Consider the following 284,868-nt stretch of genomic DNA (forward strand, 5'->3'; position numbering starts at 1 on the left):
CTTCAATTTCTGCCTTGATCTTATTCAGAGCCACCAGTGGTGTGGAAGTGAAAGTGTGTAACTACTAGGACATTTTCTCAAAAGACAGCTGGCGTGCCCCTTTTGGCCCTTCTACCATTTCTTCCATCCTGCTGCCTAAAATGCTGAAATGATGCATTTGTGAGCATAGCGGATGGGAGAGCTCCGTGGATCTCTGGGGTCCCTGTGAGAGCCCCTATACCAGGCTTGGGCTGCACTCTCTGATCTTCCTCACACACCAGAGCATGAACACATGCTTTTCAGTTTCATTAGTAGGGTCTCTGTTATATGCAACTGAATCCAATCCTAACTGATGTAATTTCCTTCTATTGGTTATATACCAAGCAATCTTAAGAATCAGAAGCCACGGGAAGCCAGCAGCAGAATGCTAAAGAGAATCCACATTCTGAAGCAGGATCTTGAAGATAGTGATGGAAAAGAGTCTTTTTCCTGTGCATTTGAAAAGACATCCTCTAAGACACACATACATTATATTTTACTGGTATATTCTTACAAAGAGAAAGATTACCCCTTCCAAAGCAGTCTCTTCCATCCTGCAAAAGCCTAAGAGCTCCTTATATTAGCAATATGGAGACAAGATTTTGTATTTAAAAATAAACAATGGAATGTTAGTAAACAAAAATTCTCTGGGATTAACTAATATTAATTAATCAAAATTAAACTTGCAGGCCAGAAAGCATGTTTGATGAAGCATAAATTGTCTATATAATGTCCAGGCACAGAGAAGTATGCCATTCCTATATGTTTGCACCTCTGCGATATTTTTGAATTTTTGTTCATTGACACAAGAAATAATCTTATCCAATTCTTTTAGATTGGCTACTAACCTGAAAGGTAGAAACCCTATTGACTTCCCATCTTGCTTTATCTTTTTGTATATGCTTGTGACTAACCTGATATGATATTTATTCCCTGACTTTACACCAGTAGCCCATGCAAGCCAACTGCTGCCAACGCCGAGGCTTGCTGTCAAAGGAAGCTTTGTAAATATTGAAGGGAAAGCTAAGAATTAGCTATTTGCTTCTGTAATTTAAAGAGGCATCAAGAGTGTTTTAAACCTTATGTAAACATTCAGAGAATGACCAGAATAGAAATTACCAGAGATATTTTGTTCCCTCAGGGTTTTAAGAGACTAAAATGCTTTTTTTTAATTATTTTTCCTTCTCCAACCATAATAAACACATTTATGAAATGGGTTAAAACCCTTTAATACATGTATGTTCTTAACCTCCCTTTTACTTTTGCCCACTTAAGTGGTACTAACTCTGTCTGCCCCGTGTCCTCTCCTCCTCCAGCCTCGGAGGACAGTTCTACCTTTCCCAGCTGGGTTCTCCTAAGAAATCAGGACGAAAGTGATAGGAGCAGGAAAAATACTATGAAAGATTGTAGAATTAAGCAAAAATGGAAAAAAGAGAGGGGCCATGTATAATCTCCATGATGTTTGTGGGAAAAAAAAAAGCAAAAACATTGAGTTATTTTGAGATTACTATTTTTGTATATGGATTGTGTAATTTTGAGCTATTGCTCTGAGACTTTAATAAGTTCATGGACTTAAACCCTCATAACTCTTGAGAGAGGGCTACCCTAAACTAGACCCACATTTCTCAGCTATTGAAAACCACGTTTTTTTAGATACACATAAAACTGTCATGACTACCCTACTTCCAGGGTTGCTGACATAGCCCTCTAGGGCATAGTTGAAAGTCACTGGGTCATCGACCAAGGCAATCTTGTCAAGCTTTACTTTCTGTATATTGAATTATGAAAGCAATAGAATGCTTTTTCAAGAATATAGATATCTTATAATATATTGAGTGGTATATGACCTTTCATGCCAAAAATTGGATATGTCCCTTACTATCACTGTTACTTCAATGGAAAGTCCTTGCTCCAGATCTGAAGTGAAAGTTGCATAGATCCAGGCCAACAACCCAAAAGTCAAAAAGCAAAGTATGGTCAACTGGAGGATGGAGCTACATAGATGTAGGGGAGCTGGGAAGGAGAAGTGAAAAGTAAAAAAAAAAAAGACTTGGAAGCAAATGGCAGACTGTTGAGTACAGAGTGCAGGAGAGCTCTCACAGGGCAGGTCTCATTGGGTTAAGTAAGCTTTGCCAGAAGCTACCACCAACCCTAAAGGATCATGGGATTCCTGGCTATTCCATGACTCTAGGCTATGACAGGCAAACGGATACCTCAAAAGTCTGTGGGCACAATATCCAATGGTCAGGGTCACTTCTAAGTTAGAAACTGCTGCATTGCTTCTTTGCAAGTGTATTTGAGTCATGTTTCTCATCCTTTGAAAAATGTAAAACAATTTTGGAAGAATTAATTATTCTTTTTTTCATAGCTAGTTAGATAATGCCATTTTATGGCAAGATGTTTCTAAAAATGTGAGTGCCACCATAAAAGACACATCTTACATTAAAAAATTAAAGATCGAAAAAAATAAAAATAAACATTTAAGATAGAGACAGTCTTCATGTTTTTTCCATTCCGTGAATATATTCTCTTGGCAGTTTTGTTCAAAGGATATTTGTTAGGAGTCCATGTTACACTCATTGCTGGAGATACGGTGAAGAATAGGACCTTATCCCTGCCTTGCAGAAATGCTTTCAATGTGTCAATGCTATCATTCTTTCTGCAGTTACCTTTTCTACAGTAAATTAGCAACATGCTGACCTTGTTTTACGAATATTCAGTCCCTTAACTCAGCACTAGGGGGCGCAACACTGCAGAAGAAAAGCTGTGAACCTTTGAGCTTCCCAGTTACTATAGGACTATTGAAAATTACCAAATTTCAGAAACGAATGGCTGAGAAATAATAGAATGTCTAACAATCTGTATGGTGAGCAACTTCTATAACCAGACAGGAAAGCACCTTCTAAGTGAGGTTAGAAAGTGGAAGTTGAGGAAGTTGCTTTGGATAGCTAAAATCTTTTCCAGGGAATTTTTTTCCAAACTGGGACTTTTAAAGTCCATACATTAAACAGTATCCAGGAAACGAGGACATATCACTCTTAAGGACTTTGCTGCCAAGTTTTTCTAATTCACTGGGATAAGGTAAGAATAATTAGGTAGAGAAGAGTTTTTGGCTGAGAGCAATACAGTTATGACCTTATCATAATAAGGAGACCCCTGAAAACAAAGGACTTTGAATGATAATTATATTATGCAGAGAACATACTATGTTGTCCTTGGTTAAAAACATTAAAAAAAATTCAAGAAAATTTGAATCAAGGACAAAGAATTAGGGGGAAAATGTTGCAATACTAAGGATAAAAAAATAACTAACATGTCCTAAGTGTCTGTCCTTGTGCTTTACATAAGTTATTCTTTAAGTTTCTCTATGACCCTAATGAGGTAGGCAGTGCCAACCACATTTTTCAAATTAGAAAATAGGCTTCATCTGAACCAAGCATTATACTAATACTTAATTACTTGATCATCACACTGTAATATATTTACATAATAAATATGATCAGAATCGATACAAAACATGGTTAACTTTATTTCGAAATTTCATGCAAACACTGAAAATGTATATTGTCTTAGAAAAGCTAATTTTTGGCGTTTGACATTTAGTGGAAAAATTAATCCTTCAAAAGTAAATTATACATCTTATTACCAAAAGAGAAAGCTCAGCTCACATTGTTCTTGACTTTTAAAAGTGGTGGTTTTAATTTTAACTCGTTTGAGCTGAGCGTGTAATAGGGCGTGTTTAGTATCAGAAGGCACTAATACCCTGTAAAGTCCCTGTAATTCCTTATGCAGATTCAGGTGGTGTTGATGCCACTTTCTTTTGGTGGTTTCGTACTATGAATGTGTCAACATGGTATGATGTACCGACTCAGATCCTTTCCAGTAATCCCGTGGCGTTACTGACGGGTATGTCAGATTTGCTAACTCATAGTGGAGATCGAAAGACACTATGAGCTCATATTTTGAGCACAAAGAATGTCCCCTGCTTCCTTATCCTAAATTATGGGACGCCCTACCATTGGGTTTACAAAGTGGTGGGTTCCCATAGAACCCTGGGAGGAAAGAGAAAAGTGATCACCCCCTGGAGAGTATAGTTCCTGAAGCATTTAACCAGTCCCCAACCCCCAAATTGGAAGAGGCACTAGACTTGCATATTCTGAAATTTGGGGGGGTTCTAAAAATCGGGGAATGTTGCTGACTTTTCATCTGGAGATTTCTGAAGGAAGGAAACACACTGATGAGGGGGTTCACTGAAGCAGGAGGCCAGCAGAGCAGGAGAGTGTCATAGGATACCCTGAAGGGGAGGCGTGAGGGTCACCATATCCCTGTTCCTGGATGGAATGGAAGCCAGTGCTCAAGGAGAGAGCCCACAGTTGAGCAGAGGGACAGGAGCCACTTATATCATTGTTCAGCAGAAGGGCTTGTGCATCACTGGTGTGAGTCTTGGAGAGATGCACATTGGCTGAGAAAACGCCCATCTGCCATTTACATGGAGACACCCACATCAGTGGAGACAACTGACATCTGGCTGAATCTGATTGAGCACAGGGACCCTCTCTCCTCCCTCTGAAAGCATCTGGCTGTGACTTTGTCTTTGGCCAGAAGCTCCAATTCCTGGGGCCAAACCAGAGCATGGCATCAACAGCAGAAGCCCGCGAGGAGAAACAGGATTGGAGAGAAAATCAGGCAGGTGGAGGAGGACATCAAGAGAAGATGACGTACAGGACACGTTTTCAGATCAGAGGACAAAACTCAATGGGCAGGATTGAATTCATCAGGAAGGACTGAGTCAGGTTGGAGCAGTGGTTCGTGGGCTCCGATCCAAACTACCATGTTTGAAGTCTGTCTACTCCATTTACTAGCTACGTGACCTAGAACAATTAATTGTCCCTGCACCAAGGTTTTTTGAGAAACTTAAATGAGTTAGAACAGTGTCTTGAACATAAGAAACACTCAATACATGTCAGATGTAACGACAATGGTGATGACAAGTTCACCACCCAGACACAAGTGGGCTCAGAAACTTGACCCCAGTCAGGAGAAAATACATTCTAAGTTTTTATATAACTGAGTTCCAATGCTTGAAGTACACCTCTTTCAATGTGTATGTTTAAATAAAGCATGATTTAAAGTTGTTGTAAATAAAATGTTCTTTTAGCAATTCTAAAACTTGTTGTTAATGAAAAGTTCTTATAGCTTATGCAGTCATAAAATATTACATGTTAATTAAAGTTGAGTTCATAAAAATAAATTATAACCAAAGAGGTTGTTTTATTTAAACAAAATAGAAACATTCTTTACTTTTTAAAATCAAATCTCGAAGCATGGATTTAAAATTACCATCTGGTTTTGAAAACAAATGGCTATCACACACACTACTTTTTGTAAGATGAGATGTTAATTCCTTTGGGTGGCACACAGACTAGTTCTGGTCCCTGCCTGCCCATCTAAACACTTACTCTTCTGTCATAATATCCATTCTCTTGCCTTTACACGAGTTTTTTTTTTTTTTCCTGATCATAGACACACACACACACAGATACTCACACAGACACACACACAGACATACACACACATACACCCCTTTGCTGTAGACAACGTCTTCTATTTTCTTCAAATATAATTGTAACTATCCATGAATTCATTCTTTCATCATTCATTTTTCATTTATATCAACATTCATTTTAACATTCATTCTTTCAACAACTATTTCCTGATCAAATAATTTGTTCAAGTATCATTCCATGCCTTTGGAGTAGAGCGATGAACAAAACAGACAAGGTCCCTCATCTCAAAGAAATGGCACACTAGTGGGAAGAGATAGAATAGGAAGACAAAAAAATGAATAACATTGGAATTTAGATCGGTGATCAGAAAAGACTTCTTGAGTGATAAAAGATGCCAGCTGCTAGGACATAAACTCAATAGTAGCAGAGACGTTTTGCCTCTTCTGTCCACTGCTGTATCCCTGGGTGCCTAGGACAGTGCCAGGAACGTAATCGATCCTCCATAAACATCTGTTTTTGATGCAAACATGAATGTAATGGATTCTTTGGAATGCAAGGGCAAAGTGTTCCAGGAGGAATGAGCTTAGCATGTTTGTGGAAGACATACTTTCATCATAATGCTTTATAATTTCGTGATCCACCCTACTGGGTTTTTTTTCCCTTTGTCATTGTCTTCTGCTCCTATCTTTATTATTTCTTTTATTCTACTTTCTTTGGGTTTACTCTTTTTTTTTTCACTTCTTGATTCTGATGCTTAGTTTACTCATTTTACTAATGTATGAACATAACACTATAAAATTTATCTAAGTATTGCTTTAACTCTATCCCAGTAGTTTTGATATGCAGTGTTTTCATAACACATAAACGGTTTTATCTCAATTTGGATGTTTTCTTTGACAAGTTAATTACCAAAATGAGTATTTTTAAATCCCTAAATATGTGGGCTCTTGGTTACCTTGTTTTTAATTTTGTTATGGTAAGAAAATATGAGTCTGTATGATGTCAGTTCTGTGGTATTTGTTGAGACTTGCTTTGTAGCCTAATATGAAGTCAAATTTTGTAAATGTCCCACGTGTGCTACAAAATGATTTTTTTTCTAATTATTAGATGCAAGTCTCTGTCTATATATATTATATCAAGTATGTTAGCTGTGTTGTTCAAATCACCCATGTCTTTAGGAATTTTTCTTCTGTTTGTTCTAAAGTTTAGGATCACTATTGTAGTCTTGTCGCCTTCTCCTTGTCATCATGTTGGTTTTTGTTTTTCATATTATCATAATTCACATATATTGTTAGGTGCATGACCAAGTTCAGAATTGATGTGTCTTCCTGCCGAATTGCTCCTTTTATTATAATGCTTTTAAAATATAACAGTGCTCCCTTCCATCCAAATGTCTATTTTGTCTGATACTGATATGGCCATATTCGCTGGAACCACCATATCATTCTGGTTTTCTACTTTCTATATTTCACTTGTGTCCTTTCTTTTCTTTTCCTATTGGATAAATCACGTTTTTTCAAAATTTTCTTTTATTCTCTTTTTATTATTATGTGGCAAGAATGTATTCACTTTCTATGCTTTAAGTAGATTAATTAGCAATGCTCATATTTAACGTAGAAAGTATAAAGATAACCAGTATCTTTCCTCTTAGACAATATCAAATTGGCAGAATGCATTAACTCTGATCTCCTCTGCTGTCTGTTCACACATCATTGTTAAAATTCATCTTGCTTTTAAGCCAGCGTCTCCCCAAATAAGCATTTTTGTTGTATGGATGGTAGTTTTTAGAGTCAATGCTAGTTTAGCTGGGTCCATAATGTTTAGCTATTTTCTTTCTTTTTTTGTTCCACTGTTTCTTGCACCTCAGAACTTCCTCCTGAGGTTAATTTTTTTCTCTAGTGAAAATTTACCACTTATAAAACCTCACAGTCACTGTCTGAAATGTCTTTATTTTCTCCTCCTTCTTTAATGATATTTCAGTTTGGTTTATGTTGACAGTTATTTTCCACTTCGAAGACATCCTGTTGCTGTCTTCTGGCCTCTCTTGCTGCTGTGGATTACACGCTCCTGGTAGTCTAATTATTGTTTATTTATTGATAATCTGTCTTCCCCCTCTGGTTACTTTTAAGATGTTCTCTCTGCTTTTGCATTGTATAATGTCTCTTTAAGGTGCATTTACTTTTTAATTCATCCTACATAGGAACTGCGCTGTTTCCTCTCTTCCATGACTTCTGTAAGCCGCTCAGCCCATATTGTTTTATATCTTGCCTTTCCACCACTCTCTCTCCTCCGAGGAACTGCTGCTGCTCTATGGCAAACATTCTCATCCTTCCCCTGTATCTCTTAGACTCTGTCATCTTTTCCACTTTTAGTTCTCGCCATCTGTATCCTGGATAATTTATATATTCTGTCAAGTTGTTTTTTCTGTTATTAATCCTTAGTAGCACTAATACTTCTGCTATTGCTTTTGCAGACTGTCTCAGATGGATTTTTCCCCATATGTTTTGTCGTTTTTTTCTGGAGAGCTTGTCTTTAGAGGTGCTTGTTTAGTTTCTCGACAGAATTCCATGGGAGTGGGTTGGGTCATGTTCCTTCAAACCAGACACTTGAGATGAGGATTCAGTGGCCGTGCTTCTTAAGGAAGTGTTCCAGGAAACAGGCAAGGGAGTGGCGGACAAACAGGACAGTGAAGAGGAGGAATCCGAACAAGGCATGATCGCAGGCAAAGTCCCACAGAAAGTGATCTCAGCCTGATCCTGCAAGGGACTCTGGAGTTGGTCGCACCACGGAGTTGTTCCAACTGAGGCGAGGAGCTGAGAAAAGCATGGGGTGGTGGTTGTGTCTTGGAGGGCATTCTCTGAAAAAGGAGACCCAGTAGGTGTTGGATGGAAAAGCACACCAAAGAGAGAGTCCCCCACCCAAGAAACAGTAAAAAATGGGTCCAGGGGATCTGGGTGAAGCATTGTCATTACCCACTACAGTGTCTCTGTGGGTGTTTTTGCATTGGATTCTGCCAGGCACTTAACAGCACAGCTAGCTGAGGACCAATATTTACGTTTGCTTCTAGCTTGGGGATTCTCTGATAACATGTGGGCTTCCATTCTAAAAAGTGAAGGCTCAGGGAGCTGACTTCTCATTTAAGACTTGTTTTCACCCAAAGTACAAGCCAAGCTGAGCTTGCATGTCAGCTCCCTGGGCAGCTGAGCCACTTTTTTCCTTCTTAGATCCTCTTTACATTAAGGGTACATCTCCATGAAGGCTTTTAAGCAAGGTTTCAGTTCCAAACGCTAATCTCCTGCCCTATGCAAGGATTACAATTCAATCCAGGTACTAGCTTGTCTAACCATTCCCTCCCATACCACTCCTTAGGGCTGGCTGCTCAGTATAAACTGTAAAGTCCTGCACTTACAGCTCTTTGACTCTGACATTTACATATTTCCTTTTCTTTTGGGAGAGCTTAGCTATGCATCAATCTTTTCTTATTTTAAATCTAGATTTTCTAGGAGACTATGGTGTAGAAGATTTTTCACATAAGTTTGTCTACCATCTTACAGAAATGGGAGGTCCCACTGTAACTTTTGCCTGTTATCATTATAAAAATATAAATAATATAGGAAACTATACTTGATATTTTGTAAAAACCTGTAAGGGAAAAGAATCTGAAAAATTATATATACATTATATATATATATAAAATTGAATCACTTTGCTGTACACAAGAAACTAACACAACATCTCACATCAACTATTCTTCAATTTAAATAAACAAACAAATAAATAAAAGAATATAATATACCCTCCCTGAGGGTAGATACTGTATTTTTTGATCTCTATAACCTGGGCCAAGTAAATTGTAAGCCTTTGATAAATGTTTTTCCAAAAAATGACTAAGAGGCCCAGAAAATATCTACCTTGAGGAAACAAACTCTATTTTGTTAATAGTCCATATTTGAGACCACCAAAAATGTTTAAATATATACCTGAGACAGGATAGCCCCAGGTATATATTAGTAGCAATGGCATAGATCCTTTTCCAGAAAAAGAACTCAGTACTTTTATTTTTCAGTCACTAGTTTAAAAATGACTTGAAGATAAAAGTGCCTTGGTACTTCCTCTCTACATGTTACTAAATAGCTTCACTTTCTCTTTAACTCCTCCGTCAGCAGCATGTCTTCTAAATAGCCACGTGGAGTAATTGGATTCTTCAAGACATACATTGTTCTGTTAATAGCCCCCATCTTAGAAATTTAGGTCTAAAACCCGAGACAGCGTTTGCTTCTTTCTCCTGGTCTTTCATGTCACTTAGCTCCCAAGTATGTCAATTCTACCTTCCTGAGTCCTCCCCCCTCAGCCTCACATCTCTATTCTTCGTTCTGGTCCAGGAAAATCAGGCCAGTCTGACAGCTGGTAGATGTCTCTGCCTCTAGCAGGTCTCTTTCCCATTGTCCAACCTACAGATACTATCAGTTTAATTTACCTAAAACACAGTTTTAATCATATGTTTTTCTCGTTTAAGAATCTCTGTTTCCTATTTCCTAATGAAATAATAAATTTTCTAATCCGCCATTGAAAGTTCTCCTGGATTTGGATCTAACTTATTTCCTTTTCATCTTTTCTACTTCTCCTTTATATCCTCCCCTCCCCCTCCCCTCCCCCACTGGCACTCTGGTCAAACTGAATCTGTTACTGTTTTGATTCTATTATGAACCTTTCCCTTTGCTGATCTTAGTTCTTTTACCTCGACTGTGCTTGGCTTAACTAAAAGTCTCAGTTACACTCAGCTTTTTTTTTTTTATTTTTTTTATTTTTTTTATTTATTTTTTTTTACACTCAGCTTTTTAATGGTGGGAATTGAATAAATACTTGTGGCATTAACTGTTTTTTGAATTAAGTGCAAGTCCTGAACTGCGTATGATCCTTTGGTCAACTGGCCCTGCATTTAAATGATAGTGGATGTCACTGGAGCTTCAAGGCTTTTTCTACATTCTGCAGGAGTCACTGTAACCAAAGAATGTTAAATGCCATTAGCACCAAAATAATGAACTCCTCTCCTTCACCCTGTCGAGTGCAGGGAATTAGGTGTCGATGGCCTTAGACGTTTGCACTCTAGTCTGGATAGAGATTTTGGCTGTGTCTGTGAAAGGGCTCTTTTTACTTTTCTTTTGGTTTTCAGCTTATTTAATTCTTCAATTTTGGATCGTCTATCTCTTCTCTTTCAAGATGAGTTTTACGTGGAAAGAACTTCAAATTCAAACAGGCAGTAAGATTCTTGCCCTGCTAGTCTCAGTTTGGACCCTAGGCGTCTTGTGTGGACCCTAAATGGGTCCTTACTGTTAAGTTCAGTGATGGAGAAAAGCTAGAGGGAGGATATAGAGATCAAAGAGTTCCAGGAACTGAAATGTTGAGAAGTTGATATCCTCGAGAAGGATAAACAGGAAGAACACGTCACTATTATAACCAGAAGAGGAGATGAACGTAGTTGTGTGCTCTATGCTTACAGATGTATTTTTTTTTTCTGTAGCATGAAAATAATTGGTTTAAAAAAGTCTCCCTTTTATACTCTTTTTCTTAAAAAAATAATATGTTTCCGAGCTAGCTGGAGAAACAACTGAAATGCAACTTTTCTTAGTTTTCATTTTATCCCAAAGAAAATGAAAAATCCCCATTTGCTGACTGTATGACAGGAAATGGGACTGAAGTCTTGAATTTTGATTTTTTTTTCTTTAGTACTTTCCTAAAAGTACTGATGCGATATTGCCCCTTCTAGTCTTTCCCTTCCTAACATTGTCTTATAAAGTAACAGCCCAAATAAAGATATGTGAGAAGCATTTAGGTTTCCAGCAAGAAAATATTTTCACAAATGATTCAAATGCACCTGAACTTTCAGCTATGGTTCCAAAGTATTAAGCATTATTCTGATTTTCTCAAATGCAAGTAGCTGGGCTGAAAGCATTCCAGGATGGTATTAGTGTAACACACAGAAAAGTCAAATAGAAGTTCAAGACTGTTTATGAGGAGTGTTACACACGATTCTGCCCAGTATGGTTAACAGACTTGTAACAGTCATGACTTTGTGGAGCCTGCCATTCTGTCTGGAACAGTTTTTTGACTTTTTATAAAGACGGAAGAAGGATTCATTGAGAATAACTCTGTTTACACTGTAGGTAATAGTTGTATTCAGTTTCTTACTGAGATTATGCTATAACCATTATCAGCTATTCAGTTCCTTTCTGATAACAATTTTCATTCTTTAGGAACTGGAGGAAACTCTTAAGCAAATGTACCGGGTATCTCAGCTTGCATCCTGGCATGTAAGAATATCTTTGTAAGTCTGGAACATTAGGCATGGACAACATAACTGTTTTCCTACCAAGAAAATATTCTTCCTAAGGTAAGAGTGAATATGAGTACAGAGTTTGGTCAAATCCAACGTTATTGTCAGAAGAGAGTGTGTTTGCATTTGTCACTTAATTATCAATCAGCTCAGTCGTCCTCAGCCTGAGAGCAGGGAGCTGCAATGAAAAAGGAAGCAAAACCTCAAAAAGCTGTCATTCTACAGCCTTCATGAGACATTGAGTCCTGGTGGCACTGGTGACACAGGGACAGAATGTAAGCAGTGTTGACAACAGCTGCAATGGTGATATGGATGATGGTAAAGGGCTGGTTTCAGTGCATTCTATTCCTGCATATAAGGCATCAGAACCCCTGCCTAGAGATCAGAATCCTTGGTCCTGGGCAACGTGGCATCATCATTAGTACTTCCTGTGGGACAGTGTCTGGACAGTGATACTGTCAATGGGTAACAATGGCATAGCTGCCCCTCTTAGGTGTAATTCGACACATTTTCTCTGGGATCCGGACCGAGAGTTAAAAAAAAAAACCAAACAAACAGTAGGTTCCCCCATGGCAGTCAACAGAATGTTATTAGGGTCCATGTAAGACACCCACTGGATATTCTTAAATTTATTTGGGAAGATCTTCTGAGGGATAGATTTCTTGAGGAGTAAGTAGGATTGCAGATAGCTTTAAAAAAAGAAGAAAAAAAAAACATTGTTTTTGTAATCTTTTTCTTGGATCCAAACTGCTGTGATTCAGGAAATGTAGGTGATGATCAGAAGAATGATCTCTGCTTTCTCTTCCTGAGTCTTCCAAGCTCTGCTGCTCTTCTGAGTATCTGTGTAGACTCTGAGCTGCTACTCAAATTTTGTGCTGCTCAAATCTCCCTTCCAAATGGTCTGCCACCCAGACACGAGGAGTGCAGGACCTGACAGTCTCCAGCATTTGGCTCCCTTGGGATGTGCCTCAGCTTTTGAACAGAGGTCAAGTTCTCGGCGTGCCCCCCAGCCAGTGATGGAGCAAAGTGATGCTGCAAGGTGGTACAAGGGCTTAGCTTGGGACAATCGTTGCTCCAGAGATTCCTGATGGGCTGGCACAGCTTTTGTCATGTGTGTGTCATGGTCTGATAGCCCCCCTGCCCAATCCTACCTCCTCCTGTTTCCTTTGAAGCTGTTATACTCATTAATAAACCATCTGCACACACAACTCATCTCAGTATCTGCTTTCTAGAGAGTCCAACAGGAAGGGTAGCTCACACTGTCCTTGCTCTATACAGTTATGTTATGATATTCTGTGCAACAAAATATCCTTCTGCCCTAGGACCTCCATTATTAATTTTTTCTTATGCAAAAAGTCAAGTTGATGCTGTTAAAAGAGACCAAGTTTGGATTCAGATTATTCTGGATTTGAATCTCAACTCTGACTTATTATACTTAGCAATGTGAACTTGACCAAGTTGTTAACTTCTATGACCTCTATTTTCTTATCCTTCCAGTCTAGGCCTGAGCTAGAAAGAGATCCCCCATTGAATGGAAACATGGATGCGTATAATTGCTGTGCAAAACAATTAAACATCCTCTTAACAGTTCCGAAGACAGAGGTGTCATTTTATGCTCACTGTGGGCTATATGGATGTAGTTATATTTACTCTTAAGTTTTTTCCTTTCCTTTATAAGAAGAATTTACCACTAACATGTAAAACAAATAAAACATTATTTTTTCTCCTTCTTCCTATTGAAAAGAAATTCCCTTCTCTGTAAAATTTTCTTGCACATTTTTTCCCCTTTCCCTTCAATAAAAATTCCTATTTTTATATCTCATCTCCTGCCTCTCCTTAAGTAAATCTTTTCCTTAAAGTTTTGTATATTTTCCTGTCCGTTGACTAAGTTATCATCATTGTTTTGTTTTCCAATGAGGAGAGGTATTAGCTCTCAGTCTTTATAATTAATAGGTAGGATTTCAGAGGTGAATTATGTCCATTTGGTTATTTACTGCATTTCAAAAGAGAGGTTTCACTCCATTTAGCTTCCTCTCTGTCTTTTAAAATAATTACTTGAGACATTTTCCCTGGAGTTTTTCCATAGAAACAAAAATTGGGAGAGAGATGGAAGGAGGAGAATTCTGGAAAATATTTTAAGTGAAATTAGCTTTTTTTTTTTTTTTTTTTTGCTTTTCACTTTTCCTGCCAAGTTTAAAACCATGAAATCTTGACTAGAAACTAAATACAAAAAAGCCCCAAATAAACTGAACCTGGCTTAAGTATGGTTACATATTCCTATATTATGTTTTGCGAAGGGATCTTTTCGATGTAATGAGTATCTATAATAAATAAAAACCAAATAAGAGCATCTTATGATTTTATGTGTTTTACAGTTTGCCAAGGATTTTCACTTTATCTTATTTTATTCTTGTGTAAAAAATACCCAAAAGCCTGAACTGTTCCTTCTGGACTTTCCAGATTCTTCTTTATACAACACTAACTAAGAATACTGAAAGTGTGTAATAGAAAGTTAAAATGAAAGTTTTGCTTAAGACCTTAAGACCACAGAGCCCAGAGATTCCAGGCACACACGGGACAGTCCTCCCCCGAAGAAATATGTATTTATAAAATATATTAAAATATAGTGTAAGAAATGAAGATATTTCTACCACCTAAATCAGTAAGCCTATTAGCAATGTATCCAAAAAATAATTCAACACAGGAAAGTAGGTGAGTACAGAAGATCTCTATATGGGTTTATATAAAATAGAAAAAAAGAAGAAATCACCTAAATGTTCACCTGTTAGCTGATTTCCTATTGATATTAGGATAAAATTCAAGATCTCTCTTATGACCTTCCCAGGCTTTGCCAACCTGTCTCATCCGACCCTTCTTTGTCCTTAAAACACTTCAGCCACTGGCCTTCTATTAATGCCTCAAAGGCCCTTCCACCACAGGGCCTTTGTACATATTCTCTTGACTTACACCATGATTAATTTCCCTGACCTCTCTTACCCTTCACCTGACTTACTCCTCATCTTCCAAGCTACAGCTGAAATGTAATTTCCATGGGGAAACTTCCCTGGCTAGATCTGATCTGGCGATAATATGCTCTCATCATACTTTGTTCTTTCCCTTTATAGCACTTATCACGATTTTATTTTTAACTGTGTTTCTTTTCAATTATTTAACAGCTTTCTTCATTGCTAGACTTAAAGTTCTAGAAAAACAGAAGACATGTCTCTTGTTTAATGCTGTTTTTTCCTACCACATGTGAGACACACAGTAGACCATCAATAAATATTTATTGACAGAATAAATCAATCCAAGTCTTAATTCTCTTTGTTTCAAGAAACAAATGCTCTATGAGGCTTGTGGAACCAAGAACATCAACCTGTGGATTTTCAGGACTTCATTTTCATCAAGTTCTAATGAACTGGGCTTTCTCTTGCTTAAGACAGATATCATTTCCCGCCCCCCCCCCCCCAATGAATCATGAAAAAAGGGAAATGAACTCTTGAAATGGTTCACATTTGCAAAAGAATAAAAAGTCATTATTACGTGACTGGGCCAATGTAATCTTAGTGCTTATCTGACTTTGTTAAATGCCCTCAGGATCTGTTTCCCAGATTAGCCTCTGTGATCTGCTATTCCAGGAACAACATCGGGTTCTTTTTTTTTTTTTTTTTTTTTTGACTCTAACCTTCTATCCTTTTATAGTATTTCCTAAGGAAGTTCATCTGTATTCACATCCTCAACAGGAACTTGTAAATATTCAGTATTATATTCATGTGTCTGAGTCTGTATTTCCAGATTTATAAGACACATAGTTATGGAGATATAGATCTTACTCATGCTTTTACTTTTGTATAAACATTATGAGTAGCCTTCATTCCTACAAACCATCTTTGGGGAAACTGCACTCTGGTTTCTACTGCTCAACTCATGTAACTATAGCATGATTCAGAACAAAGCTCATTGTTTTATAAACAACACACTGGGTTCAAAATCCTATTGGGCTCATACCTGCAAGTGTCCTCACTGATATTTCTCCAAGAACACAGCTCTCTGCTCTTCACCTCTGCAGTTCTTCCCTTTTGAATCTCTGCTCTCATTTTAAAAAGACTTAAGGACAGGAGAATATCAAGATCTCCATGAAGCTCGCTATGGGCTAGAGGGAGAAAAAATATATAAATAAATAAATATATATATATATATATATATATATATATATATACACACACACACACACACACACACACAAATGAACTTATTTACAAAACAGAAATAGACTCACAGACATAGAAAACAAATTTATGGTTACCAAACGGGAAAGGAAAGGGGAAGGATAAATTAGGAGGTTGGAATTAACATATACACACTATTATATATAAGATAGATAACCAACAAGGACCTACTGTATAGCGCAGGGAACTATACTCAATATTTTGTAATAACCTATAACGGAAAAGAATCTGAGAAAGTATATATATATATATACATCTATATATATATATATATATATACATCTATATATATATATAGATGTATATATATATATCTGAATCACTGTGCTGTACACCTTAAACTAACATGACATTGTAAATCAACTATACTTCAATAAAATTAAAAAGATACTTTATTGCTAAAAAGTGTTAAACATCATCTGACAATGCAGGGTTGCCACAAACCATCAGTTTGTAAAAAAACACATCTGCAAAGCGCGATAAGGCAAAGCACAATAAAACAAGGTTTGCCTGTAAAAAAAGAAAAAAGGAGATGATAGAAGACGACTTGTTTGGCCTTTTCTCATTTGTCTTCTGGGTTATCTATGCTTTGCACCTGAAGGGAGAAGAGACATAGTAGTGGACACGAAGACCGCTGCCTTCTAGGCTAGCTTGATCTGGGGAGGACTGTGTTGGCTGGAACCGGAGCCCATGCTGTGGGGGAGAAACACTGCAAAGCCACATTGAAGGGGGTGCCATGACTGCAGTTACAGAGAGAAAGGGCTGCAGCAATCAATTTCACGTCTACCATGTGGTAGACACTGTGCGAGATCCACAGTAGAACGATGCAAAAAATGAGGTGTTTGGGAAACAGTCTGGGATTCGGAGAGGGAAAAGCATAAAAGAAATCATTTGGCAGTTGGATGAGCAAAAGCAAGGGTATTGATGTGGTTAGAGCAGGGGGTGTACTGGAGCTGTGAGTAGTAGAGTTTGGTTGGAATATAAGGGGTCAGGATCAGGCAAGCTATGTGAGGACCTTAAGTGACAGAGTGAGTCATGAGAGATTTGTGAGTGTGATGATGATGCACTTTAGGAGGATTAATGTAATATGTACGTGTAAAATGCTTTAGGGTGAGAGAGACCATGATTAAGTCTTAAGTCTTAAGTGGTTGATACAATAACCAATGAGACTCTCAGAGACAAGGGAGGCAGAAAGAAAGGAAAGAGGTGGAGGGAAGTCATTGCTAAGAATAACATGGATGATTTAATAACTGTATGAGGCTGGAGGGAGGAAGAGTAAGAGAAAATGAGCATTGAGTTCAAGATCCCTCCAAGACTTTAAATCTGAGTTATCTGAACAATTAAAGAGAGAATTGGGAGCTGAGGCTAGTTCAGGAGTGCAGGAACGAGAAAGAGGGAAAGAGAAGGAATATACTATGGATAGTTTACATTTTGATTATGCCTACAGTGCACTCTGATAATATATGTTTCAGAAAAAAAGTTTAGATTTTTACTGAAGTCCTAAATATATGGAGAAACGTTTCCTGTCCAATAACGATATTCTGGGTTTTCCCTACTGCCCTCCAAAATCATGTCTAACCCTTATGTAACTGTGGAGCAAACATATTGCATTTGCTTGTTTACTTATTGCTCCTCTGCAGTGTTCTCCATGCTCGTCAAATCCTGGTTATATTCCCAGTACCAATAGGTTTCTGGTGGGCGTGGGGAGAAATACATTTATTAACTTTTCACTAGTTTCTTCACCAATGGGGGTGGGGAGGGAGGTCCAAGAGGGAGGGGATAAATGTATACATGTAACTGATTCACTTTGTTGAACAGCAGAAACTAACACAGCATTGTAAAGCAACTATACTCCAATTTAAAAAAAAAGAGAGAGATTGTGAAATACTCAGCTGATTCAACAGTGAGGTTGAATAAGATGCTTGGCCTACTGCCTGGCACAGAGCAGTTGCTCAAATTACCTGTCACAGTTGTGACTTTTCATGAAAAAAAGGAGTGAATTTTTATACCTTCCAGGCAAGCTCATAAAGAAAAGATTTTCTATTCTCCCCTTCAGACTCCTTCTCTGGCCAAATGATCTGCATTATTATTTCCCAACACTTTCTGTCCTTACCTAAGTTATGGAGATGATTGATTGCTTCTGCTTTCTGCGTCGCAGAGACTGGTCAGAGAAAGAGCTGACACAATCTGCAGAAAGAAGAGAGGCACTAACCACCTGGGCAATGGAAAGTTTGGATTTGATTGTTTGAATAGTGATTTCGTTATCTCATGGCTAACTGAATAAGGAAATGAAGATTAAAGTTAACTTGTAATTCCTGTAGCCCAAGAGTTGTATTTGGCACGATGACTCAGCAGCATTAACTGTATTTAGAAGTATTCTCTGGAAGTTATCCTGGTAAACAATCAGTTGTGAGGCCATTATATCACCATGTTTCTCAAGCTGGGATATGTGCATTGGACGCTTGACACCACAGAGTAATCATGGAGCATATTCCTAAGGCATGGATTTTACTCAAAGATATACTTTTTTCCCTATTAACATCAACTTGGATATATTGCTTAGTCATTCAACAAATATTTATTGCATTCTGGCAGAATGTCAGATTCTGGGAAATACTGATTTAGAAAATGGATATGGCTGTTTGGTGGTGGTGCTGGGGTTACAGGGTATAATGTAAAATTTGTTTGCATTTTTAAGTTGAAAATTAAGATGACAAGAAATTTTGGTCTTGAGGAGGACTTTGGATTAAACTGCCAAGTTCATGAAGGTATACATTCACTCCCCTCAAATACTGAGGGTGACTCTAAGGAAAAGCTTGGGAGGTAAGTAAGGAAAGCTGTAGAAGCATGAGACAAACAAGCCCTAATGTGTTTTACTGGAACAGACACAGTAGTATAAGGTCCCTACTCTGCCTATAAACTGCCAAAACTGTGAGAGGTTGGCAGCCTTTAGGGAATAGATATTGTCTTCATTGAAACTAGTCATCAATCCCTGGCCCGAAGAATCCACTTTGCTTGTGGCTCCTGATCACTGTAGAACAAGCATGACTTTCTTTCTCTCTTATTATTCAAGTGAAAATTTGGAAGGGGCTGGAGAAATATATTTTCACCCTCCTATACCCTGAAAAGAGTGCTTCGTTAGACATACACAGAATAATAATAGCTTTAAAACAGCATGTGTTTAATTTTGTAAACTCCAAGTAACATGTATGATGTAGATAAGCACACACATATAATACACATCTGGAGTTTTATATATACCTACATGAATACAGAAAAGTTTAATAATTAGACATATTGAAATATACTCTCTAAGATTTGGGCAGATCTGACATGCTGTATAAAATTGCTTCTAGAATTTTGCCTACTAAATTCTTAAAAATTTAAACATATTAAGAGAAAGTGAGTTTTAATAAAAATAAGTAATTGTAGAATTCAGAAAGGGAAAGCAATTACATGACCTTTAACTAATGTTAATTAGTTTAGTATAAGATCTCTGGATGTCTATTTAAAGGATTATATAGGAAATACTTGTAACTACCATGTTAAGTATTAACAGGTTTCTTTTTAAATATGTCAAGCAGTTTACTTTTTCAAGTCATATAATTAATACCTTTGAAATGTTTGCAATATTAATTTAATGAGCTATTGTCAGAAATACTCCAGATGTAAATAATTTAATCAAATTTATTACAATACCCAATTAGCAAGATGCAAATTCATTTATTTTTATTGTATATTAGAAGTAAAAATAGTTTTACTCTTTTCAGCTTGAATAAATAAAAATGTATAGTTTCCTGAAGTAGTTCATTTAACTAATGACAAAAGTATGAATCTTCTCTATTAATTGTGGAGCTATTTATGTTTGCCAAAAATCATGTCTTTACTAAATCTGAAGAATGCTGGAGCCATCCCAGTACACTTTTAATTTACAGATAAAGATTTGAGGTCCCTTTCCCATTCTCTGTCTACATTATTTTTAATTCATCCTTGATATTATTTATATAATTTTTTCTTTTAATTTTCTTCCATTTCACCAAGCCAATATTAATAAACAGCATATCTAGATTTGCCTGGCCCAACTCAAAGGAACCAATACTCATGAAATTAACATCGTTGAGATTTTCTACCAAACCAATGTAAAGGCAGTGTTGTCGCTATGCTCCAAATATGAATCCTAATGGACAAGTGGATACTATTGCTTCCTGATAGTTCATAGTCATGCACTGAACTTGGGTGGTCACTATGGCCCACCTAGAATGAGGAACTCTCCAGTTTCGACGTGCCTTAGGCTCAGAGAGGGCTACTGAGAGCCATGCAAGGTAGTTCCTTGTTGTATCACAGAAGCCTACTTCTACGTTCTATTCTTTTCTGCCTCACTTGGCCTGTAGTAACAACAGAAAAATAAAGAGTAAAAAAAGGACAATTATCTGGAAAACTCAGATTCCTTTAACACATTTTCATTGATTGTCTATTGTTTCCCAGATAATGCAATAGATATTGAAGCTACAGAGTTGAAGACACAGTCCTAGCTTTGAACTTTTTGAGTTCAAAACCTCATGGGAAGAGAGACATATAAATAAGTGGAATACAGGATAGTTCAATAAAAGATATAACCACGAGCAAAGAATGTAATTAAGAAGCCATGTTTAATAGCTGCGTGAGGGAGAGAACAGCATTTCAGACAAGTGGAGCAAAATCAAGGGCAAAGACCTAGAAGACATAAAAAAAATGATTTCTTTATGGGTAGTGGGTGTGCCATATGCCTAGAGCATAAGGTGTTTGGATGAGATTTAAAAATATGACTGGGAAAGTTAGAGTGCAAACTAAAGCATTCGGCTTTTATTGAGTCGATCACTCTTCCCCAGATTTCATAGTGTTGAGAATCACCTAGGATGCTTATAAAAGTATATTGGTTTCTTGTTGGAAGACCCCTTCCCCTGATCCAGTAGGTCTTGCCAGAATTAGGCCCAGGAATTAGCATTTTTAACAGCCATTCTGGTGCAGGTCATTGGCAGACCATACTTGGAGGGATTGGGGAGGAGTGACATGATTAGATCCGTGATTACAAAGATAAGTCTGGAAACTGTGGTAGAAAAGGGGGAGGAGGACAATTCAGCCATGGAAACACCAGTTTGCAGGTAACAAAATAGTCTCAGTGAGAGACAAGAAGAGCATGAATTAAGGCAGCAGCAGGGGGATGGGGAAGAGAGATATGATAGGTAACTTATGAAGTAAATCTGAGAGACATTCATAATCAATTGAATGTGTGTTGGAGAGCTGATTCAGTCAAAATTGTATGGTATAGGGGATGTGGCAGCATGGACAGAGATTGGGAATCAGAGGAGTGTGGGGTTGTGGAACAGTAAGTTCAATTATTGACATAGTGAGTTTGAGGTGCACTATTAGGACTTTTTTCTCCCATCACAGGTAGCGGAGTCCTTCGCTGGTTATCTTAAGCAAAATGAGGAACTCACAGGAATCCTGGGACACCTTAAGGAATCTGAGAAGAAGTAGGCTGTTGGCTTAGATTAAGGGACACAAATACCATCCAGACTCTCTCCTGTCTCTAGTCTTTGCTCTCTGCAGATCCTCATCCCTTCTTTCTCTATTTCTGTCAGAGTCAGTCACTGGGGGAGAGACTGAACTCTCTTCTTTTCAGTTCCAATTTCAAAATATTTGGGAAAGATCTTGATTGGTCTAGCTTTGACCATGTACCCATTAAATGTCAAATGAGACGTGGTTAGGAAACTGGGGTCACAAACTAACATTGCAGCTCCTATAGTAACCAGGTAGATCAAGAGAAGGGAGAATTCCTTGGACAAAGATGCTGGGCAGATAATATTGTAGGATTTACCAAAGATACCTGTGGGACATCCATTTGGAGAAGTCACACTTGAAATAATACCTAAGGGAATTTGTTGGCTGCCTTCTGCACGGCAAACATTTTGCTCGGTACATATTTCATTAAGTCATCCCAACAGTCCACTGTAGTAAATACAACATTATCATACCCATTTTCAACTGAAGAAATTGAGTTTCAGAGAAGTAAGATAACTTTGCCTGAGGTCATATAGCAGGTAGTAACAAAACTTTCAGGAAAGTCTATGCTTTTTGATTATCACAACCATATTAGCTAAAGCCATGAGGATGAATGAGACCTCTCCTAGAGGGAGTCGAAGGTGATAAAGGAAGAGAGTGTACAGTGGAACCCACTTTTAGGGAGTGAGCAGCCAAAGAGGATTCATTGAAGGGGATCGAGGAAAGGCAAGATATTAAAGGGAAGAAGAGTTTGATGTGTTAAAACTAAAGGAAGCAAGTTTTCAGAAAGGAAGACTAAGTCAAGAGTGTCAAAGTGGCAGAGAGAAGCCAAACAGAACTAAGGCTAAAAGAAGCTGCAGCATTTGGCAATTACACCTCATGAGGGTCTTCTGTTCCCTGTCCGATTGTGACTGATAGTTTAGGCCCTCACGATCTCTTAGTCCTCCCCAGGACTACTGTAAAAGCTTCCTGTTTTGCATCCCTGACTCCATTCTCATCCTCACCAATCTAACTTCCACATTGCATTCAGAGAGATCTTTTAAAATCAGGGACCACAGCATCTCATGCTTGCTTAGAAAACCTGGGAAGAAGCTCCACATTGCTTAGTTTGAAATATATCCCATCATAAGCCAGTCTCTAGCAATCCTTTCAGCTCCAGCTCACTGTATTTTTATTTATGCTACTTTAAGGTACTTACAGTTCAAGCATGCGAGGTCTTAGGAGCTTCTGAGCATCTGCACATGCTGTTCTTATTGCTTAGGAGACTTTAAGCCTTCTTTTTTACCAAATTAGGCTGGTAATGGAAAGATTCTATACCTTGGTTGTAGTGCTAGTCACATCGCAGTATATATTAGTCAAAACTCATAGAACTGTAAACCTAAAAGATTAGATTTGACCATATGTAAATTTTACCTAAATAAACATTACTTAAAGGAATCTGGAGAGTCCCTAAATATTTGGCAATTAAAACGTTTCTAAATAATCAATGAGTCAAAGAAGAAATTTCAAAAAAATTTTGAAAATATAAAGTCAATAGCACCAAAATTATTTTTAAGCTAAATAAATAAATAAATAGATATCTCTAACTAAACTGATCAATAAAAAATGAGAAAATGAAAACTACCAATATCAGGAATAAAAAGGGATATCAACAAAAATCTTACAGACATCAAAGGGATACTAAGGAAATATTATGAATGACAGTGTGTGAAGACATTTAGAAATTAGATTAAATGTACAAATTCCTTAAAAAGCAGACTATATAAACTGATACAAAAAGAAGCAGAGGATCTGAATACTACCGTTTCTAGTAAAGAAATTAAGTTCTTAAATAAAAGCTATCGTACAAGGAAAACTCCAGGCCCACATGACTTCAATTTTAAATTCTATAAAAAACTTGAGGAAAAAATAATAATCTTACAAAATTCTTTCAGAAAACAAAGGTGGAAGGAGCGTTTTCAAATTCATTTTATGAGGCCAGCAAAATTCTGATGTCAAAACTGAATAAAAACATTGCCAAAACAAACAAATAACAAAAACTCCCCCCCAAACCCAAAACCAAAAGTCAAAACACAAAGAAAGGAAAAGAAAACTATAGACTAATGTCCCTCATTAAGATAGAGGTAAAATTTCTAAATAAGGTATTAGTAAATTGAATCTAGGAATATATAAAAATAAGATAATATCATCACCAAGGGAAATTTATCCCTGGAAGGTAAGGTTGGTTTAATACTAAAAAAAAAAAAAAATCAAACAATTAATTTTGGCTTATTCATGGAATAAATGAGAAAAGCATATGATTGGCATAATAGATCCAAAAAAAATTTGACAGAATTCAACATCCATTTATGATAAACTCTTTCAGCAAACTATGAACAGCAGTAAATATCCCCAGACTGATGAAAGAGATCTATAGATAATCTGAAGGTAACATCTTAATAGTGAAAGACTGAATCCTTTTACCACTCATATTAAGAACAAGCCAATGATATCAACTTTCATTATTTCTATTCAACATCATATAGGAGGTGCTAGCTAGGGCAATAGGCAAGAAAAAGGAAACAGGATACAGATAGGGAAGAAAGAAGTAAAACTTTACTTATAGATGACATAATCATGAATGTAGAAAATCTTAAATGATCTGTAAAAATACTAGAACTCATAAATGGATTTAGCAATATTGCAGGATACAAAGTCATTTCTATATTCTAGTAATGAGCACTGGAAAATGATATTTTAAAATACTATTTATAGTAACATCAAAATCATAAATATTTTGGGATAGATTCCGTGAATTGTGTATAAAACCACAGTCAGGAAACTGTCCACACCCCATATGAGGTTTAAAATTAAAAAAAAAAACAAAAACAATAAAAAAGCACCAACAATACTAAATATTGCCAAGACTGAGGAGTAACTGGAACTCTCATGCTTTTCTGGAAGGAATGTTTTAATCACTTTGGAGAACATTTTGGCAATTTCTGTAAAGTTAAATGTACAATTACTATATGAACCAGCAAATCCAGTGCTTGGTATTTTCCTGAAAGAGATGAAAACATATTTACAGAATTTCACTGAAGCTTTATTCATCATTGTCAAAAACTGGAAATAACCCAAATGTATATCTATAGGTGAATGGATAAAAAAATTGTGGTCTGTTCATACAATGGAGTTCTCAGAAATAAAAATGAATAAATTACTGATGCATGCAACAGCATTTATGAATCTCAGAAATATTATGCTTAACCAAAGAAGCCAGACACAAAAGAATTATACTGTATGACTACGTTTATATGACATTTCTAAACAGGCAAAACTAATCTCTTGTGATAGACCTTAGATTAGTGGTTACTCTAGGTGGGTGATGGTGAGACTGACTAGCCAGAGGCACAAGAGAACTTTCCAGAGAAATGAAAATATTCTATATCTTTTTGGGATCATGGTTATGTCAAAGCATTTCAGATTTTACATGTATAATGGATGGTTTTTATTTTATGAAAATTATATTTAACAAAGTTGATTTTAAAATATATTGTATATATTTCTAATGAAAACAAAAATGCTTTGTCTTCTTTTATTGTTAACACTGTTCTGGAATTAAGAATCGATAAAATTAGAGACAAAATACCATTAAGCTCTAAGTATTTGAGAGAGGGAAACAAGTTGGCTTAGTCAGTTTGGGCTGCTGTAACAAATTACCATGGATTGGGAGGCTTAAACAACAAACACATTTCTTACCGTTGTGGAGGCTAAGAAGTCCAACATCAAGGCACCGGCAGATTTGGTTCTTGGTGAGGGCTCGCTCTCTGGTTTGCAGCTATCTGCCTTCTTGATGTGTCCTCACATGGTAGAGAGCAGAGAGAGCAAGCTCTATCTCTTTCTCTTCTTATAAGGACATGAGTACCATCATGGAGCTCCACCTTCATGACATCATCTAAATCAAATTACCTCCCAAAGGCCCCACTTCCTAATGCCATTGAGGGTTAGAGTTTCAACATGTAAGATGGGGGTGGGGGGGACACAAACATGCAGTGCATAACGCAAGTATACCACTATCTGTAGATAAAAATCATATTTTCTGGAAAGTCAAGGTGATATGGCAAAACAATACTGGGATTGTTGAGAAAGCTTAATAAAGTGGCTGGATATAAGATAAATATATAATCAGCTTGAAAACATAAAAAATAGTGTATTCTTAATAGCAGTACAAAATATGAAAACAAATATGTAGAATTTGTGTGACCAGTCATTACAAGAAATGTACAGAACTATATAAATTTAATATCAAGATAAAAAGAAGAGTTAAGTGGAAAAGACAGAACACTAAAAACATGACATTTCTTTATAAATTAATTCCTAGATTTAACGAACTCCAATAAAATCTCCAAAAGAGAGTAGCTAAGAAAATTTTGAAAAGAGTAAACAGAGGACTGGCACTACCACAGTTAAAATATACTTTAAAGCTATAATAATCATATCCACCTGATCATAGTAATAGAAAAAACTGAAAAACAGATTAATTGAACAGAACAAGTAGCTCAGAAACAGATCTTATCATAAAATAATTATATATATATGACAAAGGTGGCATAACACATCAGGGCAAAGGAAAAAGATTATTCAGTAAATGGTGTTGGTGTAACAAATAAAATATGAATTTAGGTTCTTATCCCATGGCATATGCCAAAAAAAATTCTGGAATCAAATTTTAAAAAACCTTGAAAAAATATAAATGGAGGTCAATATTTATTAACTAAATCACTGGAATACAATGCAGTGGTAAAAAGCACCAAATTTGCCAAAGTAAACTTTCCTTTAGGAAGAAGCACCAGGAAAGCAAAGACCCTGCAGGTCGGACTCATCACGGACCTCCGTGTGCACATGATCTAGTACATGGTGTGTGCTCTAATAAATCTGTATAGAATGTATAAAAACAATTATTTTTATTTTTTGTAAAGGTAGAACCACCATCAGTTTTAAATGACAAATTGGAAAAATATTTGTCCTATATATGAAACAGGATTAATATCCCTCTCTTATTAAAAGTTCATGAAAATGATAGGAACTTCATTAAAACCCATTAGATGAACAAGTATGTGAACAAGCTGATCCTTATAGAGGGAATACAAAAGTTTATGAACATTTGAAAAACGTTGGATGTTAATAACATGTTATGTGTGAAATTACAAGATTTTTAAGAACGTTAAGAGATTCATTGCTGGCTTGGGTGCAAGTGTAATAAGTCATCTCGTAGAGTTTGGAGAGAGTTTACACAAACTAAAGGTAGTTATGCATTCTGTATCTATAGCCTTAAAAATATTTACTACTTTTGATCCTGTAATTACTTTTCTGAGAATGTATCTTAAAAAAACTACCTGCTACAAAAAAAAAAAAACCCCTTTATTAATAAGTTTATCATAGGATTAACCATGGTAGTGAAAATCTGGCAACTTTCTGACCAACAATAAGAAAATGGATTTAAAATTATGGTATAGCCACAAAATGAAACATGATGCAGCCATTTAAAAGTATTTCTACAAAGATTTTAAAATGCCATCAGAAAATAATTGTTTTAAAAGATACTGTGAGGAGACAAATTATTTTGCAGCTGCCAACAACATAAAATATGCATAGAAAAAATAATCACAATAGCATATTTTAGCTTTTATTGAAGGGGCAGGCACTCTTTCAGAGCTTTAAAGGGATTACCTCATTTATCATCACATAAAGCCTATGAAGCATGCATTTTTTTATTCATCCCATTGAATATGTGAAGAAATTGACAGACAGAGGGATTAAGCAATTTGTCCCAAATCTCTGAGCTAACTAGTAGGGTAGCGGGATTTGATAGCAGGCTGGCTCCTGGATCCATGCTTTTTAACACTACACTTGTTTTGTTTTTGTTAAAATATAACTAAATGTTTTCAGTAGTTTTATAAGTTTGAGGGCTTATTGGTCACCCTTATACTTTTCCATACTTTCCAAAGTTTGACTTAAAAAACATTTTTTTAAAGCATTTTTAAATTTTTAAAAATTTTTTTTAAATTAAAAAAAAATTTTTTTTTAATTGTAACAAATGACCTTGTTATATATATATATATATCTGTTAGATATATATATATCTAACAAATATAAATATATATTTGTTAGATATATATATCTTATATATGTATATATATATAGATAGATAGGTATAGATATAGATATATAGATATATATATAGATATGAAATCTCAAAGTCAACTTGATTTTGTGTGGTCACACTCAGAGTCTGTATCTGGGGATTATCTGCACCCCTTATTTCCAGTTCTCTCTTCCTAGACGCGCTGGGAGCCTCTGGTCTCCCTTCTGGCTTGTTCACGGGGTCCCCACGGTTCAGACCACAGTCCCGGGATCCCCATCCTGGAAGCGCGCTTTCTTCCTGCGCCTGCGTCGCGGCAAACAGCTCCAGGGTGCAGTAGCCACGTTTTCAAAGTACGCGGGCCCAGAGTCTCCGGGAGCCTCCCGGTGTCGCCCCACGAGGCCCCGCAGACCCCTAGCGGCCGCGACTCCCGGCTTCAGTCGCTGGCCGAGGAGGCCGGGCCTCACCCGGGAAAGCAGCGACCTTCCGAGAGGGAGGCGCCCGCGGGGAAAGCCCGGGGCTGGCAGGGCGAGGGGCGGCTCTGACGCAGAGTCGGAGCGGCCGCCGGGGTTTGGGGTTTGGGGTTGGGGTCTGGGGACCAGCTCCGGCTGCCCGCGGGCCTGGAGTGGTGCTCCTCGGGGGTCGCGCACAGAGCCTCGGAGGCACCAGCCTTCTGGGCTGACCATCCTTTCTCAGATCAGGACAGTTGACGAAAACAATGGTCATTTCACGTTGACTGGCCCCTGCTAAAAACGAGTGTTAATTACAGAGGGTTGCCCGGGACAAAATTTACGGCTTGCGTCCGGGTTGGGGAGTTCCTGTGGGGTGAGTGTATTTTAAACACTTTATCTCCTTGAGACTTTATGATCTCTCTGGTCGGGACCAAGCGTGAGGGGAACTGATTGTAAACCCATGGGAAGCCAAAGCCCCACTTTCGGGGGGCAAGGGTTAAAGGTCGCCCTTCGGGAGCGCGGCGACTGGTCCAGAGGAGTCACCAGGTTTCCCGGGGCACTGGGGCGATTATTCGGCTCGAGCTTGCGTTGCTCAAGCGAGACATTCCCACGCAAGGATACAGCCTGGCAGCCGTTTCCTCCGTGGGGAATGAGCCCTTCCTTTCCCCGGTCCGCTCAGGGGGAAAATGGTGAAACCCCCAAATCCGCTTCTTTATGTGGTTAATACAAGGGCGCATACAGAGCCTGGGGTAAAAAAAAATTACAAGTGCAAGTGACCTTGCGTGTTTTAACGTTGGGAAACTCGACTCTGGGGATAAAGGAATCGTAGATTGTGAAGTTTCGGCGTCTAATGAATTGGGGAGACGCACATTACTTGTAAAATCCTTGTCTCGCGCGCCCCAAGTTTGCCGCTCCGCGGCGGAAAGCTGGGCCGAGCGGGGGTGGGGAGGGTCTCCAGTCCCAGGCGCGGCGTTCGCTCGGGGCTTCTTCCCAGCTTCCTGCCTCGGAGTCGCCGCGTCCGCCTCAGCCCAGAGCAGTTTGTGCAATTGAGAAACTCGATAGGAGGCAGCAGCTGATCTCCCACCACCCTAAAAATAATCCGCTCGGCGCCCGGCGTGCTTCGGCCAGGGGAGGAAAACGCTGCCTTCGGAGTAAGTGAGTCCGTGTCTTCTACATAAATAGCGTTTCAGAATTTTACAGAAAACTCTCAGCTGTCGATTTTGATCTTATCTTTCGGCACCCAGAAGGCTCCCGCGCACTCTCGCGGCGCTTCGCCGTCGCCGTCGCTATTTCTAGGATGAAGGGACCGGGCCCCAGCCGGGGAAGAGAGGGCGTGGAGATCAGGTTTCCAGCTTTACTTAGAAAACTCTGGTCGGCTCCTGCTTAAACCAACTGGATGTAGTGAAAGGAGTTATTACATTTTTTTTTTCCCCTCTCAGACATTTCCGTCTTGTTCATGAGGTAACTTTCCATCTGCTTAATTTGTGTTCCTCTTTGATTTATAGGAGTTCTGCGTCCTGCTTTGAATTTTACACTTAAGACAGTGTAGGAAGCCGGTGTTTCGAAGGAAGTGCAAGTGCACCAGTAGGGGTTTGAAGCAGCGTCAAGCGATTGCCCAAGGTATTTATTTGTTGCTTTATTTGTCCAGTGTGAGATTAAAAAAAATAAAAAAAAGAATCACTGGAGTGTCTGTGTAAGGAATCTTATCTGCTGAGTTGTTCCAACGTTGCCTTTGGTATGCAGTAGAACTTCGATGGGTGCTTCAGATCAGGCACTAAATCAGAAGTCGGGACTTTTTTGCTTGTGATTTCCTACTTGGATCTGTCATTCATACATAGATAGACAGATGTCTTTTACTTCGTATTTTATGAACCATGGACTGAATAACTTCAAATAACTTAATTACATTTGTTTTCCTAAGTGATCTGATCCTGTACATACCCTAGATGATGATAAAGGCTTGAGTAAGTTCTTTAAAATGTTGTGTTTGTATCTCACAACATAATTTGGTTAATCTCTGAATAACTGAAGAATGAGTTATATTGTGTGTGAGAATGCAAGCTTTTTATATTGCATTTAGCATGTTTTCTTCAGGTGTTTCCAGCATGTTAAATTCTCTGGGATTGCTGTTCCATCTGTCTGCTGGTGAACAGAAAAGAGCGCTAGTTTTCACTTATTTACTTTATATTCATCAACTGAATCCAAATGTTATAAGTCCTGAGGGTGTGGAACTTCACCCAATACATTTCAAGGCATAAGAATACTGAGAGGGTAGTATTCTTGCCATGAAATCATAAGTTTGGTCATCAAGGAGTATTTTTGTTTTACGTTTTCTACTCTACAGACCATCCCTAGAATCGAAGTTTCACTTTTGGTGTCTGTCTTTAAAGTTCATTGGCAAATTCTCCAACCCTATCAGCTATCATAAACAGTTGAACATCTTTCTATGGGTTTATGCTTGTGGGGAGAAAAATGTCATATCTTCCTGTCAGGCCTCCTTCCCTCTCCCTCCCCCTGGATGCTGGGGCCTCTGTCAGTGTTGGCTGAACTAGACAGCTCCAGAAGGGGTGGGGCTGTAGGTGTCATGTGACAGCATTTATCCAGCAAGAGCAGCAATTTATACCCTTCCCAAAGCATTCCCAACTTAACCTGGGTTCTGGGAGGGAAACCCTGAATGACAATTGGAGATTTAAGAATTAGTTGAAAAATCCTGATTGAATAAAATGCCTCAGGTGAACACAAACAATGTCAACAGATCTGCAATAAGTTTACTTTTTCACTCTTTTTGTCCGTGTTGGGTTGTAGTAAGGGCTGGTTATTAGAATGTGCCGCATACAGCCTGGGTGTTGGGGAGGAGAAGGCTAAGGGGTAAGGGGAAAAGGATAGAGGAAGAGGCAGAAGAAAAAGCAAAAGGAGGGATGCAGAGAGAGACAGTGAACAGGCTGGGAGCCAAGGGGAAATGTGAGGTTAAGATTATGGTAGAAAAACATCATTCTAAAGTTTTTACTTTACCAGTATGAAGTATGCACTTTAGTGCCATTATGTCATTGCATATTTCCCTGTCTTTTGGATCATAACCTTTACATTATACCAAGAATGTTTGGGATTAATCTAGTCTCATTTATATAGCCTAAGACCACAGGGACTGTTTCTGTTATGTGCAGTGCTGAACTCCTAGTGCCCAGTGCATGGTCAGTATCAAGAAGTGTTTTTACACTTAATCAATTAATGGCCTAAAGTCCCAGACATCAAGTGCATGGCTAAAAATATTCTTTGACTTTTTCAGGTTGTTGTACTTTTCTGATATTTTCTTTCTTTCCACAGTTACATATCCAAAGGTTACTTAATTGGTAGGTTTCAGGATTGATTAAATACCTGGCAGGCAGTGCTTATCGTTAATGAAGTATATATATGTTTTGCAAATTCAGATTATATTTTAGCATCTGGCTCAGTGATCATGATGAAATATCAAGGTTTATAAATGTAGTCAATTGGAATACTATAACTTTTGATAAGATTATAAAACTAGCTAAAGTAAAAATTATTTTCCGGTTTGTTCTAGGAAACAGTTTATACATGTCTTTCAATTAAGAGTGAACTTAAAGTTTCCTTGTATCACTTCTATTAAGTAAAGGATGTAGTCTTAAAAATTCCATTACAAGCTATGATTTTTCAGTTTCTGTTTTCTTCATTTTTACCAGAAATACATCTAACATACAATTATAAACTCAGAACTTCCATTTTACTGCTAGTTTAAAAATCTCAAGTCCTTTTAAAAATTCCCTTATCTAGCTTAGAACCTTAACAGTTGGTAAGGATTTGGCAAGTATATAACCTCATCTTAAGTTTTAAAAAAATGTAACATTTTTTTTTTTAAAAGATGAAAAAAGGTCTTGACTAGAGAACATAAGAAAAAAAAGTGTTACCAGAAATAATATGAGAGGAATTCCATATGACCACTTACAGACTGTTAATACACAGACTTTCTAACTAGTTGTTCTATTCATATGTTTTATAAAATTTTTGTTTAAACTTTGATTTCTCCAATAGTTTGCCTACTGTTGCCAGTCTTTTCTGTATAACACATTTTGTTTTTTTCTAGGAAAAAATATGATTCGTGACCATTGGTAAATCAATTATCAATGAAAGGGAAGAGAGAAAAGGTACTATTTTAGTTGTCTAAACCTTTGCCAAGCTTGAATAACCTAACTCAGAATCCAAGGTGACATAAGTGTGGAAAAGAAACAAAGTCCAGTGAGGTTGAAAGTGTAAACTGCTGCTTATTTTAATATGAATAGATAAGAGATTGCTTTAAAAAAACAGATTGGAAGCTATGTGATGGAGTGGGATGAAGATAGTTTATAGTCAGACATGTGTATGTGGATTCTGGCTACTCTGCTGGTTGGCAAGTTATTGAACCTCTCTGAACATCAATAGCATCTTCTGTAAAATATGAAGAGCGCCACAAACATTGCTTCATTGTTCTGAGGGCTTAAATAATGTATGCAAAGTTCCCAGAATTTAGTAGGTGCTAAATAAATAGTAGACATTATAAAAGAAGTTTTCCGAATGCTAAAACTCTTGCTGGCATTTCACATTTGATGAAATAGATCCTGGCTCTTAGACCATGTTTCAGCACAGCAGTAAGAATTCACTGAAAATGTTGTAAGTCAGAGCTTGTCACTCCTCTGACCTCCACCCTCTCAGGGGCTCCATTTCATCCAGAGTAGAAGCCAGAGTCCCAACAATGGCTAAGAAAACCGTGTGTAATCTTGACCTCTGTTTCTTCTCTAAGCTTGTCCACTTCTCCTCTAATGCAATAGAGCTTTCCAATAAAAAGGCATCCTTTGTTTCAAAACTTGAGTAGGGTGCATTTCATGTAAGAATAGGCTGTGACCCTGGGACCTCAGTAGTTTCATTAACTTGTCACTTGAATTATATTTAATTAGTCTTAAACACTTGATTTTTCTATTGTTCAGAAAAAGGCTGTATGCTGGTTGCCTCCGCGATCGTCTCTTTGTATTACTATTTCCTGAAATGAATGAAATGTTGCAGTAAATTGTGTCCAGCTGAAGTTGTTTGTGAAAGCATTTTCAATGAATGACCATGGGAAAGGATTTGATATTACACCATTTTGACTCTTCAGTCAGTTTCATTTTTCCCCCTCCTTTTTCTTGATAAACAACCATTTTTGGTTTTTGATTATTTATTTAGACAAACACTCCTTTGAGCTACCACTCTTGGTAGATATCAATTATTATGTATTTTCCAAATTAAAATGGAATATTTTAATCTGGAAAAAATACCTATTGAAAAGTGGACCTTATGGAAGGTATAAGGCCTTTAAAGATAAGTAAATCTTGAATAACTTTGGCATAGAGTTTTCTACTTCCTCAACTGCAAAGGTAAAGGGGGTTAATTTTGTGATATAACACCTCTTTAAGGCTATAATTTAATGAAGGGGAATTTCATAATAAGAGGCTTTTCCTCCTTTCTCTCCCTTTTAGAGTAAACTATATAAGAAGAAATGAGCCTTTCATTCTGTGGTAACAATATTTCTTCATATAATATCTATGATGGTGTGTTGCAAAATCCCTGTTTTGTGGATGCCCTCAACCTGGTCCCTCACGTCTTCCTGTTGTTTATCACTTTTCCAATATTGTTTATTGGTAAGTACCCTACTGTCCTACAGTTCATCACCTAGTGTTTATAAGAAGAGTCTTGTTAATGGCTGAGATTTGGTATAATGTTGATGTAATTTCTTCAGCATGAGCACTAGCATGTAAGTCTGTGGGAAAAGAACAAGCAAGTATTTCGTTTTCCAATTACTTATGTTTTTGGCATCTGATATTCTATAGATAAAGTAGAAGTCACATGCCTTCTTAGAAATGGACTTCAAGTAGCAGCAGTTTTTTAAAAAGAGGAAAAGAGAATTATATGAGATAGATCAAAAGTATTTGGTGAGTGCTTACTTTGTGCTAGGTGAAGAGAATGAAAAATGGGTAAAACACAGTACTTGCCTGGAATATTCACAGGAATTTTCCAGTGAAACAAGTGTGTCAGAAAGTGAAGAGAAATGCCAACACCACCTTGTAAGCGCATTTACAGATACAGGAACAAATTATCCTGGGCATTTGCCTGCCAGAGCAACTAACTCGCTTTGGGGCTGGTGGGGACAATGCATAGAGTGACATGTTTGGGGACTTGAAAGATACAGAGCGTGCAAGTAAAAAATAGGGTGTGTTTTAGGTAGAAAGAGTACATGTGCCAACTATTTAGGAAGAAGGTAAAAATATAGTTTTCCCTATTATTTTGCAGTTTACATATATATATCCACACAAAATACAATTATTTAGGGCGATTATGTATAATTTGTATAATTTTTCCAAAACAACCAAAATAGACCTTTTAGCATTTTAAAATTACAAAATATTTTTCATATATAAAAATGACAGAGGTTAATGTAATAAACATTTATTGACTTTACCACACTCACTTTAAGGAATCTAAAAGTATGAATGCCATTTCCTGATCCTCTTACTCTTCCTGCATCCTATGTTACTGTCCTTTCAAAAGAGGTAACCACTATTTTGAATTTGGTGCTTAATATTCCCATGCATGATTTTGCTCATAAAAATAAATGAAAAAACAAGCAGACTGTTTTCTTAAGCAAGCAAGCATAATTTAAGGATCTGCTTTAAAGAAATGTTTAAAAATAATTTGTAAGTTTTTATTTCTTCATTGACCAAGTCTTAATTGAGAGATTACTATGTACCTAGCATTCTAACAGTGACCAAAGGATTTCTGTTATATGACATATATTATGCGGATGCCAACATAACTCTTGGTACATAGTTATTCATGTCAAACAAATGCATAGACATTAAATATATTGGGACCAGGACTTCTTGTTGTATGTGTGGAGGCATTTGTAGGACATTAAGAATGCCCTTTGGCCAAAAGTAGAACATTGTTTTTTATTGCAATTGTACAGTTAATAATTCCTTTTTGACATCCAGTTAACTTATTGAGAGCAATTATTATTACAGTCCTGTTTGCATGTCTAGCAGGGAACACAGAGGCTGGCAAAAGGGTATTTGAATCAAGTGGAATTGGAATTAACATTGTCAAAGGGAAATGGTGGAGAAAAATGCAGGCTACTGATCCATAACACTGGCTACTTGAGTTAGTGAGAAATCATAAATAAATCTCAAGGAAGTGTCAGGTATAAGGAAAATGGCAATGTTGAGAAAAAAGACAGAGCTTGCCTGCAGGAGTTTACAGCATAAATTCTAGTAGAATATGCGAAATGTAACTAATTTTCAAATAATGAACAACTAAGATATGAATCAGTATTCTTTTCAAAGAATGCTTTAGGGGTCCCTTTTGTCCAGAAATACAGAAATTTCTTTCTTCAGTACTTCTAGCACACACCCCCATTCATTCTTGAAGTACGTGGGGTTTCTCTATAGTCAAAAAACTGAGAAAATAACGGTGACAAAAGAGACAAGAGTGGGGTCCTTTCTTAGCATCTCATATATGAGTTGACATTACTCTGTGTTTTTGAGGGGAAACCATCAAAATTTTACTAAAACGTAATCTGGTAACTAATTCTTTTCTTCAGTGAGGAGCTCAGGGTGAACCTATAATGTTCTTGAGCCTCCTTAAAAGCTTGTCAATCAACAACGCTTTAGCTTTCTTTGAGAAAATACCACTAGCACTGCTGAATAGTGCTGGCCGAGTCATAGGTTATCATTTTTCTTGCATGATATGCATATGATTACGAGTTGACTCAACCAATGGGTCCTATATTTCATCCCCAAGTATGGGGTTTTTTTTCGGTCAATCCTCCCACAGATCCCATCTTTTGAAAGATTTGAAACTCCAAATTGCTTTTGTTAATATCATCATTAATTTATTTTTCTTTTGAGTGAATCAGAGACCTGTCAGTAAGAGCTTAATGAGCATGAAATAACCAGAGTTTGTGTTATTCCTGAGCAAGGCAACAAATGTTAACGTGTTAACCTAGGCAGTCTTGGAAAAATTAATTGAAGTTGTTCTTTTTTTTTTTTCAACATAATGAAAATAGCCCAGGATTTCTATTGCTATCCTAGAAAGGAATAAGGTTTCAGGACCCGCCTGCCACCCAGCATATCACAATGTAAATTATTTCCATGATTCTAATCGATCCTTTGTTTATCTCTTTACCTTTTTCAGGGTGGGGGAGTCAAAGCTCAAAAGTACAAATTCATCACAATACATGGCTTCATTTTCCTGGACACAACCTGAGATGGATTCTTACATTTGCCCTCCTATTTGTGCATGTGTGTGAAATAGCAGAAGGCATCGTTTCAGATTCGTAAGTGACTCCACTTAGTTAATGGGATTACGCAATCCTAGTGGGTACGTTGCTATGGATACTAGTTGAGAGTGTAACGTACCAAGTCAGCCTTAACTGTTTGGTTATAACTTATTAGGCGCCACAGCTGTCACCCACTTTATACGATAAACGTGCATGTTGTCTGTATTTTTGTGGTGCTGCATCCTTTCTCTGATAATACAAGTTCAGATCTCTAGGGCTTCTGTTCATTGCTGTGCTTTGTTTCTTTGCGCCTTTGTCTACAAAGCCCTGGCAGAAAGTTTTCTCTTTTTAAACACTTTGACGTTTACCTTATCTTTCAAAATAGATATAAATAGCAGGAAGGATTGTCTATTTTAACATATAATGCCAATGGTTATATATTTATGTATAAATATATATACCCAGTTCTCAGATATTTCAATTTACTTTGTAAAATAGCAAAGATAGATGAGGCAGGCATTAAAGGAGTCTGAGAACCAGTGAGGATACGGCTACAAGTTGAGGCAAAGCACATGACTATTTTAAACTCAGGATTTGTCATGAAACCCCTATTTTTGAAGGAATTTTGTCATTCTTATAAAAGAAGAAGTTTGTATTAGGCAGTTAGAATGTAATGAATTCTATTGAACTTGAACATAATGTGGGAGAAATATTTTTATCACATAGTAACAGAAAATAAACTCAAGTAATAGGAAAACTTCGATTATGAAATTACACTAAATGGTATATCTTTCATTGAAGAATTGATATGAAAAGGTCCTTAAAGTCTAAAAAAGAAAGTTTCGAAAATCATTTTCCTCTTATCGAATAAGAACCTCTCCTGAGTTTTATGTTCTTCTGTCGCAGTTAACAAGGAATGAAACTTCAAGAGTTTTGTCATGGAGCCATCTATTTTGTAATGTTTTATGACAGTTCTTTGCATATATGTGCACATCTTAGTTTCTGATTAAAAGGAAAATCAGAGACCCTAAGATATGTCGCCTCTCCAAGCATTTAGAAGCTTATTGGCTGTTATCTTATCGAGAATTGCTTACAGCTCTTTGGCATTTTTGTATTATATTGTATTAGCATATCCAATTCTAGTCTTCATTTTTTAATTCCCTTAACATATAGGCTAACTCTCCATGTTTTTATGTACTTGTATATAGTGGAAGTCCCATGTGTCCTAAAAGCTTGACATCGTGTGGGCAAGGATGAGTCCTCCTTTCCAACCTCATGGTTGATGTGTAGATTCAGTCAGAGACTTAGGACAGAGGCTGAGCTAATAATGAGGACATGTGCTAATGACGGAACCTTTTTTTATAGCTGTAGTGATATAAGAGACCCATGCTAAAAACAAGCAGAAATACACCTTTGATCTTGTGCTACCCTCTCCCATTCTTTTGCTGCAGACTCTTCTCCTTCCCCTTTTCATCCGGGACTCTCCAAAAGACATCTCCCAGTTACTTCTGAACCCAAAGATTTTGTTTGCTTTCTCTCATGCCTTGTCCTATTCTGGAAACTGCTTCTGCAAGTATCCCAGAGAACATTAATGATGCCTTCATGGACATCTTTTCCTCTTTAACATACTTATTATATTTGACACTGCTGATCATGCCTTCCTTCTTTCCTTTTTTTTTAACAAAATTTTAAGAACTGTTTTTTACCTAAAATATCACAAATGCCCATTATAATTAGTGAAACAATGCACAGACTTTCCTGATTGAATATTTGATTTTCTTTTTTAGTAATACAAATATTAAAGCTATTAATTTTTCTTTTGAAACATCTTGTTTTGCACCGGTTTTCCTAAGAAGTATTCTCTTTTTTATTTCTATCTAAATAATTTGTGATTCTGGTGGAGATACTCTCCTAGGTCTAGGAATCATTTTCAGTTTGCTCTTTAATCTGATTTGATTGGTTTATTATTAGAGCATGTAATTTATTAAATGAGTACCTTCTGGGACATTAACATCTTCATTATAGTCAAATATTTCATCATTTTATAAGTAATTAATGAGTAATAAGAAATAATATATATTCTTTATAGGAGACAAAATTTTATTGAGTTTACTCATTGGATTGCTACAGTCTTGTATGTTTATTATTTTTATATTATTTAATCCATCAAATTCGAAAAGTGTAAATTAAAATCTTCACTATTACTGTGTTTTCATTTAGGTTTTCATTTCTATCATTTTCTCTTTTTTTTGAAATTGTTCTTTTGTTTTCTGTGCTATATAGTTTTTGGTTTTCTCTCTAACTTTCTGACTAAAGATTTTCTGCTATAATGGGGTATTTATGCTTCTACCAAAACACTTAACTCTGCAAATCTTTCTCTAAAAATAATAGAGGTTAAAGGAAAGAATAGGGTTTTGGGACACTCAAAAACTATACTACATTGTAAGTAGAGCAGTTACAATGTGATAGAAATCTTAATAAAAATACTAGTATGGTTAAGAAACATATTAAATTCCTAATAAAGAAATAAAGTAAATATGACCCTTACTGTAGCTTCTGCTATCTTTATTAATCCTTTATTGTTGCCTCCCTTACTGTTTGTTATTCTTTTTCTAACTTCTTGAATTGACTACTTAATTTATTTATTATAATAATTTCTTATTGAATATGTTTAAGATTATAATTTTCTTCTGGGTATGGTTTTGACCACATTTCATAGGCCTTGATGGGTAGTGTGCTCATTTTTAAATTTTCTAAGTATTAAGTGGCCTTTTGATTCTTTCTTTGCTTCAATAATTAAAGAGTATTAGAAGCATTTCTTAATTTCCGTAATGATGAACTATTTATTTCCTACTTTTTCTCTTTGATTATTTGAACTGTTTCTGGGAGGAGGTGGGTGGTTTTTAAGCCAGCTCTTACGCTATCATAGTACTATCACATTTTCATTACCCTCTTTGTATTAATAACTCCAAATGTCCCTGATTATGTTCCAGATCTCCACATACACTTGCCTTTTAGGCATCTTCTTTTACATGTTTATTAGACACCTTCACAATCCATACATTCCTCTCTCCAATGGGCTCTTCCTCTTAAAATCTTATCGCCATCTGCCCAAGCACCCTGGGAATTGTCCTCTACATCTCCATCACCGTCACACTCATACCCTAACGCTAAGTCCTGTTCATTTTGACAGTCTTTTCCAAGTGAACATATGACTTTAAACATGCAATTAAAGCTATTCATAATTTGCTGTTCTACCAACATTAAATTACAGTTACTTTGGAGCATAAGTTAAATGGTTTAAAGTAAGCCTGTAACATACCTGCAAAACACCTTCCTAACTCATACATGCAAATTACTTCTCCAAGCAAAGGTCTCATCACTCTAACCTCTAAGTTACCCTGCTCCAGAAGTGACTACTCTAAGGCTTACTGTGGTCCAAAGAGGAGGAAGAAAAAGACTGTCCAAAAACTGTATTATCTCCTTCATGTTACTGCTGCCAAAGCTCAACTCAGGCTTTCACCATCTCTCACCTGGCCTCTCCCCATAGTTTACTAACTACTTTCCTTCTTCTGTGTCTCTCCCCTCACCTCAGACACACACAGTACCTACCAACTCCATCATCCACACTACTACCAGATTGATCTGTCTCTAAAACCCTAATCTTATTCTACCACTGTCCTGTTAAAGTATTTCTGTTTTCTGCAAGATTAGATTTTAGCTCCTTACCATGGCATACAATGCCTTTCATAATAAAACTGATCTCAAACTTACTATTTAAAGAACATTAAACTACTTGGAATTTTGCACATTCTGTTCCCTGTTTTTTAAGTGCTCTTCCACCACTTTCCTGACTAGTGGCTTCCTTTTTATATTTCAGTTCTCATTGTCAACTATACCTTTTCTGAAATGACCTTCCCAAATCTTCCTCTTTCCTTCACTCTTGAACTATTTACTTCCTTCTCTATACCGTTTGTGTAGCAATATATTTCAATAATTTGAGAAAATGTAAATGTTTAACTGTATGGCATTATTAATACAAATGGACTTGAGGGCTGTCTACCATGCACATCTGTCCTGGCATATTTCCAATCCACCTGAAGCTCTTTATTGCCCTCAGAATGAAGTCTCGTGTCCTTGCAGTCACACTGAATTGCTTGTAGTGGTACCCTTGGACGTATCTAGACCCTCTACCTGGAGCAGTCTTCCTCTCCTTCCTCTGAGGAGCAATTCCTCTTCTTAAGGTTTCAGTTTAGAAGTCACTTCTTTCTCAAGGCTTTCTCTGTCTCAGGCACTAGCCTTGCATGCGTTCCCAGTCCCTTCACCTGTGTTATAATTCCCTATTTCCTATTGTTCTTCTCAATAGACTCTAGACTTTGTGACCACAGACACTATATCTTGTCTTGTTCACTGTTGCATCCCACAATCTAATAGTGTCTGGACCAGCAAACACATATGTGTTGAATGAATTAATGAAAATGGAGAAGTCACTGAAGGCCATAAAGTTTGGGAAAACTATCAAAAGAATAAATGTACTTTAACATACAGTAGAGTTCATATTCAGCTGATTGTTTTTCCTTGCTTCAGGTGTTAAATTATTTCAGCAGTTCTGCCCTTCAATATAGGAAATGTTACACATTTGCTTTTGTTGTAAGCATTGTAACATCTTGTTTAGCTGTAGTTACCCAACCCTCCATGTGAGGGTAAGTCTTTTCAGTAGAATTATGTCTCCCAATGTAATCTTCCTTGTATGTTCTTGTAGCATTCTGTATATAAAATACCTCATTTTGTATTTTAAATATTGCTAAGAGAACGTTTTAATGAAAAAGTTGGAAACAAAATGTGATGTTGTCTGGAACCATCAGCTGTAGACACTGATACTGTCCCGCTCTCTGTAGACGGCGAGAGTCTCGGCATCTCCACCTCTTCATGCCGGCCGTGATGGGATTTGTTGCCACTACAACATCAATAGTATATTATCATAATATTGAAACATCAAATTTTCCTAAATTACTTTTAGGTAAGTATGATCCAAGTGTTGTAATTGTTGTTTTTTCCCCAAAGAGCTATTTGTTTTTCTTTTTCCTCATAGTAAATGCTCTCAGCGAGGGTAGGGATTGGAAGGCATGAGAAAACCATAATAATTAATTCTCCTTTAGTCTCCCATTAAATGTGGAGATGAAGTAAGTTGAGTTATTATAGGCTGTGAAAACTCTATCCCCTCAGGACATCTGATGAGCAAGTCACCCCAGCTAGTTCTGCATGTTTCTGCCTCTGGTTTGGAGGCCTGAGGCATTTTCTGAAGATCCAAGTCTTTCATTGATGCCGTGGTCATGTCACACTCTTCCTAGAATTGCTGTTGAGGCATCGGGGCCTCTCTGCAGCGGAGTGGTTCATTGCATGCTGAAAACTATACTCTCCTGAGAAGCAGATGCCCCCAAAGCATAGCCCCTCACATCTACATCCTGCCTAACATTACTTTTTATTAGCCTCTCTTGCCTTCTTGTCCTGTGGAAATCAGAGACTGTCTAAAGTTTCCCTAATTTTATTTTTTGCTTTATGCTGAAATAAAGAACTCATCCCAAATAGTTACATGTAATACTGTGATCCATCCTTGCATTCCTTGGTGTACACTTTCATATAGAAAGCTGAGGTGAAGATACAGAACGTGGATTATGCATGGGCTGCAGGGGCCTGTGTGTCCTCTAAAGTGGTAGGCAGAGTTGTATGTTTTTGTGTGAATAAATGTTTACAGTTTTCTAAGGTTCATGGATTTCGTTTGATTGTTATTTGATGAAAATGACATTGACTACTGAATATAGCATTTAGGAAAAGGAATGATTAAACCACACAAATATTATTTTATTTGTTTATCCAGAGGACATTAAAATTTGAAATGAATAAGTGATAAGTGCTGATTATTTAATTCTGTGTTGTGTCACATTATATGATTCAGCAAAGGTAATCAAATAAAAACAAGTAGTCAGAGTTCAATATTAATTTAAAAGGCTTGTCCAAGTCAGAATTATCTTAATAGAAAGCTGTTTGGTACAAAATTGTAGGCAGATATTATTACGGATATTATTATGTAGGTGCCCAAAAAAGGCAACAGCAAAAATATATATAACATTGGGAATTCAATACTCTTGACATTAAGTTTCTGAAAAACTGATGCGGATATAAGAGTTATAAGATGTAATTAGAAAGGAAATGTGCAATTTAATAATATTTTGAAGGAAATGCAGTCAGAATCCGGCTCTAAATTTTTATGTAGATACAAGACAGAGGGCACAATTTGATCATATTTCTGGAAGGACTTATAGAGTTAAAAGCTAGTCCTTATTTTAGGAGAGAAATATTTGGACCTAGAAGAATCACACATTTTAAGAACCCAGAACTAGTAATTTTGTCCCAGCATTATGTTATGAACATCACCAAACATACAGAAAGTTGAAAGCATTAGATGAATACTTATTTTTCTACCACCTAGATTCTTCAGTGTACATTTTCTTCTATTTATTTTATCAAATATCTACATCCTTCCACTCCCCTATTCATCCATCAATTCATCTTAATTTTTTGATGCATTTTTAAGTAAGTCGCAGGCATTGCTATTCGTCACTCCCTGATTATTTCAGCATGCATATTATTAGCTAAAGTTAAATATCTGTTTGCAGTTCTTTTTGTGAGATAAAATTTACATACCAAAGTACAGAAATCTTAGTTTGTTAAATGCATACACCTGTATAACCCTATCATGATCTAGAACACCGTAATCATCCGTGAAAATTTTCTTGTGCCCCTTACTAATCAATCCTCATTTTCATCTCTGTAGAGGCACATCTAACCGATTTTTTTCTCACCATGGATTAGAGTTGCCTGTTCTAGAACTTCACATAAATTGAATCATACAGTGTAAACTCTCCTGTGTAAACTTCTTTCTCTCAGCCTGATTTTTGGAGGGTCATCCATAATGTAGTATCAATCAGTATTTTGTTCTTGTGATTGTTGGGTTGTATTCCACTGTGTAAATACACCACAGTTTTTCCATTCTCTTGTCAGTAGACCCCTGGACTGTCTCTGGATTTTGGCTATCATGAAAAAAAGCTGCTATAAACATGCATGTACAAGTTTTTTGTGAATGTATGTTTTATTTCTCTTGGGTAAATATCTAGGAATGAAATCGCTGGGTCATAGGGTAGGTACATAAATGTTTATATTTGTAAGAAACCACCAGATTTTTTTCTCAAAGTGGTTTATTTTACATGCTCGCTAACAGTGTGTGGGAATTCCAGTTGTTTCACATCCGTTTGGTGATCTTGACTTTCTAATTTAGCCATGCTGGTGGGTGTGTACTAATAACACATTGTGGTTTTAATTTGCATTTCCCTGATGACTAATGATGTTGAACACTTTTGATGAGTTTATTGGCCATTTGTTATTTTTGTGAAGTGCATATTCATATCTCCTGCCCACTTTTTATTGGACTGCATTTTTATTATTGAGTTGTAGGAGTATTTTGTATATACTAGACACTAGCATGTCATCAGACACATGTTTTGAGAATATTTCCCTCCCAGTCTGTGGCTTGCAAACTCATTGACTTAACAGGGTCTTTTGATGAACAGATTTTAATTTTAATGTAGTATAATTTATTATTTTTTCATGTATAGTTATTTCTCTCTTTGTCTTAAATCTTTGCCTTCCCTCAAAATATGTTTCCCTCATATTCTCCTGGGTTTTTTAAGAAGCTTTATACTTCCAGTTTTTATTTTTAGGACTGTGATCCATTTAAAATTAGTTGTGTGTATGGTATATGAGGTTGGTGTCAAGGTTCTTTTTTTTTCCAAATGTATAGCTGTGTTTGAGCACCATTTGTGGAATAGACTTTCCGTTTCTCATTGGATTGCTTTGGGACCTTTGAAAAAATTAAAGCAAATGACTGTTTAAGTATGATCTATTTCTTGGCTCTATATTTTCCATTCCTTTGATGCATTCATGGATTTTGATGCCATCACTATTCTGTCTTGATTACTGTAGCTTTGGAGGTCTTGAAGTCATGTATTACGATCATACAGCTTGTTTTCTTTGTTTTTCTCCCAAGACTGTTTTGGATATTTTAGTTCTTTTTTATTACCATATACGGGTTAGAATCAGGTCGTCAGTTCCTACTTTAAAAAAAAAATTCCTTGGGGGGCTTATGATAGGGATCGCACTGAATGTACAGAACAATTTGGGGGAGAACTGACATCTTAAAAATGTTGAGTCTCACAATCCATTCTTTACTTTTTTAGGTCTCCTTTCATTTCCTGTAGCAATATTTTATAGAGATGTAGAGATCTTTCATGTCTTGTTAAAATTATTATTAGCTTTTTTGTTTTACCACTGCTGTTATAAATGGAAGTGTATTTAAAATTTTATTTTCCAATTGTTTCTGCCAGTGTGTAACATACAATGGGTTTTTTATATTGACCTTATATCTTGCTACCTTGGAAATTCACTCATCACTTTTAATTGTTGCTCTGTAAGTTTTTTGGGATTTTCTATATAAACAAACATACCATCTGAAAGTAGAGACAGTTATACTTGTTTCTTTTCAAACTTTATGCTTTTTTTTTTTTTCTTTTTCTTGCTATATTGCACTACGTAGAACCTCCAGTAAGATGCAGAATAGACATGGTGAGAGTGAAATCCTTATCTAGCTACTGATTTTAGGGGAAAATAATCTTTCATACTTAATTATAAAATTGATTATAGGCTTTTTATATAAGACCTTATCAAGTAAGTTTTTTTTCTATGCAAAGCTTTGCTTTCTCAAGGGTTTCTTTTTTTTAGTCATGATAAATGTTGAATTTTATTGAAAGACTTTTTTTCTGCATCAGTTGTAGCAATTATATTTCTGTTGTTTCTGCTGATGTACACTGATTGGTTTTTCAAATGATAAAGTAACCGAGCATACTGGGCTAAGCCATACATTGTCATGATTCGTTATCCATGCTACATATTGCTAGAGTTTGTTAGGGTTTTTTACATTTATTGTGAGAGATATTGGTCTGGGTTTTGTTTGTTATTTTTTCTCACAGTAGCTTTGTCAGGCTTTTATATGCTGGGATACACAGATTAATTGGAAAATGTTCTCTATTTCTCTGTTTTCTGAAGGACATTGTGTGAGATTAATTTCATTTCTTCCTTAAATGTTCAGTAGAATTCACCAGTGAAATCAACCGGGCCTGGAGTTTTAACTAAGGAGGGATTTTAAATTATAAATTTATTTCTTTATTACAGACTCTTCAGAGTACCTGTTTCTTCTTATGGCAGTTTTGGCATTTATAGTTTTTGAGAAAATTTCCTTTGTTTTTTTGAAATTACATAAGCTTATTTTTATTTTCCTTTTTTTTTTTAGATTCAAGGGAAGTTATCTTTATTTTCTTAACTTTTTATTTTATATTGGAGTATAGTTGATTAACAGTGTTGTGATAGTTGATAGTTCAGGTGTACAGCAAAGTGATTCAGTTATACATATATATGTATCTATTCTTTTTCAAGTTCTTTTCCCATTTAGGTTGTTAGATAATATTGAGCAGAGTTCCCTGTGCTTTACAGTAGGTCCTTCTTGTTGGTTATCCATTTTAAATATAGCACTGTGTACATGTCAATCCCAAACTCCCTAACTATCCCTCCCCCTCATCCTTCCCCCCTGGTAACCATAAGTTCATTCTCTAAGTCTATGAGTCTGTTTCTGTTTTGTAAATAAGTTCATTTGTATCTTTTCCTTTTAGATTCCACATATAGAGAAAATTTCTATTTCATCTAAGTTTTTTGATTTATTGTCATAAAAGTTGTTCAAGATATTCCCTGATCATACTTTTTAAGTACATAGGCTACGTAGGGATAACTCTTCTTTTATTCCTAAAATTGGTAAATCTGTGTTGTTTTCCTGATCAGTCTAGCTGGGGACTTATCAGTTTTCTTGATCTTTTCAAAAAAATCAACCTTGTTGGATTTGTTCATTTTCTCAGTGATTCATTTTCTATTGTATTGCCTTTCACAGTTATCTCTCATCTTTTTATTTTGTTCATTGTTATTTCCTTAGCTTTTAATGTGGAAACTTAGGTCATTGATTTTGGACCTAATTTTTTTCTAAAGTAAATATCTAAAGCCACAAATTTTCCTCTAAGTATTTTAGGTTGCAATTCTTAATTTTTTAATCTGTAGTATTTTCCTTATAACTTAGTTGAAATATTTTCTAATTTCCCTAGTGATTTCTTTTTTAACGTGGTTAATTAGAAATGTATTTTTTTAACACCTTTATTGGGGTATAATTGCTTTACAATGGTGTGTTAGTTTCTGCTTTATAACAAAGTGAATCGGCTATACATATACATATATCCCCATATCTCCTCCCTCTTGCATATTGTTTAATTTCCAAATATTTGGAGATGTCTAGATCTCCCAAAAACCCAAAGGTTACCTCCATTATCTCTGCCTAGTGTTCACACTCTGTATACTTTGAGTGTGAGTGGACCTGTGACTTGAGTGTGAGTGGACCTTGAGTGACTTGAGTATGAGTGGACCTGTGACTTGCTTCCAGCCAATAAGGTTTGGCAAAGATGAAGATACCAAATCTGTTGAGACTGTAGCCCTAGTCCACACCTGGATTGCAGCCTCATGAGAACCTGAAGCAGAGAACCCAGTTGACCCACACCAGGACCTTTGATTCACAGAAACTGTGAGATAATAAATGTGTGTTGTTTTAAATTTCTGAACCTATCATAATTTGCTAAACAGCAATAGAAAAGTCAATATGCTTATTGTTCTTGATTTTTAATTTAACTTCATTGTGATCAGAGAACATTCTTTATATGATTTCCATTATTTTCAATTTATTGCTTCTTGTTTTCTGAGTATATAGTGTGTACTAGTACCATGTGAATTTAACAATAATATAGATTTTGAAGAGGTGGTGTATTTTTATAATATTAAATATCAATCTTATACATCTAAAGTAGTTCAAGGTGGTTGATAATGTTCAGACTTTGTAAATCTTCATTAGGCATATGTGTACTTTTTATTGTCTTTATGAAAAATGGCACATTTATCATTATCAAAAGTTTACAAATTTTCTGATAATACTCTGTCTTGAGGTCTATTTTATCTGATACTAATATAACCACTCCGAGTTTCTAATGCTTCTTGTTTTCATTGTATAGCTTTTTCCACCCACTTATTTTCAATCCACTCTTTCTTTATATTAAAGGTGAATCTCTTTAGATAGCACATAATTTGGTCCGCTTATTTGTTCTAAATCCATTCTGACAATCCCTGTATTTTAAGCTAAAAAAAAAGATATAAGTTTCTATGCCAATGTTCAGTTATTTTTCTCTAAGGAAGTTGTGATCACCCTTAAACTTTCTGGTTTTGATAAGTGTTGTCCAAGCGGGATTGTCTTATGTGTATTTTAGATTTCTTCTTCCTCATCTCATATTCATTTGTACTGAGCTTTATTCAAAGTTCAAAGTATACTGGATCCTTGACAACAGATTTCTAGGAAAGTTTGTGCTTTCATCTCATATTTCTGCAAAATGCTGGCTGTGGTTATGAGATGATATAGATCCCTACTTTTCTGACCTACTTGTGGTCTCATTTGCTCTGTAGGATCAGTGTTCTTCTCTGTGTACTGTAGATGCCTGTGGTGTTTTAAACCATTTGAGTGAGAAGAGTCACTTACTACCTGAATTCTGATCAGTAAAACAGAAACCCTATTACATTGCTACATAGATTTCATAATAATTCCAGGATAACACCCCTGGAAATTGCAACATACTTACTAATGGATAGGTTACACAGATAACAGTTTGTTAACTCTTCATATAATCAGGGCTTCTTAAAAAACAAGACCAAAAGATAAAATCAACTTTAAAGTCTATAGAATTAATTACACGTTAAGTTCTGTAGAGTATAGTCTGTCCTTATTTACATGTCTCCTTATATCTGCACATCTATCCCACATAATCAGAGTGGAAGCACTAATATTTTAAAGTCATTATCATACTTGCAATTCAAAACTCCAAAAGTGCACTAAAGCATATCTGTTGTTTTCTTAACAAATAAAATTATCTGGAAATAGAATATCTTAAATTGTCTTTGTCAACATTGTATTTATATTGAAATTTCAGTGAAGCTTTAAAAAATAGCAGTGAAAGATTATATCTTTTCTTTTTACTTTTTATTTTTCCAGCCTTATTCCTGTATTGGGTAATGGCCTTTATCACGAAAACCATAAAGTTGGTCAAATACTGGCAGTCTGGTTGGGGAGTATCAGACCTGCGTTTCTGCATCACAGGCATAATGGTCATTTTGAATGGACTCCTGATGGCCGTGGAGATCAATGTCATTCGCGTCAGAGTAGGTATCTAGTGATTTTTGTATAGTTACTGGAGTTCAAGACCCGAATATTAAAGATCATTGTCAGTTAAGAATCAGTATTTAAGAGGATAAACAGTGGAATATCATCTACGTGTATAAATATAAAATTGAACTAATTACTAAGTTTCAGACCATTGATGTTCCCGAAATCTCAATATGACCCCGGAATCTATTTACTGTATTCATTCATAAATGTTGATCGAGTGCCTATGATGTGCCAGACATCATGCTTAGTCTATATTATCAATGAAACTGTTTTCATCAGGTAGTTCCATCATCCATGATTGGTCCAAAGCAAACCTGGCTTAATCAAACTAGTGTATTCGCAGAAATTTTGAATGGAAAAGAAGATAACCTAATCCAGTTTGCTCATTTCATTGATGAAGAAACTTCTGTAGACATAACTCTAGCTTTATAGCCAAAGTAACATGGTCAAGTCTCATACCTGGTCTGTGATTACAAACCTATTGTACTTCCCGCCACATAACGCTGCCCGTTATATAGTGTGACATACTAGTGACTGATTTTTCAATGTTCCTTTTCCATCACAGCACTCTGAGTTTGCTGTGAAGGATATGATACATGTTGCAATGGATGGTGGAAACAGCGAACATCAGCCAGACCACAAATTAACAGAGAGTGACTCAACAGTGGTGTTGATAACACATTTAAGCAATCGGCATGATGTAAAAATATTCATTTAGTTGAATCTACCACTAAGTATCGTGAAATATCGTGAAAGGATATCACGAAAGATTGATTTTTAGCGATAACTCTCTTTTAAAGGGGTAATTGATTTTTAGCATTGGCCCCAGTGTATTAAGTGTGAAATTCTGGAATTTAATTAGAATCTAGTCACAACGAAAGGGAATTTTTTTTTCCTCAAAAGAATATTTCAGAAAGGGATGGAAAGAAGTATGAAAATATAAATTTTGGCCTCATGAAATGAAAATGTAGAAAAGGTTAAAATTTTATTATTTATTTATTTATTTATTTATGGCTGTGTTGGGTCTTCGTTTCTGTGCGAGGGCTTTCTCTAGTTGCGGCGAGCGGGGGCCACTCTTCATCACGGTGCGCGGGCCTCTCACTGTCGCGGCCTCTCTTGTTGCGGAGCACAGGCTCCAGACGCGCAGGCTCAGTAACTGTGGCTCACGGGCCCAGCTGCTCCACGGCATGTGGGATCTTCCCAGACCGGGGCTCAAACCCGTGTCCCCTGCATTGGCAGGCAGATTCTCAACCACTGCGCCACCAGGGAAGCCCAACATTTTATTTGTAATATGTGGAAAAAGAATTAGGTCGTTATCCTGTGGAATTTTTCTTGCCACAGAGATATGTGTTCTTCATGAATCCTCAGAAAGTGAAGCCTCCTGAAGACCTCCAGGATCTGGGTGTGAGATTTCTTCAGCCGTTCGTGAATTTACTGTCAAAAGCGACCTACTGGTGGATGAACACGCTCATCATATCCGCTCATAAAAAGCCTATTGATCTGAAGGCGATTGGAAAATTACCAATAGCAATGAGGGCGGTAACAAATTATGTTTGTTTGAAAGATGCGTATGAAGAACAAAAGGTAAGTGAGTATCTGTTTTTCATGTCCGTGATTGTAGAGAATGGGCCTATTAATATAAAGGCGCTAAACTTAAGTAATACCTACAGTTAAGGAAGAGCAGATTTTCTCGATCTGTCTTTCCCAGTAGTTTTGAGTCATGTTAACTGGACTGCTGAGAATATACCAGAAGAGGCTATGAAATATGGTGTGTTAGTTGCCCAGTCACTACATGAGGAGGGACAGAGAGAAGACTGTCTTTTCTCTAGGACCAAATGGAAAGTAAGAATTAAGTTCAGTAATTGTGTATGTCTAATCCTTGTCACCCTATATTAATAATTCATGGAATTTTTATTGTCTTTTTTCAAGTAGCTTGTCAATAATTTTGTTATTTAAAGGGAAAACATCCATGAATAACTTTTGAGAAACTAAAACCCTTAAATTAATTATTAATTAAAATTTGGATTCTGTATTTCAAAATTGGGGAACTAAATTAAATAAAGGGGCATCATCTACCTACTCCATGTATCATCCTATGTGTCTGGCAAAATTGGTTTCTTCTTGTACTTTCTTTGGGTATTTATAATTACTTTTAAAAATTTAAACATCAGAATCTTTGGATAGTTTCAATTTGTCTTGTTATCATTCTGAGTAGTTCTGTGCGATAGCCACCGTGGTAGGTGTATTTTATATTGCTATCACCTACAGATATTATTGTAATTAAAAATAGGAGTATTTACACCAACATTGGAAGGGAATTGGGTATGATGGATCAATTAAAGTGTTTTTGGCTGTTCTAAATCAAGATCAACAAAGCATTTATGGTAAATGATGAAAATGACCTCTGTTTTGTGTCAAAAATGTGTGTTATGAAATTAATATTGCAGGAAATGGTTACTACAAACGAACCTGAGTCATCTCTCTGGTTTCACCTCTGGGAAAAGTATTGCATAATATTTTAAAAACTTCTTTTCTAAAGTAAAGATGAACGCTATAGCCTAAGCATAGCTTAAATTTTCTGAGTGCTCTGTATAATACAGAGTCACTTGAACTCGGTGTGTTAATGTCTTTTATCAATAAACTTTAAAAACTAACTGAATTATTCATCTCACAGGGAGTTGAATATGAAACATGATTGAACTGTAATGCATTGAGTTAGCTTCTTTGCCACGATGAAGAAACTCTATCTACTTCCTCTCCAAGATGTAATTATGATTGTTCAGGTCTTAAAATCTTTTCAACACATGATTGTAGAAGTGTGAAGCCATGAGTTGGCTTAAGCAAATATGCCATTCTTCATTCTGCATTTCTTTAAGGAATAACTAGGAAACACAAGTCTAACGTAACTTTTAAAAAATTATTGACCCCCGTTTATGGAGATGGGAAATACCTGGAGAAGAAATAATTTGAAGTTGGATGATCTCTTTTGTTTAGCTTGTAACTTGATAGGTGAATCTCTTGTAATCTGGTGACTTCAGAAATCTTAACTAGACTGTCAATAACCTGGACCTTTGTATTTTACTATTTTCTTTTCCATACAGTGTTATTTGGTAATATTCATGACAGATTTATTCATTTTCTAAATCAAAGGGAATTAAAATTAGTTTGGTCTTAAGAATTTGGGGTCATCTTTTGACAACTAAAAATGATACAAAATGTTTGAAAAACTGGTCTGGTTACTCTTCATTCTCTCTATTTCATTAAAACACATTCAGCAGTTATTGTTTACAAAGGATGCAAGGATACCAGACTATATGTACTGTATTGAAAGGGATTCAGTAACATTTATTTTTAATCTTTTAAAATATCAGAAATATTGGAAGAGATTTCCATAGTTCCTAAGATTAATTGCCGCTCTATTGTTTTATTATGGTTCATCAAGTTTTCTTTTTTTCTTTCAGAAAAAAGTGGCCGATCATCCAAATCGGACTCCATCTATATGGCTAGCGATGTACACAGCTTTTGGGAGACCAATTCTACTTAGTAGCACATTTCGTTATCTTGCTGACTTACTGGGTTTTGCTGGACCTCTCTGTATTTCTGGAATAGTTCAACGTGTGAATGAAACCCAGAATGGGACAAATAACACAACAGGAGTAAGTTTGTGGTGCTTTTGAAAGGAAACATATTATTGGCAAATTTCTTTATAATTGCTACTTTTTTAAAATGCAGTTTTATGAGCAGTTCAAACAGGCTTATTTACAGAGAACTGAATGCTTTTTAAAAGAAAGAAAACAATAGTTTTCCTTGTAGAGAAAAACACGAGTGTATGCATTCAATGAATGGATGTGGCCAACAAAATTATTTCTCAGATTCAGAGGCTATAAACATTTAATAAGCGTTTACTGTGTGCTGGAAACGATGCTCAGAAATTTCATATTGATTATTTTATTAGATCTTTATAGCAATTCTGTAAAGAATTTTCATGCATGAGTACATGAGGGTGGCTGAATCACTTTTTTAGAGGCCTATGACCAATGATATTGGCAATGTGATTTTTAGTATGTACTTTTATCTTTTCCTATATAGTAAAAGCCATCACCCTGTTTCACAATGATCAGGGCAAGTCACATTATACTTTTATTAGATATTATGTTACTCTTGGGGACTCTATAGTATAAATTATTTGCTGTTATAAATTTATATCTTATATTTCCTGTTCTTAAGAAAGTCTGCATCATGAACTTCCTACCTAGTTTCTTTCTAAAATAAGAGTTGATTTCCCTAGTTTCACATATAGAAACTCTAGTCCAGATGAATCAGTTTTCCTTTTCTATTCTCTCAATCTAATTTCCTGTCCTCTTTTCTTTGCCTTTTAAAATTGTACACATTTTCAAAGCCTGCAGTAAATGCTGCGTCTTCGGTGAAACTTTTTCTGCTTGTCCTCGTTGGAATTTGACTCTCCTTGGTACCCTTCTAACACGTTGTTCACTTTGCGTTGGCACTTACCATAAATGCTATTTATAATGAAGCAGGTTATTTATGGATATACTTACCTTTCTAGGTTGTGAGCTCTTTTAAACAGAGCAACTAGGAACAGTTCCCATTTGTGCCCACAATGCTTAGCCCAGTTCCTTGCATATATTAGTGCTCAATTGTAATAGAGGTGAACCAGATATTTTACCATTGAATACACGTTTGTGATGTTTTGTCCCTAGTAGCCTGATTTACATACAGATGTCGGAATTCCACATAGAATTCCATCATCCCTCTCCCTTTCACGTATTAACCACGTATTTTTCTGAGAAGGAAGACACTTACACATTTGTATGTATCCCCAGGAAAGGAGAGGAAGGGACCAGAAGTAGAATTGAACGGATCTAAACCATAAAAACTGAAGAGTGCCCAAATTGACATGATGTGTTGATTTGAGTGTTGCTTTTCCCTTACTTCTAACAAACAAGTTACCATATGCTAGTTACAAACAAAAAGCAATCAATTTGTATATTCTTATGATGACTTCAGTCATAATCTGACTAAAACAGTTTTTCATAAGTTGTGTTTTGTCACTGAAAGTGTCATGTGGGTGAAATAAATAGCCAAATTATGTATTTTATAATTTATAATTTATTTCATTATATGAATTCAGATAGATGAAGATCAGAAAAAGTCAACTCTGTAGAATTATTTTAAATTAATAAGGCTATGGAAATTGTATTTTTGTTTCATTGGTCTTGGAAATTTTATTTTTGTCCCATTGGTCTTGCTGACCGACTATCAGCTTTGTAGCTTCTACTTCTAAATTACAGTCTAAACTAACTTCTATCTTGGTTTACTATTTTCCAATTAACTAAGGTAGACTATATCTTTGTAGAAAATGTATTCAACTTAAAAATTTTAAATGTACCTTTTTTCCTACAAATGCCTTCAGGCATTTCCAGCCATCTTAATGATCAATTTGGGATTTTTTACATTGAACTGGTTTGTATTTGTATCTGTGGATATTATGAGGAAAAACCAAAATTGCCTTGCTGTGGCTCATTCCATTGCTGTACTATAAAGACATTGAGTTTTTATATTTAACAACCATGTATTGTTTAATACATGCAAACTGTATACCAGTATATGAACAGTTTTAATTTATATCTTTTTTTCTTTTGGGATAAGACTTCAGAAACCCTCTCATCAAAGGAATTTCTTGAAAATGCCTATGTTCTAGCAGTTCTTCTGTTCTTGGCTCTTATTCTGCAAAGGACATTTTTGCAGGCTTCCTACTATGTAACCATAGAGACTGGCATTAATCTCCGTGGAGCCCTGCTGGTACGTACAAGCTTTGAATGATCTTGGCCTCTTGCAAATGCCACATACCATCCAGTGATAGGAATGGTAGAGGCTTCAGTTTAGTTTTTTCCTTCCATTTTCACTGTGATATTATGACATCAACACTTCTAGGATCTACTTAATAAAAAAGAACCACAGAGCTAATTAATAAACCCACTGAATTAAAAATAATACTTATAATAATATATTAAAATATTTTGAAATCTTGCATTTATTTATTTCTGTTACTATTTTTTCCAGAGATTATGTTTCAATTTGAATATATGTTTAGATTATATCACCAGAAAAAATAAGTTTCTATTTAGTTGAGGACTGAAAGTAACAATACTGAAATGAAAATAATGGTTGACTTAAGAAGATGGCATTATAGGGTTTTTCTCCTTTTTTTCAAAAATTTTTAAAAAGTTACTTTTTTCAATGAAAATAAATAAGCATAATGTTGATTATGAAGTTTAGAGCTTCAAGTACATTTCTTTTTTTTTTTTTTTTTTCAGGCCATGATATACAATAAAATCCTGCGGCTTTCTACATCTAATTTATCCATGGGTGAGATGACCCTGGGTCAGATCAATAACTTGGTTGCCATTGAAACCAATCAACTCATGTGGTTTTTGTTCCTGTGTCCCAATCTATGGGCTATGCCTGTTCAGGTAGATCAATATAAGTAAGATTCTTATTTGCAGAGGAAATAAGAACAAGAAGATATCAGTTTTAAAATTTATTGTTTGTTTTTTCATTTGTAATGGAAATCCAAATGCGTGTGTATGTCATTCACAGTGCTTGGCACAAAGTAAAGATTTAGAATATGCTTTGTTTTATTTTATCAAAATGTGTTTATACACAGATCAACTAGGTAGCTGCCTACATGGTGTAATTTAAAGTGCATCAAAAATTCCAGGCTGCCTCTAAATGACTGCATCAGAGGTGACCTGAAGGAAATTTTCATTTTGATTGGAATTCCCAAAGAGCCTAATTGATTTGTCACTAAACATGTGCCATTGCCTCCAGAAGGTCACTAATAAGCTGTTATCATTGGCACATAGGCATGGGTTAAAGGCTTTAACTGTATGGATACAATTCATTAGTTGACATCTTGAGCTATGATAAACTGAGCTATTGGGAAATTGAAAAAAAAAACCAGCAAGAGAAGATAACAGGGTTAAAACCTGAGTTTTAAAAAAAGAAGAAAGTGACAAACCAGAGAGGCTAGGCCTAAGTGGTTCAGTCTTCGGTTTGGGAAATAAATTTAAAAAGGGAAGTAAGGTAAGATGGGGCACCAACATTAGCTTCTCCACGGTTTTAGTTAGACCTACCCTTTTTGTCATTAAGTGACTTCTGGGGTCATTGAGGAGCTGACGAGCTCAGATCATTTAGTCCACAGACAACTCTCTTGTTCTCTTACATGATGATGCTGGTTCTTACTTTCTATCCCCCTTGCCTTGATAAGCTAATACAATTCCAAGAGAATATGGGATGTTAAATTTATGGCCGGTGACAACATTTTCAAGAAAAATTTTGTGTTCTTTTAAAAATTTGAAGCCTGTTTCAGGTTGAAAGCATCCTTGGGACCACTCTGCAACTTCATGCAGTAAATTGGTTCGGCACCAGTTGTACACATCATGACACTAAAAATAAACTCCAGCTATTTAGCCTTCGCCAAATAAATCATAGTAAAACTCAACTGTCACAGTTGAGTTGACTTCCAAATACACTTAATATAATAATTAAGAAACACTGTCATTTCACTGAAAAATCCTTCCTTTCATGCAGTGGTCCCCACACCCCTATTCTTTTTCCCCTTGCCTTGTGTTTTCCTTGCTAGATCATAATGGGCGTGATTCTGCTCTACAATTTGCTTGGGTCCAGTGCGTTGGTTGGTGCTGCTGTCATTGTGCTCCTTGCGCCAATTCAGTACTTCATTGCTACAAAGTTGGCGGAGGCTCAGAAGAGCACTCTTGTAAGTAACATCTTTTGGAAACTTTATTAGGAAAATCTAGTCGTGCGGTTTTATTTTTAAAATATAGGAAATTAATACATACCACTCAGGATTATTTGGAAATCATTATATTCCATTTCAGTTCTTAGGCAGCAAATGGGAAATTTCTGGGTTGCTCAACAATTTTTAAAAGTGGATTTGACATCTAAGATGGAATGATCTTAGACTCTAAACACAAGAATCCCAATACCTGATGTTTTCACGAGTCATGATGTGCTGAGGCTTTGGATCTTCTTGTAGATCACTTACCTATATTTACGGGAACCCACTTATGGGTACTTTTGATTACACATACATTGGATGTCAATTACTGACGTGGGAGAAATGGATCGAGGAACAAATAAAGGGTCAGATTTGGTGCTTCTGAAATTAAATGCCCCTAGGGTTGAATCAGACCATGTGATGAGCTATGGAGTTACACTGAAATGTTTCAGTGGCAGCTGCTCTGCCTGAGTATGTTCGTGGTCAACTTGGCAAGCAAGAAAAAGCTTGATTATTGACCCTTTCTGGCTTCAATTTGCCATGAAATCATTTTATTTGAGCAAGAATTGGCTTCTTTTAAAGAAATATTTGCAAATAATAAAATTGTTGACAGCATGTTTAGAAATAAAGTTTGATTAAATACGAGCAAGGCTGTCTGTAAATCAGGCGTGAAATGTAGGGATGCTGCCACTGGTGGACTGTTTCCCAAGTTGGTGTTTCCACCGTGACAAGCAAGTCCCATGTCACACAAGTGGTTTTTTTTTTTTCACACACACACACTGTATTTTATTTTTACAAGAGATAAATAGACTGACACCAAGCATTGTACATGGATGACCACAACAAAAGCAACAATGATTGCAATTACCAAACACGAAACACACTCATACTATGTCATAATATTGACATTCAGTCCAGTAATCCTCCACTGTAACAGCTCCTTTACTTTGCAGTGAAAATTGATTTGTATATTCTTTGCCTCTGAGTCCTACACAAGTGGTTTTTATCACTTGTTTTTCTGCCGCTCCTGACGAGGTTACTCATTATTTCTGTCTGAGCCATCTACCCTCTTTACTCCAGGACACGAATACAGAAAGGTGTGGAAGAGGGACACAAAGAGGGGACATGACAAACCAACATCTGACTTTCATTTAGCCATTCATACTGATTTGTTCACTCACCAAAGCAGTCACTGATAGGCACTTAAGACCCTCAAGAGACAAAAAGGTGAATAAAATCAGATCATTTGCTAATGCCATTTGCAGCAACATGGATGCAACTAGAGATTATCATACTAAGTGAAGTAAGTCAGAAAGAGAAAGACAGATACCATATGATATCACTTATATGTGGAATCTAAAAGATGACACAAATGAACCTATCTATGAAACAGAATCAGGGACATAGAGAACAGACTGATGGTTGCCAAGGGGGAGGGGTTGGGGGAGGGATGGAGTGGGAGTTTGGGGTTAGCAGATGTAGCATTTATACATAGAATGGATAAACAACAAGGTCCTACTGTATAGCGCAGGGAGCTATATTCAATATCCTATGAGAATCCATAATGGAAAAGAATATAAAAAAGAATGTGTATAATATATGTATAACTGAATCACTTTTCTGTACAGCAGTAATTAACACAACATTGTAAATCAACTATACTTCAAAAAAAATCAGATCATTTGCTGCTTTTGCTTCCTCCTATCTGCCTTTTGCCACTCTGCAGATCCTTTTGAGAATTCACAGGTGATATTGTACTTTCCTAGTAATTCTAATGTAATATTTGGAGGAAACTGAAACAGTTGACTAAAGAGAGGCTTTTGGATCTGCTACACATCTCTTTGCAGTTAATCCAAGTGGTTGGCAATCAGTACATCTAATTTAGGCCTTACACAAGAGCTTATGAAGAAGGAGGTGGAGATTTCTTGAAGTTAAAAATAATAGGCTTGGTTTCAGTAAGTGTCTTATGAAGACTCAATGTGAACACACACAATACTGTACCCTCACATTCCCAAATCAGAAGCAAACTGACTTTTCTTATATTCATTGTTTCTCTTTTCCTAAGTATGAGTGATAGTTCTGAGGGGAGAAAGAAATGATTTAGATATTAGAAGGAGCCATTGGAAACCTCTTTATCATTTCCCTACATGTCTGTGTGTGTTGTCTGCAGACATTATTCAAGGAAATCATGTGAAACTTAAGAAACTGCTTTTGTTTAAACCAAAGCAACAGAGGCATAAACAGTTTTCTAGGTGGAAAGAAATTTGAGGCCGTCTCATTCAACTCTTCATTTTCACACTGGAGGCAGCAGTACAGAGAGTTTCACTGCTTCTCCCGGGAATCTCACAGCCATCATTAGACTCAGAGCCGGGCAGAAATCATGCTCTCCTCAATCCCTATCTAGTACGTGGTCTTGCCTCTCTGATTTCACTTGGATGCAGCTTGCATTGTTTTTTTATTCCTTTCTTTTATAGGATTATTCCACTGAGAGACTGAAGAAAACAAATGAGATACTGAAAGGCATCAAACTTCTAAAGTTGTACGCCTGGGAGCACATCTTTTGCAAGAGTGTGGAAGAAACAAGAATGAAAGAACTATCCAGTCTCAAAACCTTTGCTCTTTATACATCACTCTCCAGTAAGTTGCTGTTGCTCTGAGGACCACCAAAAAACATGTGGTCTGTTCACTTTAACCTGTGATCATTGAGACATTCCAGGCATCAGAGGAAGCCCATTTATTTTCTCCATTTGTGTGGTCCAATAACCGCTAGCCACGCGAGGTTATTTAAATTTAAAGAGCAGAGTTAGACAAGCTTAGAGTCAAGTAGACCTGAATTCAGTTCTTTACAAATGTGTGTCTTTGCCATGTTACTTGACATCCGAAATCCTTGGTTTCTTCATCTGTAAAATGGGGACGGTGATGATTAGTAGTACTGATAATTGAAACCCTCTTATCAGTTACAGTTGGGATGCATCATGGGTTTTCAGTAAAAATTTGTTTATTTAAATTGATTTGACTGTAATACTATTGATCTTCTTGTCCCCAGACATCCTTAAAAATTATGTGAGGTTGTCTTCCCTGTCTCTTTGGGAGCTTATGTTATTATATTTCCTCGAAGATTGCATGTGAAATGCCAGTTTTGAAAATTGAGGAGAAAACAGTGTCAGCATTTCCAGATGAAAGAAGCCAAACTGCATTCACATAAAACCCTCTTTTCCAATACACTTTCAAGACTTTTTAAATACAAAGCATTTTCTCCACAACTCTAATTTTTAAAAAGCAATTGCTACAAAAATATTATTGTTTTTTTTCTCAAAGAGTGACACTGAGTACTCTCAAGAATGAGTTTGTGTTAGTACAATTCTTCTGAACTTAGCCAAACTACTCTCACTAATATTTGATTTAGTTTGTGTGTCAGTTTTGCTCATTTCTATTGTTCCCCAGACCTTCAACAACTTAAAGTTTTGGAGGTTTATAGATTGTTTCCTTTGAATTCTAAACTACTTGAGTCCTTAGAGATTATAAACACTACTTTTGTGAAATGGATTTAAGGAAAATATTTGGTTTATATAGCTCATTTATTCTAGCCCTAATGCTGGATACATTAGAAATGAAATGGGAAGGAGATTTATCTTCCAGCTCTGCACCACTGCTAATATGGTGTCAAAATGCTAGAAGATGGAATGATCGATATCCACTTGCTTATATGATAGTACTCTAAGCTGCTGGCTCCTACAATATATTTCTCTCTGCAGTGGACTGAAGTTCTCATGGCGAGGATGGATACAGCCAGAAATAATGATGATAATAATAATAATAACAAACATATATTGAGATACTCAGCCAATTATTGCCATAAGTAGCTTTACATATGTCATCCTATTTAATCCTCACGACAGCCCAATGATTTTGATTCTTTTTTTTTTTCTTTTTTTTTTTTGGCCATGCCACATGGCTTGCAGGATCTTAGTTCCCTGACCAGGACCAGGATCGAACTCAGGCCCCAGCATTGAAAGTGCAGAGTCCTAACCACTGGACCATCAGGGAATTCCCCAAAGATTTTGATTCTGTTATTACCTTCGTTTTGCAAATTAAAAGATTAAGGTGGAGAGAGCTTAAGTAACTTGAATTTCCCCCAAATCATCCAGCTACTAAATGGCAGAGGTGGGTTGTTAACTCACCTTAACCCAGTTATGTAAGATTTGGGTTGGTTTTTGAAAGTCAGAGACAAAAGAGAAGAGCACAGAGGAGGCCATACTGAAGAGAAAAACAAGAAATCATGATGGCAAAATGCATAATCATGTTTTTTTTTAAAACATCTTTATTGAAGTATAATTGCTTTACAATGGTGTGTTAGTTTCTGCTTTATAACCAAGTGAATCAGTTATACATATACATATGTTCCCACATCTCTACCCTCTTGCATCTCCCTCCCTCCCACCCTCCCTATCCCACCCCTCTAGGTGGTCACAAAGCACGGAGCTGATCTCCCTGTGCTATGCGGCTGCTTCCCACTAGCTATCTATTTTACATTTGGTAGTGTATATATGTCCATGACACTCTCTCACCCTGTCACATCTCACCCCTCCCCCTCCCCATATCCTCAAGTCCATTCTCTAGTAGGTCTGTGTCTTTATTCCCGTCTTGCCACTAGGTTCTTCATGACCTTTTTTTTTTTTTTTCCCTTAGATTCCATATATATGTGTTAGCATACTGTATTTGTTTTTCTCTTTCTGACTTACTTCACTCTGTATGACAGACTCTAACTCCATCCACCTCATTACAAATACCTCCATTTCATTTCTTTTTATGGCTGAGTAATATTCCATTGTATATATGGGCCACATCTTCTTTATCCATTCATCCGATGATGGACACCTAGGTTGCTTCCATGTCCTGGCTATTGTAAACAGAGCTGCAATGAATATTTGTTTTTATGATTATAGGCAGCAGGAATTCTTATATCAGTGGTGCAAAGTTCCACTTATACCACTTCCAAGTTTTCCGATTTGGTTACGTATGGTGTTGGTGGTGGTGAAGAGCTTCCATTATCTGAGTTGAATGGACCTGGCTCTAAATCTGAATTCTGCCACTTCATAGCAGTATGGCTTTGACCAAATTACTACTTCTATCCTCCAAGCCTCAATTTTTTCATGTGTAACAGTGGAAAATAACAATCTCTACCATGTAGGATTGTAGTAAAGATTAGAATAGATTAAGGAATGCTGCAAATGTTGATTGACTTGTTGATTGACTCTATTCCAGGCACTACATCAAGGGCTTCCTACTCATTGTTTTGTATAACGCACCTGGCAAGTGGGCTAGTGTTCAATAACCTCCCTCAGTTTCCTCCTCTAAAAATTGGTGTAATAAGAATAATACCTTTCTCACAGGTATATTGTGAGAGTCAAATGAGGCAGTGGACGTGACACTGTTCTGTAACTGTTAAAAATATTTTGTAAATATTATTTGCAGAGTACCGTAAGTTTAGACCAAAAAAAAGAAAAAAACAAAAGAAAGAAAGAAAAATGTCAACTGTATAACATGGTGGTTACTGTTGGGTCTTAGAGTGCAGGCTGACCTGGAATGAAATCCTGCCTCAGCAACTTGTCTGCTATACATCCTTGGTCAGCATTTGGTGGCGTCTTGATTTCCTCATCAGGAAGTTGGGCTGTATTCAGCATACCTGGGGGAATTAAAATAAGATAATGTATGTAATGTGTATAGAAAAGCACCTGAAACATAAAAGCGCTCAATCTGTGGTATCGGAAAATGTTGAAAAGCAAAGTTAAACAGGATAAATACTAATAAAACTGAAGATCCATCTCTATGAATCAGTGTTCTTGCCACTGGAGATCATATCTGGGGGGCAAAAGAGATTCTGTTAAATCATTTCCTAATCTCCACTGCCAAATGGTCATGTGCTGTTTATGGATTTCATTTTTTGGCCAAAGACAAAGGCACAATTTTATTTTTTCTCTCTTCACTTTGATAGAGTTTTATGCGGAGAAGTGGGAAGAACATGAAGCTTTTGACCAGAAAGGTCTGGGTTTTATCCAAGCTCTGTCATCTCCTAGCTTGGAATCTTGCCTGTGACTCATCTTTCCTAAGTGCTTTCCTCATTATTGCGCAGGGTAGTTGTAATCATTAAATAGGAGAAGGCACTCCCGTCATACCTCAGTAATTGTGAGTTGTTGAGTAGTGGCAGAGTGAAGTGGTGGTGAGTACGGTCTGAGGAGCCCAGCTGTGTGACCTCGTGCATCCCATCCTCATCTTTATGATGAGGTAGGAAGGGTCCCCGATAACCTGCACTGGGTGCAGAGTGCCAAATAAATAGTTTTTAGTAAAATAGCAGCTGCTCTCACTCTTCCTCATCAAGAGGAGATTACTTATTTAAAGATATTTAGAATGAGTTATAAATAATGATGTGGAGGAAAAGAATGAAATACACTTAGAAAAAAAAGGTCATAATAGCTAGAGAAAGATGAAGACAGAAACATGATTCTTCATCTGTACTGTTATGAGTCTCAGAGCCGTGTTTGGATTGCTGCTACTGTACAAGAATTCGGATTTGATAGCTAAGCCACCTCTGGACCTTCAGAAGCACAGGCTGAGTCTGTACACGGTGGTAAGGACAGTTCATGAGAGCGGATCATGAGAGTTGGTGATAGTTTTTAGATGAACTGTCTTCTGAGTGTCAAGAAAACTAGATTATAGTTCTTGCTCTGCCATTGCCTGGCCCTGTTACCAACTATGCAGTTACTTTTTGGTCCTCCGTTCCTAAAACTCTATGGTTTATGACAAAATAACTACAAATCATCAACTTGGCTTTTTATTTTTCCTATTACTTCCAAATGCTAGTATTCTAGCCTAAATATGAGTTTTTCTTATTTCAGTTCTGCATATTATGCTTATCAAATGATAGTGCAATATATTCCTGGAGAGATATTTAAACAAGCAGAGGGCCCAAGATATGGAGCTATTTTATTAAACAAAAGGTCTATAAGTGAAAATTAATATCACTGCTGGAAGGAGATTTTTCACGTGATGTCAAATTCTTTTTATCTGTATAATATCCCAATTTTTATATTTTTAAGTTAGTTTAGTGGACCAAACAAAATACAGACCGTGAATACTCTGAAGAATGCATATGTGTTAAATTCTAATAACTTTATCTAAATTTTGCTCTTTGTAACATGTCATAAAAAAAATAATTTTTCACATTTTCTGGTTAAGCCTCACCTATGGGAGTTCACAACTGTGAACCAGGAAATACCAACTGGGAAATGTTTGTGGACTCAAGACAAAAATGTTACTTAATGTACTTGGTCCTTCCTGTACTTAATTCCTTCCTTCCTTAATGTACTTGGTCCTTCAAGGAAAGTTAGAGTAATAATCGATGATTAATTAAAGTTACTGAAATGTCTCACAGTTCACTGAAACTAATGTATTTGGTTTCTTTCCACAGTCTTCATGAACGCGGCAATTCCCATAGCAGCTGTTCTTGCTGTAAGACACTTTTTCTTACCTTAAGAAATGGACTTAAGTCAGTGTTCAGAAATGACTTAGGAACAAGAATGGGTGGGTGGTAACCTATATTACCTCACCTTCAGTTTTCTCTTCGCTGTCTCCATTGTGATAGTTCTAATCCGGGGTTGCTCAACCGTGGCGCTGTGGACCGTTTTGGTCCCGATAATTAATTCTTTGTTGTGAGAACCTGTCCTCTGCATTAGGATGTCTAGCAGCATCCCTGGCTTCTACTTATTAGATGCCATTAGTACCATCAAAAATATCCCCAGACACTGCCAAATGTGTCCTGGGGAGCAAAATTAACGGAGGTGGAGAACTTACTGTCCTAATCTCCATGACCTGGTTCCTGGACATTCTTACAAGATAGTGCTAGATCAACAACTGGAAAATGTTAAATGATTACATTGTATTTCAAACAAAAAGGACAAACCCAGGAACTAGTATTATACTTAGAAATATTTGTAAATAAGTCTGCTTTGGATACCCTTGTTGGCGATTTTAGGAAAGATCCACAATAGGGACCCTAAAACAATGGAATGTTTCCTTTCTTCTCTCAGAAAATTTAGTATTGGTTGGAAAGAGCCTGAGTAGGTGTGAAGAACTCTGGATTCTCTCATGGTTATTCCCCCATCTCAGTAATTTGACAGAAGTTAATTTTCTAATCTGTCAATAGAATCTGTTTTGCCCCTTTCACAAGTTTACTGCTAGAATGAATGTAAACCATTAAGTACTCTACCAATAGCAAGTGTTATTTTTCTTAGGGAGGGATTTGGATGAAGCAATTGTATTATATTTTTCAGAGTTGCAATGGCCATATTGGCATAGTAGAATTTGTTAGGCTTGTAAAATTGAATGCAAGTATGTGTGAACCTTTCTCCAGCTTTCTCTGAAATCCTTTCTTTGCACAGACATTTGTGACCCATGCGTATGCCAGCGGGAACAATCTCAAACCTGCAGAAGCCTTTGCTTCACTGTCTCTCTTCCACATCCTGGTCACCCCTCTCTTCCTGCTCTCCACTGTGGTCAGATTTGCCGTCAAAGCCATCATCAGGTATGTGCTGGAATGTCTGGAGTTCTTTGCTTGATTATAGAAATACTATCTGCTCATGGTAGTAAGTTAGAAAAAGTATAAAAAGAACATCCAAATCACTGCCCAGAGATAACTTGTTAAAATTTTGGTATGCTACCTTTCAGTCTTTTATCTATTTCATATAAAAATAATTATTCTAAAATAAAAATTTTGAACTTTGGGGGGTTATTTCCCCCCTCATTAAAACCATAATGCATGACGTTTATTGGCTACATGATATTCCATTGTTTGGAAGTATTCTAATTTATTTAATGGTTACCTCTTTCTTAGACATTTAGAATGTTTCTATTTTCACCCATGTAACATAAATAATGTAAATTACATTTGAGAGAAGCATCTGTTTATCTTTAAACTTTTCTCTGATTATTTTCTAAAGTCAGATTTCTAGAAGTGGTCTTACTTGTTCTAATAGTATGCATCTTCTTAATGCCCTTGATGAGTATGGCCATGTTGTTTTCCACTGAAGGAGACGTAGGTTAAAATGTGTACAGATTTTTAAGTTTTTTTTAATGAATATGGCCATAATGTTTTCCAGCAAAGCTGGGCCAGTCTATGTTTTTACCAGCAGTGATGGAGAATGTTCATATCAACACATATTTTCTGTTTTAATTTTAGTTTAATTTGGCAAAAAAAAAAAAAAAAAAAAAAAAATCCAGGCTCACAGTTTGCAAAACTGAGTGCGGTGTTCTGTTAATTTTAAGTAGACTTCTATAGGTTTCTAAGCAGTGTAGACTTTATCTCAGACTCACAATTTCCCATAAAAATAGTTGTGGTCTGATAATGACCATTTCCCCACCATTTTTACTTGTATTATATAATAAGTATGTTACCAAACTATATTATACTACCCTGTAAGTGCCATAGTGCCGTAGCTATGTTTCAGTCTATATTATAAACAAGGTAGTCTTAAAGTAGTATTTTGCTTTCTGCTATAAGGTCTTATAAACCTTATAAAACCTCAGCATGTTTCATAAACAGTCATTATCATATTTATATCTGGCCTTTGAAAGAAATGCCAAGACGTTTCAATACAGAAGGAAAAATGGAAAATTGAGGCCTTAAATATACTAAGCATAGTGTTGTCATTAACAGCAATGTAGAGCATCTATTGTAAGGTCCTTTAAAATGAAATACTTTCCCAATGTCTATGTATTGTTAAGCAAACTATTTTTTAATATTCAAGATACCAGAACCTCTAGTTTTAGGCAATAGTTTATATTGTCTTAACAAAGGCTTAATACCAAATATCATTAAAATTCATATACCTTATCTTACTATAAACCAAGTTCTGATTGTTTACACTAATACCGTAACAAGATTTCAATCCTATTCTGTAAGATATGCTGTTAGTAACAGATTCTGGAGCTGTTAAGAGTTTAAAGCTCAGGCCCTCTGACCTCATCTGCCCTCATTTTCTTATTGTTCTGACTTCTGAAACACTTGTACGGATCACTGACTGATTTCTGTAGCACCACTTCCAAATTAGGCAGTGCTCTGGAAGGGAAGCGACTTCAAACAATAAAACTGATAAATGGCCAGAGTCTGCTATTTTGGTTCTTATTTTCATTTTCTCCACTTAATAGCTGTCCCTCTCACGGTTGCCTTTTTAATTGAATTTGACTTTGTGCTACAAGTCAAACAGAAAGCAGTTGATCACTAATAATAGATCAGTCCTCTGAAATCAGGAGGTTACCAAGCACCAAAAGGACTTTAAGAGTTGCTGTGAAAAAAAATTAATAAATCTAGGCGTGTGGGTTTCCCCAAGTCCATAGTATACAATCCTGCTGTAGTGAATCCTAGTAAAGCTGAGCGTGGATCATAATCCCTGTATATTTCTGCATAACACTCTCTCTTCTGTACGTTCCAGGGAAAAGGCATTTGCCAGTTTGATAAAGACCAGTCTGTTTTCAGGGCTCAGCTCCAGATTTCCCAAGCCATAGGCCAAATAGAATCAGCTTATAAAAACTTGCTTCTCTAAAATGAATTTCAGTGGTTGATTTGTGGGTCCTCGGGAGATGACCAGTCAACAGAGGAGGCCAGTCCTTTTTCCCACTGTGTGCTGGTTCTCGGAACCCAGATGAGCGTCTTTCCCAGTGTGAACTGGGCTTGGCATTTCCTTCTCTGCCTGGGAACCCGTGACCAGGCTTTAATGCCAGTTGGCCCACAGCGAGTTGAGCAGCCTGTTTATAATCGGAGACTTTGGTTAGCTGATTTTGAAACCTCCTTTTCAGGACTGTGGAAGTCATAAGTTCTTTGCTACACTCTGAGATGCATGCAGAAATTTGGTGGGTTAGAAGAGGGTGCAGCATACTCCGCAACTTGTGTTATGCATGCCTGTAAAAGATGTGTAAACTTCTCTGCTGGAGGAAGATTCCATGCCATGTAAAATTCGTTGCTTCGAGAAAATTCTATGCTTTCTTTTAAAAATGTTTAGCTTGTTAGACAAAATTGTCTTTGCGGTACTCACCGGGTGGGACCTTATGTATACATAATAAAATGGAAGAAAGAGGCCGTTAAGATTCAGGTTATCTCCCAGTAACCCCAGCACCCCACATCATTTGAGTTTTCTGGACCTTTTATGGTGATGTGTTCCAGTCTACATTTGCAAAACGGAGGGAAGAAATGAAGAGAAGTAGGAAAGTCACTAGTTTCTAAAATGTTAAAATACTTGAATTAGTGATTTTTTTCATGATGCCTGCTGTACTTGTCCTCTTTGCTTTATTTGTAAGAAAATAGTTTATGTGTTTTGCTTTTCTGGAGGAAAAGGTTAAGTTGCTATATTGTATCCTTTATAAATAATTTGAGTTTAGGTTTCTGGTACTTGACGTACAATGCAGTATCTATATCCAGAGATGTTATTTACCAAGGAAAGAAATGTGTAAAACTAGTCCCTTGCTTTGGTGGAAGATAACTCTTGTGTCCTTTCTCTCATTTCCCTCCCAAAGGAAAGTACGCTAGGCTAGTCTACTGTGATTACCTTCAACCAAATAAATTGTTACTATATTTATCATAGAACATGCTCACAGGTTGACCTGGTCCACGTTTACAAAACTTTCATGGTTTCCACAAGAAAACACATAACTGCCAGCAACAAAATCAGTTATTCCCCCAAAACATAGCACCTGTCCAAGGTACTCAAGCTGTATGTAAACACCCAAACTTGAAAAGTGAAAAAAATATCATCGGTAACAAAACCTTAAATACTTTGACAAATTACCTAAACAAATGAGAAATTAGTAAAACACTAAACTAAAAGGTGATGGAGGCAGGATAGGGAGTTGTTTGGTATCAAGTTTACCTGCTTTCAATACCTGCACAGCCATGGAATAGTCACTGTTCAACCACAAGCATATTATTTGGTGCCTCTATGGCTCAGCTTCCTCACTTATCAAATGAGCATCATAATGGTTCCTGTTTATGGTGGTTGGGAGAATTAAATGAGATAATACATGAAAGATGCCCAGCACATTGCCTACATATTTTAGATATTTAACAAATCTCCGTTTTACTAATTTAACACCATTTTACTGAACTCCGTTTTGTGCTTCAGAGAGATATCTTTCTGTGGATCCACATTCATTTATTAAGCAGTTCAGGTACCTTGCTAGGCACTGGGGATGGCAAAGATGAAAGATGGAGTGAAATCCACAGGAGTCCACAGTCTAGCTGGAGAGACTGGGAAGGGAAGGGAATTACAACACGCATGTTATGCTGTGATAGAGCACTACACAGAATAACATGGGCCATATATGAGGCTCATTGAAGCTTATCAAGGGAGAAGGGAGATAGTCCAGTCAGTAAAGGTTTAAAGGCGGTGATAGTTCCTTCATGGGATCTTAAAGAATAGGTAGGACTTGGCCAGTTGAATAAAAAGGGAAAACACATTCTGTGTGAGGGAGCGATGTATGCAAGGGGAAGGGGTGAGCAGAGAGGTGAGAGATCTTGGTACCTTCTGGGGGCTAAAGGTAATTGCATGTAGTTGGAGAAAAGTCCTGATGAGGAAAGCACTGGGAGATGAAGCTGGAGAGTAAAATCCCAATCAGCCTGTAGATGATGCCAAGGATGCTGAAAGCTGCAGGGTGGCCATTTGTTATTTTAGGGAGAGGACTGTTGTATGAGCATATTTGCATTTTAAAAATATAACCCTGGCAGCATGGTGGAAATTACTTCACCCTTGGTCAGGATTCATGCATTTTCCATAGTTGTTTTGCCTCTGTGAGTTCTGAAAGGCCCTCATATGAACAGGAAATGTTTTTTGTATTACCTATTCATTCACCAGACATTTCTTGAGGAATTGCTATGTTATATTTTTGGCACTGGGCTAGATTCTGAAGATGAAAATTTTCGCTTTTAAAGAGTTCAGAGTCTAGTGGGAGAGATAGACAGTAATAAAACAAACAAAATAGTGCAAGGGACCCTAAGCCAGAGAGCCTGGAATAATGGGGATGGAGAGGGGAAATGGAGGGGAGGATTCAGAAAAGTGCTAGTATTGGGTCCTCCGATGTTTATTGTAATTGGAGTTCCAAAGTGGGATCTTATGAAGAGGAAAGAAGTTCTCCCCATGCCCCAATCATGCTCAGGGACCATTGCTTCCTGATATTCAGCAAGAATGGGTCTCATTAATTTCATAAAAGCTTCAGTAAGATTTGTGTGTGCTAGAAAGTGAAATGGAGAATTGAATCAACTGACCTTACTTAAATGTCTGAATCATTGGTTTATTCCTTCTTTGATTGATTCAGCAAACATTCATTGAGTAATGTGTACCAGGAGCTGCTGGACTTAGAGTTACCAAGGCACATGAGCCTGGCCCCATACTTTCCTTTGTGTGCAGAGACACAGTGTGAGGTTGTCTAAAAGGTATTCCTTTGATTGACAAAGCTGTGCTCCTTAAAATCCAATCTCTTCTAAACATTGGAACAGAATGACAATTAAAGTCTGTAAAAGTAAAGAAAGGATACTGCCATTTAAGATGAATAAAATGCCATTTCTAAGGCATTTCTAACACCATCTTTCAAACCTATGTGATCAGGCTTTGCTGTCAAAGACTCAAAGAGAGTACAAAACCCAAAGCTCTTCTTTCTTTTTTTGGTTCTAAAATTCTTTTTAAAATTGCAGTAAAATATACATAACATAAAATTTATCATTTAAATCATTTTAAGTGTACAGTTGAGTGGCATTAAGTACATTCACATTGTTGTGCAAATGTCACCATAATCCATCTCCAGAACTTTTTCAGTTTCTCAAATTAAATTCTATACTCACTAAATGATAACTCCCCTTGTACCTACCTCTCCTCCCAGACCCTGGTGACCACCATTGACTTTCAGTCTGTATGCATTTGACTATTCTATCTACCTCATATAAGTGGAATTATGCAATTTTTGTTTTTTGTGTGCCTGGCTTATCTTATTTAGCATAATGTTTTCAAGGTTCGGCCATGTTGTCATAACTTGAATATATTTAAGTAAGTCAGGAATTCCAGAACCATGAAAAAAAGTATGGCAGATGCTCAAAAAATTAAACATAGAATTACCATATGATTCAGCAATTCTACTTTTGGGTGTATACCCAAAAGAATTGAAAGCAGGGACTTGAATAGATATTTGTACATTCATCTTCAGAGCAGCATTATTCATAATAGCCAAAAAGTGAAACAACCCAAATGTCCCTCAATTGATGAATAAACAAAATGCAGCATACACATAAAATGGAGTATTATTCAGCCAAAGCTTTCCTTAAACAATTATTTTTTTTAGTGGAATCTAAAAAATACAACAAACTCATGAATATAACAAAAAAGAAACAGACTCATAGATATAGAGAACTAGTGGTTCGCTTTAGTAGTTACCAGTGGGGAGAGGGAAGGGGGGAGGGGCAACATAAGGAGTAGGGCATTAAGAGGTACAAATTATTATGTATAAAATAAGCTACAAAGATGTATTGTACAACATAGGGAATATAGCCAGTGTTTTATAACTATTAATATAAATGGGGTATAACCTTTAAAAACTGTGACTCACTATATTGTACACCTGTAACTTATATAATATTGTATCAACTATACTTCAATTAAAAAATTACTTTTATGGGTTAAGATATACACACTAGTATATATAAAATAGATAACCAACAAGGACCTACTGTATAGCACAGGGAACTATACTCAATATTTTTTAATAACCTATAAGGGAAAAGAATCTGTAAAGGAATGTATATATGTAGATATATATATATCTGTAGATATATATATCTGAATCGCTGTGCTGTACACCTGAAACTAACATGATATTGTAAGTCAACTATACTTCAATTAAAAAAAAATGAAAAAATTATTTCTTTTAGTTTCCTGTAAATGAAATTTAGAAGTTAATAGACTGCCCTAGTGGATTTTATCTACCTTTATGTTTCCACAGAAAGGAAGCGGTTTCTATGACATGCAAGGCTAAAGAGCTTAAAGTTCATGGACAACAGACTGAATTGAATTTACTTTTCTTCATTTTATTAGTCTGTCACAAAAACAAACTCTGCAGACTTGTCTGGAGGCACTTAACTTGACTACAAGCTGAAATGATAAATAAAAAAATCTTTTGTTTCAAATGTGTATTTTCTAGTTTCCTAACAACGGCAATCTTTCCCCTGTAAGTGATGCTGCAGGTGCCAGGCCAGTTTGCCCACTGTTAGCATCTTAGCATGCTAGAAGGAGCATTTCTTGTCTTGTCAACTTCACAGACTTTTCTGTAGTGAATCATTTTATTTATGGGAGAATGTTTTCAAATTGTGTTCTTGCTTTCTTCGGTTCGTTTTACTCTTGATCCTATGACACTGGTTTGAGAAAATTAGAATAGGTAGGGTAAGCGGGCCAAGGGGTCTTGTGTCCAGCCTCTGGAGACCACAGTAAAGAATGTTTGTAAATTACTCTTCTAGAACAGGGCTTTTCCAACTGTCCTGTGCTTATGAAGCATCTCTGGATCTTCTTAAAATGTAGATTTTGACTCAGGAGGTCTTGGGTGGGGCCTGAGATTCTAAGTTTCGAGTAAGCTCCCAGGTGATGATGCCACTGATCTTGGCCAACGTTTTGCATAGTAATATTCTAGAGGGCCCTCTCCTTGCCAGGTTGTGATATGTCCAATATATACAGTAGTGCTTAAGCAAAATAGCATAGTGGGCAGGGACCCATGATCTGTGTGTTATATGCTGTATGCTTTTACTTAACTGCCCTGTACCTTATTTCCCTTCATTTGTAACATGAGAATAATGATACTTCCTTCGTTGGTGTTATTTTTTTTAACCACCTTGTTTCAAGTCCCTCTCCAATTCTATTGTCTTTGACAAGAAATACAATTGCAAGAAAAAAAAAAAAAGTGCAAAGGAGAGTTGGTTGAATTTAGGGTGACCAGTTGGTTCTGGTTTTTCTGAGATTTTTCCATTTTAAGCGCTGAAAGCCCCAGGTCCTGGGAGCCCGTCAGTCCCCAGCACCCTAGCTGAATTCCCAGTTGGTCCTGAGAAATGACTCTCAGAGCTGGCTTGCTTACCATGGTAACAGTGGGGGAAAAGTTTGTTTATTTAGGTAGAACTTCATTGGTGGTGGTTTTATTTTTATCCCTTATTGTGTGCTTGCTTGTTTGCCTTTTGCAGTGTTCAAAAGCTGAATGAGTTTCTCTTGAGTGATGAGATTGGTGAGGACAGCTGGCTGACTGGGGAAGGTTCTCTTCCATTTGAATCCTGTAAGAAACACACTGGAGCCGTAAGTGCTTTTCTTTGTTAGGGGAGCTGTGAATAAGGGACAGTCCTGAGGATGGATGATTGAAAATGGGTGCAATTAGAAGAAATCATATGCTTTACTTTTAACCTATATGAAGAAAAAATTGCCACCTGCTTCTGCAAAAAACCTTACAAGTCTAAAATCAATAAAGAAATGTATAAGGCTTGTCTTTATAAGTCATCAAAGGATTATCCCAAGAGGAACACCTCATGTTCAATTCAAAAGGAAATAGAGAGGTTGTCTACCCCAAGCTTTGTATAAAAATCATACAAAATAAACTTACAACTCTTGTACCATATTCTTATAATACCTTTAACTATGTTATACTTTTTAGTTTAAAAAGTACTTTTTTGATACATTATGTCTTTTGACTCATTTAATATATTACACTACATTACCTATTTTGTTTTCTAGATGCATATATTTATTTGCATGTTGTATGGTTTGAATAGAGTCACAAGATTTTAGTGGAAGAGCCAGAATTAAAACCTGAGTCTTGTACCTCCTGAACAAGTTTATTCATCCATTGCACAAATATTTACTCATATCTACATAAAGCCTGGAAACACAGTCAATGTTATTTTGTCATGTTTTACCTGGACTATAATGTGTATTATACATTTGCCTGTATTTCCAGACTTATCAGCTACCCTGTGCTTTGTGCCAAGACCTAGCAATGTAGCTCTGAACAAGGCAGGCAAGATCTTTCTTGTCACAGAGTTTGCTTTCTTGAGGCAGGAGTCAGATGATAAACAAGTAAACAAGTGAGATCAATTCCCTGTGGGAAGAAAATAAAAGAAGATATTAGAGAGTGACTGGGGTCCTCTAAGCAGGGTGGTCATTTCCCAGGAGGCCCCTCTGAAGAGCTGGCATTTGAGCTGAGACCTGACTGAAGAGTAGGTGCCTCTTCTGCAAAGACCTAGAAAAGGGGCCAGATCATTTCAGGGAGAGAACTAGCAGATGCAAAGACCCTGAGGTGGGAATTAATTTGGTGTGTTCAAGGAACAGAGGGGCACTATGGCTGAAGCCTAGTAAAGAAGGGAGGACAAGACGAGGTAAGAACAAGGATTGAGAGTCCTGTAAACCAGGGAAAGAGTTTGGATTTTATTGGCATACAATAGGAAACCACTAGAGGGTTTTAAAGAAGGGACTCATATAATTTTGTGTATATTTTTAAAGGATCACTCTGGTTGCTGGGTGAAGAGTTGTCATGGGGGACAAGAGTAGAACAGATAGATCAGTAAAGAGGTCATTATAATAACATAGACAAGAAATGATGATGGTTAGAATTTGTTTTTGTTGCAGTTGCACTGGACCTTGAGAAGAAGCTATCAAGTTCAGTGCACACTTTTTAGGCTGAGCTGATAAACACTGGCTGATAGGTTGAATGGAGGGAGTGAGGGAGAAAGAAGGCTCAAGGATGAATCCTAGGTTATTGGCTTGACTACTGGGTAGACGGTGGAGCCAATAACTGAAATAGGGAAGCTGAGAAATGAATAGGTTGCTGTTGAGGTGGAATCAAGAGGTATATTTTGCACATGATAATTTTGAGATATTTATTGACATCTAAGAAGAGAAGTCCCCCTTGGAGATGTAAATTTAAGAGCCACTGGCCATTAGATGATATTTAATGGGACTGGATTAAACCACTTTCTTGAAAGCCATGTCTGAAAAATTCTGAAGAAAGTCTTTAAAATTAATATGTCTATTTCATAACAGTAAAGTAGAAAGAAGTTCTTCTAAAATAAGTTAATAATTAGTTATTCATTTACTATTAGAGAAGAATGTTAATATATTTACCATTTATGTAACCAAACAAAAATGCATGTGCAGTCTCCTGACAGGAATTGACTGAGGCTTGGAAAACCTTCACCAGGAAGTCAGTCTATATTAAATTTTTATTCACATCATGCTAAAAATAGTTAAGACAAGCACTTGGCTGTCTTTAGACTTGCTGATTTCTTCTGCTTTTCTGGAGTTATTTTTTTACTCTCTGTTGAGTTATTTTGTTGAGCAGGTGTGATTTTGTCTGAGTAGGAACCACCACCCATGCTTGTAGATGCTGCAGTAACAAAGCCTGAAAATGCTTGTGTGCTCTTGTGTGGACACGGACACCAAGACAGGAACACATCATAGACTGTGTACACTTTGAGGCAGCAGGGAAGTCAAGCATTTGATTAGAACCTGCCTTGTCTCACTTTAGATGATAGGAGATTCCCAAAGAACTTATTAGATCGTCTTTCAGAGATGTAGGGATGAGCAGAGGGAGATGACCTCAGGAAAGGGAACAGAGGAGGTCAAGTTTGAGGGAGTGGAGTGAGGGAAATCTGAAGAGTGGTTTGTATGAGATGAGGGATAGAAGAAATATTGAACTGAGCAAAGGTTGGAAGGAAAAAAGAATCCCCTTCAGTTGCCTCCAGTATCTTCAGAGTTATTGAAACCAGACTGGACTTCTGATGTCTTTCGGGGCTATTCATCACTGCTGATGGGCCAAACCACAAATGACAGACTTTTAAAAATGAAGAGAAAAAAGCTGTGTGTTTGAAAAGAACACTAATGGAAACTCCTACTTGAGAGCGCTTAAGATGCTATGTATTCTGTAAAAGCTTAGAGTTAAGTGGTTTTGGCTGCAGAATCTCCACGGAGAATTAGTGACAGTCTAGAGCCAGAGTTTCTTCAAATTACATCTGTGAGACTCCGACTCAAATCTCTGTCAACACGTCTCCTCCTCCCACCCTCTCCTTAGTTTTGTGAAGAACATGAAGTCATTCCTTTTGGAACTCTGGGCGCAATACTACTATAGAAGTTACGACTATAGAAGACAGAGAATATATGTACAGATATAGACCTGTCTTGTGTGGGAAATATACTCAGCTTAAAGGATAGTGGCTTTCTACATCTCTCATGTAAGGTTATCTGTGAGGACTGTGGGAAGAAAAACAAAACTAAAAATGTCATGAGCACTCTTTCTCTCTCTCTCTTTTTAAAATTTAAAATGCATTCAGTAGTTTCTGTGCAACAGAACACTGGTAGTACTTCTCAGTGACTTTTTAATCTCAGTATTGAATGGCGTGTAGCTTAGCAATGTGCTATTTGGTAGTTTGATATTCTGTTGATACGCTGATGGATATAAATTGGAGGGCGATATCTCGTTCAGATTAAATTACTGATTATTTGAGGACATTCCTGATTCCCATAATAGAACTCAACGGATTTATCAAAAGCTAAACCTGCTGTTCCAAGCCCAAGGAAAAAAAAAAAGTTTCACAATTCTAGAATCCTTTGCTTTTAAAGGTAATTTAACAGTTTTAAAGTGTTTTACTATTTAGCTTTCATCATCTCTATAAGGTATTTAAGTAAGAGAGATAATCATTTATGTCGAAATACTTGCTTACTAGATCTCTGGGACAAATTTTGAGCTTATATATTTTTCTAAATTAGAGGTTTACAGAACTGAATTTTCTACCTTCTCTTTAGTCATTTGTCTCTATGTGAAATTAAACTCAAAATTAGAGAATGACAAGTTTCTAGTTATGACCTAATTTGAGCTCATTTTAAGTATGTGAAGATTGCCTAGCTTTAGCTGGCAACCTCCGTTTTATGGAGACTTTCTTTAGTCCTTTGGCTCAGAGCAATGCTATAACATTTGCGAAAAACTAGATCACTCTACAGTGCTTATGGATCTCCTTATGAAATAATATACATATTATAGGCAAAAAAGTCCTCGATGCTTTTTCTCATTCCACCAGGGATCTTCAGGTGACATATAGCCCAGACTGATTTATGTGAGTGTATCGGATTCAAAATCCTCATGATTCAGAGGGTGACCAAAAATGCACTGTTGGAACATTTACAAGCCCGACGGCCTAAGAATTAGATTCTAGTTTACCCTGAGTTAGCCTGCTTGCCTTTGGCCATGACACACAGCTTTTTACCGCCTGGGCCTGTTCATCCAGAAAGCTGGAGAAAGAATATCCAAAGCCTAGTTTGGTGCTCAGCACTTTAACTTCTGTCGTTTGCAAGTATCACATCTTCATATTTTTATTTTTCTTAAAAAGTTTGTGAATCAGGTTTAAAATTATTGTGTAACACTTTTTCATTATCATTTGCTTTATTTTGGCGGCAGGGGGACACCATAGAAATAATTAAAATATGACATTCACTTTACTCATTTCTTTTTCTTAGAATTGAAGTGGAGAAGTAGCAATGTGAGTTAATGTTCAGTAAAAACTCAAGTTTTTTCCATAGACCTTCAACTTGTGCTCTTTTCCATGTGGAATGCAGCAGCCAAAAACTATAAACAGGAAGCAGCCTGGAAGGTATCACCTGGACAGCTACGAGCAATCAACACGACGTCTGCGTCCCGTGGAGACCGAGGATATCGCAATAAAGGTTATTTTATTTCCTGAATTCTTACATGAATAGAAACATTGATGTTACTATTTTATGGTGAAGTTCTGCAAAAGTGTCCTACATCATGTCTTTAAAGTCTCTTTAGCATGGTCACTCATTCTCAAAACTATTCTGATAAGTTTATAATTCTCAGTGCTGCCTTGCCTCCCAACCACAGCTTTGCTCCAGCAGTTGTTTAAATAACTGGGGGATGAATCTTTCTTCTGAATCTGCGTTAGAAGCTAGTATCCAACGTATTTCCGCTCATACTCTTATGTTTATCTACCAAGTAGATTCATTTCTAGAGAACGCCAATATTACAGGTCCAGTTTTTGAGGAAGTAGATTAGATAACAATTATCTACAACCAGGAAAGGCTTAGACCTGGGTTGTGTGCTTCCACCCAGCTTCCCAATACTGCCTTTGACTTGTCTCAAACGGCCTTTTTTTTTTTTTCTTAACATTTTTATTGGAGTATAATTGCTTTACAATGCTGTGTTAGTTTCTGCTGTATAACAATCAGCTATATGTATACATATATCCCCATATCCCCTCCTTTTTGCATCTCCCTCCCCTGCTCCCTATCCCACCCCTCTAGGTGGTCACAAACCACTGAGCTGATCTCCCTGTGTCATGCCGCTGCTTCCCACTGGCTATCTATTTTACATTTGGTAGTGTATATATGTCAATGTTACTTTCTCACTTCGTCCCAGTTTACCCTTCCCCCTCCCCGTGTCTTCAAGTCCATTCTCTACATCTGTGTCTTTATTCCTGTCCTGCCCATAGGTTCATCAGAACCATTTTTTTTTTTTTAGATTCCATATATATGTGTTAGCATACGGTTTTTTTTTAATACAGCAGGTTCTTAATACTTATCCATTTTATACATATTAGTGTACATTCAATCGCAATCTCCCAATTTATCACACCACCACCCCCCCCCCACTTTCCCCCCTTGGTATCCATATGTTTGTTCTCTACATCTGTGTCTCTATTTCTGCCCTGCAACCCGGCTCATGTGTACCATGTTTCTAGGTTCCACATATATGCGTTAATATATGATATTTGTTTTTCTGACTTACTTCACTCCATATGACAGTCTCTAGATCCATCCACGTATCTACAAATGACCCAATTTCGTTCCTTTTTATGGCTGAGTAATATTCCATTGTATATATGTACCACATCTTCTTTATCTATTTGTCTGTCGATGGGCATTTAGGTTGCTTCCATGACCTGGCTATTGTAAATAGTGCTGCAATGAACATTGGGGTGCATGTGTCTTTTTGAATTATGGTTTTCTCTGGGTATATGCCCAATAGTGTGATTGCTGGGTCATATGGTAATTCTATTTTAGGTTTTTAAGGAACCTCCATACTGTTCTCCATAGTGGCTGTATCAATTTACATTCCCACCAACAGTGCAAGAGGGTTCCCTTCTCTCCACACCCTCTCCAGCATTTATTGTTTGTAGATTTTTTGATGACGGCCATTCTGACTGGTGTGAAGTGATACCTTATTGTAGTTTTGATTTGCATTTCTCTAATGATTAGTGATGTTGAGCATCCTTTCATGTGTCTGTTGGCATTCTGTATATCTTCTTTGGAGAAATTTGTATTTAGGTCTTCTGCCCATTTTTGGATTGCATTGTCAAACAGCCTTTTTTCAAAAAAATGTTATATTATTGAAGTATAGTTGATTTATAATGCTGTGTTAATTTCTGCTGTATAGCAAAGTGACTCAGTTATACATATATATACATTCTTTTTCATATTCTTTTTCATTATGGTTTATCAGCAGATTTTGAATATAGTTCCCTCTTCTATACAGTAGGATCTTGTTTATCCATTCTATATATAATAGTTTGCATCGGCTAATCCGAAACTCCCAATCGATCCCTCCCGCACCCCTCTCCCCCTTGGCAATTACAAGTCTGTTCTCTATGTGTGTGAGTCTGTTTCTGTCTCATAGATAAGTTCATTTGTGTCGTATTTTAGATTCCACATATAAGTGATTTCATATGATATTTGTCTTTCTCTTTCTGACTTACTTTACTTAGTATGATAATCTCTAGGTCCATCCATGTTCCTGCAAATGGTATTATTTCATTCTTTTTTATGGCTGAGTAGTATTTCATTGTATATATGTACCACATCTTCTTTATCCATTCATCTGTCGATGGACATTTAGGTTGTTTCCATGCCTTGGCTATTGTGAATTGTGCCACAGTGAACATTGGGTGAAGGTATCTTTTCGAATTATAGTTTTGTCTGGATATATGCTGAGGAATGGGATTGCAGGATCATATGGCAACTCTATTTTTAGTTTTTAGAGGAACCTCCATACTGTTTTCCACAGTTGCTGTACCAATTTACATTCCCACCAATAGTGTAGGAGGGTTCACTTTTCTCCACACCCTCTCCAACATTTGTTATTTGTAGACTTTTTAATGATGGCCATTCTGACTGGTGTGCAGTGATACCTCATAGTTTTGATTTGTATTTCTCTAATAATTAGTGATGTTGAGCATTGTTTCGTGTGCCTGTTGGCCATCTCTATGTCTTTGGAGAAATGTCTATTTAGGTCTTCCTGAGGAAATCAACAAAAACTACCTAGAAACAAATGACAATGAAAACACTATGACACCAAACCTATGGGATGCAGCAAAAGCAGTTCTAAGAGGGAAGTTTATAGCAATACAATCCTATCTCAAGAAACAAGAAAAACTCAAATAAACAACCTAATCTTACACGTAAAGCAATTAGGGAAAGAAGAACAAAAAGACCCCAAAGTTAGCAGAAGGAAAGAAATCATAAAGATCAGAGCAGAAATAAATGAAAAAGAAATGAAAGAAACAATAGCAAAGGTCAATAAAACTAAAAGCTGGTTCTTTGAGGAGATAAACAAAATTGATAAACCATTAGCCAGACTCATCAAGAAAAAAAGGGAGAGGACTCAAATCAACAGAATTAGAAATGAAAAAGGAGAAGTAACAACTGACACTGCAGAAATACAAAGGATCATGAGAGATTACTACAAGCAACTATATGCCAATAAAATGGACAACCTGGAAGAAATGGACAAATTCTTAGAAAAGCACAATCTTCTGAGACTGAACCAGGAAGAAATAGAAAATATAAACAGACCAATCACAAGCACTGAAATTGAAACTGGGATTAAAAATCTTCCAACAAACAAAAGCCCAGGACCGGAGCTAACACCTGTCCTTCTCAAACTCTTCCAAAATGTAGCAGAGGGAGGAACACTCCCAAACTCATTCTACGAGGACACCATCACCCTGATACCAAAACCAGACAAAGATGTCACAAAAAAAGAAAACTACAGAGCAATATCACTGATGAACACAGATGCAAAAATCCTCAACAAAATACTAGCAAACAGAATCCAACAGCACAATAAAAGGATCATGTGCCGTGATCAAGTGGGGTTTATTCCAGGAATGCAAAGATTCTTCAATATACGCAGATCAACCAATGTGATACACCACATTAACAAACTGAAGGATAAAAACCATATGATAATCTCAATAGATGCAGAAAAAGCTTTTGACAAAATTCAACACCGATTTATGATAAAAACTCTCCAGAAAGTAGGCATAGAGGGAACCTATGTCAACATAATAAAGGCCATATATGACAAACCCATAGCCAACATCATTCTCAGTGGTGAAAAACTGAAACCATTTCCACTAAGATCAGGAAAAAGACTATGTTGCCCACTCTCACCACTATTATTCAACATAGTTTTGGAAGCTTTAGCCAAAAAAAAGAAATAAAAGAATCCAAATAGGAAAAGAAGTAAAACTGTCACTGTTTGCCGATGACATGATACTATGTATAGAGAATCCTAAAGATACTACCAGAAAACTACTAGAGCTAATCAACGAATTTGTTAGAGTAGCAGGATACAAAATTAATGCACAGAAATCTCTTGCATTCCTATACACCAATGATGAAAAATCTGAAAGAGAAATTAAGGAAACACTCCCATTTACTATTGCAACAAAAAGAATAAAATACCTAGGAATAAACCTACCTAAGGAGAGAAAAGACCTGTATGCAGAAAACTATATGACACTGATGAAAGAAATTAAAGATGATACAAACAGATGGATAGATATACCATGTTCTTGGATTGGAAGAATCAACATTGTGAAAATGACTATACTACCCAAAGCAATCTACAGATTCAATGCAATCCCTATCAAACTACCAATGGCATTTTTCACAGAACTAGAACAAAAAATTTCACAATTTGTATGGAAACACAAAAGACCCCGAATAGCCCAAGCAATGTTGAGAAAGAAAAACAAAGCTGGAGGAATCAGGCTCCCTGACTTCAGACTATACTACAAAGCTACAGTAATCAAGACAGTATGGTACTGGCACAAAAACAGAAATAATAGATCAATGGAACAGGATAGAAAGCCCAGAGGTAAACCCACGCACATTTGGTCACCTTATCTTTGACAAAGGAAGCAAGAGAATACGATGGAGAAAAGGCAGGCTCTTCAGTAAGTGGTGCTGGGAAAACTGGACAGCTACATGCAAAAGGGTTGTTTGTTTTTTGTTATTGACACTCAGCCATTTGTACTCTTCCCAAGCATGAGTGCTTCATAGGACAGGCCACCACAGGAACACAGGCTGAGGACTGAGTGTTGGGATCAGCCCCTGGAAGGGATCAGGGTTATGCAGGAACCAGAACAGATGCCTGCAGCAGTCAAGGGCCTCTGGACATCAGAGCCAACGGAGTCTGGAAACTAGCTGTTTAGAAGACTAGCCACATTGGCTGCTGGGGCTGTCCCACTCCCTGCCCTGCCCAGTCAGAGTGAGGGATGCTCAGTGAGTGGTACAGTAAAGCCAAGAACCACATTTAATTCTCCTCTCTTTCTCCTTATTGCCTGACACCATACCTGTCCCACGACAGGCTTTTAGCAACTGGAGCAAATGCGTTACTGGATGGAATAATCTAATGCTAGCCTTCCCTTTGCCATTAATTTGATGTGTGATTTGGGCAAACTGCTTCTCTAAGCCATGGTCTGCCCCTCTTGAGGTGGAGATGCCATTTTAGTATGGTTGTTTTGAGGATAAGGTATATCACCTGTGAATTTCAAAGAGCTGTAGTGACTCATTTTTTATTTATTTATTTATTTATTTATTTATTTTTGGCTGCATTGGGCCTTCGTTGTTGCATGCGGGCTTTTCTCTAGTTGCGGCGAGCGGGGGCTACTCTTTGTTGCGGTGCACGGGCTTCTCATTGTGGTGGCTTTTCTTGTGGCGGAGCACAGGCTATAGGCATGCAGGCTTCAGTAGTTGCAGCGTGTGGGCTCAGTAATTGTGACTCTCGGGCTCCAGAGTGCAGGCTCAGAAGTTGTGGCTCGTGTGCTTATTAGTTGTTCCGTGGCATGTGGGATCTTCCCGGACCAGAGATCAAACCCATGTCCCCTGCGTTGGCAGGTGGATTCTTAACCACTGTGCCTCCAGGCAAGTCCTGTAGTGATTCTTAGTCTTAGCTGTACATTAGAATCACATATATATATATATATGTATATGCATATATATGTGTGTGTGTGTGTCTATATATATATATATATATATATATATATATATATATAAACCTGGGCATCATTTTTGAAAACATCTCTAGTAGTTCCCTAGACAATTATAATGTACAAGTACGGTGTGAACTAAGCTATGAAAAAGTAAGTAATGAGAGACTAGAAAGGGTCCTCTATGCTGCCAATTCTCAAATATGCCCAGAAAATAACAATGTATTAGTGACTAAAAAAAGAGTGTTTTTTAATCGACATTTTCTATTCAGTGTAGTGGGAACCTAAAAATACATCTTTTCCGTGTGCCTTATTCAATTTATTTTCATTTTTCATGGAAAAAAGGAAGGTTATCATGATTTTTTTCCCAGAATTGACCCTTCATGCACCAAAAAACCCACAAAAAAACAACAAACCCCTCCTCATCAATGTCCTGGAGTCTGCTATTCCACTGAATGGCCACTGCAGTTTTAAATACCCCTTCAAGCTCGAATTCACCATTTATTCATAGTGGAAATTCCCAAATTGGTTATTACTCATTTGTATTTTTGAAATCTTTTTTATTGTGAAATACAACATACCTACAGAAAAGTACATACAACATGTATGCACTGTTAAATGAAAAAGTAAATACCTGTGCAACCACTACCAAGTGAAGAACATCATCAGCTTCCTCTGAAGGTCCCCCCAGCACACACTTTAGCTGCACTCTCTCTATCTCTCCCCCGAGATATAATCACCACCCTGACTTTTGTGGTCATCATTTCCTTGATCATCCTTGCTATGTATGCCTCCCTAAAAATGTGCTTTAGTTTTTTTAAGTTTGAATATGTGCATGTACGTGTATGTGTGTTGCTTCTTCTGCTCAACATTATGTGGATATAATTCATCCATGTTGCTATGTGAAGCTGTAATTCATTCATTCTCATCACTGTGTATAGTTTCATTGTATAAATATACCAGAACTTATTGATCTGTTATACTTTTGATGGACTTTTGGTTATTTTTTTTGAGGCTGTTGTGAACAATTGCTGAGTCATAGGGCTGTACATCCTCAACTTTTCTTCACAATGGCCAACTTTTCTCTAAAGTGGTTGTGCCATTTTACACTTCCATTAACAGTGATTGAGGGACTTCCCTAGTGGCACAGTGGTTGAGAATCTGCCTGCCAATGCAGGGGACACAGGGTTTGATCCCTGGTCCTGGAAGATCCCACATGCCATGGAGCAGCTAAACCTGCAAGCCACAGCTACTGAGCCTGCATGCCACAACTACTGAAGCCTGCTCGCCTAGAACCTGTGCTCTGCAACAAGAGAAGCCACCGCAATGAGAAGCCCACGCACCACAATGAATAGTAGCCCCCGCCCACTGCAACTAGAGAAAGCCCGCGTGCAGCAACAAAGATCCAATGCAGCCAAAAATTAAAAAATAAATAAAATACATAAATTTATAAAGAAGAAAAACAGTGATCGAGAATTCCAGTTGGTCTCCCTCTTCACCAGTGCTTCCAATATTTTGCCAAAATGTGTGTTGTGTGTTGGGAGGAGGTGCAGTTGTATCTTGCTGTGGTTTTTATTTGTAATTTTCTGATTTCTAATGAGGTTGAGCACCTTTTCCTATATATATTGACCATTTGGGTTTGGAGCTCCTCTTGTGAATTGCCAGGTTATTTGTTCCCCCTGTTTAAAAAAATTCTGGGTACTACTTTGGCACTTATATATGTTACAGAATTCTTTTCCCACTCCATAGCTTGGCTTTTCACTCTCTTTATGGTATCAGAAATTCTTAATTTTAATGTAATCTAGTTTATAGAACTTTTCCTTTATGGCTAATGCTTTGCTTTTTGCCTCCTTTATGAAAACGTTTTTGGGGACTTTCCTGGTGGTCCATTGGTTAAGACCTCACTTCCAATGTTGGGGGCATGTGTTTGATCCCTGGTTGGGGAACTAAGACCCCACTTGCCACATGGCGTGGCCAAAAATTAAAAAAAAAAAAAAAAAAGAAATCTTCTTCTACCAAAAGGTATAAAGATATTCTATATTTGTTCTTAAAATCCCTGGAGCTACACCTTTTGCTTTTAGTACTTTAATTGACCTAAAATCTAATTTTGTGGTTGGTATGAAGTAAGGTTGTGATTTAGTAGGGAAATCAGTAATAAATAATTTTAGCTGTAAGTTTAGCAGTAGTAAATTTAGTGGTAGTCATTTTACTGCATTTAGTAGTAAGTCGGTAAGGTCGGATTCAATTTTTTATATGATGTCGGGTTGTCCAGGCACTGTGTATCAGTCACCGTACCCACTGACTTTTAGTGCCGTCTTGTCACACAGATTTCTTTCTTTATTTTTCTCTGATTTGTCTGTCCAGTATTCCACTGTTGTGATTATTATAGCTTTCTAATAGACACTGACATTTTTTAGGACAAGTTCTTACACCTTATTTTTTTTCTTCTAAAATATCTTAGCTATTCTTGGCCCTTTTGGAAGGAAAGAAGCTTAGGTGCTCCGGAGTGTATATATCTTTTTGTACTTTTCCTTATACTTTCACTAGACATTTCCTTACTCCTTGCTTTAATGAGGTGTTTTACAAACTATATTTTACTCAGCATTTTTATTTATTTTCGGCAGGAGAGAATGGACAATGGTGTGTGGAAGGTCCTGCCTTTAGATTTTCAAAAAATTATTTCAATTGAGGTGAAATTCACATAGCATAAAATTAACCATTTTCAAGTCAACAATTCAGTGGCATTTAGATTCCCAAAGTTGTACAACCATCCCATCTACTAGTCGCAAAATATTTTTATCACCCCAAAAGGAAACCCCGTACCCATTAAGCTGTCACTCCCCATTTTCGCCTTTCTCTTGCCCCTGCCAACACCAATCTGCTTTCTGTGTCTACGAATTTACCTATGCTGGATATTTCATATGAATAGAATCATACAGTAGGTGGCTTTTTGCATTGTCTCGTTCCTGCCTTTACATTTTAATTCATCCTTTCCCTTTATCCCTGATCCTTATGCCTATATCCCCTCATGCTCCCAACATTACGGTGCCAGCAATAATATGCTCAATATATGCACTTCAACACACTCATATCCCTGTGAAATATGTAGTATTGTCATGAGCATTTATATTTTCAATTTCCTGAAATTGTTTGCTCCTTCTAGCTGCACCACTGCATTCTGTAACATCCCTGCCTTTTACTTGCCCCCTAGTGATGGCTGCTGGGTTGGCCTCCATCCTTCCTCCATCACAAACCATGCTGTGATAACCATCTTTGTACCTATCCTTTTATGAACCTTTGCAGAGATTTATATATTAGCTGATTTTCCAAGGTCAAACAGCTAGTTTGGGAAGCCAGGATTTTAACCCTTATGGTGGAGAAGTGAGACGATTTTGTAAAAGGGAGGAGGGAATGGAAGGGCAAATCACAGTGGGAGGAATTCACTTTGACTCTCCTCCATCCCTCTCAAGTGAGCTCTGTTCCCTCTTATACTTCTGTGTAGGACCAAATCAGGAGGTGACACTGTATTCTTCTGGTTCTTCCCTGCTGCTTTCCAACCACATCTTTCCTCTCTCACACTCTTGTGAAGCTATAGCGTGTTGTACCTTTCTCACGTCTATGATCAGAGGACCTCATAATCACTCACCCACCTTCACTGAAGATTTAGGTGCCTGTTTCCGAGTCCAGCTTTCTGCCTTAGTAAGTGCCACACCTGGATGTGATTTAAACTTCCAGGTTCACAGCCCGTCTAGTATCCCAGCCCCCAAGCCCCTTAATCGACCACCCCTCCATTTCCACAAACTCACCTGCATTCACACTTGGCCACCACTTAGACGCACGGCCCCTCTGAGATCTTAGCCTCTGTTATCCCAGCCGGTCACCGACAACACAGCCCTACCCTCCAGCTCCCTTAGGGCTTCACCTTCACTGGCATTGGCTTTTTTTTTCCCCGCATTATTTTTTATTTATTTTTTTATACAGCAGGTTCTTATTAGTTATCCATTTTATACATATTAGTGTATATATGTCAATCCCAATCTCCCAATTCATCACACCACCATTGGCTTTTAACCTCATTGCAACCTGCGGTAACTTGAGCCCCTTCTTTTCTCCCAGCCCTTTCACATCCTTCTGTAGCCGTTCAACCCCATGCCTTCTGGGCTGCTGTCCGCAGGGTGCTAAGTTCTGTGGAGAAAACGACTTAATAGTACAAGTTGGCATGGCCAGAGCTTCATTACCTCCACCCTCGGCTGACTCTCCATGGTCCTTGGCAATCCTTTCCCATGCCTCCCTTCAGCATGATTCTCCATCACCTACAGTAGCTCTTCATCTGTCACCAATCTCCTCCCACCTCATTCTCTCTCTCCTTTGGCCGCCTCCTGTTTCTACAGATAACCTTCCCTCTCAATTCATTGAAAACGTAAACGTTGTTATGGAGGGCCTCTCAGTTCCATGCTGACCCTCTCCCCAGCACATCTGTATGTGCACCTCGTTTAGCCTGCTCTCCACTTTCTCCGAGAAAGAGGGATTCTCAGCCTTGAAGACTGTAGATTTTCTTTGAGCATCCTTTGTCACTTAGCCACTGTATCTTAAACCTCTGCCCCAGCCAGCTTTATTCATTATTTCTCATAACATATTTCATGGTTTTCGGATCCTGAACCTGTTCTCACTGTAGTTCTTTACTCAGAAATACCTTTGCTGAAATTCAGCATATTTTCCAAAACTAGCTAAAAGGCCCTCCTTTTTCAAAATATTTTCTTTTTTTGACTCATCTCAGATGTAAATGAGTTTCCTTATGAACTGCTGTTGCACTTTCGTCTGTCTGCCCCTCTATTTGTTACTTAGCCCATACTCTCTTGCCTTGGTTTACTACTCAATTGACTGTAAGCTCAGTTGAGCAGGGAAGCAGGGAGGATGGATTATACCTTCTTTGTAGCCCACATCAGTCCTAACGCAGGACTTCACATAGACTGGGTGCTCAGCAGGTATTTGTAAAGTGATCAGTTATTGAGCCCTTCCAGGCCACCCTCCTTCCAGGACTAATTTCATGCATATCTATGTGATGGATATTATTAAATGCCAAGCTAGAGAAAACTTACATGGAAAAACATATCTAGCCTTTTCAGGTAACTTTTGCACTCTAGTTGTTCATTTTAAGAGCTTTTTAAGGATATTTTTAGTTATAATTTAGATATTACCAATCTATTCTGCAAAATTCCTGAACAAAAATGTGCTTAGAAATTTCATCACTTGGGGTTTGGAAACAAAATATTAATTTATGAGCAAAGTGTAGCCTTACTTTAGTTTCCTCTAATTTTTCAGGCACTTTCTCTCCCCTCATCTGTCTCTGTTCACCCTTCCAACCCTTGGGTTCTGTTATACCTCTTTCGTTTCCCATTTTTGTAACTGTTAAAACTATCAAGTTTTCTTGACACATATTAAAACAATAGATTGCTTTGGATGACTCTAAGGTCTTTTTGTTTGTTTGTTTGCTGGTTGTTGAGGTTTATACCACCAAGCAATGTTGCCTCATTTCTGTGCTGTTTCTTCCTCCCCTTTACTTTTTCTTTTAAGATCAATGAAGAGTGATAAATCCACGTAGTTCAGGAAACTTATTCATTACAAAACCTTCCTTCTTAGCTAGTGGAGTCATTTTGTTGGAATAATTTGTAGTTATTTCTGTTCTTTACTTTGCATCACAGGATTCTGGGAATTGCAGCAGTGAGAAAATAATCAGTGTAGCAGTTACATTGGCAAATATTTGGGTGATTGATTTTTAAGAATGTTCACATATAAATGATCCCAAATTTTCAGGGAAAATTGTTGCAATTTTTAGCATTCTTCATAATATCATTAATTCAAAGACCCTCCTCTCACTTCCATTCTTTTTGTGTTTCATTTATACCTCTAAGCAGTTATAACTCTAAATTAGAATTTCAGCACTGTGTGTCCTACTGTGTTGAAAGTCTTACAGTGCTTTATAAAGAAATCTATTTTAATTGGAATAATTCTCTAACACCACATATTTACATAATTTTATAATTTAATTTCTGTATTCTTATTTTCTAGGTCACAAATGGGTACTTTTCATGGGGCAGTGGTTTAGCTACCTTATCTAATATAAATATTCGAATTCCAACAGGTAAGAATCATTTGTTACTCGGGTTTGTAATTGTTAACTATCATGACCATGGTTTTCCAACATAACCGAGCCTAACAAAAGAAGAGAAAGACTTTTTCAAGACAAACGTTACTAATATTTATTTGTACCATGAAGCTAATGAACCCCTGTATCACTGTGAGGATGGCTGGGAATTATAAGACCTGCCTTACACTACAGAGTGTGGACCTTTGGACAAGTTATTTACCATCCAAATGAATTGGTTTCAGTTTATTTGCTGATTTGTGGCATTTAAATAATGGAGTAGTTCATTTCTCATTTTTTTGAAGAAAGAATTTAAAGGAAGGATGCATGAGAAAGTAGTTTTCTGTCCCTGAGGAAACCTGATGAAGTTTTCAAGATATTTAAGACATAAATACCCAATATTTTTATTTAAAATGTCTAGATAATTGAATAGAATTATTTTTTTGACTTGACCTCATGGTCAGTAGTTGGGATTTTTCTATTACACATGCAAATCAAAGTATTTTAAAAACAGCCCCCAAATCATTTTAAGCTCAATTATCTATTTTAGTCAAAATTGCCTTTCTCTCCTGAATGAATTGAATAATAAAGGTAACACTAATCTAGATGATTTAGGCAAGTATTTCACTGCTTTCTTTACTAGTGTCAGTTATTCTCACAGTTTTAAAAATAATACATCAAGACCTATAGATTTTAATTTTTCTTCTATTTTCCAAAAAACTTATGTATCAGGGAAGGGAGCTGTTTAGAATACTTTATTGCTGGAGACCAAAACTAGCCCATTGATTGTGAAGCATCAACCTTTTCTAAATGTGTTTTGATTTTATTTTACCAAGTGAATTCCGTGTTATCCTGTTATTATCCTTTGTTTCTTTTCTGTAGGTCAGTTAACCATGATTGTGGGCCAGGTGGGATGTGGGAAGTCCTCTCTTCTCCTTGCCATCCTCGGTGAGATGCAGACATTGGAAGGAAAAGTTCACTGGAGCAAGTATGTGTATTTTTAATTGGTTTCTGTTGCTCTGTCATACATCTGATGATCTCTCAAGGGAAAAAATTAGAGCAATAGATTTCCATGTTAGGAGTCTGAAGACCCCTCAGAAATAAGCATAGCTTTAAAAAAAATCAAATTAGTGGAAACTTTAAATGTTGTAAATTAAAAATTATAAAACAATTTATTACAGAGGTTTATCAGAGAGAAACCTGTATGTTGCTTTTAAGTAAGATTGGGATTGTAAAGATAGATTTTGAAAGTTATATGGGTAACACTCAAAGAAACACAACTTAAAAATTCATCCCATAATCAAAGAAGTTATGGAAAACTTGCATTATTTATAAAGCATATGTGCACACAGAGCTTTAGTGGTCCAATGTTCAGAGAAGAAATATCGAATAATCTTTTCCAAACTCTTCATAAGGGGCTGAGAAATCAGCCTTTTCTCTTCACATCCAACTTAAACTAGACACTAGAAGTGTCTAGTTAGGGACATGACTGGGTCAGACTAGTGTGTTGTGCAAACCCAAAGACATGGTACTTCTCCTGTATATTTGAATGGTTGTTTTGGGTTCTTCAGAGCACATTGTAGTAATAAAGTGACTCAGAACCATAATATTATATAATTGTGTAATAAAGAATGAATCATATTTCTTTAGTTTGATCTACCTGGTAGACCCCCCTCCCCCATTAGCAGTTTATGGAGAAATTGTTTACAGTTTATCTAAGATATTGGATTGTAGACCAGTGGTTCCCAACCAGGTGTGATTTTGTCCCTAGTGGACATTGGGCAACGTCTGGAGACAATTTTGGTTGTCGTTCTAGGGGAATTGGGCTGCTACTGATCTAGTTAGTGGAGGCCAGAAATGCTACTAGACATCCTACAACGCACAGGACCGCCTCCCCACAACAAAGAATTATCTGGCTCCAAATGTCAGTTGTGCTGAGGAAACCTTGCCCTAGACCTACACATGTCCTTTAATATCATTTAGTTCTTATCATTGTAAGTTCCACTGTGGCTTAATCTACTGTTTACATACACAGGCATCTCTTACGAATGAGTAAAAGCTATTTACAGGCATTTTTAGAATAGACTCTATTTTAAACTCCAATTAAGAGATGAAGATGCTTGGATGTGAAATTTGAGCTGGAAACAGCAGAACTATAAATCCTATTTTTGGTATCCTTGGTGAAAGAAGGAGGCTGAGAAATGTTGAGGGTACAGTTTATTCCTGTTGGAGTAGTAGACATGAAACTGTTTAGTGCTTATCCAGTAGAGAGCTTGGTAATAACTGCTCCCTGCAGTTTGCTTCATGACGGGTCCCTGTTGATCCCTAAGGTCAGATGCTAGGTGGTGTGTACCCTGCCACCATCACCTGCCATCTTGGATGGACGCAGGTTTTGAGAAGCAGGTTTTACTGGATTAAATTATATTGTATGACATGTACGGCCATAATGAAGTTATTTGGCTTTTGTTTTTACCTTGTTTCACTAGCATTAAAACAGAGAGAAAGAATGAGAGACTGGGACAGAAAAAGCATGAGATTTTATTTTCATATCTCTAGAATGTTCTTAAAATCTAGTCTTCTCTAGTATTACTTAAGATTAGCTCCACTTGGGCCAAACTGACTCCCAATATTATCACTAATAATCATTATCATTTTGTTAGTGGATAAATAAATGATATGGGAATTAGGAAAGTATTTTACACAGTCTACTTATTTATTGAGTTTCTAAGCAAGATACATATATATATATATATCTTAAGCAAATTTATATCCTATCTCATTTCATAAAAGTTGTGAATTATTTTATATAACATACTATAATAAAGCTTGAAAAATAAAGATATCAAGAAGGAAAATAAGGTTTAGATAATAATCTGAGCAATTAATAGGGTAGAAATGCATGCATTGGAGTCTTGCATGTTTATAACACATGGGTCCCAAATTCCACTCTGAGCTTCATGAAAGCTAGTCAAAGAGGGAAACAAGAGATAAAAAACACACATATACTTAATAAAGTTTAAGGTTTTTTTTTAAAGAAATAAGAAAGAAATATCTCCCATGGATCCTAATTTAAAAAAAGCTAAGAAAAGGTTATATCTTAAAGTCAGAGCCAATAGAATGAAGATGTGAGAAAGGATTTAAGAAAATTCTAAGTATTTATAGAATCACTATAATTTAAAAATCATCTCTTTATGAATACTTGCCTTAATAGACAATAATCCCATCTCTTCATGGCAGAAAGGACTGAAATTTTCTTCAAAAAATATTTGGGTTTGTCTGACACACACACAAATTAAAAACTAACCCCCTAAGAGATTAGATAAGCTAACACATGTTTTATTTTTCTTTATTTATGAGAACTACTTAATTTTTTTCCATGGTATCCTTAATATCTGATAAAACGTATTTTCAAATCAGGAATGTTCAGAGAATACTGACCTTTTTAAAAGAATTATTTGCAATGACTATTCATCCTGGAAAAAACAAAAAACAAAAAACTTGTGCCTAGTCCAATAAGGATAGGCATATAAATGTTATTAGAATAAAGCTAATTTAGAAATTATCAATATTGATAGGTTGATGGTGTGTAAATGGGAAGTACTTTACCGCAGCAGACTGAATTGTTTTCCGAATTTTTAAAGCTCAAAACAAAATAAAGCAAAACAATAAACTAAATGTTATGGTAAAGCACCAAGTGCCTTGCTGTCATTCTTTCATCATTGCACATATCTCTGGTTGCGTGAATTTTATTTTTAAATGTTCCTCATAGATGGCAGGATCAAAGTCCTATAAAGTACTCTGTCCTGTTGCAGCAAGAAATATTTACTTTGGGCGGGAGAGAAGGCACTGTTGCTCATCCAGGATAGACCTACATGGGTAGAACTTGGTACACAAAGACATTTATACATAGATGCCTCCTTGGCAATTGCTACCTTTGACCTAGTCTGACATGCAGTAGCCCCAGAAGAGAAAGGAGAGAGAGATGAGGGAGGGACTGAAAAATTCTCCAAACTTGTCAGAATGCCAGGATTCTTGCCCCTGCATCTGGGTGTGCTCTGTATTTGTTGAAAAGCAAATGTTCTGCCTGACTGAAGTTGTCCTTTCCTAGTTGTCATGATAAATAATAATTCCTACTGACATCTTAGGAACTAGGACTAAATAAAACTCTTTACCTGATGGACGGTTCCAATGAGGGAGTCCAGAATGTGTAATAATTGTGGTAATCATGTGAGACATAGCCATCATTTATCTTTGGTTTCCCTTTCTTTTTCTTCCACCTTGCCCATGCCATCAGCCATCCTGTCAGACCCCATCTGTCATGATGTTCTATTTGCTAATGTCTTGGTGATAATTTGCTAATTGGCTTTATAACAGTGGCTGAGTTACTCTAGGACTGGCGAATTGAGGCGTTACTCCTTTTCATGTGATGTTGCCTGGCATGAAGGGGTGATAACATGAGTCAGCTTTCCTGGATCAGACATGATATAGCATATTTGTGCCCACATCTAGCTCCCCTTCTTCCAAATATTGTTCCTGATTTAAGTTTGCAAAAGTCACTCTTTCCCATTCCATAAGGTACCAACCATGAACTTGGAAGTTGCTAGAATACCAAGTTTAACTTTTACTCTTGAAGGAAAATACACACAAAATCCTGCATGTGGAAGTGAAATTGGATGCCATTTTCCAGAAGGGTATTTTCCATTTGACCTCCTCGCTTTCTTGCTTGCCTTCATCACTGTTCACTGCCACATCGAATAGTGGACGATGAGTCTATAGACATGGAACTGGTGATTTTCATGTAATCAGATAAGATCTGATGTTGGAATTCGGAGCTAACTCTATTTATTTATTTATTTAGGAAGAGAAGAAAATAATCTTCCTCAATTGAATTTGATTAAACATATCGTTAAGTGAAAAGTTTGCAGAGGTGGTCTCTAGAAGTTAAGGGCTACATTACTCATGGAAAATGAAAGAGAATAATTTTTTAATTTGTTCATGGGAAATGACTACCTACAAATGGAGCTATATCTACCTTTTCTTTCTTCCTCTGAAACTAGTATATGTGATTTAACTTTCACTCTTAAAGGAAAATATATCTAAATCCTGCAAGGGGAGGACTTCAGAAGTGAAGATCCTCCATACGCTGTTTTGCCTTTTGCATGACATTACTACATGAATGAACCCTTCTTTCTGATAGAAGTCTTTAATTTCTTGCCCTCCTCATTTCATGATCCTCTATTTTATTTTATTTTATTTTTAAAGATTTTTTTGATGTGGACCATTTTTAAAGTCTTTATTGAATTTGTTACAGTATTGCTTCTGTTTTATGTTTTGGTGTTTTGGCCACAAGGCATGTAGGATCTTAGCTCCCCGACCAGGGATTGAACCCTCACCCACTGCATTGGAAGGTGAAGTCTTAACTACTGGACCACCAGGGAATTCCCATGATCCTCCATTTTAAAAAAAGGTCTTTCCTATCTCATAAACAACGGGAGCATTTCTCCTTTTAAAAGAAGAATCTACCCACACTTAACCTCCTTGTTCTCCTTCCTCTCAGCGCAATGCAGTCTGGCTGAAGAGTTCTCGTCATGACTGCCTAAATGCTCAATTGTCATAATTTGTTCTCAATCGTGCTTAACTTCTCCATAGCTTTTGAAACTGTTCACCACGGATGACTCCTTGAAACCAACTCCTTTCTTGGTTTCCATGATACTTTTACTTATTCATTTGTTTAAAATGTGTATTGGACACCTGTAACATGCATATCATTGTATTCATTGTTGGGGGTAAATAACTGAACAAGGGAAACCAGCCCCCTATTCTCGTGAAGCGTAGTGTTCAGCAGGAAAGGCCACGAGGAAGTAAGAAAGTATTTTCATAATTATTTGGTTAAATTTTTTAAATATCAGGAAGAAAAAGTACAGGGTTTTATAAGAACAAATCATAGGTGACCTGAGTTGAGTTTGTGGGATCAACAAGGTTTTTTTAGGGGGGGAGGCATACATGAATGATCCTTGAACTTACATTTTAAAAATAAGCCAAAATTAATGAGTTAAACAGTAAGGAGCTGCAATACAAGTGGAAGAATATACAGTCTACTGTAGGATCTCCTTCCTTTATTTATATCTTTGACTTCAGTTTTCTCTCTAAGTACTAATGACACACCAGTGTACATTTCTGGCCAAGAACCTTCTTCTGAAAACCTAATAGCTCCTCCAAAAAGTCTTATACAAGCTGCAAATTGAACACATCCAAACTGAGCTCATGTTTCCAAAACCTCCTTCTCTGCCTGTATCCTCGAAGGGTTGTGTTCTCACCCCCTGAAATCAATTGGTAGGAGCCCAAGTCAGAGCTCAAGGATTCAACCTAGATTCTTCTTTCTCTATCGCCTGCAAAATCCAACCAATCACTTTTCTTATGTCTGTTCTTCCATTTTTGTATCTATTTCAATTTTCCTGCTTCAGGTACTTAATCACATTTGTGAACTACTCACTGTGAACTACTCACTCCCTCACCTTTCTTTACACTGTTGTGAGATTTACCTTTTGACATGAAAATCTAATTACTTTCTTCTTGCTTATAATTCTTTTCTTGACTGGCCAAAGCGTAGAAGAAATATTCTAGACACCTTTGCATAAAAGGGCCTTTCCCGATGTGGTCCCTATCTAACTTCTTAAGTTCATATCCTGCCATTCCACCCACCCTTTCCATTGTGTTCCAGTAACACTGGACTGCAGGTAGTTTTCAAATACACATACCTCCTCTGTAATGCCCTCTCCCAGGTTGGTGGCCTCACTCGTTTTTCTGGTGTCAACTCTGATGTTGTATCTTTGACAAAATCTTCTCTAATTTTCCCAGATGGACTGAAATGTACCTTCTCTTCTGGTCCCTCTGCACTTTGTTCAAATAAGTAATGTGGGCTGATCTCCTTCCTAGACTGAGATACCCTCAAGCCAAGCATGTTGTCTTTTGCTTTTCATCTACTTCACATCTAACCCAGACCTGGGCTCTTTCCATTTCTCTTTGTAGACACACAGGACTCTCCTCTCCCTCTCTCTCTCTCTCTCTCTCTCTCTCTCTCTCTCTCTCTCTTTCCATCTCCATCCCTATTATGTTTCTAATCTCAGCCCACAGCCCCTTTCAACTACCACTCTCTCACCTTCTTTTTGTAGATAAAAAGGCCTTTCCTGGGACTTCCCTGGTGGTCCAGTGGGTAAGATTCCGTGCTCCCAATGCAGGGGGCCCGGGTTCGATCCCTGGTTGGGGAACTAGATCCCGCACGCATGCTGCAACTAAGAATCTGCATGCCCCAACTAAGACCTGGTGCAGCCAAAATAAATAAATATTTTAAATAAATTAATAAAGGTCTTTCCTCTTTCCCTCCAGTTCCTTTTATTCTTCTCTCACCTCAGTCTACGGCAGTCTCATGTCTACCTCTGCCACTCCACTGATACTATTCTTATCCAGTCCATCAGTGCCATCCTAGTTATTAAATTCACTGTGCACTTTTTTTAAAATTTATTTATTTTTTATTGGAGTATAATTGCTTTACAAGGTTGTGTTAGTTTCTGCTGTACAACAAAGTGAATCAGCTACATGTACACCTATATCCCCTCCCTCTTGGACCTCCCTCCCAGCCCCCCCATCCCACCCATCTAGGTCGTCACAGAGCACCAATTTCCCACTAGCTCTCTGTTTTATGCACGGTAGTGTATGCGTGTCATTCCTAATCTCCCAGTTCGTCCCACCCTCCCCTTCGCCCTTTGACCTCCTGCCCACTTGACGTTGTTGCCCATACCTTTCTTCTTCAAAAGGTTTCCTTGCTTAGTTTCCAGTGAAACTCACAGTCAAGTTTTCCTCTTAGAACTTTTGCCTGCTCCTCTCAATCCCTTCTGCAGATGTCTCTTCCTTGGCTATTTGTTAAATAGTGATGTTTTTCAAGGTTCCGTCTTTGTCCCCTTCTTTTCTGCCTCTATATATACTTGCTGGGCAATCACACAGCTTCCCATGATTTTAGTTTCCTCTATCTGCTCCTGCTCCTTTGTTCACTTCGTTGTGATAAGCTAGCATTGTTGAAGTCATTTATTGGCTTTTCACTAGCAAAGGAAGGAATCCAAAGTCCTTGGGATCTAAGGCATATATTATGAGGGAAAATCATCCCAAAGGCTTCATTTGTTTACCAGATCTGTCTCCTGAGCTTCAAATTCTGCTTTCTGGCCATGGTCATTCTGACATCCCTTAAGTATCTCAAACTGAATGTGTCTGATTCTGAATTTATATCTTCCCCCACCATATGCATTTCCTCATCTGTGTCCCCTGTCTGTCACTCCTTCCTCCCTTCCATCCCTTCCCATCTTGTCAATCACACAATCCTAGGTATCTTTGAACATGTCCACTTCTCTTCATTCATTCACCATCACCCAAAGTCAGGGCACTGCCTTCTCATCTCCAGTATCTGACAGCCTTCAAGGCTCTCTGTATTACCTCCCATCTTGCTCCCTCCAATTTATTTGTTACTTTCTGCAACCAGAGTGATATTTCTAAACTGAACCTGTTATCTCTTTCTTGTTTAAATCCTTTTAGTGTTTTCTGTGGCTCTATGGAAAAGCTCAAACTCTGTAGGACGGTTTATGAGCTCCTTCACTATGGCTGTTCACCACTTGTTTTTAAAATTCATACTTTTCTTCTCTCACCATTGACACCCACATTTCAGAAATGGTAAAATTTTTTTTTTTTTAGAAATGGTAAATTTATATCAGCTCCTTGTATGACCAGGATACTTTAAGGTCATCCAATATGTATTTTATTTGGTCTGAAATATTCTTCACCTTTTCTCCATCTAGCCCACTCTTATCCCTCTGGCATCAACTCCTCTATTTACCCTGGTTTGCCAAAGGTGGATTGGGTGTCCTTCATCTGTGCTCTAATATCACCTTTTCCTTCACCTATCTTGGTGTTTATTCCCTTGTCACGTTCCCACCAAACAGAAAGCAACATGAAATAAGGAATGACTTTTCTTTGTTTACTGTATCTCTGGTATTTTGGCACTAGGGGGTGATCAATAAATATTTTTCAATTGATATTAAATACATATAGTTGGAGTTAATCAATAGTAATTGAAAAAAATTGGTGACTTCCAAATTCATATCTCCAGTTCGGGCTGACATTTTCAAGTGTCTGATGGGCATTTCCACCTGGATGGCCGATAGGAAAATTAATTCATTAATTTCTGCCATACACCTGCTCTTCCTCATCTGTTTTCTCTCTTCCTCAGATTAAATAAAACCAATGAGTTCATTTATTGGTTTTTTTACCTCTAAAAAAAATAAAATAAAATCCAAATTTTTTGGCATCTAAAGAATATTGTGTGGAAAATATCACTTGGGAAATTGTGCATTTCATTATTTTTATGAGCAACTTAAATCAGAGAATAATCATTATTGAGAGGGAAGGTTTAGTCTGAGATTGTTTTTCCATACCTCTATTAACCACCCCATGATGTCATCAGAAATGTGCAGTTGTGAAAATCTTATCATTAGAAACACTAAGCCAAACATCACCAAGTAATGTACTTAGGTACATTTTCTCCACAAAAGCATATGATGCTTTCCAAAGTGAAATAGGATCTGTTCTTGGAGTTCTTGTAGACTTTAATTATGTGTGTGGTTTTTGAATTCAGAATGATGGAGTTCAACTAAAATATTAAAATTTAGAATAATAAAAAAATAGGTCCTCGGGTGTTTTTACCCCAATGAAATAGATATAACTAAATTTAATTAGCCAAACACCTTGTTTTACGTAAATAATATCAGTCAGTAATTAATTATACCCAAATCTTGCAGTGTGACCATGCATTGTGCATGTCCGTCTTTCTTACCAGTTCCTTAAGGGCCAGGCTGTGTCTAAACCCTTCAAGTTTAGAGAGCAAAAAGTATTTCTTGTTATGCCTTAGGGTAACTAATTAGGAATTTAGATAGATTAAATTCAAATATTAAAGGTAGGGAGCACTTGGAAACATCAAATTCTTGTATAAACTAAGAAACTGTTCTGCAAAGTTTACCTAAATCTACACAGGTAGTTGGAGCAGAGTTGGGGCTAGAACATGTCCATTGTATGAACCCAAATTATATATGAAGGAGAACAGTGCTGTCCTTCTTTTGGAAGCTTACTAAGTAATTATTTCCTCACTGATGAAGATGTAAAAGAAGACGGTCATTTATCTAGTTTGCCTTTGGGACTAATGTCAAAAACTATTTGGGAAATGTAGCTATTTTATATGTTCAATGTTTATCTTTTACCTGATATGTACACTCATTCATTCTATATTTATATTTCATAATTAATGAACATTGTTTGCCACACTTGCAGTGTAAATGAATCTGAACCTTCTTTTGAAGCAACCAGAAGGTATTATTTCTATTTTAATCTGCGTTTAATAAGAGTAACTTCCTTCCTCAGACTTTACCTGATAACTCCATCTCTTACTCCTAGTCATTTTATTCATTCTGATAATGTACAAAGTCATTTATTAAAATGCGCTAGCAATATTTCCAGTAGCAGTAGTTCCCAACATTTGGAGGCTGCTAAAAGAATTAATTTGCCAAACAAAATGGCCCATTGTGTCAACTGTTATCTTCTCCATGAGTCACATGGGTCTCAACTTTGGCTGAAACTCAAATGTTCTTAGCAAATTGGATTTGGGATTTCATAAAATAAAATTGCATAAGGATTAATATGTATATTGTTTATGAATTAAACTGTGATGGGATCTGCTTCTAAGCTGGAGCTGGAGAGCCAAGTGCTTCATCCATTAAAAACAAAAAACAAAAAACAAAAACAAAAAACCTTAAAGGACCTGGGGCGGGGAGAGGGAAACAGACATGCCAGAGGTTGGGAACCACTGTTTTACCACACAGATGGTTTTCTAAGAGACTACTAGCATACTGTATATTATCATGCCTTCTAAACTCCTAAGACATAATGTTTCAGGGTGATCACTGATCATTTCTAAGTACTTTTTTTCTTAACTTTATTCTCTTTTAACCTTAATTCCTTAATTAGTACTTACAGACCATAAACTAACTGTGGAAGTGTGAATTTTAAGCTGACCCCTTCCCTACCCCAATCTCATCATCTTCTGTATCTTCAGCTCACATGCATTTTCCTAATTATTGCAAATTAAAATCTGATGTATAGACATCTGGTAGAATTTGCAAGCCAAAAAAATGGGGGACAGGGAGGAGGCTATCATTTTTTAAAAATAAACTATTTCAATATGTATTGAAATATGTGGTTTTTAAATGCATAGTTTCATTATTGAAATGGACTCCTCAAGATCACTCTTTGTTTTGAAATATTTATATTATCTATTAATATTATCTATTACTTTAAAATATGTTCATTCAATTAAGCCACAAACACATACTATAATTACAGTATTAATTCACATCTTTTTAAAGACATTCATATAAAATTCAGAGTTATGTAAAATGCTTTTAATATAAAGTAAAATATCCGTGGCTATTAGAGAGTTAATTGCTATTTATCTTCAAATTATTTTTAAAATTATAGTCATTTTAAAAAATAACATTTTAATTAATAGTTCATATCGTAAAATACTTCTTTAGCATAGCAAAATAAAATTTGCACCTTTTGTGTTGTTTTAATTAAGTTCTCATCCCTTTAATTTAGTGGAATATTTAACCATTAATTAATAAGGTTAATGGTTGTTAAAATGTTCTCTTTTAGAAGTTCCCCATTTCTGTCTTTGAGATATTTTATCAACTTTCATTTTTCTTTGTTATACTAAAATACAGATTCAGCACAGCACCCTTGCTGTGTTTTGTTTTTCTTTTCCATTTTCTAGTAGGAACAGGTATTCTGTGGCTTACGCAGCTCAAAAGCCTTGGCTATTAAATGCTACAGTGGAAGAAAATATTACCTTTGGAAGTCCTTTCAACAAACAGAGGTAATTTGAATGTATAAAATTTAGAACTCAAATGAGCAACTATTTCTAATCCCTATGTTTGGTTCACGGTTTCTGGAGTCTTTTTGTTTTAAATTTTTATTGGATTATAGTTGATTTACAATGTTGTGTTAGTTTCAGGTGTACAGCAAAGTGAACCAGTTATACATATACATATATCCACTCTTTTTTAGATTCTTTTCCCGCATAGGCCATTACAGAGTATTGAGTAGAGCTCCCTGTGCTATAGAGCAAGTTCTTATTAGTTATCTATTTTACATATAGTAGAGTGTATATGTCAGTCCCAGTCTCCCAATTTATCCCCCCCCCCACCTTATCCGCTGGTTCTGGAGTCTTTGTATTGGGACTTCCTTTCTTCTCTGTTTGCCCTGCGTCTGTCCTCATCACCTGGTCTATTAAGTCAACTCTTGTAAGAGAAGCCTCGTTGGAAGTTTCAGCCCATCCTATACAATTATTGAGAAGAATTTGTACACCAAAAATAAACAGCTGTAACCGAAGTGTGTGTGTATGTGTGGGGAGGGGGTGGACATGGTGCTGAGGTTGTTGGTAAACAGAAGAAAAATCCCAGTAAGGAGCAGAAAGAGGGTTAACCGTGGTCAGAAGAAAAGGAATATGGGATCTGAGGGGTCTGGTTACTCGGAGCAGCCAGAATATGTTCTCTTTCAATCATCTTTTAAACACCCGCTGGAGTGTACAAAGGCAAGACCCTTTCCTTAAGCCACCTGCATGAGGGGTAGGGAGTGTCCTAAGACCCTGAGCTGGGTTCTGAAAGTTAAGGAAAATTAGGTCTGGGGAGAGGCATGAGGAAGGGGGAAGGGAGAGGAAAGTGTGGGAGGAAAAACTCAAATTATGTGGGATTGTTTGGGGCCTGGGAACAAACCAGACAGAAAGGGACCTGTGTGTATTGATGGCAGCAAACTAGATTGTAAAGGAAGGCTGAGATGAGACAGTCAAGTGCCTTAAAAGCCAGCCAGATATAAATCTGACATTCTCGGGAGGCACAGCAAGTGTTAAAAGGGGACTAACAAAGTAAATGTGATCTAACAAAGTAAATGTGATCTGGCAGTGTCATAAGAGATTTATGTGGGATGAATCTGTATTAGGAGCAAAAAGACATTTAGAAGTTTGTTGGGATAATGATCCAGGCATGCTGTGTTTGTTGCCTGCACTTGGCAGTGACTGTAGAAATGGAAGAAGAAGAGATGGTTGACAGAAAAGCATTCTAGAATAAGAATGGACAAAATAAGAGCAGGGGGAAGAAAAGGGAAGAATCAAGAATGACTTAAATATTTTAAGACCAGGTGATTGAGAAAATGAAACCATTGATATTTTCCCTAGCACTCCCAGTGCCCATGCTTCCCTGTATTTCCAGTCTGTCCAATTTCCAGATCCAGCCTTAGGTCAGCTTGAGTACATCAGTCCTCATCGTCTTCCGTTTTCTCCTCCCTTCAGCATCATGATTGTGGACGCAGATTCCCCACCTGTAACCCATGCTTTAGCCCCAGTGAGCCTCCTCTTATCCCTCACATGCACCGTGAACTTGTTCACCTTCCTGCAGTTCCTTAAGCCTCCCTTCTCTCATTTTCATTCCTGGCAAATTACAGCTCATCTTTCTGGATACACCTTACAACTCGCCCCCTCTCAAAGACGTCACTAATTTCTAAGAGCAGTCGGTCATTTCTTCCTGTGTATTCTAGGAGCACTTTATACCTACCCATCTATAATATTCAGTACCTAACAAGGTACATTTTTATTATATGTTTCTATGTCAATCTTCTGCTCCATTTAATAGTTTTTTAAACAAAATTTTAACCACTTTTTTCACTGAAGTATAATTTACAATGTTGTGTTAGTTTCAGGTGTACAGCAAAGTGATTTAGTTTTACTTATTTATATCTATTCTTTTTCAGATTCTTTTCCATTATAGGTTATTACAAGACATTGAATATAGTTCCCTCTGCTATACAGTAGATCCTTGTTAATAGTTTTATAAAAGTGGGAACCAATATCTATTTATCTTTGTATCTACAAGCCTAGTGTAGAGGCTAGTATATACTAAATAGTTCAATAAGTGTTTTATTTCAGCTTCCAAGACATTGGACCTGTGACTTAGTTTATGGGCAATATATTAATAGTGATCTAAAGACTCAAAATACTTTCTCCCAAAGGTACAAAGCTGTCACAGATGCCTGTTCTCTTCAGCCGGATATTGACTTACTACCATTCGGAGACCAAACTGAAATTGGAGAGAGGGTGAGCTATGTGTAGTTTAATTAAACAATGAACACAAATCTAGAAAAGTCTTCTGGTTTTTTTTAACCTTTCATGGAGCATAAGAATATCTGAGAGCTCTGGAATTATGTGTTTTCCTAGTGACAAGTTCTAGAAACAGGAGCACAGGAGTTCTTTATGCCACGTCTCTTAAGTATTTGTTGAGTAACCAGCATGCACTTCACATTTTGCTAGCTGCTTGAGAGTTCTCAAGGGAAGGGAAGCAGTCCCTGACTTTGATCAAATGTATTTTTACTTACTTGGAGTTTACCGTAAATTGGTTTGGAAACTGAGATTGCTTCTGACAACTTCTGCCGCTCTTGTTGACATCCATTTATTCCTGTTAAAGGGTTCTTTTTTCTTTGTGTAAACAGGTTTTACATTGGCATCATACTGTTCTATGACTAGCTGAAAAATATTTATACCTGTGTGTAATCATTTATAACAATGTTGGCTAAAATTTTTGACTCTTATAGGTGGCAAGTACTGGGCAAAAGGCTTTACGTGCATTATTTACTTTTACAACAAAGCTGTTATATGGGTGTTTTGTTATCAGTGTATTGCAGCCAAGAAGACCAAGGCTGAGAAAGGTTAAGGAACTTGCCCAGTCAGAGTCATTGGTGCAGGTGGGATTGGTCCAACTCTGTAGTCTGCATTATTCATGGCTCTTCTTTATTGCAACCTAATAGAGTGCTTAAGACATGACCTGGACTTCTCTGAGTCTTCATTTCCACGTGGGGAAAAAATGCCTACATGTTGAAATTGCTCTGACGAATAATAGAAATAAGGAATGGAAAGCCATTCACACCAGCCTGGTGCATACTAAGTGCTCAATAAATACTAGTTTTTCAAATTTTTATAATCAGTACTTGATTATAAAAGCATATTGCTGTGTAGTTCTGTTGAACAAAACTTGTAATATCGAATTTAAGAGGCATGTGTTCAGTATACTACAGACACAATTCATGAAACTGGAAACAGTTTGGGGATTACTTGCATCTTCAGCACTCACCTTGGTTTATGGTTATTAATGCTTTGGTACAGCAGAGTTCTCTATCAGAGTGAAAAGAGGATTAATGTTATCAGTCAGAAATTACCTTAATATAATTCAAGTATTGACCACTAAACAGCTTGCATTTTATCTTACTAATGTTATCACAATTTAATTAATAAATTACCATTAATTTAAGATTCTTTTAGAGAAGTTTGTATTTTAAAGGGAATTTTTTTATCAACAGATCATCTACTAATATAAAAGGTGGATGTTTATGGATATTTCTTCTCTAGGGCATCAACTTGAGTGGGGGTCAGAGGCAAAGAATCTGTGTGGCCCGAGCTCTCTATCAAAATACCAACATTGTCTTCTTGGTAAGAACATGGCCTTTTTGTTTCTTTCTATTTCATTTTTCCCTCTGGACAAATGAGTCCTTAAAGAGACAAGTCAAGTAACTCAAGGAAAGATGGTTTAACTTGTGAAATTACAGAGAATTAAGGGGAGACAAATCCTCAGAGTACAAATCAAATCAACATCAAGATGAGAGTTGGGGGATCCAGAGGGACTGAGGTGCCCAAATGTTTACTTATATGAGTTTTTAAATCATGAGGATCATTAATGAAAGAGTGTGGATGGTGCTGGATGAACTGGACAGGATCATAGGTCTTCTCATTTATATTTGCTGGCAAAAAAGGAGGGGCTGGAAAATATACTCTTGGTGGACACAGGGGTTAGTAAGTATGCAACTCAGGCTGTGGATAAGATTTATCTGTGAAGCTTCCTGAAATTCTTCTTAGAAATCTTGATACTAGCCTAGACCTACTGAATCATAATCTATAAAGGCAGAGTTTAGAATCTGTATCTTAAAAAGCTCCATAGATGATTGTCTTGTATTTATATCCTGGATGGATAACTCGCTTCTACCTATGGATCCACAAATAAAATTCAATGATTATGTTGATTATGAATTTGCTCTAGTTTGGTTTCTCCAGAAGGATGTAGCCAAAATAACTTAGCTTACAGATAGACAGTGTATATTAGAGACCAGCAGGCTATGTAAATATATCCTTCCCCTGCTTTCTCCTTCTGTGCAGTTATTAACCATTTATAAATCTTGTTCTCCAACCTCCTTTAGAGTTCTCACTCCATCTAAAATCGAACAGCATCAAATTTAGTGGAGTTTTCCACTAAATTTGGATCCATTACTGGGGATGGGAGTAGAATTTGGACATAGTGGTGGAAGTGCACTTCAGGTTAATGTCCCTAAGAATACCTGTCCCCAAAATGTTCCAGAAAACACCACCATAAAAGCTATACCAGTATCTAGCAGTAACCTACGTAATTATAAATCCTTTTCATAATGGGTGAACCCACAACTAGAAATGACTTCTTGAACTTTGGGATCAAGTAATGATTGAAGCACCTGAGGACCAAGTGACTTGGAAATCTGAAAGAGACAGAGGTTCTCTGAATGTAGTATTCTACTCCATTTCATTCCACTGCCTTCAATTTAATGACCCTTACTTCAGTTGTAGAATCATGGGATTCAAAGGAGTCATAGTGCTAACACTGTGGATTCCCAGCCATTCATTATAGAATTGCTTATTGTATCATCTCTAACAGCTTCTTGATGACTCTCTCTGAAGACAGGTTGCTTATCTTTGAGGCAGTCTTTCCTTGTTGGTCCGTGTATGGGTTGCTATAACAAATTGCCATAATTGGTGGTTTACACAATACAAATTTATTATCCTATAGTTCTGTAGGTTAGATATCCGACATGGGTCTCACACAGCTGAGATCAGAATGTCTGCAGGGCTATGTTCCCTTCTGGAGGCTACCGGGTAGAAAAGGCTTCCTTGCCTTTGCCAGCTTCTAGAGGCTGCCCACATTCCTTGGCTCACAGCTGCCTTCCTTCATCTTCAAAGCCAGCAACATCTGCAAAGCCAGCATCTCTGACCATTTTTACTACTCACTTCTCCCTCTCCACGTCTGGGGAAGTTCTCTGCTTTCAAGGATTCATGTAATTAGTTTAGACCCATCAGGATAATCTTCCCATCTCAAGGTCTTTAATCTAAATCATATAGACATACCTTGGAGATATTGCAGGTTTGGTTCCAGATCATCATAATAAAGCGAGCATCGCAGTAAAGTGTGAGTCACGTGAATTTTTGGGTTTCCCAGTGCATACAAAAGTTATGTTTACTATACTGTAATCTCTTAAGTGTGCAATAGCATTATGTCTAAAAAAACAATGTACATACATTAATTAAAAAATACATCATTGATAAAACATGCTACCCATTATCTGAGCCTTCAGTAAGTGATAATCTTCTTGCAACAGTAACATCAAAGATCCTTGATCATAGATCACTGTAATATAATAATAATGAAAAAGTTTGAAAGTATTGTGAGAATTACCAAAATGTGACACAAAGACATGAAGTGAGCAAATGCTGTAGGAGAAATAGCGCCGATAGACTTGCTGGACACAGGGTTGCCACAACTCTTCAATTTGTAAAAATATGCAACTCTGTGAAGCACAATAAAGTGAAGTGCAATAAAACGAGGTATGCGTGTATCTGCAAAGTCCCATTTGCTATTAAGGTAACATAGTCACAAGTTCTGGGAATTAGAACATGGACATCTTTGGGGACCATTATTCTGCCTGCTGCGGATAACTTTCATTATTGGAAAGTTATTATGTGATTGAAATCTGCTTCTGTGTATTTTCCGTTTATTGGTTCCCATTCTGCTTCTGCAGCAGCAAATGTATTTCTTTTATATAGCCGTAGTTCAATATTTTAATATTATTGTCATAACTTGCCTTAATTTACTTTTTTCTAGACTAAGCAAGCTTAATATTTTTAATTCTTTGACAATAATATAATTTTTATAACTTTTTTTTTACCTTTTCTTAATTCTGGATGTAATAGTGTTTGTCAGGGTCCCTTTGAAAAAGCATGTTCCAGATGCACTCTGCTCAACTCAGATAATCTTAAAACTAATAGATCTTATGATCTACATATTATAGTTTCTTCATTGTAGCCTAAAACTGAATAACGTTTTAGCAGCAACAGAATACTGTTGATGTGTTTTAACAATTTCCCCCAAATGAAAATATCTTACACTTCCATTGTTTAAAAATTCACAAAGCACTTTGAGTCGCAGTATTATCTCATTTGATTCTTATGACTGTGCTTCTAGGGTAGATGGTATCCTCATGTGAAGTGAGGAAACTTATAGATAGAAAGGTGAAGTGCCTTACTCAAGGACTAATGACTAGTGAGTGATACAGTCTGGGCTAGAACTCCATGTCTTTTGAGTACTGTTTTTCTGATCAGCTAAGATTCTCTGGTATTTTTTAAGTTACTACCTATGTTGTCTTTTTCTTTCCTTTCCCTCCCTCCCTCCCTCCCTCTCTCCTTCCTTCCTTCCTTCCTTCCTTCCTTCCTTTCTTCCTTCCTTCCTTCCCTCCTTCTTCCTTTCCATCCATCAATGTTTAGTGAATGTCATCAGTGCCATCTTATGTGCTGGGTAAAGGAAACAGTTTTCTCCTTTGTTATTCCTATCTTTAAGGATCTCACTTGTACAAATAATTAGTTAAGGTTTTACATTTTGCTGTGATCTCTAGTTAACCTTTATCAAACTAGCCTTTACACTGTATCAAAGCCATGTGAAACGTCTTAATTATATATCAAACATATTAGTTATTTTTAAAGCTTTGTAGCATCTATAAATGTGCTGTATCAGTGAATATATTTTTAAGAGGTTATTTCCAAAAATGTGCCCATAAAGACTGTACTACTAAAACATATTCATTGAATACAGGAAAGACTATATTAGTGAGAACTGTATATATGTATATAAAAATAAATAATATATTACTGAAAATGAAGAATTGACCATTCATTGATTTGGCTATTTGTCAAATTGTCTTGCACTCTTTAAAGAAAGTATCTCCACAGAATGTTAATACACAAACTGAATCGTGAGAAATGATTAACAATCCATCAAATCTAGATTATTATTAGGTTATATAAAAGGTTACATTTTACTGCAACACCAAGATGCCACATAATGAAGCCATGGCATATACATGATAGCAATCATTATTAAGGGCTTTTTATGACCTAGTCATGATTCTAAATACTTTATGTACATGAACTCACTTCATCCTCACAATAACCCTATTAGGTTTGACATTGTTACTATTAATGTTACCTTTATTTACACAATGATAATGTTGAGGCTTTGGGGGATAATTTATCCAAGGTCACACAGATAGTAATAGTGAAGCAAGGATACAAACCCAGGTGATCTAATTCCATAGCCTGTGTCCTTAACCACTGCACTCTTCCTCATTAAGAGATTCCTGGAAGTCACTAAATTCTCACTGTGGTGCTTTAAAGGGTTTAGCACAGTGTTAATCACCACAGCTTTATTTATAAGAAAATAATAATAAAATAACGCTTTTTAAATATTTTACAGAGACTTTTACAACATTATTTGATCTTTGCAGCAAACCTATGTGCCCTCTAACAGGTCTCTTTATTATCCCCATTTTACAGATGAAGTGACTGAGTTTGAAAAATTGCCCAGTGTCAGAGATCTACTCTGTTAACTACTTTCAAATATGCAACACAGTATTATTAACTATAGTCGTAGTGCTGTGCATTCTATCCCGAGGACATGTTTATCTTACAACTGGAAGTTTGTACCTTTTGACCACTTTCACCCATTTTCCCCAACCTCACACCCCCACCTCTGGCAAACACCAATTTGTTTTCTGAATATATGAGCTCACGTTTTTTTTTTTTTGGATTCCACGTATAAGTGAGAGCATATAGTATCTGTTTTTCTCTGTTTGACTTATTTTACTTGGCATAATGCCATCACAAATGGCAGAATTTCCTACCTTTTTATGGATGAATAATATTTCACATTTTCTTTACCCATTCATCCACTGATGGGCATTTAGGTTGTTTCCATATCTTGGCTATTGTACATAATGCTATAATGAATATGGAAGTTCTTAATGAACATTGAGATAATGATTTCATGTCCTTTAAATAAATACCCAGAAGTGGAATTGCTGGATCATATAGTAGTTCTATTTTTAAAAATTTGAGGAACCTCCATACTTTTTTCCATGGTGGCTGCACCAATTTACATTTCCAACAACAATGCACAAGAGTTCCCTTTTCTCCACATTCTCACCAACACTGGTTATTTCTTGTCTTTTTGATAACAGCCTATCTAACAGATGAGAGGTGATATCTCATAGTTTGATTTGTATTTCCCAGATAATTAATGATATTGAGCATCTTTTCATGTACTTGTTGGCCATTTGTATGTTTTCTTTGGAAAAATATCTATTCAGATCCTCTGACCATTTTTAAATTGGATTGTTGGGGTCTTTTTGCTATTGAGTTATATGAGTTCTGTATATATTTTGGATATTAACCACTTATCATATATATGATTTGCAAATATTTTACCCCATTTCATAAGTTGCCTTTTCATTTCGTTGATGGTTTCCTTTACTGTACAAAAACTTTTTAGTTTGATGTAGTCTCACTTGTTTATTTTTGCATTTGTTCCTTTTGCTTTTGGTATCAGAATCTTAAAAAAGCATTACCAAGACCAATGTCAGGGAGCTTATCCACTATGTTTTCTTCTAGGAGTTTTATGGTTTCAGGTCTTATGTTCATGTCTTTGATTCATTTTGAGCTGATTTTTATGTGTGATGTAAGACAGTAGTCCAGGTTCATTTATTTTACATGTGGCTGTCCAGTTTTCCCAGCACCATTTATCAAAGAGACTATCCTTCCCCCATTGTATATTCTTGGCCCCTTTGTTACAAATTAATTGACCATATGTGCATGAGTTTATTTCTGGGCTCTCTGTGCTGTTCCATTGATCTATGTGTCTGTTTTTATGCCAATAAGATACTGTTTTGTTTATGATAGCTTTGTAATACAGCTTGAAATCAGGAAGTATGATACCTCCAGCTTTGTTATTCTTTCTCAAGATTTCTTTGGATATTAGGGGTCTTTTGTGGTTCTATACAAAGTTTGGAATTGTTTGATTCATTTCTGTGAAAAATGTCATTGGAATTTTGATAGGGATTGCATTGAACCTCTAGAACATTTTCGATAGTATGGACATTTTAACAATATTAATTTTTCTAATCCATGAGCACAAGATATCTTTCCATTTATTTGTATTTTCTTCAGTTTCTTTCATCAGTGTCTTAGAGTTTTCAGTGCACAGGTCTTTTACCTCCTTGGTTAAGTTTATTCCTTAGACATTTTATTCTTTTTGATGCAATTACAAATGGGGTTGTTTTCCTAATTTCTCTTTCTGATAGTTTGTTATTAGTGTATAGAAATGCAACTGATTTTTGTATATTGATTTTGTATCCTGCAACTTTATTGACTTCGTTCATTAGTTCTGTTAGTTTTTTGGTGAAATCTTTAGGGTCTTCTATAGAAAAATGTCATCTGCAAATAGAGATAGTTTTACTTCTTCCTTTCCCGTTTGGATGTCTTTTATTTCTTTTTTCTTGACTAATTGCTCTGGCTAGGACTTCCAGTACTATGTTGAATAAAAGTAGTGAGAGTTGGCATTGTTCTTGATCTTGGACAGTTTTCAGCTTTTTACCATTAAGTATGATGTTAGCTGTGGGCTTGTCATATATGACCTTTATTATGTTGAGGTATGTTCCCTCAATACCTACTTCATTCAGAATTTTTATCATGATTGAATGTTGAACTTTGTCAAATGCTTTTTCTGCATCTATTGAGTTTATCATATGATTTTTATCCTTCATTTTGTTATTGTGGTGTATCACATTGATTTGCAAATGTTGAACCATCCTTGCATCCCTGGAATAAATCTAACTTGATCATGGTGTTTGAATATTTTATTGACTGTTGAATTCAGTTTGTTAATATTTTGTTGAGAATTTTTGCATCTATGTTCATCAGAGACATTGATCTGTAATTTTCTTTTCTTGTGGTGTCTCTATGCTAGCTTTGTAAAATAAGTTTGGAAGTGTTCTTTCCTCTTCTGTTTTTTGGAAAAGTTTGAGAAGGATTGGTATTAATTCTTCTTTAAATGTTTCGTTGAATTCACCACTGAAGCCATCTGTTCCTGGACTTTTGTTTGTTGGGTGGTGTTTTTTGGTTACTGATTCAATTCCCTTACCAGTAATTGGTCTGTTCAGATTTTCTAATTCTTCACGATTCAGCTTCTGTAGGTGTTTTTTTCTAGGAATTTATCCATGTCATTTAGGTGTCCAGTCTGTAGGTATATAATTTTTCATAGGAGTCTTATGATCCCTTGTATTTGTGTGGTATGAATTGTAACGTTGCCTTTTTCATTTGTAATTTTATTTGAATCCTCTCATTTTTTCTTGGTGAACCTAGCTAAAGGTTTATCCATTTTGTTTATCTTTGCAAAAAATCAGCTCCTAGTTTCATTGATCTTTTCTGTTGTCTTGTTAGTCTGGATTTTATATATTTCCACTCTGATCTTTGTTATTTCCTTCCTTCTACTAACTTTGGGCTTAGTTTGTTCTTTTTTTCTAGTTTTTTGAGGTGTAAAGTTAAGTTGTTTATTTGAGGTATTTCTTTTTTTCTTAATATAGGCATTTATTGCTATAAAATTCTTTTAGAACTGCTTTTGCTGCATCCCATAAGTTTTGCTGTGTTGTGTTTCATTTTCATTTGTCTCAAGATAGTTTTTGATTTCCTCTTTTGATTTCTTCTTTGACCCATTAGTTGTTCAGGAGCATGTTGTTTCATCTCCACATATTTGTGAAATTTCCAGGGGTGGGGTTTATGGCGAGAGTGTGTCTCAGCCTTTCCTACTTATTTTGATGTATTTTCTCAGTTGCTTAATGTGTCAGAATCACTCAACTAATTTCTGGATTTCTTTCAGAGGGAATTGCTCCATGTGTAGCTGTATATTTGGTGTGTCCATGGTAGGAGAGAAATTCAGGAGCCTCCTATGTTGCCCTCTTGGTCTAGAGTCTACACCTATTTTTATTATTTAAACTCTATTGATAAACTCCAATTATCATTTCATTCAATTGATAAACTCCAATTATCATTTCATTCTTTGTTTTGGTTTTTTGTTATAGGTTGTTGAGTAATGTTGGTTTTTGAACTTGGGTATTCTATACATAAGAATTCAAACTACTTCGAATACTGTTATTTACTTTTTAAATTAGTTTTTAAGTGAAAGAGAAAATAGAAGATTCATTTTTAATTTAGTACCGTTTTTGTAATTTAAAGTTATCCAGAGTCTGTTTATTATAAATAGGATTTGTGAGATAATTTGCCTTTAGTTATTTGTATCTCTGCTTTCTGGAAGATTTAGTTACAAAGAGAATATAAAAATTTTTCATCATCTCTCCATTTTACTTGTTGTAGGATGATCCATTTTCTGCCTTGGACATTCACTTGAGTGATCACTTAATGCAGGAAGGGATTTTGAAATTTCTCCAAGATGACAAGAGGACACTCGTTCTTGTGACTCACAAATTACAATATCTAACACATGCTGACTGGGTAAGAGTTTAAAAGAAGTTTCATTAATTTTTATATTACAGTTATATAAATGCTTTCTGAGATAAAGATAATTCTCTTGGCCAATTAAGGATTTTTGTCACAATTCTTCTAATATGTGCTTTCCTTAGATCATAGCCATGAAAGATGGAAGTGTTCTAAGAGAAGGAACTTTGAAGGACATTCAAACCAAAGATGTTGAGCTTTATGAACACTGGAAAACACTTATGAATCGGCAAGATCAAGAACTAGAAAAGGTAATTGCTCAGAGTTCAGAAGCATTCAGAGTTGAGTTCAGAAGAGTCAGAAATATAGTGCATAATTACTAAAAAAACTTTTAGAGAAATATTACCATTTAATGTTTGATAATATAATAGTCCTCACCTGAAATCTGAAATAATTGTATATTTCTATATCATTAATTGATAGACTACTTTGAAACTAAAAAATTCTAGTGATATCTTTCAGATGATGTATTGTCAGCCTTTTAGAGGAATTTTATTTGAATTGGAGGCATATTACAATCATATGTGTGTTTAAAACTTAAACTACTTGCTCAAGCATGCTATTTCCTCATTTTATCTTATTTTTCCTTATGTATGTCTTATTTTCCTCACCTGTAATATGAGAGTATTTTCATTCACCATTTACAAATGGAGGGTTGTGGGCAAAACAAAATCTTAGATGATTTTGAAAGAAGGAAGAGCTATGAGCTGTAGGTATAGTGGTAAAGCATGTCTGGGATAGAGTTGGGGGGTGAAGGAAGGTAATCAGAAGGAAATAACAATAAAGCTTTATATTTGGATAGTTTTTAAAGTCCACAAAGCCTTTTTACATGATCTCTGTTAATTCTCACAAAATAAGCAAAAAATATGAGAAATAAGTAAAGAAAATATGATCTCATTCTTACAAATGAGAAAACTGAGGCTGAGAGAGGCTAAGTAATTTGCCTAAAGTTGTACAGTACATATAATAAGTGGTACCAATTGAATTTGAACCCAGGTCTATACCCAATGTAATTCCAGTATAATGTAAATATAACATTGAATGAAATGATAACAGAGTTGGAAACCAGATTGAGTATGATAAAAGAAGAACAACTCATGGTTGAGAGGTGAATTATAAATTGAATTAGTAAATTTTCAAAATGTTTTCTCTTGAGTTGGGACTAGGAAGTGTCTAGAATTCAGTAGTCCTGGTTAGGAATGAGCATTATAAAATGAAAATGCTTATATCAGCAAATTTCTGAAAATATCAAGAAATTAAAATGTATTATTTCATAAAGGAAAAAATGATTTATGTTTCAATAGCAAAAGGAAGATAAAAAGTCAGACAAACCATGGGATTGCTCTATCTTCTGCAGCTTTGCCAAAGATCTCAAAAATAAACTACAAACTTCTCAAAATACGTAAGAAAAGATATATGTAAAAGTCTTTAAGTAGACTAGGACAAATCACAGAACCTTTGAAATGAGGATATTCATCAAAATATGACAATGTACAATTGGCAAGAGCCCACTTAAGAATTATGCGGTGGAGTGCTTGATTGTAAACTTACTGGGATGGCTCCAAATGACATTTTTTCAGTGGTCTAGATGCCAGGGACAAAAGAAAATGATGTAAGCTTAAGGAGTGGACCATTTATGGTTTACTTTGGAAAGAAGATCTGGAAAAAGACAGAGAGAGAGAGAGAGAGGACGCTCTTGGTTTGATTTTATAGTAATACTGATTATTGAGCAAGCCAGGAAGAAAGTCCATTACATTGTGTTTAGAAATGAAGTGATCACTCAAGATAGCCTAACTCTGTAATTAAAGACACATCACAGGGTTATAAATCAGCTGAGGGAGATATGGAGCAAGTTAAGGTGCGGAAAGGGCAAATCCAGTTGTGGGGTGAACCAGTGGCCAGTAGAAGCCAGCATGAGCCATGCACCTGCCCAGAATCCTCACCTGGGGCTGGAGGGAGGTTACTGCCACCCAGAGAAGGGCAGGCGCCTGAAATTCATCTGAAGCCAGGGAGAGTCACACTGTGGGGAATAAGACCGCAACACCTTGGGGAAGTTTTCATAGAAACAGCTTCTGAATATGTTCTGTGGCAGGATGGGGTGTTTGCCTAGAACACTGGTTCTCAGCCAGGGTCACTTTTGTCTTCTTGGGGACATTTGGCAACATCTAGAGACATGTTTAGTTGTCACAGTTGGGGAGCAGGTGCTACTGGCATCTAGTGGGTAGAGGACAGGGGTGCTGTTAAACATTCTACAGTGCACAGGGCAGCCCCCATGACAAAGAATTTTCTGACCCAAAACGTCAGTAGGTTGAGAAAGGCTGGCTTAGAGCCAGAGCAGATCAACCAAGTGGACAAGGGAGTGAAACTAAAGAACTCACAAAACATCCCATCTCAGGGCTTTAGACAGATCTGTCAGTTTAAGGGTTAAGGGCTAAGGGGGAAAGAATATGTTAAAAGGATAGAAATGGCAGCTATGAAAAGGAGAAGTTTATAACACTTTTAGCTGATTTAAATGTTATTAAAAATTCTATCTTGGATGGCATCACCCATTGTCTTCATAATGTTATTAAGCAAAATAAAGTAGCATCTTTGGACATTTCTTCCCCCAGCCTCCAACCCTCACCTTGACCTGACCCTTCACAGGCATTCAGTAAATATTAATTGGATGAATGAAACTAAATTTGTATTTACTTAATCCAGATATCAACACAATTTAAAATATTTAACCTCAAATGAGCTTAATATGAGCATTTACTCATAAGAAAAATGACTAAAGATTAAAGTCCCCAAGACGTTAAATCTTTTGTTCACACAGATTGGCGAGTTGAACAAGAACCAGATCTTCTGTTTCTCCATGTGCAGGTTTATTTCATTTTGTTATGCTATGCACAAAGGATCAGGTCCTTTTAAATTTGGGGTTTTATTTACTCTCATGTACAAGTGTTGGTTTTCATATCATTAGGCACAATTAAAAGCTAATGTAAATGTGATGAATTGGGAGATTGGGATTGACATATATACACTAATATGTATAAAATAGATAACTAATAAGAACCTGATGTATAAAAAAATAAATAAAATATAATTCAGAAATTCAAAAAAAAAAGCTAATGTAAAATTGTCTCTGAAAAAATACTATTCAAGAGACACTTTCGCTTTTACTTTTTTTTTAATTCAAGAACTTGGAAGCGACAGAGCCTTCTAGAATAGCAAGTCTCCTAAATCACACATGTTGTATGAGGCCAAACAAACAAAAACAAAACAGGACCACTATCTAGAGTCTGATCACCAAAGATTATTGGTTTATCAGTGTCACAACTGTGATTTTTTTTTTATGTCAGCATGTACAGGAAGCTCTCAAATTACCATAGATTTGAAAAGTCCGTGGGTCAGTTATTTGGAACTCAGAATGCATTTCCCCACAGAAACAGGGAGATGGTTAGTTTCCCAGACTGTCCTGCAGAAGCTGATTTAACCCACAGCGTAACTGAACTGATGCTACTCATCCAGTTACGAAGCCAAGGAGGCGGAGTGTTGGAAGCAGAGAACTGGAGAAAACAAAATGCTTTTCCCTTTCTCAGCACAGGACAAGTCAGGAGCAACCCTTAAAAATTTGCAAAGTTTGTTTTTGCCATTTCTCTCTTCTTTCTGCTTGTCTTCCCTTCCCAGGGCTTTCTCCTAAACTGCTAGGAAGCTGAATACCCTCCTTTCCCATTTGCTTCAAAATTACCCACCTTCCTTCAATTTCTATTGAAGTCCCTTTCTTTTGTGCCGTTCCTTTAGTGAGATGCTCAGTCAGAAATTCATCCCGATTTAATAATTCATAATATTAGTGGATGACTGATAGTGCTTTAACCGATCCAGAAACACATGCATTTTTCAAGGAAGATGTTTGTTAACATAGATGACTTTAGTTAGAAAAATTACAGGAGTACGTGAAAGTGACATAAAAGAGCAATGGTGGATCCAGGCTTTAAGGCTAGGGGAGGTGTCCCCCTGCCCCTGGGGTCAGCTCCATCACGTTTTTACTAGTTTTCCTGGCTTCTTACTGCCCTACACCTCTGAGCTCTGAGACATTTTCCACAAACCTCAGGCATTACTCCTATGACAGGAGTTGCCCATCCATCTGTAGCATGAACAACGAGCCCAAGACCCAGAAAGGTAACTAAGGATTGGTTCTTGGTATGTGTGGGTCACTGATTGATAAGTAGAGCTTGACTGTGGCCGTGAGCTCCTTGAATGATAGCGCAGTGTTTCCTGTAGGATATGGAAGCTGACCAAACAACTTTAGAGAGGAAAACACTCCGAAGAGCCATGTATTCAAGAGAGGCAAAAGCCCAACTGGAGGATGAAGACGAAGGTAGACCTTTTTTTATATCTGACACATTCAAACGGGTAATAAGATGTGAGGATCTTTCTTTGGCAAATGATGTGTGAATATGTCAGTGAGGAATGACTAGCCACTTTGCAGCAGGGGGAAAGGCCAAATCAAATAGATAAAACTGAAATGGAAAGAATAGGAGTGAAGGAAAGGTGTATGCAATCAACCAACAAGCATCTTGAGGGACTTCCCACAGTGTGTCTTAGTATTTTTGTGTTGTGCGTGAGAGAGAGATGACAGAACAACAGGTCTAGACCGTTGTTCAGATAAATTGGAAAGGTGTAGTATAATAAAATGTCTGTCCTTTGGAAATAAACAATAAATGGGGAATATGGAGAAAATACTGCTTTGAAAGACTTATACTTGAGTCAGTAAGTTCTTATGGGGTTTTCAGGATAACACAGCAATGAAGACTAAGAGGATGAGAAAGCTGTTTGTTATGTTTCAGTTTTCTGGATCTAGTAAGGTATAGCAGGGAAAAAAGGTTTATGGGAAATTTGAGGAATAAGATGAAATAGTTACATGACTTTGACATTTGTTACCGAGAAGTTTGTAAGATAAACCACACTTAAGTCCGTACAGTAAATGCACTATACTTCATTTTTCCTACATGGTTTTTGCTTAAGACCACATTTCTACAAGCCAATTAAGAAAGAGGAAATTATAATTTCAAACTGAAGGACACCAAAATATGTTATCTTTACTCATCATATGATAATTATTGTGTTTCAATAAATACTCATTAAGTAAATAAATAAATGAATGAAGAAATGAATTTTGTACTCCAGTTTCTTAGATTTAAGAATTTTTTTTAACACTTTTATTGGAGTATAATTGCTTTACAATGTTGTGTTAGTTTCTGCTGTATAACAAAGTGAATCAGCTATATGTGTACATATATCCCCATATCCCCTCCCTCTTGCATCTCCCTCCTACCCTCCCTATCCCACCCATCTAGGTGGTCACAAAGCACGGAGCTGATCTCCCCATGTGATGCAGCTGCTTCCCACTAGCTATCTATTTTATATTTGGTAGTGTATATATTTCAATGATACTCTCTCAATTCATCCCAGCTTACCCTTCCCCCTCCCCGTGTCCTCAAGTCCATTCTCTAAGTCTGCATAGAGAATGGTTCATCAGAACCATTTTTTCCTTTTTTTTTTTTTTTTAGATTCCATATATATGTGTTAGCATATGGTATTTGTTTTTTTCTTTCTGACTTACTTCACTCTGTATGACAGACTCTAGGTCCATCCACCTCACTACAAATAACTCAATTTCGTTTCTTTTTATGGCTGAGTAATATTCCATTGTATATTTGTGCCACATCTTCTTAATCTATTCATCTATTGATGGACACTTAGGTTGCTTCCTTGTCCTGGCTATTGTAAATAGTGCTGCAATGAATATAGTGGTACATGACTCTTTTTGAATTATGGTTTTCTCAGGGTATATGCCCAGTAGTGGGATTGCTGGGTCATATGGTAGTTCTATTTTTAGTTTTTTAAGACCCTTCCATACTGTTATCCATAGTGGCTGTATCAATTTACATTCCCACCAACAGTGCAAGAGGGTTCCCTTTTCTCCACACCCTCTCCAGCATTTATTGTTTGTAGATTTTTTGATGATGGCCATTCTGACCGGTGTGAGGTGATACCTCATTGTAGTTTTGATTTGCATTTCTCTAATGATTAGTGATGTTGAGCATCCTTTCATGTGTTTGTTGGCAAACTGTATATCTTCTTTGGGAAAATGTCTATTTAGGTCTTCTGCCCATTTTTAGATTGGGTTGTTTGTTTTTTTGGTATTGAACTGCATGAGGTGCTTGTATATTTTGGAGATTAATCCTTTGTCAGTTGCTTCATTTACAAATACTTTCTCCCATTCTGAGGGTTGTCTTTTCATCTTGTTTATGGTTTCTTTTGCTGTGAAAAAGGTTTTAAGTTTCATTAGGTCCCATTTGTTTATTTTTGTTTTTATTTCCATTTCTCTAGGAGGTGGGTCAAAAAGGATCTTGCTGTTTTATGTCAAAGAGTGTTCTGCCTATGTTTTCCTCTAAGAGTTTGATAGTGTCTGGCCTTACATTTAGGTCTTTAATCATTTTGAGTTTACTTTTGTGTATGGTGTTAGGGAGTGTTCTAATTTCATTCTTTTACATGTAACTGTCCAGATTTCCCAGCACCACTTATTGAAGAGGCTGTCTTTTCTCCATTGTATATTCTTGCCTCCTTTATCAAAGATAAGGTGACCATATGTGTGTGGGTTTATCTCTGGGCTTTCTATCCTGCTCCATTGATCTATATTTCTGTTTTTGTGCCAGTACCATACTGTCTTGATTACTGTAGCTTTGTAGTATAGTCTGAAGTCTGGGAGCCTGATTCCTCCAGCTCCATTTTTCTTTCTCAAGATTGCTTTGGCTGCTCGGGATCTTTTGTGTTTCCATACAAATTGTGAAGTTTTTTGTTCTAGTTCTGTGAGAAATTACATTGGTAGTTTGATAGGGGTTGCATTAAATCTGTAGATTGCTTTAGGAAGTATAGTCGTTTTCACAATGTTCATTCTTCCAATCCAAGAACATGGTATATCTCTCTATCTGTTTGTATCATCTTTGATTTCTTTCATCAGTGTCTTATAGTTTTCTGCATACAGGTCTTTTGTCTCCCTTGGTAGGTTTATTCCTAGGTATTTTATTCTTTTTGTTGCAATGGTAAATGGGAGTGTTTCCTTAATTTCTCTTTCAGATTTTTCATCATTAATGTATAGAAAAGCAAGAGATTTCTGTGCATTAATTTTGTATCCTGCCACTTTACCAAATTCATTGATTAGCTCTAGTAGTTTTCTGGTGGCATCTTTAGGATTCTCTATACATAGTATCATGTCATCTGCAAACAATGACAATTTTACTTCTTCTTTTCCGATTTGGATTCCTTTTATTTCTTTTTCTTCTCTGATTGCTGTAGCTAAAACTTCCAACACTATGTTAAATAATAGTGCTGAGAGTGGTCAACCTTGTCTTGTTCCTGATCTTAGTGGAAATGGTTTCAGTTTTTCACCATTGAAAACGATGTTGGCTGTGGGTTTGTCATATATGGCCTTTATTATGTTGATGTAAGTTTCCTCGATGCGTACCTTCTGGAGAGTTTTTACTATAGTTGGGTGTTGAATTTTGTCGAAAGCTTTTTCTGCATCTATTGAGATTATCATATGGTTTTTATCCTTCAGGTTGTTAATATGGTGTATCACATTGATTGATTTGCGTATATTGAAGAATCCTTGCATTCCTGGGATGAACCTCACTTGATCATGGTGTATGATCCTTTTAATGTGCTGTTGGACTCTGTTTGCTAGCATTTTGTTGAGGATTTTTGCATCTATGTTCATCAGTGATATTGGTCTGTAGTTTTCTTTTGTGTGACATCTTTGTCTGGTTTTGGTATCAGGGTGATGGTGACCAGGTGAATGAGTTTGGGAGTGTTCCTCTTTCTGCTATATTTTGGAAGAGTTTGAGAAGGATAGGTGTTAGCTCTTCTCTAAATGTTTGATAGAATTCACCTGCGAAGGCATCTGGTCCTGGGCTTTTGTTTCTTGGAAGATTTTTAATCATAGTTTCAATTTCAGTGCTTGTGATTTGTCTGTTTATATTTTCTATTTCTTCCTGGTTTGGTCTCAGAAGGTTGTGCTTTCCTAAGAATTTCTCCAGTTCTTCCAGGTTGTCCATTTTATTGGCATATAGTTGCTTGTAGTAATCCCACATGATTCTTTGTATTTCTGCAGTGTCAGTTGTTACTTCTCCTTTTTCATTTCTAATTCTGTTGATTTGAGTCTTCTCCCTTTTTTTCCTGATGAGTCTGGCTAGTGGTTTATCAAGTTTGTTCATCTTCTCGAAGAACCAGCTTTTAGTTTTATTGATCTTTGCTATTGTTTCCTTCATTTCTTTTTTTTTCTGCTCTGATCTTTATGATTTCTTTCTTTCTGCTAACTTTGGGGTTTTTTTGTTCTTCTTTCTCTAATTGCTTTAGATATAAGGTTAGGTTGTTTATTTGAGATTTTTCTTGTTTCTTAAGGTAGGATGGTATTGCTATAAACTTCCCTTTTAGAACTGCTTTTGCTGCATCCCGAATGTTTGGGGTTGTAGTGTTTTCATTTTCATTTCTTTCTAGGAATTTTTTTTATTTCCTCTTTGATTTCTTCAGTGATCTCTTGGTTATTTAGTAGTGTATTGTTTAACCTCCATTTGTTTGTATTTTTTACAGTTTTTTTCCTGTAATTGATATCTAGTCTCATAGCAGTGTGGTCAGAAAAGATACTTGATACGATTTCAATTTTCTTAAGTTTACCAAGGCTTGATTTGTGACCCAAGGTATGATCTATCCTGGAGAATGTTCCGGGAGCACTTGAGAAGAAAGTGTATTCTGTTGTTTTTGGATGGAATATCCTATAAATATGTTAAGTCCATCTTGTTTAATATCATTTAAAACTTGTGTTTCCTTATTTACTTTCATTTTGGATGATCTGTCCATTGGTGAAAGTGGGGTGTTAAAGTCCCCTACTATCATTGTGTTACTGTTGATTTCCCCTTTTATGGCTGTTAGCATTTGCTTTATGTATTGAGGTGCTCCTATGTTGGGTGCATAAATATTTACAATTGTTATATCTTCTTCTTGGATTGATCCCTTGATCATTATGTAGTGTCCTTCTTTGTCTCTTGTAATAGTCTTTATTTTAAAGTTTATTTTGTGTTTTATCAGAAGTGCTACTCCACCTTTCTTTTGATTTCCATTTGCAGGGAATATCTTTTTCCATCCCCTCACTTTCAGTCTGTTGTGTCCCTAGGTCTGAAGTGGGTCTCTTGTAGACAGTATATATATAGGTCTTGTTTTTGTATCCATTCAGCCAGTCTATGTCTTTTGGTTGGAGCATTTAATCCATTTACATTTAAGGTAATTATCGATATGTATGTTCCTATTACCATTTTCCTAATTGTTTTGGGTTTGTTTTTGTAGGTCTTTTCCTTCTCTTGTGTTTCCTGCCTAGAGAACTTCCTTTAGCATTTGTTGTAAAGCTGGTTTGGTGGTGCTGAATTCTCTTAACTTTTGCTAGTCTGTAAAGGTTTTAATTTCTCTGTTGAATCCGAATGAGATCCTTGCTGGGTAGAGTAATCTTGGTTGTAGTTTTTTCCCTTTCATCACTTTAAATATGTCTTGCCACTCCCTTCTGGCTTGCAGAGTTTCTGCTGAAAGATCAACTGTTAACCTTATGGGGATTCCCTTGTATGTTATTTGTTGTTTTTCCCTTGCTGCTTTTAATGTTTTTTCTTTGTATTTAATTTTTGATAGTTTGATTAATAATTGTCAGCGTGTTTCTCCTTAGATTTATCCTGTATGGGACTCTGCGCTTCCTGGACTTGATTGACTATTTCCTTTCCCATATTAGGGAAGTTTTCAACTATAATCTCTTCAAATATTTTCTCAGACCCTTTCTTTTTCTCTTCTTCTTCTAGGACCCCTATAATTCGAATGTTGGTGCATTTAATGTTGCCCCAGAGGTCTCTGAGACTGTCCTCAATTCTTTTCATTCTTTTTTCTTTATTCTGCTCTGTGATAGTTATTTCCACTGTTTTATCTTCCAGGTCACTTATCCGTTCTTCTGCCTCAGTTATTCTGCTATTGATTCCTTCTAGAGAATTTCTAATTTCATTTATTGTGTTGTTCATCATTGTTTGTTTGCTCTTTAGTTCTTCTAGGTCCTTCTTAAATGTTTCTTGTATTTTCTTTGTTCTTTTTCCAAGATTTTGGATCATCTTTACTGTCATTACTCTGAAATCTTTTTCGGGTAGACTGCCTATTTCCTCTTCATTTGTTTGGTCTGGTGGGTTTTTACCTTGTTCCTTCATCTGCTGCATATTTCTCTGTCTTCCCATTTTGCTTAACTTACTGGGTTTAGGGTTAACACAGGCTGCAGGTTTGTAGTTCCTGTTGTTTTTGGTGTCTGCCCCCAGTGGGTAAGGTTGATTCAGTGGTTTGTCTAGGCTTCCTGGTGGAGGGGACTGGTGCCTGTGTTCTGGTGGGTGGGGCTGGATCTTGTCTTTATGGTGGGCAGGGCTATGTCCAGTCGTGTGTTTTGGGGTGTCTGTCTACTTAGTATGATTTTAGGGAGCTTCTCTACTAATGGGTGGGGTTGTGTTCCTGTCTTGCTAGTTGTTTGGCATGGGACGTCCAGCACTGGAGCTTGCTGGCCGTTGGGTGGAGCTGGGTCTCAGCGTTGAGACAGAGACCTCTTGGAGAGCTCTCACTGATTGATATTACGTGGGGCCTAGAGGTCTCTGGTGGTCCAATGTTCTGATTTTGGCTCTCCCACCTCAGAGACTCAGGACTGACATCAGGCCAGAGCATGAAGACCGTCAGCCACACAGCTCAGAAGAAAAGGGAGAAAAAGAGAAAGAAAAATAATAACATAAAACAATTAAAATTTTTAAAAATTAAAAAAAATATTAAAATAAAAAAATTAAAAAGTAATTTAAAAAAAGAAGAGGGCAACCAAACCAATAAACGAATCCACCAATGATAATAAGTGCTAAAAACTATACTAAGATAAACATAAAGATCAGTAACTAGTCAGCCGCAGACAGCAAACCGCAAGTCTACAGTTGTTCCAATGTCCACTGCCTCAATTTTGGGATGCTTTGTTGTCTATTCAGGTATTCCACAGACTCAGGGTACATCAAGTTGATTGTGGAGATTTAATCCGCTGCTCCTGAGGCTGCTGGGAGAGATTTCCCTTTCTCTTCTTTGTTTGCACAGCTCCCGGGGTTCAGCTTTGGTTTTGGCCCCACCTCTGCATGTAGGTCAAGCTCAGGCATCTGTTTCCCACCCAGACAGGACGGGGTTAAACCGGTGGCTGATTAGGGAGCTCTGGCTCACTCAGGCTGGGGGAAGGGAAGGGTACAGTAGTTATAATTGGAATGCGGGCCGAGCCAGCGGCAGCAGAGTCCAGCATGACTTTGCAGCAGCCTGAGGCTTGCCGTGTGTTCTCCCGGGGAAGTTGTCCCTGCATCATGGGACCCTGGCAGTGGCGGGCTGTGCAGGCTTCCAGTGGGAGGGATGTGTGGATAGTGACCTGTGCTTGCACACAGGATTCTTGGTGGCTGCAGCAGCAGCGTTAGCATTTCATGCCCATCTCTGGGGTCCGAGCTGATAGCCGTGGCTCACGCCCATCTCTGGAGCTCATTTAGGCGGTGCTCTGAATCCCCTCTCCTCGTGCACCCCGAAACAATGGTCTCTTGCCTCTTAGGCAGGTCCAGGCTTTTTCCCGGACTCCCTCCCGGCTAGCTGTGGTGCACTAGCCCCCTTCATGCTCTGTTCATGCAGCCAACCCTAGTCCTCTCCCTGGGATCCGACCTCCAAAGCCGGAGCCTCAGCTCCCAGCCCCCACCCGCCCTGGTGGGTGAGCAGAGAATCCTCTCAGACTGGTGAGCGCTGGTTGGCGCCAATCCTCTGTGTGGGAATCTCTGTTTGCCCTCTGCACCCCTGTTGCTGCGCTCTCCTCCGTGGCTCCAAAGCTTCTCCTCTGCACACCCCGTCTCCGCCAGTGAAGGGGCCTCCTAGTGTGTGGAAACTTTACCTCCTTCACAGCGTCCTCCCAGAGGTGCAGGTCCCGTCCCTATACTTTTGTCTCTGTTTTTTCTTTTTTCTTTTGCCCTACCCAGGTACGTGGGGATTTTCTTGCCTTTTGGGAAGTCTGAGGTCTTCTGCCAGCGTTCAGTAGGTGTTCTGTAGGAGTTGTTCCACATGTAGATGTATTTCTTATGTATTTGTGAGGAGGAAGGTGATCTCCACGTCTTAGTCCTCCACCATCTTGAAGGTCTCCCCTAAGAAAGTTTTAAAAGAATGTTTGGGGACTTCTCTGGCGGTCCGGTGGTTAGGACTCAGCGCTTTCACTGCCATGGCCCTGGAATTCAATCCCTGGTCAGGGAGCTAAGATCCAGCAAGCCACATGCCATGGCCACAAAAGCAAAAGCAAAAACAAACAAACAAACAAAAAGAATGTCCGGTGCTGTAAATAGACAGCCTCTAGAATTGCAGTTACTCTCTCCAGTATTTCAGTAGTGAATATAGCATTTGAGAGGCTGACTCTGCCCTGGGCTTGCTGTGTTAATCCATTTTCTCAGGTATAAAGTAAGATAATAATACTTTTCTTACAGAGTTGAAGGAAATAATTTATATCAAAGAGTCCAGTGTGGTACGTATTACCTAGTAGATTGCTCCTCCTGGTGCTGTCAGTATGTCTGTTCAAGCCGCCAGGAAGGGAAAGAAGAAAGTAGTTGCCCATATTTTTTTCTACTGCTAACCATTGGCCAGTTCATCATCTGGACAGATTAGGTTCTGGGGAAGTGAAGAAATGCTGTCTTAACTGGGCAGCCATAGGCAAGCTGAAATTTCATTTAATATGGAAACAGAGAATAGATATTGAGGAAACACAGTCTGCAAGTTTCTACCCCTTTGATCATGCAAATTTCGAATCCTGTTCTCACACATTGGACCCACCCTTACCAAAGGGTAGATTATCTGAGACCTGTTCATTTTTTGTATCCAGCTTAAATATTAGGATCCTTGGTGATGCTCAGTCTTCCCATCATATCCACACTTAGATCTCTGTTGTCTGATAACCTGTAAACCAAATTATCTTTCTTTCCTACCCACAACCTGCTCACTATACAGTAGTGGAGTGCATACAGGATGACTGCAATGAAAACTGCCTTTGGGAAAAGAAAGAATGGGAAATCCACAACAGTCACTAGACCATACGAATGATCAAATTTTGCTGCTCAGGAAATACCAAAATTCCCTGTCCTTGTAATGGAGTATGTTCTTAAGGTAACCATCTAGAAGTTTCTAGCTGGCTTAAAGAGCTGAGAGGACATCCCTGCACATTGTCCTCTGTTCCCTGGCTTTGCCTTCTGGAAGGTTTCTTTTAGCCCATGCTCCTCCATGACCACATTTAAAACTAGCCGTAGAGATTATGGATTATTCCCTCTTGAGCTATGCACAAATTTCAGAGACTGTCTCCTCCTGGTGCAGTTTTACAAATTCAGAAATGTAGAGTTCAAAAAATTATAAATGTTTGCAGGCCTGTCATGTAGTGTTATTGGCAACACCATTCCTTCAATAACTTAGTGAACTTCTAGTCTATATTTCTAGTTAGTTTGATGTGTAATAAATCAGCAAATTAAGTCATCCAGACATAGATTTTATGTTTATTTTTTCATTCACTCATTCTTTCTTTTATTTATTCATTTTCACATATTTTTTAACTTATTTTTTATTGAGGTAACATTGGTTTATAACATTATGTAAGTTTCATGTGTACATTATATTTCTACTTCTGTAGACCCTACAGCATGCTCACCACCAAAACAGTTGATCCCCTTTACCCATTTCATCCCCCTCCCCCACTCCTTTCTCTTCTGGTAACCACTACTCTGTTCTCTGTATCCATGGGTGTTTTTGTGTGGTTTGAGTTGTTCATTTATTTTGATTTTTTGGTTGTTTTTTAAATTATACATATGAGTGAAATTGTACAGTATTTGTCTTTATCTGTCTGACTTGTTTCACTTAGCATAATACCCTCATCAAGATCCATCCATGTTGTCACATATGGCGACATTTCATCTTTTTCATGGCTGAGAATTATTCCATTGTATATATACCACATCTTCTTTATCCATTCATCGGTTGATGGGCACTCATCTATTTTTTAAATGAAGTTTTTCCCTGCTAAAAGCATTTTAAATTTCTAAGACTAATATTTGTATTCCTATAAATTTGATGGAGGTTTGTGTGTAGAGGGTGGATAATACAAATTCTATCTTCCCGTTGCCTGTCAGAAGATTTAAAAAGTGTTTTGTATGCAGAGGAAGAGGAGGAGGAAGATGAGGATGATAACATGTCCACTGTAATGAGGCTGAGGACTAAAATGCCATGGAAGACCTGTTGGCGGTACCTCACTTCTGGAGGATTCTTCTTGCTCTTCCTGATGATTTTCTCTAAGCTTTTGAAGCATTCCGTCATTGTAGCTATAGACTACTGGCTGGCCACATGGACCTCAGAGTACAGTATAAACAATACTGGAAAAGCTGATCAGGTACAGTGAAATGTTGAGATTAACAGCGATACCCTTTTATCTAGTTAGATACAAATACTCTATATGTCACAGGAATTTTGTGGTGTTTTTTTCTTTTGTTTTTAACTTATTTTATTGAAGTATAGTTGATTTACAATGTGTTCATTTCTGCTGTACAGCAAAGTGATTCAGTTGTATATATATATATGTATATTCTTTTTCATATTCTTTTCCATTATGGTTTATCACAGGATAATAAATATAGTTCCCTGTGCTATACAGTAGGACCTTGTTGTTTATCCATTCTAAATATAATAGTTTGCAGCTGCTAATCCCCAAATCCCAATCCATACCTACCCCACCCTCCTCCCCCTTGGCAACCAGAGGTCTGTTCTCTATGTCTGTCACAGGACTTTTGTAATGATTCAATAAGTTAATTAGAGCAGGACCTGAAATATAGCATAAGAAGCATTTAAAGATAATGCTTGGATTTGGATTCAAGGGAGTTATACACATGATATATTTGTTTATGCGTAACATACACACCGGACTTTTGTTGTTGTTCTGATGGTATTTGATTTTAACCAGTGAATTAGCTGGTCATTCTGAGATTAGGGATAGCAAGAATGAGCTTTGTGATGTAAAAAGTCAAGAATATTTCAAACCAGAAAACAGACTCTAAGGCTTCATCTGCCCTTAGGCAAACCTTAAAGGAAGATGAAGGAGTCTCCAAGAACTACACTCCTTCCACTGTCTAAATTGATGCAAGATAATGAAGTTGATATTGCCAGACTTTGATGTTGGGTGTTCTAGTAAGAAAAAACTCAGTTGATAATTTCTTATGAGCTTTCTTGTGTTGGCTGCTTTTTAGACCTACTATGTGGCTGGATTTAGCATACTTTGTGGAGCAGGTATTTTCCTCTGCCTTGTTACATCTCTCACTGTGGAATGGATGGGTGTTACAGCTGCCAAAAATCTTCACCACAATCTCCTCAATAAGATCATTCTTGGACCAATAAGGTAAAAAAAGTAGTTATTTACTTTACTCCCACACAGAAAGTCATAAAAACATACATTTTTAAATTGAAGTGAAGTGTGAAATTTTAAAGAATTTATTCAGTCTTTCAGCAGATCAATAGGGATCTTCTCACTTTTTTGACCCCAAAATGACTGTTAGCAGTGTTTAGGTTCCAGATAATTTAGTATTATCATACATTCCAATCTGTTCATTCCCTAGATTCTTTGATACCACACCACTGGGACTGATTCTCAATCGCTTTTCAGCTGATACAAATATCATTGATCAGGTGAGTGCCCGGTGAGTGCCCGAGTTACTTCCAAGTTCAAAAATAAATTTCTCAGTGTAAGCTAAATAACATTTTAAGATAAATCATGATTCCTGTTAACAATAGGATTTCTAAAACTTAAATGAAAGCCTGTTTGCATTCATATCAATATTACATATATGCATAAATGATTTCTGAAATAAAATCTTAAAGGAAAACCTTAATTCAAAAACATTTATGCATGTGGAAGAGGATATTTAGAGAATCAGCATGAAATAAAGAGAAATAGCGAAGAATGAACATTAAAATTTTTTATGTAAAAAGAAGTGATTTTGATCAATGTTGTATTTCCATTCACAATGGAGGTGTTGTAAAGTTCTTAAAGCTTAGTATTAACGCAGAGTGTCTCCCAGAAGTAAAGAATGGAATACCAAGCTGTCTTAGATGTCCTTTACTTTTGTTAGATTGGCTCTTGAATGAGAGAAACTTTAGATGGTGTGATATCTTAGGGAATATTTCAAGGATGCCCAGTTTAGTCTTAGGTCCTTAGGCCTCTAGAAGTTTGTCCTGAAGTTAAAGACCTCAAATTCTGAAATTGAATCACTCCATGAACTGACTCCTTAGGGTGATTGAGCAAAGACTTGGCAAATCCAGCCCTTTCCTTTTCTGATTTTCCAGAGTGACCTTAAGAACACCTAAATTACCATCAGTTTAGTAAAAGAATGGTGCATGCAGCTGTCTAAAATGTATGCTGAAAAATTTTGATGTTTTCACAACATTGGTGTCAGGTCATGCTACACCTAAAACACTTCCTAAGAAATACATATTGGAAAAGAAGAGACAGAACACTCCTTATTTGGAAGATGATACTATTGCTACCTAGAGAGTCCAAAACAGTCAGTACAATAAAGAACCAACTAGAAAGTTAAGCAGAATATCTACATAAGACGTACGATATAAAAGTCAGTAACTTTCTCTACACCAATTAAAAATTATGTGAAAAATAAATTTCATTTATAATAACAACAAAAACTATGAAAAGAAAAATAAACATAATATGAAGAAAAGTGATCCAACAATCCTGGAAATCATAAAAATCATATATATAGGGCTTCCCTGGTGGCGCAGTGGTTGAGAATCTGCCTGCCAATGCAGGGGACACGGGTTCGAGCCCTGGTCTGGGAAGATCCCACATGCCACGGAGCAACTGGGCCCGTGAGCCACAATTACTGAGCCTGCGCGTCTGGAGCCTGTGCTCCGCAACAAGAGAGGCTGCGATGGTGAGAGGCCCGCGCACTGCGATGAAGAGTGGCCCCCGCTTGCCGCAACTGGAGAAAGCCCTCGCACAGAAACGAAGACCCAACACAGCCAAATATAAATAAATAAATTAATTAATTTAAAAAAAAAAGAGAAGGAAAGCAAACTGTTCAGAAAATAAAAATATATTTTAAAAAAATCATATATATATATATATGTGTGTATACATATATATATATATATATATATATATAAAATTTCCCTATCAGATACCTAAAAAATACTATAAAATTAAAACACTCTGATGATCCCAGAAAACAAGCAGATCCAAAGAACAAAGTGGAGAACTCAAAAACACCAGCATATCTTGAATCAGTAAGAAAAGGAATATTTTTTCAGTAAAGGGTGTTGGGACAATTAACTACCTATAAAATACAAAGCAAATTCACATGTAATAAAGAGGGCCATCTAAAAACATAAAACTATAAAATAAAATGTAGGAGAGTAGTTTTAGAATTTTGGATGGGAAAGGTCTTTATAAGTAAGACACAAAACTCAGAAACAATAAGAGAAAAGGCCAACAGAAATGACTCTAAAATTTTAAACTTCTATTGAGCCGAAAGCATCAGAGACATATTTAAAATGTAATAGATTCATTGGGAGAAAAACTGGCAACATATGTAAAGAAAGAGGATAAACATCCATGATACATAAAGGGCATATAAAAATCAATAAGGAAGATAAACAATCTAATGAAAAATGTGCAAAGAATATGAGCAAGCGATTAAATTAAATTAATAGAGGAATAGCTAAATACGTTTTTTAATGCTATGCAGCTGTTAAAAAGAAATAGATTTGCATATAGTGGCATGGGAAGGCTTACAATCCATCTTGTGCAGTAAAACAAAACAAGCAAATGGACAAATAAGGTTTAGAGTATAGTGCTATTTTGTATAAAATCCCACAAGATATATAGGTAGATAGGTAAATAACTGACCAAAGATAAGTAGATAGGTAGATGGATAAACAATGGGAAGTGAGTGAAGTTGAAGGAGTGATGAATTGCTTATAATGAAAATGTTTGTATACTACTTTTGGAACTAATTATGTAACTATGTTAATATAAAATTAATGATTTGGGGGCTTCCCTGGTGGCACAGTGGTTAGGAATCTGCCTGCCAATGCAGGGGACACGGGTTTGAACCCTGGTCCGGGAGGATCCCACATGCTGCAGAGCAACTAGGCCCGTGTGCCACAACTACTGAACCCGCGTGCCTGGAGCCCATGCTCCGCAGCAAGAGAAGCCACTGCAAACCCGCGCACCGCAACAAAGAGTGGCCCCCGCTTGCCGCAACAAGAGAGGGCCCGAGTGCGGCAACGAAGACCCAACGCAGCCAAAAATAAATAAATAACATAAATAAATTTATAAAAACTAAAAGTAAATCAAATTAATGATTTGTTGCCTTATAACCGATGTTTTATTTGAGCTAAAACATTTTCCTTTCAAACCACCTTTTTAACAGCATATCCCTCCAACTTTGGAATCTCTAACTCGCTCAACACTGCTCTGCGTGTCTGCCATTGGCATGATTTCTTATGCTACCCCTGTGTTCCTGGTTGCACTTGTGCCTCTTGGGGTCGCCTTTTATTTTATCCAGAAATACTTCCGAGTGGCCTCTAAGTAAGTAAAACAATGCACTATTCATCTTCAAAAGCCCATGTATTTGATTGTGATCCAGATTGGCTGTAACATTTTTCAAGATAAGGTATGGAATTTGGAAATGAAATCTAATTTCACTTGTTGAAACCTATCCTGATATTATGTTTCATTTGAAGAGATATTTTCTTTCTGTAATTGGTTATCTGAGCCTTACATTGTTCTGGACTTATATTAACAAGTGGATTGAGCCCAATTTTTCATTCCATTGTCCTTTTTCTGAACATGGCATTGACAGAAAATTTATGAAATCAAATATAGTCCCAAAGGATAAGTGATTTAATATTGTTATATTCCACAAGTGGGGAGAAAAAAAGTAAAATATTTTCAAATGAGTAAAATGCACTCCATAAAAGATTAGTAGAAGTAAAAAGAGGTTAAAGAGATAAATCAGAGTGATAACTATAAAAGTAGAGAATCTCGAATGTCTGGTAGGAGTGCTGTAACTTTAAGAGGTTGGAAATTTTTAGATTGCATCATTTAACACGCCCTTGAATATCCAGCCAAATAAATAAAAGATAGCCATGGATTGTAAATTCTTCTGTTAATATAAGATTTGTCATTTGCTGAGATGTTGAATAATTAAGTGAAATATAGTACCAGTTGTTTTGAAATTTCCAATTTAACTTTGAAGTCCATGCTTTAAAAAATACAGTAAATTTTATATTATCGCAGTAATCACTTTATTTCAGCAAACACTTATCAAGCGTTGTGTGTTGTAAATAACTGTGTAAGCCATGTGGCAGAGGAAGAGATCAACATGGCAAAGAACGATTCTCAAGAAACTTAGTCTCTTGGGAAGATAAAAAATAAATAAGGTAACCCTTATATGTGGATCAAGTGCTGGAATAGGAAGACAGATATTGAGTTTATTCAGTAAAATGAAAAGATTTAATAGGACTTGAGTGCAGGGAAAATGAAAAACATCAGGTAACAAGAAAAGGCAAGATTATAGTTGGGAACCTCTGGATATATCTGCAACATTTCTTAATTAAAAATATATATATATATAGTTGTTTCTCCCTCAGGGCTGTGAATTAGGATCCTTCAAATGTTATGTTAAATCAAATGCTATGTTAAATCTAGGTATGCGTTTTCATCCCTAGTCTCTTCCCTTTGCTTGTAGCAAATTCAGACCAAAAGGAAGAGGCTAGCCATTAAATTCGCTCTTTCATTTCTTCTGGTATTATTGTTTTGTTTTGTTTTCTGGTATTATTGTTGATGCTGCTTGCTGGAGGGGCAGAAAAGTTCAGATACTTCATTTCTGCTGGCTGTTTCCAAATCTCACTTTGCCTTCTCACCACTGATACTCAACAGTCATGTTTTACTTCAATCTCATACTCATTTGGGCCTGTTTTCACTCCTGGGCAATACAAATTGAGTGCAAAAGCCAGGCAAATATTCTTAGTTCATTACAAATTTGAATTGTGAATTCTGTTCATTATAAGTAAGAATAATCCATTAACATTGATAGTTAAAATATGCAGGGGATGAATTATTTTTAAAGGATGAACATTGATAATGGATTATAAGCCATTCTTATTTGAAATTCTCTGAAAGTTTGCAAATAGGACCACATGATACTAAATCTCACAGACAAAAAGACCCTTCTAGATGTTGAGGTTCTGCAGGACTCAGCCATGCTAGAAAGCTCAGGCAGTTTAACAGACTATTTTGTAAACACCAAAGGGAATGAAGGTGGGGCACTAGCTACAGGAAATGCCATGAAATTTTGAATATCTGAAGTCAAAGACCTCATGTGTGGTTAGCTCTGTAAGTAAGCATTTCCTGCTTACAAGAATACAAGATCAAGCCGTACCCTCACCTTTTTGGTTCCATAAAGTACAGTCCTATAAGCAGAGTTTCCTCCTTCCTCATTTTTTCCCTTTCATGACAAACCTCAATGTAGTGACCAACTGTTACTTGCGTCAAATTTACAAATAGCCACTTTTCTGTTTAAAAATAGCAGACTCTTTACATTCCTTCATATTCATCCTCCTCCTCCCCTCTCTCTTTCCCTCCCCTCACTGCAGTTTCTGAAGTGAGTAAATCCATTTTAGAAACTTAAAAAAAAAAGACTTTGCGTTTGGTTGTGGGATGACACAGGCAACCCAGAATGGCCTAAGATTATGTAACAGTTGAAGATTACGTTAACAATGTACTCAGTTCCCTTGACTCTGGCAGGTGAATGTTAGCACTGCTACTCTCATTCCCTCGACCCCAAAGACCCCAAGAAAGACAGAAAAAAGGCTGAAAAGAAAAAAGAGGCATGTTTTGAAATGTGTGTATAAATCTTAGCCTATTTTCTAGAAAGGCTAGCTTATGTGATTTAAAAAGTTATCATGAGTGTGCATCTTTATGGAAAGGGTCCTATTCAGGCATTTGTCCACCAGACATTCATTGAGTGCTTTATATACCTGTAAATATATATTTACACTCGGAGGACCAGTGAATACAAGTTCCATTTAGGCAGGGATTCAATTTCATTGTGGCAGAAGCCAAACTCGTTACCTGTTTCTTCAAATATCTTTATTCTCTGTCCCCCATCCTGGTAAATAATACTGTCATTTTCCAAGGCTGCTGAGTAATTACTAAGTCATATTTGACTCTCCTCTCTTTTTTCATTTTAGTTTATTTTTTAATTGAAGGATAGTTAATTTACAATGTTGTATTAGTTTCAGGTGTACAGCAAAGTGATTCAGTTATACACACACACATATATTTATATTCTTTTTCAGATTCTTTTCCATTATAGGTTATTACCAGATATTAAGTATAGTTCCCTGTGCTATACAGTAGGTTCTTGTTGTTTACCTACGTTATATATGGTAGTGGGTATATGTTAATCCCAAACTCCTAATTTATCTCTCCCCCCATCCCCTTTGGAAACCGTAAGTTTGTTTTCTATATCTGTGCGGCTCTCTTCTCTTATTCACTCTGCTACGAGTTGATTGTAGCAGTTTAGAAGGCTACTTCTAGTAGGCTATCTCACAATCTCCCCTTATTTTAAATTTCACCCACATCACAATAATTAAGAACTTTTAAAAATTTTTCTTACATAGACTATCTTTACTCACTGATTCTCTTCCATCCTTTACACTGTCTCCCAAGTTATGTTGCTTTAACCCAGCTCTGATCATTTTATTTCTAGTCCTCAGTGTTTTTTCCCAGACCATCCAGGATCTTCTACAGTCTAGCCCTGCGCATTGTTTTTCCAGCCTTTTCCCACTACAACACAAAGGATTCCAGCACCAGCCAGATTGAACTTGCCAGTTATTTAGTCTTCTGTGCTTGCTCTTGTTTGTTCCCTCAACTGGAATGCACTTCTTGTCTGTTTGGTTGAAGCCCTCCGCATGCTTAAGATTTGGCCTAAATCTCCACCTGCTCAAAGAAAATATTTCCCATCTCCTACATATAAATTAATTGCTCATTCCTCTGTGTCCCCATAACAGTTTACTTTAGCTGTGATACAAAGCTGATATTTTTGTACAACACATAATATTCAGCCTGGACCCGTATTTATTATACGTACTTATCTTTCTCTTCCTCTTTAGATTGTAAGCTGTTGAAGTTCTTGTTAATTGAGTGCTAGAGGAAAATCGTTGCGATGACAAATAATAACCTTAATTTAGAATGAATGCAGTAGTCTTTGAGTCTGAAGAAGTGCGAGGTTTATTTTTGCACTTGTCTCTGTCCTAGGGATCTCCAGGAACTTGATGATACTACCCAGCTCCCTCTGCTTTGCCACTTCTCAGAAACCGCTGAAGGACTCACCACTATTCGGGCATTTAGGTGAGTAAACATGTTTTCCTTTTGTTGATTAGGCAGTTACATCATCAACAAATATTTACCTACATATAACTGATCATTGCTCCCATTTTTGGATGCCCGCTGTGTGCGTGGCCGTGTTCTAAACTAGTAGTAAGAAAAACGTGGCAGTAAATGATCACAGAGTTTAATCTTTTGAAATTTTAGTAAGAATAAAGAAAGAATTAAGCGTCATGTTGGAAGGATACTAGCTGTGGGATTTAGACCAGGCTTTTAAATTCCTTAGCCCCATCTCTGAAATGGGGAAATCAGTTTTGCTTCTTATGCTTGTTGGACTAATTGATATAATGCATGTAAACATTAACCACAGTGGTTAGCAGAAAAGCACCCAACATAGAAGTTAAAATAAATGTATTAATAATAATAATAAAAGAAATATTATTACACCAAATTTATTTTAGGATTTAATCAGTTTTCTTGAATGTTGGTAAACAGAGTAATATCCCAAGCTTTTCATCAAGAGTGTTTGCTTAATACACAAAGAATTACCTGACCCTGTTTTCCCTGTTCAGGTAAAATCAGAAAAGAAGGTGGCATCATTGAATGTTTCATTTACTCTAGAAAATCAACATCTTAAAGTAGTATATCTTTCTGCAGTGCTAAATGCAAACATGTATTGGTTTCTTTTTTAAAACTAATTAATTTTTTTATACAGCAGGTTCTTATTAGTTATCCATTTTATACATATTAGTGTATGTATGTCAATCCCAATCTCCCAGTTCATCCCACCACCACCCCCCACCCCGCTTTCCCCCCTTGGTGTCCATAAATTTGTTCTCTACATCTGTGTCTCTATTTCTGCCTTGCAAACCAGTTCATCTGTATCATTTTTCTAGATTCCACATACATGCGTTAGTATACGATATTTGTTTTTCTCTTTCTGACTTACTTCACTCTGTATGACAGTCTCTAGATCCATCCACGTATCTACAAATGACCCAACTGCATTCTTTTTTATGTCTGAGTAGTATTCCATTGTATATATGTACCTCATCTCCTTTATCCATTTGTCTGTCGATGGGCATTTAGGTTACTTCCATGACCTGGCTATTGTAAATAGTGCTGCAGTGAACATTGGGGTGCATGTGTCTTTTTGAATTATGGTTTTCTCTGAGTATGTGCCCAGTAGTGGGATCGCTGGGTCGTATGGTAGTTCTATTTTTAGTTTTTTAAGGAAGCTCCATACTGTTCTCCATAGTGGCTGTATCAGTTTATATTCCCACCAACAGTGCAAGAGGGTTCCCTTTTCTTCACACCCTCTCCAGCATTTGTTGTTTGTAGATTTTCTGATGATGCCCATTCTAACCAATGTGAGGGGATACCTCATTGTAGTTTTGATTTGCATTTCTCTAATGATAAGTGATGTTGAGCATCTTTTCATGTGCCTCTTGGCCATCTGTATGTCTTCTTTAGAGAAATGTCTATATAGGTCTTCTGCCCATTTTTTGATTGGGTTGTTTGTTTTTTTAATGTTGAGCTACATGAGTTGTTTATATATTTGCAGATTAATCCTTTGTCCATTGATTCATTTGCAAATATTTTCTCCTATTCTGAGGGTTGTCTTTTCGTCTTGTTTATGGTTTCCTTTCCTGTGCAAAAGCTTTTAAGTTCCATTAGGTCCCATTTGTTTATTTTTGTTTTTATTTCCATTACTCTAGGAGGTGAGTCAAAAAAGATATTACTGTGATTTATGTCAGAGTGTTCTTCCTATGTTTTCCTCTAACGGTTTTATAGTGTCTGGTCTTACATTTAGGTCTTTAATCCATTTTGAGTTTATTTTTGTGTATAGTGTTAGGGAGAGTTCTAATTTCATTCTTCTGCATGTAGCTGTCCAGTTTTCTCAGCACCACTTATTGAAGAGACTGTCTTTTCTCTATTGTATATCCTTGCCTCCTTCGTCATAGATTACTTGACCATAGGTGCATAGGTTTATCTCTGGGTTTTCTATCCTGTTCCATTGATCCATGTTTCTGTTTTAGTGTCAGCACCATATTGTCTTGATTACTGTAGCTTTGTAGTATAGTCTGAAGTCAGGCAGTCTGATTCCTCCAACACCATTGTTTTCCCTCAAGATACCTTTGGCTCTTCAGGGTCTCTTGTGTCTCCATACAAATTTTAAGATTTTTTGTTCTAGTTCTGTAAAAAATGCCGTTGGTAATTTGATAGGGATTGCATTGAATCTGTAGATTGCTTTGGGTAGTATAGTCATTTTCATCAAGAACATGGTGTATCTCTCCATCTGTTTGTGTCATCTTTGATTTCTTTCATCAGTGACTTACAGTTTTCGGAGTACAGGTCTTTTACCTCCTTGGGTATGTTCCTAGGTATTTTATTCTTTTTGTTGCAGTGGTGAATGGGAATGCTTCCTTAATTTCTCTTTCTAATATTTCGTTGTTGGTGTATAAGAATGAAAGAGATTTCTGTGCATTAATATTGTATCCTGCAGCTTTACCAATTTCATTGATTAGCTCTAGTAGTTTTCTTGTGGCATCTTTAGCATTCTCTATGTATAGTATCATGTCATATGCAAACAGTTACAGTTTTACTTCTTCTTTTCCAATTTGTATTCCTTTTATTTCTTTTTATTCTCTGAATGCCATGGCTAGGACTTCCGAAACTATGTTGAATAATAGTGGCAAGAGTGGACATCCTTGTCTTGTTCCTGATCTTAGAGGAAATGCTTTCAGTTTTTCACCATTGAGGATGATGTTTGCTGTGTGTTTGTGGTATATGGCCTTTATATGTTGAGATAGGTTCCCTCTCTGCCCACTTTCTGGAGAGTTTTTATCATAGATGGGTGTTGAATTTTGTCGAAAGCTTTTTCTGCATCTATTGAGATGATCATATGGTTTTTCTTCTTCAGTTGTTAATATGGTGTATCACATTGACTGATTTGCATATATTGAAGAATCCTTGCATCCCTGGAATAAATCCCACTTGATCGTGGTGTATGATCCTTTTAATGTGTTGTTGGATTCTGTTTGCTAGTATTTTGTTGAGGATTTTTGCATCTATATTCATCAGTGATATTGGTCTGTAATTTTCTTTTTTTATAGTATCTTTGTCTGGTTTTGGTATCAGGGTGATGGTGGCTTCATAGAATGAGTTTGGGAGTGTTCCTTCCTCTGCAATTTTTTGGAAGAGCTTGAGAAGGATGGGTGTTACCTCTTCGCTAAATGTTTGATTGAATTAACCTGTGAAGCCATCTGGTCCTGGACGTTTGTTTGTTGGAAAATTTTTAATCGCAGTTTCAATTTCATTACTTGTGATCCGTCTGTTCACATTTTCCATTTCTTCCTGGTCCAGTCTTAGAAGGTTATACCTTTCTACGAATTTGTCCATTTCTTCCAGGTTGTTCATTTTATTCCATAGATAGAGTTACTTGTAGTAGTCTCTTATGATGCTTTGTATTTCTGCAGTGTCCATTATAACTTCTCCTTTTTCTTTTGTAAATTTTTTGATTTGAGTCCTCTCACTCTTTCTTGATGAGTCTGGCTAAATAAAGGTTTATCAATTTTGTTTATCTTCTCAAAGAACCAGCTTTTTGTTTTACTGATCTTTGCTATTGTTTCCTTCATTTGTTTTTCATTTATTTCTGGTCTGATCTTTATGATTTCTTTCCTTCTGCTAACTTTGGGTTTTGTTTGTTCTTCTTTCTTTAATTCCTTTAGGTTTAAGGTTAGATTGTTTATTTGAGATTTTTCTTGTTTCTTAAGGTAGGATTGTATTGCTATAAACTTCCTGCTTAGAACTGCTTTTGCTGCATCCCATAGGTTTCAAATCATCATGTTTTCATTGTCATTTGTCTCTAGGTATTTTTTGATTTCCTCTTTGATTTCTTTAATGATCTCTTGGTCATTGAGTAGCACATTGTTTAGCCTCCATGTGTTTGTGTTTTTTACTTTTGGTCATTGAGTAGCGCATTGTTTAGCCTCCATGTGTTTGTGTTTTTTACTTTTTTTCCCCTGTAATTTATTTCTAATCTCATAGCGCTGTGGTTGGAAAAGATGCTTGATATGTTTTCAATTTTCTTAAATTTACCGAGGCTTAATTTGTGACCCAAGATGTGACCTACCCTGGAGAATGTTCCATGTGCACTTGAGAAGGAAGTGTAATCTGCTGTTTTCCGATGGAATGTCCTCTAAATATCAGTTAAATCTATCTGGTCTGTTGTGTCATTTAAAGCTTGTGTTTCCTGATTAATTTTCTGTCTGGATGGTCTATCCATTGGTGTAAATGAGGTGTTAAAGTCCCCCACTATTATTGTTTTACTCTAGATTTCCTCTTTTATAGCAGTTAGCATTTGCCTTATGTATTGAGGTGCTCCTCTGTTAGGTGCATATATATTTACAATTGTTATATCTTCTTCTTGGATTGATCCCTTGATCATTATGTAGTGTCCTTTCTTGTCTCTTGTAACATTCTTTATTTTAAAGTCAATTTTATCTGATATGATTAATGCTATTCCAGCTTTCTTTTGATTTCCATTTGCATGGAATATGTTTTTCCATCCCCTCACTTTCAGTCTGTATGTGTCCCTAGGTCTGAAGTGGGTCTCTTGTAGACAGCATATAGATGGGTCTTGTTTTTGTATGCATTCAGCGAGCCTGTGTCTTTTGGTTGGAACATTTAATCTATTCACATTTAAGGTAATTATCAATATGTATGTTCCTAGTACCATTTTCTTAATTGTTTTGGGTTTGTTTTTGTAGGTCCTTTTCTTCTCTTGTATTTCCCACTTAGAGAAGTTCCTTTAGCATTTGTTGTAGAGCTGGTTCGGTGGTGCTGAATTCTGTTAGCTTTTGCTTGTTTGTAAAGCTTTTGATTTCTCTGTTGAATCTGAATGAGATCCTTGCCAGACAGAGTAATCTTGGTTGTAGGTACTTCCCTTTCATCACTTTAAAAATCTTGTGCCACTCCCTTCTGGCTTATAGAATTTCTTCAGAAAAATCAGCTGTTAACCTTATGGGAGTTCCCTTGTATGCTATTTGTCATTTTTCCTTTGTTGCTTTTAATAATTTTTCTTTGTCTTTAATTTTTGTCAGTTTGATTACTGTGTATCTCGGCGTGTTTCTCCTTGGGTTTATCCTGCCTGGGACTCTCTGTGCTTCCTGAGCTTGAGTGGCTATTTCCTTTCTCATGTTAGAGTAGTTTTCAACTATAATCTCTTCAAATATTTTCTCGGGTCCTTTCTCTCTCTCTTCTCCTTCTGGGACCTCTATAATGCAAATGTTGGTGCATTTAATATTGTCCCAGAGGTCTCCTAGGCTGTCTTCATTTCTTTTCATTCTTTGTTCCACAGCAGTGAATTCCACCAGTCTGTCTTTCAGGTCACTTATCCGTTCTTCTGCCTCAGTTATTCTGCTATTGATTCCTTCTAGTGTATTTTTCATTTCAGTTATTGTATTGTTCATCTCTGTTTGTTTGTTCTTTAATTCTTCTAGGTGTTTGTTAAACATTTCTTGCATCTTCTCGATCTTTGCCTCCATTCTTTTCCGAGGTCCTGGATCACCTTCACTATCATTATTCTGAATTCTTTTTCTGGAAGGTTGCCTATCTCCACTTCATTTAGTTGTTTCTCTGGGTTTTTATCTTGTTCCTTCATCTGGTACATAGTCCTCTGCCTTTTCATTTTGTCTATCTTTCTGTGAATGTGATTTTCATTCCACAGGCTGCATGATTGTAGTTCTTCTTGCTTCTATTGTCTGCCCTCTGGTGGATGAGGCTATCTGAGAGGCTTGTGCAAGCTTCCTGATGGAAGGGACTGGTGGTGGGTAGAGCTGGGTGTTGCTCTGGTGGGCAGAGCTCAGTAAAACTTTAATCTGCTTGTCTGCTGATGGGTGGGGCTGAGTTCCCTCCCTGTTCGTTGTTTGGCCTGAGGCAACCCAGCAATGGAGGCTACAGGCTCTTTGGTGGGGCTAATGGCGGACTCTGGGAGGGCTCATGCCAAGGAGTACTTCCCAGAACTTATGCTGCCAGTGTCCTTGTCCCCATGGTGAGCCACAGCCACCCCCCGCCTCTGCAGGAGACCCTCCAACACTAACTGGTAGGTCTGGTTCAGTCTTCTATGGGATCACTGCTCCTTCCACCTGGGTCCTGATGCGCACACTACTTTGTGTGTGCCCTCCAAGATTGGAGTCGCTGTTTCCCCCAGTCCTGTCAAAGTCCTGCAATCAAATCCTGCTAGCCTTCAAAGTCTGATTCTCTGGGAATTCTTCCTCCCGTTGCTGGACCCCCAGGTTGGGAGGCCTGACGTGGGGCTCAGAACCTTCACTCCAGTGGGTGGACTTCTGTGGTATAAGTGTTCTCCAGTTTGTGAGTCACCCACCCAGCGGTTATGGCACTTGATTTTATTGTGATTGCACCCCTCCTACCGTCTCATTGCAGCTTCTCCTTTGTCTTTGGATATGAGGTATCTCTTTCGGTGAGTTCCAATGTCTTCCTTTAGATGATTGTTCAGCAGTTAGTTGTGATCTGTATTGATTTCAATTAGAGATTTTTCTAACCTAAGAAATATTTGTATTACACATATGTATATATATACATATAACTGAGGCAAAAAGTAGAATATAAAGATACAGCCACCATCTACAACATGCATCACAGAATTTCTACATAAATCTACCTAGGTTTCATTGTGAAGCATTTATACTTTCCACAGTGGTGTGTTTTCCCATCAGAGTGTGCAGTTCCTCTTATTGGAGATAGTAAAACCATTTATTGACTTTGAATGTAGATATTAAGATGAGATTTATGTTCTAATAGTAGCCAGCAATGCCCAGTGGTACTCATAAGTACACCATATTAAAAATTACATTTTTCACCAAACAAGTCCTTTCAAGTTAATTTATTTGAGTTTTGAACACATGCTAGGTGCTACTCTTGCTGCGGATATAGAAAGACTCCAAAGACATGGCCTTTTGTTTCTAACCGAGATAAATACCACAGAGAAAATGGATGGGATAACATGGCAGGTGGGGGACAATCAGTGACCGGATTCAGGCAAGCTGGTTGGTCGAAGAGTTGATGGGTTCAACAGAAAACAGCCTCTATTTTCTTCGTGAAGAACAAGGTCAGGTCATTTTCCGAGAGTGCTGAGGACTGGAATCACATAAAGCATCTTGAAGGAAATGATGATTTAGCATGAAAGAGAAACTTGATCAAAAGTCAAGGTTTAGTTTTTTCACTTACCTTCTTCACCAGACACATGAGCAGAATTTGGCTTGACTATTTCTAATTTTACATCAGGAAAATTCTAGAGAGCTATAAGAAAGACAAACTATTACATGACACCTAAGACGTGAATGATGATTGGAAGACACGAAAGACAACCCAACTTTTATGTAGCAGTACATGCATCAGACTCATCCAGATTTAGATCTTCCAGGGTTCATTTTTAAAGTAAATATAACGTACCACCAATATCAGCACTTTTAAACCAAAGGAAGTTTTACAATGTGGGGAAAGTTTTGCTACCATGAAAAAAATTATAGAATCTTTACATTTGGTAACTTGTGGTTAAGAATCAAATACATTCTTTTCCATTATTTCTTCCTTTCTTTCAGGCTAGTAAGAGTCCCCAGAGTCCTCAGTGCTTTGGAAAGTTCGTATTTACTGATTAGGCTGCTTTCCTCCCCTGCGTTCAGGGTTCGTGGTGTACTCACAGGCAGCCGTGAACTCCCTCAAGTAGTTTACCACCAAAGGATCACAGTTAAATTAGACTGAGATTTCAGTGACCTTTCCTGATTTTTTTTTTTGGTCTGACAGAATAAAGGTCTAAGAATGTTCAAAAGATGAGCTGGATGTGGATGAAAAGATACAGACTGAGTGTGTCAAAGTTTCCATTAGGAAAACAGAAGGGTTCTTGCCAAATAGAAACACACAGAAAGAATGTTCGCTGCATTTCCACCCCTCCCCTTTCACTGCTGCTTCAGATTGTTGCCAACTCCATTTACAAACTCTTTAAGAGTATATCTGCAGCAATATCCCCAAACTAAAGGAAGAGTGAGAAGAGCCCCAGACAAAGCACTTTGTCACAGTAAAGTGTTTGATGTTCATCTCAAATGGAGTCCACAGGCTTTGGTCCAAACGCCTCCCCACCCCCCCACCCCCAATCTCTCCATCACCACAGCCCTCTAGGGAGAAGGCCCTGTCTCCTGCAGCCCCTGAACATGTTGAGTTTTCTCATTTCTGTTCCTTTGCTCGTGTTGTTCCTGGTACCTCCAGTGCTTTGTCCCCCCTTGTTCACCTGAAAAATTCAGCCCATTTCTTAAAACCTCACTCAGACCATCTTCCTAGTCCTTTGTGAAACTTACTTAATCCATCTTTCCCCACCCTCCACCCCATTCCCCTGCATTCTGATCCTCTGATCAGTCCAAATCATCGCCTTCCTTTATGTTCATGTAGCATTTTGCGCATAGGGCCGTTATGATTGGCTTCTGTCTTGTGCCTTCCTTACTTGTTCATACCATGCTTCCCTCCTTCAGTAAACAATGGGCTCCTCCAGGGCAGAGGTCGTGTCTTATTTGGACATATATATTCTAATGTCTCTCTCATTTAGTGCTCGTGCTTGATGAATGTTTCTGATTGAGTGGGTGAAAATCCACCTAACAATGCAAATACAGAATTGGATATATCTGTTTACAGTTGAAATCCACTATCTCAGTAAATCCTATAACCCTATGAGTCATCCTACCTTAATTATTCACTCTGTCCATCTCTAAAAGGGTCATCACCAGGGTAGTCCTGTTTCTCTGTCTGCTTAGTCCCGCCCCAGTGCGTTGCTATTCAGCGCAGGTCCTCCTGTGCATGGCATTTGGGTCAAGGCTACATAACTCAAAGTGAGGTAATTATTTGGCTCTGATTGCTGTATCCTTTGATTAGTGTAGCTCAGATGTTGCTGTCTGACTCAATTATCTGATTTTTCTGGTTTGGCATATTGGAATGATCAGATTGATTGGATAAACATCAAGTATCTGCTTTATATTGGCCTGTATGGACGGCTTCATGGGCCAAGTGAACACCCCACCCTGGACTTCTTCATTTTTGACATAGTGATTGTTTATTATAAACTTTTGCAAATTGATTTGAAGATCTGGGGGGACTTGGAGCAGTCTCTTATCAAATAGGAATTACCACCGGGCTGTCAGATGAAATTTGGCTGCTCCTTGCAAACATAATACATAGACAGGAGGTCTGTGTAAGATAAGCCATGACCACAGAAAATTGAACAAACCTTTGGCATTTCCTCCAGCCTTCAAACTAGTTATTTTGGTTATCTGATCCAGCTTTCCATTGTTTCTGTTACTGAGGGAAAATAATTGAAAAATAAAAAGAGGCTATTTTTGCGATGTAGAAAAAGATTTATCACCATGTAACATGAGTTTCTTGGAGAAGTAGCTCACATGTTCAAATGGATGAAGTTTTTATTAGAAGTTTCCTTTATAACACAGGTTACACAGAATTTGGTCTGATTATGTTAATCCCCTAGAATGAACTTAATTTGGCCAAGAATCAGTATCTAAACTGTATGTGTCATAGACCCTTGTAAGCACCACACACCAAGAGTTTCTTTCATGTAATGACCATTCTTACAAATAGTTTGGAACTTTGAGATTATATGACATCTTGCTTAACAAGGACATCTGTCATTTCCAAGGACCCCCATCCTCCACTTCTTGCCACTTCATTTTCCTTCTTTGAGTCCCAGAAACACGGAGCAAAAAGAAAATTTTTAAAGTATATATTTGTCTGTTACAAATGCATATTTTCCTGTCTTCCCTGAGTCCCTTCTAGTACCTTCCACCCAACTCCAACCATGCCATGTGGAAAAGTAAAATGCATGCAATAAAAAGTAGGTGGAGTATATTGCATATCTGTACAGCTTCTTCTGGTTTTTGTAGGGCACTTGTGACATAGACCATGCCTTGTTTTCATGGCTACCATCATTATGTGGATATTTATGAAACAATCTTTAATAGGACTTTGTCATTGGAAAGATTCCTTTCCATAGCAGGGGTTGAGAAAGGAAGGAAACACTACACCACACCGTCTCTCAGTAAGGGTGCAGGAGAGCAGTAGCAGCTGGCCTTTATTTGCAAGTAGGAGTCCATTTACGAGTCATTCCATCCCATCAGTTTGTCACCGTGTTGAGTAAATAGTGTAGTAGGAAGTGTGACTGTTTTTTATTATTTCTCCTGTTGTGTAGCTAACATCATAATATTTTTGTTTTCTGCAGGCATGAAACCAGATTTAAGCAACGAATGCTGGAACTGACAGACACGAACAACATTGCCTACTTATTTCTCTCAGCTGCCAACAGATGGCTAGAGGTCAGAACGGTACGTTCATTTCATGATTTTGAAATGGAAACCACACAGAAAAGAGGCCTGATGCAAAGAGGAAGACAGTTGTAAAAATTAGGCTTCCACTGAGATTCAGCACTCGCTTTGCATTTTCTGAACTTTAAAATAGCTCAGGTTTGTTTATGTTACGGATGAAATTTGTCATAATGTTTTTAGCTAATGGCAAGACAAACAGCCCCAAATGCAAAAATTCATTTTGTGTTCATTAGTCGCTAGATTATATAAGTTAATGGAATAGCAAATATTTGTATAACTTCAGTTTTTTTTTTTCAAAAGAGCACATTTGACAAGTGAACAGATGTACTCATTTACTCCACTGAGCTGGACCGACCTGGAAGAGATGGCGACTTTCTCTCTTTTAAGCCCGTGGAAGATCATGTTAGCCCAAAATGTAAAAAATTGCGATTAATCATCTGTTGCCTTCTTCTGCCCTATATAAAGTAGAAGAATGGGCACAAGCTTTGGCATCGTACAGACTTGGTCTAGCAAGTTAATGAATTTATCCAAGTCCCAGTTTGTCATTTGTAAAATAGGAGTAAGAATGTTACCTCATGGGAGTGTTAGGATTAAAAATAATAATATAAATCCCCTAGCTCACTGATTGGCAAGTGCACTCAACAAATGTCTTTTGAATGGGTGGATGGATGGATGAATAAATGAATTGAAACAGTACCTGCCCTGGTAAGTGGTTAATAAGCCAACAGTTGGGGTATGAATGAAGTAGGACACAGGTGAGACCCAAGTTCCAGAGGGAAGGGGATGTTGTTTGCAGACTGGTCTGCATAATCTGCAGTATGAATAGGACACTTCGGCAGTAATGATGAGTTGACCATCATCTTTTTTACAAAAATAATTATCCATCAGTTTGTGAAAAGGAAAAGGAGGTTTACCCATGCTGTTGTAACAACCTCACTTCCGCTGATTAATCACCCCTACCATATGCACGCTTTCTTTCAAAACTCAATGGACCAGAGAGGGCAGATGGTAATGGGAATTTGATAAAGTTGAAATGAAGGAGCCCATATTAAAATCTGAGTTGTTGACGGATGGATACAGATTGGTAGGGAATCTTGGATCCCCCTGTGAGCTGTAGTTGCCATGATTTCTCACTAGTTTACAGAGATTCTCTACCACTGTATTAGTTATTGTGTAAAAATTATCCAGCAACATAACACAATTATATTTCACAAATTTTAGGTAGGAAATTTCTTATGGGTTGCTGTGGGGATTGGGAGGGGGCAGGGCAGATTCTCCTGAATTATCTATAACTAGCATAAAGGCAGGTGAAGTGTTTAGGACTTAGACCCAAAATATTATTCCTAGATCTTACCCAGACCCTAATTCCTTGCTTTAAGCTTCTGTTTGTTTGTTTAAATCTGTTTTCTCCAAGGAAAAGAAATCATATCTGATAACAGAACTAATGATGAAATAGCTTCATCAAAGAATGTCCTAGAATCACAGGGAGAAAATATCAGTAGTTACCTTTGTATTTGATTTTCCTGAAGTTGAAGATCAAGTATGTCTTTTAGGGGCAAGTGTGTTTGCTTTGGACTTGAGGTGAGTGTCTGACCTGACTCCTGCTTCTACTCTTTAGCACTTCCTACTGTCAGGTTAATGGACAAATGTTTAACAAGAATCTTCAAGCAAACCATATGTTCTGCTCTCATAGCCAGAAGACAAGATATTAGAGCCTTCAGACTGCCAAGAAAGGGAAGGTCAGGAAAAATTCAGAGAGGAACAGCAGCCAGATTCAGAATGCGTTAGTTTAGCTTGACTCACACCCAGCTACTTAAACGTCCCCCCCCCATTAAAGGCAGCTGGACTTACTTGAATATAAAAGAATTCTAGTTTCACCTGCAGAAGTCTAAAAAAAATAGTGATATGTGAAAAAGGAAGGGTGGAATCTGCCATTCATTCTGTTACCTTATAACACATTTGTTTTTGTGTCTTTTCTTTGTTTTCTGTGTATTATACTCTTTCCACGATTTGCTATCTAGCCTTACCAGATCTCTCCCTTAAAAACCAACACAAAAAAATTAAAGAATCCTTTGCTTCTATTTCTGATTAGTAAATAAGAAATTTGGTAAGAAACTTGTTGATTTACTGCAACATTCCAGGCATATCTGCTGATAGAAGTCAAGGTCCAAAGTCCTTTGTGGATGATTTGTCTCTTTCATCTATTTTATTTATGTATCAGTAAGTTTATGTGGGTATACACACAACACACACACACACACACACACACACACACACACACATACACACATGCTTCTAGACAATCCCTGAGATCCAACTTAAAACCAGTCAGATTTATTCTCTTTCTGTTCTTTGGGTATACCTAAAGTTTTTATTAGAATCAGAATATTTAGAATATTAGAATATTTACTTGAATATAAATGCTATAATCCAAGAACATATTCCACAGTAGGGGTGTTGAATGAATAAAGTAAAATAAAATGAATAAAAATAATGAATAAAAAATTTTAAAAATGAGTAAACTCCAATAAGGAAATAACCTTTCTCCCAATCATATACATGTAAATGACCTCATTACTACTATGCTTCTGTGGATGTGTCTGCATCACTGGAGATAAAATTTCCATTTGAATGAAATGGATCTTGTGTCAAAAATATGAGACATATGAACATTGAGAAACAGGACCTTGGAGACTGGGGTGTGAAATGTTCTCCGAACCCCACAGCTGGACATACTCTGCCTTGTAAGTCATTTACAAAAAATAAGTAATGAAAACTTCTATTTGGCCCAGTGACTCTGTCTGCATGGACCTTATCTACAGTATCAACACAGCCCCCTCCATTCCCTATTCTCTGATATATTACTCAGCAAATTAACAAAAATATCTGCTGTAGCAAATATTCTTGGAGCTCCCATAGCAGAAGCACAGTTAAACCGTACCAGGAGGGGAGCAGCATTGGGCATAACTCAGAAGACGCCAGCAGATTTCCTGATGCAGATCTGGGGATTTCACCAACTCTAATTCATGGACTCATGACCCAAGTGGAGAGAAAGAGGAGAAAACTTATCATAGTTTTCTGTGGCTGTTTTTCTCTTCCCTTTCTCTTCATTCTCAATTTTAGCTTTCCGGAGCAATGTCACTGAATTCTGTGGACAATCTCCAGGAGAAGGAAGGGAAGCTAGAGTAAAAGCACCTTTTTTAAATTCAGGAAAATCCCTGAGCCCCATCCAATTTTTTTTATTACCTATTAAAAAAAAAAAAAAAATATATATATATATATATATATATATGTATATATATATTTACATATGGCTCTTGTTTCTTTTCCTGGTCATGTTAGGTAAGTGTTAAGACAATTACAAGTTATTCCCTTTCTCTGGCTGAACAGTGTTCCCTATGGAAGATGTAGCCCTGCCCACCATGTTCATTTCATACTTATTCTGAATTGGGAAAAAAATAAAGTTCACAACGCACTCCAACTAAAAAGGACAAGAATCTAAAAGAATAAAATAGTTTGGCTGGTAGAAAGTAGCCAGACTGTGACCACCCAGGTTACTTTGGCAGCGCAGGGCAGTGTTTCTCCTCTGGGTGCCAAGTGAAGTGGGCCACAGTCACGTGCAGTGTGGCACGACAGCCTAACCTTTGAATGCTGCTTATGTTCTTTTGTTCAGCACAGCGTTTTCTCTTCATCCCTCTGAACTAAACAATTCCAGTTCTTTGGCATCGGTGTTTCCATTTGCGAAAATTGTGTAACTCTATCTAAAGGGTGTCTTTCCAAGGCTTTGTCTTGCTGTGTATGGTGAAAGGATAAAAGAAAACTCACATCAAGAAGCCAAAAAAAAGTCTTTAGAATCAACAGGCTAAAGTGAAAGTAGTCTTCAGGGTGAGCTTGCATGAGAGTCTATTTTGTGAAACAGCACAGAGCTTTTTTGTATGTTCATAACTCCATTATAGACAGGTGTGCGTTGATCTTGTTATGTGAAGACCCAGACACTCAGTGGAACCATAGACGTGGCCTTCTGAGGGCTATGTGAAGGAGAAAGATAGTGTTGCTGATAACTATTTACAAGGGTGTCGTATGGAAAATTAACAGTTTTTACTATAATCCCACATATAGACAGAGAAATTATTGAATCACTAGAAATCTGACAAGAGGCTTCTCTTTTGACATAGGAATCAAAGGCTTCCCTTCTGGAGGGGAGTGTTGAACTCACAAACTCAATGGAAATTATAACTTATCACTATACTTATAAAAATATCCTGCTGTTGGGCCCTCTCTGAGAATGGTCATTCACATATGTAGTAGCTTCTATTTCCTAAGTAGAATCTCTCATTCCATTGTAGCATTTTGACTGAAGGTATTTTTCATTGACTTGATTGGGTAGGATGTAGAAGGCCTTAGCAGAAGAATTTGTGCTTCTAGTGATCCCTAAGTGTTTACTCTCCTGTGTGTGAGTTATTCAGACCATCTGCTTCTCCTTTCTTAACTTATTGCCTTTAAGCCATTTTGTTGTTCACATATTTGCAATGGAAAGGAAAGAAGGTGTGGAAAGGTAGAGTCACTTTATAATTCATTAAACTTGTTGTTTAATGGTAAAGGAAGTGGAAAACTGGGAGCTAACATAAGCTCTATCAATTTCACACATCTATTACTCTTGTTGTATTTGAAAGGAAGTGATTGGAATTTAGTGGTTTTGCTATGAGATTTCTTGATAAACGTTATGCGCAAAGGAGCTTCCTCTCTTATGCAGATTGAGGTAAAATTCTGATGGGCTAAAGAGTAAATGCGCTATGAACATGAGAACAAATAAGCAAATAAGATCATTTCAGATAGCTGGAAGTGTGAGGAGGAAAACAAAGCAGGACAATGGGATAGAGAACACTCCAGGGCTGGGGGTGGGATCAGGAAGGGAAGGTCTCTCCAAAGAGGTGTATTTAAGAATTGACTCCTAAATGATGAGCAGTAGCCTGGTGTCTGGGACCTCTGGGAAGCATTTCAGGCAGAGTCAGTGGCAGAAACAAAGTTGGTATGTTCCCAATGTTACTGACCCAGGTCCTTGGAATCTTTAATTAATAGAAATTGATAAGAAGCCAGAGGAGAAATTTAGTCAAGGTTTTACTGGGACTCGTCCTACAGCACAAGGGAGTGAAAATAAGTAACAGCTGTGCTTGCTCACTTCCCGAGGAAGTGTCAAGCTGATTCCTTAAATGGGATGAGGGTGAGGGAGGATCGGTGGGCTGGGGAGGAGGTGTGGCTTATGTGGTCTGCCCACCCCTTTGGGGGATTCATTTGTTCAGGTGCAAGCACTGCAGTAAAGGATCCTAGGTCCCAGGTCCCAGCTTATCTCACCAAGGACAGGAAGACCAACATAGTTGGAGCAGGGTGAAGGAGCAGGAAAGGAATCTCAAATAAGGTCAGAGGAGGCAGGGTCTAGAATCCAGACTTAACATCATATAAGGCTTTGTAATTCATCAGAGTCTGAATTTATTATAAGTGCGATAGGAAGGCATTGATAATTCTAAACAGGGAAGTTATATATACTTTTAAAAGAATATATGAATGAATGGATAGATGGATGAATGAATGAGGCTCTTCTTTCCAATGAGGTCAGCTGAGAGGAAGTGGAGAACAGAAATTAGTAAAAACATACCCTGCTTCAAACCCTTAAAGTGTATGTTGCCTACAGAAATTTCTCAGACGCCGACTGGCATATTTCTTTATATCAAGCTGGGAGCATCTTGCTGGAAATATCTCCTGGTGCTAACTTACTTTCTGAAACTTGTCACACAAACGCTTTATGAGTCTTTTTAGAAAAGATAATATGGAAATAACAAATTTATAACATAACATTAAAAGTATTACCTTTCACAAGAGAGTGGGAAGGAAAAATTCATATTGCTGTAAATATTTTGGAAGTATTTTGGGAACACGTTGGCATTTATGAAATATAAAAGGGCAGCCCAGGCTGGTTAGATTCTGCATTCATGTAGTTGTTGCTTCAAATAAAGGGGGAAAAGGAAGAACTGTCTGATTGGGATGTGACAAGTTGTTAACAAATGGATACATCGGAAGAAGCAATCAAAGGAGTATTTACTACCTCTATGGAATTTACTCCCTCAAGGGATTAACTCTCATGATTTCTTTCTTTATTTTTTGTAAAGATAATGGGAGTCATTACAGAATTAAATTTTAGTGCCTGTTTTAACCTTTGATGTTTTATGATGCACACAAACTTTTAAGCTTGCTTCAAACCTTTGAAAATCATCCAGGGGGAGAAAAAGACATCCTGTTACATGGAGGAGGGTAAATCTAACTGATATTTAATCTTTTTTATTCCTTTCAAAATCCCTGTAAATTAAGTATAATTTCTATTTTCCGAAGGAGAAACTGAGTCTCAAAGGGGTTTAAATGACTCATCTAAGCTTACTAGCTGGTAATTGACAAAGGCATCATTTGAACCCAGATCTCTGATTCCAAGGCTGGGGTCATTGATTGCTCCCCAACAGTTTGATCTTTGGTGCTATTTAAAAAGAGGCAGGGATGCGCACATGCGAGCTGATTTGAGAAACTGCATTCTTTATATATATATATATATATATATATATATATATATATATATATATATATATATATATATATTAGAAGTTTTATAGTTTTATTTTGTTTTATTTATTTATTTTTGGCTGCGTTGGGTCTTAGTTGCTGCGCGCTGGCTCTCTTGCGTCGAGCGGGGCTACTCTTCGTTGCCATGCGCGGGCTTCTCATTGCGGTGGCTTCTCCCGTTGCAGAGCACGGGCTCTAGGCACGCAGACTTCAGTAGCTGTGGCACGCGGGCTCAGTAGTTGTGGCTCATGGGCTCTAGGGCGCAGGCGCAGCAGCTGTGGTGCATGGGCTTAGTTGCTCAGCAGCATGTGAGATCTTCCTGGACCAGGGCTCAAACCCATGTCTCCTGCCTTGGCAGGTGGATTCTCAACCACTGCGCCACCAGAGAAGCCCCGAGAAACCGCATTCTTGACTTCAGCATGTTAAACACTCTATTACTGTCATTAAGGTCTTATCACCTAGTTACTAGTTATTTTTTTGACGTAGCAGAGGTTATCTTTCTAGAGAAGGTCATCACCAGTGAGATGAGACTTGAGATAATTCTAGAAAGTGTTCATGCCTGAACTTCTCTCTGCTTCTGGCATGTGTGACACATCAGCATGACAAGTTTTAAAGATTTCTTTTTCAAAAGATAAGACATAACAGTGCCTAAGAATGCTGGGAATTGGGGAAGAAAGAGTGTGTTAGAAAATGGACAGATGTCCCTTATCTCTCCTTTGAGTTTAAGGCTGGCCTTAATGAGATTTTTAAATTTCTCAGAAGAGTTTATCATTGAGTCATAGACAATTCAGATACTCTAAGACATGCCCATATTTCTAATTTAGGAAGAAAAATTACACTTATTCCTATTTCCATGAAATCTGTAGATTTAATATCCCAGACTCTGAGACCAGATAGTCGACAATAGTTCAGATACAAATCCCAATAAGCTAACTAGAGGCAAACTTCTGCAAAGGCCTTGACTTAGCATACAAGAGAGCTAATCCCAACCCTGGTATAAGCACACATAAATTTAAGGTAGAAAGTTAAGTTCAAAAATAATTGCTTGTCTGGCAACACAATACAGTAGATAAGAAAAAGAAAGAAAGAAAGAAAGAAAACCCTGTGTCTGATCCTGGTCGTGCCAAAAATCGCAGCTTAATTTCTGACCAGGTGTTTAACGTCTCTGAAAGCATATCTGCATGAATATAATCAGAGCCTTGCATCATTTCCCTTCCAGTCCTAATAATGTGAGTTGTTATTCTTCCCTACCTTCTGTAACATTCTTCTGAATCTTAACAGGATACACAAGGAGTAGCGTTTATTCTCTTAGTGATCACCTGGGTTGACTGAGATCTTTGGTTTAAGAACTTGGGGAAAATCTTTTAATATTTTTTTCTCACTCCTTTTTAGGATTATCTGGGAGCTTGCATTGTTCTCACTGCATCAATTGCATCCATTAGTGGGTCTTCCAATTCTGGATTGGTGGGCTTAGGTCTTCTGTATGCACTTACGGTACGTATGGATGAAAATCTCTCTCTTTTTGCGCAGTGCTGGAGGTACTTTCTGTATGTGGTTATTATCAACTCTTATTCGTGGATGTTAGAGAGGAGTTAGAAGTTCATAACAAGATGACAGCCTGCAAAGAGTAGTAGATTTGGGCCCAAACCCAGCATTTTAGGATGGCATGGATTCACTTCTGATATTGCGAACCAATGTTTAGAAAGTCCTCAAACGCTATGGTCAGAGTTCTCCCAAGGCTGTTTGGAATTCTTATCCTGAGTTGCTCACCACACATTTAGGGACACTAACTTGAATATGACTATAAATGAGGTAAATGGAAACAGAGGTCCATACAACTATTCACTGTGCAGGGAAGTCAGGACAGTTCACAGAACAGTGACATTTGAGGACCCTTGAAGAAGAGCAGACACTTTCTTTGCCAACTTTATCCCATGACATCCTCTCTGGTCTCTGATATCCTGCAGCATTTATGGATTGTACCTATATGAACTGTCCAAGTCATCCTATCCCCTAATATCCAGTGCTTACAAAAATCGTGACTTCATTTTATATGTGTTCGTTGTTTTTGTCGCCTGACACAGATAACCAATTATTTGAATTGGGTTGTGAGGAACTTGGCCGATGTGGAGGTCCAGATGGGGGCAGTGAAGAAAGTGAACAGTTTCTTGACTATGGAGTCTGAGAACTATGAAGGCACCATGGGTATTGTGCTGAATATCATTTTGTTTCACTTAAATAGTTATTTAAAAAAAAAAGATTCGTGTGTGTCAGGCCCACTGTCATTTTTGCTTTTGTTTTCCACTTCAATAGCCAGAGAATCCCCTCTCATCTTGACTTTGCTTGATAAGGTACACCTGAACCTGAAAAAGATGTGATTATTTAGGCCTGAAAAGTCTTGGATACAACCAGAGTCCAAATTGATATTATTTAGTAATAGTTAAAGAGAATGATATATTTGGACTTTATTATATTAATTACCAACCTAAATTATGAACTATTCTATTCTCTTTCTCCAGACCATATTAACTTAGATGGCAAGAAACTTGGATCTTAAAATACTAACTGAGATTCTTAGCCTTGCTAGAATAAAACCGGCAGAAAATTCAATACTGAGGACAGACTAATCTTCCTTAAATGTAAATCTCATGCTTCAAATGCACTCTTTTGCCTAAATCCTTCAATAGCTCTCCAGGTCTTCAAGGACAAAATCCAGCTAACTTAGCTCAGTCTGCTAGACCCTTTGTTAGTCAACCCTTACCCACCTATCTACTCTCATTTCTCATCATCCACCTATACACCTTTTACTCGGGCCATACCAACATGCTATGCTTTCTTTATATCTTTGTTCTTCTCCCTCTATATATTTGAAACAAACTTCCCTACCTCTTATCCTTTAAGATTCATCTCAGGCACCGCCTCCACTTGAAACCCTCCTGGAACTCTTGGGTTACCACCATCTCTGCTCTCAGAACACCTCGGATTGGCCTCCATCACGTGACTCTCCATGCAGTCCTGTAGGGGCTAACTCACTTGCATGCGTCCCCCGGGCACAATGAGCACCTTGAGGCATGTCTTCCATCTCCATATTCCCAGCATCCTACACAACACCTTTCACATTTGAAGCACTCACATATTTGATGACCAACTGAGTGAACAAATGAATCCATTCACAGATGAACCACCAAGAATAGAATTGAGTGATGGAATGCTGGGAGACATGATGCCCATTAATGCTCCAAAACAGACACACAAAAGCTATTCTTGAAGTTCTTAATCAAGAGGCTTTTACTCTAAATGAAATTTTAATTAAAAAAACTCAGAACTTGGTTCAGTACTACTTTCAGTTTAGAAAAAAATTATGTGTGTATGTATAAATGTATATAAGTATGTGTGTGTTTCTTTCTACCTCTCTCTCTCTGTCTCTGTCTCTGTCTCTCTCTCTCTTCCCTTACCCCATCTCCACCCCCCAGATCCTTCTCAAGTTCCAGAACACTGGCCTCAGGAAGGGGAGATCAAGATTCATGATCTGTGTGTCAGATATGAAAATAATCTGAAGCCTGTTCTTAAACACGTCAAGGCTTACATCAAACCTGGGCAAAAGGTATGGAATTCACTGCCATTTGATTTATTTCATACAAACCCTCAGATGGAACCACTCCATTACCACCTGAGCTCTTTCGACATCCCAGCCAACCACAGCCTCACTGGGCTCCCATTATATTCCCTACACTTTATAGGTCAGGTCATTTGCACAAAAGAGAAAAGGGAGAGAGTGGATCCAGATAAAATACACATTCTCTAAGTTGTATTGCCATTCATTCATCTCCCATGAAGATCAAGAAAGTGAACAGTAGGCATGTTTTTCAAAATTTCTAGCTTTTGGCTCATGACCATTCCAGATATCCCCTTGAGAACCTTTGTGTTTATACTAGCTCTAGTCCCACAATGATTTATTTTAGTTATTGTAAAAAGAGCAAGTGTGCAGAAAAATGGACTCATTTTACATTTTGTTATAAAATCATCACTTCTAAGATAAAGTGGAACACTTGTTTGCTAGGTCAACAATATACTAAATGCAAAAATGAAGCCACAAAGGTAAAACAACACACCCACATAGAAATCAAAAGAGTTAGAGTGGAATCATTGAAGATTTGTTGAAGACCCCATGTTTTTAGCTTAATAATGATAATTCCTAAGGGAGATCTGAGAAGAAAATGATTATTTTAATGTAACTGTTTACATAGAGTTGCAGTTTCATCATGGTGTCTTACCTAAGGCAAAAATACTTCTGCCTATTTTCTATCTTTTGTCTGAGTCCTCTTCTCTCTGAGTGACAGTTGATTTCTTAGGTGGGCATATGTGGTCGCACTGGCAGTGGAAAGTCATCGTTATCTCTGGCTTTCTTCAGAATGGTTGATATATTTGATGGTGAGTTACTAACTAAACTTTTTCATTAGCTGTGTGATGCTCTTCCTTAAAAAAAAAAAAATGCAACATCGACTTACCTAATCCTGCAGAAATAAAAAGTAAATATTTATAAGTACTCTGTGTCCTGAAACCCATGATTTGAGACAGGTATCCCAGATAAACAGTTTAGGAGTAAAGAAAAAACATAGAATTGAGGAAATAAAATTATTAGCCCTAAACTCAGCTCTAGATATTATTATTAGACCATTCTATTAAATTGGTAAAATGAAAACAAGGCCATCCATTTTGAATAGCAACAGATGGAGGTGGCATTTCAAGAGGAAGGAAGAGAGAAAAAGACTGTCTCGCTTCCTGCAAACTAAATATATATATATATATATATATATATATATATATATATATATATATATATATATCTTTCCATCAAAGGAATAAAAAGAAGATAAGTAATCTGCACTTTAATTTTGGTTCATGACTCTTGCCATCATCTTCTTAATAACATGGTTTAATGATGTTGAACATTTTGTTAGGAGGCAACCATTGCTGTAAAGTGCCAAGCACATGTTAACAATATACGAAAATATTTATTCATCCACAAAATTATTAATAATATTGAACATGGAAATAATCTAATCTTTGCTTTAGAAAAAATATGTCATTATTTAGTCTATCAAGTGGCCTATAAATAGGCCAACACATACGCCATCTTGAATGAAAGGAGATCCATCAGCTCAAGAAGTACTTAACTATTATTATCTGTAATGATTGTGATAATGGTGATAGTACTTCACATTTTTATCGTCTTTGACAGTTTATATTATTTAATTTAATCTACACAACAGCTCTGTGAGATAAAAGAGGTCAGTTTATGAACAACAAAGTTGAACTGTGGTCATTGCAGGTTCTTTGGGGTTTAGATTCAGTGACAGGGTAAGTATCTGCCTCTAGGTGAGCAGCTTGCTCTTTCCATGGCTGGTAATAAGACATAGATACTTTAAGGATTTTCTGTGGGATTTGCATTATAAGCCAATTACATGATCCAAAGACAATTGATTGAAACTTTTCATTAAAAAACTGTGGTTATGATGAAACATATTAGATTAGCCATATTCTCATGAGCCCAGAAACATCATTTAGGCCCCATGAGGACTATGATGACTGTCTTTTTAATACTGTTAGGCGACTGAGATTTTAATAGATAATATATTATTCTTGAAAGAAAGTTTAAGCTAACATCTTGCCTGCTTTTGGGTCTAAATCCAGCTGCAAAAGGGACTCCAGTTGCCATTCTTCTCTGGGCACTCTCATCTCATGGAGCAATATTGTCTTTGCACAAAGCGATATGATAAAATAAATCTATCAGGGAAAGGCAAGGACATCAAGATTGTGCAAGTCTATGTACAGTGTGGAAAAATTCACTAAAATGTGATACCTATGTCATAGAATTTACTTTCTTACTTGTAATGCACTGTACTGTTCAATCAATAAACGAGTGAATAAGACAGACAAAAATGCCCATCTTCAACGATCTTGTGTTCTAGTTGGGGGAGAGAGACAATAAAAAAGATCAGTAAATGTATATAGAATGTCCTATGAAGGAAAATAAAGCCAAGAACAGGATAAAGGAATATTGGAAGGAAGAGGAGCACTGAGGGAAAAAAGTACTTTTGGTTTGTATGAACCACATAAACTGCATAAAAAGTGGAAATCCCTTTAGGAGAAAATACATAAGAGCAAGTATCACCGAAATGTATATTTTTCGTAGAGACATATCATGATGTTTTTAATACCTAAATGGAAAGCTTCCTCTTCTGAATTTCAGTTCTGAACTAGGAAAGTACTTCCCATTTGTAAACAAATATTACTTTTCTCGTGATTTCACTACATGCCACCATTTTTGTTTTTCTTTAACAGGAAAGATTGTCATTGATGGGATAGACATTTCAAAACTGCCGCTGCACACACTACGTTCTAGACTTTCAATCATTCTGCAGGATCCAATACTATTCAGCGGTTCTATTCGGTAGGTGACGTATTCAGCAGAAACTCATGTGCCTCAGGACTTACCCTTTGGCTCATAGGAGGGTTTTACTCAGAATTGCTTTTCAGGTAGGTGTGAAGGTTTGTCACCAAGATGATGAGGTCAAATGTTCTGTCCCACAGTTTGGACTGGGGCACCTACAGTGGCTAAATTAACCTATAGAAGCCCATCCTTTGTGCCTCCAGCAGTTCATCTCTTCTATCCGACCCTACAAACATCACTTTTTCCTCTGTACTTGGGGACAGTGATTCTTGGCAGACATTTCTGAGGTGTCCACCCTACAGGCACCCTGCCTATCTCTTGTGTGTCTGGTCTGGCCTCAGCAGATATTGAGTTTGGTTTATACCTTGATTCCCTCCCATCACCCACAACTTCTCCTTCTGCCGAAATTGCTCTGAAGAAGCTGCTACAGCCTTCTCCATGCCTGGTTTGTGGTTTCTCATGAAAAAAAAAAAAAAAAGAATGGAGGTATCTACTCTTTGCTAGGTCCTTTAAATATTGATATATCATCTCATCAAATCCTCAGGGCACTGCTCTAGTGTTCATATTATTGTCCCCATTTTACAGATGAGGATTTTGAACCTCAGAGAAGCTGTAGCTTGGCCAAGTTCATATACTTAGTAAGTGGTAACACTGCCGTTCCAAATAAAGTTTGTCCAATGCCAAAGTCCACTGTGTCATCGTCCACCAGATCATGGCTCTTATTCCATCCACCCTCTGTTCTCTCTTGTGCCCCTCCTCTATCTACTTAACTGCAAAGTATTTGCCACCTTTTACTAAATATTCCTTGTCTTGAAGAGAAAATGTATGTAAGATTGCTCCATATTCAATTGTAAAATTACTTTAATTAAAAGTTCTGGGCGTATCAGATTATTTAGCAATATCATAGTAAATCTATATCTCTGAATATATTTATTATGAATATTGTTATTGTGGTTGGTGCAGCATAGCTCATCTGAAATAGCATTGCATGTTCCCATATAGATTTCTGTATTTAATGTCAGTTCTGTAGGAATAATTTGCTAGACACTATTCAAGTTATATTAAACATAATATGAAAGTAGATGTATCCAATTTAATGAATTTTATCAAATCTTATCATGCATTTAAACTTACTAATTATATCATCGAAAACCATTGTCCATAGCATTCAGGTCATTCATTCACCCATCAAGCATGAATTGAATGCCTGTTCTATCCTAAGCACTGTTGTAGATCCTGGGCATACAGCAGTAACCAAAACAAATAGGATTTACATTTTAAGGAAAGAACAGCAGTAAGCAAACGTACATTAAAAATCATTTTTTAAATTTATTCACTAATTAACTGATTTTTTTCCTGCAGATTTAATTTAGATCCAGAGTGCAAATGCACGGATGACAGACTTTGGGAAGCTCTAGAAATTGCTCAATTGAAGAATATGGTCAAATCCCTACCAGGAGGTCTAGGTATATTTTCTAAATGATACATTTATTTTTTTACATATGCAATGAATTCTACATATCTACATTTTTTGCTGGAATCACATAATTCTAGTGTTACATCTCCTTATATTTAAAATAATCTCCTAAAGGTCATTAGGACACTTCAAAATCTAGTGTTTTTGCAGGGGGTGCAAGAGGATGGAACCTTATAACCTTCTATTCTATGCAAGCAGGCCAAAATATTCCAATTAATACAGTTACCTCTTTAGTCTTTCCACCATTGATGGATATAGATCACTTTAATTAGAATGTTTCCTTGTGGTCATTCTGCTCACATGGTTTACGTGATCGCTTAACCCTCAGTAGGTAGATAAGAGGACTGAAAAGGCTGTTAGGTCCAAAGAGTACTTGGTGCTATTTAGAAGCAGGTATTTTCTCCACAGTAGCAGCCATTTTCTTTGCTGCCAGGAGGGCATATTCCTTTTACTTACATAACATAATTTTTTGGAAGACATTATTTTCTATTACCTAGCTGCAGGATCAGTTTGGGTACTTGTGTAAGATACGAAACATGTACTCAAATGATCCCTGAGTTAAATTCAGTCCCAGATGTAGTATAATTTCTGGCAAATAACCGATGATAAAAACAAAAGAGCAATGTGAATAACGAAAGAATAACATGATTAATGAAACAAGAGAGAGTTCACGATATAGTCTTTATTCATAAAAGCGAACATCTGTAGTTTTGGACTTCTGTTTCCTTAAAACCTGAACACATTTAAGAAAGCATCGGAAAGATTAATAGTTGGTTGATATTCTAATTTTAATACATAATATGTAGTTGCCAAATTTATTGTGTTGTTTGACATCTAGTTTTTGTTTTTGTTTTTAATTAACCCACAAAATAAAATGATGTTTATTTGTTAGTTTATTTGGGAAAGGGGACTCAAAAACAATACCTTTTATGATTATAATTTAGTCCCGAGGAAAAGGCATCCCACAAACGAAATTGGGGCAGCGTGTCTTTAAGGATAGTTTTACTGACTTTGCCTGTGTCACTGTGGGAGTAATTGCAGAGGTCTGGGTGAAATTTCCCAAAATAATTTTTGATGTCTGCTCTGGAAAGCCCAGCTAATGTACTTGAAATTGAAAAGTCTACTTGCGATAATGCTTACAGACCTTTTTTCCTTGGTATTTAGAGACTCTGCCCTCCCCCCATTAATAACTGGAAAGGCAGACAATTACATCTTTATAGTTCTCTTCACTAACATGAGACCTGCATGTACCTGTTTTGAATCATGGGCATAGTGTTTGGGGGTTATGGTACAGTGTAAGCAACAGGGAATTGCATTTACACTATGTAATTGAATATTGTTTATGCTCATTGTCTTAATAAAGATTACATCAGTGGTTTGATAATGATCTGGTTCATGCCAACTCTAGTGAAGAACATTCATCATGCCCCGCTTCTTTTTTATTTATTATATACATTAAAATTTGGAGAATAGATGCATAGCCTCCAAGCATGAGAAATTATAAGAATTTGATGCAGTGAGGCAATAATCAATAGAAATTTCCTCTCAGAGCCCTACTAAAAAGTGTTTGAATCCTAATAATATAGATTATTTTGGAAATAGAACTTAAGCTAAACTCACAGTAGTACTTTATAAAATGTGGTTGAAACCAAAAAAAAAAAGAAAGAAACTATAATGAGGACATAACTCATTTATCCATGCAATAAAGTTTCATTCAGCTACCATGTCAGATGCCAAGTGGTAAGTACTGGGGATACATTGATAAACAAAAACAAACCCAGTCCTTACCCACTAGGAGCTTAAAGTCCAGGGGGATGATATAATGGAAGGAGAACAGGTACTGGAGTTGAGAATATTCTGTTTCTTATCAAGCTCTACTACCAGTTAACTAGGTGATCCTGGGCAAGCCACATCATCTCTCTGGGCCTTGGATAATTATATTAAATAATTAAATAATCTCCAAGGTCTTCCAGTCTTTAAAATGTTTAACAGTATTTTATATCCTACTATAAGGAGGGAATTTACCACCTGTTTTCAAACACAGGGTGACCCAGGATCATCTTCATTTTCCCCAATTAAAGTTCCTCTTTGCTTTTCCAATATGAAATCCTTGCACCAGTACAAAGTGATATGCAGCATGTTCTTGTAAGACATAATGTGTTTTCTACTACTTTGCCCAAGGAAAATGTTAGTATCATTTCTTTAATGAAGTCCTTGCTTCTTTTTTTCATTTAGATGCAGTTGTCACTGAAGGTGGGGAGAACTTTAGCGTTGGACAGAGACAGCTGTTCTGCCTTGCCAGGGCCTTTGTCCGCAAGAGCAGTATTCTCATCATGGACGAAGCGACAGCTTCCATCGACATGGCCACAGTGAGTGCATTATCTAAGCTTCTTTAAATTAATGAGTTGAAGAAATGCATGTGAAAATTACAATTTATTTTTCCTGATTGGATTCTGAATCCTCAGTACTATTGTTCTGAGTATCTTCTCAACCACCTCCTTGATCAACCAATGATACAGCACAATAGAATTTCAATAAAGGAGACTTGACTCTTCTTGTAAAGGACCTCCTATTGTCAATAAACATCATATAAATTTGTCATCACTTTTTTTTTCTAGTTTTATTTTATTTTACTTTATTTTTCTCCATTCTACCTCTTTTTATTGAAGTATAGTTGATTTACAATGTGTTAGTTTCAGGTGTACATTAAAGTGATTCAGTTATACATACACATATATCTATTTTTTTCAGTGCCATCACTTTTTGATAAATCCTCAGAACAGTAAAATTCCAGGGCTCAGTTGATGAGAGTACTGTACTGTATTCAAGTATTCAAGTGTTGTGTCATGGAAGTTCTAAGATGAAGTATGCAAATCTCTATTTAATAGAATCCATTGATAATCAAAACCAATCATTTTCTAATGCAATTTGAAGATGGAGTCATTATAATTAATGTTGGCTAGAATTAATAATGGCCTTCTCAATGTATTCATGGTTAACGAGGCAGAAACTTTGCCTTTTGAAAGAAATCATTTAAAAGTGTCAAATAGGGGGAGGGATAAATTAGGAGTTTGGGATTAACATATACACACTACTGTATATAAAATAGATAATCAACAAGGACCTACTGTATAGCACAGGGAACTCTATTCAATATTCTGTAATAACCTATATGGGAAAAGAATCTGAAAAAGAATGGATATATGTATATGTATAACTGAATCACTTAGCTGTACACCTGAAACTAACACAACATTATAAGTCAACTATACTCCAATATAAAATAAAAATTAAATTTAAAAATAGTGTCAAACATGTCCAAGAAGGATCTGTCTGGAAGTCTGTGATTGAGTGGGGAAAATATCACATTGAACTGCTATCAATTAATGTTATTCTTATAAAAGTTAACTTGATATTAAAAGTTTGGTATCAGAAAGGACAAAAATAAAAATCTTATTTCTTTTCTTACTGTACACTTTAGATTGAATAAAACTACCCAAAAAGGTGAAACAGTTTCAAGATTATTAAGAGCCATATATATGGAGATGCTAATTTGACATCATTTATTTGTATTAAGTAAGACTAATCAGTTAAAGTACCTATTCAAAGTTTATATATCCTTCTCGGAGTTAAGATAATTTAAAGCAATGAAGTAGTTTCTAATGAAGCCATTTCACTAAGTAAACATAACCACATCAAAATTAGTTTTAATTACTAAGTTCTGACAATATTGTGGCTTATTGTAAGGATAGTACTGCCTCAGTAAAGATGAGAGAGAGAGAAAGAGGGAGAATAAGAATGAATTAATTGGCAATAAACCATGTGATTGGAAGAAATAGCTCCTTCACTTTAAGACTTAGGTAATCGAGCTTTTTTTCTAGGAGAGAGGTAGAATCTTTACCCAGGACATCTTTTAAAATATAATGATAACAATGGTTTGTGGTGGGAATAAAAATAGTTCCTGCCTGGAATGTACTTTTATGGGTCAAAATCCAAATTTTTAGCATGTACTTTATTTTTTCCTTTTCTGACACAAAACTTAACACTATTTTAGGGTTTTATTAGTTTTGAATACATCCTTTTTAATGGCATAACTCAAGTGAGCATTTCCACACCCATTTGGTTTCATTTTCCTCATTCAGTTTCCTGGCAATAAATCTATCAGTCATTCCTAGTTGATAAACTGAGTTTTATTTGCATTTTGAAGACACTGCAGAAGCCAGCTGGCGCTTGCTGCTGGGCACTGCTCCCTGTTAGGCCTTCTGCAGAAGACTTAGCAGTGAGAGTTCTCAGAAGAGATTGGGCATGTTGAAGCATTGTTCTTGGGGACACAATATCAATATTATGGCAAGAGAAAGTAGTCCAGAGAAAATTCAGACTCTATTTATTTTTTGGCAGGAAAACATCTTGCAGAAAGTGGTAATGACAGCTTTTGCAGACCGCACCGTTGTTACAATAGCTGTAAGTATGGGCGACAGAGTTGATTTACTGCTCTTTGGTTTTTCTTCCAAGATTCAATATTCTTTATTTTTGAGCAATTAAAATATGTTGAATCATGTATTTCTCTGCTAATATTTCTGTATCCGTACAAAAAAAAGAAAAACAAAAAACAAAAACCAGCTATGCTTTGAAAGCCTTTACACTGTTTTTTTCCAAGCTGTCTGCTCTACCTTCCTCTGCTAGGTTACAATGAAAGAACATTCTCAGTCTCGGGATTCCAGCAGGTCACGGCCTGTACTTTTTCACCAGATACAGATGGCAGTTCATATGGGATTATTCTTTTTTTTAATAATCGAATTGTCTGATGATCAGTTTCAGAAGCAAAATTCATTGGTTTGACTCCCTAGTCTGCTACTATTTGCACTTAATTTCTATGTTCCTATTTACTTAGCTGTTTGCAAAAAGACAATGAGACAGCTGTTCTGCCTTGCCAGGGCCTTTGTCCACAAGAGCAGACAATCAAATTGAAAAACTGCTTAAATCTTTGTAATGCCCATTATAGCTTACTTCAAAGAGGCCATGGTTTTGTCTCTTCCTCTTTGCAGATGGATGGATTCTTACTGACATTCAGGCTTAAATTTAACAGAACTACTTTTTAAATGAATTGCTTAGACATTTTCCCTCTTGCTGATTCTTTTCTCTTCTTTCCATTTTTCTTTTCTCTCCAGCACCGTGTCTCTTCAATCTTGGATGCAGGCATTGTTTTAGCCTTATCTGAGGGTATATTAGTGGAGTGCGATACTGTTCCAAACTTGCTCGCTCTCAAGAATGGCCTCTTTTCCACTTTGGTGATGACCAACAAGTAGACATCCTGAGCTACTCTGCCAAGTAGCCCATTCTCTGGTAGTTATCTTAACGACCTCCCCCCAGTAAGGCCGAGCAAAGGCAGAGATTAGAGGGGAGGGAGGTGTTGAGGGAACCAACTCCAGGGTATTATTATACAAATCGGTTCAACCAGGGTGCTTCCGTCGTGCTCAATACAAACGAGGCACTTGAATATGTTTTCAAATGTATACATGCACGAGAGAGTCGGAAAACCTGGACCCAGATTTACCTCTATCTTAAGGAACAATTTCTCTCTTCCTTGAGGATGTTCTGTAAGCGTCCTTAAAGTACCGTACACGTGATGTTCCTTACCTGTCCTGAAGAATGCATTGTTTAACTTAATAATTACTTAAGTTTAACAGTTGAGTCATAGGTGTTATGTATGGAGTGCTTGCTTGCGCTTCCAGTTTTGTGAATGATGCATGGGAGAAAGGGTACCCTTTGAAGTGCAGCTTTTTCAAGGTGGCTGGAAATGATTCCCCATCCGGGCCCACCTTCTGTAAACTGGGCCTAAGTAAAAAGAAATCCACTTTCTCTCACTTTCCCAGCGAACTCTGTGATTCTTTCTGCCCTGGAGTCACTTGATTAACTCATTCACACTAAAGTGTGAATGACTTAAGGAGTGAGAGAATTGGCTAACTTGAAAAATGTTCCTATAATATTTTCCAGAATTTTCTCACTGAAGAGATGGGGAGGATCCTGCTCCCCTGAAAAAGGCAGGTTAAAAGGGGAAAAACAGACCTTTGTTTACTCAAAGAACTAGTTTTCTTTACTCTGCATGAAGCATGGTATTGTTGGGTGGTCCCATTTAGTCAATACCTGAAAGATACTTGAGCATAATTTGTATTTTTTCATCAAAAAATTATGTTCTCTTACCCGATTTCTGTTCTCCTACATTCACTGATACTTTTCTGTGTACTTGTATATCTTTCACCCATTCTTCATTTCAAGACCACCAGTGTGGAGGTGGCCACCAGGATACCTAGAGTTCTTTCCCTTGGACACACAGAAAGCTGTGGAGGAGAACAGATTACTGTGGGATCAACTCCTTTTCCCAGGCTTATAGGAAGGAGAGCTCCACCAATTTGTGGTAGACCCCTTGTACAACAATCCTCAGCTCTATTAAGAGTAACTATTTTTCCTGCCCTGATAAAAGTTGTTCTGTTACTTTTGGTAACTGCCACTGAAAATTGTGGAATAACTTTAAAGATAACTTCCTCAGGCTTCTAAAAAGCAGTGCTCATACCCCAAAATAGTGCATGGCATTTTTTTAAGGAAGATGATCTATTCTTCACTCTTGATGAAATTAATTTCTCTGGAGCATTTTGAAAATTTCATCATTGCTATGACAATTGATACCACACTTCGTCAAGTGAAAAATACTTTGGAGTAATAGAATAAACACTTGATATATTTATTTCTATAGGCCAAGTTTTTCAATATTTTTAAAAGTAAACATTATTTTAGAATATCAAGGCAATGTTTATAATATTCTGTTTATGGATTTAGAAGCCAGGTTTTTTTAGTATCTATGATATGGTTATTGAAGAGCTAATTTTTTTGAAGGAAATGCATAGCAGCTATTAAATAGCTCATTATGTTTATTTTTTTTCTGAATGCATGGGGATGCAAGTGGCTCTGGTCCACTCTCAAAGATAGATAAACATTATCCTTCAAAGTGTGATAATTCCTAAATATATACCATTCATTACCTGTATTTAGTGAATGATGTAGGTTTGTCTATGGATGTTGAAAATAGTGGTGAATGTTCTAAGCTGTCATCTTTATCACATTCCATATACATGTTGCTTTTCCCCTCTAGTTGTGAGTGCCAGCCAGGATTGCTTGCTTTTCTGAAAGCATGAGCATTGAGACTACCCCATCTGCATGGCCCAGGGCAAGTGATAAGCCTTTGCTTCTGGGGATGGCTTTAGGTTGGACTTTGGGTTGTTAGGAGAAGACACTTTGGAAGACTGTGTATCAGCTAAACAAATGATATTTCTAGGTTCGTCAGTCCCATCTTCATGCTGATGTTTTGACCTGTTCAGTCAAATAAATAAAAAGAAAGTAAAAGATCGCATTAATAATTTTTATATTGGTTATATGTTGAAATAACATTTGGGGTATATTGGTAAAATACATTACTCAAATAAATTCCACCTGTGTATTTGTGCTTATAAAATGTGGCTCCTAAGAGATTTAAAATTACATGTGCCTCACATTTATGACTCACATTATATTTCTATCGGACAGCACTTATCTTAGCAAGAGTAGTGAAAAGGTCCACCGCAAAGACTTTTCCCTTGTAAATCCTAACGATAAAAAAAATATAGTAGCTGACATTTATTATTTGCTCATATGTATCAGACAAAGTCCTGAATTTTTTTTTACATGGATTATCTCATTTGATCCTCACCACCGTTCTCCAAGGCAGGTACTATGACGACCATCATTTCACTGATGTGAAAGGTGAAGCATACAAAAATTGTTTGTTGCTCGAGATTGCACAACCAAAACATGAGTCCATTCTAACTTCAGAGCCTGCATTCTTAACCATGATGCAAAGAATGACAGGTGAACAATCCTCTAAGTACCAGATCCTCCCAACAAAATGGTCTGATGGCAGAGTGGAAATAGCTCACACTTTGAAGTTAATAAGTCTGGTGTGGTTGCTGGTTCTGCTACCTATTATCTGTGTGATACGCTTTTGCTTTATCTCTATGAACCCCAACGGTCTCCCCTATAAAGTGGAGAGAGATAACACCCACATTCGAGGAATGTTCTGATGATTAACAAGTATGTGTGTGGAGTACCTAATGTATAATATATGCTCAGTAGGTGGTAGCTTTTATAATGATGAATTACTAACACCAAAGCTTCTCTCCAGAGGGTACCATGTGGGAAGAGAGAATGAATGAGTGGCAGTGATCTCTAAAGGCAAAGAGACACCATGCCTACCTAAAGTCCTGGATAATTCATTTTAACACTGCATGCCAGAATGGACTTCCCCACATGGTCTTCCTAGAATTGAACCACCTTCCAGAGTTCTTCAAATTGTGTGTTAGCCCACGGAATTATTGACTCTACTCAAGAGATAATTTTAGTCTAGATTAAACTATAACCCAACTGGTTCACGATGACTCTTCTTATCATTTAATTACTTGACAAACATTTGTTAGCCTACTCGCATTTCCATGAAAATGATGAAACTACTATATTAGCTACACCCAATTTAATACAGCCTATATAAGACCATACTGGCCGGTGTTTAAAAGTATGTAAATCAATCATACTTTAAATAAGAAAGAAAAAGAGGGGCTGTGCTTCTTGCACCTCCTGGCTTCCCAAGATAAAGAAATGTCCTTGAATATTCAGTGAAATATGCATTTTCCATTGCTTTGGCTGGTGTCCTGAAATTTATAACGAATACATTTATTCTTTTTTCACTCACAGCATCGGGTTCACACTATTCTGACGGCAGACCTAGTTATTGTGATGAAGCGAGGAAATATTTTAGAGTATGACACTCCAGAAAGCCTCTTGGCCCAGGAAGATGGAGTATTTGCTTCTTTTGTTCGCGCAGACATGTGAAGGAATGTCTTAAAACCATACGTGTATTTAAAATAACGCTGTCATAACCTACTTAAAGGATCATCAGCTTGGCCTTTGGAAAGTGGCATCTTAAACTTTTATATGCTTTTGTGAAGCTTACTTGTTATGTTGTGGAATTTTGTAGTTAGTAACAATATCACTTTACCAGTGAATATTGTGTTTTCTATGTTGACATTTATTCTTCCTGGTTTTTTGTTTTGTTTTGCTTTCCAGGCTATTACTGCTTAATATGTTTATTGCTGATGCTTTTTTCTAAAGATTAAGCCACATCACCTTTAAGAATAACAGGTTGTATTAAAACATGTAAGCTACTTTAAGTGGTAAATCAACTGCTATGTTTAAGTCTGGTAAATATCTCTCAGGCGTAGAAGTTACAATGAGTGTTCAGTATTATTGTACTCTGATTTATAAGAATATATTTTCCTTTTTGTCTCCAGACGTTACTGGAAGAAAATAAAAGGTAGACAGCTTTTCTAGTCAGTTAGAAAGTGAAACACTCAAATTCATTATCTGGGGTCTGAGAATATTTTCTGTATTCATTGACATTAGTAATACTGATGTTTCTTTTAGCAGTCTCTTTTTTTCATCTAAATTGTTTCCTGTCACCAAGAAGTCATCACATTTATAATAATGCTGTAAAGCCAAAACCTTCACTAGAAAGATCATGAAAAGAGTTTGAAAATTTGACACATTATACCCAAGGTTCCATTTTTCCCTGTCTAGTAAGAGGAGAGTTCTTAAGATATCAGGCATATTGTGCCCTTTCCAGACTGAAGTTCAAAGAGTAATTAGGCTCAACCTTTCAGCGGCAGGTCAGCTACAGCTTTTTATGGTTTATTTAATCATTAGATGTGGTTAATCATCAAGCCCTAAATTTCCTCAAGCCCTAAAATTCCACATTATTCAAAATTAGGGAGCATAGGCAAGTGGCCTTATTTTCACAGGATATATGTATACATACATACATACATATACATCTGTAGGTGTACATATATATGTAAAGCAAGTATCTATTTCTAGGTGGAAGAGTGTACTTCTTTTAGACATTTATGCCCAATGGTGTCACACATGTATACATTTGCTCCTGCTCTAATTTTAATGTACATGTAAAAAGTGTATCAAAAATGTTATTCTAATTTTAATGTGCATGTTCACAGCGCATTAAAATTTATGACATATTAGTGTTATGCTTGCTTAAATGTAAATTAATAGATTCAAAAAATATTAAAAGTTACCTTCACTGTCATGCTAGCAGCCAAAGCTTTCTACTGCAATTCTGTACCTGTTTGTATAAATATCATTGATTTTCATGTGAGGATCCATGGGCATTGTAAGATTGTGAAGAATTATGATTGAGGAAAAAAGAGAATATATGCTCCCTCCCTATAGTTCTTGTGTTCAGTTTATTGTATTGTGTATTCACGCTTGCCTGATGTTTACCTAAAATAACTTTCACGAGGATGGACAAAAATGTTCTATGTTATTTAGCTCAAATTGTCACCTTTTGTTGTATATATAAAACTTCATTGGGAGAAAAATCCTCTTATTGTTTCCTAAAAGCTAAACAGAACAGAATCAGTAACTATTGATTTGATCTTGAAAATATTTTCTAAACATTCCACCAATCTCCTCACAGTATTTCTGGCATTCAAATACTTTGTAAGGCTGAATTTACATGATGCTTGTTACCAAGTTATACCTCAATCTCACAGAGAAACTGGGATTTATCCACTGACGTAATCCCTCACAATATTTGTAAATTCTACTGCTATCCAAGCAACATCAGCAGAAGCATATCTAATTACACTAAACAGAAAGTCATGTTTACTGTTTTTACACCTAAGTGGTCACTGGTTTCCTCATAACTTTTAGTCACTTGAGTGTTTAATTGTTTACAAAACTAAATTGACTGAAAAGTCAAGGATGATTTTTTAAATTGTTTAATCATTTATTGTGTTATATGTATGATCTATTGAATATAGAAATGACTCATCTTGAAATAATATTTTACTAAATAAGTACATATCTATAGAAGAAGACCAGCCTTTACCTAATCAAATTTCACATTCACAAATTTCACGTTTAATTAACCAAATCGCTTTTACCAATTTTAATTCCTTAATATTTGTTAAAAACAGTAAATACATAAATCTTTATATGAAAATAGATTATTGATATTGTTGAGAGAGAAAAAATACTGCTCTTAAAGGATTGTGCATCCTCTACTTTTATGCTACTCCACACGATCAATATAAAAGTCAACTTCGCTCTAGACTAGATAAGAGAAGACCCTTCTAAGTAACTGATACTTGAGGTCTGGGACCAAGTCTTGTTTGTCTTTGTACCCTTGGCATATAATACAAGTGCCTGGACCACAGCAGGCCCTAATAAGTATAGTTGATTGATCCACTGATTAATTTCACCATGTGCCTATAACTCTTCACTTTCTGTGTTGTGTTTACTGTGAAAATATATTGCTTTGGTATTATATAATAAATTACTCTTTTTGTTTGCTTAATTAAAAGGGATGATTATTCTTTCACTTATAATACCATTGGGGATCAACCACGACGGATCAATAGATGTAAATTAACACAAGTTGACAAGACAGTACCTGATCATGCTTTGACAATTTTGTTTCACATTTGCCACAGTCATGTACTTTATTAGTTTTATATATAGGCTCTAGGGAAGTTTCCATCAAGTGGAACAACTATATCAGTAAGTTTTATTACATCTCTAATTAAATAGCTGGTGTCTGGACTTTTCCCCAGGGTTTATTGATTAGTTCTTATGATTGCCTTCCAATATATATTTTATGACATTTTGTACTACATTCTTTGGAGTTCTGTGACTTATACTACTATAATAATTCCCTTATTAATCCATTATCCAAAGTTAAATGCAATCTTCTAATCTTAGCCTTTTAGAACAAGAAACAGTAGCCAAGAGGCTGTATCCTGTAACTTGTTTAATTTTTTCTTTAGTAACTATACATCACTTACAAGATTTGCTCAAGCATAAGTAAGATTCACCTAGCCCAAACTCTCCAGTGAAAGGGCTTATATCTGTATTTCTAGCAAATGCTTTCCGATGAGATTCATAATTAGCCAAGTTTGGGAATCGCTGATCTACCTCAGTCACCACTCTCATTTCTTTTTATTGTGCATAACATGGAGTCATAACATGCTGGAGGTGATTTCCACACGCTTCCTATCTTTGCTGACATTAACCTATCCTGGATTGCCAAAATAAGCGTCTCGGTGTCATTGAATGAACTGCCTTAGTTCCGTCATAAAGGAAACATAGTGCAATGAACTGAATCTTAGCTGGGAATATATAAACAAGGGCGCGGAACGTGATTTTCTTTTGTGGTTTAATCAGCAATATGTGATCTAAGGGGTTTTAAAAAGATGTAAAGCTTTTTTTACCCACATCTGAATTCCCTGTTGAATCATTTGCATGTTATTCTGCTGAGTTTGAATTCATATTTCCAAAATGTTTATAGTGTGTAAATGTGATCATTGTGGGTAGGTTTCACTAACGATATTTCACAATATGGAAGGAAGACAAATTACCTGTGATGATTACTCCCCTTGCCACCTTCACATTTTTCCTGTAGGTATCATCATCGCTGACATATGAAAGTTGATATGTTCATTCTACATATCTACTACATGGTATTTAAATTATTTCTTTTTCTAGGGACTATAGCTAATTTCCCTTGTCATTCACACTATGGTCACCAATGCCCTGTTTCTAAATTGACAAAGATCAAGGGAGCCATACCTGGCTAAATAAGTTAATTGGCTCAAAGAAGAAAGCCTTCTGTGATTTTAGTGCCACCAACCATCAGAGACCATCTCCAAATATATACTGCATATTAATGGCAAAGAGCGTTGTTTTCAGACAATTATTTTTTTAATCACTTAATCTGCCCTTCGCATAAGTAACTTGTTCATATAAGAGAAACAGTGCAACACTGGCTAATGCTGCTTCATTTCCATTTTTGTCTTAGGGCTACGGTATGTGCTATTTATACATGTTATCAGCTTTTATTAAGTGAAAGACTGTTGACCTTTAATATTATCAGGGCTAAGTGGATTTAGGCCAACTCTTCCATATCTAAGTATTTGCACTTTGACTCATAGTAGTTGGAGCTTTGTTCCAACACTAGTTAAGTAAAGAGCAATTTTTAAAACTCCTAATCTCTTTCTTTCAGAGACCCGAAATGTTCATCAATCCTTTGGAAGTAGGCATAAACAGAATCCTCCAGTGAAGTTTACTCTTAACCCTCTTTCACAGGTTACAATCTCCCAACCTCTCAGTATGCATGGGCCCCCCCCCACATACATATCATAGATAGATTCACTTCTATCTTAACTTGCTGCCCTAAAGAAGTGTATAGTTGCTATGAATTTTTACAACACACATTAACACAATGCATAGATAAGTCAAATACAAGTGCTTAGAATGGATGGCAGAAAGAGATGCTTACAATCATAATATTCTTTAAGTGTTTCTTCCAGACAGAAAAAAATCACCTTAGGAAGAAATTTCACTTCTTGATAAATCACAAAATGTATTTCCACACTTGGTCTTAGCCAGAAGGCTGAGAAGTGCTAATAAACTGTATTTCCAGTGATAGGAAGTTCAACCCACCTTTTCTACCAGTTTTTAAGATAACAGTAGCAACACATTGCTGGGTTATGGTGGGAAGGTTCTTTTTAGTTCAACAAACGGATGATAATAATTGTTATGGGGACTTCCCTGGTGGTCCAGTGGTTAAGACTCTGGGCTTCCACTGCAGGGGGCATGAGTTCGATCCCTGGTCAGGGAACTAAGATCCTGCATGCCACATGGTACAGTCAAAAAGTTTTTAAAATAAATTAATTAATTAACAATACTAATAATAATTGTCATGAAAGCTAGTAAACCAGGCATTTTTGAAAGATGGTTGTCTCCCTACTAAGGAAGGTTGCATGAAAATAAACTTTGGTTACTTCGTCTTGATTGATAATTTGTTGAGTATCTGCTAAGTGTCACCTTTGAGTAACAGAGTGTGATTCAGGGAGATTATTTGCCAGGGTAGTACAAAGCTTTCTAGTATATTAAAATTAGTATAAAATCTTCTGAAATAACTATCTTTATTATATTTATTTTACAGATGAGAAAACAGAGGTTAGGATTTAAATGAATTACCCCCAAATCATTGATCTCTGTCCGACTCCAGAGATGGCACTTTTAAACACCAGAGAATGGAAGTAGAAAGATGGGGGTGGTATTGAAGGGAGATTTGTGCATTGGAATCTAGGAAATGCAGAATTATTGGGTGTCAGAAAGAGTGAGGACTGGGCCAGTTCTAAAGACCGTCCACTCTCTGATACTCTCTGTCTTCTCAGCTTCCTCTTCCCTTCTGAGCTGCCATTTCCATCCCTCTGTCCACCCCTTCCTCATCTTGTGTGTAGCCTTTCTGACCATTCCTATCTCAGATGAAATCTTGGAGCCCCTGGGCCCACAACTCACTATCTTCACTTCTCAGATTGTCTATTTCCAAGTACCAAGCAAGGAATCTACTTTGTCCAGCTAATCTTTTGATCTTATGTGTGACTGGACAAATTTGCATCACTTCACTTTGGGTCAAGAATCAATCTCTGGCCTAAATAGCTGTGACCAGAAGGTCTGAGCCAATTGGAAGTAATGTCTTCTGCTGAGGTGAATTTCACACAGTCTGGAGAGTGCCATGAAAGCAAGAATACAAACCCCAATCACAACCAGTAGTTCCAGGAAAAGAGCGATGAAACTGGGCTGGCTACTGATTATTTTCATAAGAAAAAGGAAAATTGGAAGGAGGGAGAACCATTCTTCAATCACATGAGCACTCAAATGAGGTAGTTGACTAAACTCTTGGGCATTCTTCACATGTTCGCATACCCTACCTTTGCTCCAGAGAGAAGGAAAGTCCAAAGAAGGATATAATTTTCTTTTAAAATAAGAAAACAAGACAAAATCTCCTGCCGTAAGTAACTTCCAAATATTGACTTTTTAAGCCCAAGTTTTATTTCCTTGTGGCAATGACTGCATAACACACAGCCTGTGAGACATTTCCTCACAGCCACCCATTCAAAATGAGCAGTAACACTCACCTAGAACTGCATCATCCTGCTCATTTCAGGATCCCCAACACATATGACAATCACAAGCATACTTTAGATGGAGGCACCCATTTCTCCCAGTGATCTATCACTTCCATATCTAAGTGCCAAGCACTTGGCCCAGGCACTGAATTCACTGTGTCCTTGACAAACAGGAAAGAGAAAGTGGCAGAAGGCAGATTTGGGGGTGACACAATTTCACCTGAAAATAGGAGCTTCCTTTCTTTGTTCCCACTTGACAACTTCCAGCATATATTAAATGCAGTAAAATATTATATTGGAAACGCAAGGCATCTAGGCTTTTGGCCAAAAATGTAAGGAAAAAATTAGCAAGCCTAGTATTTCATGGGGAATTCTTGGCTTAAATAATATTTTAATAAAGCTTAGCTACATGTGCCAATAAAACATAGAGATGACAGAATGATTTATGATTTAAGTATCATATAATCGCTGAAGTGTCTAGTACCATCTTATATCAAACAACATAAGAGAAGCAAATTCCCGGGGGCAAAGAAGAAAGGAGCAATGTGAAATCAATGCAGATATCAGTAGAGTGCATATTGCATAAACCATCTCATTAAAAATTTGATGAAAGGATAATAATAGCTAACATATCTTGAGAAGATGTGATATGAGCCTTATAAGTATACTCTCATTTAATCTTGACAGAAGCTCTATAAGGTAAGCATTATTATCCCCATTTTAGAAATGAGGTACAGATTGGCTAATTTGCCAAAGGTTTAGTGGAAATGAGATGCAAACTCAGGCGATCTGATTTCCAGGCTCATACTCATAGCCATGTGCTATACTAGACTAATGATTAAATTAATCATTTAACTTTTCTTGGGAATAAATTATTTATATGATATATGATCTATAATAACACAGAATTATTTCAGTCTATGTAGAATATATTGAAAAAGGAACTGGACCAGGAATTAGAAGACCTGAATTCTAGTTTCAATTCTATCACATATTGAATGTATGGCCTTGGACTTATCATTGAAAACCTGAGTTTCCATCTCCTCATTTGCAAAAAGGAAAACAAGAAGGCATGATAACAACCACCTGCTGGCCTCATTGAGTTTTTGTGAATCTTAAATTAAATGATGGTGAAAGAATTTTATGATTTGAAAAGCACATTCTGGTATGAAATATCAGCATTGAGAACCCATTACATATACCACATCTTAATAGTATTATAGGGATTTTTTAAGTCAGAAAATAAGCTTTTCCCTTTTTAAAAAACTTGATATGATTCTAACTTTACAATGGTGAGATGATATATTCAAGCTGAAATATTATATAAAAATGGCTCCAGAATATCGATATCCTTGGGGTTCTGGAAAGGGCAAATGCAAAACCAGTCTTCTGGGGTACAACCTAGATGTCCTGGGGAGGACATAAAAAATTAAGTGAACTCACACTCAAAATTAAAACCACCAGGATGGGAATCAAGAGACACAACAGATAGGGATATTAGCACAAGAATGAGAAATAATAAAACAATCTATAAGAGATTTTAAAATATGTATGTTTGCCAAAAAGGATGTGAAAATGTGCTCAATATCATTCTTCATCAGGAATGCAAATAAAAAATTAAAATTAAAAAAAAAAAAAACAGCTACCTACCCACTGAAATGACTAAAACCACAAAGACTAACAATACCAAGTGTTGGTGAAGGTGGGACTCTCACACATTGTTGGAGAGAGTGTAAATGGCACAACCAGGGTCGAAAACTGGCTGTTTCTACTAAGGCTAAATATGTGCCTTTACCAGGACTCAACATTTCCACTCCTGGGCACCTATCCAAGAGAAATGAGTGCTTATGTCCACAAAAAGACTTGTACAGAAATGTTCAGAGCAGCTTAATTCATAAGAATGAAAAAACCAAAAAAAAACAAAAACAGCCCAAATGCCCAACAATGGGAAGATGGATAAATAATGGTGGCTTATCCACACAAGGAAATACTATTCCTGGTATATGAAACAACATAGCCAAAGCTCACAAATATTATATTGAGTGAAAGAAGGCAGATACCAAAGAATATCTTTATACATGATTCCATGTATACCAAGCTAAGCAACAAGCAAAACATGCCAATGATAAAATAAGTCATAACAGACTGAGCTCTGGTGGGGAGCAATTACAGTCTGGAAAGAGGCAGAAGGAAATTTTCTAGGGTGATAGACATGCTTTATGTCTTGATCTGTAATCTGTATGGCAGTTACATAGTTGTTTACATGGGTTTTTTAAAAGGTAGGAAAAAGAACAAATTAATTTAAAATAACCAAATAGAATGTCTAGAAAAGAAAAAAGCCATTAAAATTAAAAATTCAATGAACAGATTAAACAGCAATTAAGCTTAAATGATGAGAGACTTCTTCCATTGGAAACAGATCTAGAACGCACCTGGAATGCAACACAGAACAAGCTGATAGAAAATAAGAAGAACACTGAAATGTAGAAAACAAACTAGTTACCAGTGGGAAGAGGGAAGGGGGGAGGGGCAACATAAGGGTAGGGGATGAAGAGGTACAAACTATTATGTATAAAATAAGCTACGAGTATATATCGTACAACACAAGGAATATTGCAAATATTTTATAATAACTATAAATGAAGTATAATCTTTAAAAACTGTGAATCACTATATTATACACCTGTAACATATAATATTGTACAGTGAGTATGCTTCAAAAAAAAAAAAAGAACACTGAAAAGATATGGAGGATAGGGACTTCCCTGGTAGCACAGTGATTAAGAATCCGTCTGCCCAACCCTCAGAATATTTGCAAACGAATATTTGCAAGTGAATCAACAGACAAAGGATTAATCTCCAAAATATATAAACAGCTCATGCAGATCAATATTAAAAAAACAACCCAGGGGCTTCCCTGGTGGCGCAGTGGTTGAGAGTCTGCCTGCCAATGCAGGGCACACGGGTTCGAGCCCTGGTCTGGGAAGATCCCACATGCCACGGAGTAGCTAGGCCCGTGAGCCACAATTACTGAGCCTGCGCGTCTGGAGCCTGTGCTCCGCAACAAGAGAGGCCGCGATAGTGAGAGGCCCGCGCACCGCGATGAAGAGTGGCCCCCGCTTGCCACAACTAGAGAAAGCCCTCGCACAGAGACGAAGACCCAACACAGCCAAAAATAAATAAATAAATAAAAACAAAGTAAACAATGCATTAAAAAAAAAACAAACAAAAAAAAACCCAATCCAAAAATGGGCAGAAGACCTAAATAGACATTTCTCCAAAGAAGACATACAGATGGCCAAGAAGCACATGAAAAGCTGCTCAGTATCACTAATTATTAGAGAAATGCAAATCAAAACTACAATGAGGTATCACCTCACACCAGTTAGAATGGGCACCATCAGAAAATCTACAAACAACAAATGCTGGAGAGGGTGTGGAGAAAAGGGAATCCTCTTGCACTGTTGGTGGGAATGTAACTTGATACAGCCACTATGGAGAACAGTATGGAGGTTCCTTAAAAAACTAAAAATAGAATTACCATATGACCCAGCAATCACACTACTGGGCATATACCCAGAGAAAACCATAATTCAAAAAGACACATGCACCCCAATGTTCATTGCAGCACTATTTACAATAGCCAGGTCATGGAAGCAACCTAAATGCCCATTGACAGACGAATGGATAGATAAAGAAGATGTGGTACATATATACAATGGAATATTACTCAGCCATATAAAAGAATGAAACTGAGTCATTTGTTGAGACGTGGATGGATCTAGAGACTGCCATACAGAGTGAAATAAATCAGAAAGAGAAAAACAAATATCATATATTAATGCATATATGTGGAACCTAGAAAAATGGTACAGGTGAACCGGTTTGCAGGGCAGAACTTGAGACACAGATGTAGAGAACGAACGTATGGACCCCAAGCGGGGAAAGCGGGGAATGGGGGTGGTGGTGTGATGAACTGGGAGATTGGGATTGACATGTATACACTGATGTGTATAAAATTGATGACTAATAAGAACCTGCTGTATAAAAAAATAAATAAAATTTAAAACTTAAAAAAAAAAAAAAGAAAGCAGGGATCAAAATCTAAAATCATAGATGCATGAAGAAACCCTCAAAGGATACACAGACACTCGCAGTAGCGGTTGCCAGAAATAGGTGATAGTGGGAACTGGACAGATCAGCATCATGGAAGGGAGGTAGACTTCTCACTGAATAATTTTTTATATGTTCTAATATTTGATCAGTGTGAATATATGCTATTTTTCATATAAGAAAGTATATGAAAAACAGCATATTTTGTTTTTTAATAAGACAAAAATGCAACCTGGAAAAAATAAAAAAGAATCCATCTGCCAATGCAGGGAACATGAGTTCGAGCCCTGGTCCGGGAAGATCCCACATGTTGCAGAGCAAATAAGCCCGTGCACCACAACTACTGAGCCTGCACTCTACAGCCTGCGAGCCACAACTACCGGGCCTGCGTGCAACAAGTACTGAAGCCCACGCGCCTAGAACCCGTGCTCTGCAACAAGAAAAGCCACCACAATGAGAAGCCCATGCACCGCAACGAAGAGTAGCCCCCACTCACCGCAACTAGAGAAAGCCTGCGTGCAGCAACGAAGACCTAATGCAGCCAAAAATAAATAAATAAATTGATTTTTTTTAAAAAAGTTATGGAGGATAGATTTAGAAGGTCTGAAAGAGGAATCCCAGAGGGAAAAAAAGAGAATGAAGAGGATTCAAAGAGCCAGGAACTATTCCTAAAAAATTTGGACTCAGATGATTTCAAAAAGCGGCTAATCCTTATTCTGTTTAAACTATTCCAGTCCATAGAGAAGGAATATGCATCAATTTTTTTATGAAGACTCATAACATTTACCCAAAATCAGGCAGAAATAAGACAGAAAGAATAATACAGACTAACTCACTTATAAATATCTATGCAAAACTCCTAAATAAATAGTAGGAAAGACAATCCAGCATTATATTAAAATAATCATTTATCATGACCAAGTGGAGTTTATCACAGGAATGTAAAAACAATTTGACTTTTTTTTAACCTAGTAACATAATTCACCCTATTAACTGGCCAAGGAAGGAAAAAAAAGTCACTTTGGTATATGCTAAAAAGGTCTCTTATGTAATTCATCATCCATTATTGATTTTGAAAAGTAGAAAAAGAACACTACCTCAAAATGATAACCATGTAAACTATATATTCTGGAAGCATTTTCTCAAAATCACTAAGAAGAAAAGCATGTCTGATATCACCATTATTATTTACTATTGATCTGAAAATACCAACAAATGCAGGTTAAGAAAAATATACACAAATTATAAATTAATTAAATACTAATTAAAGATGTTACATTAAAGTTATAATTATTTTAGAAAATATTATGTTTTAAGTTTCATTGGCCTATGCTAAATCCTTTACACACTTACCTCATTTAATCTATACAACTCGAAGAGGTAGATGTTAAGAGTCTCCATTGTACAGAAAAGGCAATGGAGGCTCAGAGCGATTTAGTGTGTTGCTCAAAGCCACCAACCAAGGAAATAGCAGAACAGGTAATTGATCCTACATCCTCTGACTCTAAAACTATGTGAACTTAAACAAAAGGTATACTTCATGCATCTTCCACAATTCCTCAATTTCAAAAAAAAGACTCAAAAAAAAAAAAAAAAAGACTCAATTGCATAATAAATTTCTGTAGATTTACAGAGAGGAGATCATTTTATTATCCCATTTATTCTAACAATAAATGAGGTAATTTGACATTTTAGATTAGTAACAAATATCAAATATTTAATTCTAATTTGAACCTGTTTAGAAAAACGGTCTTGTAAAAACTTTTCTGGCACAGGTAATTTTTACCTAAAGGAAAATTCAGGTCATTTAATAGAAAAAAAATCCTGGCAAATGATCATTGGGGCCAATGAGTCTAAATATCACTTTAAAATTTTCAACCTCTATAATCCCTCTGCAGCAGGCATTTTTGAAAGGTGGCAATAAGGAATCACCTTACCGAGAAAGTTCTGGAAAATGTCAGGTTTCTCTTTCCAAGCACTGCATGAGTCACTGATTTTTCAAAACATAGTGATATGAAAGCTTAGGAATGGATCAAGACATTGTTGGGAATTGCTGTTTCCCCAAGAGCTTCAGAAAAGCCTATAGCAAGATAGATCCCAGGATCCTGCAAACTTGCCTTTCTTTTGCACAAGAATATCAAGGCATAATTTCAAGGCCTGGAAAAACCAATAGTGACAGCCACTATTCTTCATCTCCTCTTGGAGGAGACCCTACCAGCTTTATTTAGTACTAGCATTTTGTACACTAACAGCAGAAAATAATTACCACGGGTACTCTCTACTTGATTGAAGGAACCACTTTTCTCTTGGAGACACTATTACAGTAAACCAGACATGTTGATTTCCTGGGTCTCTATTTTGTTACCAGTATCTTAGCTGGCTCCCTTTCAGTCCCCTGTCTTGATTAAATTCAGGAGTTGAGGAGATGCCAGTACAAGTACTGGATAGTTAGGATTCTGAAGGTTGGTGAGGTCTCAAAAATAATACTCAAGTCTATAAAATGATATTATCATGTATTTTCTTTTCTTAGTCTTAGATTAGGAAAGATAGTTAAATAATAGTTAAAGGAACCTGGGGGTTTATCCTTCCCCCCTTCCCACTGCCATACAGCTCTGAGGTCTTTTTGACCATCACTAAACCAAAACAAGCCTAATTTGTTAATAAGAACTGACATTTTTAAGTACTTAGACCAGTCACATCCACATCACCTTATGTGGATTGTGTCCATTATTATTGTTCTCATAATAATTCTATGAGTTTCTTAAACCTAAGTGAACAAGAAAATCTCCAGGGGGACTCTTAAATGTGCTTTATTAGAGGTGTTTATACCTTCTCATGAAAGATATTTTAATTTGGGGGCCAAAGATATTATATCTTATTCTATCCTTCCTCCATAAAAGCCTGGAGGAGCATAAAATAATGTAACCAGGTGTTTCCCACGTAGCTGGATCATGGGTTAACAATCATCCCTTTGAGATATGATTCAGCGAAAAGAGTTTAGGATTAGGGGTCAGATGTTTTGAGTTTGTTGTAGCTTTCCACCCACTAGGTATTTGATTTTACACATCATCGTGCTATACTCAAATCGACTGTTGTGTAAGATAAGGAAAATAACCTAATTCTCACACAGCTGCCCCCAAATTAGTTTAATATTTTTCATCACCTAGAATGTGCAGACTCTGAATCTTTATTCATTGGGTGAATGGAGAGATGGATAGATCAGTGAATGCACTTCCCAGTTTTCCCAATCTCATCTCCTGCTTTTCCTCACTTCCATCTGATATTTGGATCTTGTTACTATTCTTCAAACACACCAAGCTTCTTCCCACCTCAAAGCCTTTATACTTGCTCTCAGGCTGCCTGAGCCCCTGGCTGATTCTTTTTTCAAATTTCACCTTCTTAAAGAGGCCTTTTCTGAACTCTATGTAAAATTGCCAATCGCTGGCCCCAGTTACTCTCAATCCTTATCCTGCTTTACTCTCTTTATAAGTTTCAAAACCACTGATAATTATAGAATATATTATTTGTCTACTTGTTCACTAGCATCTTCCTCCCTAAGAATGCATTGGAGCAGGGACTTTGTTTTGTTCACCTGGTTGTATATTAAAAGGTAGTGATTGTTATGAATGCCCCCTTCCTGATACGCAGATTCACACCTGTGAGCTGGCAAAAGTTTGAGGCCTTGAGCATGCAGACTGGATGGAGATCTTTTTCACTGAATGTTCTAATGGATATCCTTAAAGAAAGGGGGTACCTAATTTAAAGGAGAGGGAGGCTCTTTTGCACATAAATAGATACGTATCTCAAAAAGAAATGTTCTCTCAACTCACTGGAACAGATAAGTACGAAGAGTTATATTGTCATTCCCATTTCATGATAACTCCAAAAAAGTGAGTTTATAACATGCTGTTTTGATTACTAGTTTATGTAACAGTTTTATTAAGATGATTCCAAAGCAATATGTTCCAAAGTGGTTTATATGAGGACACTAATAAAGCAGCATACCAAGCAAATAGACCAACTGTTATTTGGGCTGCTAACATGAATCGTTTCCATTGTCATTTTGAAGACTCTCCAAATTCTTAAGTCTAATACAGCTCAGGAAAACCAAGAGTTCTAAATTCACAAGTCACGTCAAAGGCAAGGTCATCAAATGCTAGGACTTCACCCTTTAGTCTCAAGAGTACTTTCAAGGATTTCACTGATTTGTATTTGGTAATCAAAGCAGCAGACAAACAGGAAAATCATCAGCCTTTCTCCACTTGTTTGAAGGCACCTGACAAACTTTTTTCTTAGGAAAGTGAGAAATGCAGAAACTTCTTTATCTGCAAATGAAATGCACATAGGGTCTAAAAGGAATCTAACAGATATTTACTTATAAGTCAATAGATATCCTTGAATTGCTTCCCAATTACTGCATAAATTTCTCCAGGATGTAACATGAGCAGACAGATTCTTACAGGATTCCTGAAGAGTCAAGAAAATCATAAAATTTAAGGTTAGCTCTGTTCTAAACTCATTATAGGTCTTCTCTAGGAGTAATGCACAAATTAGTCTTCACTCTTGAAAGAGCAATTAGGAAATTATAGAACAGTTAAGAAAACCTTAAGTGGATGACAGCAAAATAGTGATTTAATAAGTAGACCAATAAAATAAGCCTGAAGCAGTAAATGTGTTCTTGAAAAATTGATTTCCTTCACAAATTTCTCAGAGGTAAACTTAAATGTTCATTATTTGGCCCATAATACGAAAAGAGGACGATCAAAGGGGGAAGAACTAGAGATCAATTAATAATATATATTGAGCAGCTACTGTGTGTCCAGAAAGAGGTCTGGGGATACAGATACGTCTCCATTAGGCTCAAAAGTTGTCAAGAGAAACATAACTAGCAAATGCCAAGTTTAGACAAGTTTAATATTTAAACAAGTTTAAGTACTGGGGACCTGGAGTGGTTAGTAGAGTTGTTGAGGAAGGAAGGAGTGGATAGTTTGAAGGGAGGAGAAAGAAGAGGTCAAGAGAGAAGGGAGAGGTGATGAGTAATGAAATCTTTGCAGACAGATATGGCCCTAGACTTCAAGGAGATCTCCAAGCTTCAGATTACCTGCGTGGGCTGTGAGAAATGGCTGCAAACACATAAAGGGAGGAAAGACAAGAGGGAGTAAGTGCAAGAAAGAGAGAAACACCATGTTGAGAGCACTATTCCTTCTTTCCTTCATTTGACAAGTATATGTTGAGTACCCACTTCTAGGAGCTAGGAACAATTCCAGACACTGGGTCTGTAGTATTAACCACAAGCTGTGTGCAGAAAAACTAGTTAAAGGAAAAAGACATAAACAGTTGGTTTTTTAAAATGTCAGGAAGGGAATGGAAAGAGAAAAGAAAAAGAAAGTCTGTAATATTTCTATAGTACACATTCTCCATCTTTTTTCCAAATGGCTGCTATTTGTTTTCTAGGCATATTATTGCCAAAAATTCACTTATTAACTTCTTAAAATTAACTTTCGTTATGTGCATTCTTAGTGCCCTTATTTTGAATTAATCAGTTTAAAGCATTAACTACTAAAAAGTAGGGTATAGAGTTCGTCACTTCAAAACAATTCAAAACTTGACTTGAAACTGCATATGTGGAAGAATATATCTCACTAGAAAAAAACTGAATCCTAAATATGTGTTATAGCAAAAGACCAGAATTTTCATAGGATTCCGACATGGATTTATTTGTTGCCAATCTTCTCATAATTCTCCTCAACACTTCACCTCTTGTTATTCAATTTTCCTCCTATTTCTCTGTCATCACAGTAAATGTCACAGTCGCCTGTGACTTTACCCTCTCCCAAAACTGACTTTCTAGCATTCCTTTTGCATACATTTGTATACTGTCCCCTGACACTGCTTATTAGCCCCAGACCTCATTCCTTCTCTGATTAACACAATAGTTTCCAGGGTCCCCTTCTGCCAATCACAGAATTTTGGAGCCTGAAGGGACTCGACTTAGCAATGCACCTTCAAAGCCATCTTGGCCTCTTTTTCCTGGTCAGTCCTCTTAAAGCAGGCACTTGCGGTGTTCTCTAATCAAAATCCTTCCATGGCTTACCACTACCTCCTAAAGACAGTCCAGACTCCCTTTTTTTGAGCATTTAAGGCTATGTATTTTTTTTTTTTTCCGAGGCACCAACATGATTGTCAACCTTACCCTTCCCATTCATTGACTCAAAAGTATTCTTCGAGCCCCTCTGTAATTGAAGCTGTGCTAGAGGCTTAAGATACAGTCACAGTTCTGCCCTCTAGAGCCCTCAGTTTCATGGGTTGTGGGGAAGGAGGAAGGGGATGGGACAAGTACATGAATAACCCATTATGTGTTCAGAGAGGTGGTGACAGAGGTTGCTCAGGGAGCACCGGACTCAAGCATCCGATCCTGCTCTTTTGTTGACCTTGCTTCATCAGTGCTGATTAAATTAGTTTGTTACTAAAACATGGTCCACTCTTGTCAATCCTCCCTCATGATCTTCCTTCTCAGTAGGAAGAAGGTCTTTTCTCTGCTTTTCTCTAGACCCAAATACATCTGGTCTTTCAAAGACTAGATCAGATGCCAAATAATCCACGTACATTTCTTTCCTTAGTCTTCTAGTCTTAATATGTCTTGTTTAGTTCTATTTCCATTCTCATTCTAATCACATCCTTGCTTCTATTAGAGTTTATTATCAAATCCATGTCTCTTACTACAACTGTCTACCTCTTAAGAACAGCAACTGTGATATATATATATATATATATATATATATATATATATCCTTTCCCCAAATAGGTGTTCGATGAATGTTTCCCCAGCTAAAATAATAGGGAATAAATTGTACACCAAACAATTCTAAAATGGAATGATGAGGGGATTAACTGTACAATGTGATCCCCACACACTTGTAGTAAAACTGTCACATAAATTACTGTAAAAATTCACAACAGTAGAGGAGAGAGCTACCACTAACAGACGAGCATCCCCAGGCTCAAATTGAAGGGGTTAAGCAACTCTATCTGCAAGGGGAAAAAATGATTCTTCATTTGCCTTCATTAAAGACTAATTTTAGGTCTCTTGGTAATTAAATGAACACATTGTTTATGCTCCATACACTTTCTGCCCTGAGTCTTGGAAAATACATGAAATTTCCAAGAATTAAAGTTTCCATTAACACAAGTGCCAAATCAAGAGGTCTGACCTGTGGGAGAAAGCACATTTGTCTTTGCTGGCTCCTTTTCAAAAAGCTACAGAAAGATATTTACTGTATAACTTTCTTGTGCGCAGTTGCTCTGTTTTATCATTGAGGCCATCTAGACAAGACCGAGAAGCTGCCACATTTCAGAAAGCCACCAATTACTGAAGAACGACGGTTTGAGTTCTGAAGTGTTGACTGCAGTCCCTGTTCGGGGTAAAAAAATTTTTATTGGAAGAGACTTCGAGCGGTTTTCTTCTTCCACTTTTTTTTTTTTTTGTCGTAGTTGTGTGTCTGTGTGTGTATTTAATTCCCTGAGAACCAGCTTTGGCTGGTGAAGAAATACGTCAATACGAAGTGGGTTTCAGAACACTTCTTCCACTTATCCCTACTAGACGGAAATTTAATGTAAATCAGTATGTGTGCACACAGCCTAGACGCGTCAGAAGACTATTTTCTGATCTCTATATCTGGTTTTATGTAACCTGAAGTAGCACAGATATCTACCCAGGTTAAAAAAAAAAAAAAAATCTCTTTACGTCAGTGAACTCGAACTCAGAAAGTTCTCTCCCCGGAGCTGGGAGCCTTTTAAAGACATGCGTGTCACGCTGGCTGCAGGGGGTCGCAGCTACTGGGAAAAGGGCTGGTTCTCCAGGCCCCGCCCTCCACCCCCCGTCGCCCCTCCCTCCTCCCCGGGACTCGCCTCTCCCCCACCCCCTCCCTCCCTCATCTCTGCAATTTCGGCCTCAGAGGTCTGGCGCGCGTCAAAGCCCGAAGTGGGAGGCTGATTTGTGGAGCATCACCCCCCCCCCCCAGTTCCTCTCCCCAAGCCTCTCCTCCGCCGTCGGCAGCGGCCAAGGGATAGAGCCGAGCAGGGGGAGGGGAAGAGCGACACCCATCCCCCTTCCTCCAGCCCTCCCCGCGTTCAGATTCAGCTGCACCTTTTATTATTTTAACTCTTCTCCGTAGGACGCGCGGCCCCCGGATCTGCCCCTCCGGCGGTCGCGGTCCCCGCTCCCGCGCCCGGAGATGGGACAGCGAGGGACCTGCTCGCGGTCGGCCGGCGTGTGCGGGGAGGTGCGGCCGCGGCGCCCGCTGCCCAGAGTCTGTAAGTTTCAACGCTCCTCTAAGCGGAGGGGAGGGGGAGGCTGCACGCGTCCCCGCAAATGATTGAAAATGCAGACCACGGGCGAGGTTGACAGCGTCGGATGGAATTTCGGGGCACACTCTTTTAATTGACTCTCTCCGCCGCCCGCAGGCTATTGTCCGGGGTTTTTCCTGCAGCTTGTATGTTTGATCCCTTCGTAGTCAAGACGTTTTCAAGCTATTACATTATGAGTTCCACTGGGATTTTTTTTTAAAAGAATGCAACTCACACTTCTTTCAAATTTAAAATACCTCTACGTGATTTTCAGGTTACATAGCACATTGCTTATTATTATTTTGTCGAATTACAAGAAACATTCATACTGCGCAGGAGCTCACGGCCTTTGCCTATTTCTAAAAATAACAGAAAAAGAATTTCCCCTCTTTACTTTTAATATTGCTACATCATGTGAATAGTTTAGTAAACAGATCCTTAATTTTCCTCACAGACGTCGCGTGCTGGTATCCTTGCACTAATCTACAGACGCGGGTAATTTCAGAATTATCACTGAGCCCGCTGTTTACAGGAAGGCTGCTGGTTTTGCTGAACTAAGGCTGTGCTCTTATGTGTTCAAAACGATAAGGAATATTAAAACAGTCCTGGTTCAGACCAAGTGATTTTCCCGGGATCCAAGAACTCAAGCACTAACTAGGCTCGTGTTTAGATTAATAAGATCATACCTTTAGCTTTGCACGTGACCTGGAATGTATAGACACACCCCTACGTGCAAGGACTGGAGAGGTGAGGAAATAGGGGGGGAAAGTTTTTAATCTTCGTTTCCCTGCTGCAGGACGGGTCCCGAGGGAAGGAGAGGCAGGTCGGAGACAGGTGTACAGGCTGGCTATGGTGACGGCACGATGTTGGCCAGAAAGAGCATCATCCCCGAGGAATACGTGCTGGCGCGCATCGCCGCGGAGAACTTGCGCAAACCGCGCATCAGGGACCGCCTGCCCAAGGCCCGCTTCATCGCCAAGAGCGGGGCCTGCAACCTGGCGCACAAGAACATCCGGGAGCAAGGACGGTTCCTCCAGGACATCTTCACTACCTTGGTGGACCTGAAATGGCGCCACACCCTGGTCATCTTTACCATGTCGTTCCTCTGCAGCTGGCTGCTCTTCGCCATCATGTGGTGGCTGGTAGCCTTTGCCCACGGGGACATCTATGCTTACATGGAGAAAAGTGGGATGGAGAAAAGTGGCTTGGAGTCCACCGTGTGTGTGACTAATGTCAGGTAAGAAGGCAGCGGGATGAGGCAGGGGTGGAAAACAGTACAGAAAAAAAAGATGAAACTGTCCTTTCTCTCTTCACTCTGTTATTTTGTTGCAAGTGAAGTAAAGAGTTTGTTTCAGTACCTTCGGAAGCAAAAAAGTAAAAACGTAACAACAACAACAAAACCAATCCAACGTATTAAAATTCTTTTCAGATGCAGCTTTATGGATGACGAGTCTTTGGAAATGTAGCGCTTCAATCCTTTGAGCTGGCCTTGAAAATATTATACCGGTTATTTAAAAATGGTTGTGGTTCAAAGGATTCCACAGAGTGCCTTCCTCAAAAAAAACCACTTACTGAGTTTTCAGTCTGAAAAAGCTGCTGTCCATAGTTCCAGCATCCACAAGGCAATATCTCTGATCAACAAAAAATATTGTGCAAATGCTAGTAATGTTTTTCCCCAACTTCTCTTACCAGTGACATTTTCAGAAATAATGAGAAAAATGGGAAAACACTGGTGGAGAGGTGTTCTAGATAAAAAAATAAAAAATAAAAATCCACCAGAAATGAAATAAACATAAGCCCTTCTTTATCAAGATTATCTTAAATAGCTGATTGCTTGCATTGAATTCCAAAATTAAAAGTTATGCTAAGATTCAGAACTAGAAAAAAATTATTTTTTAATGGAGATTGGTCCAAATTTTTAATGGAAGAGATTATGTAGAAGTGACTTAATGTTGTGGTTTTCTCTAAAAGTTTTAGTAGGATAGGAAGACAGTTCTTAGATTGCCCTGATTTTGCTTTTTTCTCTTATATCGTAAATATTTCAAAGATAAGTAAAGTGAATTTGATTTCAGTGATTTGCCGCTCATAGTTTCACATGGCCTAAGAACATTTACTTGGAGTGATTTGTCTCTTGTTTTGTTGGAAGATGGAAAAAGATAATATCAATTGCAAAAATATGCACTCTGCAGCGAAACATTAGTAGTAATACTAGCAACTTTTCCAGGACCTTTTCTCAATAATGTTCCAAATTCACATAATTCATAAAGCAAAGCAACTGAGCAAGCACCATTCTTCCAGGAAACTGTAAAGAATAAGACCTTTGCTGACCCTGAAATCTTATGAAATTATCATACCACTGCAAGAAGCAGAAACTCAGACTGTAAACTTGTCCATCCTTCCATTCCCTGAATAGTTGCAAGGCCAGCTTATCAAGGGAGGTTGCAGTATTTGTCGTAGAGATCACATGCCACAAATATCAGCTCAGATTTTGAGGAGAAAAAACTAAATTGAATCGATCCATTGCCTTTACCATCGAGTTAGATATTATTTTCTTGTCTTAAACTTGTCACAAACTTTTGGCTCAAAGAAAATATAGGTGAAGAATGTAGGTGATCATCAGTACACCAGATATAAAGGAACAAAATACTGTGTTTAACAGGTATATGTAGGTCAGATATCATTATCTATAATATTTCTCTTTAAGAAATTTATTGGCACTGATGGTGAATCATTTTCGTATCAAGGTACATTTTTAATAAACATGAAGTAGATACACATAAAAAGAGATAAAAGAAACAGAAATGATAAACCTTAGAAAAGTAAAGGACAGATTTTATTCACAAGACAGATATACTGGCTTTTCCTGTGGGAAAAAAGTCATTAAGCAATTTATTAAAGATATGTCATCAAAAGTGAGATATCTTCAATGAGTTTGTAAAAGAACTTGACAGAGTGCACTGGTTATTAAAAGCTGTTTTACTGCTAGCTTTTATTGTTCAACAGGAGGTGTTCTGAGGCATGTTTATCCCCCTGATGGATTCCTGCTGGTTTGAACATTCAATTCACTATGAGAAAATGGCATCGCAGATACAAGGAGACACACTTGATTTTATCAGTATGACAGTTTTAGCATTTTATTTATTTATTTTTCATTAGGTGATTCTCTAAAGCATATTTCCTTTTTAAAAAATTTTTATTAAAATATAGTTGATTTAATCTTAGCATTTTAAATTGCACTTCTTACCTAAAAAAATATTATTGGACATCTTGCAAGGTTAAAATCTTACTGGTTTTATTTTAACATTGTGGTACTATTTATCCTTCAATGCAACATACAATTTAATCTTAACCAACCGTGCATAATACTTTTTCACCAAAAAAAAAAAAAAATAGAAACAGAAAAATCTCTGTTCTCTCCCAAAGGGAATTTAAAAGATGACTAATAATGTGTCTAATTCTTTGCATTTCCTTTCCTTTCCTTTCATAAGTTCAGTGTCTCACCTTGTCATCAGAACCAAAACCAACTGATTGTAATGAATATTCTCCAGTGTATCCAAATAACATTTAACATTCTCCTTCCAGGCTGGCTCACTTTCCCTTTCACGTGGATGACTTTCTAACATGAGTCAGAAAATAAACCAACATATTTCCTCTTCTAATTCAGCCTCACTCCCTCTGCAGCAGAACAAATGAGCAGTTAAACACTTTCATCTCTTGAGGTTGTTTAGCATGACAGGTGTTCGTAAAAGGCTGGGTCTTGCACAGTATAGTGTTTGGAAGTAAGTTCTTTCATAAAATAAACAACATACACACTATGGCACATGAATGACCTCTTAAGCCGTGAAAATGAAACATCTGGGCATATTCATCATTACGCTGCTCCCTGAAGCGTGTATAATTAGAAATCAATGTTGTATCCGTGCCCCTTCTCTGGGGTCTCTTCTTATTCTTTGCCATGTTTTTGGATCATTCAGTATTAGCTCATGTGTAGCTAGTGCAAAAAGCAATCATTGCTTTTCATGAATCTTTTTAGCAACAAAAGGGGTAAGAAAGGCAATTTTCACACTCCATTTAAAAGTTAATTAGAAGAATCAACTATGTTTCAATTAAAAAAATAAAAAATAAAAATCCCTGATTATGAACCTGAATAGAAAAAAAGCACCTGCGTGTGCTTGCCTACCATTCACAGTGTCCCGCCAAAGTGCAGTACTTGACTTAGTATTCAAATATTTAAATATTTGGTCTCTCATTGTGTGTGGCGTCAATACACAGCTAATACTTTGACAGATGGTCTATAAAATTAGAAAAGTTTGAAATTGGGGTGTAGGGCAAACACAAGACTAAGACTCTTTCTATTAAGAAGCCCCAGCAGTGTACGATATGTAGTTAAATGAATAAATTAGTGATAAGAATAACCAAATGTGGTGCTTCTCAACCAGGGGAGATAAATCAGAATTATCTGCAAGCTTTTCAAAAGTTTTATCCAGGTCCACCCTAAACTACCAAATCAGGGTTTACACTGAGGTAAGGAAGAGAAATGCAGTTTGAAAAAGCTTCCCAAGAAAACCCTGACACTTGTTGGCCCCTTCCCTGTGCTTCTTTCGAAGACTAGGCCAGAATTAAGAGAATTCATGTTCTTATTAATTATGTAATCTTGACACAGTCACTTATCTATCTCTACCTCACATCCTTCCTTTAATAACTTCGGTATTCTCTAGATCACTTAGAGAACAAAATGAGACAATCAGTAAGAAAACATGTTTCATTCCAAATGACACAACATGGTTTTTTTTAATTAAAAATACTAGTATTTTTGAATGATGTGCTTTGTACCACTCTTTAGTACTGTGCTTTCTCTATATAAGGTACACAATCAGTGTTTGTTAGGGAGTATGACTTTAAAGGTTGTAAACAATAAAAAGTTCACTTATTACTCAGTACTTCCCATATGACTCAAGTCACTTAAACACAGATAGGCAATAAATAATAGACATCAACCTGGAAGAAAATTTCACAAAGTAAAATAAGCCCATAGATATAAATATGTCCAGGTATTATTTTAATGCTTTCACATAAACAGGCCCATCATTACATGATTTGAAAACATTAATAGAAGTGTATCCCAGAAGCCTGGAGGTAGATGCATGCAGAGAGAGAGAGAGAGGGAGAGAATGAACAAGTGCTTGTGTTTAGAACTGGACATTTGATACATTAAGTTGGATAGTCTTTCTAAAAGCCTTTTATAGCCTTTGGACATGGGACTTCCCTGGTGGCGCAGTGGTTAAGAATCTGCCTGCCAATGCAGGGGACATGGGTTTGACGCCTGGTCCAGGAAGATGCCACATGCCATGGAGCAACAGAGCCTGTGTGCCACAACTACTGAGTCTGCGCTCTAGAGCCCGTGCCCTGCAACAAGAGAAGCCACCGCAATGAGAAGCCCTCGCACCACAACAAATAGTAGCCCCCGCTCGCCGCAATTAGAGAAAGCCCACGTGCAGAAACGAAGACCCAAATGCAGCCAAAGATAATAAATAAATAAATAATTTTTAAAAAATAGCCTTTGGACACTGACAGATGAATGGATAAAGAAGATGTGGTGTGTATATATCTATATCTATATATACATAGATATATACATACAATGGACTATTACTCGGCCATAAAAAGAATGAAATAATGCCATTTTCAGCAACATGGATGGACCTAGAGATTATCATACTAAATGAAGTAAATCAGACAGAGAAAGACAAATATATGATATCGCTTATATGTGGAATCTTTAAAAATGATAGAAATCAACTTATTTACAAAACAGAAATAGAGTCACAGACATAGAAAACAAACTTATGGTTACCAAAGGGGAAAGGGTGAGGGAGGGATAAATAAGGAGTTTGGGATTAACATATACACACTACTATATACAAAATGGATAACTAACAAGGACCTACTGTATAGCACAGGGAACTATACTCAATATCTTATAATAACCTGTAATGGAAAGAATCTGAAAAAGAATATGTGTGTGTGTGTATGTGTGTGTGTGTGTGTGTGTGTGTGTGTGTGTATACATATATATATATTTTACTTTGCTGCACACCTGAAACAACTAACACAACACTGTAAAGCAACTATACTTTAATAAAATTTTTTTTAAAAATAGCCTTCGGAGGAAGAAAACGCAAAATTTAACTTAGCCTGTTATTTCGTGTTTCAAAATCTGATCCAATGGCATTGTTTTCTGGTCTCATGTCTTACAGGTCTTTCACCTCTGCTTTCCTCTTCTCCATTGAAGTTCAAGTGACAATTGGGTTTGGCGGGAGAATGATGACAGAGGAATGTCCTCTGGCCATCACAGTCCTGATCCTCCAGAACATTGTGGGTTTGATCATCAATGCAGTCATGTTGGGCTGCATATTCATGAAAACAGCCCAGGCTCACAGAAGGGCGGAAACCTTGATTTTCAGCCGGCATGCGGTGATCGCAGTCCGAAACGGCAAACTGTGTTTCATGTTCCGCGTGGGCGACCTAAGGAAAAGCATGATCATTAGTGCCTCGGTGCGCATCCAGGTGGTCAAGAAAACCACGACACCCGAAGGGGAGGTGGTGCCTATTCACCAACTAGACATTCCCGTTGATAACCCCCTTGAGAGTAATAACATTTTTCTGGTGGCCCCTTTGATCATCTGCCACGTGATTGACAAGCGAAGCCCCTTGTATGATATCTCCGCCACCGACCTCGCCAACCAAGATCTGGAGGTCATCGTGATTCTGGAAGGAGTGGTCGAAACTACTGGCATTACCACCCAAGCGAGAACCTCTTACATTGCTGAGGAGATCCAATGGGGCCATCGCTTCGTGTCCATCGTAACCGAGGAGGAAGGCGTGTATTCCGTGGATTACTCCAAATTTGGCAACACCGTGAAAGTAGCGGCTCCGAGGTGCAGCGCCCGAGAGCTGGACGAAAAGCCTTCCATTCTCATCCAAACCCTCCAGAAGAGTGAACTGTCCCACCAGAATTCTCTGAGGAAGCGCAATTCCATGAGAAGAAACAATTCCATGAGGAGGAATAATTCCATCCGCCGGAACAATTCATCCCTCATGGTGCCCAAGGTGCAATTTATGACTCCAGAAGGAAATCAGAACACGTCGGAATCCTGACAACAACACAACCCCCAGAAAGTCTTTGATAAGATGTTGAAGAGTTTCTACAGGGCACAGACTGAAACAGAGATGCAACACAATAATTTGTCCTTCTTTATCTTAATGCACTAAATGATATGCATATTCCAACAGCAGCACTTTCTGTGTCAATAAACAGTAACACACAAGGTGGAGGGTTCTTGGCTCACTTGTTTCATCCATGCAGTATTCGCAGAGATAGGCTTAAATTATGTAGGGGAAATGCTCTCATTTCTCTCAATTTGAAACCCAAGAATTACATTAATAGTAATAGACCTTGAATATGAAAGTGGACCAAGGAATGATGCTGTATGGAATACTTAGCGAGTGACACCACAGTTGTCTCTGTTTCTATTGTTCACTCTGGAAATGTGATAGAATGGGCAGGGGGCCCCAAAATTGTGTTTTTCCTTTCTCTCTCTCTTTTTTTTTTTTTTAACTGCACCAGGTAAGAAACCTGAGACAAAAACTGCTTAGTTTTGTTTTGTTCTGTTTTGTTCTGTTGTTTATTTTTTGTTTATTTTTAAATATTGAATTTTATTTTTTCTCAAATTGGATATTATAAACATAACTAGTATTAGGAAAATTACACTAAAATTTTAAGCAGGGACATCTGTGAAATTGGAAAACAACAACAACTGAGATCAATTCTAGCATGTTTCTACATGAACGTAATTGAATCCAACTAGAAATCAAAATTCCTATTCCATTAAATCAACTATTGTAGTATAAGGCTCAAAGTTTCAAAGCTAGAAATCACCCCACAATATGATTGATGAAGCAAAGTTCCTGTTAACTTCTCATTCAGAGCCTTGAAAACATGAATAGAAACTTGCAAATCTATTTTTGGATTTCCCACAGAAAAAACTGCTTAGTTCTGCATTTTCCCCGATGCCCAGCCAGGTGTCTGCAGTCCTGCTGGGGCTCCCAGCTGCTTAAAGACAAGCCATAGGTGGTACAAATGACTAAGAACAACTCACAGAAGAAACATTTAACCTGAAAAGTTTTACCCATTTCCCTGTGAGTTGGAAAAATATTTTTATTAAAAAAAAAATTTAAAAAGCTGCTTAGTTCTCATCTACTTCTAAGTGGATTCTCTTAATTCACTTGGTTCTTCACAGTGACCTCCAGAGGTTTCTTTGTCCCCCTCATGGCCACCTGTTGGCAGAACTAGGCAAGGAGCTTTTGGAGAAAAGCTAAGAACATTCCTGTGTCATTTAGGACTGGATTCCCCAAAGGGACAGCTACTTCTTTTGCCTTCTCAGTTCTTGTTGAGAGCCTCCACTATAGTGAATATTTTATTAAAATATTTTCTTTGTATTCACTGTAGTTTTGCAATTTCTCTTTCACAAAATTATCCCTAGTGAAAGCTCAAGGAAAAACAACACATTTTTAGAGGCATGTGACACAGCGATCACACAATGATGACATTCACCTCTGAGATCTCTCTCTCTCTGAGGGTCCCTCTCTTTGAGATCTGTTGTTCCAAGGGAACTACATTTTTAAAATTTCATGTTGATTTCATTTCATTCAAAGTTTTAGAATGTTCTCTTGGTTTTTCTATTTGAGCTTGATGTATCATGGAAATCCCGTAACCTTTTTTCTTTGCGTCTCCCACCTCGCATCTTAAAACTACATCTCCTTCTTAGTAATATCTGAACGCAGGCCTGGCATATAAAGATTTAGCATTATCTCAATTGCTAAAGTGAGATTTTCTATCAACCCTTGATTTAATCATCTTTAGCTCTTGCCTCTTCAAGGAAGGGATGAGGGCACAGGGAGAGAAGTACAAAGCTAGTAAGCTATAGGCTTATTCTCATATTTCACATAGCTAAACATCAGAAAGCTGAGCTCTTGTGTAGCCTTTTACACAGATTTTTGAGGTCTCTATTTTACTTCATCTATGGACATTGGTATATTGAAACATTTCTGTACAGTTTTCAGTTTGCTAAAGAAAAATCTACCTTAATCAGATTTAGCCCACCAGTGATTACAGAGTTGGATATCAGACCTCCTAGCAGTTCTGGCATAGATGTGGGTCCCCCTCTCCCATCCCAGGGAAACCGGACAGATGCAGAAGGCAACTGCCACACCAGCAAGAAGAACATGCACAGTGCTTACCTGTTGTTCCGTGCAGTGGCAGCTCAACATCTGTGAAGGTGACACAGGCTGTGGGGCAGGTAATGTCTGGACACAGTGGGGCTGAGATGCAGGATTTCTGAGTCCAGGTGATACAGAGATGCTTGGCAGCCAGGGGCAAATCTAGCAATGGAGTTAGAGCTGTTCCACCAGCCACCTTCCAGCTGCAACCAAAGGCTGGGTGCCAAGGACCTGATGGCCATTGATTTCATGGGGAAGTCAGTGGAAGAGCTTGATGGGGCCCCTATGTCAAGTCATGGCGCAGATAAGGACATCATTTAGCTGGTGACAGCCACACCAAACAAAAGGTCACATCAATTTCTAAAAATCTACAAGTGTTTTAGAACATTACAATGTTTTCAGAACCTATTTTTGCCAAGATATATTTAACTGGCTAAGCAGTTTTGGAACTACTTAGTTTAGTTTTAGAAAATAAGATTCTTTATATGTGTGTGTGTATATAATTTTGACTTAAGTATTGAATTTAAATATTATTTTATATTAAATACTTAGATTCTTCACTTCTGTCCTAGTCATCATACAGCAGCCACAATATTCTTTTAGATCATATTACATCACGCCTCTGCTTAACACCCTCCTATGGCTTTCCATTTTTGTAAAAATGAAAATCAAAACCTTTTCCAGGGCCCACAAGCCACTACATCTTATTACTATCTTTTCCCCTGAATCATTTCCACTCTACCACTCTGGCCTTGCTGTTCTCTGAAACAGAGCCATACATACTTTCATATCATCAGTTTGCTTCTACCAGGAACATTTCCCCAGAAGGCCTCCTGGTTCTCCTCCTGTGATTATTTAGGATTTCTGCTCCAGTGCCATCTCATGAGACAGTGCAGTAGAGTGGTTAAGAAAATAGACTCCGCAGTCAGACTCTCTTGGTTTAAATTTCAGTTTTAACACTTAGCATCTGTGAGGTCTTGACAAAATTAATATTTGTGCCTCATTTTCCTCATACATAAAATCAAAATGATTATAGTACTTACCTCATAAGTTGCTGTAAGAACTAAGGTAGCTAATGTATATAAAGGGCTTAAAATAGTTTGATTCATTCACAAAGGACAAAAGCTAGAAATGAAGGACTGCCTTGAAATTAATTGGATTCTTAGTAAATGACATTCAGTGCATTATATTTGTTCTCTAGAACAGAGAAAAAAGATCTTTGCAACATGAATCTGATCTCTTAAAAATTCTGCAGCAGAGACCTTATACCCATACCGAGTTGCTTTTCCTGATTCTTTGATACCTGCCACCTGCCTGTTGTCAAATAGTATAATGTGTAGAATACTACAAAGTGTAAAGGGAAACATTTTACCTACAGAGGATATTTCTGGTTTCATGTATCTGTCATTAATTTATTTATCCAGTAATATATATTGAACTTCTACCATGTCTGACATTCACCATCTGGCAAAAAAAACTAGGTGTGTTTCTTCTCTTTATGGAGGAGCGGAAATTTATAAGCAGGTTAGGTGCTGATTCTGCACCCAAATACTTTGAGATGGAAAGTATCAGGAGAGGAAAACTGGCTTAGGTGCCAGACTTCCATGATCAAAATCCAGACCTACCCTTGGTTACTGGGCAGGCGTGGGAAGGCAACAGAAGATCCAGAGCTGTGCCGCAAGATAGTTTTGCGGAGAGCTGGGTGAGAAAATCGAACACTGCTCATCTTTAGAACTATCATTTTTTTCCTGCTTTACATTATCCCAGTCCCACAGTTTTATTCTACAATTCCTCATCATTTGCCACTTGGCTCAAGACTTTCTCTGAGTAAAAATCCTGTTCCCCTGGCCTCAGACATTTCTAACTATCTGGTGAAGTGTTTTAACACTCAGGTGTCTCAGAACCAGCAGAGACTTAAAGAGATGACCTCAGTTCCCAAAGAAAGTCTAACTCCCAGAGAAGTTATTAGCCGCTTAGTAAACATGGGGCAGCACTTTTTCCCCTCCATTGGTTGGAATCATTTATTTTTTACTCTTGTTTACAGATTTGGCATTTTCGGAAAAGAAATTTCCTCACAGATAATAAAATAATTATAGATAAAGAAGAAAGAATGGAAAGATGTCTGCATCTCTTGGGGTTCCCACCCACAACTTTTGTCATTTTCACCATGTCCAAAGTAGAGGCAGAACTGAAATTAGTGTCTCCAAGGACCAGTGCATTAAAATAACCATAACAAATCCTACAGGCTGTTTAAGAGGAAACCCAAGGGCCATGCTCTTCCCATGATCTTTAGGCACAATTCTCATCAATGGTGATGGGAATTCCCCAGAGATCTAGGAAGGAAGTGACCCTAATTACACACCCCTTGATAATTTACTGCACAGATTCAAGTTTAAGTTCACGAAAAGCTTAATCAGCCTTTAACTTCAGATCAAAATACCACATCAGAGCCCAGTTTCATTTTAGAGTATTTCTATCTTCATTAGTACTCATTTTCAATCGTTGTTCCGGTTCTCATGGAGATTTTCTTGGCTGTACTGTATGACTCCCCTCCCCCAACTCCAACACTCTCTGGCATAATTTAAATGAAACTCTTATTTTTCACAGTGTTTATTTTAATCACTTGAGAAAACAAAAATATTAAGGCTGGATTTCCACATACTATTGGACTACTTCAGCTTGTATTGAATAAATAGTGAAAAAGTGGAGGATAAAATAGTTACCTGTAAAATTGAAGTTCAAATATACTTTTCACTTATTAACAGATATATTAACAGATTTTTCAGGAGTCTTCACTTACTCGCCATTGACCGGTGAAAAAAGTCTACACTCTTTAAGCATGCTAGTCAAGGCTCTTTGCGGTTTGATTTCAACGCACCTTTTACAGCTTTGCTTCCTAACCCCTTTGAATAGCACAATGTGTAAAGTACTACAATGTATAACATAGTGCTTCAAGTTCACTGACTGCTTCACTCATATTCAGTCTCCCATACAAGTCTGCAAGTCTCTGAGCTTGAAACTCTGTGCTTTCTCTACCTACCAAAATTACTGCTTTTACAAAGCCTTCTCAAATCCTCCATCTAAATTACTTCTTTCACGCCACAGTGTGGACCCTGTTTATTGGTTATTTCATAATAACTGGCACTCTGTAACTTTCGGATATCATATGCATCTCTCCTCAGACTGTAAGTCTTTCCCCCAGGTGGCTTATCACAGTGTTTGCCTAAAATAGATGGTGAAGCAGTGTGACAGTTATCTCCCCCAAATGCATTCTTCCTTTCTTTCATAGCAACAGAGTTGTTCAGCTAGAGCTAACACATTCCCCTGTCTCTGTTAGCTGTGGCCATGTGCCTAATTTGGGGCCAATGGCCCATGAACAGAAGTCAATGGACCACTTCCCATTCTTGATTTTAAAAACTCTGAGCTTATGTTTATGTACCTTCTTTCCCCTCCCATGGACCGGACACATATGTGGTGGAGACCAGCATTGACCAGGCTGATGATGTAAGAAGATGTGGTACGTGTGTGTGTGTGTGTGTGTGTGTGTGTGTGTGTATGTGTGTGTGTATAAAATGGAATTTTACTCAGCCATAAAAGGAATGAAAAGAATGAGCAAAGTGGATGGACCTAGAGAATATTACGCTGCTTAGTGAAATAAATTAGATAGAGAAAGACAAATACTGTATGATATCACTTATATGTGGATCTAAAAAAACAATACAAATGAATGTATATGCAAAACAGAAAAAGGCTCACAGATATAGAAAATAAACTAGTGATTACCAGTGTGGAGAGGAAGGGAGGAGGGTAAGTTAGGGGTATGGGATTAAGAAATATAGACTACACTGGAATTCCCTGGTGGTCCAGTGGTTAGAATTTGGTGCTTTCACTGCCAGGGCCTGGGTTCAATCCGTGGTCAGGGAACTAAGATGCCGCATGCCATGCATCTCGGCCAAAAAGAAAAGAAATACAAACTACTAAGTATAACATAGATAAGCAACAAGGATATATTGTATAGCACAGGGAATTATAGCCATTATCTTGTAATAACTTTTAATGGAGTATAATCTATAAAAATACCGAATCACTATGCTGTACACATGAAACTAATATAACACTGCAAGTCAAATTATTAGAATCATTAGAAAACTGAATGAGTGTGAGCAGGATTTTTAACTCAAAATGATAAGCTATGCCTTTAGCTCATCCCCTTATCACTAAAATAACAAAACACAAAGACTTTAAATCAAAATTAATCTAGTGCAGTCCCATTAATAAGATAGCTTTTCATCAATGGGAAAGAAACCCTGAGGAATTTCTGGAAAATATAAAGATGGAATGGATTTGCTGGGAAAACCACCCAGAGCTGAGACATATGACCCAGATTCACTCAAAAGAAGGAACAGAGTGGCTGAACCAGAGGTTCTGCAGCAGAGGTCAGAAAATACCCAAAGTTCAGAGACAGTACGATCTGGAAACAGAAGCAGGAGCAGACAGCGATATGGGGGTCGTGCAGGGCTATAGAGACGTGGGCTGCTCTGCGGACAATGCTTGGCATTGTGAGGACCTGGGGATCTACTACCTCAGGTCCCTCGCGAGGCCAAGGGGGCTCTGGGCCTGCAGATGACTTGGGCCACCAAAGTGATAGAGAGAAAAAGAAGAGGATCTCAGTTGAGGGTAACATTTGAATTAAAGTTTTATTCAATGCCCTTTGAAGTTTCCTAACATTGGGTCACAATTTATGCTTAAAGATTATGCATGTTGACACACTTTTTAACAGATCACAATTTTGGCATTCTCTAAAGGGCCTAAATTTGACAGTGATATTAAATCTTACAAAAAAAAAAAAAGTCACCCAGGAACATAATTCAACTTATGATATTCCCATTTTAGGTGGAACTACCATTAGGCAGAAAGGATTCCTGGCATGCCTTTAGTCTTTGCACTTGAATGGTATTATCCTGGATTTGGGAGAAAGAGCGAGCTGGTTGTCCAGGATGTGCAGTGGCTGTGGAAATGTGCGTCATCGTGGAGGCCACGTACAGAAGAAGACGTACAGAGAGCTTAATCTGGAATGCTCGAAGTGGCAACTATGGCAAATATAACACAGAACAAGTGTTCAGCAAACACGCAGAATTTATCAAATTTAAATAACATTTCTGGCCTTTGAATAAAAGATTTTCTCTGTGTTTATTCAAAATAAAATGATTCTGTCCCTGACTTCCATTTGCAAACCACCATCAAAACCAATTGCGGGCTTCCCTGGTGGCGCAGTGGTTAAGAATCTGCCTGCCACTGCAGGGGACACGGGTTTGATCCCTGGTCCGGGAAGATACCACATGTTGTGGCGCAACTAAGCCTGTGTGCTGCAACTACTGAGCCTGCGCTCTAGAGCCTGCGAGTCACAACTACTGAGCCTGCGTGTTACAACTACTGAAGCCCGCATGCCTAGAGCCCGTGCTCCGCAACAAGAGAAGCCACCACAATGAGAAGCCCGCGCACCACAACGAAGAGTAGCCCCCGCTCACCGCAACTACAGAAAGCCCGCACCCAGCAACAAAGACCCAACTCCGCCATAAATAAATAAATTAATTAAAAGTAAAATTAAAATTTAAAAAAAAACCAATTGTATTTTATTGGGGGAAAATGTGACTCTTTTCTCTTTTTAATCTTTTATTAGAGAAAATTTCAAACATGCAGAAGTGGAGAGAATAATATAATAAACTCCATATATTTATCACCCACCTCAACAATGACCAACTCATGACCAATCATTTTTCCTCCTTTGCCCCCCTATAATTCCCTTTCTCTTTCTCTAATTGTTTTGAATTACTCCCAGCATTATATGCTTTTATCTGTAAATATTTTATTACATATCTAAAAGGTAAGGAACCTTTAAAATAAATTATCACACCTAGAACAAAACCACCAACAACCTCTTAATGTCATCAGTATGCTCCAAAAATTATTATTGCCACAGCCATGGTAATGCTCATCCTTAGTGGTAATTAGAAATACTTATAGAATAGAAAATTTTATATATATTTGTTAAAACTATAATGTAACAACAAGGAGATTAGAATAAAAACAGGATGTAGAATGTCCAGACCACCAAGAGGTAAAGACTAGTCAGTGAATCCAGTTAAAGGCAAGAGTACAAAAAATAAAAGAGAGAGTGAAAAATGGCAGAAATAAAATGAATTATATCAGCATAAGAGAGGCACTTCTAGAAACAGGCACTAATGGAATTCTAACAAATTATACTTGAATATAGTTTTGATATTTTAATTTTTGGTAGGGTAGTCAAATCCTATTTACTCACTCCTACTTTTTAAATTCAAGTCAACTTCCCATTACGGTTCCTTTAGACCCATTAGATGTCCATATCCATGGAAGCAATTATTTTACTATAAAAACAAAAAGGGAAAAAATGTTATAGTTGATTTTTCCTTAAAATGATGTGGCTTACATTATCTGCCTTTACAACTATTCATTGGTACCACTGATCAGTATAAAAAAAATTCCTCTATCAATAATTAGATCCAGAGACACAGACGTCCTCTAAGCCCTAAAACCAACAGAATTAGGAAATCATTTGTGAAACTTTATCATTATTTCTTGCAGTATTTCTTGCCTTTTAATTCAACATATCAACTATGTATATAACTACAGTTGTTTTGGCACAGCAATTAGATGTAAGCATGAACATAACAAAACCTCATTGCTAAAGAAAATTGTAGTCCAATGAAGAGATGGTAGAAGGTTTAAAATAATAAGGCAGAACCTGGCAGGGCCATAAGAGGTGTGCAAGCAAAAGACTATGTAAAAACTTGAGGGTGGGAATAACATTCAGATATCAAGACAAAAGAGAGGGAAGACTTCGAGATGGGCTTAAATGATGGGCACCATTTCAACAGGCAGAGATAGCAAGGAGTACAACCAATGCAGAATAAGTGGCATTAACTCATTCAACATATACTTATTAAGCAAGGTGGTATGACACTGTTAAATGCTGGGAACACAGCTGTGAGCAAGATAGACAAGGTCCCTGGCTTCGTGGCGTTTACAGTGTTGTGAAGGAGAACAAGCAACAAAAAAGTAACCAAAAAAGTTTTTTTTAACCACAAGATAATTTCAGCTAGAGGTAAAAAGTAATGAAGAAAATAAACAAAGTGATGTGAATGACTGGGTAGGCCATGGGCAATTCTTTAGGTGAGATGAGGTAGGAAACCCTCTCTGAAAAGGTGAAATCTTTATTTTTATTTATTTATTTTATTTTTAAAAATTTTATTGGAGTATAGTTGATTTACAGTGTTGTGTTAGGAGATTCTTTACCCATATAGGTTATTACTCAGTCTTACAGAACATTGAGTATAGTTCCCTGTGCTATATTGGTTGGTCCTTGTTGGTTATCTATTTTATATATAGTAGTGTGTATATGTCAATCCCAAGCTCCAATTTCAATTGAGACCTGCAGGACAAGAAGTTGCCAGAGGAAAGGCAATGAGAAGGGCAAAAGCTTGAGACAGGGCATGTTACGAGTAATAAGACAAAGGCCCTGTGCCTGGGGGGAAGAGGGATTGAAGAGTCAGAGCACAAAAGGCCTCCACTTTTACTCTAGAAGGAATGGGGAGACATTGAAAGGACTTAGGCAGGGATCGTCACCATCTAATTTATATATATTTAGAGTTTATTCTGGTAGCTGTGAGCAAAGTGGAAAACGATGGGGCTTGCAGACTTCCCTGGTGGCGCAATGGTTAAGAATCCGCCTGCCAAAGCAGGGAACACAGGTTCGAGCCCTGGTCCGGGAAGATCCCACATGCTGCGGAGCAGCTAAGCCCGTGCGCCACAACTACTGAGCCTGTGCTCTAGAGCCCGAGTGCCGCAACTACTGAGCCCACGTGCCACAACCACTGAAGCCCGCACGCCTAGAGCCCATGCTCCGCAACAAGAGAAGCCTCCACAATGAGAAGCCCACGCACTGCAATGAAGAGTAGCCCCCGCTTGCCGCAACTAGAGAAAGCCCGCGTGCAGCAAAGACCCAATGCAGCCAAAAATAAAATTTTTTTAAAAAAAAAGGAAGAAAAAAAAAAAGAAAGTGGCTTGCTAGAGAACAGCAAGAAGGGATAAGTTGAAGTCTCTATGGAGGAAATAAATGAGAAAGAGGACAGAGATGAATTCAGAAAGTAGATTAGGGTCCTATTATGACCCTAATATGACCCTATTGGGTCATATTAGGCTTTGGGTTTTGGGGTGAGGAGTATGGATTTAATTTAGAAGGAAAGAGAACGTTTAAACAAGGGATGTGATCATGGTTTCACTTTATGAAAACAGTTTTATTAACAATATGTTGGACTGTTCTGAGAACAGAGAGGCATAAAGGTCAGATTGGGGGTAATTGTACCAGCCTAAGCAACAGGTAATGAGGGCTTCTACTAGGATTAGAGTTAAAAGAATGTAAAAAAAGACAGACGCACAAGACATTGTGAGAGAGAAAATCTCTGAAATTTTGAAATTTACTGAGAAGAAAGCAAGGGGCAGTAGAGGATCAAAGAAAGTAACTATCATCTGTGTTGGGTTTTTTCATCATTCAAAAAATGGAAGATGAAGAATAAATGTGTGTGTGTATGTTTGGGTGGCATCTGCATATACAACTCAAGTTTGACCAGTCTTGCCAGAGGAGAGAAGAGAGAATACTAAGTTGAGCCAGGAAGAAAATTTGCTAAACTTTAGAGAGACAGGAAGAGGGAAAAGTCTGTTAAAAAAAAAAGAAAAGAAGTGTAAGAAAGGCAAGGGATAAACCTGGAAAATTTATCACAGAAACCCTAAAATAGGAGAACTCTCCAAAGGATAAGAATGATCAATAGTATTGAAGTGACAGAGAAAGAAAAACAAGTCTCTTTGAGTCATTATGGTCCTTTTCAATCATATTTTAAGACGATTTAATATCCTAACTTGATTCAGGTATATATGACTCAAGAAATATCCTGGTCAGGTTTCATCAGCGGTTACATACAGGTATTGACAAACTGCTGTGAAACATTTAGGATTTTCCATGTTATACCAATTGGTTGCGTATCAGTGGACAAAGATAGTTCTTGGTGCTTCTCAGGTACTGATGCATTTTGTTACAGTTCAGAGACTAAAACTCCTTTCCCAAGGCATCCTCTAATTTCCAGAGCCTCAAACTCCTTGGCTGTGGTCATGCATTACCCATTTAACGAAGAGTCTAAACTTGGTGAAGGTATATAGTATATACATGAAACAGATTAATTATCTTCCAAGCACTGTCCTATGTAGATTCTGTCAAATTTCCCTTACTGGTTGGGTAGAAAATCTCTTAATGAATTTTTGAGCAACTTCCAAAAACTTTGTTCATTTAAAATTTTAATTACGTATTAGAAGATAAACTTCTACTCTCCTACCACTGGCAAGGCTGTGGCCCAGGGGACTTGAAATGAATGGGGGGATGTGGACCTTTCTTTTCATTCTCCTCCCCCTCCCTCACCTTCAAGGAATGGCCTATCTTTGGGACATCTCCTCCCTCTTCCTTTTTGACATCATGAGTATCAGGGAGACAAGTGGGAATAAGAGAGATGGTAGAAAATACCTTATGTAACTGGTACCCAGTATGTTTCCGTGTATTGCTAGTAGCCTCTCCCAATATTATGGTCTCCATGAATATGTGTATGTATTTTTCTTGGGGTGATTTTAGCTTCCCTCAGTGAGGGTCTTCCCACCCTCCATTCACCCTTTGCCAGTGGCCATGCCTTCACTGTCTCTGTATTGGATATCTATTGCTGTGTAACAATTACCACAAACTTAATGGCTTAAAACACAACATACATTTATTATCTCACAGTGTCTAAGCTAGGTCCTCCGCTTCAAGGTCTCTCATGAGGCTCAAAGAAATCTCATCTAAACACTTAACTGGGAAAGAATCTGCTTCCGAGCTCACGTGGCTGTGGGCAGCATTCAGATCCTTGTGACCTGTTGGATTGAGGGCCTCAGTTCCTAGCTGATGGTCGGCCCATGGCCGCCCTCAGTTCCTTGCCACATGGGCCTCCCAACATGGCTGCATGCTTCATCAAAGCATGCAGGCCAAGAAGGCAATAAAGAGAGTCAGCTAGCAAGATGTAAATTACAATCTTAGTAACAAAATCCTGGAAGTGACATTCCATCACCTTTGCCTTATTCTGTTGCTTAAAAGAGAGTCAAGGTTGTGAATGCTAGGATGCTGAGATCATTGGATGCCATCTTAAAGTCGACCTGCCCTAGTTCCCTTTGGGTAAGACTGGAACACCCCCTTCTTCCTGCCCTACCCTTTATCCCTGCTCCTTCACTTGGAGGTTCAGAAAGAACTGAGATCCTCTTCTGTATCTTGTCTGGGGTGAGGTGTTTCCCTCATTTTCCCAGGGATATTATACCACAATCTCTTCACTCTGTTGTCACCATCAATTCTAGCAAGGCTCATACTTTCAGAATTGTCCAAATGACAAGCAGACACTAGCCTTCATATTCATATAGGGCTTGCAAACTCCAGGGGACACAAGTAAAGCTTTATCAAAAAGTTGGCTACCCTCTCTATACTGAGAGGACCTGTAAGAACTACAATTTAGTAAACATCCATCCAGAGAGTGAAAGAGCCATCCTTATATTTTTTCAGGCATCCGTTAACTTTATGAGTGAATCTCTTGGAGCCTTGTCTCATAGGGAATGAGAGGAAAAGCCACAGAACTCCCCATTAAAATGATGACACCTGACTTTAACCATTACCCTTCTTCCCAGAGTCTTCTTATACAGGCACAGAAAATGCAGGAAGATTTGAGGCTGTAGCTAACTGTGGAAGGCAAGTTCTGTCATCCCTTATAAATGCTAGGGACAGGATGGGTGAAGAGGCTATAGGTTTCCCATCAATCAACAGGATACATGGGGTAAGTAGCACTCTTTGACCCCAGGGTTAGCCCCAGTTGCCAATTCTGGGCGAGGAGAAAGTCCCTCTATGCATCCTCTTACACATCTAAGACTGAGAAGAGTGTTAGATTGGTGTTTTTCTAAAGCCTTCCCCTCACCATCAACTTAGGTTGATAATTCAGGACTCCTGTAGTTGATCCAAGTACCAGTTCCACTTCATCTGCATCCTACCGTATTCCATCTTTAGCTCACATTTTTTTAAAAAGTGGTCACTTTGCCATGGTCCTAGTGAGATTCAGGCTTGCACTCTTGGTCATTCCCTCTCTATTCTGTGTCTGTTCATTTCTCTAAAACAAGGCAATCTTTATCCACTTCCAAATCCTCAATTATTTTATGACTGGAATTTGAGCCTGGATCACATCATTTTCACATCCTTATATTTAAATGCTTTCTAGCAGGGCAGGCATAAGAGAGCTGAGCCTCCTTAAAAATACTGAGCTATTTGTAATCTGCCATAGAAGAATGAAGAGTTATAGATTCTTAGAATGTTAACATTAAAAGGAAACTCTGAAGTTATGTAAAGCAACCCTCTTCATTTTGTGGGTGAGCATCCTAAAGGTGAAGTTGTTTAAAAGAGGGTCAAATTAATTCACCTGGCTCCCAGTATCCTTCCACTGTACAATATAGTTGTTGGGGAGAAAATGGGCAGAAATATTAAAATCACACCATATTTATCACAATTACATACATCATATATATTACACAATTTAAATCATGTCATATATATGAAGTGATTTTAACTGTGAGTTGCTATATTTTTAAACTGGCTTGAAAGGCTGTCCCAATTTTGCACATTATAAATGAATTGTGCTACTTTGTTTTATGAGCTTTGAAATCAGACCACTTATACAACGCTTACAGAAAGTACTTGCTTCTCCTGTTACGATGCTTAGTGACCCATCTTGGGGGTGAGAGGGCAATTGAATCTCCCAGAATCTGGGAAAAGGAACTTTTCTATTGCATCTGCCAAAAGGGAGACTCCATTTTAGTTAATAAGAAGTCTGTCTTAATTCAACATTTGTATGAGGTCCAAAGTCAGTTGCAGTAAATCTCAATAACTACTGCTCATTTCAAGTCAGAATCAGGCAGTTTGTTTATTTAAAACGCTTGCTCCATGGGTTACTCCCCTGGGAAAATGACCTTATTTTCATCTCAGGCCCAAGGGAAGCGTCTTACACTGTGGAATCTTATTCTAGAACGTGTCTGGAAAGATGAAAGTTACAGCTTATACTCAGCTAGCATCAAATGATTCACATCATTAACAAAGATTTTTTATTTTTAAAAATAAAAGTAGGAAGACTGATACATTGTAACCCTTCTTACCTCCTGCCCCCCCCCCACTAGTCGAAATCAGAGTTGAGAACTGCTCAATGCCACCTACACTACTGCATTCTCTTTACTTTCAGGGCCCCAGAGGGACTTGGATCAGCTCTAAGAGTCCTCTTATGGGTAAAGTCAAAGGAAACCTTTACTTTCAGTACCCCAGAGGTGACAGAAGTAACAACACCCATAAAGTGAAAAGAAACTCAGGTGGTTCTATGGACTGTGGGTGGGTGTGAAGCAGTGTGATAGGTAAACTTACTGCAAACAACAAGGCATCTGGAATGGGCAAGAAAACGAGTTTGGAGTTATCTTATGTAAATGTGGGACCTGTTGTCACTCTAGAACTCCTCCTCCTCCTCTCCCTCTCCCTCCCCCTCCCCCTCTTCTCCTTCTCCTTCTTCTCCTTCTCCTTCTTCTTCTTCTTCATCTCCTTCTTCAAAACACTAACAGCTCAGCAGGAATTTGCAGTGCTTGCCTTTGTTAGGAACCAGGTCTCTCTTGCACACACAACTAAGTTGTAAATACCCCTTGAGTGATAATGCCTTATGTTATCTCAGTCACTAACACAATTCTCTGCGTTAGTTAGTTTTTTGACTTTTCTTAGACACCCAGCTAAGGAAATAAAACTGCAGAAAAGGAGCTTTGTAGCTGGAAGGGAAAGACCATAAGCACAACTTTGGAGCATCCGGCTTCACCTTCTTAAAAGGCCGAAGAGGAAGGCAATAAAAACATGGATGTAAGACATGATCTCACCATCCTCAGAAATCCTTGCATCTGGAGAGTGGGGGAGGGGAAGGGAAAGACAAGGTGAGAAAAGAAAAAAGGAACAGAGTAAATAAGAAAATAGTGGAGAAAATTAGACTAGGGCACTATTTCACTTAGGACACACTCACCAGACCATTGAGTTTACACCTCGTAAATAATCACTCCATTTCTGGAGCCAGCCTTCCACTAGTCTCTGCAAATACAGTCTTGTTCTCCATCTGAGGTCATGAAAAAATCATTTTGACCAGGATGCTTACCAAAGATATTTACATTGAGACTGGACACCTTGTCTGGAAACATGGTGAGAACAGGCTCCCTAGTGACAATTTCAAGGTGACTCAGTGTGTCAGGTGAAGCAGCCTAGGCTGGAGAATGGCAACCTGTGCAAGATGGAATCTGTCGGGAATGCCAGGCCAGCCTTGCTGCTTCTGCTGGTGTCAGTTACGGGGCGGAAGCAGAAGAGGAGAATGGAGAATGAGAGGGGACCCCATAAAGCTCTGTGTCCAGATTCATAGACTAACCTTTTTTTTTTTTTTAATTTATTTATTTATTTATTTATTTTTGGCTGTGTTGGGTCTTCGTTTCTGTGCGAGGGCTGTCTCTAGTTGCTGCGAGTGGGGGCCACTCTTCATCGCAGTGCGCGGGCCTCTCACTGTCGCGGCCTCTCTTGTTGCGGAGCACAGGCTCCAGACGCGCAGGCTCAGTAATTGTGGTTCACGGGCCCAGTTGCTCCGCGGCATGTGGGATCTTCCCAGACCAGGGCTCGAACCCATGTCTCCTGCATTGGCAGGCAGATTCTCAACCACTGCGCCACCAGGGAAACCCTAGACTAACCTTCTTAATCACTCTCCAGACACCCTAGACACAAACTCTAAACAAATAAACAGACCCCCAGATCTATATAGGAAAAAATCCTCTAGTGCTCCATTCTCTTGGAAAATTTACTCAAGGCATCTTGGTTGGAATAATAATCAAAGGGAAAAACAAGTATAAGTCCATTCTTCTCATGATCAAAAAGAAAAATAAAGTAGTTCCCATATAAAAATTGCAGCACCGCTTCAACTACACTGGGATGGGCTGAAAGGGAGGTGGTGTTTTCTTGACAGAAAAGATTTTCAAAAGCAAGGGTTGTCTTACTTTATGCTCTATATTCACAGAATTCAGGGTTTATTAATTTCAAGGCATTAAGAAAAAACAGTATGTTGTAAAAATAGCTTCTTCTGTAAGCTACCCACATTTTTTTCAGGGTCTGGGCAAACCACTTAATGACCTATGATTTGCCAACTGGTAGCTGAGATACCAAATAAGTTTTGTCAAGGACTTAACCAGGAATCTATCACCTCACCCATGACTGTATCTATTTATAAAGTAATGAGACAGACTGTAATAATGCTTGAAAAATAGCTCAATAAAAAAGTTTGCATTTAAGCAATCATTTAAAAACATATTTTGCAGTTGTAAATTTAATGCAAGAGAGGTTTTCCCAAATGGGTGGAAAGTATAGCTTGACATAGAAGTTACTGGCTAGCTACTTCCCTTGTAGCTTCCAATATGTAAAGCGAACAGATAAATGTGCTGGGAAGGCACTATGCTAAGACACTAATATTAATACAGGTTTAGGTTCCTCAGAGAGACACAAAGAGCAGGAGGCAATGCAACTTCCATGAAAACGTATTCAATGTTAAGAAAAATAAACTTATAACAACAGGGATTTAAAAAAACAAATCAATTTGGGGTGGTCATTCACTATACAAAAGACAATCCCATACAATGACATAAGCAAGATGGGAAACAAAGAAGCTCCAGGCCCTCCTTCCTTCACAGAGACACTGAGTTAACAATGATATACAGACCAGAATACTTCTGTGAGAACTCTAGAGACCAGTTGAGAAACTACATCATCCAGGCCAATGTAAAGCCAAGAAGGGATTCAGGAAAACGGGTCGGTAGGAAATCTTCTGAGTTTTGCATGCCAGTCCACGCCCCTCCTCCTATGTAGCATAATGCTGGTGTGGTGCAACAGAGAGGAAGTCTCCCATAATGGTACTTCTCTCTCTGGACAGAAACAAAAGAGTGGACCATGCAGCCAAGGTTCTAGCTTGTCTGGGGGCTGCCTGAGAGACTGGTTTCTGTCTCTCCTGACTCCAAGTACTGACTGGACTGATGGCATAATTTGGAAGCTGCTGAAAACAGGCTAGCAACCAGGCACATTAGAGCTACAGTTCCACATGCAAACGCCAAAGAGAGTAAGATCAGAAAATATTTGAAAGGTCCTGGAACCTCTAGCCAGGCTGATTGCTGAAGGTCTTCTCCTGTAGGAAGCCAGTATGCAAAAACTAGGAGAAGTAGCTGTTTTCTTCAAATGCCCAAATCTCAGCAAAAGATTGAGGAGCACAAAGGAAACAGGGAAACATGGCTCCATCAATGGAACAAAATAAAACTCCAGAAACCAACTCTAAAAAAATGCAGATCTTTGAGCTGACAGTGAATTTAAAATAATTGTCAAAATGATGTTCAATGAGCTAAAAGAGAATATAGATAGACAATGAAAAGAAATCAGGAAAATTATATATGAACAAAATGAGAATATCAACAGAGACAGAAACTATTAAAAAGTATCCAATGGAAATATTAAAAACAAACAAACAAAACATCTCCAATGAGGATAAACCCAAAGAGAACTACAATGAGGCACATAATCAAACTGCCTAACATCAAAAACAAAGAAAGGATCTTGAAAGCATCGGACATAAGCAACTTGTCACAGAAAAGGGAATGTCCGTATAATTATCAGTGGATTTGTTAGAAGAAACTTTGCAGGCCAGAGATAGTAGGATAATATATTCAAAATGTTGAATAACAACAACAAAAATCTGTCAACCAAGAATACTGTAACCAGAAAAACTATACTTCAAAAATAAAGGAGAAGCTAAGAGTTTCCCAGGTAAACAAAAGCTGAAGGAGTTCCTTACTACTAGACCTGCTCTACAATAAAAGCTAAAGGGAGTCCTTCAAGTTGAAACAAAAGATTGGTAGAGAGCAACTTAAAGCCACATGAAAATATAAAGTTCTCTAGTAAAAGCAAACACATGAATCTGTATTTCAGCAATTTTAGTGCATAGAATTTAAATGACAAAAGCACAAAAAGTAACTATAACTACAAAAAATTAACTATGTTAATTGGTATACAATATATAAAGATGTTATTTGTGACACCAATAACATCAAGTCAGGGGGTGGAGCTGTAAAGGAGAAGAGTTTTTGTATGCAATGGAAGTTAATTTGTTATTAATTTAAAATAGAATTCTAAAACTCTAAGACATTTTATGTAATTGCAATGGTAACAGAGAAAATATCTATAGAATATACAAAACAGAATATGACAGGAAACCAAGGCATGTTACTACAAAAGAATAATAAAACACAAAGGAAGACAGTAAGAGAAGAAAGGAAGGACAAAAAAGCTACAAGGCATACAGACAACAAAATGGTAATATTAAGTTCTTCCCTACCCATAATTAATTTAAATATAAATTATTTTAAATATAAAATAAATATATTTTAATGTTATAAAGTAATATATTTAAATATAAATATAAATCAGAAGACATAAATTGGCTGAATGGATAAAAAAACATGATCCAATTACATGCTATCTACAACAGACCCACTTTAGATCTAAGGACACACATAGGCTGAAAGTAAAAAGATGAAAAAAGATATTGTGTACAAATGGTAAACAAGAAAGAAAAAGGGTGGCCATATTAATACCAGACAAAATAGATTTCATGTAAAACTGTTACCAGAGACAAAGAAGGGCATTATATAATAACAAAGAGTCAATTCACCAAAAAGGTATAATAATTATAAATATTTATGCTCAAACCTCAGAGCTCCTAAGTATGTGAAGCAAACTATGACAGAACTAAAGGGAGAAATAGACAACAACATAAGAATTGCAGGAGATGTAATTGTCCCACTTTCAATAATGGATTAAAAAACCAGGCAGAAGATCAATAAGAAAATGAAGGACTTGAACAACACTACAGATCAATTGCACCTAACAGATATATACAAAAGACTCCCTCCAACAACAGCAGAATATATATTTTTCTCAAGTGAACATGGAACATTCTCCAGGATAGACATGCGAGACCCAAAAATAAGTCTTAACAAATTTAAGATTGAAATCATACAAAGTATTTTTTTCTGGTCACAATGGAATGAAACCCAACAGCAGAAGGAAAACTGGAAAACTCATAGATAGATAGGTGGAAATTGAACAACACAATCTTAAACAACAAATAGGTCAAAAAAGAAGAGAAATTAGAAATACCTTGAGACAAATAAAAATTTTTAAAAAGTATACCAAAACTTATGATATGCAGGAAAAGAAGTACTAAGAGGGAAGTCTATAGCTATAAATGGGTACATTAAAAAACAAGAAAGATCTAAAATCAAAACCTAACTTTATACCTCAAGAAGCAAGAGAAATAAAAACATACTATACCCCAAACTAGAAGATGGATAGAAATAATAAAGATTAGAGCAGAGATAAATGAAGTAGAGAATAGAAAAACAATAGAAAAAAATCAATGAAGCTAATTAAATTTTCTGTCTATTAGATTGACAAACCCTCAGATTAATGCAAGAGAGAGAGAGAGAGAAAAGACTGAACAATTAAAAAAAAAAAAGGCTAAACAATTAAAATCAGGAACAAAAGAGGGGACATTACAACCAATGCCATAGAAATAAAAAGGATTATAAGAGAATACTATGAACAATTCTATGCCAATTAATTGGATTGCCTAGAAGAAATGGATAGATTCCTAGAAGGACACATCTTACCAAGACTGAATCATGAAGAAATAGAAAATCTAAACAGACCAACAACTGGTAAGATTGAATCAGTAATCAAAAACCTTCCAACAGAGAAAAATCTCTGGACAAGATGGCTTCACTGGAAAATTCTACTAAATATTTAAAGAATTAACACCAATCCTTTTCAAACTCTTTCCAAAAACTGAAGAAGGGGGAACACTTTCAAATTCATCTATGAGGCCAGCATTACCTTGATAACAAAGACAGAAAAGAGAAAACTACAGACTAATATCCCTGATGAATATTGATGTAAAAATCCTCAACAAAATACTAGAAAACTGAATTTGACAGCACATTAAAAGGATTATAAACCACGTTTAAATGGAATTTATTTTTGGACTCCAAGGATGGTTCAACTAATGAAAAATCAGTCAATGGAATATACAATATTAACAGAATGGAGGACAAAACCAAGTGATCATCTCAATTGAAGCTGAAAATGCATTTGGCAGGATTCAACACACTATCAGGGTAAAAACACTCAACAACTAGGAATGGAAAAAGAAACTACCCCAACATAAAGGCTGTGTATGAAAATCCTACAGTTAACATTATACTCAATAGTGAAAGACTGAAATCTTTTCCTCTAAGATCAGGAGCAAGGTAAGGATACTGGCTCTCACTACTTCTATTAAATAGAGTATTGAAAGTCCCAGACAGAGGAATTAAGCAATACAAAAAAAAAAAAAAAAAAAAAGCATTCAAACTGGAAGGAAGAAGCAAAATTACCTCTGTTCTCAGATGACATATTCTTGTATGTAGAAAATCCTAAAGATTCTACAAAAACAAACTGTTAGAACTAATAAATTCAGCAAAGTTGTAGAATACAAAATCAACAACACAAAACTCAGTTACATTTCCATACATGAACAATCCAAAAAGGAAATTAATAAAATAATTTCATTTACAACAACATCAAAAGAATAAAATACTTAGTAATAAACCTAACTAACCAAGGAGTTGAAAAACTTGTACACTGAAAACTATAAAACATTGCTGAAAGAAATTAAATAAGACAAAAATAAAAATACATCTTGTATTCATGGGCTGGAAGAATTAATATTGCTAAAATGCGCATACTATCCACAGTAATAATTCAATGCATCCCCTATTAAAATCCCAATGGTGTATTTTTTTACTGAAATAGAAAAAAAAATCCTAAAATTCATATGAAATTACGAAAGACCCTGAGTAGCCAAAGCAATCTTGAGCAAGGAGAACAAAGCTGGAGGCATTACACTTCCTGAAACTATATTATAAAGTTTCCATAACCAAAATAGTATGGTACTGGCATAAAGAAAAACATATAGACCAATAGAATAGAATAGAAAATCATGTAGTAATACTACAATGTTTGAATTGTAGTGGCTTTGTAGTTAAGTTATATAGCTGCCTGCTAATTAACAGATACTCAACTTCTAATAAAATTTATGACTTGTACTTGAAAAAAAAAAAAAAGAATAGAATAGCAAGCCCAGAAATAAACCTTCATGTATATAGACAAATGATCTTCAACAAGGGTGCCAAGTCCACTCAATGGAGGAAAAGACAGTCTTTTCAACAAATGGTGCTGAGAAACTGGATATCCACATGCAAAAAAAAAAAAAAAAAAATGAAGCTAGAAACTTATCTTGCACCATATACACAAATTAACTCAAAATGGTTGAAAAATCTAGATGGAAGACCCAAGACTATAAAGCTCCTAGAAGAAAACATAGGGGAAAATCTTCATGATCTTGGATTTTGTAATGTTTTCTTGGGTATGATACCAAAAGCACAGCAACAAAAGCAAAAACAGACTAATGAGATTACATCAAACCTGAAACATTTGTATATCAAAGGACACAATCAACAGAGTGAAAAGGCAACCTAAGGGACGGTAGAAAATATTTGCAAACCATGTATCTGGATATGGGGTGACTATGCAGAATATATAAGGAACTGTTACAAGTCATCAACAATAAAATAAAATAACCTGATTAAAAAATGGGCAAAGGACTTGAATAGAAATTTCTCCAAAGATGATATACAAATGGCCAATAAATACATTAAAAGTTGCTCAATGTCTCTAATCACTAAAGAAATGCAAATCCAAACCATAATTAGATGCCACCTCACACCCATTAGGATGGCTACTATATAAAAAAATAAACTAACAAAGTAAAAAGTGTTGGTGAGAATATGGAGGAATTGGAACCATTGTGCACTGTTGCTGCAATTGTAAAATTGTGCAACTGCTATGGAAAACAGTATGGAATTTCCTAAGAAAATTTAAAATAAAACTACCATATGATCCAGCAATCCCACTCTGGCTATATATCTAAAAGAACTGAAAAAACTGAAGAGATATTTCCACATGCATGTTTATAGCAGCATGATTCACAATAGCCAAGAGGTGGAAGTAATACAAATGTCCATTGACAGGTGGATAAAGAAAATGTGGTATATACATACAATGGAATATTGTTCAGCCTTAAAAAGAAAGGAAATCCTGTCACATGTTACAACATGGATGAACACTGAGGACATTATGCTAAGTGAAATAAACCAGTCACAAAAAGACAAATACCATGTGATTCCTTTTATATGAGGTAGCTAAAGTAGTCAAATTCATAAGAAACAGAAAGTACAATGGTGGTTACCAGCATTAGGGGGAGGGGAAAAAAAGAGTTGTTGTTCAATGGGTACAGACTTTCAGTTTTGCAAGAAAAAGTTCTGGGGATCTGTTTCACAAAAATGTCTATATACATAACTCTACTGAACTGTACAATTAAAAATGGCTAAGATGGTAAATTTTATGTTATGTGTTTTTTATCATAGTAAAAGACAAAACCATAAAATTAACTAAGTGGGATTAAAAAAATATTTGATTTGTATATTTCTCTTTGCAGCCCCTCCCAGAACTTTATCCCTGTATCTATATACTGTAATAATAATAGTTCTAATCATTATTTGTGATACAATTAACAATTAATACAGCCAAGATAGATTAGAACCTAGATTTGCATAACTTCAAATTTTTGTACAATTTACTATGTGAAAATAATTTTTTCTTTGCTTTTAGTTTGTTTTGATTTCTGAATACACAGTCCAAATGAAAAAAAGGAGCTTGGTTAGGAGAATGTAAGTCTGAGAGAATCCTCAAAAGGTTTGTATTTTTACTTAAGGAAAAGGAGAAGGAAGAAAGTATGTCACTCTTCTGTTCCATAGAAAACCAGGGAGAAGTCCTGTGAGGAAGCAACAGATGGTTAGAAAAGCAGGAAGGACAAGCAAGGAGGGGAAAAATAACAGAAGGTAACCAGGGAATTAGAAAGTCATTCTCTAGCGTCTCACTAGCACCCAAAAGTCACTATTATCTGGCTCCCCAAAGATTTTCACCTTTCTGTTATCTTCCTTCTTGGACATTCTGTGCCAAGATACTGGAGCTACCATCATGACTTGTAGCTTAAAGAGTCCCTATTTCTCTCTCTAGCAGTTGGGAAGTGTGGAGAAAGATGCTCCAGCCTCAGGAGAGAGATAACTGTGGCAGGTATTCAAAGTATGAAGCCTAAATGCATATTCTTGAATAAACACCATTATTCTTAGAAATTAAATTTCATAGTATTGAAAATACCCCTTGCACTTCAGAGAGCTTATGGGATGTAGAAAGTTGTTGCTGATGCCCTGCCCAGATCCACGTGAGAGGGCACCAATCCCGCAAGTACTGTGAACTGACCGGCAAGAGCTCACAACTACACCTTTCTCTCAGAATTGCCAAACAGGAACTACCTTGTATGGAAGTGCCTGGAAAGTTATAACCTCCCTCTTTAGGGGTAGCCTGTGGCCACTGGTTGACTAATTCATGGGTAGAAAAGCCTAGCTCCCTTATCTAAATTTAGGACAATAGTATGACACATTTTTAACTCTCGAATTCTCCAAAGGCTAGGTGAATCCAGACTTTAGCTGAAGCCCATTTTCGCTTGGCTTTTTCTCTTGTCCTCTCCTGCTTCCCTCAGTTTTTCACAGGTTTTTCTTCTAAGGGCACACCCTTAATAAACAACCTTCAAAAGAATCCCAGGATCTGGCTCTGCTTCTAGGGAACAAAACCCAAGACATGGGGAAAATAGATTTTTTATAAATAGACCTGAGAACCTAATTAGAATATAGGTTTTTATAGAAAATGCATTTCAAATTCAAATAAAGTCACACACGCATATTTTTTGAAATAAGCCCGTTATGCACCTAAGACTAAATATATATTAAAATACAGGGTTTTTTTTTTTTTCAGATTGTCTTATAAACAAAACCAGATAAACATATATGCAGAGAAATAACTACTCTTCTGCTTCTGGGTAATCACAGAGTAAATAGTTCAGAACTACCTTCTTGCTGAGAAGAAAAGAAAATTTGGAAAGTATTTTTAAAATTTTGTTTGAAAGCAACATAGAGTTAATAAGGTAGTAAAGAATGATGAGAAAAAATCCATAGAAAGATAAAGGCTTAATTAGGTGATCTAGAATTTAGGACCACTTTTCCCCTGCAGGAATTTGCAAATTCTATGCAGGTGAAGATAAAGTGATGACACACCAGGAGACAAGATAACATGAATAAACCAGTAGAAACAACATACAGTAGAAATAGACCCACTAAAACTCCAGATATTGGAGTTATCTCAGAGGTGTTTTAAACCAACAATACTCATTAGGTTCAAGGAAATGACGAGGTTAAAAATTTTAGCAGTGAATTGGAAATGAATATATATATATATAAAATAGAGCAGAACTCAAAGAGTATAGCAGCAGGTGAAAAAGAGTGAGGAGATAATTACTAAACTGAAAGATAAAAATCCATAAATCCATAATGAAGCATGAAGAGACAAATGGGTGGAAAATCTAAAAGAGAAAGTAAAACAATTAACAACATTTGTGTTTGGAGTCCCAGAGAGAGAGGGAGAGAGAAAAGAAAATGGTCAAAAGCAATGTTTGAAGAGATAATGGCTGAGAGCATATCAAAATTAATAAAACCACAGATTCTAGAATCCCTTACCTATTCAACAAAAGAAGTAATATATCAACTTTCCAAGGATAAATTTGTGAAATGTAAACATATTTTTGCAAATATTATCTGTAGAACTGAAGTAATATCACTTCACAGGATTATCGTAGGATCGAATGTGGTAACATATATAGTTATTTCAACTATTTTCTTAATGATAATTCTAAATTCTTTCATTTACTGAGCTAAAATCCTCTAAAAACTTTTATTTTATACAAGTCATGAAACCATTAGGTTAAAAACTGACATAATTTATAGATTTGACTCATGTAGCAACGCTTGTTACAATATGTGAGTTATAACGTTAACTACAGTAAGTCCCCTACATACGAACCTTCAAGTTGCGAACTTTCAAAGGTGCAAACGTGCGTTCCATCAACATCAGGTGTGAGTGAAATTGCAGCTTGCCCTCTGTCTCCTATTGCTGACGATCCTTCCGTTCTACCATCTCCCACCTCCTCCCCCTCCTCCAGTCAGTAACTCTTCTTGCCTGTTCACTTGATGCCAACCCCTGTATGCCAGCTGTTGTACTGTATTACTGTACTTTTCAAGGTACCGTACTGTAAGATTAAAAATGTTTTCTTTATTTTTTGTATTTGTTTGTTTTTTATGTATTATTCGGGTGAAAAGTATTATGAACCTGTTACAGTACAGTACTATATAGCCGATTGTGTTAGTTGGGTACCTAGGCTAACTTTGTTGGACTTAATGAACAAATTGGACTTACGAAAGCGCTCTCAGAAAGGAACTCGTTCATATCTAGGGGACTTACTGTATTCTCCTTCTTAGTCTTTATAATTTTTAAGTGTAATATTTATCAGTCTTAAAAAGTTGCTGGAATGATTTGGAAGTACTAGAGCCAAGCGGGGTTTTTCTGGCATTAAGGAAAGAACGTGGAAGAAAACCAGCAAAATAAACCAACAACTGAAATTAAATAGTCCTCCAATGACTGTGGTATGGGATCAATATTTATTTATATGCTTGTGAAGATAAAGATCATGAAAATTCCAGGGTTTATGTGATGCCCAAGTACGTTTTTTTAAAAAATCCATATCCAATTCTTAAAAGCCACTATTAGGTAATTACTGAACATTGATAATGCCAGGAAGTTGGGAAAGCAGAAAACTTGAAACTAGCTAATAAACATTTTAATGACCTAATAAGAGTCATTTTCACCTACAGATATTGATCAAACTCCAGAAGAAGAGAGATCATTCAGCCAAGTTTACTATCCTCACATGACCTATCTTGGCTGTTTATCTTTTTTGTCCTCTCTTGTTCAAATCAAGACTTTCATGTTATAACAGAAGGATAATTTATGGAGTGAATTAAAGGAACTGACTTCCAGAGCCAAATGAACAAGGAAGCTTCACAAACATTTGTTTTTTTCTGGGATGTTTACTTTCAAAATCATAAATGTATGTACTTTAATAAGAAATTATTTAACCAGTAGAAAATAGTCTGCCCAGAGTTTCACTGTCATAACAGCTTCTATTCAATACAGTAAGATACACTTTTCTTTCCACATCAGATTTCATGACAATGTTTTCAGTTGGGGCCAGATTTTCAAAGATGAAGTACAACAACCAGGAAAGCATACAACTATAACTACAGAAAATTAATAAACTTTAATTGGAGTCAAATAAATTTTGAATTAATTTGTGTACTAAATATGTATTCAGTGATCAACGATAGAGAGACAAGGACCATAGGCAAAAAGATGAGAAGATATAGAGCTAATTTGAAGGAGGTTGTACTCTAGAGGTGGGCACCCATGCGATCCACAATTGCAGAGTTGTTCAATAACTTAGATGCAAAAAATGTTCGTGTGAGATATTATGGAGCCATAGATACAGGTGTTTCTAAGTATTCTTGGGGAAATCCAAAGAGGCTTCAGAGAGGTCTGCCAAAAAGTTGAGAGAGAGGAAAAGGGGGCAGCATTCTAGTCTGTAAGAATAGTCTGTGCAAGTGAATTACCTTAAATGCTGAAGCATAAAACAACAACAACAAGGGAGAAGTAGGGAATGAGATAATTTAGATAGACAGGGACTAGGTAATGAAGGAGTTGAGACTTCCACCAACAGGCCAGTTGCTTTTAAAAGAAACCAGTGGATCCCCAAACTCCCCTGATGGGGTCCCAGGGGAGACGGAGTAGATGGGGCTGCAGGCCAGACCTCTCGGAGTAAAACGGTGCTATTTGATATGCAGTGGATTCAAGCAACATTTTGATTGAAAATCACTGCTGAAAGTAATGGGCTCTACAAAGGAATGTTATTCAGGTTTTCTCAAGAGCTGAATTAATCAGAATATATTTCACAAAATTAGTTTTAATATATTCCTATTTTGAAAGCCACATCATCCATTTTAAAAAGACGAGGAAAAATGACAAGAAACAGAGACAGGGACCCAGAAGATGACTGAGGGCAGCAGCTGAAGTCTAATAAACTGTATTTTGCTGTGTTAGATCATCTTTAAGTGGTTGGCAGCATACTTGATATGGCATGCATCATCTGTTCCGTTGAAAGTTGCCATGTCTTGTTTGACAATCACAGATATAAATGATAGTTCTGTTTAATGCTGATATCTTTACATCTCACAGTTCTTCAATATCCTTCAACATATAGGAAGAATAAAGAAGTTATTAGCAGCAGAGTGTCCTACCTTTGGGAATAGGATACAATAATTCTGAATTCCAAAGATCGTGTAAAACTGATCGGCATGACCTTTAACGACACTGGATTCTCATTTAAACAACAGAAGCTCCATTACTTCGGGGTATCCCAGGCATTAATCATTAAACAGAATCAATAGGGAGAGATAACAAATGCTTATCCCCAGATAAGCAGTAGTTGGTAAAATGTAGCTGGTATGAAATTGACTCTTGAAACCCTTCAAACCAAATAGAGTATTTCCAAAATGTTCTCTGTTATAAAATACAGTTCCCAGAATGGTTCTCACTTGGTTAGTTTGAGAAGCTGTGATTTGTTTAAAAATCTGCATATAAATCTCAGAATTCATTCTGTTATTATTGATGAAAATATGGAAACAAGAACAGCTACACCACATGGAAGACTGTCTAGACAAGAATGTTGGGGGTTATGACTGAAATAAATTATTATTTGCTGAGAGCCAACAGTATGCTTGGCATTAAACAAGACAGCCAGAGGGCAGGACCCCAGCCTTTGGACTCACAATTTAAGCCAGACACACAAACAACCAAATCATAAATCACAACAGCTAAAAAAAATATGGTGTAAATTTCACAGGCGTGAATTTTGGTGTTGATTTACTTTCTTGGCAAAAATAAATTAAGAGATACCAGAAATAATCATCATAAAGATTGTCAATAATGTTATTAATCCAGTCCCCTAATTAGCTACCTGACTAAATTTTAAAAGCAGATTTTTGACATTTAGCAAACATGGGAATGCATATTTTTAGCAGCAGCACTTATGAAACATTTTATTGCATGATGTTATGAAAAGCAAGTTATACATCATGTCCTTAACTTCTTCTTGTGTGTACATTCGCTAATTTCCACTTTGCAGTCTTTCTTGCCTTTGTGATCACTGGTCTTATTTGATAATGAATAGGAATAGTAAGCCAGTAAGAGTAATTTTTCCCTGCTTTTTTTCCTCTTAAGGTATATTTGTATATGCAATCATATGTATATAATTGTCACTCTGGCTCAGGACATCAGAAAAGCAAGAACCTCAAATATTTTTCCTGTTGTCACCTTTCCAAAGAGTGCCAAAGGTCTTGATAAACAGTCAGCTTTGAGGTTAGAAACCTATACTCGGTACAATTCACAAATTTTCTGTCTTTACCCTGCTGTAGAAATTAGGTGGTATTTAGGTTTTGACTAACATAGAATATCTATGGACCTCTGTTTCCTCACCTGTACAATGGGGGTAACATGCAAAAAACAGAAGCCCTTAGTAACACTCAGTAACAGTGAGTATTATTATTATTTAACACCATATTTATTTAAGTAATTATTGTTTCTACATCGTCCAAGTTTATCATGGTAGAAAAATATAATAAAAAAAAGAGCTAACAGATGACATATTTTAGAATTATCTACATTGAAACCCCAAGGAAAGGAACCTATTTGCCTTTTTTATGTTTTTGGAGAGATAAAGCATGAGAATTGGGGGAACTCCATGACAGGTAATTCTTCCATTTAGGAGCCATTCAGAAAGAAGGGCCTAGCTGTTGTGTAGGGGTGGATGCAGGTTTTGTGAGTCTTGAAGTTTATACAATTTGAGATCCTTTTTAAGGTCATATACATATTTAATACAAAATCAAGTATTGTGGTTTTGATGGGATCCATGTACATAAGGATCACAGAAACTTAAATTTTATTAGCTTCCTGGTGGATCTGCCCCTCAGGGTGAGATAAGGTGAACTTCAGATCCTTCCAATACCAGAGGGTAGAAATGAGAAATAGGATTAAGTTTAGTGCTTTGAAATTTGTAGAAACCAATGACCATGAAATCTTATTTACCTAGGTCAGTGCAGGAACCAAGAAGGCCCATCTTTGTATCCAGAGAGTATAACATGGGTACACTCACATGGTTAGAATAAGGTCTTGCTAAGCTCATATTCTGTAAAAAGTGCTATTCACCTGGTTCCACCCACCAAAGGACCCAGTGTCAGAACTACGGTCAAACTAGGAGGTACATAGTCCAGATACACAGAATAATCCCTACGCAGGCTGTTAAACATTGAAGTTTGTGTGGATGACCAAGGGATTTGTTTGGAGTATATTCTTTCATTCAGCAAATCCTTTTGGGAGATTTACTATGTGCCAGGCACTCTCCTAGGCGGCAGGGATGCAACAGCAAGAAAACCGATTTTTAAAACATAGGGCAAAAAAATCCATTTCCATGCCTACCTTCTATTCAGAGAGTACAGAAGATAAACAACACAAAAAAGTAAATCTCATAGGGTATTTGAAGGCGGTGTGTGCTGTGGAATATGAAGTAGGGAAGGAGGAGGAGGGCTGGGGAGGGAAGAGGTACGATTGGAAAGATCTAGGCCAGGAAAGGCTCCCTGTGAAAGTGATATTTGAGTAAAAGACTTGAAGGAGGAAAGTCTAAAAGCAGCAAGCGTGTGGTTATCTGAGGAACCGGCCTTCCAGGGCAAGGGAACAGCAAGTCCACATTGCCTAGAACAGTGCCTGGCACACAGCAGGGGTTCAACAACATGTATTCCATAAAAAGGAAAAGTGGGTTAGGCTCATCAAGATGAGTCTGGGGCGATGATGCAGGAAGGAGAGCCATTTTTTTTCTTTTTGGCAACAGGGACCCTCAACAAGGGACAGGAGAGCAGAGGCCTCTGCTGTGGAGGTTCCGTGGTTCTGTGGCACCTGGTGTCACCATGGCCACTCAAGACCACTGTGACATTTACTTGGGATGGGTCCCCCTTAGTCCTGTCCTGCCCACTTAGCATGGCTTCGATTTTGTCCTCTTTGGTACCAAACCCCGGGCCTCAGCAATGCACTCCATTACTTCCCTGACTCTTAGCATCTCTCCTGCCAGCCACTTTGTTTCGATCTGTTGCAGGTGCCTCAACTCACATCACTTCACATGACTAGCTGGAGAGTCCACAGTAACGGCACTGCTATCTTATTGTGATGATTGGCACAGATCAATCTACATTACCCGTCTACTACCAGGACAAACACAGCATTTATTTTTTCATAATGCCAAGCAAAATCATAATGTGGACTCTACTGTCAGTTATGTGAATTGAATCAGGAGGAGAAAGTTGTTTATAATCATCTAAAAATCACCTTCTGTATTTCACAAGGAATAGAACAGAATTCAGAGAAAAATCCAATGCACATTACAATAATGCACTAAATCTCTTCTACTTACATTTCCCGACTTATACAGTTCATTTTCATTAGCTCATATAAACACTCAAGTCTGTAAAAGTTAGCAGTGTGACCAGTGCCAGGCTAAAAGTAGACTGGAAAGAATTTGCTTATATACCCAACTATAATAATTTGAGAAACTGTAATGAGCTATGTCTTAGCCTCTCATTTATTCCTGCATCCCACCATAACCCTTTCCTGCAGCCATTCTGGAGAGATTCATTCTTTTGCTTCCCTGGGACAGATCTCAGCAACTAAAACTCCAAGTATCTGATTTATTGAGCACTCACTCTGGGCCAGGTCCTGACGGAAGGGGGCCACATACAGTGCCTCTTTTAAAATCACCAGTACCCTGGGGAAGAAGGTATAAAAAATTTAAGCTCAGATCAGGCAAGTAACTTGACCAACGTCACACAGTTTATGAGAGCCTAAACCTGGATTAAATCAGAGAGCTGGAGGATGTTAGAGCTTGATATTTTAACTGTATTCTCCACACTCCCAAGTGTTAATCCTGATAGGAGAGCAGGATCAGGCAGAGAGAAGACAGTATCCTCCTGACAGTAATAAATGTCTTCCCAAGATACCTCCCTGAGGCTGACATTGTTAGTTGTCTCTTTTTCCCCTTGGTCATGGAAGCCTGATTTTGTCTGGGGTGGGAAATAGTAAGCAAACAAGTAGCTAAATACTTTTTCATCTTTCCTTGCAACTAGAGCTGGCCGCATGACACACGGCCAATAATATGTAAATTAAATTCTGCTAGGCAGTTCTGGAAAAGGTTGTGCTTCCAACCTTTCCCAGAAGGAAACAAAGAACAAGCTTTACCAGAATCTTCCCTCCTCCTTTCTTCTGGCCCCAAATGTGAACAGAAGGCTGGTAGAGCTTGCAGTTGCCATCTCAAAACTATAAGGGAAAATCTAAAACAAAACAAAACAAAGACAAAAAACTCATGGAGATCTTAGCAATGAAATTGGAAGATTGGAACCTACATCAGACTACCTCCTCCCAGACAACTTGTTATAAAAGGAAAAGATATTCTTCATTTCCTCTATCATTGGCTGGGTGTTCTGTTACTTGTAGGTAGACACTGGTTGCCGACACAGGCCGTTAGAGACCAGAGTTACCCTGGGTCAGTGCTTCTCCGTGTTACTCCTCCATCCCAAACACATACCAAAGATTTAAATGTTGTACAAGCTATAGAACCAAGTTGAGCTATGTACTTTGAGGTCAGCTATTTCTTTATTCCACATAGATGTAATGTTTTTCCTTTCTATCATCTTTTTTTGTTCACTCTCTTTTGTTCTCTGTGCAAAAAAAGTACACATAAGAGTTATGTGAAATACTAGTCAGTGTTATCAAGTGGCAGACTAATATTAAAAAGCATGTAATGATCTCTAGTCTCTGTCTTCCTTTGATTTTTGTGTAATGAACTGAACTGAAGAATATGTTGTGATTTGGCTTTATTTGAATTTATTTGGTTTAACTCAAAGAAGGACCATGCCCTGATGCAATATTTTCAAGATGACCAGGGTAGAGGACAAATCCAATCTAGTGAAAGAGACATTCTTTCCCAAAGTTACTAGAGCTGTCTTTCTGAAATTCATCTACATCTGCTCTGTGACATCAATAGAGAAATAAAATCTCCTGAAAGTGAAAATGGTCTTCAGAGGTGAGTTGTGTTCTAACTTAAAACTGTGGTACTCAAAGTGGGGTCCCCAGACCAGCAACATCAACATGATCTAGGAACTTGTTAGAAATTAAAATTCTCAAACTCCAGAAATCTGTCTTTTAACAAGCCCTCTAGGTGATTGTGGTAATGCTAAAGTTTGAAAACCACTACTTTTTTTTTTTTTCTAGATTCATAATAAGAGAAGGAAATAATTGAAGTGCCTGGGAAGAATTTGGAAGGAGAAAAAGAAGTGAGGAAGAAGAAAAGAGAAAAAGGTTAGCATGATGGCTGACTGCTGTGGGACACGTTTTCATAATTATCCCCCATACTACCTTAACAAATTTTTTTGGTAAAATCTATAAAACATATGACAGTGGCTTTCTTGGGAAACTGATGTGATTGAATTTGTTCGTACATGTAGAAACTGGTTAGGGTGGAGGCTGAGTTTCGGGTATAGGTTGACATGGGGGGGGGGAAAGAGAAATTGCACAATCAAACAGAAGGGACAGGGAAGGCCCCACTGGCATCTGAATTACACATGGAATTTCCCTAAAGAAGTTCTCCTGATGACATTTGACACAGAATCTACATTTTTTGCAAATACTTCCCTTCCCGTCCTTCTTCCATCCTGACACCCCTGCATACGTGCTCCACCACCCTACACACATAAACACACAGACCTTCCTAGAGCTAGGAAAATATCATATTGCTTCAGCATTTTTGTAATTGGACACTTTTATCAACTCCTTGCTATCAGATCTTGATGTTACATCCTGATATTGTTTTTCCTCCCTGCTCACTCATTGGATTCAAGGTTCTTCCTGGAAGTGGATTTCCTGTTATCTTTAGGGAATCTTTGGAGGAAAATATCCCCTTAAAAACAGTTGCAGAAATCTTTCTTTGAAAGTTTTGTCATTTATTTGGAATTTTAACCTTCCACTTACATGTAATTTTCACTCTTGCATTGATTTGTGATCCCCTGCATCTAGCCTGTGAACTCCTTTATTTCTGGGACTTGGTGTTATTCATCTTTGTGTTCGCAATGACTAGTAACAGTGCCTGACACATAGTGAGTACTCAGTAAATGTTTGATGAATAAACGAATGATGTTATCAATAGATGCTAAACTTTCCAAGGCCTCAGCTTTTCCCACTGGACTCCTGTGCTGGATACCTGCCCTCTACCCCCTCCACTCTCTTGTACTCTGATGCCTTGATGGTTTGGGCCAGTGGAGAGCCATGACAGGAGATTGGAGGGAGAGAGGAGAGTGAGGTCAGAGTATATATTCCCCTGCTGTCTCCTTCCCTGTGGAGCCATCTTGAATTGGTTCTGTCCCTTGACCTAAGGTCACTGCTCCTCTCAAGGTAGCCTTCTCCATGCTCTTCTTCCCCATTCTAGTAACTTCTTCCTGTCACTCCTTTGGGATAAAGAATGGTAATAGCTCTCCTGACCCTAACCAGGTTGACTAGCTTTTGTGGTTCCTCTATACCCTGCCCACATCCCTGTAAATAGACTCATTATTAAACCATCCGCAGATTATCCTGTTCTGAATGAGCCATCTGTTTACTGTTGGAACACTGACTCATATAACTGTCAAATATAAAAATATTGGAAAACCTTCCATATCTTTAAATATTCACCAACAACTGGGTTGTTCTCAATACATGTTGTTTCTGCATAAATATGCTATTTTAGATATTTCATAAGTATAGTATTTTACACTGAGGGAGTTAGAAAACTTACGCCCCCTCTAGTCTCCTGTAGAGGCAGGGAGAGGGGCTCTGAGCCAAGCTGGATCTGTCTGTAAAATTCTCTAGCAGAGCCAGGATTCCTGCAAATAACTTCACGCAAGCAAAGGATTTCAGAGAATGCATAAATATACATGTAAAAGATATTCCATTTGGTTTTCACATGCATAATACAAGTTTTCCTGTGGGTATAATATCTTTGATTTATTACTTTTGCTTTTTGATTTGTTAGGATATTTACATCTTAAACCTTCTTTGCAGCAACAAAATCACTTATGAAACCTGAAAAAATGTACTTTGAAATCTATATTTCAAAATTTTTGAAACTTCTAAAAGCCCATCAGCTGGTTCTGATTGGAACCCAAGGTGGAACCCCAGTATATATTATAGTGGTACAGGGTTGGTATTAAATATTTTTACCTCTTTGATTTTTTTAATATCCTTTTGTAAATGTAGTGCCACGGTACAGGATTGTAGATGACCCACATCCTTGTGTTTGCATCCAAGAGAAATGAAGGATGAAATATCTGGGGAATCAGAGGTCCTCGCTTGTACTACTATATGGCTGCCATGAGCACGTCATTAATTTCTCTGCACTTTGCTCCTCTCACTTATAAAATAGACGAGTTGCAGTAAATGATCTCTAGCGTCATTTCCAAATCTGTAGATGTTTATCCTGATGTCTTTAGAAAAAAAGAGAATATGTTTCTTTTCAAAACTCAGTCTTCATAGCTGTGTCCTAGCTGGATAGAACCCCAAATGACTTGAAGCCCTATATCCATTATTTTCCAATTAAGAAAAATTCAACTATGCTGCTCAACAAATTCTTGAAATTCTTCCTGCCCATAACTTCTGCTTCATTCACTGTTATTACCACAACTAATTTAATTGTTTCATATAATTATTGAAACAACACCTTCCCCAAATCTCACCCTCCAGAACTCCCGACCTCATACCGTCTTTTTGGAGAATGAACACAACGGCCCATACCACCTCTGTGTGCCTTACTTGGTCTATGATACCCAGATATGTTCCTTAAAATCTTGTGACCAAAGTACTCCACCAGGTCTCTCCCCACAGCTTCCCTTCTTTTGTGATTTAAATTTATAGAAGACCTTCCTTGATCTATTCAATCTAGTCCTCTTGAATACCTTTATGTTTCTTATTTTGAACTTCTGTATCCGAAAACATACCCAAGGTTAGCGCATGTTCCTGTGATTGCTGCTTCCTCCATAAAGCCTCCCTGGGCTGGAAGACCAATTAACTCCTCAGTGTCACCTTCAACGACACCAGGACCTCAGCAACTCCGCCCTCTTCCTCATCCAACAACCGTGTCGAGCACCTATTCAGTGGGAGTACTCCGTACATCACCCACAAATGCTTGATGTCCTTTCACACATGAATATGAAATCTTGTCTATGTCACCGCCACTCATTGCTGAAATGGATAAGTATCTGCCCGTGCTAGCTTGCATCAGCGTAAGGCTGTGTGAATAAGGAACCACATCTGCTCACTGGAGTACAGTCATGCCACCAGGGGTCAGGGTCACACTGCTGAAGGCATTCCAGGCTTTGGGAACCCTCCGGGCCCAGGCACTAGTGAACACCGAGGTATGCTGCTCAGATCCTCTAGCTGCAATGAAGAACTTACTACCCCAGGAATGCTGCCTGCAGACAGCCCCTAGGGTCAGCCCCCTTCCAATATTGCCTCAACTGTCCAATTTTTGTCCAAGTCAGTTTCTCTTTGAAGATGGCCTATATCTAAAAACTGTTTGGCCTGGGACTAGAAAAGTCCATCTCTCTCCTCTCAACTCAGGGCGGCTGTGAAGTGTCCTTTAGAACTTCCCATAGGGCTGGCTGAGGCTTCTGCTGAAACTGCCTTGAAGTTTGACTTTTTCCTCCAGCCCGTTCTGCTTCCTTACTTTCTCTTTCACAAGCACTGATCCTAAGAGCCCTCTGTAAAATCCCTCCTGCATCCTGATCTCCATCTTAGAGTTTATTTCTCAGGGACCTCAACCTGCAACACACATAATAGATGAGAAAAATTTCCCACCCCTAGAGGAGTAGGAATTTAGAGGGAGAGCCCACCTACAGCAGATAAGGTCTCAGTTTCCCACCTTCATTTTAGCTTTTTTAAAAAAGAATGAGATGTGGAGACCGTATGTTAAATAAACTGATTCAGCAAACTGCCTGTACTTTTCACGTCATGATAAGTCCTAAATTTAGTGAGTAGAAATAAACGTTTAGTGAGAAACTATTTTTTTCCTCATAAAGTATTTTATATGCATTTAAGTAGTAAGACTTAAAAATATAAAACCACCTGAGAATTGTTATACCCCCAAAATAACAATAATATCTTAAATATTCTATTACCCAATCTATATTCAAATGTCCCCAGTTGTCTCAAATTTTTCTTTTGCAGTTGATCTTTTCAGATAATAAGAATCAATAAAGTTCATTAATTGCATGGTTGCAATATCTCTTAACTACTTTATTTATTTATTTATTTATTGCTATTTTTTTTAAAACATCTTTATTGGAGTATAACTGCTTTACAATGGTGTGTTAGTTTCTGCTGTATAACAAAGTGAATCAGCTATACATATAAATATATACCCATATCTCCTCCCTCTTGTGTCTCCCTCCCACCCTCCCTATCCCACCCCTCTAGGTGGTCACAAAGCACCGAGCTGATCTCCCTGTGCTATGCAGCTGCTTCCCACTGTTATCTATTTTACATTCGGTAGTGTATATATGTCCATGCCACTCTCTCATGTTGTTCCAGCTCACCCGTCCCCCTCCCCATTATCCTCAAGTCCATTCTCTAATAGGTCTGCATCTTTATTCCCATCTTGCCCCTAGGTTCTTCAGAACTTTTTTTTTTTTTATTCCATATATGTGTGTTAGCATATGCTATTTGTTTTTCTCTTTCTGACTTATTTCACTCTGTATGACAGACTCTAGGTCCATTCACCTCACTACAGATAACTCAATTTTGTTTCCTTTTATGGCTGAGTAATATTCCACTGTATATATGTGCCACATCTTCTTTATCCATTCATCTGTCGATGGACACTTAGGTTGCTTCCATGTCCTGGCTATTGCAAATAGAGATGCAGTGAACATTGTGGTACATGACTCTTTTTGAATTATGGTTTTCTCTGGGTATATGCCCAGGAGTGGGATTGCTGGGTCGTATGGTAGTTCTATTTTTAGTTTTTTAAGGAACCTCCATACTGTTCCCCATAGTGGCTGTATCAATTTACATTCCCACCAACAGGGCAAGAGGGCTCCCTTTTCTCCACACCCTCTCCAGCATTTATTGTTTGTAGATTTTTTGATGATGGCCATTCTGACCAGTGTGAGATGATATCTCATTCTGATTTGCATTTCTCTAATGATTAATGATGTTGAGCATTCTTTCATGTGTTTGTTGACAGTCTGTGTATCTTCTCTGGAGAAATGTCTACTAGAGCTAATCAATGAATTTGGTAAAGTAGCAGGATACAAAATTAATGCACAGAAATCTCTTGCATTCCTATACACTAATGATGAAAAATCTGAAAGTGAAATTAAGAAAACACTCCCATTTACCATTGCAACAAAAAGAAGAAAATATCTAGGAATAAACCTACCTAAGGAGACAAAAGACCTGTATGAAGAAAATTATAAGACACTGATGAAAGAAATTAAAGATGATACAAATAGGTGGAGAGATATACCATGTTCTTGGATTGGAAGAATCAACATTGTGAAAATGACTCTACTACCCAAAGCAATCTACAGATTCAATGCAATCCTTATCAAACTACCACTGGTATTTTTCACAGAACTAGAACAAAAAATTTCACAATTTGTATGGAAACACAAAAGACCCTGAATAGCCAAAGGAATCTTGAGAAAGAAAAACAGAGCTGGAGGAATCAGGCTCCCTGACTTCAGACTATACTACAAAGCTACAGTAATCAAGACAATATGGTACTGGCACAAAAACAGAAATATAGATCAATGGAACAGGATAGAAAGCCCAGAGATAAACCCACACACATATGGTCACCTTATCTTTGATAAAGGTGGCAAGAATATACAGTGGAGAAAAGACACCCTCTTCAATAAGTGGTGCTGGGAAAACTGGACAGCTACATGTAAAAGAATGAAATTAGAAAACTTCCTAACACCATACACAAAAAATAAACTCAAAATGGATTAAAGACCTAAATATAAGGCCAGACACTATAAAACTCTTAGAGGAAAACATAGGCAGAACACTCTATGACATAAATCATAGCAAGATCCTTTTTGACCCACCTCCCAGAGAAATAGAAATAAAAACAAAAATAAGCAAATGGGGCCTAATGAAACTTAAAAGCTTTTGCACAGCAAAAGAAACCATAAACAAGGTGAAAAGACAACCCTCAGAATGGGAAAAAAATATTTGCAAATGAAGCAACTGACAAAGGATTAATCTCCACAATTTACAAGCAGTTCATGCAGCTCAATATCAAGAAAACAAACAACCCAATCCAAAAATGGGCAGAAGATCTCTTAAGTACTTTAGTCTATTTAGTTCCCCCTCCCTTCTCATGCTATTGAATTTGCTGGAGAAATCAGATTATTCATCCTTTATAGAATTGTACCCCTATTCTAGAATTGTATGATTGTTTTTCTGTGATGTTTTTAATCAATAGTTTTAAATGAAGTTTAGTTGATTTACAATGTGTTAATTTCTGCTGTACAACAAAGTGACAGTTATACATACAATTTTTTATATTCTATTCCATTATGGTTTATCATAGGATATTGAATATAGTTTCCTGTGCTATACAGTAGGACCCTGTTGTTTATCCATTCTATATATAAAAGCTACATCTGCTAACCCCAACCTCCCACTCCATCCCTCCCCTAACACCCTCCCCTAACACCCTCCCCCTTGGCAACCACAAGTTTGTTCTCTATGTCCGTGATCCTGTTTCTGTTTCATACATAGGTTCATTTGTGTCATATTTCAGATTCCACATGTAAGTGATATCATATGGTATTTGTCTTTCTCTTTCTGACTTACTTCACTTAGTATGATAATCTCTAGTTGCATCCATGTTGCTGCAAGTGGCATTATTTCATTCTTTATTATGGCTGAGTAGTATTCCATTGTGTATATACACCACATCTTCTTTATCCATTCATCTGTCAATGGACATTTAGGTTGTTTCCATGTCTTGGCTATTGTAAATAGTGCTACTATGAACACAGGGGTGCATGTATCTTTTTGAATTATAGTTTTGTCTGGATATAGGCCCATGATATATGATTGCTGGATCATACGGTAATTCTATTTTTAGTTTTCTGAGGAACCTCCACACTGTTTTCCACAGTGGCTGCACCAACTTACATTCCCACAAACAGTGTAAGAAGTTTCCCTTTTCTCCACACCCTCTCCAGCATTTGTTATTTGTAGACTTTTTAATGATGGCCATTCTGACCAACGTGAAGTGGTACCTCACTGTAGTTGTGATTTGCATTTCAGTAAGAAACTATTAAGTTCTAGGCATTTTACCCACATTAGTTCATTCAGTCTTTATGATTACTCCAAAAAGGCTACCATGCTCAAAGAGTTAAGGTAATTTGACAGATATCACACCATTAATAAGTTAGTTAAAAACAATAGGACTTTGAACATTGCAAAAGATAAATGGAGATAAGTTTTCAGCTCTTAAAAAAAGAGGCACTGGGGCTTCCCTGGTGGCGCAGTGGTTGAGAATCTGCCTGCCAATGCAGGGAACACCGGTTCGAGCCCTGGTCTGGGAGGATCCCACATGCCGTGGAGCAACTGGACCCGTGAGCCACAATTACTGAGCCTGCGCGTCTGGAGTCTGTGCTCCGCAACAAGAGAGGCCGCAATAATGATAGGCCCGCGCACCGCGATGAAGAGTGGCCCCCGCTCGCTGCAACTAGAGAAAGCCCTCGCACAGAAACGAAGACCCAACACAGCCATAAATAATTAAATATAAATAAATAAATAAACCCAAAGTTTAAAAAAAAAGAAAAGAAAAGAAAACTGCAGGTTGGGGACTAAGTCTTACTGTCTTAAAAAAAAAAAAAAAAAAAAAAGAGGCACTAACTTAGATGTCTCCTTTCTGCCTGGCTCTTTAATACATGGTTTTAAAAAGATTTATACTCTGATTAAAGTGGAGACCACGTTGCTGAGTTTGCCTTTCAAAGCCACGTTGGAAACTTCCGCCAACTCTTGGTTAGATGTAGAGGAAAAGGAACCCTTCTTGTTCTTTGTCATCTATATACTCAGCAGAACAAGAGCTTTACAATCAAGCATTATCACTTTCTGATGATGGCAATACATTAATCTACCAAGAATACGCTAGCGTTGGTACATATCAAGTACTTTTGTGAAATACAAGGTTTCGGGAATTTAAGAAGAAAATAAAAGACATTAAATTATATTTTCCCCCAGATCAACGTGTCCCTTCTCTGGTTTTTTTTTGTCAAAGACCATCCCCCAAATGAGCTATTTAAACTCCTGGGAGGGCCTGTTTATTTTACGGCCCAGAGAAACGTGTTAAGTATTAGAGAATTGTGCCGAGAGACTGCTTAACGGGGTTTTTGTTAACTGACCTGAAATTTTCTGGGCCTTTTGCAAGACTTGAAAATTTCAAACTGGATTTATGCATGTATAGAATGGCCAGAAAAATCAAAGTGAAAGGGACCAAAGAGACCTCTGGAGTGAAGGTCTCTTTCTCATGTAGACAGTTTAATAGCTGCGTGTGAAATAACAGCATGCTGTTAAAGATACTTTGGGAGGGCCGGTTTCACCCATAAAGCAGTGGATTTCCTGCGAGCATTGCAGAATGTTGCCATTGGCTCCTCACTGCTGGAAAGCTGCTCTTGGAATCCTCCAAAACTGGCTCTCTGTGATTCTTCTTGAGCAAAGATCACATTCAGCAAATCGTAAGAAGGGACAATAGGTCACTGGCTCTTGAAAAGAAAAAAAACACTACCATTTCCCTAGATAGGTCTCTAACCTAGTGGTGTTCATGTCTTAAATAACTTTGAGCCCTTAAGGAAAAATCCGTCTTGTCAGTTTTCTTCAACTTCCTGCCAGGCTCTTTATCAGAAGAAATTAAATACCTGTCCTTGCAATCTCTATGTCCTGAGTAAACAGTGTCAGGAAAATTGTCTGAAATACCAATTTTTCTAATATTAGGTATTTTTTCACACATGACTATTTTTGCATTTCAGGTTTTTTTTTAATTGAAGTATTGTTGTTTTACAACGTTGTGTTAATTTCTGCTGTACAGCAAAGTGACTCAGTTATACATATATATATATACACACACACACACTCTTATTTATTTATTTATTTATTTATTTATTTAATTTATTTTATTTTTGGCTGTGTTGGGTCTTCGTTGCTGCGCTCAGGCTTTCTCTAATTACAGCAAGTGGGGGCTACTCTTCATTGCGGTGCGTGGGCTTCTCATTGCGATGGCTTCTCTTGTTGTGGAGCACGGGCTCTAGGTGCGTGGGCTTCAGTAGTTGCAACACATGGGCTCAGTAGTTGTGGCTCACGGGCTCTAGAGAGCAGGCTCAGTAGCTGTGGTGCACAGGCTTAGTTGTTCTGCAGAATGTGGGATCTTCCCAGACCAGGGCTTGAACCCGTGTCTCCTGCACTGGCAGGCATATTCTTAACCACTGCGCCACCAGGGAAGCCGTATACTCTTTTTCCTATTCTTTTCCATTATGGTTTGTCACAGGATATTGAATATAGTTCCCTGTGCTGTACAATAGGACCTTGTTGTTTATCCAGTCTATATGTAATAGTTTGCCTCTGCTAACCCCAAACTCCCACTCCATCCCTCTCCCACCCTCCCTCTCCCTTGGCAACCACAAGTCTATTCTCTATGTCACACATTACTTTTAATTCTTCTAATAGTAATATTGACTTGTAAAACAGTAAAGGGTCCTGGTTATAGTGGCTATAAATGATGAATATTGATAGTGACCGTTTATTAAACACATACTAATCCTCACTATGGGCCAGGTACTAATTATGCAACTGTCACACGCATAATCTCAACAGCCCTCAAAGAAGAGTTAAAGAGGTTAGATAAAAAGCAATACAATAAAACTCAGTCCCATATATGACTCACTCCAGATTGTGATTCTAAACCATTGAACTGTGCAGCGTCTCCAAAGTGAAGCTAGAAAACAAAGGGTGACCTCTTTCCTCCTTCGCTTCTCCAGAAATACTATTTACAATCCTCTCACAAGGCAAGAGAAGATAGGAGCTTGATACAGTCATATTTTATCATACAGTGACTTTGAGTAAAGAGTAATGAAACTTACTTCAGCCCCTGGCAAACTTCTTGTACATATCAAGCATATTGCTTGTTGTCTTTTGATCTTATTTGATAGATAGTTAGACGGATAGATAAATAAATACACACATATATTACAAATTATGTATAACATATAAAGTATATATGAAAAAGTATACCAAAAAATTCTATAATGAAGGAACATTACATAAACATTTATGGGGAAAATACAAAAATGTTTTCAATGGAGGAAATTATATTTATTACGGGAACCCTGCCAAGGACATTCATATTCTATCAATAGTTGAAAGGTATATATTTTGATTCCATTTTATAAATGAGTCGCCTGAGGATAAAGTTTGTGGCACAAGGTCACATGGATATTAAAGTTAATCATCTAAACTAAAACACCCTCTCAAATTCTCAAATTGTCAACTTTCTTATCGTAATAACCTCACCATTTCCGGCTGATTTCCAACAGCTGTTTTTGTTATTGTTCTCGATGTTGTTTTCATTTCCTGCTCCCCATTTTCATAGAGATATTTTCAGAATAAATCCGCCTTTCAGCCAAGATCAATTTGTCCTACTTTACTTCTCACCAAATGATGTAATATAAGGTTGACTCTATTGTAGTAGTTGTCAAACTTTGCTGACATTGAAATCACCTAGGAATCTGGAAAGACACACTCATATTGTATGCCTATCTGCAGACATTCTGATTTAACTAGTATGGTTTGTCATTGGGGAATCTGGGTGTTTTAAAGCAGTGGTTCCCAACCTTTTTGTCAGCAGGGACTGGTTTTGTGGAAGGCAATTTTTCCATGGGCAAGGGTGGGGGGTGGGGGAATGGTTCAGGTGGTAATGCAAGTGATGGGGAGCGATGGGGAGCGGCAGATGAAGCTTCGTTTGCTTGCCCACCGCTCACCTCCTGCTGTGCAGCTCGGTTCCTAACAGGCTGTGGACTGGTACCTGTCCATGGCCCGGGGGTTGGGGACCCCTGTTTTAAAGCTCCCCAATGTAATTGGTACAGCCACTATGGAAAACAGTATGGAGCTTCCTCAAATAACTAAAAATAGAGTTGCCATATGATCCAGCAATCCCACTCTTGGGCATATATTCGGACAAAACTATAATTCGAAAAGATACATGCACCCCAATGATCATAGCAGCACTATTTACGATAGTTTAAGACATGGAAGCAACCTAAATCTCTATCAAAAGATGAATGGATAAAGAAGATGTGTTATCATCAAAAAATCTAGAAACAATAAATGCTGGAGAAGGTGTGGAGGAAAGGGAACACTCTTGCACTGTTGGTGGGAATGTAAATTGATACAGTCACTATGGAGAACAGTATGGAGGTTCCTTAAAAAACTACAAATAGAACTACCATACGACCCAGCAATCCCACTACTGGGCATATACCCTGAGAAAACCATAGTTCAAAAAGAGTCATGTACCAAAATGTTCATTGCAGCTCTATTTACAATAGCCAGGACATGGAAGCAACCTAAATGTCCATCGACAGATGAATGGATAAAGAAGATGTGGCACATATATACAATGGAATATTACTCAGCCATAAAAAGAAATGAAATGGAGGTATTTGTAATGAGGTGGATGGAGTTAGAGTCTGTCATACAGAGTGAAGTAAGTCAGAAAGAGAAAAACAAATACAGTATGCTAACACATATATACGGAATCTAAGGAAAAAAAAAAAAGGCCATGAAGAACCTAGTGGCAAGATGGGAATAAAGACACAGACCTACTAGAGAATAGAGTTGAGGATATGGGGAGGGGGTGGGGTGAGATGTGACAGGGTAAGAGAGTGTCATGGACATATATACACTACCAAATGTAAAATAGATAGCTAGTGGGAAGCAGCCGCATAGCACAGGGAGATCAGCTCAGTGCTTTCTGACCACCTAGAGGGGTGGGATGGGGAGGGTGGGAGGGAGGGAGATGCAAGAGGGAAGAGATATGGGAACATATTGTATATGTATAACTGATTCACTTTGTTATAAAGCAGAAGCTAACACACCATTGTAAGGCAATTATACTTCAATAAAGATGTTTAAAAAAAAAAAAAGATGTGTTACATATATACAATAGGATATTACTCAGCCATAAAAAAGAATGAAATGAAATAATGCCTTTTGCAACAACATGAATGGACCTAGAGATTACCATACTAAGTGAAGTAAGTCAGAAAGAGAAAGACAAATATCATACAATATCACTTATACGTGGAATCTAAAATATGACACAAATGAACATATCTACGAAACAGAAACAGACTCAAGACATAGAGAACAGATTCGTGGTTGCCAAGAGGGAGGGGGGTGGAGGAGGGATGGATTGGGAGTTTGGGATTAGCAGATGCAAACTATTATATTTAGAACGGGTAAACAACAAGGTCCTACTGTATAGCACAGGGAATTACATTCAATATCCTGTAGTAAACCATAACGGAAAAGAAAAAAAAATGGCATAGGGAATTTTCACCATCTATTGTAAAGCAAACAAAGTTTACAAAATAACATGTTAAAAATATTCAGCTTAATCATAAAAAATAAAGCCCCCCAGGTGATTATAATGTGCAGCAAAATTTGAGAACCTTGCTCTTTGAGTTATTTTAGTCTTCTCAGGCTGGATCGCCAAAACTCCCAGCTAATGCCATTGAGCTATATTACTCGCTCTCCCTCTGTATTCCAGTCATCTGTGGACCTCCAGGACCCTCCCCTTATTCCTTGAAGATATTAGCAGTGGTCACTCCAAAACAATTACTGCCATAATTTTTGGTGGTTTCCATACCCAGGTAGACCATCCTTCCACTATCTTGCCCTTTCAGATTCTTGCCTCCTTCCTTGAATTGTGGTTGTCCTTAACACTGCCTAAGTCACCTCTGGCACAATCATACTCTCCTTATGCTTTACCGATGATTGCATCATTCCCCAAGCTCAATTTCAAATCACCACACTCTACCTTTCAGCGTTTGAGACAATACATCACTCCTTCCATCTTCAACCAGCTTCTCCACTCGGCTTCCAGAACTCCCCATTCTTTTGGTTCCTTCTTACCTTTCCAGTCGCACCTTCTCGTATCATTATTGCTTCCTCATCACCATCTTACACATGGAATTTTGGAATCCTTGGATTTCGACACTATTTTTCTTTCTCTTCATACCCTTATTCCCAGGTCATCTCAACCAGTCTCATGGTTTATAATCTCTGTGGCAAAATGATTTGCAAATTTTTTGTCTCCAGCTTGGGCTACTTCCCTGAACTCATCTCAGATATCTCACTGCTGATTCAATGCAATCACTTGGATGCTTACAGTTGGATGCTAATAGTCATCTCAGAATTGGTGTGTTCAAAAACAAACTCTTGGCAGCTGTGGGTGTATGTCCATGAGGCCCACCTTGCTGCACCTGGACTCAGAAGGGGAAGGGACAGAAGAAGTGGATGCATTAGGCTAAAATGAAAGAGAAAAAGGCTGAGCTAGAGATGCAAGTAAAGTGTCTCAAAACTGACTAGAAACCATGGAGTGAGATATGAGTTAATTGTCAGCCTCTGCTCTAGGAATTGCTTCTGATGTCTTCACCTATTCAAAGGGTTTTTTCCCCTCTTTTTTTTTTTTTTTTTGGTAAATCTCTATTCTTGATTTATTAAACTAAAAATAAAAGCTATGAAAAGATAATCAATCAATCAATCAATCAATCTTGATTCCTTCCAACACCACCTACTCTTCCTCTAGTCCCATCTCAGTAACTTGCATCTTATTTCTTTCGGTTGCTTGGAACCAAAACCTTAGAGTCATTCTTGGCTATCTTTTTCACCCACGCATCACATACAGTCCATCAGCATGTTCTGTTGGCTACTCTTTTAACATGTATTTTAAATCCAACTACTTATTACTTCCTCTATCACCCCCAGCCTGGTCTACGCTGCCATGGAGTGCTGCCATTAGCCTCCTAACTGAGCTTACTGCTCCCACGACTTTTCCCTTCCAGTTTAGTCTCCTCCTGTGTATGGAGGTCTCCTTTAAAAATAGAAGACACATCATGTCACTCCTCAGCGCTGCATCACCTAGTGATTCAGTCTCACTTAGAATCATGCTGGGTGAGCTAAGATATGGCACAAATGAACTTATCTATGAAGCAGAGGCAGACTTGCAGATATGGAGAGCGGACTTGTGGTTACCAGGGGGGAGTAGCGGGGACAGATGGATTGGGAGTTTGGGATTAGCAGATGCAAACGTGATATATAGGATGGATAGACAACAATGTCCTGCTGTATAGCACAGGGAACTATATTCACTCTCCTGTGATGGGCCATGGTGGAAACGAATATGAAGAAGAATATATATATATATATGCGTGTATGGCTGACTCATTTTGCTGTACAGCAGAAATTGATACAACATTGTGAATCAACCATACTTCAATAAAATTTTAAAAAATGAAAAAATAAAAAAGCAAGGTCACTATAGGGATGGACAGGCCCTCTATTATCTGCCCCTTTGTGATCTCTGACACCCCTCTTACCACTCTTCCCCTCCCCCAATACACTCCAGCCTCCCTGGCCTCCTTGCTGTTCCTCAGATGTGACAAGTACTCTCCCATTTCATTTCACTTCTTCTCCTCCTTGTCTGGATTCTTTTCTCTCAAACCTGCAGGGCTTTCTTCCTCACTGTCTTCAGGTCTACTCAGATGTTACATGCTCTGAAAACACTTCCCTGATTATTCTACATGAAAATTTACCCTGCCTTTGTAAAATCACTTATGGCCAACAACACATTACACCAGAAGTCAACCAATTTTTCTGTAAGAGCCAGCTTGTAAATATTTTAGGCTTTGGGAACCAAAGTTCTCGTGTCTGCCATAACTACTTAACTTTGCTATTGTAGTGCAAAAGCAGCCATAGATAATATGCAAAGGAATGGGCATTGCTGTATTCTAATGAAACGATAATTACATAAATAGGTGGTGGGCCAAATTTGGTCTGTGAACCATAATTTGTCAACACCTGCCTTATATAGTACCTGTTTCTTACCTACACTCACCTTTTAGAATGTAAACTCTTTGTTGGCAAAGACTTCTCCATTTAATAGTAGATGGTCAATTAACATTTTAAAATAAATATCAAATGTTGCATAAATCTACTTTTTTTTTGTAATTGTTGCATCTCTTTCTGTGATATTCTGCCATGGGTTGATCAGTACCAAAGGACAATATTTTCATCATTCAAGAAGTAACTGTGTAGGTTTGGGCAGAAATTTTGACAGTTTCTACCATGGAAATTTTGACAGTTTCTACCATGGAAATGTACTGTTAAAAAAAGAAAAATCCAGTTAGTGGTCATTGGTAGATTTTTTCTTTTTAACATCTTCATTGGAGTAAAATTGCTTTACAATGTTGTGTTAGTTTCTGCTGTGTAACAAGGTGAATCAGCTATATGTATACATATATCCCCATATCCCCTCCCTCTTGCACCTCCCTCCCACCCTCCCTATCCCACCCCTCTAGGTGGTCACAAAGCAATTGGTAGATTTTTTAATGAAAATATAAAATCAATTCTTTGCATGTTCTGTGGTTAAGCACACTATTATTGTTTGGCATCTTTGAACTGCATTTTCTTAAAAAACAAAAATTGCATTGAATCTGAATCAAGTTGGATAAAGACCTAATCTATGTTTAATGTTTTAAAATAATGTAAAATTATAATTAAATATTTGCAATAGAATCTTTTTTTCTGAGAAAAGTTTTCCTTCTAAGGAAAATGGTCATTATTTTCAGTTTCACAAACCGCAGAAGACATACAAGCTCAGACTGTCAAATATACATTGTGCCTGGAAATCCACATCAATCTTTATATAGATGTTTCCAATGGAAGATTGCTCCAAATACCGTCAGAATCCCACTGCCATGAAATACCAAGTTGTTAATTCAAAAACAGAGTAAAAGTATATGATTCTCAGCAATCCATCCTACAGGCTTGTTTCTGTGATAACTGTTTGATGGTCAGGATTGCTTCCAAAGATATGTTCAGACTAAAGTATCAGTATATAATTTACTCAAGTTGAATTTTTCACTAACATAAAAATTTTCAATTTTGCACCTTGGCCTGAAACTAAAGCAAAATGTTCTCTTCCTGAAGTTATTTAATCTTATCTCCTATGTGTTCCTAAATTATGTCTTAAAAGCATCCTCCTGGTGTTCCTAACAGAAGCTGTTATGAGAAAATGTCAAGATTTCTTATTTTCCTAATTGTCATAGAAAATGCGAGAAATTTGCAAAGACTATGAGTTCCCGAAACACAAAATGCTTCTGCACTTAATACTTTCCAAGTATCCGCAGCTATCAGTTAGATATTTTTGATTTGCTACTAGATCATTATTCTGATAAGAACATAAAATAAGAATTAAGAAAAAGTATCCTTTTTTGATAATAAGCTGTCTTTGCTTCAAAATTGTTGCTCAAAAGTGAAATAAATAAATACATAGAAGTATCCAAACTAATTGAATTGCTTTCTCATCTCAAGATGCTGTTCCCTACAGTCAGTTTTGGAAGGTAAGGCTACTCCTCTTGCACTGACTCTGAACATTAAAATTTTCTGGCTTTCTAGGCCTTGAATTATCACCTTATACTTTTCTAAAAACAGAAGTCCACTCACTCAGTTTATAATACATATTTCTAAAGGAAAATAAACACATTTCACTCAGATGTTTGTGAAACCAAACATGGACACTGTCATCCAAAGAGCAGAATTTATGGGAAAAGAAAAGAGAAAAGATGGTCCTGGGATCATTCAAATCCCAAAGGAAGAGAAAGACACATATCACTTAGCAAAAATTCCCACCAGAAACAAGTACACATGTATTTGAGACAACGAAAAGCTGAATGGAACCCAAAAACAATAGACAGATAAGGAGGTTTAGATGAGTGAAAACTATTTTTTGTTGTTTATATTACAGTGTTACAACTAGGTCCTGGGGTAATTTTCCAGTGATAAATTTTTAAACCTTATTCAAATATGAGAGCTGTTTAAGATATTTACTTTAACATTTTAGTAAATGTTGGCTTAATGGGGGCCACCAATGTGTTAAAAAGTCTCAGTATTAAAATATTTGCTTGAGGTTTTTTTTTGGTTTTTTTTTTGGTTTTTTTTTTTTTTGCTTGAGATTTATTGATGAGAAAAAACTCATGTAAGTATTCTAAGGAAAGATAGCAGATGAATAAAATAGGGGCTGGGAGAGCTACTTTGGAAAGTCTCTTGTTAAAGTGTTCTTTGTAAATGTAAGTCACCACCAGTTGGACACCCAACTTCTTGCACCCTTGGACTAGGGTGCAGTATGGCAGTCCAGCAGGGGAGGAGTGTTAGTCTAGCTTGAAAGAAAGAACATACCGAATGCTATAAACATTTTGTTGGTGCATCTCAAATAAACTTAAAGCTTAGTGCAATTCTATGCAAAATTCTAAACAAATATTTTTAACTTGGCAAATAATTCTAAACTTCTGTAAAGCTGAAATGGGCAAAAAAAAAAATGAATTTTTGTGAAGAACAAAATAGTAACATGAGGAATTTATCTTAGCAAGTGTTAAAATTTACTAAAAAGCTATACAATCAAAACTGTGGAGCTAGAACAAGGATGGACAGATCAGTGAAATACAATAGAGAGCCTAAGAGTACACATAATTATATAAAAAATTGGTGTATGATATATGTGTGATGAGTAAGAAAATATGTGATCAGTAAAAAACAATGCAATAAATAAGAAAACGTAGGACAAGTAGGGAAAAAGATTATTCAATAAATGATTCTGGAAAATTGATCAATGATCTGAGAGAAAAAAACAAAAAAATTCTAAGTGCATTATAAAGTTAAATAATAAAAATCCAAAGCATAAAAATCAAAGTTAGGAGAAAATGTAAATAAATATTTTTAATGCTTTATATGGAAAAGCTCACAAAGAAAAAATTATTAAATTCAGTTATTTACAAGTATCAATACTATCAAAAATTTGCAAGTATGGATTCAGGCAATGACCTTAACATATAATGAGTTCTTATGAACCTGACAGCAACACATCACACACCAAATTAAATTGGGGAAGAATCACAAATGGGCAGTTTACAAAAGAAAGAATTTAAATGTCTATTAAACATAGGAAATCGATATTCTCTCTAATAAAGCAAAGAATGCAATTAAAAATACTAAGAAAACCTTTGCCTATAAAAATGTTTAAATACGTATGTATACCCAGTGACAATACCCAGAGCTGCAAAAATGGAGTGAAAGAGCACTGATAAGTTGTTGGAATTATAAGTTGGTAAATATTTTCTGAAAGAAGAATACACAGATAAAATATTTTTAAAAATAAAAGCAAAACTGAAATAAATGTCCAGCAAAAGGTAAATGGTTAAATAAACAATGGTTAGCAAGATTGCGCATTTGAGTAATATTTCATAACAGAATATTCATGATGGGTTATTAAAAAAACAAGTATCAAAATCATATATAATATGATCCCAATTTATTAACACAAATTTTCACAGAAAAATAGATAAATATATTACTTACAATTTTTTGATCATTTCAGATTTGCCTTATTATCTTGATATTTCCCAGAATACCCCAAAGGGGTATGTATTGTTATTTTTAGAAATTATTATGTAAAGTAACATGTGTTTGCAGCCACCGGGTATCTGTCTGAAATTTAGTTGAATTATATGAGATGGTCCCTGTCCTCAAGGTGCTTACAGTTTCACTCGACACAAGCTCATTCATAAAAGAAAATTCAAGTATATATGACAGGGTATGTTCAAATATCAAAATAGGAGAAATTCAGAGGCTTTGTGGGTTACAGTGGGCATGGAAGGGTGTCAGGGCTGGGTCTTGAAGGAAGATAATAATTTGTCGAATGAGAAAAGATAGGTGATAAAGACTTGAGAAGGGACTTCAGTCAGGACAGGATGTGACTTTTCTAAGGGACGATGTTAGGACATGCCTGAAAATATACTGTACTTCATATTCTCTATCTTTTCCACAGTCATTTAGAAGTTGTAAGGTATCTGGATAACTAATGTAAATATACTACTAACATATCAAATACAACATTTGAAAACTTTCATTTTTTAACAGAGATTCTAGAGTAGCCTGTCTTTTTTGAGAAAGAGGAAAAACGTTAAAAGTTGACAATGACAGAAAGAGGAAGACAAATACCGTATGATATCACTTATATGTGGCATCCAAAATATGGCACAAGTGAACTTATCTACAGAGACAGAAGACAGACTCACAGACATAGAGAACAGACTGTGGTTACCAAGGGGGTGTTGGAAGGGATGGATTGGGAGTTTGGGGTTAGCAGATGCAAACTGGTGTATATAGAATGGATAAACAGCAAGGTCTTACTGTATAGAACAGGGAACTATATTCAATATCCTGTGATAAACCATAATGGAAAAGAATATTAAAAAGAATAAAAAAAACAACAAATGAAATATTTAAATGTACGAGCGTTCTAAAATTTTTTCACAATTACAGATAGGCAACAAGTTAGGCATTGTGACTCCATCTAAATTCCTTAGAGACACGTGGAACTATCCATTACTGACAAGTGGCTGTGGTGAGCAAGACTCGTATATGTGCTGTGTAGGAAAGAGAGAACTTTCCCATGACCTAAAGAGACTCTGCAAAGTGACCACAGATGGTTTATACCAGAAAAGTTGGAAAAATTATATGAAGTCCTGTGAAAAATCTTAGCTTGGAAAAAAATAAGAGGGAACAAATAAATAAGAGGTCACCAGCAACCTCCAAATTAAAGGAGGTCTCTCTGAATCCGCCTCTCTGAGATTTTAACATATGGACTTTCTAAATCACAAAGGTCTGGAGAGATGAGAACCAAAGTGAGTTCCAAATCCCTGAGTTTTATTATCCCATTGTTACACACTAGGGAGATTTATGGGAGCCTCTTCCATAAATGTTTTGATTGTAGTAAAGAAATGACTCGTTCTCACTAGACCTTTTTAAAAAGAAGCGGTGCATTATGCCAGGAAGAGTGCTGAGTAAATGGTGGGTGACCAGAACTCTAGCTGTCCTGATATTTATCATAGGGAAATGATGTCGAATACTTGACCTCACAGGGTTTTCACTTTCAGAACCTGCAGTTTGAAGACAGTGTTTGAAATTAGAATAACACAATCAGTCCTAAGCAGGCTGTGAAGATCTTGTTCAGTAGTATAAGTCAGAATGTTCAAAACTAGGAGATTCCAGTTGAATTCATAAAAATCTGGAGAGTGGGAAATACCCTAAAGACCACCAGGTAAAGCCTAATGGTCTCTGGGGTCATAGAAACCTCCTGGCATGCTCCCTTTATTTTATAATAACAATAGCAGCCTTGGATTGAATGCAATCTAAGATCAGGCTTGAGGTGAAGAGTAGTTTATTTATAAGGTAAATAATAATTTGAGGTAAATGATATCTCTATGAGATACATAATATTTTACAGATGAAAAAACTTGAAGCATAAGAGAAACTAAAAGTCGCTTGTCAGAGATGAGACATCTATGTGTCAGAGCTGGGAACCTTGTCCCATGCCAGAGCCTTGCTCTTAGGAGGCTGTGCCCCACCTCCTCCTATCAGAAAGAGCTGGGACCCAGTTGGGGCAAAGAACAGGTAAGCACCTTCCAAATAAGGGCTGGAAAGATCTATCCAATGTCATAAAAATAAAGAATAAGTACATTGAATTGCCCCTCAGAAAGTACGGAAACTGAGACATAACCAACTAACAACTTATTAGAAAAATCCACATTTTGAAATTACTTTAGAATTCCATGGAGATGTTTTGTGTAAGTGAAGATACAACCTCAAGATATCAATGTTTGTTCCTTTTATGCTAAATGTTGGTGTGGAAACAATGCCACAATTTTCTTCACTCCCTGTTAATGAAAAAACAATTTAAAAAATGTTTTGCATACAGGAAGATTTTAAGAGGTTGTGATTGAGAGCATACTCTGCAGTTACCTGGGCTGAGTTGAATCTTGGTCCCAAGACTTACTGTCTATTACAAGTTATCTTAGTCATTGCTGTATCCTGAAGGTCTAGAAAACGGGCTGACACCTAATAAACTGGTAATAAAGATTTATTGAATTTTTAGCATTTAATTCATTTTTTCCAGAAAATGGGAATTTGGTCTCTCTCTCTCTCTGTCTCTCTCTCTCTCACACAGACACACACACACACACACAAACACACACACACACACACAATCGAGACTTTCTTTTAAGTATAGTGCAGCATACCATTACTGTTCTTTTCTTTCTCTTTCTTGGTCATTTTTGAGAATAACCGCTTCTCCTGGAACAGTGATATTTGTAGAACAGCATTAAAGCTATGTTGTGAATATTTTAACCATAGATTCAATGGGTACAAATGAGAAATTCATATTTTGAAGTCTAAAGTAGCTGTTTTGTCTACTTTGATCACATTAAATGAAACACATATTTGACTCCTGTCTGATTAAAAGGTCTTTAACTAACATTTATTTTTCTGAAAAAAAGCAAAAGAAATTGAGGGACTCCTTGGATGGCATCTCAGACGACCTAAGAAACCCACATTCCCTTAGCCAAGCTCTGATATTGCTCCTCTGAGAACTTGCAGCAATCAATAAAAATTTTTAAATCGTACAAAGAAACTAAATATTTCAAAGCATCCATAACCACCAAAATGAATAACTAATATAATGCCCTAGTGGTATAGAACACAGGAAATGGAGAACAAAGTGCAAAGCTCGATTTAGTGGAACATACATTACCCTTAAGTCTTTTGACTGCTTATTTAAATTTGCATTTTCATTTGATTGTAATTCCAATTGTAATTAGACTCGTCAATTCCCCTTAGACAATAAGACTAGGAGACTTTGCTTCTATCCTCACTTTATTACTAACGAGCTGAACAATTGAGCACAAATAATTTGACCTTTCTCAACCTTACTTTCTTCATATTTAACTAAGACAGTTGGAAAAGAAAATTCCTAAAGGCCTTTTTAGTTCTAAAACACTGAGCTTTCAAGCTAATGACAAAAATGAGATCTAGAAGATGAACTGTGTTATAAATACTCATTCAACGTTTTAATTTGTTTATTCACTAATGATGGTCAATATGTATTGAGCCAAGCACTTATTCTAACACTTCATGTGTATAAACACTTTTAATCCTTCCAGCATCCCCATGAGATAAGCCTGTTATTATCCCAATTTTATAAACGAAAAAAGAAAAGCACAGTGATTACAATGCTAGTGGTCAGGCAATGTAGCTGGGATTCAAACCCAGGCCATCTGGCTCAGACCCCATGTGTTGAAGCACTCTGCAATTCTGCTAGAGCAAATTTCAAAACACTCATCCTGATCCGGGGGGGAAAGACCCCACCCCTGGCCATCCCAGCAGTTGGTAAGGATTCCATTAATGCAGAATATCATGTCTTCTGAGAAATGCTGTTCTCGGTAGAGAAAAGTAGTTTGAAGGTTAAAGTTGATTTTTCCCCCAGAGAGTTATGTACATATCCCTAGCCCCTCCTACCTTTTAAATATTTTTCTCTAGTTTTTAAATTACATAGTTTGATTGCTGGGATTGAAAAGTAATGCTGAGATAACAATAATTTGTTGTGTCAAGACGTGTAGAAATGAGCATCGCATAATTAGCTCAATATTATAAAGACAACTTTAGGAGATGCATTTGAAAATATGAGTATTGGTTTCTCAGAATGTAATTGCTATTTGTTCTGGCCAAGGCTATTATAAAATATGGAATAGATGAAGGAGAAAAATTGTGCAAACAGTAACTTGGGTATGCCTGTAAGTGTTGTATGATTGTGTACATGTGCATATTTATAAATATGAATTACTAAAGATAGCAGAAGTCAGTTAAAGTTACAGCATATTATTAACAAGTCCTAAAGAAAAAATAGATAAGTAAGATTTTAGGTATGTATGTATGTTGGCAAATTTGTATGTACTTACTAAGGCAGGTTCATAAGGTCTAATTAAGACTAAGTCAAAAATATCTGTTGAATTTACAAGGTTGATAAACTCATTCTATTTGGGAATAAAACTTAATGTAAAGCTATGGTAACTCATACTGAATATTGGTGCAGTCCTAAATAAATAGGCCAGTAGAACAGTACAGTAAGATCTCACATATACAAATGAATTATGAGAGAATGGGATTGCATATCAGAGGAGAAAGTGTAGACTTTCAATAAATGATGTAAGGACAATAAATTTGTATCATTACTAGTCAGATAACCAAAGGATAGACAAAATTACTTTGTAAAAGAAGAACAAAGTTAGAGGACTAAACCACCTGATTTCAAGACTTACTTAAAGCTACAATAATCAAGAGCGTGTTGTATTGGTGTCGAGATAGACAAATAAATCAATGGAACAAAATGGAGTCCAGAAATAGATGCACACACATCTATGGTCAATTGATTTATAACAAAGCTGCAAAAGCATTTAATGGAGAAAGAACAAAGGGTCTTTTCAACAAAGGGTGCAGGAACAATAGGATTTCTATATGTAAAAAAAGGATGAACTTCCATCCATAATTTTGCATCATAAACAAAAATTAACTCAAAATGGATAATAGACCTAAATTTAAAACCTACTTAAAACTGTAAATCTTCTAGAAAAAAAATTGTAGCAGAGAACATTTGTGACCTTGGGTTAGGCTATAATTTATTAGCTATGACACCAAATGCACAGTACATAGGACAAAATGACACATTGGACTTCATCAAAATTAAAAATGCCTATTCTTTGAAAGAGTCTCTTAACAGAATGAAAAGACAAGCCATGGACTAAGAGAAAATATTTGCAAATCACATAAAATACTTGTATCCAGACATTTACAATTTTAAAAACTCGATAATGAGAATATAAATTTCCCAATTAAAAATGTGAACAGAAATTTGAACAGACACTTTATGAAATAAGATATACAGATGACACATTAAAGGATGCTCAACATTACTGTCCATTAGGGACGTGGAGATTAGAGACATTTAGCGATACCAATACACATCTATTAACATATTTTAAAAATCTTAAAACTGACTGTGTCAAGTGTTGGCAAAGTTGTGGAGCAACTGGAACTCTCATATACTACTGCTGTGAATGTAAAGTGACACAACCACTTAGGAAAAGAGTTTAGCATTTTTTTTAAAAAAAGTTAAACACATATCTATCATATGATCAAGGCATTCCACTCCTAGGTATTTATCCAAGAGAAATAAAAGCATATATCCAAACAAAAATGTATACACAAATGTTCATAGCATCTTTATATGTAATAGCTAAAAACTAGAAACAACTCAAAAGTGCATCAACCATTGAATGAATGAATAAATTGTAGTAAATACATACAATTGAATATTACTCTGCCAAAGAAAGGAATGAACTTGTTATATACCATAACATAGATAAATCTCAAAATAATTATGCTAAATGAAACAAGCTAAACATAAAAGAGTATATGGTGTATGGTTCCATCTTTATAAAAGCCTAGAAAATACAAATTAATCTACACTGACAGAAAGCAGTTCAGTGCTTGCCTAGGAATAGGGGAGGTTGGGATGGGATGGGAGGGGTAGAATAAAAAAAGGGCATAAGGGAATTTAAGGGGGTTCTAAGTATGTTTATTATCTTGATTTTGTTTATGATTTCCCACTTGTGCATATGTTAAAACTTATCAAATTGTACTCTGTGTTAGTTTTCTATTGTTGCATAGCAAATTATCACAAACTTAGTGGCTTAAAAAAAATCATAAATTTATTATACCACTATTTCCGTGGGTCAGGAGTCCTAGTCATATTATGGGTTACCTGGGTCAGGATCTCACCAGGCTGAAATCAAGTTGTCAGCCATAGCTGTTATCTCACTGGAAAATTGAGGTCTCAGAATTCAGTGCCTTGTGGTTGTAGGATTAAGATCCCTGTTTTCTTACTAGATGCCAACCAGGGATTCTCTTAGCTCCAGAAGCTGAGATTTCTAGTCTTATGGCCCTTTCACAACACAGAAGCTTACTTCTTCAAAGCAATCAGGAGAATCTCCCTCCAGTCTGTCCTGATGTTTTCTTCCATAACATAACCTAATCACAGAGTTATGATCTCATGGTTTTCACAGGTCCCACCCAAACTCAAGGGAGGGTATCCTAGTCAGCTGGGCTGCCATAACTAAATGCCATGGATGGGATGGCTTAAACCACAGAAATTTATCTTCTCACAGTTCCAGAGGCTGGGAAGTCCAAGATCAAGGCTGATTTGGTTCCTGGTGAGCTTTCTTCCTGGCTTGCTGATAGCTTTTTCACTATGTCCTCACTTAGCCTTCCTTCTCTCTCTCTCTCTCTCTCTCTCTCTCTGTCTCTCTGTCTCTCTTCCTTTACTTATAAGGCCACTAATCCCATCACGAGTGCCCCATCCTTATGACCTAATTGAATCTTAATTACTCCCAAAGGCCCCATCTCTAATTTAGGGGTTAGAACTTCAACATATAAATTTTGTGGGGACATGTTCAGGCCATAATGGAGGGGATTATATAGGGTGTGTACAACAAGAGGTGGAAATCTTGAAGCCATCAGAGAGGGATGCCTACTACCTATACTTTAAACATGTGCAGTTTATTTTATGTTAACAGAAAACATCAACATAAAAAAACAGGAAATGATAAAAGGGAAAGAAATTAGATTATTGTCAGACTTTTTGTAGTAATTTTTTATGTAAAAAAAATAGAGTAACATTTTAGATACTGAAAGAAAGATTATGTGAGCCATTGATTTTATATCCAATAAAACTCATTTTTAAATGTAAAGGGCACAGGCAAATTCAGGAAATGTTGTTTCTATTTTCTTCATTAGGAATCTACTACAGAATGTACTTTAGACAACCAAAATGAGTAGAGAATTATCAGTATGAGAACAGATGAATATTAAACATATAGTTACTTGTAGAACTGACACTAAATGAGGAATAAAGGAAGACAGTAAAATATATAATATCTTTATTTTTAAGCAAAGTAGTGAAGTTATAAAAGTTGGGTTTAATGTATAGAACATATTCAAAAAATAGTTTTAAAGTCCTCAGAAATTTTTAATTGTGGTGGTTTTAGTATGATTATTTTAAGATTATCCTGTTTGTAACATGGGATAAAGTAATAGAGCGATTATGGGAAATTCTAATTATACTCTCTCCTGTATTCATGAGAACTGGTATTCTTGATGTGGAAGAAAGTGATTACAGTTAAGTAGAAACAAACATAACCCGCACTTATACGGTCAATCAATTTATGACAAAGGGGCCAAGAATATGCAATGGGGAAAAATAGTCTCTTCAATAAATGGTGTTGGGAAAACTGGACATCCACATGCAAAACAATGAAAGTAGATCACTATCTTACACCATACACAAAAATCAACTCAAAATGGATTAAAGACTTGAACATAAGACCTGTAATCATAAGACTCCTAGAAGAAAACGTAGTGGGTAAGCTCTTTGACATGGGTCTTGGCAATAATTTTTTCAATCTGATTTTCATACCAAAAACAAAGGTAACAAAAGAACAAATAGACAAATGGGACTACATCAAGCTAAAAAGCTTCTGCACAGCAAAAAAACCGTCAACATGAAAGGGAACTTACAGAATGGGAGAAAATATTTGCAAATCACATATCTGACAAGGGGTTAATATCTAAAACATCAAAAGAACTCATACAACTCTATAGAAAAAATTAAAAAACTAATTCAAAAATGAGCAGAGGATCTGAATAGACATTTTCCCAAAGAAGACATACAGATGGACAAAAGTACATGAAAGTATGCTCAAAATCAGTACTTGTCAGGGAAATGCAAAAAGCAATGATAAATCACCTCACACCTGTTATCAGAAAAGACAAGAAATAACCAGTGTTGGCGAAGATGTGGAGAAAAGGGAGAAAATCTTTGCACACTGTTGGTGGGAATGTAAGGTACAGCCACCATGGAAAACAGTATGGCGTTTCCTCAAAAAATTAAAAATAAAAACTACATGTTATCCAGCAATTACACTTTTGGGTATGTATTGGAAGGAAATGAAAACACTAACTTGAAAAGATATCTGCATTCCCATGTTCACTGCAGCATAATTTACAATAGCCAAGACATGGAGACAACCTAAGTGTCTATCATTGAATGAATGGATTTTTTTTTTAAGTATGGTGTATGCATACAATGGAATGTTACTCAGCCATATAAAAAGAAGGAAATCCTGCCATTTTCAACAATATGATTTGAACTTGAGGACATTATGCTAAGGAAAATAAATCAGAGAAAGACAAACACTGTATGATGTCACTTACATTGGAATTTAAAAAACAAAACCAAATAAACAACAAAAAAAAAAACTCAACTCAGATACTGAAAACAGATTGGTGGTTGCCAGAGAAAGGGTGTGGTGGGCGTGTGAAATGGGTGAAGATGGTCAAAAGGTACAAACTTCCAGTTATAAAATAAATAGGTCCTGGGGATGTAATATACAGCATGGTGACTATAGTTAATAATATTGTAGTGTATATTTGAAAGTTGATAAGAGAGTAAATCTTAAAAGTCTTCATCACAGGAAAAAAAATTTTTGGTAACTATTTACGAAAAAAGATGCTCCCTAGACTTATTACAGTGATCATTTCACGGTATATACAAATATTGAATCATTACATTTTATACCTGAAACTAATATAATATTATGTCAATTATATCTCAATAAAAATACATTTAAAAGGTAAATATAAATAAATCCATTGTGTCAGTTAGTGTATGGGTTAAGCTGCTATAACAAAAAGACCCCCAAATGCAAAGTCCTAAACAAGAGAGAAGGTTATTTCTTTTTCATGGTAATAGTGGAGGTAGGGAGTCCAGGGCTGTTGCAGTGGTTCTGCCATCCCCAAGCATCTGGTTTCTGTTTCTAGGTCTAAGGACATTGCTCCAGTTTTCCTTAACTCCTAGCCTGGAGGAAAGGAAAGGACCAGAGGAGGGCATGTACATTTTTTTAAAGGCATGGTCTAGAATAGAATTTCTCAACCTTGACACTGTTGACATTTGGGACCAGATAATTCTTTGTTGGGGGCAAGGGGCTGTTTCGTGCATTGTAGGATATCTAGCAGCATCCCCTGGCCTCTACCCACTAGATGCCAGTAGTACCCCCAAGTTCTGACAACCAGAAATTTCTAAAGGGAGGGGATAGGCAAAAATTGCTCCCATTGAAGAGTCCCTGACCTAGAAAAAGCACACATTACTTCTGATGTTTTCCTATTGCCTAGAACGTAGCTATATGGTCATAACGAGCTGGGCAGCCATACCCATCTAAAACTTGGGAGTTCTATTATTTAAAAAAGAGAGAGAGAGAGAGAGAATGAATGTTTGGGGATGACTAGTAGTCTTTGCATCCATTTCAGGCATGTGGACTGCCAAATTTCTGAAGTTCCACCTCAAGTCTGAGATACCTGCCCAGAATACACAATGAGGTTGGCTGTGGAGGGGAGGGAACAAAGGTGGTCACCAGGAGGAACTTCTAGGGTCCTTGACAAGAACTCAAAAAATATATATAATGTATGGTTTAAAACAGAGGAAAGAAAAAAGAGAAAGCTGGTTACAGATCTGGGGGAATCTAAGAAGAGGGGAAAATCCCAGTTTCCCACCAATAGACCAACCCTTGGAGTGAAGAATTAGATCAGTTTTGTACAAGAATTTGTAAAAAATCAAACTGCAGCAAAGTTGGCCTCGCTTCTCTTTGAGCCTCCAGGAACAAAAACAAAAACAGCACACCCTCACACCCCCCCACACTAGAATTTTAATTGGAAATATATTGATATGATCTTACAAACTATTATATGTGTGTGCATGCACACATGTGTATATGCATATATGTGTGTATATGCATATGTGTGTATACACTCATATACAGAGATTTCCTCCCTTTTCCACTCCTTTCCACAAGAGGTCTTCTGGCTACATGGTCCTGTCAAGACAATCACAAGAGTCAATTGTACATAATTCCTTGTGAAGGACAGATATTCAGGTCCCTTTCCACTAAGCTCAGTTATCTCCTCATATGAAGTGACAATTAGGTTCTACATCCCTCAGTGATCACACAGTCTTGGCTTCACATCTCCTGTAAGGAAATTCTTGGGGGCAAAAGCATCTATACACCTCCTTAAAACAGTATTTCTCAAGCTTGAGGCAGTCTAAATCTAAATTTAGACAGAATAGAATTCTAACTTTGCAAAGACAGAATTCAGCCAATACATACAATTTCTATTACTAAAGAAAACGCTTAATGACTCAATCTGAAGGTACTGCATTTTGGCTCCCTCACTGGATTTCAGAGCTTCTCTAAGAGTAAAGGTAGGTGATCGATCATCCTTTATCTGCATGGAGAAGAGCTGCCACAAAGGCAAATTCCTGCATCACCACTGGGAGATGAACAAGAATCACTACTCCCCAAATGGAAAGTTTTCCCACCACCACGTTGAGGTCCAGAAGCTATCGAGCACTCAACATTTTAGAATAAGGCAACAAAGTCTTCTATCGAACAAATACAGTTTGGTCACATAGGTTTGCCAAAATGCCATGTGGTTTTTTATTTCCTAATACCTCAAATGTCCCCAAGCAAATTTTTAAACACACAAGTTATTCCTTCAAAATGCCAAGATTCCATGGGAACATTATACTCTGTTTTAAAAATAAAGTTTAAGGCTATTTGAAAATAAAGTATTAATCAGTCAATGCTGAGTAGCCAGATTCACAGCACACAGAAATATGTGATACGGTTTGAAGCTCTTCAGTGGAGACAGATATTAGAGAACCCTTGAAGACATAGGCTTTTAGAAAACCTTCTATATTAAAGCATGCTCTTAAGTCTCTTTGTCCTTTTAACAGAACAGAACATTTCAAAGCACTGAATTACCTTATTTAATCATCACTAAATTGTTCCAATTGTAACCAAGCAGGATACTGTGGGGCATTCATGGACAGACCCCTTCCCCCATGTCCTCTGTCTGCCTCTTGTTTGTAGAAAAGCTGTAGTCTCTCAGCCCTCCCCCGAGTCACAAAAGCCTGGCTCAAGAATTAATGATTAAAAGGAGGTGAACATGTAATGACAGAAAAAGGAGTTGGGACAGGAGAACTAGTAACAATATAAACAGTAAATCAGCCATATGGCAGTCACAGAATCTTTAGTTCCTCCCTGAAATACATAGATAACAGTATCTGGTGCACATTCCTGAGTTGTTTTACAGATACTAAAGCCTCCACCAAATAGAAGAAGTTGACTACATGATGACCATGGACACGTAGCCCCCAGACCTACTGGTGTCTGAGAATTAATAATGTTAACCCTTGTGACACTGTCCAGTTACCTCACCATCAACCAATCAAAGAATTGTGCACGAGCTGATCACATACCCTGCAACTCCCCTCCCTCACCTTGCCTTTAAAAATGCTACCCTGAAACCTGTCAGAGAGAGTTTGGGCTTTATAAGCATTAGCTGCCCCTTACTCCTTGTATGGTACCTGCAATAAACGCTGCACTTTCTTTCACCACAACCTGGTGTCAGTAGATTGGCTTTACTGCTTCCAGCCCATGGACCCAAGTTTGGTTGGGTAATGACTAAATTATTCCATTGAGTAGCATTGATTTTTGTCCAAAGGAAAAAAATATAATTTCTTTAGTCCTGTCTGCTTCTCCTTTTCCCTCCTCCTGCTTCACAAATTCAGGCCATTTCTGGCGCTCATGGAGGTATTTCAAAATGCTGCGATAGGCATAAGAACTACATGCAGCTGTCCAGTTTTCCCAGCACCACTTATTAAAGAGGCTGTCTTTTCTCCATTCTATATTCTTGCCTCCTTTCTCAAAGATAAGGAGGCCAAATGTGCGTGGGTTTATTTCTGGGCTTTCTATCCTGTTCCATTGATCTATCTTTCTGTTTTTGTGCCAGTACCATACTGTCTTGATTACTTTAGCTTTGTAGTATAGTCTGAGTCAGGGTGCCTGATTCCTCCAGCTACATATAAAAGAATGAAATTAAAACACTTCCTAGCATGATACACAAAAACAAACTCAAAATGGATTAAAGACCTAAATGTAAGGCCAGACACTGTAAAACTCTTAGAGGAAAACATAGGCAGAACACTCTATGACATAAATCACAGCAAGATCCTTTATGACCAACCTCCTAGAGTAATGAAAAAAACCAAAAATGAACAAATGAGACCTAATGAAACTTAAAATCTTTTGCACAGCAAATGAAACCATAAACAAGACGAAAAGACAACCTTCAGAATGAGAGAAAACATCTGCAAATGAAGCAACTGACAAAGGATTAATCTCCAAAATATACAAGCAGCTCATGAGCTTAATATCAAAAAAAAAAAAAACCCAATCCAAAAATGCACAGAAGACTTAAATAGACATTTCTCCAAAGAAAACATACAGATGGCCAACAAACACATGAAAAGATGCTCAACATTGCTAATCATTAGAGAACTGCAAATCAAAACCACAAAAAGGTATCACCTCACACTGGTCAGAATGGCCATCATTAAAAAATCTAGAAACAATAAATGCTGGAGAGGGTGTGGAGAAAAGGGAACCTTCCTGCACTGTTGGTGGGAATGTAAATTGATAGAGCTGCTATGGAGAACAGTATGGAGAGTCCTTAAAAAACTAAAAATAAAACTACCATATGACCCAGCAATCTCACTACTGGGCATATAACCAGAAAAAAACATAATTCAAAAAGAGTCATGGGAGCTGAGTTCTGAGGAGAACTGCTGTTTCACTTCCACTCTGAAGCCATGTGGCTGACAGTGTCTTGGTGCTCCACCCAGGTGTCAGGCCTGTTCCTCTGAGGTGGGAGCTGAGTTCAGGACACTGGTCCACCAGAGACCTCCTGTCTCCATGTAATATCAAACGGCGAAGCCTCTCCCAGAGATCTCCATCTCAATGCTGAGACCCAGCTCCACTAAACGACCAGCAAGCTACAGTGCTGGACACCCTATGCCAAACAACTAGCAAGACAGGAACACAAACCTACCCATTAGCAGAGAGGCTGCCTAAAATCATAATAAGATCACAGACAACCCAAAACACACCACCAGACACAGTACTGCCCCCACAGAAAGACAGGATCCAGGCTCATCCACCAGAACACAGGCACTAGTCCCATCCACCAGGAAGCCTACACAGCCCACTGAACCTACCTTAGCCACTGGGGGCAGACACCAAAAAAAACGGGAACTGCAAACCTGCACCCTACAAAAAGGAGACCCCAAACACAGTAAGTTAAGCAAAATAAGAAGACAGAAAAACACACAGCAGATGAAGGAGCAAGGTAAAAACCCACCAGACCAAACAAATGAAGAGAAATAGGCAGTCTACCTGAAAAAGAATTCAGAGTAATGATAGTAAAGATGATCCAAAATCTTGGAAATAGAAGGGAGAAAATACCAGAAACGTTTAACAAGGACCTAGAACTAAAGAGCAAACAAACAATGATGAACAACACAATAAATGAAATAAAAAATTCCCTAGAAGGAATCAATAGCAGAATAACTGAGGCAGAAGAACAGATAAGTGACCTGGAAGATAAAATAGTGGAAATAACTACCACAGAGCAGAACAAAGAAAAAAGAATGAAAAGAATTGAGGGCAGTCTTAGAGACCTCTGGGACAACATTAAATGCACCAACATTCGAATTATAAGGGTCCCAGACGAAAAAGAGAAAAAGAAAGGGACTGAGAATATATTTGAAGAGACTATACATGAAAAATTCCCTAACATGGGAAAGGAAATAGTCAACCAAGTCCAGGAAGCGCAGAGAGTCCCATACAGGATAAATCCAAGGAGAAATATGCCAAGATACATATTAATCAAACTATCAAAAATTAAATACAGGGCTTCCCTGGTAGCGCAGTGGTTAAGAATCTGCCTGCCAGTGCAAGGGACACTTACCTGTCCCGGGAAGATCCCACATGCCGAGGAGCAACTAAGCCCGTGTGCCACAACTACAGAGCCTGCGCTCTAGAGCCCACAAGCCACAACTACTGAGCCCGTGTGCCACAACAACTGAAGCCTGTGCACCTAGAGCTCATGCTCCACAACAAGAGAAGCCTTAACAATGAGAAGCCCATGCACCAAAACAAAGAGTAGCCCCCACTCACCACAACTGGAGAAAGCTCATGCACAGCAACAAAGACCCAACACAGCCAAAAATAAATAAATAAATTAATTAATTAATTTAAAAAATAATTAAATACAAAGAAAAAATATTCAAAGCAGCAAGGGAAAAACAACAAATAACATACAAGGGAATCCCCATAAGTTTAACAGCTGATCATTCAGCAGGAACTCTGCAAGCCAGAAGGGAGTGGCAGGACATATTTAAAGTGATGAAAGGGAAAAACCTACAACCAAAATTACTCTACCCAACAAGGGTCTCATTCAGATTAGACGGAGAAATTAAAAACCTTACAGACAAGCAAAAACTAAGAGAATTCAGCTCCACCAAACCAGCTTTACAACAAATGCTAAAGGAATTTCTCTAGGCAGGAAACACAAGAGGAGGAAAAGACCTACAATAACAAACCCAAAACAATTAAGAAAATGGTAATAGGAACATACATATCGATAATTACCTTAAATGTAAATGGATTAAATGCTCCAACCAAAAGACATAGATTGGCTGAATGGATGCAAAAATAAGACCCACATATATGCTGTCTACAAGAGACCCACTTCAGACCTAGGGACACATACAGACTGAAAGTGAGGGGAAGAAAAAAGATATTCCATGCAAATGGAAATCAAAAGAAAGCTGAAGTAGTAATTCTCATATCAGACAAAATAGACTTTAAAATAAAGACTGTTACAAGAGACAAAGAAGGACACTACATAATGATCAAGGGATCAATCCAAGAAGAAGATATAACAATTGTAATTATTTATGCACCCAACATAGGAGCACCTCAATACATAAGGCAAGTGCTAACAGCCATAAAGGGGGAAATCGACAGTAACACAATCATAGTAGGACAGATCATCCAAAATGAAAATAAATAAGGTAACACAAGCTTTAAATGATACATTAAACAAGATGGACTTAATTGATATTTATAGGACATTCCATCCAAAAACAACAGAATACACATTCTTCTCAAGTGCTCATGGAACATTCTCCAGGATAGATCATATCTTGGGTCACAAATCAAGCCTTAGTAAATTTAAGAAAACTGAAATCATATCAAGTATCTTTTCCGACCACAACGTTATGAGACTAGATATCAATTACAGGAAAAAATCTGTAAAAAGTACAAACACATGGAGGCTAAACAATACACTACTTAATAACCAAGAGATCATTGACGAAATCAAAGCGGAAATCAAAAAATACCTAGAAACAAATGACGACGAAAACACGATGACCCAAACCCTATGGGATGCAGCAAAAGCAGTTCTAAGAGGGAAGTTTATAGCATACAATCCTACCTCAGGAAACAAGAAATATCTCAAGTAAACAAGCTAATCTTACACCTAAAGCAATTAGAGAAAGAAGAACAAAAAATCCCCAAAGTTAGCGGAAGGAAAGAAATCATAAACATCGGATCAGAAATAAATGAAAAAGAAACGAAGGAAACAGTAGCAAAGATTAATAAAATTAAAAGCTGGTTCTTTGAGAAGATAAACAAAACTGATAAACCATTAGCCAGACTCATCAAGAAAAAAAGAGAGAAGACTCAAATTAATAGAATTAGAAATGAAAAAGGAGAGGTAACAACTGACGCTGCAGAAATGCAAAGGATCATGAGAGATTACTACAAGCAATTATATGCCAATAAAATGGACAACCTGGAAGAAATGGACAAATGCTTAGAAAAGCATAACATTCTGAGATTAAACCAGGGAGATATAGAAAATATAAACAGACCAATCACAAGCACTGAAATTGAGACTATGATTAAAAATCTTCCAACAAACAAAAGCCCAGGACCAGATGGCTTCACAGGCGAATTCTATCAAACATTTAGAGAAGAGCTAACACCTATCCTTCTCAAACTCTTCCAAAACATAGCAGAGAGAGGAACACTCCCAAACTCATTCTACGAGGCCACCATCACCCTGATACCAAAACCAGGCAAAGATGTCACAAAGAAAGAAAACTACAGGCCAATATCACTGATGAATATAGATGCAAAAATCCTCAACAAAATACCAGCAAACAGAATCCAACAGCACATTAAAAGGATCATACACCATGATCAAGTGGGTTTTATCCCAGGGATGCAAGGATTCTTCAATATACTCAAATCAATCAATGTGATACACCATATTAACAAACTGAAGGATAAAAACGATATGATAATCTCAATAGATGCAGAAAAAGCTTTTGACAAAATTCAACGCCCATTTATGATAAAAACGTTCCAGAAAGTAGGCATAGAGGGAACTTACCTCAACATAATACAAGCCATATATGACAAACCCACAGCCAACATCGTTCTCAATGGTGAAAAACTGAAACTATTTCCAGTAAGATCAGGAACAAGACAAGGTTGTCCACTCTCACCACTATTATTCAACATAGTTTTGGAAGTTTTAACCACAGCAATCAGAGAAGAAAAAGAAATAAAAGGAATCCAAATCAGAAAAGAAGAAGTAAAGCTGTCACTGTTTGCAAATGACATTATACTATACATAGAGAATCCTAAAGATGCTACCAGAAAACTACTAGAACTAATCAATGAATTTGGTAAAGTAACTAGATACAAACCTAATGCACAGAAATCTCTTGGATTCCTATACACTAATGATGAAAAATCTGAAAGAGAAATTAAGGAAACATTCCCATTCACCATTGCAACAAAAAGAATAAAATACCTGGGAATAAACCTACCTAAGGAGACAAAAGACCTGTATGCAGAAAATTATAAGACACTGATGAAAGAAATTAAAAATGATACCAACAGATGGAGAGATATACCATGTTCTTGGATTGGAAGAATCAACATTGTGAAAATGACTATACTACACAAAGCAATCTACAGATTCAATGCAGTCCCTATCAAACTACCACTGTGATTCTTCACAGAACTAGAACAAAAAAATTCACAATTTGTATGGAAACACAAAAGACCCCTAATAGCCAAAGCAATCTTAAGAAAGAAAAGTGGAGCTGGAGGAATCAGGCTCCCAGACTTCAGACTACACTACGAAGCTACAGTAATCAAGACACTATGGTATTGGCACAAAAACAGAAATATAGATCAATGGAGTAGGATAGAAAGCCCAGAGATAAACCCACGTACATATGGTCACCTTATTTTTGATAAAGGAGGCAAAAATATACAATGGAGAAAAGATAGCCGCTTCAATAAGTGGTGCTGGGAGAACTGGACAGCTACATGTAAAAGAATGAAAGTAGAACACTCCCTAACACCATACACAAAAATAATCTCAAAATAGATTAAAGACCTAAATATAAGGCCAGACACTGTAAAACTCTTAGGAAAACATAGGCAGAACACACTATGACATAAATCACAGCAAGATCCTTTTTGACCCACCTCTCAGAGAAATGGAAATAAAAACAAAAATAAACAAATGAGACCTAATGAAACTTAAAAGCTTTTTCACAGCAAAGGAAACCATAAACAAGATGAAAAGACAACCCTCAGGATGGGAGAAAATATTTTCAAGTGAAACAAATGACAAAGAATTAATCTCCAAAATTTACAAGCAGCTCATGCAGCTCAATATCAAAAAAACAAACAACCCAATCCCAAAATGGGCAGAAGAACTAAATAGACATTTCTCCAAAGAAGATATACAGATTGTGAAGAAACACATGAAAGGATGCTCAACATCACTAATCATTAGAGAAATGCAAATCAAAACTACAATGAGGTATCACCTCACACCAGTCAGAATGGCCATCGTCAAAAAATCTACACACAATAAATGCTGGAGAGGGTGTGGAGAAAAGGGAACCTTCCTGCACTGTTGGTGGGAATGTAAATTGATACAGCCACTATGGGGAACAGTATGGAGGTTCCTTAAAAAACTAAAAATAGAACTACCATACGACCCAGCAATCCCACTCCTGGGCATATACCCAGAGAAAACCATAATTCAAAAAGAGTCATGTACCACAATGTTCACTGCATCTCTATTTGCAATAGCCAGGACATGGAAGCAACCTAAGTGTCCATCGACAGATGAATGGATAAAGAAGATGTGGCACATATATACAGTGGAATATTACTCAGCCATAAAAAGAAACGAAATTGAGTTATTTGTAGTGAGGTGGATGGACCTAGAGTCTGTCATACAGAGTGAAGTAAGTCAAAAAAAGAAAAATACTGTATGCTAACACATATATATGGAATCTAGAAAATTGGTACTGATGAACCTAGTGGTAGGGCAGGAAAAAAGAGGCAGACGTAGAGAACGCACTTGAGGACACGCTGTGGGGGGGGGGAGGGGAGAGGGGAAGCTGGGACGAAGTGAGAGAGTGGCATGGACACATATACACTACCAAATGTAAAATAGATAGCTAGTGGGAAGCTGCTGCATAGCACAGGGAGGTCAGCTCAGTGCTCTGTGACCACCTAGAGGGGTGGGATAGGGAGGGTGGGAGGGAGACACAAGAGGGAGGGGATATGGGGATGTGTGTATACATATAGCTGATTCACTTTGTTGTACAGCAGAAACTAAAGTAAAGCAATTATACTCCAATAAAGATGTATATATTAAAAAAAATAACTAAAAATTCTTTTCCCCAGTAGATGCCTTTAGGAAAATTCCAAACCAAAGGGAGACAGGGAAGTGAATGTTTATAGAGTGCAACCAGTGTGGAAGATAGAGCTTTGCTCCTTTGTAAATTAAGTTAGAATCGGCCTACTTTTCTCCTGGGCGTAGGTTGAGAAAGAGAGAAAGTGAACTCCCCTTTGTCTGAATATCGCCTGCACGGCTGCACTTCCTAGGCTGTGTCTCAGTGAATCCCCATGTGGGCATCATTATCCCGATTTTCTATACGAGGGTAGAAACATGCTCACATCTGTGTATCTGGCATGCAAAAGTGCACAAGGCACACCCAGACCTATGGATTGTAATTGTAGAGATAATTGTATCTGTTCCTCGGTAGCAGAAGAAGCCCTGAAAATTACCCTTCTCTGCTGCAGCGAAAATCAGATCAACTCATCACCCCAAGCTATTGAAAATGGTCCAGGTAAACCTCACAACCTAAAAATACAACGGACCAAAAAATCCCATCGATGTCTAGCTCTTTTTCCATGTCTCTTGAATTTTGAGTGTGAACGTTTGGTTTAAAAACACCTCATCAAGCCAAGTTTAAAGAAAAATGTCCAAGCAGCCTTTCGGTTCAGCACAATTATAGGGTGCTTTTGTTCAGTCTTTAGAAGGTTTTCATAGATATTTTTAAGAAATGGGAAAAAAAAAACCAAGTTACACACAAAAAGTTTGCTTCCCAAGCTGAAACATGGACTTGTGAATCCAGGATAGTTGAACAAGAAAATTATTCTTGGAGAAAATATCTGAGAAAGAAAATATGCCATATTAAGGCAAACTGAGTAAGGAAGGTGATGATTAACTGCAAATAGAGACCAGGGTCATGTCAGGTCCCACCTCACCTTTGGATAACTTCACTCTGTCAACCTTAAGGGAGTCGTGCCTAGGATGTGACAAGGATTGCTTATGACAGGTAATTCTTTTTTTTTTTTTTCACATCTTTATTGGAGTATAATTGCTTTACAATGTTGTGTTAATTTCTGCTGTATAACAAAGTGAATCAGTTATACATATACATATATCCCCATATCCCCTCCCTCTTGTGTCTCCCTCCCACCCTCCCTATCCCACCCCTCTAGGTCATCACAAAGCATCGAGGTGATCTTCCTGTGCTAAGTAGCAGCTTCCCACTAGCTACCTATTTTACATTTGGTAGTGTATATATGTCAATTCTACTCTCTCACTACATCCCAGCTTACCCTTCTCCCGCCTCCCGCTGTGTCCTCAAGTCCGTTCTTTACGTCTGCATCTTTATTTCTGCCCTGCCACTGGGTTCATCAGTACCGTTTTTTTATATTCCATATATATGACTTAGCATGCGGTATTTGTTTTTCTCTTTCTGACTTACTTCACTCGACAGGTGATTCTTGAGTCACATATATGCAACCACAAACGCAAAAGAGACTTCCCCCACGCGCAATACGTGGTTTTACATACACTTTTATGCATAGAATCCAAGATAATCTTTTATTGTTTATTAAAGGCATTTCTTACTTAAAGGCATTCCAACTCCCACATAAGGTCACCTTATTTCCTGCGCTTGCCTCAATGCACATTTTTCCACACTTCTTTTTTTGCACCGGGAAACTGACTCTAGCATGCTGACTTGTCATAGGAAACCCAGTGGGAATTTTTAGCCATCAGTTTTAACTGAGAGCCATTGATTCCTTTGTAGAATAATATCAAGCAGGAGAACAGTAACAATGTTCCCCGGGGTTGGGGGGGGGGGGGCGGCGAGGGAAGAGGTGGGTCGAAATGGATGGATGGGTTATTACTGCCATCTGGTGGCAAGGATGCAAAACTACAGGCAATACATTGGCGAGTTCAGAATGACTCATTCATTTGGGAAATGCATTGTTTTACAAACTGTTAAGAAAATGTTTAATTCCAAGATGATTACCAGATGTTTTGTTTCACTTACTTGATCCAGACCAGTTGGAATTTCAACTGTTCTAACTCACTTTTTTCCTCAATATCCAAGAACCTAAAGGTGTTGTGAGTTTTCGGGCCTAAAGACCACAGAAAAGATTTAATGATCGTTGCATCCATTTCACCTTCCTGTGGAACTCAGCCTCTAAAGCTTTTAATCTAAATCCGAAAGTTGAGTGACAGTCTATTAAGGGGGTGCAGCTTTCAAAGAGGGACACCTCATCATTTGTTTGCATCTATCAGGTTCTTATGGTATGTTTCCTAGGCAGTTGACAACATGATAAAATCAGGTAAAATTCAGGATACCATTGCTTCAACAGGGCAGACTTGTAAAGTGTCTGATTATGACTGCGCAGGGAAATTCCACTCCTATGATATCTAGACGTCCTTTTATGCCAAAGCCTCTATCATATGCTAAGCAATACCATCATCCCCCACTACACATCATGTAATTTCTGTACAGGAAACCAAGCCTTCTTTCACTGCACACTTGCACAACTTGTTTGTTTCTGCCTTCAAGTCTTCACACTTTCTTTTCTTTCCACCTCTATTTCCTTCCACGCTCTCCTAGACAACTACCTGGGTCTTGGCCAAACTTCAAAATGGACCAAAGATCAAAAATGCTTCAAGGATTATCTGCACGTAGTTCTGATTACTACAATTATCATTGGGGAGGTTGCTTGCTATGGGTTAGGCACTCTTTTAAACACTTTATACATATATTATTTACAAATTGTCAGAAAAACTTGAGGAATTATTATCCCTATTTAAGAGTTGACAAATCTTGGCTCAGAGCAGTCAAGAACTGACCCACACCTACATAGGGAGTGGGTTAGAGAAGGAGTAGAGAAACCATGTTTGGAAGCAAAGCTCAGTCTAGGTTAGAGATTAAACTCATTCCTTCCCTCATAATCACACTATCAGCTCTTTAGCACGCATACATGTGCACATACACAGGCACACAAATGTGCATACGCACACAGAGTTTGGTATAACTGCTACAATATATATTTGCATATAATACTAACAGTACATATATATTCTCATTATCACTTGCCTGTGCAATTGCATCCATTTACCTCAACAGAGTCTGAATGATTTGAAATTAGAAATAATACCTGACATTTCCTTTTAGCAGCTCCAGAGAGACCACATTAGCAAGTCATATGGTCTTTTGATTCAGAGCGTGGATTCTGAAGTCAGACTACATTCTACCACCATCTGTACCATCTGGATGGGATTGAAAAACGTGCTTTCAGGGAACTCTACTCAATACTCTGTAATGGCCTATATGGGGAAAGAATCTAAAAAAGAGCAGATATATGTATATGTGTAACTGATTCACTTCACTGTACAGCAGAAACTAACACAACATTGTAAATCAACTATACTCCAATAAAATTTTTTTTTAAAAAAGAAAAACGTGCTTGACATCAAACACTCAGTTTGGTAACTTTGAAATATTCGTAAGGCTTTTTGAAAATTAGATGAGATAATCCAGGAAAAGAGTTTAACTAACATCACGCTTGTTACATATCTCTCATGTATGAAGGGTGTTTTTATTTCTGCCCCTTCTACACACCGGCTATTCCATTCATATGGTTGATTAACTGTTTTCAGTGATACAGCCAGGCTTTCACAGCAGAAAAAGAGCTCTTATACAGTATTGGGTGACTTGAATGGTAACGCTAGAATAACAAGACAAGACTCCTTGTACAGGCTGTAAATACAGTAAGGTCTGGATAGAGCATCTTTAGATATTGGAAAAAGCAGAGGGTACCAGACTCCTGAATTATCTAGCCTGGCAATGGCCGTATGGAAGGTTCTAAATGTGAAAATGGTAGCTTTGTCAGTTTTCTCCTAGAGGCATTCCAAAGACTGCCATCCTCCCTGTTCATCTCCAGTAAAACATAGTAACTAATACAGCTCCTATAAATTTTGCCTTTTTCTAGGACTTTTCCCTAACATACAAACACAAAAAGGAATTGCAGCACAAAAACTGTTAAACTACGTAAATCCCAATTATATTTGGAATAAACTTTATACTTTCTGCTTCCTAGTTTTGTAAGGGAAGTAAAATAGCAATCACTGGGAGAGAATTTTTATATTCCTGGGAAAATAATGTAAAGTGTTATTTTTAAGGAGAAGAGCAATCATCTCTCATCCTAGAAAATGAGAAGAATTTTTTCAAATTATTGTTTAAAGGGTGGTAGTTTTATAAAAGTTGTATGTAGTGGCGTGTGTGTGTGTGTGTGTGTGAACATGTATATATCATGTATTTATATTCTAAGTTGATATCATTTCTTAAACCACTGTCCCCCTGCCATGGGCACTGATGCCTTAAGAATCCCCATTTCTGCCATGATCATGGCAAGTGTTACACACCTCAGAGACTATCCATTAAGATTAGAAAAAAAGTACAAAATCCTTTAGCCTTTATACAGCAAACCTACTTCTAAGAATCAATCTCAACCATACACTAGCAAGATCAAAAAATACATTTGCTCAAGATTATTCATCGCAAAAACAAAAAACAAAGAGAGTAAACAAAAAGAGAAAGAAAGGGACTTCTTTGGTGGCTCAGTGGTTAAGAATCTGCCTTCCAACGCAGGGAACTCAGGTTCGATCCCTGGTGGGGGAACTAAGATCCCACGTGCCGTGGGGCAACTAAACCCTCACGCTGCAACTACGGAGCTCGCCAGCCACAACTAGAGAGAGAAGCCAGCGCGCCGCAAGGAAGAGCCCTCGTGCTGCAACTAAGACCCAACACAGCCAAAAATATAAACATAAAAATAAATAAATAGAAAGAAAGAAAGAAAAAAGAGTATTCATTGCAGCATTATTTACCATATCAAAAGACTAAAAACAACTCAGATGCCCATCGAAATGGGACTAGTTAGTTAAATAATAACATCTTTATGCAATCAAGTGCTCTGCAGAGTTTAAACACGGATGGGAACTATCTCCATGCTCCATGCATTTCTGTGGATTATGAGGGATATTTTATTAAGTAAGAACAATCAAAGTAGAGAAAAACTTTTATAGTATGCTGTTATTTATCAAAAAACAGGAGCTATTGTGTTTATTTACACACATATATACTTTTTAATTTTTTTTATTGACGTATAGTTGATTTACAATGTTGTGTTAGTTTCAGGTGTACAGTAAAGTGATTCAGTTATACATATATATATGTATTCTTCTTCAGATTCTTTTCCTTATAGGTTATTACAAAATATTGAGTATAGTCCCCTGTGCTGTACAGTAGGCCCTTGTTGGTTAGCTATTTTATATATAGTAGTGCATATATATTACACACATCTATATATATACATATAAAATATCAATAGGAGAAATCACAGAAATTTTTAAATACTTACCAATAGGCTAAGAGGGAATATAGAGTGGAAGAAAAGAGATAGAAGCTAGCCTTCTTTAAATATAGCTTGTTTTATAAATTTGAGTTGGAAACCATGTGAATTTTTAACTTTGAATATGTTATCATACGTAAAATGTTTCTATATTAGTTATGTACAAGTAACTCTCAGTCATCTTTCTGCACATCCTTAATGGCATATAGTCTAAGGACAAAAAAAAACCTTAAAAAAACACTTTGTTTCAGTAATTTGTATTTTTGGTGATAGTTGATGCTATTGTCATTCTGATATTGTTGAGTGAGCCACGTAGGTTAAAGTAAATGAATAAGTATGTCTGTATCACTGACAAACAGGAATTTTAGCGTGAAAGAGGGAAAAATACAATGGTAAGGTTAAAGAAATGAAATTGAAGTCTGTCTTCTTGAGTATTAATTGAAAATATCAGTGTGAACTCATGAGGAATTTTATCTTTAAAAAAAAAAAAAAGGATTTGAAGGATTGCCTAACTCTGCCCTCTGAAAAGATCTAGAAATAAAGACTAGTCCAGTAGTAAGAGTACCCTGAGTGCCTAGATTGTGGTCTCTAAATATTTTTTATTTTCCACTTAGATGGAACCTGGGCTTTTTGAAGAAATGGCTGATTCCAGATCTGGAGCAAGAAATTTACAGGATAAACTTGAACTTTCTTGTTGGGTCAAAAAGCAAGAAACACTGCCCAGATCATTTCCAAAGGACTCATGGTTCAACCTGAAAAGATTCCCACCATCCCAAAGTTAGACAATTAGAACACCAATAAGAGTAATAAATGCGATCACATAAAATATGTATAGCCCATGGTTTGTAATAATTTCAAGCAAGCAAACAAGCAAACTCATTGGCCATCCTTGGAAAATGATAGGGAACATAGTCATTTTGAAAACTAGTAAATAAAAGGAAAGAATCAAACTTTATCCTGCTTTTTCTATATAAATTATACTTCAGAGTAATTCAGTGGTTAATGAGGCTAGAGTTCTCTATATAGAAATATTCCAGCTAATAAAAAAGGGAATTGTAGAATAGTGATATTCTAATGCATATTGCTCTTTTGCAAACTCTAATGAGTTAATAGATTTAGACAATGATCATTAACAACTTCTAAAATCACAAAAAGAGAATCAGCTAGGCAATAGGTGCCTCTTGATATAAGTTCACTATCAACTATTCTTGCCCAAAAAAGTAAACCTAAATTTCATCAAGACTAAATCTAACTACCATTTTACTGAAATTACAGAAACATATAAAATGATACCACAGATACAATCGACAGAATCCAGTTTCTTCAACAAATAAATGACAAGTGGGAAAAATAAAATGATGGAGAGAGGCCCTCTGGACTAAAAAAGATTTGAGACACAGATTAGCCAATTGCAGTTCATGAGTCTTATTTAGAACCTGATTTAAACAAAAACAAACTTGGAATAAATTGAGACAATGGGGAAAATTTGAAGACTGACAGAATACTTGATGATATTAAGGAATAATTGTTAATATTTTTGTTGTGACAATGGTACTGTGGTTATGCTCAAAAGAGTTCCTATCTTTCAATGATACAGAAATATTTATAAATAAAACTGTGTCTGGATGTTGCTATAAAATGATCTGGTGTGTCAGGGGAGGTAAGTAGGGGCATAAAGAAAAAGCATTTGAGCTTGAATTGGTAATTGTTTGAAACTAGCAATGAGCATATGGGAGATAGTTACACAATTCTCTCTAGTTTTGTATATACTTGAAATTGTCCGTAATAGAAAGTAAAAATAAAAGCTGGATTCTTACCATTAACCAACAAGGACTTGCATAACCTGTTCCACGCCCACCTCTCCAATCCCCTCTCGCTCATTTTGTGTCAGCGACTCCGACCTTATTTCTTTTCTGTGACTACATCCAGCTCTTTGTCTACAGAGAATGGAGAAGTATTTGAAGAGATAACAACAGCAAATTTCCCCCACATTGTGAAAGACATTAAACATACACACAAGAAGCTAAAGGAAGCAATAAGTTTATATCTACTTGTCCTTTTTCTACTAATTCTAGTATTCTTAGCCTGTTAGCAGACTTTCTATTCTATGGATATCTTGCACCCCAAGGCCATCCTAAATCCACCATTGACCACCTTGGTGGGTTTCAACTGAGAAAATCTCCTAGGTTCCATCCTTATTGATATCTGCATCCTCTGAATGACCCAGATACCAATATTAACAAGCCTCAGGGTTGAGGTTTACAGCGATTATAGATTCCATGCGATGCCTTTAAAGCCAAGGTGTACCAGAAGGGAGGAAGAATAATAGCTCTTTCTCATTTAATTTGATGCAGGAATGAAATGGGAATAGAATGCTATCAACACAATTTTTGAGGTCTTCTGAAAGCACTGTCTTCCCCGACAGTTTTTAGGGCAAGGAAACTGATCTAAGGTAGATTGAAGGAGGAGGCTGGCTTCAGAAACAGGGACTAAACAGTGAGAGATCTGAGATAAATCAGGGCAAAGGACAAGAAAATGGGGTTGGAGAAGAAAGCAACTGCAAATGTGGCATGTTGTTTGTCCCCGAAGATGTCTTTAGAATGACACAAAACAAATTCTGCTTTCGTGTTTAGGGCCAGTTGTAGAAATCTGGTCATAAAATAAACAGGAGAAGACAAAGGGCATATTGCAGCAGGAGGATGGATGAATGCAGATGGTTATGTAATTTCGCAGCAGCTCCACACCCCTTGGCAAGAGCTGATTGTTCCAAAACCCAAGAATAGCTCCCCATGTGATCTCAGACTAACTGGGAACGAGGATGTACCTGGCATGGCAAGGGGAGAGCTCGCCCAGAAAAGTGATGAGTGAGGAAATCATTTTCCCTGATAGACTTAGGTCAGCAACCTCAGAGAGAAGAGATTCAACGATTCAGAAGCCAACGATGGCCACCACTGTGCTGTTTTTAAAGAGGTAGGAGGCTGTTAACACCATATGCCATTCATCTCTTTTATCCCCCAAATGGCATTCTTTGAACATACGCTGTTTGCCAAGCCCTGAGCTAGACCTGGGGAATGCAACGCTGAGCAAAGCAGGCCTGGTGTCGGAAGATAGATTGAGTATCACGTCTTTGTGTATCAGGAAGTCGGTTGTCCAGAGACATTCAGTGAGAAGCCAGGCAAAGGGCTTTCCTAGGCTCACCTCTCTTGGTTTCTTTTGCCAATAATCCTTCCCTTCAAACCCCCGTGAGCCCCATTTTAAAGTTGACAGAGTCCATAAGAGATTAGTACACGGAACAAAGGATAGGAGACAAAGACCTGCAGAGGCCAGAACTCTTTGCAGAATTTTTGATGTACAGCAATGAAAAAAACAAAATCCTCAAAAATGTAGTTGTCTAAAAAGGACAAAATAGCTCAATAAAACTACACCCACTTCACCATCACTACTGTAGGCACTTTGTATAGATAAGTGAAGGTTGGCCTTGTCTGTTTCTATTTTGTCTGGTGTAGAAGATAATTCATATTATGACAAATGGCAGCATCGAAGAAGAATTGGATGAAGTCTGCTTTATTCCATACATAGAAATTAATGCATCTAAAGTAAGTTGGCTTATAGAAACTGAAAAGCTTTGGTCTGTGCAAAACTGGCATCAAAATTAAAGGAACTGGGGCTTCCCTGGTGGCGCAGTGGTTGAGAATCTGCCTGCCAATGCAGGGGACACGGGTTCGAGCCCTGGTCTGGGAAGATCCCACATGCCGCGGAGCAACTAAGCCCGTGTGTCACAACTACTGAGCCTGCGCGTCTGGAGCCTGTGCTCCGCAACAAGAGAGGCCGCGATAGTGAGAGGCCCGCACACCGCGATGAAGAGTGGCCCCCACTTGCCAGAACTAGAGAAAGCCCTCGCACAGAAACGAAGACCCAACACAGCCAAAAATAAATAAATTAATTAATTAATTAATTTTAAAAAATTAAAAAAAAAAAAAATTAAAGGAACTTAGGGACTTCCCTGGTGGTGCAGTGGATAAGAATCCCTGCTCGCACTGCAGGGGGCCCGGGTTCGATCCCTGGTCAGGGAACTGGATCCCACATGTATGCTGCAACTACGAGTTCACATGCCACAACTAAGGAGCCCACATGCCACAACTAAGGAGCCTGCGAGCTGCAACTAAGGAGTCCACGAGCCGCAACTAAGGAGCCTGCGAGCTGCAACTAAGGAGTCCACGAGCCGCAACTAAGGAGCCTGCGAGCTGCAACTAAGGAGCCCACATGCCACAACTAAGGAGCCTGCGAGCTGCAACTAAGGAGCCCACGAGCCGCAACTAAGGAGCCTGCGAGCTGCAACTAAGGAGTCCACGAGCCGCAACTAAGGAGCCCGCCTGCCGCAACTAAGACCTGGTGTAACCAAATGAATAAATAAATATTTTAAAAGATGAAAGGAACTTAGACAAAATGGCCCCACTTGACAGAAAAGGAGCATATACAGGTGCCATAAAATGATCAGTTAGGACTATTATATCAGAACACTTATAAAACTCCTCATCTTTTTAAAATTCGTGAGTAATTAAAATACTAAAATGAACAGAAAAGAGACTTAAAATATCATTTTAATTATTCTGTTATTAAACCACTTTCCTGTATAAGATAACAATTTTAATTCCTTCTTGAATAGGTAACAAATGTGTTTGGTTAAAAAACAGTAAACAGTAAGAAAGTGGGTCTCCTTTCCACTCCTTGTCACCTAGGTCTCACTCCCAAGAGGAAACCACTGGAACCAGCTGCTTGAGCGTCGTTGGGAAATAAGCAGTGCGTGGACAGGTACTGGACCGGTAGCTCTGGTATCAGCATATGTATTCATATTCCTGCTCCATTGGCTGTTCAAGGCCAACGCCTGTTCTGATTGGTCAGTCAGCATCCGCCTGAGTACAAACATGTGCAGTACGTGTATAACCTTGTTTTACAAATGTAGCACACTGTTGTATCAGTTGCTCTGTTTATTTTACTTATGTGTGATTTTCCACATGCATTCATATGGAGAGCTATTGATACCTTGTCCTTTCAATGTATTAGCTCTAATCTTCAGAATGTTCTAATTTATAGATGAGTAAACCGAAGTTTAGAAAGATTAAGCAATTTACCTAAAACCACAAAATTGGCAAGTGGTAGAGTCCTGGTTGAACCAGAACTCTCTCAGTCCAAAAACTCTTATCAACTCTTCCAATTTTAAATTCACTAAGAACAATAATAAAGAAAACATAAGTTAACAGAAAAATACAAATTGTCAGCAGTACTGCTGCATTTTCCTGTTCCCTTAGCTTCTAGTCATGATTGACTTGATGAGAATGACAGAAAGAGATGACTGAGGTCAGACTGCAATATACGAAATGTTGGGCATTCACGCAGCAGTTCTAGCAATTTTCCACTAGGTGGCAGTATTTAAGAATATTACTGAAAGCCACAATGACTGCAGGTAATTGCAGCAATGAGATTGGATGTCAAACAAGAGTCTTTAAACTTTGCCCCACACTTGCATTTCCAGTTTTGTTTCGTTTTGTTTTTTGTTTTTTTTTTCGTTGTCCTTGGAAAAGTTCAGGAGCTAAAGCTTTACCATTTCCAGTAAAACTGTCTAATTTGGGGTTCACCCTTCAACTTGCTAATACAGAACTTCAGCTTTAATAAATTACAGTAAATTTGTTTAACCTTATTTTGGGAATTCTGTGTAAGGTCCTTGAAATTGTTCCAAATACCGTTTCCACCTCTGGAATTTTGTGGGCTATGCTACAGAGTGGTATTTAAATGGCTGTTAATCTTTATCGTGTCTCAGATGTCTGGACCATGTGTGAAGTACAAGGTCAGGAGCTGCTGATATGGCATAGGAATCGGTAAGAATTCTGCCTGGAAATAAGAGTAATATTTCCCTAACAGTTAACGTCTTTTACAAACCACTCTACATTTTCTATTTCTCATCACTTTGCAACACTGGACCTTCAATCCAGTCTAACAAACCATTTGCCTTCCTGTGTACATCTCTCTTGTTCCCACCTCCATACTTTACACACACTCTCCCTGTTAAAAAAAATTCCTTGCTGGGACTTCCCTGGCAGTCCAGTGGTTAAGACTCCATGCTTCCATTGCCGGGGGCGCAGGTTTGATCCCTGGTGAGGGAACTAAGATCCTGCAAGCCGCGTGACGTGGCCAAAAAAAAAAAAAAAAGATTTCTTGCTTCTTTCTTTCTCAATCCAGGTACCCACCGAGGGGAAAAAAAAATGTTGCCTGCCATATCAGTAAACAAAGAATGTTGCCTGCCATCAAGCTATCAGCCACTGCAGCCACCCGGACTCTGTGCCCCCTGAGGGGAATTCAGGTTGGAGAAAAGAAGGATACTGGCCCTAGGTAGTTAAGATGCATATCTAAGGAATCATTTCAATGAGCCCAGACTATTGTCTCTTCCCATACATAGTAAAGCACTACGATCATTAATTTGAGATTTCTGGGTTTTGCAATTAGCAGTAATCTTTTGAGGTTCAACTACATGTTTTTGTTTTGTTTTGTTTTGTTTTTTCAGCAAAAACTCCTATGCGTCACGGCTCTTCTGTTACCTCTTCAGAACAGTTCCTCAGAGCTATCTGAGAGGCTGTCAGCCAGGTTATAGCCCTCAGGAAGGTCCCCAAATAAAGCATAACTCACAGCTTTTAAGTTGTGCATTTTTCTTCAGTCAAAACTACCTTGCTTCAAAAAGTCTCTTCAAAAAACATACTCTAGGCGTTTTCTTGACTAATTTTATGTTCCTCTTTTGCATCTTCGCTCAGAACTTATGAAACCAATTTTCCATAATAACTTACGTTTTCATATATGTTTATCCTACAATTTTTCAAGTCAACATTTATTCCATATATGTTAAAAACTGTTCTGAGGTTTTTATACTTCCAAAGAGTCATCTGTGGCCAATTTGATTTCTCATATTAAATATTTTTAGAATACACATTCCTTCAGAGTTGAGGTTTCTTCCAAAGAGAGGAATTTATGTTTGCAAGGCACTTTGAATCAAATGTGCATAATATTCACATTTTCCTTTTTTCTTCCTTTGCTAGTTTTTGTGCAAGTTATTACTGCAGTATAATATACATACAGAAACGTGTGTAAATCACAGGCATACAGATGATAAGTTCTCAAAGTAAACATACCTACAGAGCAAAATTTAAATCTAGAGACTGAACATTCTCAGAACCAGAAGCTCCATCAAGGTCTAGTGGACAAAAAATGTCACCTGCCGCATCAGTAAACAGAGAATGTTGCAGCCATCAAGCCATCAGCCACTGCAGCCATTCCAACTGTGCGCCTTGAGGGGACTCAGGAAGGAGAAAAGCAGGATACTGGCCCTAGATAGTTAAGGTGCACGTCAAAGGAATGATTTCAAGGAGCCCAGGCTCTTGCATCTTCCTATACATAGAAAAGGGCTAAATTCATTAACTTGAGATGTCTGATTTTCTTTAATTAACAGGAATCTTTTGATGTTTGAGTACCTGGGCTTTTTTGCAAAAACACCTGTATGTCCTGGCTCTGCTCTTACCTCTTTGAAACAGTCCCTCAGAGCTGTCTGAGAGGCTGTCTCCTGGGTTTAAGTCCTCAGTATGTCCGCCAAATAAAGCATAATTTTCAACTTTTAAGTTGTGCATTTTTTTTTCAGTCGACAGCATCTTGCAGTCACAACTCTCTCTAACCATTATCCTGACTTCTAACACCATAAATTCACATCTAACTTTAAGAAGCATAAATAATCTGGCACACTTGTGATAGGTGGAAACATAAATATATGTAGAATAAATATAACTAACTAGTGGTTGTACTTCATCTCCATTTATTTATGTCATCCTCACAATAACCCTATGAGTTATGTTCTCCCTTTTTTGTAATTTTCAGATAAAGAAACTAAATATTAGAGCAAAAACAGCATTTTCTTAAGGTTACCCAGCCAGTTAATGGCAAAATTGTGATTCAAAATGTGCTTTTTCCTACTCCAGAGATCCCATTCTTAATCACTGTGCTCTACTTTCCACGTATAAGAAAATACATTTCAAAAACAAATATAATCAATGAAATGATCATTTACTCTTGGAGTGTTTCAGAAGAGGAAAGAAAAATAAATTGATAATAAGGTACATGTCATAAATACAGGCAAGCAGGGAGGGAAAGAAGTTTCTACCAAAGAGAAAGTGTTGATTCATTAAGATAAAGTCCATTATATTCTCCCTTACTTATGGTATCTTTTAAAATTAAACCCATCCGTTGTATTATTTTCTTTCTGTCAATTTCATTGCAGGATAAGTAGAGTCATGGTAAACCTGAAGTGCTCAGACATGATTAATTAGCTGAGTAAAGGGGAAAAAAAGTAAGAATTAATTAATTTGGGAAATGACCGTGCTTACTATTTCTCTCCCATAATGCATTTGTATCTCATACACATTCTTCTTTGTCCTTCCCTCTAGGTGCACCATCACCATGTCAGGCAGAAAAATCCAATCTTCTGTTAGAAAGGGTCAGTAACTATTTTCAAACAAACAAAAAGACCTTTAAAAAAAAATATCATTGAAAGAAACTGAGTGTGGTCTAGGCAGGAAAAAATACATTTCTAACCTAATTCATGTAGTAACAGTTTTCCCCAAGATCATCTATTTACTCTTAAATACATGCTAACAGGCTGAGTGTGTACAGCGCACATATAACGAGGCATGAAATAGTTACATAGGAAACTCCCAGGCAGCTGGGAAGACTTGTGACCCAGTAAAAATGAAAGAGGTGTTCCATGGAACCGTATAGCTCTACACCCTAAACACCTTTAGATTTAAGAGTTTACATGGATTTGTGTAGTGGCTGCTAGGTACAAAAATGGTATAATCAGTGCACCCTGGAAGTCCTAATCACCCAATATGGAGCCGTCAGAAATTTACTTGGCTGGAGACTTCAGATGGGTGAAGTGGTTTTCACTCATTGACAGTGGGTTTCCCAATGTTTGGGAATTGCTGGAATAAATGTCCGAGAGATCCTTTAACCCTTTCAGAGTTATCTGCATTTTAAAAGTTTATAACTAGAGAAGTATCCATCCACATTTTAAGTACTGAGAGAGAGAGAGAGAGAGAGAGACCTTTTTGGAAACTGCTGATAAGATATCTGATTGTCTCCCTTAGAAATACACACATGTGCTTATATAGACAATTTTATATAAAAATTCAAAGCCCTGATGCGTTTACTGAAACGTTAGGAAGAATTCCATCTATAGATATGATTTTAGGCAGTGTAAAAAGGTGAACTAAAACTTTTCAGGAAATATGGAACTTTAGGAACAGAGGACATTCCCTGGTTTAAACACACACGCAGCCTGGGTTTCTGGGTTAAAGAAGATGTGTCTTGAGTTTTCATCGGCTCCCTTGCACTTCGTGCTCCGGCAACTCAAAATCTCCGGTCACCCCCCAGCTTACAGTCTACCCCGTGTCTCAGTGCCTCTGCGCTTGCTTGCCCCTCCTCCTCTCCTCTCTCTTCTTCCCGTCTCCTAAGGTTGAGCTGAAGTTTACTCAGCTCAATCTTAGGAGTGAGTACGAACCTCCATTTTCCAGGAAGGCTTCCCTGACTTGCCTAAGCCCTCTGTGCTCACAGGCTAAGCCAGATGCCCCAAGGATCCCCTGCTCGTGAACGCATCATTTCATACCATCTCTAGAATCTAAGCAATTTGAGTGCCGGAACTGTGAGTGATTTAACTTTGTGTCCTCAGGTCTTAACACAGTGCCTGGAACTTAGAAATGTTTCTGAATGAATGAATAAGTGCATATATACAGATGATACATACACTCAGTGTTTGAATCCAGGTGGCTGAAAGTTCAGACTCCTTTGAACCTATTTTCAGGAGAACTTGAAACAATATCACTGCCTTTGAATGGGCTTGCTTAAAAGGAGCATGTACTCATTAATAAGTAATCCCATTTTCTCTCTCGAGGTCAGCAAAGCAGCTCCTTCTGACGAGTTCCTGAGTGATCAGTGTTTGATAAATAAATTTTTACAGCAAACATTTCCCATTTCCTTTTCTTACACTTTTCATTATTATTGTTTAAATCGATATACATGTGTATGGTATAAAATGTAAAAGCTACCAAAAGATATACAGTGAAATGTAAATTTCTTCCCAACACACTCCCGGTTCCTCAATTCCCTCCCCCAAAGCAACCACCATTAGCAGTATTCATAGTCTAGGCATATAACAATATTTTTCATTACATTTTTGGATGTACATTCAAGAGAAAGAATTTGCTTATGGCCCAAATATTCTCGATCTTGGACAGCCGCTGAAAGGACCAGCATGCTCTAGAGGTGCTTCCTCATGGACAGGCTGTAAGGGTTCCTGGCAAATCTATCCAGGAAATAGCTAGAAATAGAGGTCTGAGGCTTAGAGAGAGTTCTGAGCAGGAGGTAGAAATCATTAGTAAGAAATTGTTGATACCATTGGGATGATGCAATATCCCAAGAAGCATAGAGGAAGGTGAGAGCCTGGCATCACACCAGAATCAAGGACAGGTCCAATACTGAGGACAGATGCAAGAAGAGCTAATAGTCAAACCCAGGCAAGATCAGGTAAGGATTGTCTTAGTTTGAGCTGCTACAACAGAATGCCATAGACGGGGTGGCTAAAGTTTTTTTCTCACAGTTCAGGAGTCTGGGAAGTCCAAGATCAGAGTGCCAGCCGATCCAATGCCTGGCGAGAGCCCACTTCCTGGTTAATACATGGCTGCCATCTTCTCTCTGAGTCCTCACACAGCAGAAGGGGCAGGGAGCTCTCCGGGGTGTCTTTTATAAGACACAAATCCCATTCATGAGGGGCTCCACACTCAAGCTCATCATCTTTCAATAGCCCTCCTTCCAAATACCATCACATTGGGGATTAAGTTTCAACATGAATTTTGGAGGGACTCAAACATTCAGTCTATAACAGGGATGAATTAATAATGATAGTTTTTGAAACATTAAAGTAAGAGCAAATTTTGTACTCTGGACACTTTAAATTACACTGAGAGGCACTATTGGATACTGAAAGGTCAGCGCTGTAGGATACTGAAAACAGGGAGTCAAGAAAGTGGTAATAGCACAGGGAGAGATGTGAACAAATTTTATCCATCAAATATTTATTGAGTGGTTACCATGCACCGGGATTGTGGGAATGCAACAACAAACAATACAGGTTTTTGTTCTGTCCTCTTACAGGTTCATATCTTGGTGCAACTGTAACTCTAAGAGAATGCCCTAAGATAACCTTCCCTCCTCACGCTGGTGGAATATTCCAAAGTAGAGACACTAGTCTCATGTTGCCCTGATACACATAAATCATCCACTTGAGTTTAAGAGGATTTTGAAAGCCTTGTAAACATTTATCACCCAACCTGCTCAAAACCTGTGCCTAGAAAGAGAAGTTAGGACTACAATAGGGGAGGTATGTTAAAGCACATCAGAGAAAAAGACAAAGATGAAAATGAAGGAGGACAAGGTAGAGGAGAAAAAAAGTAGTAGCAAGAACAGCAAAAGGGTCTGAGGCTTCCATGTTTTCATATAATCTTCATTCATCCAACCATTTAAAAGTAAAAATAAATCATTAAATGATTTTTTACCATATGCCTTACATCGTTTTAGCAGTGAAAATGCAGAGATGGAAGATAGGCTTCTAGAAGTTTGCGTTCACAGATAAATTAACAGACTCCGAATGTTGGTGAGTCACTATAGAGCATCACACCTTTTCAGAAAGCCTTTCCACAGGCTCAGGTACACCAATGTTGCGACCATATGGATATATGTACAAGGTGCAAAGGAAGCAGTAAGAGAGATGCTTCCCCCCTGTTGGGGTTAAGAAAAGATTCCAGGAATTTCAGACCAGGAATTATGAGTTCTCTCTTGGTTGCAGTTTTAGGGCATATCCTGCACATATTTTATCTAATTTGAGCTTTACCAACAAGCCAATGCCATTCTTGTGCCCATTTTACAGATGAGAAGTGTTCAGAAAGGTTACATTGCCGACTCACTTTGACATAGCTAACAGTGGGAAAGCCTGGATTCAAGCCCAGGGTGTCTAGCTGAGAATGTACATTTGTGATCACCACCCTCAGTGCTTCCTTTATTTGCGTATCACCTTGATCCAAGCATTTGGCATTGAACTATTATATGCCTTCTTTCAGGAGTGGGGTAAAGGAGATGAGATTAGGGAGTCAAAGGTAAATGTTTAGACTCTTTAGAGGTTTAGAACAGTTTTCCACAAAGTGTGTGTTTTGGAAACTTGTATCAGAGTCACATGGATATTTACGAAATACACAGACTCTTGAACTCTACCCCTTACCCACTGAAATAGAATTTTTTCTGTATGGGATGTTTGAAAAACATTGGCTTCAAGTGTGGCCCTGGAATGCTTTAAAAAATCCCACTACTATAATTCCAAAATGATGAATGTGGTACAGTTTTAAAGGAAAATTCAAAATCCTCCAAAATCCTTCTAAATATATGATGCCAGGAATGTCAGCCTGGATCTTAACCATTTAAAGCACCTATTTTATTCTGACATAGTAGAAAACTGAGAATTTTCCTCAATGCTTGCTTATGAAGAGAAGATCTCAAGCCACAGTAGAGTAAATGATACTGGCAGGACTTGCAAATGTAAACAACTGGAAACTAACCAAAATAGGAGAAACAACAGTTTTTAGACATTGGAAAGCAGGCATGACAAGACCATGATCCCTGAAAAAAAAAAAGAAAAAAAGAAAAGAAGATGAGCCTTATAGTTGACCTGACTTTCTTCCTGGAAGCATTTTTTGGATCACAGTGTTAGTAGAAGGAGTCCAAGCAGGGCACTAACATCTCACTGGGTTGAAGAGACAGGGACTTGTATTCCAGAAAGTCAAGGCAGCTGGAATAGGTGGGACACACATAAGATATGAAGTCAGCAAAGAACAGCTGCCAAGAAATGTAACTGGGTGACTCCCAGAACCCAAATGAGATTTGGTGATATTCAAATTCTGATCGGCCATTGTGTAGAAATCTTGTTGAAGACCCAGGGTCTCAGTATATACCCTAGAAGTCTAACACCTTGTTAAGACATGTAAACCAGCCATAGAGTAAAACTACTCTAGAACTGCTCTAACAGAGCTTAAAACAAGCCTCAGTAGGATCAAGCTGATCCACAAGTAACTTAAATGCCCTCTAAACAGACTTCAACGCCCTTTGTAGAATGCAGCAAAATCTAGAGACTTTTAACATGGTAGCGTTCACAATTACAACATCCTGCATCCAACAAAAAATTGCTTGATATGGGAAGAAACGGAGAAACTCAGTCAGTACAAACAGAAAACATAAACGACAAAATGGTTGAACTTTACACACATACACACACATGCACACACTCAAAGACATAAAGGAAAATATGAATATAAATAAAAGAGCAATTGAAACTATGAAAAGAACCAAATGGAACTTCCAAAGATGAATATATAATTTCTAAAGTTTAAAATATACTGGATGGACTTGAAGCAGATTAGAAACTACAGAGGAAAATTTCAGTGAACTGGAAAAAGTAACTATACAACTATACAAACTGAGGCATAAAGAACAAAAAAGCTGACTTGTGGGACTGTATCAAGCTGACTAACACAGATGATTTCATGACCTCCTGGGCTTAATTCTTACCATCACCACTTAGTACATTTGGGGCCAATTGATTTGACCTCTCTGTGC

General features: G+C 37.3%; 2 protein-coding genes across 11 annotated transcripts; both read left to right on the forward strand.

Annotated features, from left to right (window-relative positions):
* The first annotated feature begins 28,406 nt into the window (after positions 1-28,406).
* On the forward strand, positions 28,407-170,841 carry ABCC9 (ATP binding cassette subfamily C member 9). Of its 10 annotated transcripts, XM_057556558.1 has the most exons (42): positions 28,617-29,353; positions 29,708-29,822; positions 32,305-32,365; positions 33,710-33,871; positions 36,420-36,561; positions 41,403-41,524; positions 48,743-48,909; positions 50,258-50,500; positions 52,378-52,572; positions 54,584-54,736; positions 55,252-55,407; positions 56,580-56,714; positions 59,210-59,372; positions 64,204-64,244; positions 65,174-65,316; positions 72,991-73,099; positions 77,402-77,509; positions 89,146-89,218; positions 90,104-90,209; positions 99,590-99,628; positions 101,088-101,189; positions 103,376-103,460; positions 104,766-104,846; positions 112,911-113,048; positions 113,177-113,302; positions 117,315-117,411; positions 127,343-127,572; positions 128,423-128,571; positions 128,789-128,858; positions 131,618-131,775; positions 135,511-135,603; positions 145,877-145,979; positions 153,978-154,079; positions 154,670-154,790; positions 156,059-156,189; positions 156,938-157,016; positions 158,931-159,039; positions 160,402-160,505; positions 162,752-162,885; positions 164,915-164,977; positions 165,685-165,859; positions 169,295-169,388. In XM_057556558.1, exons 4-41 carry the CDS (start codon positions 33,730-33,732, stop codon positions 165,820-165,822), a joined length of 4,650 nt encoding a protein of 1,549 aa, XP_057412541.1. In that variant the 5' UTR covers positions 28,617-29,353; positions 29,708-29,822; positions 32,305-32,365; positions 33,710-33,729; the 3' UTR covers positions 165,823-165,859; positions 169,295-169,388. The 10 variants fall into 10 exon arrangements, 9 of the variants coding, with proteins under 9 accessions (XP_057412544.1, XP_057412546.1, XP_057412548.1 ...); XM_057556561.1 differs by lacking the exons at positions 28,617-29,353; positions 165,685-165,859 and adding an exon at positions 28,407-28,575 and having other exon boundaries at positions 169,295-170,841; XM_057556563.1 differs by lacking the exon at positions 99,590-99,628 and having other exon boundaries at positions 28,616-29,353.
* Positions 170,842-187,679: 16,838 nt separating this feature from the next.
* On the forward strand, positions 187,680-195,377 carry KCNJ8 (potassium inwardly rectifying channel subfamily J member 8). The gene is made up of 3 exons (XM_007194828.2): positions 187,680-188,016; positions 188,846-189,286; positions 194,307-195,377. Exons 2-3 carry the CDS (start codon positions 188,913-188,915, stop codon positions 195,205-195,207), a joined length of 1,275 nt encoding a protein of 424 aa, XP_007194890.1. The 5' UTR covers positions 187,680-188,016; positions 188,846-188,912; the 3' UTR covers positions 195,208-195,377.
* The last annotated feature ends 89,491 nt before the right edge of the window (positions 195,378-284,868 follow it).

This window comes from Balaenoptera acutorostrata, chromosome 11 (genome assembly GCF_949987535.1).
Source record: "Balaenoptera acutorostrata chromosome 11, mBalAcu1.1, whole genome shotgun sequence".
Taxonomy (NCBI): Eukaryota; Metazoa; Chordata; class Mammalia; order Artiodactyla; family Balaenopteridae; genus Balaenoptera; species Balaenoptera acutorostrata.

Bases quoted from the DNA above. Each gene is read 5' to 3' on its own strand.
- ABCC9 (XM_057556561.1), top strand. From the start codon at position 33,730: ATGAGCCTTTCATTCTGTGGTAACAATATTTCTTCATATAATATCTAT. The intron at 33,872-36,419 runs GTAAGTACCCTA...TACCTTTTTCAG, and splicing joins TTTTCCAATATTGTTTATTG to GGTGGGGGAGTCAAAGCTCA. The intron at 128,859-131,617 runs GTGAGTGCCCGG...CCTTTTTAACAG, and splicing joins ATACAAATATCATTGATCAG to CATATCCCTCCAACTTTGGA.
- KCNJ8 (XM_007194828.2), top strand. From the start codon at position 188,913: ATGTTGGCCAGAAAGAGCATCATCCCCGAGGAATACGTGCTGGCGCGC. The intron at 189,287-194,306 runs GTAAGAAGGCAG...CATGTCTTACAG, and splicing joins GTGTGTGTGACTAATGTCAG to GTCTTTCACCTCTGCTTTCC.